Source organism: Caretta caretta, chromosome 1 (assembly GCF_965140235.1).
Source record: "Caretta caretta isolate rCarCar2 chromosome 1, rCarCar1.hap1, whole genome shotgun sequence".
Taxonomy (NCBI): Eukaryota; Metazoa; Chordata; order Testudines; family Cheloniidae; genus Caretta; species Caretta caretta.
This window is the reverse complement of record NC_134206.1, coordinates 117,461,631-117,739,894: the sequence shown is the minus strand read 5'-3', so window position 1 is coordinate 117,739,894 and position 278,264 is coordinate 117,461,631. Positions and strand designations below refer to the sequence as shown.

General features: G+C 42.7%; 5 protein-coding genes and 1 pseudogene across 7 annotated transcripts in view; all 6 read left to right on the top strand.

The window, feature by feature from the left end:
- Positions 1 to 8,994, top strand: part of LOC125629096 (interleukin-1 receptor type 1) — a 23,089-nt gene extending 14,095 nt beyond the window's left edge. The window contains exons 9-12 of the mRNA XM_048834419.2: positions 2,645 to 2,793; positions 3,736 to 3,879; positions 5,104 to 5,271; positions 6,387 to 8,994. Of these exons, the coding sequence (XP_048690376.1) occupies positions 2,645 to 2,793; positions 3,736 to 3,879; positions 5,104 to 5,271; positions 6,387 to 6,766 (841 nt within the window). The 3' untranslated portion in view covers positions 6,767 to 8,994. The remainder of the gene's footprint in view (positions 1 to 2,644; positions 2,794 to 3,735; positions 3,880 to 5,103; positions 5,272 to 6,386) is intronic.
- A 42,926-nt stretch (positions 8,995 to 51,920) lies between these two features.
- Positions 51,921 to 94,982, top strand: IL1RL1 (interleukin 1 receptor like 1). Its single transcript, XM_048857487.2, has 11 exons — positions 51,921 to 52,033; positions 58,203 to 58,273; positions 62,443 to 62,641; positions 62,971 to 63,145; positions 63,235 to 63,403; positions 67,751 to 67,819; positions 68,674 to 68,806; positions 68,890 to 69,047; positions 89,378 to 89,521; positions 91,185 to 91,343; positions 94,100 to 94,982. Exons 2-11 carry the CDS (start codon positions 58,210 to 58,212, stop codon positions 94,444 to 94,446), a joined length of 1,617 nt encoding a protein of 538 aa, XP_048713444.1. The 5' UTR covers positions 51,921 to 52,033; positions 58,203 to 58,209; the 3' UTR covers positions 94,447 to 94,982.
- Positions 94,983 to 109,634: 14,652 nt separating this feature from the next.
- IL18R1 (interleukin 18 receptor 1) lies at positions 109,635 to 150,758 on the top strand. 3 transcript variants are annotated; one of them, XM_075130389.1, is made up of 11 exons: positions 109,635 to 109,793; positions 114,821 to 114,900; positions 116,545 to 116,785; positions 120,950 to 121,127; positions 123,095 to 123,248; positions 124,192 to 124,257; positions 127,659 to 127,809; positions 140,099 to 140,235; positions 142,187 to 142,348; positions 144,925 to 145,083; positions 147,102 to 150,758. In XM_075130389.1, the coding sequence occupies exons 2-11, from the start codon at positions 114,843 to 114,845 to the stop codon at positions 147,503 to 147,505; spliced, it is 1,710 nt and encodes a 569-aa protein (XP_074986490.1). In that variant the 5' UTR covers positions 109,635 to 109,793; positions 114,821 to 114,842; the 3' UTR covers positions 147,506 to 150,758. The 3 variants fall into 3 exon arrangements, with proteins under 3 accessions (XP_074986490.1, XP_074986493.1, XP_048713433.1); XM_075130392.1 differs by having other exon boundaries at positions 114,816 to 114,900; positions 116,548 to 116,785; XM_048857476.2 differs by having other exon boundaries at positions 114,816 to 114,900.
- Positions 150,759 to 160,394: 9,636 nt separating this feature from the next.
- LOC125639772 (coiled-coil domain-containing protein 25 pseudogene) lies at positions 160,395 to 161,050 on the top strand (annotated as a pseudogene).
- A 5,507-nt stretch (positions 161,051 to 166,557) lies between these two features.
- IL18RAP (interleukin 18 receptor accessory protein) lies at positions 166,558 to 194,772 on the top strand. Its single transcript, XM_048857370.2, has 12 exons — positions 166,558 to 166,692; positions 168,652 to 168,801; positions 172,713 to 172,892; positions 176,800 to 177,070; positions 177,657 to 177,831; positions 181,061 to 181,235; positions 181,767 to 181,835; positions 182,131 to 182,254; positions 187,475 to 187,629; positions 188,049 to 188,186; positions 191,810 to 191,980; positions 193,736 to 194,772. The coding sequence occupies exons 3-12, from the start codon at positions 172,823 to 172,825 to the stop codon at positions 194,149 to 194,151; spliced, it is 1,764 nt and encodes a 587-aa protein (XP_048713327.2). The 5' UTR covers positions 166,558 to 166,692; positions 168,652 to 168,801; positions 172,713 to 172,822; the 3' UTR covers positions 194,152 to 194,772.
- Positions 194,773 to 199,550: 4,778 nt separating this feature from the next.
- SLC9A4 (solute carrier family 9 member A4) lies at positions 199,551 to 255,003 on the top strand. The gene is made up of 12 exons (XM_048835376.2): positions 199,551 to 200,256; positions 206,288 to 206,751; positions 214,883 to 215,142; positions 219,134 to 219,351; positions 223,019 to 223,221; positions 224,111 to 224,197; positions 225,981 to 226,051; positions 234,758 to 234,919; positions 246,133 to 246,229; positions 248,771 to 248,902; positions 249,772 to 249,859; positions 253,101 to 255,003. The coding sequence occupies exons 1-12, from the start codon at positions 199,995 to 199,997 to the stop codon at positions 253,475 to 253,477; spliced, it is 2,421 nt and encodes an 806-aa protein (XP_048691333.2). The 5' UTR covers positions 199,551 to 199,994; the 3' UTR covers positions 253,478 to 255,003.
- The last annotated feature ends 23,261 nt before the right edge of the window (positions 255,004 to 278,264 follow it).

Genomic DNA, 278,264 nt, shown 5'->3' with positions numbered 1-278,264 from the left:
GGCTGGTAGCACTGCCTTTTACTAAGGTTCCCAACACTTCCAGTTAGAAGACCTTGTTTTCCGTTGCTTAGTACTTTGCCAAACTTTAATGGTTTGTGCTGAAATTTTACAAGCTGATTTTTTTTTTCCTTTTAATTCCAGTCAAAATGGTTCTGACATTTCTGAGAATGAGATTGGGGCAAAATGATTTCTTTTTACCCAATGTTACAAAATTCTGGCAACCTTTTGTTTGAAATGCTCTAGGGCCCATATGCTTTGGAGCAGGGGCTTTAAATTTGGCTGGGGGTAGCCTCTGTGTCAGGGATGCGTATTTTGCCATCCCCATGAAAATCTGCTTAAATTTGGCTAAATTATGAGACTGGGAAACTTCTTAGATTTTACAGGTAAATTTCCCCAAAGATTCCATCCACATGGAACATGCTTCAGCCAAGGGCTCAGCAGGACTTTCCCTGCACTTGCAGCTCTGGGATGCTGCCCGGTCTGGGTCTGGGCACCTGAATTGAGAGCAGGGAGAATCCCCATTCTGTGCTCTCTGACTACACCCTTCACCCCCACCTCATTGGGCCCAGGCAGTGTGAGAGAGGAAGCTGCCTGATTCAAATGCAGGGGGGACTACACCCAGACATGTAGCGGTTAGACAGGGACAAGGAACATTTGGGAGGCAGAAATTGTGACTGGAGGCTGGCAGGGAGGGGCTGAGGGAAACAGGGACTTGGGGTGGGCAAGGAGGTTAGAACTGGGAGCTGGACAGGTAAATCAGGTAGAATGTGGAGACCGTAGGTGTGTGGAGGACTGAGATTGTATGAAGAGCTAGGGGAAGATTGGGACTTTCTGAGCAAGGAGACTGAGAACCAGCAGGGTGAGGAGAGGTGGTGGCAAGGAGGGGAAACAGATCTGATGATGAGTCTGGGTACAGGATCTGAACTGGGACTGGCTGAGAAAAGAGACTAGGACAAGGAGCTGGGTGTCGGGGAGGAATTGTGGGAGGAGGTGACTGGGTGCCAGGGTTGGGGAGACAGATGGAGCAGATGAGGAGCTGGGATGGGGAACTGGGACTGGCTGGGTAAGGGGACTGGGATTGGGCGGGAGGACTGGGGCTGGGACAGAGTCTTAGGTTCCTCAAATTGGGCACCCCAAATTAGTGGACACTTTTTGACCTCAATCCTTCTGTGCTTCAGTTTGCAAAAAAATCTGCAAAACAGGGCTTCCACCACCCCCTCATCTCATGGGGGCTTCGTGAAGATAAATGAATTAATGTTTACGAAGTACTCAGATACTGTAATGAAGAAAAGCCATAGTAATTTCCTTGTGGGATTTTCTAATTCTATCTTCAGAGTGTGGTCTGGATAGTGTGTGGTAAATAGGGTTACACATTGAACAACAAGGAGAAAATGAAATATTGAATAGTTGCTCACTAAGTGAGCACCATCCATCCTGTGCACTGAATGACGGATGGTCCTGTGGAAATACAGTAAGTGATCATGTAACTAAAGACTGTATCATAATGCAGCCATAGAGGGGGCCCAGATTAAGGTTGTGCCATCATAATTCTGGCATTTCCTAACTTTTGACCTTACAGCCTCAATAATATTCTTTTAGTTTATGGATTTTATTGTATGTGATAGATAATTAATCCACAGATCCCTGAGGTATAAGCTCTATAACCTTCATTTTTGAATATATTTAAATAATTAGTTGACATTTCAAATGGTAAATAGAATATATTCAGTAATAAACATTAGTTGGATAAGCAGATAGGTTCTTTAATGTGAGAGATGTAATATGAAATTAACAAGATAAATTATATCCCCCATTCTCCCAGTACTAAAAAGTTACAGTTTCTAATGCAACATTTACCCTGCCACACTTTACAAACCAAAGGTGTGATAAGGTTAGCACCATGGGGGCCTTGGAAAATACCATGGGGAAGAATTTGTGCTGGGCCTCTTAAAAGTGCAGCACAAACCTCCGAGCCCAGGGTGGGGAGGACTAAGCCCTCCTAATTCTGTGCTACTCCTGGGGCTGAAATGGCAGTTGTGCCTGAACTTTCAGTGGGTGATGGTACTCCCAGAATCGTATTAGTGTTATGGTCCCACATCCTCTAGCTCCAGCCCCACCCCTGGCACATTTCCTGCACCAGGTTTGCGGTGAGAGGGAAGAGGGACCTTGTGTGGCAGCCTGTAGCTGCCTTATGTGTACTTATGCTGGGGGGGCGTTCTCCCCCAGCCATCTCTGTGGCCTCTACAGCTGTATCCACAGAGTTCAAAGACATTCAAAGCTCTAATACAATCCTTTCCCTACATTCATGTTTTTGCAAGCTGAAATGTACCCGTAAGTATAATGTATAAAGCAAATATTTTATACAAGTAGCCTATAGAAACTGTGTATGCTTTTGAGTAAACGGTGCACCAACTGTGTTTATATAAGGATGTCTCCCGATCTCCATCCTGCTTGTTAGAGATAGACGAAGTGTCATGAAGATCCCCTTATAGAGTCCAGCTATCCGTCAGTTCTGAAAAGAATCTGATATATGGTCATAGAGTTGAACATCAGTGACTATTGTCCTATTGTGATTGCTAGCGAAGAAACCACTTCAGTAAGGATTGAGTTGTTTTTATTACTGTGTTTGCTACCTTTTGGATAGAGAAGAAACTTTCTATGATGGACGCCCTCTCACTACGGTGAGGCTCAACATTTCTGAAGTGAATAGCGAGGATTACGAACATCGCTTTGTCTGCCATGCTTTGAATTCCTTTGGTCAAGTTGCAACATATATAGCATTAAAACACAGAGGTAACCCATTATTGGATACATTTGACTTGACTTTCCCAGGAAGAGTTGGATACTGTGCTCAGATACCACAATGATGGGAGTCATATAAGTATGTAGATAGATAAACTGCTTTTCCTTATGATTAACCTTAAGATGTGTGAGCTAGGGTGGGGGCAGGAATGAGAGGGGAAGATAGGGTGTGTGTGTTTGTAGAAATTGGAGGGGAGCATATGAAGATTTAGGAGATTAGATTAATAAAAGGGCTGAATGTACACACTGTGAAGGGAAATTTTAAATAGCAGAGTTTGGAGGGATTTCTACATTAGAGTAAATTATGAGAAGCTTTCAAAGAATAGAAATGAAGGAGCAAGGTTCAAAACTACTCTGCCGTATGTTGGATGATCAAAAATTGAGGCATTCAGAAATTTGAGCCTAAATGACTTGCTGATGGCCACACACTGAGTCAGTGACAATGTTTGGAATAGAAATTGAGTCTCCTGACTCACTCACTGTCTTACACACTAACCATCAGAAATCCTCAACCTGGACTACACACAATCAATCAATCATAGTGGATCAAATTTAGGGGTTACTTTTGAAAATTTGTGTATTAATTTCTTTGTGCCAAGATTTCTTCATCTATAAACTACTGCTAACACTATTTAACTTAGAGAGCTGTTATGAGGATTTATTCATGACAGTAAAGAGCATTCACATCCTCCTGTAGCAGGTGTTATGAAAACATAAAATGTTAATTATTTTCCTGTGTATTAGATGCTCTACTTATTGCTTTGCCCAACCAATAATTGATATGGTTGCTCTATAGTAATACATATGTATAGTTTCTTTTTATTAAAAAAATGAGAATATAGAAACGTAGCTTTTGAATATTACTACAGTTGTTTGAAAGTTCAAAGTTGGACAAATTCCACAGTTTCTTCTTTTTTTCTTTTACTGATGCAGTGGTAGATTTTCACAAATCACTGACTGGAGGATTCATTGCATTGCTGCTTTTAACAGTTGTTACTTTATTAATCTTCAAGCTTTTCAAGATTGACATTGTGCTCTGGTATCGTAGTTCTTGCTGTGCTCTTGTAAAGAAAGAAGGTATGTCAGAGCAGCCAGTTTGCTACCTTTTTATATTGATTCCTGTAACTTGCACAAGAGTGTTTAGGAAGGTCTTTTGATGATGGGGAAGAAACAACCTCCATGGTAGAACTTGTTTAGAATTTTCTAAAGAAATTGGAGCGTGTTTTCAAAGATGCAAGGTGAAAAGATGTCTGAAAACACTGAAATGAGTGAGTAAAATGCATAAAATACTAAGATGATGAACAATTGGAAGTCTCTGTGGCAATGATGGTTAGGTGGTTCAACCAGAAATCCATGCTTTCCCCAGATTGCTGTCTGCTTTGCTAAAAAATGCACCTTGTTTTGCCAGAAGCTCTGTAGCTTACCTGTTGGTGACCAGTAGATGTCACCAGAGCAACATACTGCCATTTAGCAGCAATGGTACTGTCCAAGGTTAAAACTGAAATATTTTTTTTTAGAAAGCTTTGTATAGGAGAGGCAATATGAGATTTTGCCTGGAATGTTTCTATTGAAAATCAGACTCTCAGACTTTTCTCAAGGTGAGAGCATTGTCGACCAGTTCCTCTTTTTATCCATCCCCTTCCTTTTAGAAGCTGAAAGCTATGAGAGGCAGGTGCCAAAGGGGGAAAAAGTGCCACCACTGCCCCATTCCTTGATTTCATTTGACAAAAATTTCCAGTTTTTCAATGAAAAAACAAAATTTGGGGTTTTGGTAAAACAATTTTTTTTGTACTCAAAATGATTTTTGAAAAGCATTCGAACATTTTTGTTTGTTTTGTTTATGAAAAAAATATAATTTTTTTGGGTGGGAAACTTCTATCAAATCTAAACCCCAACATGTTCTCAAATTTTCTGCTGACAAATATTTGGCATTTCCCACCAGCTCAGGTGTTCAGCCAATGGCAGCATGGCTCTCTGGCATGCCACACTGTCAGGCAGGAGGAGGGCTGGAGAGCGTTCTGGAGGAGGTAGGTATGCGTTGTGGATGTCTACCTAGGACCTGTGGGGCTGGGACTTCTTTCCCTGCAGATCATAGGGTGCTGTGTCCAATCCACCTGGTGGCAAACCCCTCATCCATGAGAAGAGAATGAGTTAGATCTATGCCTGGTCATCCATCCTTCATTTTAGAGCATTTCATCCCCTTTCCTGGTTGTTTGCCAGAGGATTTTAAATGCTAAACAATTAAAAATTGTAATAAAGGTAGGGTTTTTTTTAAAGGAGTCTCTTGCTCTTTCTTTATAGCTTCAGATGGGAAGATCTATGATGCATATGTCATGTATCCAAAAACCAGTGGGGTGAGATGTGTCTATACCCTGAACAACTTTGTTCTGAGAATACTGCCTGAGGTCTTAGAGAGACAGTGTGGATATAATCTTTTTATACTTGGAAGGGATGATTTACTGGGGGAAGGTATGTTAAAAACAGCAAAATTAATGTTACCCTGGCTATGTTTCTTTTTGACATGTTGTTCTAAGATTTGTTGTGTATGCTGGTGATGAAAAAAACAATGTGAGACTGACTAATTTTGTAAACTTAGTTTAGCTGAATTGACTATACCATTGCTGATTTTTAAGGATGAGGGACTTGGAGCAACTATTCCTTACAAAGAATTCCCTCTTCTGAGACAGAAATACAAGATGGCCATTATTTAATTTAAAAAAATATCAAGTGAGAATAACAAGGATACCAAAGAATTGATGATAATAATAAATAATAATAATAATAATCTAGTTTTTATGTAGAGCTTTCCATCAGTAGATTTCAAAGAGCTTTGCAAAGCAAGTAAGAACCCCCCATTTTACAGATGGGGAAACTGAGGCACAGAGTGGTGAAGTGACTTGCCTAAGGTCAACCAGCAGGCCAATGGGCAAACTGGAAGTAGAACCCAGGTCTTCTGAGTCCCAGTACAGTGCTCTATCCACCAGGGAACACTGCCTCCCACCATTGCCATTAGTGGGTTTTGTGGTGTGGACGTCTGTTCAATGAGACCTAGACTACAAACTCATTTCACACAGGTTACTGACCAGCTCTCAGGTAGAAACCACTTTTGATCGCTGCTGAAGTGAACTGGATTTGAACTAACAATCTGTTTGATAAAAAGAAAAGGAGTACTTGTGGCACCTTAGAGACTAACCAATTTATTTGAGCATGAGCTTTCGTGAGCTACAGCTCACTTCATCGGATGCATACCGTGGAAACTGCAGCAGACTTTATATATTGTGTATATATAAAGTCTGCTGCAGTTTCCACGGTATGCATCCGATGAAGTGAGCTGTAGCTCACGAAAGCTCATGCTCAAATAAATTGGTTAGTCTCTAAGGTGCCACAAGTACTCCTTTTCTTTTTGCGAATACAGACTAACACGGCTGTTACTCTGAAACCTGTTTGATAAAAGGTTCTATACTCTACTAATCCTCTGAGCGAGCCACTGCCCCATAAGTCTGTACTTTTAAAATAATGAGGGACGTTTTGCATAAGTTGAAACTTTTCTATGGCTACTTTGATCATTCTTGCATTACTTACAGCTGTGGTCAATGTTATTGATGAAACCATCAAACGAAGCAGAAGACTGATGATAATTTTAGAATCAGAAGCAGCGAGTTACAATGTGTTAGAAGATACCTTTGAACAGCAACTGGCTGTGTACAACGCTCTTATCCGTGATGAAATAAAAATTATTCTGATTGAACTAGATAAAATACAGGACTACACGAACATGCCAGAATCCATCAAATACATTAAACAAAAGCATGGGGCCATCAGGTGGAAAGCGGACTTCACAGAGAAAACTCCCTCAGCAAATACAAAGTTCTGGAAAAATGTGAGATACCGAATGCCACCCAGACAAACAGTGTCTTCCTTGGATCCAAAAACTTTCAGCTATTCTGCAGCAACAGAAAGATGATGATGTCGTATTTTAATGGCACAGACCAGCTCACTTTAAAATATTTACTATTTGTCTTCAGAAGCTTCTAGTGTGTATTACCAACTGATCACCTCACTCACTTAAATGTTTTCAAGATTAAAAAGACCCCCTACAACATAATTCAGTTGCCACTATGCCATGGTGCTGATATTGGGAGGTATCTGAATCGTTGTCTCAGTATCTCGGATATTTAAAGCTGACATGTAGCAAATACCGTGGCACATAATGTTTGCAATTTCTTAAAAGAAACCTTATTGCAGAGAAGTGTTTTTTTTTTTTAAATTGAGGTTAAATAACAAATACAATTAAATGAACATTCATTATGTCTAGATTTTTATACTGTGGTTCTGTTGAGGGTTTTTGTTTTTTTTTTTCTGAAAATAATTTGATCTGATTGAGGTACTTACAAACTCAAGTCATGCCTTTTTTTCCTCATTTCACATGCCTCCCTTTTATTTTCGTCTCTTTTCTTGCTCTTTAAAGACATTTTGTTTTTCTAAACCTTCTTTCACCTGAGATTCTTGAAATGGTTTGAACTTATTTAATTATTATTTACAGTTATTGCGGCATCTACAGTTGTTGTTTATTCATATTGCGATAGTATCTCTGGGCCCTAGTCATGAATCAAGGCCCCATTGTGTTAGGTGTTGTACAAAGCTACCGTGAGTTAGGTAGCCATTATTTACCCAAGCAAGTGAATCAGTAAGCCTGTGCCATACCAGGGAATAGAACCCAGGTGTCCTGCTTCCTTCTCCTGTGCTGTAGTCCTAAGAAACCCTCCCCCCTGCCCTCCCATTTTAGTTCTTCATAAAGAAGTAAAGGAGGAGGGAGAGGAGAGCTGGTGGTGAGCAGACTATACTGTGTAGAGCATACTTAGTTGCAGGTGAAAATCTTCTGCACACAGAACTCAGTTTTATTCCTATCCTTAATATTTTCATAAAATCCTGTAAGATATGTAAAGTACATCAAGCTTATTTCCGAATGCTCTCTCCAGCACAGTTGTGCCCACAGGTTTTATCATGGGTCTTCAGACAGCATGGAGGCACAACTCTGACCTTTTCTGAGGGCTCAGAGACAACCCACCTGCTGAAGAGCCTGCCATTTTAGTTTTTGTCTCCATAGCTTCTGGCAGGGTGGACAGGCCTCCATGGTGGAGTGCTTTAAGGGATTGCTGAATCCAAAGCAAAAACTAAATTATATACTTCTGGTACAGCAGGTCTTTAATTTGGCTGGAGCTTGTGCTGAATTTTTTTTGAGTGGCTTCTGGGGCTGAGTCACCTTATTCTGGGCTTCCCTTTCTCCCTGAGGCACTGCAGCAGGCCATGTTCGTGCTTGATCCTGGCAAGGCAGCGAAAGAAGCTTAAAGGGAACCTGCTCCTCTTGTAACTTTTCCAAGGTATAACACGTGGGGTAGTGAGTGCTGCTGGTTTTGTGGCCGAGAGCACAGAATCAGCTTCTTTTTTTATGGTGTGCTTTTTATTTTGTAAGTAGTAAATAAAAAGCAAAGGTGACTGTCATATTGCATGACCTGTGTGGCAGACGTCTCAAATACAGCGAAAAGCCTATAATAATATTGTTGTGACTGAGGTGTGCCACACAGTGTAGGTGTCATGTGCAGTTGAAAAGCCAGGCTGTGACACGCCTTCACATCTCTGAGAGTTAGGTCCAGATGTGTAGGTGATGACAATGCTAACACATAGGAGTGGAAAGATGGGGGATATGAATAAACGTAGCAATAATTTCTTGCTCATATAGAAGTTTCTATGCTGTTGGGGCTCTGTGCAGTTCTAACTGAACCTTATTTCTTACATAATACAAACCTTTGTACTTTGAAGTCTGTATATGTCATGTCCACTGAAGAATGAATAAGAAGCTCATTCAGATTTGCACAAATGTTGCACTTGGTATACAGAAAAATGTCTTTACAAAATTTATGCTTCCCTGCTCATTCTGTTATTCCCACTTTCTGTTTGTTTTTCTGAGTAAAAATTTAACTTCCTCTTAATATTCTTCCACAATAACATACGTTATGCAAGCTCTGTGGTCGACTGATCAGCAACATGTCTCTTCCCTGCTTTAAAAAAGCAAATCTCTCTCTCTATATAAAATGACAACACATTCTAGCTGTAGAGCTAGACGCTGAATGGCCTAAATAAACAGGATAAATGGTATTTCAGCTCATTTATGTTATGGTAGCAAAAATAAAGGTTTACATTAGGAACATACACTTAAAGGAGCCAGCTTTTCTCTGCTTCACTGCCTTTTTGAGATGATCTAAAATAGCAAGAGTCTCATCACTGTAATACTTGAATGTCTTTCACTAATACATTAAGCAATATGACTAATGTCTGTCACATGTTTGTTCTCTCATTCTTTCCCCATGGGAAAAAGTATGTTCAGTGGAGTTTTTTCACTGTGTATGCTGCTATAATACATTTTTGTTGGAGAAGCCAAGGTCAAAGGAATGCACCTTGCACTCAGAGCATAAGGCAGTAAGGTTTATGATAGTCCATTGCTCCTGGGGAAAATAATTTCACATGCTTGGACCACCCTCTGAGAAAATTCTGTTTCCTTTACAGATGAGCTTTAACCTTGTTGTAGAGAGCTCCATTGTGCCCGAGGAATGAAGTTTTCAACCATTGTCTTCATTCTGGAGCTTTAGGAGATCTTTTAGATGTCATGGAATGCCTTGAAGATAAGGACCAAGACCTTGAACTTGATTAAGAATCTGTGGGAAACCAGTTTAGAGAGTGGAGGACAGGTTTGATGTGCTCACGGTAGCCTGTATTGCTGAGCAGAAGCCAATCCCTTTCCTCCCACTCCCTCTGGGATGATACAAACACCACTTGTTACAAATGGGGATATGGGAGTTAATCAATTATAAAGGTTTAGTCCTTGGATATATGCTCTCAGGGGGATCCATAAACTCCCTTGGAGTCTGGCTGTTATTCAAGCAACAGTTTTGTAATGAATCAAAGCACTGTTCAATGCTATTGGTATCTCTTACTCATTAAATCAGTCAACTGCACATCCTTAAAAGTTCAATGGCCTTTCTATGGTTAGAGGACATTATTTAAACTTTTGTTCAATGCTTGTCATGTTCAGTCTTGCCACCAGAAGGTCTGGAGGGCTCCTGGCATAGTCCCCTGATCGTTTCTTACAAGAAACTTGAAGTTTAGCTCATGAGTGATCATTTTGCTTCTTTAGGCTTGAATCTTCTTGTCTTAAGAATGATGGTTGTGAGGAACACCCTTTGTCATCAGGCTTCAGATACTTTGGTGAATTGAGTCAGCAATGGACAAGGAGGGCTTGGTGCAGCCGTGGGAGGGTTGGAGGTGTAAAACTACCCTTTACACTCTCTGGATCCTGATGCCACTCTGTGGTAGACCAGTCTTCAGGCTGTTTTAACTTGTGCCTTTCTCTGACTAATCAGGTAGTGCCCTCCCTGATAAATATACTTGTTAGAAAGCTGCATAATCTTCCCAGTGCCTTAGTTGGCTGCGGGCTTTCTCCTAGGCTGTCCTATACACATGCAGGCCTGGATAGGCTTGTCAGGTGGTATATTACTGTTCTTCTCGATACAGGTTAATTTGCATGGGAAACAACTTTTAAGCTGGCAATTTCTTTACATGAGTTTAGCACCCTGTAAAATTAAGATACTGATTTTTGCCCACTTTTTTTCATCATGCCAAAAATTTCTAGAGTTGGTCAAAAAGGGTGAAGAAAATTTGTTTTTGAAACCTTGAAAACATTTAAGCAGCTCTATAGTTGATCGGAAAATGAAGGGAAAATATGTTGAAATGCTACTAACTTTTTTTTCATTTTGCATTTTCATCCACGTCACAATTCAAAATATTTCAATGAGTTCTATGAGTTTTTTCCTATGGAATATAAGCATACATTGGTTTGTACTGCCTTTTATGCTGTGGAATTCCTGTGATATTTTTAACTTTCTCCTTTTCGAAAGTGGCTTCAGAAATGGGATGAAATTCTGGAGTTAAGCTTAGTATGTAGGCTTGGCAAAATTCAATTTATGAAAAATAATTTCAGTGGATAGCAGTGCTTGTTTTTAAGCATTTTTATCAATTTAAATGTTCACAGTTGTGGGAAATTATGGAGGGTCAAATAATAATTTAATGACAAACGTTAAGATTCAGAAAGTTAAAACTTTAAAACACAAATTGTCACCATTACATGTCAAAATATACAAGGGAATATTCTTAAATCAAACTCTGATAAGTTCTGAAGCAGCATTTTTCTTGCTTGGCTATTTGTAAATTTTTATTATTATTATTGATTTATTATCAGTCAAAATATTTTTTGTCGGTTTGTGTGTGTATGGCAAAATCAAGGTTTATTGACATTTATTGATTAAAACAGAATCCTTCCAAGCCTATTAATATGTTCCTACAAAACTTCTCCACTTCTAAAATTTGGGAATAATTTCCATAGAGATGTTAAATCAAAGATGAACTATTCCTACTGAACTGGTAAATCAACCAAATTTAGGATGAGATACACCAGCATTATTAATATAAAAGAGAAACTGCAGGTTTTAAACCCTTTCTAAAGCCTTTACATGTAGAAATAGGTGTGGGCGGAGGGTTAAATTATCATGGTTAAATCTCAGCTAATCATCGGAGGGTAGAATGACAAAGGGAAAGTATTCAGAGTAGCAGCCATGTTAGGCTGTATCCGCAAAAAGAAAAGGAGTACTTGTGGCACCTTAGAGACTAACAAATTTATTAGAGCATAAGCTTTCGTGAGCTACAGCTCACTTCATCGGATGTATTTTCCACTGAATGCATCTGATGAAGTGGGCTGTAGCTCACAAAAGCTTATGCTCAAATAAATTTGTTAGTCTCTAAGGTGCCACAAGTACTCCTGTTCTTAAAGGGAAAGTAGTTTACTCTTCTTGTTGGAGGAGCTTATTTTGAAGCAGAATTCATTCTTTTTTTCTTCTCCTCATGAATTTTTGGTAACAGTCTTAACTTATATTTCTGGCATCTTGTTTCCTGGCATTACGTTACTCCGGTTTTGCTTGCAAACCACAGAACGATTATCTTTGCACAGTACAGTGAAAGCAATACATACAAAAATCTACATCAGAGATTCAATTAGCTAATCTGCACATCTGTCTTTAGAGAGGAAAATAATTTAACCAGCTAGAATATTGTTTCTGGAAGTATGCTCGGGTCTGAAGGAAAAAAAACAAAACTTCACCAATGTAGACGGCAACACTGATTCTTTGTTTATCATAAAACTGATGGGAACGTACACTTAATATTGTATTTATGCCTGCAGTGAAAACACATGGGACTGTTTGAAGGCAGGTTAACTAGATGGAAGGGCTTTTTGTTCTTCACAGGGTAATCAACATTTGGAATTCTCTGCCTTAGAAGGGGAATCCAGATCCCGAGAATTTCGTGGGAAAAATGGACAATTACCTGGACATCCGTAACATCTCAGGGTTGAAATGGAATAAGATTCCTAATTGTGGAATTTTGTTTGTGTGCCTGTAGACAGGATTAAATTGATCCTGAATTTGGGATGATGGGGAGGGAAATCTCTCAAAGGTATATTAGCAAGGATGTTGCTTGTTAACCCCACCTACTCATAAATATTCAGTGCTCCAATTTTCTGTGGCTGCTGGAAAGTGGGCACTGGTTGACTTCAGACCTTCCCCCTTTGTTTCTATTACACGTAGCACATTAGCATTTTTTCTAATGCATATAAGAAAATTATCTACTAGGTAATTCAAGTTGGGCATGCAAAGTTATTGGGACACTTCTAGGAATTTAAGCCTTGGGCACCAGAACTATACAGAACTGGTATTAACTGTCCCTGCTTTTGTTTTGTCCTTGTGCACTTGGTAAGGAGTGTGGGAAGAATATACCTTCTATGGGCTTCACCATTTATGTTGCATTCCAGGCTTTCTCCTTTCTTACCATCCTGTTTGTTCTGAGATCCGTTTAATTGGATATTTTTAACATCACTTCAGTTCTCTAAATTGTGTTCTCCATCCTGGTGCCCGAATGTGGTTGGCTCTGTTTACTGGATTTTTCATTCGTACTTTTTTCCCCCATTCTCCTTCCCACAAACTCTGGCTTAGTGTCAATTAACATCCTGTCAATGACTATGGTGTGGCCTGTTGCCTGAACATATTTTGTAAGATAACACTGCATTTTTAATGTAGGGATTTTATTGATTTGATTGCATTAATTCACCCAGGGCTAAATGGTACATATAAGGCACAGCCTGGCACTAGGGGTGGTGTGGACCAAGCTAGGCTGCCCCAGGGGAAGCTCCTCAGTGCAGGAGGAATGCACCATTGCTTTATTCCATCACAAGGGGCAGCACGTTTCCCCTTACTCTGCAGGCCATTCAGAAAGAGGTTGAGAATCTGACTCCACCTACCTCCCACCCTTTCAGTGTAATGTAGGTCCCAGAGCACAGGTACTGTAATTCTGACAGGGCTCTGTGCAGGGTACACAAAAGAGGAGACACATTGTACAGTCCCCATTCCTGCACACCAGGGTAAGTGCCTGTCAGATTTTGTCCCACAGGTACCACATTAGATACATATTATACATACAGTGATAAATCAACACAATGCCAGTATCACACACCCTTCCCCCCTCCCCCAGGCTTTTCCCCTTCTTTCCACACTCTTTATTCATCTGCTGCCAACATATACATTGATATGCATGAGATATGTCAAAAATGACAAAGATGGAAAAAATTTGCACAACCCAAAAAATCTGTGGAAGAAAGTGACAAACTATATTTTTAGAGCAAATACTATTTAAAATGAAAAACAGTAAATTATTTGGGTGGTACAATGCCACCATCTAGTGATGATTTTAACTATGTAGCAGATGAACTATGGCTCTTAAAAATTTAGAAGTGATAGTCTCTGTTTAGTTCTGGTTAAAACCAGGTTCCATTACCAGTAATGCAAACCCCAAAAGTTCAAAAACCATGAGTCGGACATATATGTGAATAAATCACAAGATTGTAAAAAACAATCTCATTCTGGCTCCATCTTTTGAGCATTTCTCTAATTTTTGAACTTTGGCTGCTCACCTCCAATGTGTGTGCGAGAATTAGTATTGCCTAGAAAATCACCACTACAAAGTGCATTGCTGCAGTCTCCACAACCAAACTGCGCACCTATTCATTCTAAATGGTAAACTAGCCCACAAAATAAAGTGCAGAATGAAACAAGCCAAGCAAGAACTTCGGTCACTCCTTAGAGACAGCAAAGTCCACACTGAGTAACTCAACTTTGATGAACTGACAATAGCCATGAAAACCCTGAAAAGTGGGAAAGCAACTGGGCTCAATGGCATAGCTAATAAATTATTACTACATTTTGGGACAAAAGCACAGAAGTGGCTGCTTGACTTCTTCAATTCTTGTATGGACACAATGCAGATATCCAGGCTGTGGAGACGTCCCAAAGTGGTTACACTACTCAAATCACATAAAGACCCTACCCTCAGCAAAGAGTTACCACCCAATATCCTTACTCTGCTCAACCTATAAGCTATAAGAGCAGATGATAATGGGCAGAATAGCACCAACAGTGGGAGGGCAGCTGACTGATGACCAGCGTGGTTTCTACCCAGGACATTTATGTTGTGGCAAAGTTGCAAACCTAACTCAATATATCAATATTGAGTTAAATACTGAGACTTGCAGTATTGTAAGGTCTGTGTTTGTTGATCTGTCGGCTGCTTATGATACTGTGAACCATCATGCATTTCTATTGAAATTGGCAATAATTTTGAGAAATGGCGAGATGGCCCAGGTCATCTCCTTGCTTGAGAATCAACATTTCTTTGTCAAGATAGACAGTCAAGAAAGCTGATGATGTACTCAATGGAATGGATTGCCCCAAGATTCAATGCTATCATCCTTGTTATTTAATGGCTACACAAATGATCAACCAGAATTGCCCAACATGCAAAGATTAATTTATTCAGATGATATTTGTACTGCTACCCAATCAGAAAGATTTGAGAATACTGAACATGTTTTAACTGGCTCCCTAAACATACTTGGAAAATACTACTGCGCGTGGTTCCTGAAAGCCAACCCTGGCAAAGCACAAGTTTGTGCCTTCCAATTGAAACACCATCAGGCCAAGTGAAAACCAGATACCGTGGGATGGCACAATCCTTGAGCACTATGAACATCTGGTCTACCTTGGGATCACAGTAGGGTGAACACTAACATTCAAAGAACACATTAAGAAGCTGAAAAAGAATGTGAACTCCAGAAATGGGCCAACACAGAATGGGGGGCTGACCCCAAAACACTCTGAGCAACCAGTCTCACCTTGTGTTACTCAGCTGCAGAGTGCTGTGCCCCATTATGGTGATGCTCAAGCTACACTCACAAAATTGATAGTAAACTCATTCAACCCTGTAAAGTCATCACAGTGACTTTGAATCTGACTCCCACACTGTCACTGTACTGCCTTGTTGAGGATTGGATCACCTCTCAGTGAGGTGGGATGCCTTCAGTAAAAAGGAGAGACAAAAAACAGGTGCTTGACATCCATTGAATGGACACATTTCACCACCTAAGAAGCTGTAGACCAGGAAGTGTCTTGCCTCTGAAAATCCCTGATCTCAAAATACCACTGTGGAAGGCTACAGAGTTAAAAAAAAAAATTGGCCAGAAATGCCAATGACCTTGGAGAAGGTGGTTCCTTCAGGGCAATTCCCTCCAGGCACTGACCTCAAATGAAAACATTGGGGTACTGTAAATCAAGAGAGATCCAGGTGGCAAAGACTGGTGACAATATGACCAAGTGAAAGCTGAGGAATGAACCCAAATGTGAATGTGGAGAGCCTAAGCAAACCTTTGAACATTGCCTGATGAAATCTCTCCTGTCAACACCCTGTACTCTCAAGGAACTGTTTGAGATAAGTGACAATTCCAGGTCTTGGCTGAGGTTCTTTGAGCAACAAAGTATCAGCTCTACACCCCCAGCCTCATATCAATCAATTTTGTGTTTTCCAGTCCTCACATCTGCCCCAGCCTCACATCAACTCTGCCCACTCAGCCAAACAGTTCTGTATCCTCTTTTGCCCTGCAAGCCACAACCCCACATCTGCATCTGTGGAAGTTCTTCTTCCCTTTCCTAGGCCAGATGGTGCAGCATTAGAAAGAATGGGTAGGGAGGAGCAGACTGATCTATTTTTCACATGAGGGGTGGAGGGAGCATGGCTTCCTAAACAACTCTTCCTGCTCTCTCCTCCCCTCCTGCAAGAATAGTGTTGACTACTCCCTCTCCCTCCTCCCCTGTCCGAAAACTTCTCTGGCTCCTCGGGGTGGAAAAAGAGAGAGCAGGAGAGTTCTGTTTGCCTGCAGCAGCTCTGATTGTCACTTTTTCCCCAGGAGGTTGTTGTATCAACCAGGCAAGGTGCTAACAAGCTTCAACAGGACTTTATTTTCAAAGTGGAAACCTTTACCAAGCTGCTGCTGCACCCTCTGTAGCTTTCTCCCAGCCTCGCAACTCCTCTCCCCTCCTTCCTGTTTCCTGTCCTTTCAGACTCCCAGCAGCCAGTACTCCCAATTCTAATAACTACAAGCAACATCTAAACACCACAGAGGTGGAAAAGTAGGGAAAGGAAACCAATCTGAGAAGGTTTTACCGTCAGCAGTCAGAAAATCACATGAAGGCTGGAGCTTCTGGCATCACTCCAGAAGAGCCAAAATAACATGTTGAGCACTGCAAGCTGTATATTTAGCCTTCTCTAACTTTGGCATGAAAATTATTAATCTTACTCTGAAGACTAAGTCTAAAGTTTCTGTATAATTGGAGTAAACAGGTTGAGCTGATTATGAGTTACCTAAAGATCATTACAATATTGCTGTGATTGAAAATGCTGACTTGTTTCTGAAGTCTCTTTGTGTGCCACTACTCAAAAATGGCTTGTTACTGTTGTCCCTTAAAGCTTTCAACAGTTAGAGCTAGAAAATACATACATGGGGTATATTTGAAGACAGTTTAGCATTAATGGTTTCAGGGCTTGATCCAGTGCCTGGTGAAGTCAATAAGAGTCTTTCCATTGGTTTCAATAGACTTTGGATTATGCCTTTAGTTTGTGTGAAATCAGTTTGCAATTTAGCGAAAACATGAGCACCTGTACATCTGATGCACCTAATGGAGGTTGTTCCTTGAGTTCAGGTGGTAGAGACCTGAGGTTTATGGTGTTAGAGGGTTTAGGTTCTAGTCTTGGCTTTTCAAGTTTGTGTGGTTTCTTTAATAATTATATTGATGTAGCCTGATGTGTGTAGAAAATCACCCAATGGTGAAAAGCAAAGAGAAAACTGGACAAGCTGCTTTTGAGTTACAAGTAGTTAAAAGTTACTCTGAATATGGAGGCACTCATAGTGGCTCCATTGTTAAGGCTGCAACCAAGCCCTGTCCTCACTCCCCTCATAGCTTTGCTCAGTAAAAGTATTTTTGTGATTATTTTCTGGGCATTTTAAAGCGTTGTTAGAATGTTTGAAGGCAGCTGATCAAACCACTTCTTAAGCTATACATACTTAAAAATTACACTTTTTAGAAAATCCCTTTGTCTAATGTTAGGTCCCTCCAGCTAACTGCACATGGCTGTAAAATTTCCAACTTTACATACATTGACATACCGTTACAATCAAATAATTGAAAAAAAAAAAACCCCTATTATATTTCAAAAAAATGTTTTCCAAAACTTGGGTTGATGCCGTTTTTCAAGGACCACATGGCCTAAGCGAGAGGGTACAGCAAGCATATGCAGGCTCCAACCCTAAGGGGGCAATAGGTAGTTACATAGTTTAAAATCATCTACATAGTCTTCACAGAGCGTGTGCAGCAGCAAAATACAAGTGTAACTTTGTCATGTATATCAGTCTCACCACAGAAGTGTAGTGTCTATAGGCGTGTTTCATTTGCTCCCAGCTTCTCATTTTAAAAGCCTCTTATCAAGCCTCTTTCTGTTTCAGCAATGAGGTCACGTAATGGACCACTATGATCCTCACACAAGACCTACTGACATGAAACTTTCCTTGGTTCAGATGCAAAAGGGACACTGTGATGGGGCACCTGCCCCATACTGGGCTCTCAGTGGTTAATAGAGCCCTAGGAAGGCTGCACAAGAGGCAGCCAGTCAGGGCCAAGCAGGCCCATATGAAAAGGGAGCTGCAGGGCAGAGGAGGGCAGTTCTCTGTTGAGAGCCCAGGGAGAAAGGACTCTGTCTCTGGAGGGCTGAGAGAACTGTCAGCCCCCTGGACAGAGCAGTGTTGCTAGCAGGGACTGGGGGAGTGAGAGACAGCTGTTGGGGTTTGCAGGTGGAGGCCTGAGGCCAGGGCAAAGAGGATGCTGGGACCATGAGGAAATGGCCAGACAATTTGCTGCAGTAGCCACTGGGGGAAGTGGCTGGACAGTGGGCTGCAGGTCCCCCAGAAGGGGGAAGCACAGTGTGTGGCACGGCTGGAGGGCTGTGTTGCTGAAGAGGAAGCCACGGTCCTTGGAGAGGGGTGGGTCCTAGAGCGGGAATGATGGCAGTGAGGCACCACCCAAAGAGGGTGCACAAACATGCAGAACTAATTCCCAAGACAGCCAGCAGGAGGCGCCACAGTGGTGAGCACACCCCGTTACAGGCACTTTTTTTTCCAGACTTCTGCGTATCATAATAAAATGCTTCAGTTTTATTGTTAGCCGAGAAAAGGTGTTTGATTTTCTTATGCTGTATACATTTAAACCTCTTGTAGAGCACATTTCTCGGAGTAAAAACAATATGGGTGTGATTTTTTTTTTTCAAAAGAGTCTAGGCCAATAATCACAGAAAATGCATGGCTTAATTCTCTGACCTGCTTTGAAAAATCTCAGCTTGAGTATTGTAATTGGGCATAAAACATATTCCTGCAGAAGCTAATAAAGTCTTTTGCCAAGCTTATGAAAAATTTTATTGTAAGATAATGTGGCTTCAGGCATTCTTCAGACCAAAGTATTTTTTTAAAACGTGAACTCCCTGATCAAAACCGGTTATAGCAGTTCCGTTCCTTAAAAATGGAATGTTAATTTAAAGAACACAGACCCCACCGCTAGCATTGAACATGAAATCCTGGCTCCATGAAAGTCAATGGAAATTTTGCATTCACTTCAATGGGGCCAGGATTTCACTCAACATGTCTAAACCATGCTGTTTCATTAATACTTTACTTTTGCCCCTGCAACAAAAGAATGGCTCTGCAAAGTTTGCCTCTCCTTGTGTCTTTTGGTTATTGTACAAAGTTTTGAAGGTGCATATACAGGTAAAGTTCAAAAGAAAGATGCTTGAAAAAAAGATCTGCATGTTTACTCTAATGTGCAGAAGAGGTTACTCTGTCTACGACAAAGTCATTTGTTCTTGGTGATTCTCAGTTCTAGCCATGTCCATGCATGGCTAGAATTGAGACCCTAGTCTAGCTCAATAGCTGTCAGAGCCTTCAAAGCTACACAGAGCTCATGTGCAGAGCTCATGCACAGTGCAGAGCTCATGTGCATAGGAATGTAATAAAGCAGAGTTCTTGGTAAAATATGTTACATAATGAGACTAGCCACATCCTCCACAGGAAAGAAGTGTACAAAAGCACTTTCCTCCAGTAACAGTGGGTATTCATAAGCTGAAAAGCATTTCTAGCAAGTTCAGCTTTTCTCTGGAAGAAAACTGCAATGTTAGCATTATTCTGTGGTTCTTATTTAATTAAACATTGGCACTATAATCAAGCCCTAAAAGTGCGTGTGTGTGTGTTCTATCTGGGACAATGTTCAATGCAATATATGTGTGGTGAGATCCCAAGCTGATATAAATTGACTGAAAGTGGAGCTATACCATTTACACCAGTTCAGGATCTAGCCCATCCATCTTCTATTGACTGTTCTGGCTTTCTGCAGAAGTAGTGAGACACTTTTTAGGCTAAAAGAAAAGGAGTACTTGTGGCACCTTAGAGACTAACCAATTTATCTGAGCATGAGCTTTCGTGAGCTACAGCTCACTTCATCAGATGTATACCGTGGAAACTGCAGCAGACTTTATATACACACAGAGAATATGAAACAATACCTCCTCCCACCCCACTGTCCTGCTGGTAATAGCTTATCTAAAGTGATCAACCGGTGGGCCATTTCCAGCACAAAGCCAGGTTTTCTCACCCTCCACCCCCCCACACAAATTCACTCTCCTGCTGGTGCTAGCCCATCCAAAGTGACAACTCTTTACATAATCAAGTCGGGCTATTTCCTGCATAGATCCAGGTTTTCTCACATCCCCCCCACCCCCATACACACACAAACTCACTCTCCTGCTGGTAATAGCTCATCTAAACTGACCACTCTCCAAGTTTAAATCCAAGTTAAACCAGAACATCTGGGGGGGGGGGTAGGAAAAAACAAGAGGAAACAGGCTACCTTGCATAATGACTTAGCCACTCCCAGTCTCTATTTAAGCCTAAATTAATAGTATCCAATTTGCAAATGAATTCCAATTCAGCAGTTTCTCGCTGGAGTCTGGATTTGAAGTTTTTTTGTTTTAAGATAGCGACCTTCATGTCTGTGATTGCGTGACCAGAGAGATTGAAGTGTTCTCCGACTGGTTTATGAATGTTATAATTCTTGACATCTGATTTGTGTCCATTTATTCTTTTACGTAGAGACTGTCCAGTTTGACCAATGTACATGGCAGAGGGGCATTGCTGGCACATGATGGCATATATCACATTGGTGGATGTGCAGGTGAACGAGCCTCTGATAGTGTGGCTGATGTTATTAGGCCATGTGATGGTGTCTCCTGAATAGATATGTGGGCACAATTGGCAACGGGCTTTGTTGCAAGGATAAGTTCCTGGGTTAGTGGTTCTGTTGTGTGGTATGTGGTTGTTGGTGAGTATTTGCTTCAGGTTGCGGGGCTGTCTGTAGGCAAGGACTGGCCTGTCTCCCAAGACTTGTGAGAGTGTTGGGTCATCCTTTAGGATAGGTTGTAGATCCTTAATAATGCGTTGGAGGGGTTTTAGTTGGGGGCTGAAGGTGACCGCTAGTGGCGTTCTGTTATTTTCTTTGTTAGGCCTGTCCTGTAGTAGGTAACTTCTGGGAACTCTTCTGGCTCTATCAATCTGTTTCTTTACTTCTGCAGGTGGGTATTGTAGTTGTAAGAAAGCTTGACAGAGATCTTGTAGGTGTTTGTCTCTGTCTGAGGGGTTGGAGCAGATGCGGTTGTATCGCAGAGCTTGGCTGTAGACGATGGATCGTGTGGTGTGGTCAGGGTGAAAGCTGGAGGCATGCAGGTAGGAATAGCGGTCAGTAGGTTTCCGGTATAGGGTGGTGTTTATGTGACCATTGTTTATTAGCACTGTAGTGTCCAGGAAGTGGATCTCTTGTGTGGACTGGACCAGGCTGAGGTTGGTGGTGGGATGGAAATTGTTGAAATCATGGTGGAATTCCTCAAGGGCTTCTTTTCCATGGGTCCAGATGATGAAGATGTCATCAATATAGCGCAAGTAGAGTAGGGGCTTTAGGGGACGAGAGCTGAGGAAGCGTTGTTCTAAATCCGCCATAAAAATGTTGGCATACTGTGGGGCCATGCGGGTACCCATAGCAGTGCCGCTGATCTGAAGGTATACATTGTCCCCAAATGTGAAATAGTTATGGGTAAGGACAAAGTCACAAAGTTCAGCCATCAGGTTAGCCGTAACATTATCGGGGATAGTGTTCTTGACGGCTTGTAATCCATCTTTGTGTGGAATGTTGGTGTAGAGGGCTTCTACATCCATAGTAGCCAGGATGGTGTTATCAGGAAGATCACCGATGGATTGAAGTTTCCTCAGGAAGTCAGTGGTGTCTCGAAGGTAGCTGGGAGTGCTGGTAGCGTAGGGCCTGAGGAGGGAGTCTACATAGCCAGACAATCCTGCTGTCAGGGTGCCAATGCCTGAGATGATGGGGCGCCCAGGATTTCCAGGTTTATGGATCTTGGGTAGTAGATAGAATATCCCAGGTCGGGGTTCCAGGGGTGTGTCTGTGCGGATTTGATCTTGTGCTTTTTCAGGAAGTTTCTTGAGCAAATGCTGTAGTTGCTTTTGGTAACTCTCAGTGGGATCATAGGGTAATGGCTTGTAGAAACTCGTGTTGGAGAGCTGCCGAGCAGCCTCTTGTTCATATTCCGACCTATTCATGATGACAACAGCACCTCCTTTGTCAGCCTTTTTGATTATGATGTCAGAGTTGTTTCTGAGGCTGTGGATGGCATTGCGTTCCGCATGGCTGAGGTTATGGGGCAAGTGATGCTGCTTTTCCACAATTTCAGCCCGTGCACGTCGGCGGAAGCACTCTATGTAGAAGTCCAGTCTGCTGTTTCGACCTTCAGGAGGAGTCCATCTAGAATCCCTCTTTCTGTAGTGTTGGCAGGGAGACCTCTGTGGATTAGTATGTTGTTCAGAGGTATTTTGGAAATATTCCTTGAGACGGAGACGTCGAAAATAGGATTCTAGGTCACCACAGAACTGTATCATGTTTGTGGGGGTGGAGATCCATAAACCTGGAAATCCTGGGCGCCCCATCATCTCAGGCATTGGCACCCTGACAGCAGGATTGTCTGGCTATGTAGACTCCCTCCTCAGGCCCTACGCTACCAGCACTCCCAGCTACCTTCGAGACACCACTGACTTCCTGAGGAAACTTCAATCCATCGGTGATCTTCCTGATAACACCATCCTGGCTACTATGGATGTAGAAGCCCTCTGCACCAACATTCCACACAAAGATGGACTACAAGCCGTCAAGAACACTATCCCCGATAATGTCACGGCTAACCTGGTGGCTGAACTTTGTGACTTTGTCCTTACCCATAACTATTTCACATTTGGGGACAATGTATACCTTCAGATCAGCGGCACTGCTATGGGTACCCGCATGGCCCCACAGTATGCCAACATTTTTATGGCGGATTTAGAACAACGCTTCCTCAGCTCTCGTCCCCTAAAGCCCCTACTCTACTTGCGCTATATTGATGACATCTTCATCATCTGGACCCATGGAAAAGAAGCCCTTGAGGAATTCCACCATGATTTCAACAATTTCCATCCCACCACCAACCTCAGCCTGGTCCAGTCCACACAAGAGATCCACTTCCTGGACACTACAGTGCTAATAAACAATGGTCACATAAACACCACCCTATACCGGAAACCTACTGACCGCTATTCCTACCTGCATGCCTCCAGCTTTCACCCTGACCACACCACACGATCCATCGTCTACAGCCAAGCTCTGCGATACAACCGCATCTGCTCCAACCCCTCAGACAGAGACAAACACCTACAAGATCTCTGTCAAGCTTTCTTACAACTACAATACCCACCTGCAGAAGTAAAGAAACAGATTGATAGAGCCAGAAGAGTTCCCAGAAGTTACCTACTACAGGACAGGCCTAACAAAGAAAATAACAGAACGCCACTAGCGGTCACCTTCAGCCCCCAACTAAAACCCCTCCAACGCATTATTAAGGATCTACAACCTATCCTAAAGGATGACCCAACACTCTCACAAGTCTTGGGAGACAGGCCAGTCCTTGCCTACAGACAGCCCCGCAACCTGAAGCAAATACTCACCAACAACCACATACCACACAACAGAACCACTAACCCAGGAACTTATCCTTGCAACAAAGCCCGTTGCCAATTGTGCCCACATATCTATTCAGGAGACACCATCACATGGCCTAATAACATCAGCCACACTATCAGAGGCTCGTTCACCTGCACATCCACCAATGTGATATATGCCATCATGTGCCAGCAATGCCCCTCTGCCATGTACATTGGTCAAACTGGACAGTCTCTACGTAAAAGAATAAATGGACACAAATCAGATGTCAAGAATTATAACATTCATAAACCAGTCGGAGAACACTTCAATCTCTCTGGTCACGCAATCACAGACATGAAGGTCGCTATCTTAAAACAAAAAAACTTCAAATCCAGACTCCAGCGAGAAACTGCTGAATTGGAATTCATTTGCAAATTGGATACTATTAATTTAGGCTTAAATAGAGACTGGGAGTGGCTAAGTCATTATGCAAGGTAGCCTGTTTCCTCTTGTTTTTTCCTACCCCCCCCCCAGATGTTCTGGTTTAACTTGGATTTAAACTTGGAGAGTGGTCAGTTTAGATGAGCTATTACCAGCAGGAGAGTGAGTTTGTGTGTGTATGGGGGTGGGGGGGATGTGAGAAAACCTGGATCTATGCAGGAAATAGCCCGACTTGATTATGTAAAGAGTTGTCACTTTGGATGGGCTAGCACCAGCAGGAGAGTGAATTTGTGTGGGGGGGTGGAGGGTGAGAAAACCTGGCTTTGTGCTGGAAATGGCCCACCGGTTGATCACTTTAGATAAGCTATTACCAGCAGGACAGTGGGGTGGGAGGAGGTATTGTTTCATATTCTCTGTGTGTATATAAAGTCTGCTGCAGTTTCCACGGTATACATCTGATGAAGTGAGCTGTAGCTCACGAAAGCTCATGCTCAAATAAATTGGTTAGTCTCTAAGGTGCCACAAGTACTCCTTTTCTTTTTGCGAATACAGACTAACACGGCTGTTCCTCTGAAACTTTTTAGGCTGCAGCTGAAACTCATTTGATTATTTGCAGCACCTCTCCTGTCCCTGTAAGGCCAGGCTAGGTTGGATTGATTCTATATGTTTGGTGCTGAGTTAAGACCTAACCTTTTGTTACTATTTTCTCCCACAATAATAAACAGGACATATCACTTCAGATGCATTAGAATCCACATTTTACTGACTTTACCCATGTATTACAGCCAGGGTTCTTTGAGGCACAAAATAAATCAAATCACTAATTTAGTTATATGAAGTTCATAAAACTAAACTCTTAACTAGTGTCTTTGAAGGTAATAAAACGAAACATCCTGAATTAATCTCTTTGAAATCTTTTCTATTTGAAGTGAGTCCTAGTAAGACCTGCTGTGACTGTCTTGTGTGATATTTGAATGAATGTAACTAAGCAGTTGGGAAGGGCTAAGTCTGTAAGTACCTACATGAGGTACAAATATTTGATAATAGATGTTTCAGTCTAGCAGCTAATGGTCTAACAAGATGCAATAGCAGAAAATTGAAGCTAGATAAATTCAAACAGGAAATAAGGTGTAAATTTTTAACCATGATGGTAATTAACCATTGGAGCAAATTACGAAGGGTTGTGGTTGATTCTGTCACTGGCAATTTTTATATCAAGATAGGATGTTTTTCTAGAAGATATGCTCTATTTCAAGCACAAATTAGTTCAGGGAAGTTCTGTGGCCTGTGTTATGCAGCAGGTCAGACTAGATGATCACAATGGTCCTTTCTGGTTTTGTAATCTATTAAATCCTTCTACAGAATGAGGCACGTGCAGGAGAGCTTGGATTGCATAAGAGTCCAGCCCTCAGGGGAGTTCGGTTGCTCAGTGGACTAAATCATTAACTGTAAAATAAACTTTAGCTTCTTTCTTAAGGAGCAAACCTAAATCAACCCAGCACCCAATCACAGAATAAAAGCCCTAATCTTACTGGAGGTAAAAGATTAGAGACTGATTAATGAGGGTGGTGGTTACCTAGTTTTAGTGTACAGGAGGCCCTTAGAGCCCAAGTATAACCTTTGATGAATGGGAGAAGCAAAGGTAGTAGGAATTATTTATAGAGATCGTATAAGCATAGAGGAATGAGGGTCTAAATCAGAACTGGTTGCCCTAATTCTCCAGTTGAGAAATCTGGTCTCTCGTGAGGAAGGGACTAGGGTGAAATGGAGGGACAAATGCCCTTAGATGGGATCCATCTTCCGATAGAGTTGAGGGAAGGCAATCATTCTTATGCCCCAAGGTAGTCACTCCAGGAGATGAATATGGTTGAGACATTGTCTGTGATAGGGGATTTAATCATTAGAAGTATTGGTAGCTGGCTATGTAGATACCATGGGAGCTATAATGTCCAGCTTAGCTCCTGAGGCCCCAAGTTCAATCTAACAACTTTCAATATCATTGTCTACATTTTCTTTAATAACCTTCCCTTTGCTCCCCAAATCCATCACTACTACCAATTTTTCTTTCTGAAAAGAAAAAATAATTCAGTTATGACAGAGCTTTTAGAGTTTTTCAAAGTTTTTGTTCCTCTCCTCTGGCTTCTGTTTGCAAGAGATCTGCAATTCTCATCCATTAGTTGTTTAGCCATTGTTTGTCCAAGAGATCCAGAAATGACATTGAAAATTCTACAGGAAACAGAGATTATTCTCCTATCATATGGACAGATTATACAATGATTCACTCTATTCCGGGGTGGCCAACCTGTGGCTCCGGAATCACATGTGGCTCTTCAGAAGTTAATATGCAGCTCCTTGTATAGACATCGACTCCGGGGCTGGAGCTACAGGCGCCAATTTTCCAATGTGCCGGGGGATGCTCACTGCTCAACCCCTGGCTCGCAGGCCCTGCCCCCACTCCACCCCTTCTCGCTCCCTCCCCTGAGCCTGCCATGCCCTCACTCCCCTCTCTGTCCCCCTCCCCCACAAGCCTTCTGCATGCCATGAAACAGCTGATTGGGAGGTGCAGGGAAGGCACTGATCGGCAGGGCTGCTGGTGGGTGGGAGGCGCTGGGAGCAGGGCGGGGAAGGGGGGAGGTGAGGGGGGGCTGCTGACGTATTACTGTGGCTCTTTGGCAATGTACATTGGTACATTCTGGCTCCTTCTCAGGCTCAGGTTGGCCACCGCTGCTCAATTCAAAATCTCTGAGTGATCTTATAGAAAGAGACCTGGAGACGAACTCCCTACTGTTCTCAAAAAGAAAAGGAGTACTTGTGGCACCTTAGAGACTAACCAATTTATTTGAGCATAAGCTTTCGTGAGCTGTAGCTCACGAAAGCTTATGCTCAAGTAAATTGGTTAGTCTCTAAGGTGCCACAAATCCTCCTTTTCTTTTTGCAAATACAGACTAACACGGCTGCTACTCTGAAACCTCCCTAATGTTCTGTTATATGGATGCTACCAAACAGAAACTAAGTGCTATTTTAGATCCCAGGCAGCCCAGATATGGGCCAGAGCCAGAGTGGCACAATGAGAGAGCAGTTCATGAGAGGCTCAAGTTTGAACACACACACCCCTTTCTCTGCCTAAAGGTCTGCTGCAGAAGTTCAGATTTTATAGAGTTTGCCAAGTCTCTACCCGTATTTCCTTCCATGCAGCTTTATTAGTTGTATTTTTTTTTATGAAGCTCACTAACTGTGCAGTATAGCTTCTCTCTTTCCCCGAGCAACCTGCTCTGGTTCAACATGATCTTTCCTCAGAGGGCAACACCTTTCTTTTAAGGCAGTGGTTCCCAAACTTGTTCCACCACTTGTGCAGGGAAAGCCCCTGGCGGGCCGGGCCAGTTTGTTTACCTGCCGCGTCCTCAGGTTCAGCCTATTGCGGCTCCCAGTGGCTACGGTTCGCTGCTCCAGGCCAATGGGAGCTGCTGGAAGTGGTGCGGGCCGAGGGACATACTGGCCCCTGCTTCCAGCAGCTCCCATTGGCCTGGAGCAGCGAACCACGGCCACTGGGAGCCGCAATCGGCCGAACCTGCAGACGCGGCCAGTAAACAAACTAGCCCAGCCCGCCATGGGCTTTCACTGCACAAATGGTGGAACAAGTTTGGGAACCACTGTTTTAAGGGATTGAGCCTAAATAGGCTCAGCTGCATTTAATTAACTCTCTGTTGGCAGAACCTCTGAATTGTGGCTGACAATTAACCCCTGAATCCCCAGGTCATTGGCTAACTCAGTATGGCTTCCTCCCAGCAGGCTGCAGTGGAATGAATGCCGCAGGCCTTTGATGAGCCTTTCAGGGGGTGCCAAAGCCTCTGCACAAATATGAAATAATAGACAAGGTAGAAGTAATTTGGTGTTAGGAAACAACTTTAGCTTCTCAGTTCATCCACCTGTGCAAAGTCAAAGGAGTGGGTCAGCATCAGGAACTTACATTAGAGAAGAAAAGAAAAATAAAACATTTTCTGGCTTACGCGGTTACCAACATTTCCTGTAGCTAGCTAGGAGTGGTGTGGGAAGTGAACAGAAGGAAGTGCAGGTGGGTTGCTGATTGATAAAAGGGGACAAAGTTGAAAAGGGAGGTTAGAGTGGAATATTGAAGCATGCAATCAACAATTTTTTTTTTTTTTTTTTTTGCATACCATCTCTTCCCCTTCACATTCCATCCCGGGCTCAGAGAGGGTGAATGTATTTGTATAATTTATTGCAAGAATAAATGGTTCCTTCTCGGAGGCTTGTCTGCCAGAGATGTGCCCACAGTTTTGGCACTGCTTTATTCTGAAAAACATACTCATGTACCTTTCACTCCGTGCATCTGAAGAAGTGAGGTTTTTACCCACGAAAGCTTATGCTCAAATAAATCTGTTAGTCTTTAAGGTGCCACTGGACTTCTTGTTGTTTTGTGGATACAGACTAACATGGCTACCCCGCGATACTTGATACTCAAGGTTGAGACTGTACATCAATGATTTCCAGTCATGGCTTACTTGGAGCCCTCCCTTGTGATGGGCTGGGGGAAGGCTTTCCTTCTGTAGCCTGCTGTGGAAGATTTATCACAGTCTTTCCTCTTTCTGACAGGTTTCAGAGTAACAGCCGTGTTAGTCTGTATTCGCAAAAAGAACAGGAGTACTTGTGGCACCTTAGAGACTAACCAATTTATTTGAGCATGAGCTTTCGTGAGCTACAGCTCACTTCATCGATGAAGTTCATTCATTCATTCATCGGATGAAGTGAGCTGTAGCTCACGAAAGCTCATGCTCAAATAAATTGGCTAGTCTCTAAGGTGCCACAAGTACTCCTTTTCTTTTTCCTCTTTCTGTCTCATTTCCTAATTCTCCTGTTTGACTGTATTTTTTTTTGTTCTATTTCTTTTTCTTTTGCTCTTTTTGGCTTGCTTGCACCCAGAACTGAAAACTAAATAAAATATTTAAGGAATATGCATCCGATGAAGTGAGCTGTAGCTCACGAAAGCTTATGCTCAAATAAATTGGTTAGTCTCTAAGGTGCCACAAGTACTCCTTTTCTTTTTAAAGAAAAGGGTAAATCCTGCCCTTTTTCAGTTTTTCCTTAGAACGCATTCTTGTTGCCTCTTAAGTTTCACATAATTTTTCCAATGAAAAGATGACCCAAACTGAACAGAATATGTTGGATCACTGCAAAAATTCCACTGTCTAGCTTTGTATTCTGACCTTCCCTTTAGCTCTTTAAAAAGAGTATGCAGTATAATAGATATTTTTAATACATATGTCCTTTGATGGAAGTTACTATTTTACATATAACTATTTTAAAACTACCTTTTTCATCTTCTGGCACAGGAAGGTACAGAACAAAAAAAAAAATATGTTTGTATCCGTGCTGTAGCGAGAGATTAGATTATTTTAAAGGGTTTTATTATAGTCTGTAGAATAGCAATTCTGTGAATTTGATGAAATCTATGGTTATCCAAAAGTCAAATATAATACCTGAGGTTTGACTTCAGCAAAAAGTTATCTTGGTAGAAAAATTAGTGCTGAATCTGTTAAGTCAGCAGAGAGGATAAATGTAAATTTATCCTGTGAGTAAAAATAATGTTAAAAAAAATAAAATACAGGCCCCTGTCCCTAGACGCTTTCATTTATAAGAACTTTTAGTTATCCACATTAATTTCATTTGAATAAACTAGTTTGTACTAGAGAGATGGTGCATCGTTGATTCCAGAACTACCCTTATGAGATCCCTCCCTTTAATACACTGAAGACTGGAAATAGTCCTGGCCCTACCAAACCTTTTTTTAAGGCATCAGCTGGGCTAGATCCTAAGCTGTCTTGGAAACCACTACCAAACTTGCAATCTTGGGTGCCAAAACTAGGCTCTTAAATCCATATTAAGACACCTAAATGGCTCAGAGGTCTGAAAATTAGGCCACTTATTTAGGCGCCTAAATATGGCTTTAATATGGAGGCACCCATATTGAAAACTGTGGTCTCCATCTGCGGCCACTTGCTATGAGTCTCAGTAGGAATACTAAAAGTGGTGGAGACCAGCATGACAAAGGAACTGCAACCGTGGAACTTCTTATTGGTGTATTTAGGTTCTCATGCCTCTCCCATTGCTATGGTATCTGAGCGCATTTGGTGGAGTGGTTCAGAGTAGGGTTTTTTATGGACTCTGCAATACAATTTTTAATGTTTATATTTGGCAACTAGATACTGTACTGATTAGAGTCCCTAGAGATGCACTCACACATAGTAATTTGTGTAAATTATGCTTCCTCCTATCTTCAGGTTTGGTACTAGTATCAATTTCCCCAGAGCTAACAGAGGTAAATCCCCCTGCCCCCAGCTGTCAATGGGAGACTTGCTCACACTTGTTGATAATCCTATATGTGTCCATGGCAGAATAAACTTGGTCATATCTGATTTTTCTAACCACTACACTGTCTAAAATGCGAACAATGTCCATAAACTGCTCAAACAGAAAAGCTGGCCAGATTCATGCTGCTAATAGAACCCAGAGTGCAGGTTTAATAGTGAGTACACCTGGAAGAGGTGGTGGGGTACAGCAATGCAAGCTCATAAAACCCTGGCCCCACTGGTGCAGGACAGAGAGACCCCATTCCCTGCTCCACAATGCCCTGGCCTAGTTGCCACCATCTCTCTCTTTTCCCAAGCTTTTAAGTCTCTGTTCTACTTTCTTTTTCTTTTCTCCTTTTGTTTTTTCTTTGTTATGCCTTTTTCTCCCTTGTTCCCCGGTTTTCCTTCTGGTGGGGCCCACTCCCTAGAACTGTGTCTACACTGGACTTTTTCTTAAACTCTCCTACCATTACACCAGCACTGGTGCCACTCTAACAGTTGGAGCACTAGTGTAGACAGAGAGCCAATGTTCTTATCACCACATCAACTAGACCGAGGCCTGGTCCATACAACAGAATTAGGTCAATGTAAGCTGCCTTAAATTGACCTAGTTGCATAGGTGTGGGAACTAGGGGTGCTGCAGCACACCTGGGGTCCTGGCTGCCGCCCTGCATCCAAGGCTCTGAGGTCACCTTGTGCCCCGGGCTTTGCTCCCGGCCTCAGCTCTGGGGGCTGGAGAAGCGGAGAGGGGTAAGGGGGCTGGCTTTCAGCTCCCCCACTATTAAAAATGTTCCAGCACCACTGCCTAGTTGTGCATATGTCTACACTTAACTTTGCCTGCAATTGATGTAAGCGTCCCATTATGGCAACGCAGTTGTGACATTACACTCCATATTCTTTATGAAAATATGCTTATGATAGGGATATGACATAACTGAGATGTACTTTATGCAAGATGGCTTATGTAAGATATCATTGGAAAGGTTATGATTTACTGAATGTGATTATCCAATCTGTATGCCTGTATCATTTCTGTATCTGAAGTTAGGAATATTGACTATGAATCTGTATTTGAAATGGGTTACTTTGGGTGTCACCCCCAACTAGCCCTTCAGGTACAACAATGAGAAAGTCAGACAGTGCTAATGGCCCATTAACAAAGACAATGGACTGTAAAAGAGCTTAGTCTTCCTGTGGTCCCTTGAGGGAGCAATGGCTGCCACAGCCCTGCAGAGACATGGGTCCGAGTCCCCGGTACTGGATACTCCTCCCCCCCTTTTGGAATGCCAGTGTTTTTCCCCTGGAAAACAAAGGGTTCCCACCATACACACGAGCTATATAAGGCAGGGGAGTGACATCATCATGGTTCTCCTCTGCCTCCCCACCCAAAGAGACACTGAAAAACACCTGGAAGCAAGAACTGAATTAGAGGGAGAAGGAGTGAGCCGAAGCTGCAAGGGCGTTTAGTTTATGAGTTACAATACCTGAGGTCTCAAGTTGCAGACCAGTGCAGCTGCTTTTCAAGACATTCTGTAATCTGCCTGCAACAATACCTAGGGTGATGATTTACTATTTGTAACCAATTTCTTCAGTGAAACAAGCTTAGTTTGCCTGTTTTGTTTTATTTGCTTAGTAATCTGCTTTGGGTCTGCTGTGACAGGTGGCTAGAAAGTGTTAAACATCCTGCAAAATAAATGACTCACATTCAACCCAATCTACCAATGTGATATGTGCCATCATGTGCCAGCAATGCCCCTCTGCCATGTACATTGGTCAAACTGGACAGTCTCTACATAAAAGAATAAATGGACACAAATCAGATGTCAAGAATTGTAACATTCAAAAACCAGTCGGAGAACACTTCAATCTCCCTGGTCACTCAATTGCAGACCTAAAAGTCACAATATTACAACAAAAAAACTTCAAAAACAGACTCCAACGAGAGACTGCTGAATTGAAATTAATTTGCAAACTGGATACAATTAACTTAGGCTTGAATAGAGACTGGGAGTGGATGGGTCATTACACAAAGTAAAACTATTTCCACCCCCCCCCCCCGTTACTCACACCTTGTCAACTGCTGGAAATGGGCCATCCTGATTATGACTACAAAAGGTTTTTTTTTTTCTCTCCTGCTGATAATAGCTCACCTTAATTGATCACTCTCATTATAGTGTGTATGGCAACACCCATTTTTTCATGTTCTCTGTGTGTATATATATATCTTCCTACTGTATTTTCCACTGCATGCACCCGATGAAGTGGGTTTTAGCCCACGAAAGCTTATGCTCAAATAAATTTGTTAGTCTCTAAGGTGCCACAAGTACTCGTTCTTTTTGCTGATACAGACTATCACGGCTACTACTCTGAAACTATTCAACTCTTAAAGACGTGGGGAGATAATGTTTGTGGTTTTGTGTATTTACATACATATGGGTAGTGATCAACAGTGTAATCAACAGTCCCTGTCTATGCTGTATTCTGATAATTCAGAGATCAAAAGAACATCCTAGCATTTAAATGAATTGTAAGCATGGGATAGCTCTGTATTCTTCTCTCTTTGAATGTATAACAAATCATCTGTGAATGGTGGAGGAACAAGCAAATTGCCTTATGTTAATTCGATAACTAAGTACCGGTGATTGACCTCCTTCAAAGTCATCCTAATTACTTTTTGTTCCCTGAGGGACTCCAACTTGTCAAAGAAGACATGAAATTGTATAAAAGATCCTTGGGTCCTGATCCTATTCATCTCAGATCTGCTTGATGCTTCATCAGGGGAAGCTTAAACCACCAGATTGGGATCCCAGTGCCAACTGGTCCGCCCTGAATATGATATTGGACTATAACCTATGCACTATTTCTGAAAGAACGCTTTGCAACTACAAAGCTCATGATCTCACTATATATCTGACCCTCAAGAATAGAACTCACATCTGTATGTATATTGATTTTTAACCATACTCTCTCTACCTTGTGTTTTTAATAAATTTCAGTTTAGTTAACAAGAATTGGCTGTATGTGTCTATTTGGGTAAGATCTGGAATATTTATTAATCTGGGAGGTAATGTGTCCAATCCTTTGGGTTGGTAAAACCTTTTCTTTTATATGATGAAATAAGATTTATAGAAATCTTCATCATATTTGACCTGGACACCGGGATGGAGGCCTGAGGCTGGGTACTTTAAGGGAACTGTGTTGTTGAATTCTGAATAACCAGTTAGGTAATTAAGAAGCTGTTTTATGCTGCCTTGGTAAATCTAAGTATTGAATTATTCACCAGCTTTGGGGTTTGTCTGGCCCATTGTCTTTGCAGTTCACCCTAACTGAGTGACCTCAGCTGGCCCCCACTGGGACCCCAGTCACACCCCTTCCTCCACATTGAGGGAGGAGACGGATTTCATAATATACCTTTGGGTCTGCACTCTAAGGGAGATGGACACCTGAGTGCTGGGGCAAGTCCCTTAAGTTGAGACTTCCCAGAGCTGATCTCAGTGTCTGTGGTGTTCTGCAGTTGGGTGTGGCCCTGCCTGTGTGCGTGCTGGAGGAGGCTTAATAGCCTGGCTCAGTAAGACAGGTAAAAAGGGTACCCAGGCTGGCAGAAAAGGTGGGTTTAGTGGTATCTCAGCACATCAAGCGGCATCTTAAAGGGGGCAACCAGTCACAGCAGTAACACCACCTTCCCGAATGATGTTGCACTCTGGCCAATTAACTGAGGTCAACACAGTGCAAGAGTAGACACTGTTACACCAATGTCAACCCCCACCAGTTCTCCAGCAGCTGTCCAACAATGCCTGATGCTGACTGTTCTGGTCACAATTGTGAACTCTGCTGCTCAGGGGTCACGGAGATTGGAAGCCCCCATTTGGTAACCCTGTGAATTTTTGAAATGCCCTTTCCTGGTTATCCATCTTTGTGAGCACACCTAGCAGCTCTCTGTTGTGAGCAACTGCTCAGATGATCATATTAACTACATACTCCAGACTGCTCCGGCCTGGAGAAGACAGGAGATATTAAACCTCTGGGCCTATGAGGAGAAGAGGCTATGCAGGCACAGCTATAGACCAGTTGTAGAAATGTGGAGATCTGTGAGCAGATTGCACAAGAGATGCAGGAGAAGGGGTATGACAAGGATCAGTAGCAATGTGAAAATGAAGAAAGTTTGGCAGGCATATGAGAAGGCCAGGGAGGGCAACAATCAGTCTGGTGCCAAGCCGCAGGCCTGCTGCTTTTACAAACAGCTGCAAGCCATATTTGCTGGTGACCCAGCCACCGCTCCACAGACCACTATGGATACCTCCAAGGAGCTCAAGACAGGCTCCTGCCATGAACAGCGAGTAGGAGGAAGAAGAGGTGGATGGTGGACATGCAATTGCGGGGGAGTACAGCAATGCCAAGAGCCAGGAACTGTCTGAGATTCCACCACTGTCCAGTCAGTCCCAGCAGTTGAGCATGAACAAGCCCGATGCAGGGGAAGGGACTTCAGATAAGCGTGTAAATGTATTTCCCATTTCAGTGATGTACAGATGGTGCCCCCAATTTAACAAAAGCCATAGACTTTTCATTAATTTACTTGTACTATAAGAGGTAGTGGTACAACAAAGAGAGGTAGAATTGTTATCTGGTTTTCCTTCCCCTTTAGAATTAGGGATGGGGTCTGTGCCAAGTAGTTTGTTTATATACCACAGAGGTGTCCCTTAAATCCTCAATGAAATGCTCATGGAAGTACTCTGCAGTCCTCTCCCAAATGTTTCTAGGGATGGCAACCTTATTTCTTCCTCTGTGGTAGGACACTTTCCCATGTCAGTCCATAACCTTGGTAGGCACCACTGCAGTAAACAGGATGGTGGCATACGGGCCCAGGTGGCTTCAGGATGCCAGCAGCAGCTGTGCTTTCAGTGCCTTTGTTATCCTCCAGAGTGAGAGATCAGCTAAAATCACCACTGCCAGTGCCATGACTTAGACTCATAGTTTCATAAAACCGAGCAAGTCCTTCCTTATTTCCCTCCCGCCTGGCAGGCCATACTCACCCCTTGCTCCCAGTCACCCCCATGCTACTCGTTTCTGTCCCACTAGGCATTGCCAAAACTTTCCAAAAGACGGTGCGCTGGATGGTGGCAAGATGCACATTGTGATACTTACCTATGGTGCACCATACTGTGCATTGACTCCGGGGGAATACATGCAGCACCAACACAAGTAGCCAGGTATGCCCACACACGAGTGATATACCAACTGCAGCAGCTTTATGCTGCTGTAACTTGTGTTGGCCCAAGTTTGTAGTGTAGACATGCCCTACTCTGAGCAGGGTTAGATGACCCAGAGATTAAAAATTCCAGAGGCCAGTCTACAGTCACGCTCCTGGTGATATCCACTGATGGCTTCCTGGGTGCGAGCCATATATGCTCTTTCAGATTAGCGGACTATTATGGGAATAGGGAAGCAAACTCCTGGCAAGACCTAAAGCTCTCTATATGAGTACTTCCATTGCAGTGCCCAGTGCTTTACCTGCAATCACAGAAGTGTTGTTAAGTAACATTGGCAGGTAATAATAGTTGTGTGTTTTGGTTTCTTGAAGAGTGTCAAAGGGATGGGGGAGAGGACCACTAACAGATCCCTTTCTATTCTACTCTTTGATATTTCTTATTCTTCTTTGAAGCCAAAGACAGCAAGGCTAAAAACTAATAGGAAAAAATTAAGTTGTTTGGTAGATTATATAATATCAGCTATTCTGGGAACCAACAGTATTTGGTTCAAGTTTTCTTTGTAGTCACGAAACCACACAGAGGTTACACTCCAAATTCCTCATATTATTTGAACCAATAGTTCAAGGGAAAGTGAGAATAATGGCAGGTCAAATTGTGGATTACAACCAGATTAAAGCAGTCTTTGGATATAATGCCAGGCAGGTAAAATACTCGAAATCTGAGACTGAATAAATAACTTTTAAGAGTTACAGAAAAGCCTTATGTTCACAAGAAACTATTGTAACCCTTCTGCCTGTCAGAGTTGGTAGCAACAAGGGCCGGGTTCAGTATCTAGGGGTTCCATTCCAATAACACAATGCAAACCGGCTCGAGCCCCCACCCAGTGACCTGGGACAAATATATATCACCCCCGCTGGGCGCCTCCAAGAGGCAATACTTCCCCTCTCCCAAGCACATAGTCTGAGTGTAACAAAAAGCCTTTTAATAACAGAGAGAAACAATGTGGCATTATGTTGGGGAAGCACCAGCAACAGGATTCATAACACAACCCATGAGCAAAAAAACCCACCCCAAGCAAATTGGGGCATGTCCTTTCCCTTTAGTTCTTGAGTCCAGCAACCCAAAATCACCCAAAGTCCCAAAAGTCCAACGACCCAAAAGTCTCTGTCCCTGGTCAGGGCAGCCCCAGAGTTCAAAAGTTTACCTGCAGAGTTTCACCTCCCAACCTGGGTGGAGATTGGGGGGGGGGGTTAAGTGGCATCTTACGTGGTCCAACACTGATGGCCCGAACCTCTCCATGGGGCTCCGCTCTGCCAGCCAACCCATGGGCAGCTCCGCTTGCCGTCCCGCAAACTGCTCTGCTCCACCAGCCGCTCCGCTTGCCATCTCGCAAACTGCGCCACCATATATCTTCAGGCTCCCCCACTACTTAACCCCCCACTCAGTGATTTCAGCTCTTAGTAAGTTTAGCTCTTTTAGTGATTTCAGCTTGTAGTAGGGGAGCCTCAGTGCTGATGCACCATTAGCCCAAAGTGAATTCAGCTCAGTAGCCTGTAACTAGATCCCTAATGGAATCAAAATTAGCTCTGATATTCCACAGTGGAGAGAGAAGGAAGTGCAATTAGCATGTAAGGCCCTCACCATAGGGCCCATACCACCAAGTATTAATACCTATCCCCAGCCTCTCTCAATTCACAGAGTTTTGGAACCCATGTCCCTGGCCTACTTAGTTGATGGCAAGTCCTTCCATCATAACAAAAGGCCAAGTGCAGTTCCACTGTCCTTGATTCCTATAATCAGGGTAATAACAATTTATTCTTCCTGCCCCAATAACAGAGACACTGGGGATCCCACAGCAGCCAAAGTGACCATTTGGGCAGCTATGGCCTCATTCTAGGCAGGGTGGGTGTGCCTATGCAAAGGAGATCATCCCCTGAAGTTCTTTTCCACAACTTGCCACACCTCACCACCAGATGTCAGGGTGGAGCTCATCCTGAGTCTGCTAACACTATTAAGAAATGATCATTGATCTTTATAAATGTGACCTTTAAATGTCTTACCAGTTTTGCCATGTCCCTTTCCACACTCCCACTCCTCTCTTCCTGTAAGAACCGCTACTTCCTCCCTGATGCTGGACTCAGATTTTTGTCAATGTCAACAGAAAAATGGTATTTAAAATGTTATTTCCACCCACAGGAAAAAAATGGTTACCCTAGAGTTCAGGTTGCACAAGTGTGTTTCTTTTCATTGCCAACACTAAAATTAACAGACAATCACCAATTAAGGCAACTTTAACAGCCAGATGGATCTCAGCAGAGCTCGACAACAAACTCCAACACAAAACCAGCTATGGTGCAGCACGGACCCAATTCCTCACAGGCTCTCTCAAAACTACAACCTGGATTAAGATTGATTAAGATGTTTCCCAGAGAGACAGGTGTAAAGTCTGTAATGTGTTAGTTGTACATGAAGAAGTGGAAGACTGGAGTTAAGGCTGGGTGTTTGAAAATCACCACTAATAAAAATAACTGAAGAAAGAGACAAGGTTGGTGAGGTAATATCTTTTATTGGACCAACTTCTGGTGGTGGAAGGGACAAGCTTTTGAGCTTCGCAGAGCTATTCTTCAGGGCTGGAGAAGGTAAGGTTAGCTAACCAGAGTGTCTAAGCTAAATACAAGGTGGACAGATTGTTAGGCGTTCACACATGCTGCAGGAGGCCATTTAAAATGTAGGGGTCAGTTAAAGGTTAGCAGGCGGTCAGGTGTGTTACAAATTGTTGTAATGAGCCATAAAATCTCTGTTTCTGTTAAATCCATGGTTCATAGTATCCAGCAGTGTCATGAATGTAAGTTCCCAGGCTCACAGTTGTAATGTGATGTGCAGGATTAAGTGGGGCGAGGAGCAGGAGTGCCGGAAGCTCACTAGAAGGCGTGGAGTGGGGCCTGGAGCCACCAGTACCCAGTACACCAGTACCCAGTACCCATGGCCCTGCACCCCCACTCCACCCCTCCCCGCGGCCCTGCTTGTGCACCAACCTGAGGCCCTGCCGCTGCTCTGCCTCTTCCCCCATGGCCCTGCCCCCACTTTGCCTCTTCCCCACAAAGCCCTGCCTGCTGCTTGCTCCCCTCTTCCCTTTCCCTCCTTCCCCCATCACTTGCCCTTAAGGCAGGTAAAAAGTGATGGGACCATGGCCTCCTGGTCCCACCTTGTTCTGGCATCCCTGGTGAGGAATCAACCAGGACTCGGCTGCTTAGTCCTGTTTGCAAGCCATTGTTATCTTCTGCATCCTCCATATCTCATAATTTATTTGTATTGTGGTGGTACCTAGAGGCCCCAGCCCAACTGTGCTAAGAACTGTACAAATATATACCAAAAAGATGGTGCCTGTCCCAGAGAGCTTATAAATTAAATATCTTCCCTGCCCCCGCGCACAGATCATAGACTCAGCTTTTAAGGCCAGAAAGAACCATTAGGGTCCTTTAGTCTGACCTTCTGTGTAACATAGACCATAGGCCTATGACTTCTGCATGGGCCAGAGCATGTCTGTTAGAAAGTCATCCAGTCTTGTTAAGCCTCCAGAGATGAATCCGTCTGATGAACTTCCTCAGATTCATCAGACAGATGTCTGCCATTAGGATGTACACATGATACTTATCAGGGGGTGCAGCTGCCTCCATACTGGAAGTGCAAGCTACAGGAAGTGAAATCCTGGCTCCACTGAAGTCAGTGGGAGTTTTGGCGTTGACTTCAGTGGGGCCAGGATGTCATCCCAGCTCTCTGATAATTTGCAATTCAACTCTCCTCCTCTCCTAGCCTCCATCCTCCCCCCCCCCCCCCACAACCCCAATGGCCCCTTGTAACTAACAGAGGCTAGGGCAGAGGCTGGGGAAAGCCAAAATACAGCCTGTCAAAGACTGGGAAGTTGGAGAGTGCTGGAGAGCAGAAATAACTGGCTGATCCGAGAAGTTTTTCCTGGGGATAGTTAGGTTCTGAGAATTAAGGCGAATGGCTGTTTTTGTTTTTATTGTTTCCTATTCCTGAGAGGTTCTGAAAGTGTGTGTAGTGTAATGTACTGTAGGAATGTAATGTGGGAACTAGAGGCTAGATGATGCTACTGTGCCAGGTTTGGCACAGTTGCCTCCCGCTCGCTATTTGATGCAGCCTGAACCAAAGGGGAATGGTGAGGGGGAGATGTTGCTGTGCTGTTTGTACCTAACCCGAAATGCAGGTGGTCTCCCACCCCAGGCCTGAATCTTGTATAGTGTGTCCATCTTGTATGTCAGTCTTGGAATAGAGTTAAGATGGGAATGGTGTTAAGATGGGTGCTACAGTACAGACTGCTCTGCTATATTGGATATATTTTGGTTTTGAAATTTCTGGTTGATTATTTCCTTACCTTTTAATCTTGGGGGGACGTTGCTGGTTATGTCACTGGATTATTAATTATGTCTGCAAAGCATCTGTAGGATTCTGTGGAAATTATGCAAATTCCTATGAGCAACTACTATGTTGTGAAGGATAACACTAACCAGACTGGTATTTGGTTTGGGATGTTTCTCGGGATATAGCATTTTACAACTATTCCTAGTTTTACCAAAAAAATACTCTCCAGAGAACTTTAGGGAGAGATATTCAAAAGTGGCACAGGATTTTGGGGCATCAATTTTTGGGTGACTGATTTGAGACACCTTAAAGGAGCCTGATTTTCAGAAAGAGCTGAGATTCCATTCGCTGAAAATCAGTGTGTGTTGGAGGTTGGGTACCTGAGCATGTAGTCACCCCAATTCCTAACTCACTTTTGAATATTTTAGGATGATTAGAGTATATGTTATCCAGCCTTTCCGTCTTACTCTGCCACCAGTGCTATTACCGTTTATGGTTTTCGATATAATGAATTGTATGTGGTTCAGGGTAAAAGTGAGGAAGACAGCAAATACATTGGTCACCTAATTTTGTGGTTGCAGAAATTACTGTTTTTATGCTGCGGTAGTTCAGATAATCTTCCTCTTTTCTGTGGATGTTGCAAACCCCTTACATTGCCCCAGCAACCTCCACTGAGGAGCCTGCACAAATATTTTTCTTATAGCATCTGTTGCTGGGACACAGATAGAGCAGGGCCTTTAACTAATGCTCTGACCCTGACAAACAAATTACCCAGTTAGGTGCCAACCTCATTTTCTGCAAAGTGATTGGCTTGGCTTTGAGTGGTCAGTGGATCACAGGTAAGGTGATTGGTTTTCCTGTTTCCTGTTACTAAGTACATGCAGCTACAAAATGGAATAAACAAAGCTATCTTGAATGGACAACAACCTGATCAATGCTATTAAGTCACACGGCTATGATGCAGAACTTTACTCCACAAATTGGGACTGGATTTGCAAAACAGTGGTATATGGATAATCTACAGTCACCCACACTACAGTTAGAGAAGAAACCACAAGATTTTAACATTACCAGAAAGAGAAATACAGAAGTCCAGGACTAGAAGGTGAAGCAACGACACGTTACTAACCTTCTAATGAGGGGGCCTAAAATGTTCTGTGAAGCTCCCTGGGTAAACACTCTCCCTACTGAAAACCCCATTGATCCTGTATGCTTCCCTCCAAAAATTCATCCGTTCCACATTCATTCCCACATCTCAAAAATCCATCAGTTTTATATTCTTATCCCCCTCAAAATTCTGTACTCATTCATTCTGTATTCTTTCTTTCCTAACCCGTAATGCTTTGTAACCCAATGGCCAATGAGTTTTATGTGTCCCCTCTGCAGGGGTGAAAGTAAGTCTAGGGACTTACTGGTACGGGGCTGGGCCAGGGCCGGCTCTGGCCCCCGGAAGGGGCGGGGCCTCGGGCGGAAGGGGCCGGGCTGGGGGGGTCAGAGCCAGCCTCGGCCCACCCTGTACTGGCAACTGCCTCCTTCCCCCTCCCCAGGGTAACAGCAGCAGCTGGGGGCTCTGGCAGCAATTTAAAGGGCCCGGGGCAGTAGCGGCGGCCGAGCCCTGGGCCCTTTCAATCGTCCCGGAGCCCCGCCGCCGCTTCCCCAGGGCTCCGGCAGCAGGGCTCCGGGGACAGGGCTCCGGCCGCCACTACCGCCTCGGGGCCTTTAAATCGTCCCCGGAGCCTGCCAGAGCCCTGGGGTAGCGGCAGCAGGGCTCCGGGATGATTTAAAAGGCCCAGGGCTCGGCCACCACTACCGTCCTGGCCCCTTTAAATCGCTACCCCAGAGCTCCAGCAGCGGGGCTCTGGCAGCAATTTAAAGGGCCGGGGGCTCCAGCCACTGCTGGGAGCCACAGGCCCTTTAAATTGTGCCTGGGGAAGCTGATCCACCCTGGTACGGCGCACTAGCTCTTGCCGGTACGGCTTACTTTCACTTCTGCCCCTCTGATCCTGATCTGCAGAGGATGTGAGTCTGTTACAGCCCCCAGCTCTCAAGCCTAGATCCTTTGCTCAGACTGTAGAAATTCATGTCTTTTTTTAGCTCTGGGGATCCTTGTTTCAATCCCTGGAGTTGGCAAGATGGCAGCGGGCAGGTGTCTGGGTGTCCCTAACCTCTGTCTGCCAGAAGCTGGGGACTGTACTACAGGGGCTTTATCACTTGATAATTGCCCTGTTCTGTTCATTCCCTCTGAGGCGTCTCGCACTGGCCACTGTCGGAAGACAGGCTCCTGTAGATGGACCATTGTCTGTCCCAGTATGGACGTTCTTATGACTGTGGGGTAGTTGGGGAGATGTGTAACGGGATCGGTTGAGTGGTCAGTTGGGACATGGATCTCCTTTGGCTCTGTGGGTGAGCAGGTGAGCCCCTGACTATTGGCAGATTTCCCTGGGGGGGCTGGGGTCAGGAAGAGAAGCAAATCTTGTCTAGCTGGGTGATGGGAGGCAAGGAGGAGAACAGGGATCCAGGCTCCCTCTCAGTACGTTGGCTCTTTAAGCTCCAGGCTGGGGCTGTGCAGGTAGGCACCATTTGGAGGAGGCCTAGGTATGCAGTGATTGTAAGACTTGCTCAGTGCAGCAGCAGCAGCTTGCCTACAAACACTCCTTGTGCTCCTAGTGAGGCAGGTGCAGGATGGAGGAAGGGTGGTCACACAGGCGCCGTCCTTCTCCGGGCCCTGGGGATGCTCAACCTCCCTCTCCGCCCCCATCCCCAAAGCCCCTGCCCTGCCTCTTTCCACCCCTCCTCGTCCCCAAGACTCATCCCCACCCCACCACTTCCCTCAAGTCCCCACTCCAGCCCCACCTTTTCCCATCCAGTTCTGTCCCCTCCCCTGAGTGTGCCTTATCCCCACTCCTCCCTCTTTCCCCCAGTGCCTCCTGCACATCGCACAACAGCTGAACTGCGGTGGGCAGGAGACGCTGGGATGGGGGAGCTGGTTGCCGGTGGATGCTAAGCACCCACTAATTTTTTTTCCATGGGTGCTCCAGCCCTGGAGCACCCACAGAGTTGGCGCCTATGGGTGGTCACTCGTAGCAGCTGCAATATCTGCAGCAAAAGTGGGTGTAACTTATGGCTCAGCAGTTGCCCAACTGAGCAGTAGCTGGCCCAGTCCAGTCCAGGAGAGGGCAATGAATGTTGAGAAACTGAGCTGGTTTACATTTCCAAGGCCGCCTGCTCAAGGAACAGGGTTAGAAACTGACTCTTCCAAAAATAAAACCTGAGGTCCTCCTTTGTGGGAGCAAATCACAAGCGTTGATGGGCCTTGGGTGTGGGTAAGCATGACCTTTCTGTTGTTAGCAGGGCAATCCAGTCACCACATACAAGCAGAAGAATAAAAATAGTCACTGTAAAAAGGATTAGGACTTAAATTAAAAAAAACCCAACAAATGAACAGACAACTCTGCCCCCTTGTTCTTGGTTCTTACATAACACACAGCTTGGTGGGAACTGAGACTCAGGGCCTTTGTTCCTTGGCACCGTTTAGGCTAAAGGATCTCACTTCATGGATTTTTGGAAAGTGCATTAGTTTCTGGAAAAGAGGTGATGTTGAGACATTCCTTTTAGTGATTGTATTGGTTGACTGCAGAATGGCCCCCAAATTCCTTGTGACTGACCAACTCAGAACATACCTGTATATAGTAAATGCCACTGTGTTGCCCTATTTCCAATGTAAGCAATTCTGCTGCAAACTCAATTTATAACCCACCATGTGAATGTAGCAAAGGTAGACGTATTATTTTCTTCAAAACAAAAAGGTCACTAGACATTTTAATGAATATACTCTGTGAAGAATCCAAGCTTAATTCTAGAGGCTGAAGTATTTCTAGATGCATAATTGGTGATTTTTGTGAAATAGCTTAACATTTAGGCATTTTCTTTATGTCTGAATAAAATGCAGGGAATAATACCATTCTTCCATATTTTCTTCAGTTTTGCGACTAAAACCTTCTGAAGGGTGAAGGAAGAGAAATCCAGGCCAAAGGAGCTTTACAGATCAAGATCTGCCCCTTAATACACATAGATCAGCAAGAAATTCATTTCCAGTCATGTATCTACATTAAGGAACTGCCAAGAATCTTTAATAACAAGTCATTATGCTTTGTCAGGAACCAGTTCCTGGAAATTCAAGCTTATGTAGTCCTGTCATTTAATAGGAACTTTATCTTTAATATATCCCATCTGTGGCACTTAAATGTTTCCTTTATTTATATAATTTCTTTAAATAAACAATGTATGAAAAGCCTTAATAACTAATTCGTGGTGAGAGGGTGAGATATGAATAGCATAAACAGCCCCAGAGGTACTTGAATTAATAATTCCTGTTAAGAAAAGAACAGGAAACTGGGGGAGAAGTTCATGGTAGGATACAAGAACAATCTCCAAGGCACTCCGAGAGGAGGCTTTGGTGTCACTGGAGGATTGGACTCACAGAAAGAAGTCCAAACTGTTGCACATAAAAAAACCCTTGCAGATTTGATGGTCTCTGATTAAATTTTTTAGAGGTTTCAGTCAGCAGCCTCCTTTCTGTGGTCTTAGTCTCCTACCTTCAGTTAGTTATTGATGGGTCTTTCTCTTGCCAGGGAGGTGAGTACTTGTGTGCTTATTCAGTGGCTTGTTCAGACTCTGTTCTGTGGACGTGCATTGTGCAGGTTCCATGTGTGGTCTCTCCGCTCTAGGAATTCAGTCTCACCTCCACCTCTTTTTTCATGGGGACCCATTCAATCCAAATCTGGCACCAGACAACATGATAGAACACCTTGTGGGGGATGGAAGGACAGACACTCCATCCTGGTCCTAACACTCTCACCTCCCTCCACTCCTCCTTGCTGTCTAACCTGTTGGGATGGCAGCAGCAAGCTGGCCCAGTTTCTTTAGGACAGAGTAGCTGCTGTCATTTTCATTTTGACTGTCCTGCATCCACCAGCTGTGGGCCTGTGGCCTTACAGCAGACCTATGGCCTTGCAGCCTCCCTTCTGGAGGCAGCCCTGGAGCAGCAAGACAAGGCTCTTGTGGACAGGGAACCAGCCAGAGTTTTGTTGCTGACTTTTTGATTTCTTTTCTGCAACATTTATTGCTTTCAAGATGACAGACCCTATCCCTGAGGAACTATCTCCAAGCAGGAGTTTGCAGGTTCACATTTGTTGGTCAGTTATATGCTGCTAATGTTAAACATGTGTAACCCTTCTGCCCGTCAGAGTTGGCAGCAACAAGGGCCGGGCTCAATATCTAGGGGATCCATTCCAATAACACAATGCGAAACCGGCTCGAGCCCCCACCCAGTGACCTGGGACAAATATATACCACCCCCGCTGGGTGCCTCCAAGAGGCAATACTTCCCCTCTCACAAGCACAGAGTCTGAGTGTGGCAAAAAGCCTTTTAATAACAGAGAGAAACAATGTGGCATTATGTTGGGGAAACACCAGCAACAGGATTCATAACACAACCCATGAGCAAAAACCCACCCCAAACAAATTGGGTTGTGTCCTTTCCCTTTGGTTCTTGAGTCCAGCAACCTGAAATCACCCAAAGTCCCAAAAGTCCAATGACCCAAAAGTCTCTGTCCCTGGTCAGGGCAGCCCCAGAGTTTGAAAGTTTATCTGCAGAGCGTTACCTCCCAACCTGGGTGGAGATCGGGGGGGTGGGGTGGGGAAGAAGAGAGGTAAGGGGCACCTTACATGATCTGAAGCTGACTGCCCCGCAACTCCATAAGGCTCCACTCCATAAGGCTCCGCTTTACCAGTCCACGTCCCACAAACTGCTCCACCAGCCAGTCCATGAACTGCTCCGCATCCCACAAACTGCTCCACAATATATCTTCAGGCTCCCCCACTACTTAACACAATGCTCAGTGATTTCAGCTCTTAGGTGAATTCAGCTTGTAGTAGGGGAGCCTCAGTGCTGGTGCACCATTAGCCCAAAGTGAGCTCAGCAGCCTGTAACGAGACTCCTAATGAAATCAAAATTAACTCTGATAGTCTACCATAGAGAGAGGAGGAAATGCAATTAGTATGCAAGACCCTCAATAAGGAGCCCATACCACCAAATATTAATACTTATCCCCAGTCTCTCTCAATTCACAGAGTTTTGGAACCCATGACCCTTGCCTAGCGAGTGGTACTTAGTTGATGGTGAGTCCCTCCATCATAACGAAAGGCCAAGTACAGTTCCAAGTACAGTTCCCATAATCAGGGTAATAACAATTTATTCCTCCTGCCCCAATAACAGAGACACTGGGGATCCCACAGCAGCCAAAGTGACCATTTGGGCAGCTATGGCCTCATTCTAGGCAGGGTGGGTGTGCCTATGCAAATGAGATTGGCCCCTGAAGATCTTTTCCACAACTTGCCACACCTCACCACCAGATGTCAGGGTGGAGCTCATCCTGACTCTGCTTACACATGTAACTACGGGGTTGTTCTATAAAAGATGTCAGGGAGCTGGCTGAGCTAACTTTGCAGTCTGTCACTAGTAAGCCTGCTGCAGCTCTAGAGTGCAGTAGTTCAGAAACAATACAAGTTGATTGTTGTTCAGTTGTTATAAGACAGCTAATTCACTGTATGTACGCATTGACCCAGCTGGTGAGGCAGTGCACTCAACTTGATGGCATTTCTCTGTCTGTCTGTCTGTCTGGTATGCAATTACTTTTGAATGCCACCTCTGATCAATTCCAAAATGTTCTAGGCCTCAATGGGCAGAACTCTATTACTTTGGGGGGTAACCTAAAGTGGGGAAAATGGGGGAGATATGGAGCCCTTATCATCTGTTTAGCCAAGTCATGGCTTCAAGCTCTTTTGCAATAGTCTACTACTCAAACACCTTCCAGCATAACAGTGTCCCATCTCTTCTCTGCTCATCCTCCCAAGAGAATTTAACATGTTGTCACGCTGAATGATTTATCGCCCTGACAAACAATAATGGTGTGTGTGTAGAAATGGTGATCTGGAGAATAGGGGACCGTGATATGGGGGAAGGGTGAATGGGGATAAAGGGGTGCACACATAGCCCCTGGCAGAAGGAGAGAGATTGGGGGACCCTGGTATGGGGAGAAGGGAGCAATGGAAGGAAAGAAGGGAATGGGAGGCACACAGAGCCCCTGCCATGGGGAGAAGAAGGGAATGGAGAGCATGAGGGGAAGTGGGAATGGGGTGCACACTGGCATGAGGAGGACCAAGGGAGATCCTAGTATGAGGGAGCGGGGGGGCACAAAGAGACCCTGGCATGGAGAGAAAAGGGGAATGGGAGGTACAGAGCCCCAGGCAGAAGGGAGAAGGTGGGGGAGTTGCAGGGAGTCCCTGTAATAGAGGAGTTGGGAGAGGAGGACACAAGGAGGTGGAAAGGAAGGAGGCCCTGCTGTGTGCAAGGAGCTCGGTCTACACAAGCTCCGAAGTGCGCGATCTCCCAGGTTATTTTGATGTATATCTAAAAAACAATCACCAGTCCTAGTCTCTAGGCATACATAAAAAATACAATCACATAATAAACCAATCCAACTGTTTATTTTCCCTCCAAACTAAAAAATAGCTAGCTAATGAGGAAAACAAGCCTAAACAATACCCAATTTCACCCACAAATGGAAACCTTTAGCACATTCCTCTCCATCCCCTTAAGGCCCAAGTTAATAGGCTGCGAACTACGCTTTGTATGTCAACAAATTCAGGCTACTGCAGTCCAAGGTGGATAATATGTTCCAGCGCTGAGGCCCCCATCACTATGGTAGTATAGCATGGATTGCGGGAAAGATAGACAGGTTCTAAGTAATTTAATGTTGTATAGGCCAACACCTAAATTACTGAGAAATCAACAGTCAGTAAAGATAATGAAGCACTGATGTCATCTTATTCCAGCAAGATGCCCTGCTTGATAAGTGAGTCATGAGCTTCAGTTTCTGATCACTGATGTAACTTATACATCTGCCCAGTGCTGTGGTGCATCAGCCCTTGTAAAGTCCCCAGTAAAATGTCAATGCCAGTGATAGCTAATGGCAGCTAGTCTAAAAGACCTCTAGTCTCTGTCTGTGTACAGTTGTCCTTTGCAGTAGTCCCCAGACAGTAGTCCCTTCTCTTGGGCCTAACACCTGGTCAGAGCACGCTGGCCACTTCTCAGACTAATTTCCAGTGTCTAGGGCAGTTTGCAATAGCCTTCTTCAGGCTCCAGTCCCTTTAGGAGCCTGAGCTAGCTGCTGATTGTTTGCCCAGACTTGTGACTGCAGGACCCCTGCTCAGTCCCTGTTGCTTCCAGCAAGTTCTGCACCATTCTGAATTTGGCTGTGATGGCTGACACTCACAGCCTGCTATACTTGTGGCTTTCTGTCTCCTGCTTCAGCCTGTTCCCCTGCTTGGCCTCCTGCTGGCCATGTAGCTCCTCAAAGCAGCTTCCCATGCAGCCAGCTTCTCTGCTCTGCTGCCAGCTCACCATGCAGCCCTTGCCTTCGCCCACAGCAAGGTCACTTCCTGGGTTAGGGTTTTTGTAATCGTGTCTGCCCCATGCCCTATTGGCCCCAGGTGGGGGATATGCCTGTGCATCTGCTCTGGAGGGTCATAGGTCAGCAGAGAAGGCATTGATGGGGGAATAGTAGTTACCTGCTTAGCAAATTCATCACAACAGGCGTAGGCCCATGCAGAGTGCATTGCATTAGCCTAGCTTTGCGGTGACAAAGCTTGGATGATGGTAGAAAGAAATGGTTGTACTCTCTTAGCCAGAGGGAGATGGACAAAAATGTTTCTGGTCATAGCTGGGGTAGGAACATTTACTAACAGCTGGTGATCAAACAATATTCTCCAGCTGTGGACTCTTTTAGGAAAAAGGCAGGCACATATGCTGTAAGATGGACTATATGGGCCAAAGGTGTTAATGTAACCTAGTCACTGTTCAACATTAAACAGTTTTATACAAGTTTTGGGATTTGGCATACACAGACTTCAGCCTGCTTAATGCCATGGCAAACACACCATTAAACGTCCTTTTAAACCTTCTATTAAAGATACAGAAAAGAAGGAAACATTTTAAATGTAAAGTATTAAATAAGGCTTTCATGTTAACAACATCCCTTGTTCCCTTTCCCTTTTGGGGGGTGTTTTTAGAAGGACACCCCCTCCCACGTTTGACAATCTCTTAGATAGCATGGTAAAGATAAGTGAGTAGAGAAGGGCTGGAGCAGTTATTGCTGCCGTTAAATTCTGATCCTGTTTCCTAGAAGACAAAATGAGACAGACACACACAAAGGGAGAGCGAAATGAACAGCAAAGACAGAAATGTAGCTTTTGTCTCTGGTGTTGACTCTGAGGCTATGTCTACACTACTGTGGTAAGTCAACCTATGCGATGCAACTCCAGCTACGTGAATAACGGAGATGGAGTTTATGTACCTTAGGTCGAGTTACCACGGGGTCTACGCCGCGGGGGGTCGATGGGAGAAACTCTCCCATCGACTTACCTTACTCTTCTCATCGGGGGTAGAGTACAGGGTTTGACTGGACAGTGATCTGCAGTTGATTTGGCGGGTCTTTACTAGACCCGCCAATCGACTGCTGGTGGATTGATCTCAGAGCGTCGATCCCAGCTGTAGTGTAGACCTGCCCTGAGTTGCAGTCTCACTGCTGGAGAAACACAGGCACAGCCCATGGTCTTATCAGCCTCTGCGAGATCTGGTACATTTGTACCAGCATCAGGCTGTTAAGGGCCTTGCTTTTAGTTGTCTGTTTCTGGTCATCGGCTTGCAGCAGTGTTGAAAAATATGCAGTCTTGGCCAGCTAAGCCAGATTCTTATTAGACGAAGGGAAAAAGGAGAGAGACAGGAAAGAGAAGAAATAAGGTGGGGAAGGAAAAGGACACATGGGGGGGCAGTGTGTGTGTGTGTGTGTGTGTGTGTGTGTGGAGAAACCCACGTGGTGTTCGAACACCACGTGGTGAACACCACGTGGTGTTCGGGATTCAGCCAGTAGAGATGGTGGAGTCATCTGCGTCCCTCACTCTGGCCTGGTCAAGTCAGGACGTCCCTCACAATTAAGATGAAGAAGGTCCAGGGTCCCAGGAGATGGTCAGGGTGGCAGCCATGATGGTGAAGTTTGCTCTAGTAGCCAATGTTCCTCCCCAAAGTCTGTTTCTTTAAGGACCCACACAGGGAATGGTGGGCAGAATAGCCCATCCCCTCATTATTTTGCCCACCAATTAGGCCAACTTTCACACTCACCAATTTTGGGTCACTGATTTCTGGTTCCACGCTTTTCTTGTTTACCAAGCACGATCTCTACACAGTCCTTGAGTTATCTCAGTAGGCCTTTTTGGTTGGACTCATTCAGTTTTTCTGTCTCCCTTTCATACTTTTTCCCATCAACATTTGTTTTTATAGGTTCTTGTGACATCTTATAAACTCTCATGTATGTTTTACAGTAGGGCAAATTTGTAGGCCCAATTATCACAACACACCTGCCTCCAACCTACTACATCACCTTTGTTTTATCTGCATTGAGCCTCAACTCACTAGTTCCCACGAGTCTCAGACCTTGGGTAAAGCATTCAACAGCAGTGCCTGGATGGGATGAAATAGAGATACAGAGCTGAGAGTGACAGAACACAGAAAGCATCACAGCCGTACTTCCTCACTAACTCTCTCAGTGGCCTCTCTCATGTACCCACATTGATCAGGAAAGCAAACAAGATGGACGCTTATGGAGCGCCATGCCTTCTGGGCTAACTGTCCAAGGCTACCCTTTAGAGTGTTCAGAAAGAAAGGAATGGAACCACCCACACACAGGCCAATTCACTCTTGTCACAGTGCTTAAGTGACACAAGAACACTTCATGATCAACGGTACTGAAGGCAGCTGAAAGATCTAACGTCAGCATAAAGCGCCATGAGATTTTTTTCCATGTTTCTGCAAAGTTTGAATAAAACTGTATTTTGGATTGTCTTGCTGCTTATGGAGAAAAGAAGGGGTAGAGCGGAACCCAGCCAGGTACCACCTGGAATGCTCTCAGTCCTTTATGGAATTAGTTCAGAGGCTGCCTGGCAGAGCAGGGAGCAACCAAGGCCTGTGCTGGCTGTGCTTAGGCCTGCATGGAACGGTTTGCTGATGGGAGGGAGGCAGGCAGAGATGAGTCCAGCAGACCACTGTTTTGGCTGCTCTTGGGGCTGCCTGTAGTCAGTCAGTGAGTGGCTTGACAAGTGACAGAGCCAGTAATCTGAGCTTATAAAGCCGTCACTGAAGGGTTGGCTGAAGCATTGTGGGATTGGATTAGGAGGACTAATTGTTCAGTTGTAGTTGTTACACCAGCACTTAACTGCCTGTAGTAGCCGTGCAATGATGCAGAGTGCCATGGTGGACAGTGCAATGGTTAGCCTTGTCCAGAGCAAGAGTAACAATGCCAGCAGTGGTGGTAACAGGTGTAATGATGGCAGTGTACATATGGTGTGTTACTTCCACACTGGGGCTTTGCAGCAGTGGTTGCAATGTCAAAGCTTTCTGGTGTATACACGTCCTGTATTGTTGGATTGTTTGTTTGGTAGTGAGAAAAAGTACAGCATAATTCCTGAAGAAGTCCTTTAAAGGGGCTACCTCATGGCTGCTTCCCTCACTAAAAAGCTGCTCCTGCTATTCCAGCTCTGGTCACTTCTTTGGCCTTGCTGCCTGGCCAGTCTTTCTCAAGTTCCTCTTCTGTGCTCTCTCTACCCTCTTTCAGTTCATGTTTTTGGTCCCTAGTGTTCTTTATCTGTCACTTATTTTTGGTTGTTAATCAAAGTGAATCATACAATGCCTTTTATTGACCAAGTGCAGCTCTGTCCTTTTCTGCCAGATGTTTGTGGGGAAGGGTGCACTGGAATTAGCCAGCAGGCTTATTACATTATAATCCAAAGGCTCTAAAAAGTTGATTTAAGTGTTGCACATAGTGATTAATAATGAATGCAGTGTTGTTTAAGAAGTATATTTATTTCTAGTTAGCAGAGACCACATCTGATAGGCACTGGTTACCAAAACAATTTCTGTGTCTACTACGTGATAAACCCTATGCAGTGGGAGGTGCCTTGAAATGAGGTTACATATCTTGTTCCTACAGGCATGAATTGCAGAAGCAAGTTTATAAAGTTTCCACTAATCTCTGGCATGTGCTGTAATAAAGGAATCAAAGTGGAGGACAAGACACACAGACTCAGTTGATTCTCTCCATTCTGAATTGTCCAACTGGTAGGTTCAATTTCTATATTATAATTTAAATGTAATTCAGTGTGTGATGGAGAGTCAAAATAAAGAGCACACAAAAAATAATTCATGTAGGAAACTGAACATTCTGTGGGATCCATTCCTTTAGCATGAATAATTGTATAATCTCATTTACAAGATTCTTTATTTGTGATGTAAACAATGTTGAGTAAAAGAAAAGTGAGGGACTCCAAGTTTGTGTAGAATACAGGTAACTTTGGAACTAAAATGAATGACCTCCCTTGAAAGGAGGTTCAGTTTGAAACTAACATTTTTCCTTCAGTTTCCTGAGCTGAACATTTGTTTACAATTCAAAGATATGAAAGATGCTTCTTGTGTGCAAATGGGTTTTGCAGCACTGTATTTTCCATGTTGATATACCTGCCTGTTTCAAAACACTGCATTACTACACTATGTACAGCAATATGTACAGCACAATAATTAAAAACTGTTATATTTTAGTGTTGGGCTTGCTGAACTATACAGTTACAGTTTTGACTAATGTGGAAGGTACTGATTCCCTTGAGAGCTATTCCTGGCACTAAGTCCAATGCTATGCTCATTATTTTAAAGCATCATTTGCTGTCAGAGTGAAAGCATTGTGTATTGCTAAAGGTGTGAAAATAACATCTGAAAGATGAATGGGTGCTCATTATGAAGGCTTCTAAGATTTCTTCACATTATGGGTATCAGCTGGCATTTTATATCAACGTCATAAAACATTGTGAATGAGTAAATTACTATAGTATTAATTGTCAGTTTTTGCTAGTGTGAAGCGTATGCATGTTATGTTTAGTCATATTTGTAAACAATATTATAAATAATATCAGTTATGTATTGCCAATATGCAAGTTTGGAAAACAGCTGATAATTGTGTTTGTTAACACAGCTGTATTTGGGGGAGGAAAATTACTTTGGTAGACAACTATTCTTTATAATATAATAACTAGACCCTGAGCACTCTCACTGCCTGTGAAATCAAAGACAGCTGCTGCCACTTGGCACCTTACAGGGTCTGACATATCTATTCAGAGAAATATACGACATTGGAAGGCATTCCTGTGTGTTCAGACTTTGGATATACAAAGTCTCCTTCACATGGGTAAAGGTTTGGAGAACTGAGCCCAGAAAGGTATATCTCTTCCCTCAGACCACGGAACTTATTATCAGGGTCGAAGGAAAGTTGCAGTAAAGCTGTTGGAGAATTACAGGAAAAGCTATTTTATCTAGAAAATTGACATTTTTGGCAGGATATTATGGAAATAAATCTACTGAGTAAGTGGTTTTCCAGGAAACTGTTAGGTAGTTTTTACTTTAAACATATTGTACGTTCCAAATATATCTGCAAAAGTTGGGGATGGGGGATCATATTCCTCTGTAAATATACAATACTGTCACATAGCCTGAATCCTACATCACACTATTTTAAGAGATTCCACAAATGTTTGAGGGTCCAAAGTCAGGCTGCCCCTGTCCCTCAGCCAAGATACAGGAGTCATTTGCCCATTCTTGCCATTCTGGAACCATGGGCCTGTCTCCTCGCACCTTGTATTTTGTGCAAACACTTGTGCCCAGTGGATGTAACATGTTACTAAATGAAAATGGTAGCATTTTACATCTGCTTTGTTCTCACACTTTACATGATTGTAAATGATAGCACAAGGTATAAGGTATTGGAGAACCAGGTCCATATTGCCAGGTCCATCAGTGTGTCTAAACAGTGCTAATCTCTGATCCAGCTTTTGTTGAGGTCATTTGTAGATTTGCCATTGACTTCAATGGAAAATGGAAGCAGAATCAAGTTTTGTTTTTTTGAATTCCTGAAAAAAGTGTGTTTGAAAAACACACTTCTCTAATTATAGCTCAACATGTGCTGTACATGAATCAAGATCCCGCTGAAAACTGATGCCAAGGCACATACAAGGAGTTTTATGAATGTAGTGATACGGTGCAGTGAAGAAGCAACACAGTGGCTAAAATTATTTGGGGAGAATTTACCCGTGCAATGCGACTATTTTGCACCCACTCTGCTGGTGCAAATTGATCACAAACCCAAAAGCCTCTCCAGGAAATACCCTTGGAACAAGGGGCCTCCTTTGCAATCTAGTTGTCACATCTGGTTCCATGTGACCCCTGACGCTGGTGATATGCCAGTTCCAAGTCCTGGCCAGTGCACAAATTAGGGCATCTGCGAGTTGTGCCTTCGCTCCCCTCTCAGTCCTGTTGACTCTGGCTTGGTTATCTTTTGTTTGGATAATGTTGGCATTCAAGTCGTGTTCCACTAGTGTGAAGTGGGCTTTGAAGTTAAACTCTTAATGTGAACAAGGAAGTGCAGCAAGCCTATGGACTGGTCTGCACTACAGAGTCTTTGCCAGGATCGTAATGTCAGCAAAGGACACTAGTGTAGATGCAGTATATGCTGGCAAAAGAAGATCTTTTGCTGTCAGAACTTCACCACCTGCTCAGATGATATTAGCTATGCTCACAAAGCACTATTCTATCAGTATAACTGCACCCCCGCCAGGAGTTTTGCTGGTATAGCTGTATTGGTGGGGTGAGTGATTTTTTTTCACACTCCTACCCAACATAGTTATGGCAGCAAAGCTTCGAAGTGTAGACCAAGTCCTCGTTAACTCTTTTCTGTTACAGCATTATGTGTCCAGAGACAGAATTTTTGCAAGGCAAATATTCCTTAATTTATATAAAAGAAAGCTTAGAGTTTTTTAGTGAATGGCCTATGCTACCTCTCAAAAATTGAGAGTTGTGAGTGCTCATGAATTTCCATTAAGCTTCAAACCCTACCTTCTACCTATGGCATATCAACCTCTTGTTGCTTGCTTGCCTGCACACGCACGCACACACACACATCACCATCTTGTCACACACATATCACCCTCTTGTCACTCTCTCTCTCCCACACATACTCTCTCTCTCTCTCTCTCTCTCCGAAATTGGAAAGAGAGTTTGAGTTTGGACAATTTCTTAATCCAGGTAATATGTGCAGTTATTAGAAAGCAGATTGCTGATCATCTGTGGTGGCCTTTAACCTTAATCTCATCTCAAGCTCTTTCCAGCTCTGGAATGCTCTCTGGTGATTTGCTGCCTTCTCATGGCATGCCAGATTTCTAGCCAGATTTTTTCAGTCCTTTTGTTCCTGTAGAACCCAATGTGGCTGGAACATTAGACTGGAAGAGTCTGCAACAAAAACAGTATGCAGCATTCTGGGTTTTTGAGTACATAAGCCATGGCCTCTCCACTTTGTCACCATTGGGGATTTCACGCCAGTAATGTGTTGGATGAAAACGTCTATTTTCATTGTCTTTGGGGAACATGAAGTTTTTCACTTGCTGTGGCCCATGCAGTACAAGGAAGTCCCTCAGGCTACTGCTCAAGTCGGTCCAGAGTCCTGGATCATCTAGACTTAAGGAACTAAACTCAGGAGCAGCTGTTTCTTGCACTTCCACCACACTCTTCTCTGATCTACACTTTTCTTCAGGAATGTGCATGCTTACATCCATTTGAGATGGAGAGATGGATGCTGCAGTAGCTGCCAGGTCACCTGCACTCTGACTAACTGGAAGATCAGGCATCTCCTCACCACTCACATCCTCACTGGGGCCGGAAGGCTCACTCTGAACATTTGTGTCTATGTATCTCAGGAGAGCTCCTTCCTGCTTAGATAGAAAAGCTTCCTTTGCTTTCTTTCTTTTTCTGAATGCTGCCCCAGAGCAGTGTTTTCTTCTTTCACTCATGACTGCTGATCTGTTCCAGCTATAGTGGCTCTCAACACCAGGGCCGGCTCCAGACACCAGCGAACCAAGCAGGTGCTTGGGGCGGCAAATGTAAAGGGGTGGCAGGATGTTGGGCTCTGGGACGGCAATCCGCCCTCGGCAGCGGCAGGAATTTGGCTGCCGCTCCGTTACAGTGTGTTTCGCGCTCAGCGGCAATTCGACGGCCACACCATTGCTCCGCCTCCGTGTTCAGTGGCAAGGTGGTTTTGTTTTTTTTTCCCCACTTGGGGTGGCAAAAACGCTGGAGCCGGCCCTGCTCAACACTCAATTGAAGGGGACAAATAAGCAGGCTGGTAGCAGGGCCTGAGTGAGGGATGATATCAGCGTCTTAAGGGCCTAACTGGCTCCTACTACTTCAGTTGACTCCTCAAGTGGGTTCAGGGAAGCAGCAGGAAACAGAAAGCTCCCTGAGAAGCTGGTGTAAATCAGTCCAGGCTCCTGGGGGTGCTAGAGAGGTACATAAGAGGCTCCTCCTCCTCTCTCTCTCTCCCTGCAGCTCCTGCTGCTTTCTGTTATTCCCTCTCACCTTTTCTCCTGCCTGCCTGTTCTGTCTTTTGTGCCCTCCTTCCTCCAGCACAGCACTCCACCATCTCTGTGCATCTAGAGCAGAGAGAATACATATGCACCAGCAGCAGACACAATTTTCTACACTCTGGGTCCTAGTGGCGCTCCCCCACCCCCACCCCAGTCTGGCACCTGAGGCGGCTGCCTCAGTTTGCCTCATGGTAGTAAAGACAGTGTACTTAACACATGCAGTATGTTACTTACCTCTTTTCCAGTATCGTTCATGCTTTCTTTATCTCCAAGCTCAGTTGTTGTAATTCACTCCGAATTAGGGTTCTCTTGAAAACTGATCTGCAACAGATGCAAGATATGGCTTCCCAATTATATTATGACATAACTTGAAGTTGTTGTGACATGTCATATTATGCAGTACTATTACTGGATATGTCACAAAAAATGGTAAAATAAAAATAAAATACAAGGTAAATGTTGAAAGCAAAATTTTATTTTGAAATGAAGTTTTTAAATTTTCCAAAACAGAGGGTTTTTTTGGCACATCCGTTTTGTAGGAAATTTCAAAAATCTCAAATGAAATGTCAAATTTTCTTACAAAACAGAAATGCTGAATACGGTAAACTGTTACGGCTGCTTAGTTTAGCTGGATTGTACTTATTCTGTCTTCTGAGATGTTGTCTGGATTCTTCTTCCTAGTGTATGTGCAATGTGCCTCAGGTAGCACGTGACCAGGATTCATCACTAAATTTGGTCCACTGGTTGGATCATCAGCTTCCCTGCACTGGGCCAGGCACTGATGGGGAGTGCGACATAAATGCTGATCCATGCCCTCCGTGTGTGGATTGAGCTAGGGAAAGGCTATATTTGCAAATCTCCATAAACGAATACCAATTACACCATTTTTTCCCTAATAAAGTATTTTGCTGGGGAAGTGCTGAGCCATGCTGCTCAGTGTGAATTCTAGCAGGCATTGTGAAGTCTCCAGAACTTTCTGGTACTGTATGTAATGGGAGTATGTCTGCTGCTACACCCATTAAGAGGGTGCAGTGTGCACTCCCTTCCTTGCACATCTGTTTGGGCCATGTCTTCACCTCCTCTTTGGCTTCCTTAATGTCATTAATGGCACGAATCCTGCACGGTTCTTGTGCTTAGGTGATTGCAAGGGTTGAGGCTGACACCACCCTGCATGAGGAACACAAGATTTGGAGGCTTCTTATGCCTTACCTGCTATTATGCATTTGTGCATGGGGTTGAGTGCAATCTTGGCCTTCATTAGAATACAGAGATATTTCTCATGCTTGCATAAGCCAAGAATTGTTCAACAGCTTTTGCTCAAACTTTTGGAACAAATTCACCTTTTAGCAAAGACCAAGCTCGGGAAAAATCAGCAAAAATGAATAATTTTTTCATAAACATAAGAACGGCCATCCTGGGTCAGACCAAAGGTCCATCTAGCCCAGTATCCTGTCTTCTGACTGTGGCCAATGCCAGGTGCTTCAGAGGGAATGAACAGAACAAGCAATCACTGAGTGATCCATCCCCCATCATCCACTCCCAGCTTCTGGCAAACAGAGGCTAGGAACACTGCTGTGAGCAACTAACACTGTAATGGCAGCGTCAACATAATCTAACTCTCGTATTAGTTTATGAGGCAAATGCTATAAATCATGCTGCAGAACTAGCATACTATACAGTCAGCAGCCCGTATGACTCAGTTATCATCCCACTGTACTGTTATCTCTTAATCGATGTGCACCTTTATCTGTACTGCAGCGATAGTACTGTGAATGCAGTAAGAGAGCACTCTGCAAAATCCCACTCTTTCTTTTTATTTCTTGATTTAGAACCGTGATGGGCCTTCTGCACTTGATCCTGCTATCTACTTTCCTCTCAGCTTCCATGACATCAGAATCATGTAAGTCTCATGTTACAAATATGTGACTGTCTCTTCTACAGAAATAGCTTGAAAGTCCCCAAATAATGGACACTTTACTTAAAAGTAGCTGGCTTAGTTCAAGCCACCAACCACAGTTTAAAATTAGTCCCAGATAGTATTACCTCAGGTTATTAAAATACATCAACCACTGCCCGCCTCTGAGATATTAAACTAAGGGTCTTCACTAGCAACATTAAAGTGCTGCTTTAACATGGCTGTGTAGTCGCGGCACCAGCGCTCTGAGAGAGCTCTTCCAGCGCTACAAAAAACCCACCCCCATAAGAAGAGTAGCTCCCAGCACTGGGAGTGCCGCTGTCTACACTGCCACTTTACAGTGCTAAAACTTGCAGCGCTCAGGGGGGTGTTTTCTCACGCCCCTGAGCGAGAAAGTTGCAGTGCTGTAAAATGGCAGCGTAGACAAGGCCTAAGCTTCCTTTGTCTGCTTCTGGTAGCTATGCAGGTGGAAGGTAAAGGTGCTTTATGAAAGGATAACTGGTATTCTAGGCCCCCATTCAACAAAATCACCTAAGCACATGGTTACGTTTCACTGAAGTCAAGCATATGTTTAAGTGCTTTGATATACTGGAGGCCTAGCTAATATTTCCTCTCTCATTAAAGGTGATTTTTAATGCACATTGCTGTGTGAGATATTGGCTAAATGCAAACATGACTGCCACGCTTTCGTAGGCCGGGCCCGCCACCCTTATTTATGTTAGTAGTCCCTTCTGCTTCAATGTGACCACGCAAGTAAGGGCTCCTGGATTGTCTCTACAGCCACCATCTACCAGTGTAATATTATTTAGACCTTACATATCTCTCCTACCTAACTCACTGAATTGCATGTTGATTCGGACAGTGTGAATATGAAAGCAGCTATATAAAACACATTTCCGATTATAGGTTTCCATATGTGTAGGTTTACATATCAATCCCAATTTACAAATGAATTCAATTTATTTAAAAGCTAAATTCTGCTTAAAGTTGCACCAAGATAAGCTGCCTTGACTTCAATGGGTTTAGATCAAGTCCCTAGTCTCCTTTATAACTAGGCTTGGCAGAATTTGATTTAAATTTTTTTTTGACAGATATTTCAGTGTTTATTTTTAAGCATTTTTTCAATCTTTATCAATTTAAATTTTAACATTTGTGAGAAATTATGTGGGGGTCACATAATTGTTTAATGACAGCAGATGTTAATCTTCAAAAAGTTAAAGCTTTTAACCATTAAAATACAAATTTTCAACATCACATCTGAATGTATACAAAGTAAACATCTTTAAATCAAACTCTCAAGCAGCATTTTTCGTACTTTGTAAATTTCAATTGTTATTGATGGAAGTAGTTTTTGCTGGTTTGTGTGTATATGGTGAGATCAACATTCACTGATACTTACCAATAAAAAGCTAATCCTTCCAAACCTATTTATAACCTTTCTCCTCCTCCTTTGTCTTTTTAAATGCTTCCATTTTAAATGCGTTCCTCCTTAGGCCAGGCAATGCTGTTACATCCTGATACTCCTGACACTTACCACTTCCCTTAAGTAGCTTTTGGGAAGGCAGTATTTCTAGCCTGACAGTAAGTGTCTTTTCTGCCAGAGGGATTTTCTCCATAGTTCCATCCGGCTACCTCTTCTCTTTCTTGACTCCTCTCTTGTTTTCCCTCTCCTCCATCAGGTTGTCTAACCCCCACTCCCACTAATTCTCTCTCATCTCTCTTTTCCCCAATGTGTATGTAATTTTGAGACCCGAGTGTCTATCTCAGAGCAGCTGTTTCAGCATTTGGGTGCTCACACTGGTGCACAGCCAACTAAATAATCAATTTTCAGTATCTATGTACCTAAACTGTGACATAGGACTGGAAGAGATCTCCTGGGTCATGGTGGTCTCCAGTCTTCTGATATCTCAGACAACCCTGTCATATAATCCCATTCATAAGTGCATCAAGCTTCATCCTAAATCTAGTTAGGTTGTTTTCCCCCAGTACTACTGTCGGGAGACTCTTCTAGAATATCTCTCCTCCTCCTCCCTCTAATTTCCATCCTACATTTATTCATGACGATTTTATGCCCAGTCTGAGCATTCAAATATTGAAGTCGCCACTCTAGTTTGAAAATTGGGTGCAGTGTCTTTCCCCAATTTCCTGTCTCAATTTCTCCATTTGTTTTCCTTAACTTCTCATTTTATCCTGCTTCCCCAATTTCTCCTCTAATCACTCCCACTATTTTCCCCTCTTTTCATCTCTCCACCAGATTCTGGTATCCCCTCTCCTGTCCTTCTGGTTTCTTTTTCTTATTCTCCTACTTTCCTGGAACTTCCAGAACATTCTGCATTTTTGGCATGTATCCCTGATGGGGTGTGTATACAATCTTCCTTCTTCTACTGGTCCCTGTATAAACGTTTCCCTTTAGAACCTCCTGCCTATGTGGTATTTACAGGCACCTAGATGACAATACAGTAACTCCTCACTTAACGTTGTCGTTATGTTCCTGAAAAATGCGACTTTAAGTGAAAAGATGTTAAGCGAATCCAATTTCCCCATAAGAATTAATGTAAATGGGGGAGGGGGGTTAGGTTTCAGGGAAATTTTTTTTTTGCCAGACAAAAGGCAGTATATACATTTTAAACAATTTTAAACAAGCAATTTAATACTGGTATAAGTTTTAAACAATTTTAAAGAAACAATTTAATACTACAATCATAATTGCTGAGTATGAAGCAATGGGAGGTGCCCCCGCCTTACCCCACACAGGCACAGCCCACTGGCACTGCAGACAATGAGGCAGGCAAGGAGGCTGAAGGGGCCGTAGGCTAGGAGAAGCACGGTGCGCAGCAGCAACGGCAGCTTCCCCTACTGTGCAAGCACCAGGGGCGGGGGCTCAACCCTCGCCCCCCCCCCATTCTACCCCTTCCCCCCAAACCCCCACCCTTAACCCACCTCTTCTCCCTCCCACCTCCTTCCCCTTTACACCGTGTCCTTGCTCCTCTCCCCTCCCTCCCCTGCCTCCTGAACACCGCAAACCAACTGATTGCCCCACAGGTTTAAGTCCCTGCTCTGAATCAGGCAGAGCAGGGATTTTAACCTGAAAACCAATATATTGCCACAAAAATTTTCAATTTCACTGAATTTTCCGATGAACAATTCCTGACCTTACTTTTGACTATTTGATTCTGGTTTAATTCTGGACTTCCCTCTGTCTCACGTAGTGCTTATTAGTTCTATAAATAACTTATTACATCATTCATGAAAAGAAAAATTTAGAAGGAATTAAAAATTGAATAGGACTAAATTAACCCCTGTGCTGACTCCAGAAAGTCTGCTGTTGCCAGTGTTCCATAGTTTAACTATGAGAGTAAGAATCAGTGTCCTTATATGTTTGTTACTTCATGGAGCTGCTAATCAATTAACTAAAACCATAAAGCAATCCTATTGTCCACTATAATGTGCTCTGGTAATTTAGTTTCATACCAAATCCAGCCTAAATTCCTTTTTCTAGCTCACAGGAAACATGTTGCACTAGCAAATGCAATCTGAACTTGAAGTGAAGCATTTGTAACAATGGGTATGTTGTATACTCATATGTTAATGAGAAGAGTATGTCACTTTGGATTTGCACTTATGTACTAAAAGCTAGTCCACACCTGAAAACTGCATTAATTCAACTTAAAACTGATTTAGTTAAACCGATGCAACCCCCTGTGTGGTTACTCTTATATCACCTTAAACCTGGTTTATAACAGCTTAGTTTCCACCTGGTGCAACTAACATAAGCCAGGTATAAACTGATATAGGAGTGGCTCCCTCTCCAAGTTGCACCAGTTTAACTAACTCGGTTTAAAATTAGTTAAACAGGTCCAGTTTTGCATGTAGACCTGGTCTAAATTATACCTCAGCATACTGTTCCATGAAGAGTGTCTCAAGATATGATGCATTAATGATCATACAACAGCACGACTCCTTCTGAAATTTTATTGCATTTTCCGATTAAAAATGTGTAAAATATCGGATACTCACAGGGTGAAATTCTGGCCCCTTTGAAGTCAGTGTCTAAACTCCTATTGACTTTAATGGGGCTAGGATTTTACCCATAGTTTTGCCATGTATTTTTTCTCCAGCCAGGATTGGGAACTTTTTATTTTCTTCTTTTCCAGTTCATGCAATGGAAGACGAAGCTTTGGTTGTAAAATGTCCCCAAGACTGTCAAAATAGGACCGTCAGATGGTATCACACACAAAGTAACCAGCTCATTCCTGCAGAAGAGGGTGGACGGATACATTCCTCTGGGCGATTTCTTTGGTTTCTGCCAACATCAAAAGAGGACTCGGGAAACTACACTTGTGTTACATGCTAGTAAGCAGAACACTGAAAAATGCAAGTTTTAAGGCTATAATAAGCACAGATGTCTGTTTTAGTTAGATGGACAGTTATAATCCCAATCTGTATAATCTCACTTGTTTTCATGGTATCCATTTGAATCCCTGAAACTTTTATATACCAATTGCTATTTTTATGTGGCCATTTCCCCCACATCTTTTAACTGCAAGAGAAATACAGTATCAAGTGCATACGTATAAAGCAAAAATAATATTCAGTAGAAATTGTAGGTTATTTCTAGCTAATCCCTAGAAATATTCCACAGCCCTCTGTGTCTGATCTGTTTTTATTTTTATTTTTTTAAGTTATAATTATAAGAAACAGTACACTGTGAGTGTGATGGTGTATCCACACAAGCAAGGAATTTGTTTCCCAAGTCAGATACGTTATCCAAATGATACCGGAACGTTAACTTCTGGAAGAATTGTTTGCCCTACGATTGACAATTATGAGAATGCTACTATTGTCAAGTGGTATAAGGTAAATAAAAACACTAACAACATCAATGAAAATCAGATTATTATTCCAAGTTACGTACAGCCATGTGATGAAAGTGTCTTATTTTTCAGGACTGCAAAGCTCTCCAAGGACCACGTGAAAAATATTTAATGGGAGAGAAGTATCTTTTTATTAAACATCCCCAAAAAACTGATGAAGGATATTATACTTGCCATTTTACCTACACGCACAATGCAAATGTATATAATGTATCAGCGACAAGACCCTTTATAATTAAAGGTAAGATGGTCATATTGCTGCTTAATAAGATAAGGATCACTACCTGCCTTGCTACAACAAAGTGAATTTTGTGTGTATCATTAAAGAGAAAAAAGTTCTCCACTAGTTTGTTGCTTCTTGATGATGAAGCTTGTGACCAGCTGCTTACAACAGATTTTTGTGGGTGGAGAAGGTTGAGATACAGAGCCAGGTTGGGCTCCATCTCATAATAATCTCTTTGCCTACCAACACTGCCTTGGCCCTGAACTGTGCTTTCTGACCACATTAAATCTCCCAGCAGCAGCCTCTGACAACATTGGCTGTTGGATGTGATGATAAAGTTGCTGTTCTTGGGGCTATTCTGGCTGTGCTCGTTTCTGGAGGCAAGAACTTGCTTCCTTGGTTCCCTCAGTGGAGTGCCACAAGGTTCCATTCTGTCCCCTTTGCTGTTTGGTGAGTATATGACAGACAGCTCAGACAAGATTGAGGTGATGAATATAAACAGAGGGAAACGTTTTGAGTTTTGTGGATGTGTTTTGAATTTAGTAGATGCATGAGACTTCATTATTTTGAAAGTGTATGGGCCTCTCATGAGACAGGAGTGGAATTTGGGGTACACTTTTGATTGCTGTCTTATCAAGGGGGCCCAGTGTTGTGACCATGGTCAAGGACAGAGCTGACTGGACAACAATTCCATTTTGCAGCCACATTTGAGGTTTTGAATTTGTTTTGGTTTTGATCCTCATTGGAATGTGGCGTGATTTTTTTCCCCTTCTTCCTCTGAAGCATAAGAGACGGCCACAGCTGAGGGTGGGACACTGGAGAGGGAGGACAGGTGCTCTGAGATGGTACCAAGCATTCTCTCCTCTCTCAGGTGCTTGGCTGGTGGGTCTTGCTCACATGCTCAAGGTCTAACTGATTGTTATATGTAGGGTCTGAAAAGAATTTTCCCCCAGGTCAGCATGGCAGCACAAATGGGCAGATTGTTTCTCCAGCACCAGGCCTGGTTCACTTGCAATGATCATCGGGCATATCTCACTTAACTAACTCCCTGCAACTGCACTGGTGCACCTCAGTCCCTCGTGTTTTCTGATTATGACACACAATCACTTAGACAGTCGAGGTAGGTAAGGTAAAATATTTTATTGGTCCAACTTCTGTTGGTGAGAGAGACCAGCTTTTGAGCCACACAGAGCTCTTCTTCAGGTCTGGGAAAGGTACTCCCAGCTTCAGCAAAATGCAAGGTGGAACAGATTGTTTAGCATAAGTAGTTAGCACCTATTCTGAGGGACCATTCCAGGTACATTCACTACATACCCACAATCCTTTTGGGCGTAGCAAGGCCCCAGATGGTCCCGGTGCAAGAATAGATTAGGGACCCCTTCCTAATTCTGCAATCTAAAATTTTGCTTACTTTTATCTTCTTGGAAAATCAAAACATATCCAACTTATCCATAAATACACAAACACAATATGCAGACTATGTCTACACATTTTTGCAAGCTATCTACACTTTATTTACACATTTGTACAAAATTTTTACTTGTAGTACAGTGCTAAATTTTATAGTGCAGGAGCCCTGCAGAGATGATCTCATGTTGGTAGTTCTTGTGTGTGATGTCACCGTAAGATACAGCACCTATATTTTAAACCTAACATTTTACCAGTAAATAGAGGCTAATGGAAGATCTGTGCAAGAACAATTCTCAGACTTCCCACATTAGTAATAAATACACATATTGTATCAACATAAACCACACATAACTCAGTTTTGATATGCCAAAATTTAAACTAACAAACCACACCCAGAGCAGGCATGCAGTTAGTCAAAAAGCCCAAGAGCGTTAGTCAATATTGTGTTACTCCAGATTCAAGCTGGTGCATCTCTACTGGAACTAAAGGAATGGAGTTATTATGCTTCTGTCAAAGGGGAGGAATGCAATGGGGAATTAAGCCCCAAATCCTTCACCCACAATTTTGCCAAGGAAACACTTGGCAATTTGCACACGAAAAGCATTTGCTTTGCATTTGCCAATCACATAGCTGTGCATTAAATGTAAGTAAGTGTTATCACCAATTTCCAGACCACTCCTGAAAATGTGGTCTCTGCGTCCCAGAAACCAAACACCAGGATCCATGCTGCCATTCAGTCAGAAAACCAAAGCCTAGTATAACAACAACTGCCTCTTCAGCACTTTTCAAAGTTCACGATTCCTACTTCATTTTCCATTACTGTCTAAGTAAGGCCCTTAAGGTAAAGCTGTTTCCATACAATAAAAATGTTACCTGACCTTGATAAAAAGCCATCTTCCACCAATATCTGTAACATCTTCTGTGGACTTCTAAAATATACTCACTAGTCAGATAAGGTTTGATTCTATCCCAGATGGGGCAAGATTTACTGGTATGCTTCAGCTACTTTCGGGCTGCTCCAGAAACCCAGTTTAGCTGGCTGATCAAACCAGGTTGATGATGGTTTTCCATTGTCAAAATGTTGCACAGGAGCTGGAGTGCACCAGTGAATTTAGACTAGTTAGGAGAAACACACATTCTAACAGTGAAAACCGATTAATTCTCATCAGGGCTCGCTCCTCATCTCCCCCCTGAAATCTCTTCCCCAGCCTCCTCAGCCTCCACCCCCTGAGGCAGGGGTGCCCCATCCCCTGAAACCCTTCCCCTGGGCCTGCTCAGCTCATCCACAGTGGGAACCTCCACACCCCGCTCCCATCCCAGCCTGCACCCTCTGCCTGGCCCCCAGCAACCTCCAGTCTGCTCTCCCATACCTTCCCGGTTGAGCTCCTCACTGTTGAAGTAGCCACCACTGTGGCCTCTGCCGGGGCAGCAGACCCTACGGGGGATGGGCACTGAGCAGCAGGTGTGGACAGGGTGCAATGTGAAGCTTCAGCAGTGCTCGCAGTGCCACCAGGATTAGCTCCAAGCTGCTCAGCATCTGAGCCATGGCCACAGCTGCAATCTTACCCACTCTGGGGATGGGGAGCCCATGGGGAGGAGGTGGGAATGCTTCTCGAGTGACCCAGCTGGGGGCTGCTTACTACTCCTCAGAGTCCCCACCAGCTGGTAGTCAGCTGCCTAATCTGCCTATGTGTAGACTGTGGCATAACTACAATGGTGCCTAAGGTAATGGGCCCCCATAACCTTAAGGGCCCTAGCACGACTGCACCACATGCATCATTGTAGCTAAACCACTGCTTGAGGGCTTAGTGTGCTGATCTAATTCTCGTTGTTGGGCTTGGTGTAGGGGTGGCTGGGTGGCGTTGGTGGCCTGTGATATACAGGAGGTCAGACTAGATCAGCATGGCCAACCTGTGGTTCCAGAGCCACATGCAGCTCTTCAGAAGTTAACATGCTGCTCCTTGCATAGGCACCGACTCTGGGGCTGGAGCTACAGGCGCCAACTTTCCAATGTGCCGGGGGATGCTCACTGCTCAACCCCTGGCTCTGCCACAGGCCCTGCCCCCACTGCACCCCTTCCCGCCCTCTCTCCCTCCCTCCCAAAGCCTTCTGCACACCACAAAACAGCTGATTGAGAGGTGTGGGGAGGGAGGGGGAGGCATTGATTGGCAGGACTGCCAGTGGGCAGGAGGCTCTGAGAGTGGGAAGGTAGGGGAAGCTGATAGGGTGGTGGGGCTGCTGACCTATTACTGTGGCTCTTTGGCAATGCACATTGGTAAATTCTGGCTCCTTCTCAGGCTCAGGTTGGCCACCCCTGGGCTAGATGATCTTTGGCCTTAAACTCTGTGAAAGCTGGAGTCAGCGGTATGCAGCTGTGCACAGGTTGTGCCCGCACACTGGAAAATGTGGACCTATAAATATGTCAGTAGCATTATTACTGAATTGCCAGCTTCCCCAAAGGACAAGTGCCATCACTGCTAATAGGTCAAGGAAAAGGAATCTACCAAGCTGAAGTGATGGGCAATGGTCCCTTGCTCAACTGCCTGAGGGAATTCCCCATCCTGTCTTTAAAAAAGATTTAAATGTTACTAAAGAGCGATGTAAACAGGTGAGAAAACATGACAGTGCATAACTAATTTTTCTTCTCCACCAACTAGCTAAAGCAACATGCTTTAGAAAGATATTCTTTCTTCTTTCCCCTTGTTTATGAGTATTGATGTAAAAATGCAACACAAATTAATAAACAACCTTTGCATTTCATACAAATATGCAGATTTTCCAAAGGATGTTGTCTTGGGAGTAAAATCAGATAATTCTAGTAAATATATGGACCACTGGTGTTCTGGTGTTAGCTTGCATTTCTTCTTCTGCAGTGCTAAAAGGTTAGCATGGCAAACTAGAATGATAATGTGGTAAGGCTGTCTAACACTTGCTTTCCTTTTACCTTAATTTCAGTATGCCCTTCACCTATACCTCCCCGAATTCAATATCCAACAGACAATGCTGTAATAAAAGTGGAGTGTGGTATGTATCAACTTCTTATCTTAATAATTTTTAAATGATGTTCTGCTGTGGGTTGCCTAACTTGGGATTGATAACAATATTATTGATAGAATTCTTCACCTTGAGGTTACTAGACTTCCATAGTGACAGAAAGTTATTTCCATTTAGTGGGTTATTTGGAGAGAGGCCAAGGAAAGATCATGTAAACTGAGCTCTCATCTCACTACTAGACATATTGCTTCCTAATCATAGTTTGGGTGCATTGGGCAGAGTGTGAGGATAGATTGCGTTGACTTCTGTGCTAAAGGATTTCATTTTTCCAGGTTGTCAGTTTAGCACCTTTTGTGCAGAGCAGCGGGTTCTGTCTGGGTTCTCTGCTCAGTGTCCCCATTTGGTTCCCTTGTTTTAAACCTATGATCTACACTCCTATTCCTGCTCCCCCACCCCGCTATTATTTGTCCCCTGGATTTAGTTGATCCCAGTTCCTGTGGCTGCTCCCTTGATTAAGGGGATGGACCTTTAGTTCGAGGTGGTTCTGTCCACCTTTCCAGGACATCAGACAGACCTTTTGCAAGCATTTTAATTTACTTAAAGAAATAAAATATTCTAAACTCTTTGCTATAATGAATCTATAATTCCCTATTTGCAGGAATGTTAGAATTCCTCTCTCTCCCTTGCACATTACCAGTTTATGCCATGAAGTGTAAGATTTGTTAACCTTATTTTCGGCCTTGCCAACACAAACTTGCACAGATATAATTAAATCAGTTTTAATTCACATCTTCCATTATTTGGTGCAAGTCAGTACAACTCTTATTTTGGAATTTTGCTTGTGTCAAGGATTATTTACAAAATTCCCACTGACTTTTGTTTAGGTTCTCCTGTGGACATTAGCTGTAGAGCCCTTCTGGGGATTGGGAAGCAAAATATAGCCGTTGTTACATGGGAGGTTAATGAAATCAAAGCTGAAGATCTCGATACTTCAAGGTTTCGTGAAGACCGTCAATTGTAAGCATCATGTGAAATAATTTTCATATTTTGCAAGCTGTGTCTATCCATTAACAACTAACAGTAACAACGTTCTCTACTAGTTTTATGGGACGTGACTGGGAATACTATGGAGAGTCCATTTTAAATATTGAGGAAGTAAAGGAAGAGGATTTTCTGTCGAATTTCACATGTGTAGCACTAAATGAAATAGAACATGTAAAGCTCACGGTGACATTACAGCTCAAAGTGCCTTGTAAGGGTAAGGTACCTTTCAATTTTCATACAGTTTGAAGAATCAGAAATATGTGGTTGTTTGTTTCAGTTGGCAAAAGTAAAATAAAAAAGTACCATCCCTCCCACTGCCACCCGACATGGTCAAACTATACAACGTATATATACTATACAACTGTATATTCACGAGCTATAATATGGAGAGTTTTGTTGGTGGACTTGTGGAGATCTGATCTTGAAGCTTTAGGATAAAATCCTGGCAAAATTCCCATTGACTTTGCTAGGGTCAGGATTTCACCCTCAGAGTCTAGTGTTCTGAGGTAGGGGTTCTCAACCTTTTCTTTCTGAGCCCCTCCCCCCCACCCCCCACCCCCCCCGCAACATACTATAAAAACTCCCAAGGCCTACTTGTGCCACAATAACTGGTTTTCTGCATATAAAAGCCGGGGCCAGCATTAGGGGGTAGCAATCAGGGTAATTGCCTGGGGCCCCATGCCACAGGGCCTCCCACGAAGCTACTTTGCTCAGGCTTTGCGTCAGCCCTGGGTGGTGGGGCTCAGGGCCCCAGGCTTCAGCCCCATGCTGTGGGGCTTTGGCTTTCTGCCCTGGACCCTAGCGAGCCTAACACTGTCCCTGCTTGGTGGACCCCCTGAAACCTGCTTGTGGTCCCCACAGAGGGCCCCGGACGCCTGGTTGACAACCACTGCTCTGAGGGATAGGATGCTGCTCAGTGTAAGTGTGGAGTGTTGCATGTATAGTGTAAATGAGAGGTTCAAAATGACATGTAGGGGATCCAATTCTGCGTTCATGAGCATGTCGCTGCCAAATCACTCCTTCCTTGTGGCGAGATTAACCTGCCTTGAATCTATGCAAAGCAACCACTTGCCCATGTGCTTAGCAGCCTGCCGTGCACCACAGAAGGACCCCAGGATCTAGATCTGAGTCACAGATCAGCGGGCGGCATAGCTCTGACACGAGTCTCCGTTTCTCTTATCAGCAGTGTTCAACTACTCTTTTTATCGCTTTTTGAAAAGAAACTATTGCTGCTAGTGCAGGACCAAGTCAGGAAACACAAAATCTTCAAGATCTTAAAAAAAGAAGTTGAAGGTTGAGCTGCCAGTTCTTGTAGAGCCAAAGGACTGCCCTTTCCCTCTATGCTCTTCTAGTCAGGTTCTTATGTCACCCTCATCACTGCGCACCTTCCAGAAGTGAAGTAAGCGATGTGACTCGCATTCTCTCCTCAAGGGAGAATTGTGTGCGCAATGGTTTGTTTTGGTAGGGTGTTACTTTGGGGGTGGTTGTTTTTTTCATGTACAGGCTGCTCAACGTGTATGTGAGAGAAGGCAGGTTGAAGAAGTGCACCATGCACTTGGAGCAGATGACTGTGAGGTTTGGGATGGTCCTTCGCTCCTGGGGGAGTTTGTTCCCCAGTCTCAGACCAGCCCCTAGGAAAGTTCTATGTCCTGAACTTGATGAGCTTGAAATTTTTATAACAGAAAGTTCCATTGTGCCTGAGGAGCAGAGCTTCTAATTATGGTCTCCATTCCAGAGCTTTGGGTGGTCTTTTAGGCTACATCTACATTACACATCACTGGCGGCGACATGTAGAGTATGCGTAGCTGCACATCGCATTGAATAGCACACCATATCCACACTATGGCGTGTAGCTACATATGTCAGCGAAAGGCTCTGGTAGAGGGGAGGCAGTGGGAAAGCCTTTAGCAGCTCCGCACTACAAGAGCCTTTCGCTGCGGTGAAGCACCTCTCCCCGCCAGAGCCTTTCTCCGCTGCCAGAGTTTTTCCCTGTGGTGGGGCAAAGGCTCTGGCCGTGGGGCACTGTCAGAGATTTTCCCTGCTGCCTGGAGTCTTTCCTTGTGGCATGGAACTGCTGGAGCCTTTCTCCACTGCTGGACCCCATACCCACTGCTGGAGTATTTTCCCGGGTTGGAGAAGGGCTCCAGAAGTGGGGAGGCCGCGGGCACTACACAGCTAAAAATAGCAGTGTAGATGGGGAGGCATGGGTTGAGGAAGTAGAGAGCTGTGTAGGTTATGCATTCAGGTTCATACCCACAGCCTTCAGATCTGTCTTTACTCACCTAAGCTGTGCCTCACCATTTACACTGCTATTTATACCTGTGCTCTGGGGACTATGCGTGTATGTACACTACACCCCACCAGAAGAAGAGTGCAGTGTAGACAAACCCTTAGATATGCTAAGCGCAGGGCACTGAGTGCCTTGGAGATTGGACCTTGGCCTTGACTTGATAATCTCTGGGAAGCAGCATAAAGAACGGGTTTGATATGCTCATGTTAGGGAAAAAGGGTTTCCCTCCCGTCTGAGGTTGGGAGGGTAGCCTTCCCTGGACTTCTGTATTAGCCAAACAGAGTCAGGACTCTTAGATAAAATGAGGCACTTTAATGCTAGCAAGTACGACAGCTGAAGGGCTCACCAATTCCTACACAGAGGAATATGGTGAAGCCCTGAACAAAGAACAGAGATGAGCTTTTATAGCCTGGTTCAACATACAGTGTGATATCTCTTCCAGTTCAAACCGGTTAACCCAGTCTGTTTGAAGTTCTGGGGTAGGTATGAACATGGAGGCTTATCTGTATAAGGAATTCTTTCCCGAAAACGGGGAGTACAGGTTACACACAGTTCACATTCCTTCTACCCATAACCTTAGAGAGAAGACAGATTAGCATAGAAAGAAGACAGAAGCCTAGCTTTACATGATTATAGGGTTGTTTTCTGGTTCTTTTCTTTATCAGTTCCTCCCTTTGAGCCTGAAGATAATTGTCTTACATGGCTCATTATTCATTGTTTAACATGTTCATATGCTTTTCATCTTGGTTAACACCACCCTTTCTTATATATAATATTTTTGCTGGGCTCATGGCTTTGGTACATACCCGGTGGAAGAGGGCACAACAACTGGACACACAGCAGAACAGCAGACCAACAATCATAAGGAATCCCACTCCATACACAAACAAGGTTTTTAGCCATCCAAAGTTAGGCAACCAGCTGGTGAGCCAGCCCCATAAGTCAAAGCCCACACTGGGAGAAATATAGGCCTGCTTATGAAAGAAGGCTGACACGTTTGCAATTATATTAGTATCCGTGACTATGCGTCCGCTTTGATTCACATAAAGGCAGCATGTGGCATTGAGAAATGTGCACACCCCTCCCTGCGCACTTAAAAGCTGATCCAGGGCCAACCTGTTTTGCATACTGTAGCGAGCTAGTGAGCTTATTTCTTCTTGTAAGGCTTGGATTGCATCTCGAGTGGCGTTAGTAAATATTTCCATTTCGGCTGACATATTTTTTAGATTGTATTCAAGTTGGCCCACCCCCACCCACGGAAAAAGAATACGGAAGGCTCGCATGCCTGCACTGCCTTCCTCGACAATAGGATTATAACAGGTATCTCGACAGGTTCGTCGAGTTGTGTCTTCGATTTCTATTAAGTCTCTACAATGCATCCCTGCTGGCCAGGCAAAGGCCACCGTGCATCTTCCTAACCACTTTGGGGGCAAGGTTTTTCCTGCCCAAGTACCACATACCCACCATAAATGGTGATCTCCTAATACTATGCTATAGTTGTCTTTGTTGCCCCCTGAGTTCTGAGAAACGTCCTGCAATTGTCCCACCAGGGATGCAGCATCATCAGGATTGGGTCCTATTCCCCCCAAGTTCCATAATGTAAGGCCAGCAAATTGAGTCGTATTTTCTCTGAGAATGTACCCCACATAGCCTCCGGCATGGGCATAGTTGGCTACCTCAGTACCATTGGGATACAGCAAAAGAGTAGTGCTTGCATTTTTCCCCAAAATTAGGATTTTCTCACAGTGGGTTTTTGGGTATTTTCCCAGTGTAGTTTTACCTCGGGAGCATAGTGACTGTTTCTCTACGCACAAGGGGGCCTTAACGAGCAAGTCTGGGCGATGGTTCGGGATCCAAGTCCTAAAATCTATGGGTCCCCTTCCCCTTTTTCCCTTTTGGCCGTACCACGCCGACCCATTTTGCCAAGAATCGAGGAGCGCTGGAACTGGCAAAATGGGGAAACCTTGCAGTGAATGGGAGGAGAAGTGGGAACACACCCAACAATCACTAACATTCCAGGCGTCAGTTACGTTTTGGGCTAATTGTAGAAACGTATTTTTATCCCAACCCCCCAGGTCAGAGGCCCAGGTTAATGCCCATAGCCATACATACATTATAAACACTACCGGCTACTAACAACACAAAACAAACAAAAAATAATATTAATACAATATTTGTAACAGCATAACTAATGCTCCACAGTTCTATAACTGCTTCTGATTCCGCTGACCGATCGGTACACAGTTCATGTAGAAGCGGCGGTCATGATGGCAGTCTTTGGGGATGTTGGAGTAGGAACCTTCTTACAGTGGCTGCAGTGCACCCATCTGTCGATGCCCTCGACCTTCACTGCAGTCGGAGTAGTCAGAAGGACTTGGGCCGGGGCCAACCACCTTGGTTCCAGGCAATGCTTCCTTCGATGGATTTTAACACAGACAAAGTAACCTGGAAAAAGAGAGTGCGCACAAGTATCAAGCGGTAAAGGTTGGGCATCTTTTACTCTGGCCCATGCATCACTCAATGCATCTTGCAACATGCGACAATAACCCGCCAACTTACCTTGCCCAGCCATTAATGAAGTTTTCGCTGGGACAAACCCGTCTACACTGGTTAGGGGAATTGGCAAGGGTTGGCCAAATAGAATTTCGAACGGTGTCAACGAATGCTTCCTATGGGGTGTATTACGAAGATTGGTTAACACTATGGGTAACACTTCGGGCCACTTTAATCCAGTCTGCTCGTATGTTATCAGCCCATTCACCCTTTCTACTTTTCCTAAACTTTGTGGATGATAGGGGGTATGCAAGGCCTGTTTTATGCCGAGGGCCTTCACTAAGTGTTGAATAATTTGGGAAGTGAAACGGGGGCCTTGGTCACTTTCCAAATGAGTCATTATCCCAAAGCGGGGAACAATCTCCTTGAGGAGACACTTTGCTACGGATACTGCATCTGCCCTTCGAGTGGGGAAATGCTCAACCCACCCTGAAAAAAGGTCAACCAGGACAAGCAAGTGTTTTAGTCCTGTCACTGGTGGTAAGTCCATGAAGTCCATCTGGACCACAGTAAATGGGTAGTCAGGCAGTTTGCAATGTCCCATAACTTGTAGTTTGATGGCTCCTTGATGATTATACCGTTGACACAATTCACACTGTGCAGTTACGGTCATCGCAGCCGCATGGACCCCCGGAGCAAAAAACAACTTCTCCATTTGAGCCACTAATCCCCCTTTCCCAGGTGCGAGTCCAGGTGGAGTGCCTGGGAAACCTGAGGGAGGAGTTGTCTTGGGAGAACTGGACGACCGTCCGGGCTGACATAGAGGTTGTCCTCATTTAGGTGGCATCCAATGGATTTCCAATGGCTAACTTCGGCCGGGGGCGTCGTCTGCTGGGCAGAGAGCAAAACGGCTGGCGTCACTGGTTGCAGTAGCAGGGGTGCCAAAAAAGGAAAAGGGGCTGGAGCCCCACAGAGGGCAGCATGACGGGCCGCCGAATCGGCTGCAGCATTTCCCTTGGAAACCTCGTCCGAGGCGCGGGAGTGGCCCTTACAGTGTGTAACTGAAACAGCTGCAGGAAGTTGAATAGCCTCTAACAAGGCCGAAATCAAGGCAACATGGGAGATCTGAGAGCCACTGGAGGTAAGGAACCCACGATGTTTCCAAAGTTGTCCAGTAGAGTGGCATACTGAAAAGGCATATTTGGAGTCAGTATAGATGGCCACAGTTTTGTTTTCAGCTAATTGACAGGCCCTAACAAGCACCACGAGTTCTGCTGCTTGCGCTGACTTTTGAGTAGGTAAGGCATGCGCTTCAAGCGTTGTCATCAGGGTAACAATTGCATAGCCAACTCGTAAGGCTCCAAACTCATCCCGACAGGCGGAGCCATCACAAAACAATTGGAGGTCAGGATTCTGCAATGGAATATTGGAGAGGTCAGGACGAGGCGTGGAAATCAAATCCACCAAGTGGAGGCAATTATGAGGTTCCCCGTCCTCAGGCAGAGGCAAGAGGGTTGCAGGATTCAGGACTTCGCAGCGGCGTAGGGTAACAGCCTGATTGGCGAGCAAGGCCAACTTGTACCTGGTCAATCTGGCTGCTGTGAGGTGCTGCGTGGATCCACAATTAAGAAGCGCTGCAACGGTATGAGGCACCTGAACTAGAAGAGGGTGGCCCAAGGTAAGTCCCGAAGCTTTCTCAACCAATACAGCGGCAGCTGCAACGGCGCGGAGACAGGGCGGAAGACCCTGAGCCACTGGGTCAAGAAGGGCCGAAAAATAAGCCACCGGTCGCTGGCCAGGCCCAAAGGGCTGAGTTAGCACACCAGACGCCGTGCCAGATTGTTCATGGCAAAACAAGGTGAAAGGCTTTGCGTAATCCGGTCTTCCCAGAGCTGATGCAGAAGTTAATGCTTGTTTGAGGGCTGTAAGGGCGTTGTTGTGTAGAGTCATCCATGGCAGGGGTTTGGGAACGGAATCCAGCAGCAAATCAGTGAGGGGGTGCACTAACTCCGCATAAGCCAGAATCCAGGCTCTACAATAGCCACTTGCTCCCAGTAACTGGCGGAGTTGTTTTTTAGTGGTAGGCCTCGGCATACTCAGAACACTTTCAATCCTGTTCTGAGTAAGTGCAGTAGAGGCATATGAAATACAATGCCCTAAATATTCCACCTCGGGTTGGGCAAACTGTAGCTTGGAGAGTGCCACCTTGTGACCTTTTTCGGCCAATGCAAAAAGAAGGATTTGAGCGTCTTGTACACAGGCAGTCTTGTCTGTAGAGCACAATAACAGATCATCAACGTATTGAATCAAAGTAGAACCTATGGTCAACGAAATAGAGTCCAGATCTCGCTTTAAATACTGGCTGAAGATGGTAGGCTGGAAGGAAGATGGTAGGAAGATGGTCTCCCTGTAGCCCTGAGGGAGGAGGGTCCATACGTATTGACGTCCGTCAAAGGTAAAGGCAAATAGCAACTGTGAGTCTGGGTGCACAGGGATGCTGAAAAATGCTGAAGACAGATCAATCACAGTAAAATAAGTAGCTCCTGGGGGAATAGCAGTTAAAATAGTTGCTGGATTGGGAATAACCGGAGCTCTCGGGATCACAATAGCATTAATCAGTCGGAGGTCATGCACGAAGCGGTAAACCGGTTTGCCATCGGGGCCAGGCTTGGGTTTCTTAACAGGAAGAATAGGTGTATTGCAAGGGCTGGTAACCTCTTTAATGATTCCTTGAGTTAAAAGCTGTTGTAGGACTGGCCGAATGCCCTCTATGGCCTCTTTAGGCAATGGATATTGCATTTTTCGGGGCAGAGGGATGTCTGTACGGTAAGTGATATAAACCGGTTCTGCTGACTTGAAAAGTCCAGTTTCAGTGGACGCCGAGGCCCACAATGCTTCAGGAATATCAGATAACTCAGCAGGGACAAGGGGGGCAGTGGGTGTCATTGTGGTGGCATTAGTGGCTAACAATGCCATTACTGTAGCTTCAGGGACAGAAGTAGGGACTGAGAGATATAGCCCCTCCGGGCTGCAAGTTATAGTTGCTGGTAGTTTACATAACAAATCTCTGCCTAATAGATTTGCAGGACAGGAAGTTGCAATTAAAAAGCTATGATCCTCTGATAACGGGCCAAGCTGGACCGTTTGCTCCGCAGTTAGAGGAAGGGCGCACACAGTGCCACCAACCCCTATAGCTTTTACGGTTGCAGAAGTGGTAGGAAGATTGGGGTCCTGTAGAGTACTTCTATCTGCCCCGGTGTCAGTTAACATTGAATAAGTTTTTCCTCCCACCACAACTGGAAGTTCCAGGTGGTTTGCATCCAACTGCACTGTCCAAGAAGCGGAGGGATTCCTGGCGGGGGGAACGAAGCATTGTGGGCGGCTAGCTTTTAATCAGTACTCCCTTCTTCTCCCCCCCTTTCCTGTACCCTCTGGTAGGCTTGCATAAGAGGGTCAGCTGACTGGAGGGGGTAATTTGGGCACTGGGCAGCCCAGTGTCCTTTTTGTCGGCACCGCCGGCACTCATCTGGCCCTGCCCTCCCGGGCCGTGGCTAGAAGTTCTGACCTTGTGGTCCCCATCCCTGGGTAGAGCTGCCTCCTCTTTCGCCTTGTCCCCAAAAGCCTCCCCTCCTACAGCTTGCATCTCGTCCCCGAGAGCCGTCTTGGAAACCTTGCAACTGCACATTAAGGAGCTTTTCGGACCTTCTAGTGTCTAATTCCTTCCTATTCCTCCAGGCATGGGCTGCTAACCCCACCACCTCCTCCAGCGTTTTGCTTTCATAAGCTGGTTGACTACACACATACTTCCGAGCGAATGGTAATAAGTTTTTTACATACTGGCTGATCACTTGTGTTTTTGCTACAGGGGAGGTTGGATCTAAGCCGCCGTGGTTTTTCAAAACCTTACAAAGGCGGTGGAAGAATTCCCCTGGGTGCTTATCGTGCTTTTGAACACATGCATCTACCTTTCCCCAATCATACACAGGCTTAGACATATCCTCTAATGCTTCTAAGATTCGCTTTCTCATTTTATCCCACTCTTGAACGGTCTTTGGAACATCCCAATCCATTTCAGGTTTCTCTTGCGGATAAGCCGCCCTGCCTTGTACCGCCTCTCTAGCTTTCTTATACACCGTTTCCTTCTCACCCTCACTTAGCACTTGATTCAAAATTATCTCCACATCATCATAATTACAATTATACATTGTGAAAATATCCTTTAACTTTTTAATAAATTCTTCCGGACACTGTCGAAATGAGGGAAAAGTAGATGACCAATTCATTAGATCTGTGCTGGTAAAAGGGACATACACCATCTGTGTCCCCCCTCTACCACTTGGCAATTGTCGCATAGGCATTTGGACTGCACTAGCTATTGCAACTTCAGTAACTTTTGCCTTAGGTGTGCCTAGAGAACTATGAGACGGGTCTTTGCAGGGGTCGCATCACTGGGGTGTCGCGGATCAGGACGTGCCACCGCCATGGTAGAGGTGCCAGCCTCCGGATTGTCCCCCAGCTCTGTGTCGGTTGTGGGGGTATCGGTAGCTAGCGGGAGAGTGGGGCCGCTCCTCTCCCCGTTCGGGGGCGTGGGTGCATCGGGGTCAGGCTGCAGTACCCCACCCCATAGCCAGGAACATTCTTCCAATGGTATAGGGTCCCCCGCTTCTTTCAATGGGAGTTGGGGATAAATAGACTTTGACGCTTTTAGCTTCCGGTCAGCATTACTAGATTCTGGATTGTAGGGTGGGGGCCGCATGGCTTTAAGTTTTTCTACCTCAGTACATAAACTAGTAGTTACACTGGCGCTTTTGCGCCGTTCGGCCTCCCTTATCCATACATCAGAATACTTACGTTGCCGCAGTTGCAAATCATACAATAGTTTCCGTAAATGAACAATGTTATTTATAACTCAAATGTTCCCTCCCCCGGCCAGCGATTTCCTGGTTCCGGGTCATCTCGCATCATTCCCACCGAGGGATCTTGACACAGAAATATAAACTTATACAAAGCTTTGTTGCCATCCGATTGTAAGGCCTTGATATCCCTATCATAATGTTTTAACATATAGCCCAGGGGCGTAGAAGGATCAACAGTTCTACTGGCTGCCCCCCCCCCCCATCTTTCCCCAAAGATGGAACCCCCGGCTGTTATCTAGACAATCACAAAGGAAAAATTCAGAACTCACCAAGTTCCCACCGGCCGGTGTTCACCAATAGGTCCAGACCCTAGTGCCTTTAGGGATGCCTTATTTCACCGAAGCGGCGGGTGGAAGCGAGATGGGAAGCCTTCAAGGTTAAAGCAACCCAGGTGCCGGCAAGAAGGATTCAGAGTCCCGACCGTCCACCGGTCCGGAGAAGCGGCAATCCTGGACGAGCCCCCAATTTTGTTAGGGAAAAAGGGTTTCCCTCCCGTCTAGGGTTGGGAGGGTAGCCTTCCCTGGACTTCTGTATTAGCCAAACAAACACAGAGTCAGGACTCTTAGATAAAATGAGGCACTTTAATGCTAGCAAGTACGACAGCTGAAGGGCTCACCAATTCCTACACAGAGGAATATGGCGAAGCCCCGAACAAAGAACAGAGATGAGCTTTTATAGCCTGGTTCAACATGTGTGATATCTCTTCCAGTTCAAACCGGTTAACCCAGTCTGTTTGAAGTTCTGGGGTAGGTATGAACATGGAGGCTTATCTGTATAAGGAATTCTTTCCCGAAAACGGGGAGTACAGGTTACACACAGTTCACATTCCTTCTACCCATAACCTTAGAGAGAAGACAGATAAGCATAGAAAAAAGACAGAAGCCTAGCTTTACATGATTATAGGGTTGTTTTCTGGTTCTTTTCTTTATCACTCACAGTATCCCGTGTTGCTGAGGAGATGTACTTCACTGTCACTGGCGTTTCCAAAGGGCTGATGGCTTCATCCTTAGATATATTGCATTGCGCTAGTCCAAGACATACGGTGATGAAGCCTTGTATAACTGAGGCAAGGCCATCGTTCATCAGGATGGGATGGAATCTCCTAGCCATCCAGAGATGGTAGGAAGTGTTACTCAGAGATGCTGCTGTGTGTGAGCTCAGCGTCAGTGGGGAATTCACTCCTAAGCTATGGACTGAATTGACCTCTTGTGGGTGTGTACCTTCAATCAAAGGAAAGTAAAGCCAGTGTGGCAGCCCCTGCAGTAATGTTGCTAGTCATAGGTATGGTAATAAATGTCTCTTGTTGTGGTTCGTATACAACTGGATGACGGAAACAATGACTAGCTGTGTATCTGACTTTCACTGTAAGAACAAAAAGAAAAGGAGGACTTGTGGCACCTTAGAGACTAACCAATTTATTTGAGCATGAGCTTTCGTGAGCTACAGCTCTAAGGTGCCACAAGTCCTCCTTTTCTTTTTGCAAAGACAGACTAACACGGCTGTTACTCTGAAAACTGTAAGAACAATTTTTGTCTCTCTGAATTCTGGGCAATGTAATCATTAAGTATCTGGTCCTTGCTGTAGACAAATCCTATTTTGTTTTTATCCATAGGTCATCAATAATAGTTTATGAAGGGCTCTTGAATGTGCCCACTTTGCTGCTGCCAGTGTGTGTGATGTCTGTCCCCCTCTGTCTATTGCTGCTAACGCCAAGATCCCTACTTCTGTCATTCTTGACTGCTGGTACCATCTCCAGGAGTGCTTATCCTCTGCTGTAGCTGCCTCCCTCCTTCCTAACATGGCTCAACAATATTTATGGTGAAATGACAGTAGCTGGCATTTAAATCTAATCATTGATACAGTAGGGATTTCTTGTACCAGATGAATTATAACCGTGCAATAAAAGTCATGTAAAATGTCTCCCTTGTTGTTTTTTTCTGAAACAAGCAGACTTGTGCCCTCTGCTACCCCATTGTTAATGGCTCTTCCGCTCAGTCCCCTTCTGCCAGTGACGTGCCTCCAACATTTTCACAAGAAGCCCCCATTATTATTATTTGTATCACAGGAGTGCTGAGAGGTTCCATGGAGGATTAGAGCCTCATTGTACTAGGCGCTGTACAAACACATAGAGACTGTCCCTGCCTCAGAGAACTTACAGTCAAGATGGAAAGAAGTGCTATTTTATAAAAGGAGAACTGAGGTATAGAGGGATTAAATGACTTGCCCAAAGTCACACAGAAAGTCTGTGGCAGAGCTGGAATTGAGCCCAGATCTCCTGGGTCCCAGTCAATTGCCTTAACTACAAGACTATCCTTAAATACAGTGTCCCTCTTAATTTGTATTAGCAGGTGGAAGGGTGACAAAGGGGTGAGGGTTGTGCTCACAAGCAGGAATGGGATTGGGAAATCTATTCTTCCAGCCCCCCCCTCCTCACTCCTCCCCCCAGGTAAAACAGAAGTGCTTTCTCATTGTCACTGCCAAGGAAGGAGGTGACACCTCTTGGCAAACATGCTTAGATTAAGTTCATTTCAGTGGAAATGTTTGCATTTCCTTCCCTCAGAATATACACAATGTATGTAGATTTGAAGTATATGTGAAGATCTGTAGGAGGGTCTGGCGTGTCTGTCCCAAAGATTTTTCCTTTTAGTTTGTTTAATGACTGGGGCATGGTGCAACCCAGTGCCTTCCAAAGGCAATACATCAGCCTTTCAGACACGTCTTATGTCACCAAAGATCCTTGCATACTGCTGATGCTATACATAATAGTATTACAAATATCATAAAATCATGTAAAGAGAGACAAGGTGACCAACTTCTGTTGGTGTGAGAGACAATCTTTTGAACTTACACAGAAATCGGTCCAGTAAAACATATTACCCCACCCACCTTGTCTCTAATATCCTGGGACCAACACAGCTACAACAACATTACATACATAAAACCATGCAGTCAGCTCTATGTGGGATGATTTGGAAGTATCCAGAAGGGGGTGAACTCTTTCAGTGGCAGGGAAATTGCGCATACAGTCCTTCCACTTTAGTACCAGAATTTGAATGAGGAGCTCCTGGGAATCTCAAGAGTCCCTTCAACCACCTCTCTGCCTCTTACCCCTTTCCACCCTCGCCCCGCCTTCACCACCATCTGCCTCTACTTATGTGGTGTGGATCTTCCAGTGTACACTGTATCTTCTACCACTACTACTCCTCTGAGTGACTCTTCCTCCCAAGCTAGCCGTCCCCTTCCATCACTATCTCTAATCTACCCCATACACACTGTTCTTTCTCCATTGTGAATATTGCTCCCTTCCTCCATCCCACTCTCTCCTACTTTCTCCTACTTCCTTTTCCCCACAAACAGAAGACTCCTTTCTCATGCAATCAGCAGGCCCAAACACTCCTAATACAAACACCAAGTCTATCCCATACTCCACATTCACGGTTTGTTCCTGATATCTTCTGATTCCTCCTCTCTCAAGCCCAAGTCATGGAAAAGACATTCCTGATGTCTCCTGACCCCTTTTCACAGGAACAACAGGCTGCTCCACTGCCTCCAGATGCTCCCATCTTCCTCTCCTTTGTCCCAGAGAGGGCGATCACCACATCCTCAGGATTCCCTCTGGCAGTATCTGACTGTCAGAAGCTGGGAGTGGATGACAGGGGTTGGATCACTCAGTGCTTGCCTGTTTTGTTCATTCCCTTTGAAGCATCTGGCATTGGCTACTGTCGGAAGACAGTGTTCTGACCCAGTATGGCCGTTCTTATGTTCTCTCCATTCCCAGACAAGCCATCTCTGATGTCCTCTGAGGTCAATTTACAGACATGTTTTATCTGGTCAAAATGTCTGTTTATGGAGTGTTGGTCTCTGAACACCTACAATGGCAGGTTATTCCTCACATCTCTTAATCCCCTTTTCCTGCTCCTCTTCCCCAGTTAGGCCAATCTCAGTATCTCTTCCTATTCGCTGACTGGGTGCCTGAATACCTCTTAATTCTGCCCTTTCTCTTCACAGACTGGGTGCCTCTGGCATCTCTCTGTCCCTCCCGCCCATTCAGAGACGTTCCACCCTGGACATTTCTGGCTCTACCTTCATAGACAGTCCTCAGTGATATCTTCCATTTCTCCCTTCATCTTGATCTGGTGTCTTCTCATCCCCATTCACAGACAGGCCCATAATGTGGGGAAAAAAATCTTTTCCCCTGTGCACTCTCTGCTGTAGAAAATATTTACTTCTCTAGACACAAAAATCATGCTGAGTGGAGGTGGGCCTACTTCCAGAACACCAGATTCATTTTTTCTCAAATTCTTGGGAAAGTTCAGGACTGAATCTGACACTCAGGTTTATCTCTGGAAGATAGATTTGGATGTGAATTGCAGACATGGATCCAAACTTTGCTACTTGGAAAAGCCACTATAAAATATCTTCTGGCTGGTTTCTAACATGCTGTCCCTCTCCAGTCCCCTGTTCTGTCTTCTTATCGCCTCCTGTCTCCAAGTGTTGTTTTGTAAAGAGCCAGCAATGCCATGTTCCCACAGCTTTTAGCTGTTACTTAAAAAAGCCCAACAACAACAAAAAGCTAATAATGTGCTGTTTTTAGCAGGATGAAGTAAAGTAATAATTCAGTAACCAGAAACACCTGAATTGCCTTGTACAAGGTCTTCACAAGTACCCTGCCCAGAAATTGCACGGAACTCAGTTTATCTCTCCCAGAAAGACAAGGGGCTGTATCAGCCCTGTTGAGAATTGAACCCATAGTTCCAGGAAGCCCAATGTGGAGATTTCTGTCTGATGCATATAAACTTCATAAACACAGGAAGTTTATGACCTTTTTAACAGTCCTTGTGTATCCAGCACAAATATAGATGTCAACAGCTCCTTATAAGGCTCCTGTATTTGCTGAACTGGGATGATAGGGCCCATTTTTTTTATTAGCTGTCTTTTAGACATTTAGATCTCAGGGCAGAACAGTCTTTATATATGTATATAATATTGTTTATATTACATCTTTATGTATTGTTGACTAATGAGAAGGATTGTTGCCATTGGAAGCCTGATTGCTTCATGTCCCTTGTACCCAGGAGGAATCCTAAAAACAAAATCAAGAGTGTAGAATCCATGTCAGATTTCTCTAAATCCCAGCCCTATTGGGACAAGGGATGGCGTATTTTCAGCCTCTTTATTTTTCTGGCTTTTGAATGTTTTTTTCTCATGGTCTCATGCTTTTAGGTTGCCTCCCTGCTCTAACTGGCCTTTTAGTGCATTGTCTCTCTCTGGCTCACGTTCTTCTGAAGAAACCATGACACTGTAAATCAGAATAAAACAAGCTCTTCCATTTCAAATGTTTCCTTTTAGCTAATTAATTCAGAGCCAAATCCAGATCCAGCGGCCTACCAAATCTGCCCCAGGCTGTGGAGCTGCTCCAGGAAGGCTATGTCAGCCTAATCGCTGTATCAATCTGTGTCAGATATTTATTCTCATGATCCCTCCAAATCCCTGGGAAGCAGTTAGGATGGAAAAGCCTACCTATATTTTTCTCCTACCTACCACCCCCATGCACTGCCATAGAGCCAGGACTCCATGACATGCAGATGAGGTACATCCAGTTCTGCTCCATGAAGCAGGGGGCTAGATTTGCTCCACAAAAACACACTATAAATGTAACTGTGCCTTGGGAAATGACAGGGTTTCTTCCATCATTTTTTAAAATGTACATTAGTCTGGGTGGGGTGAAAGCGAATCCCTAAGCCTCAGTCCTCCAAAGGGTGCCAGGTGGATGGATCCCTGTGCCCACATGGAGCCCCATTGATTGCTGTGGTGCTCTGCCTGTGCAAAGCTTTTTGAAGAATCAGGTACTTAGGACTGGCGAGATACAACATAGTCAATTTGCTGCACGAAGATGATGTTAGATTTAAGTACAAACAAAACTTGACAGTGATGTAAATTAGCCAGTGAATGTTTGTCATAATGAAAAATGGTGGATCATAAATCACATTGGAAACTATTTTAAAATATTTGGAACTAGAAAATGGTTTAACAATTTCTGTCTGTGTTATTATTATTATTTTGGTAGAAATATATCTGTGCTGGAAACTTGTATACCAAGGGCCAAATCTTCAATCTTTACTGAGCTAGCTCTCCTTTTTCAGTGCAATCAGAATGCTGCCTAACTCAGATTGGAAAGACTTTGATCCTAAGTTACAGCCCAATGTCCTTGGAAAAGGCTAAGATGTTTTACTTAAATTTGCCTTGGCTATAGCTTAAAATGTAACACAAGGACATAGGCTCATGAAAGAGAAAGCAAGAAAATAGTGTTTGTTTATAGAATTTAAACAAATAATTGTTTTTGTTTTTTTTTAATTTGTAAGTGAACTTGATTTTCATGAAAGAGGGTTAGCATTCTAAGGTTTAAAATGACAAAAAAACAAAAAAAACAAAACAGTGGATGCCTTTAAAATCTTGACGTTTACCACTCACAGTGATTAAATGTATTGTGGTATTTGCAATACTCCCTCTCTAAGTAATGGTACTATTACATATACTATGGTAATGCACAGATAAATACAGTAATGTTCTATGACAATTAAGAAAAGCAAATTATTTGATACTTAAATGTGAAAACTCCTAAAAAGCCCTGGGATATGAATGTGGAGGAAAAAGATCTAAGAGTCAATAGTTCAATAGTTAGATGTGTTATAAGTGAGTCTGGTAGTGCTGCCTGTTATTAACGGAGCTCAATGCTTCCCATTTCACTGGCTTATAACTGTCACTCGTTAACCATTTAGGCTGAAATTTCATGCCAGGTTTCTCCCCCTGGCTGATTTGCGGGGTGAGGGGAAATTTCAGCCCAAATGGTTTTCCCATTTCTGAAAATGAGGTTAGGAGAAAATACATGGTTTTGACCATGCTGAAAATTTTGGTGACCTTTTCTTTGAGAAGTTCTAATGCCCCATGCTTTGGAGCAAGAAACTGAAATTTGGCATATGGTGGCCTTTGTGTCAGGGATGATGTGCCTTTTGCTGTTCCTGTGACAATCTTCCCAAATTTGACCAAGTTATAAGCCTTAGAAAAAATTGCAGTTTGCATATGCTCAGTAGAGACTTGCAAGAGCTTTGCAGCTAAATTCCTCACAGATTCAGTCCACACTGGGCATACTTGAGCATTGGACTGAGCAGAACTTTCCCTTCAATTGAAGCTGTAGCCTTCTGCGGCTTGGCCAGGGCTGGGTCCAGGCACCTGAACTTAGGGGCTGCTCTAGCTATAGGCAAACTGGGCAGCTGCCTAGGGTGGCAGATTTAGTTTGGCCACCCCCCTGTCATGCCAGAGGCATGGCTGGGCCAAATTTGAGTGGCTTGCAACCCCATGCTTCAGGGCAGAGTGCCACTCAGTGAAATTTGTCCCAGTTGCCCTTCTATCATGACAGAAAGGCAGCTGGCCCAACTCTGCAGCCCTATGCTCACAAGGAGGGCAGCAGCGCACTGAAATTTTGCCAGGGCTGCAGATTGTCTTGAGCAGCCTCTTACTGAACTGAGAGCAGGAAAATTGTTAAAGTAACGTTATTAAGGTTGCAAAGTCGAGCACTCAAAAGTTAGGAAATGCCAGAATTAAGGTTGCCTGCACAGCCTTAATCCAGCCCCTTGTTCAGGTGTATTATTATGTAGTCTTTAATTACATGATCACATACTGTTTTTTCTATAGGAACTCTGCCTCTTTCAGTGCACAGGTTGGACCTACTCTAGCTAGTGAAGAAGACTGTTGTTTGTGAGACCCCTGCCTCAATTGTTGCAGATGTTGGAAGGTGTGCAGTGAATGAGGCAGGGGACTGCAGGAGGAAAAAGGAGTGTGTCTTAGTTAATTCTGCCACAAAGTTCCTATGTGACATTAGGCAAGTCACGTAAACTGAACTTTTCACAGCTGGTCATTAAGTGTGTGTTCCTTGTTTTCTGGGTACTTGACTTCAGACCTTGAGGTCTGATTTGCAGAAGTGCTGAGCACTCTCAGCGGCAACTGAAATCAATGGGAGCTGTGCTTTGAACATATAAAAGTGCTTTATAATGCTAAATACTCTGAAAAATCAGATCCTGGGTGTCTTAAATTGGGCATCCAAAATTAGTAGATACTTCTGATCTTAATGTCTCTGAGCCTCAGTTCCACATCTGTAAAATGGGTATAATACTCCCTCATCTCAGAGAAGTGTTGTAAAAATTAATGAATTAATGTTTTGTAAAGCATTCAGATACAGTAATGATGATCACCAGAGAAAAGTTCAGGAGTAAACTAATAATTTCCTCAGAGCAGGTTTGACTAGTGCGCAGCAAATAAGGCCCAGGGCCACACACTGAACAGTGAGGAGAACACACAATATTAAAATAGTTGCTCATTAATTGAGCATCATCCACCCTGTGCATAGAATGAGGCTGTGATCATGTGGAAAAAATAGGATGTGAGCATGTGAGTAAAGAATGTCTTATAGTGCCTAGGCACAAAAGGGCTGAATTAAGATTGCACAGGCAATCTTAATTCTGGTATTTCCTAACCTTAATAATGTTTTGTAAAACATTTATGAGTAGGTAATATATATCTATATTTCAGTTCCACACAGGAAAAGGTGATTTTAGTTATAAAGATACATTTTGTGTAAGTAGGGGTAAATAACCCATGATTGAAATCAATGAACAAAGATTCATATAGCTGAATTCTGACAAGAATTGTTATTTTGGGGAGGGGGGGAGTTTAAAAAAAAAAAGGACTTGTGCATCTAAATATTTTAGGTGCTTTTGAAAATCTTCCCATACACCAAAAGTATTATAAATAAATTCAAAATCAGTCAATTTGGAATGCCAACAAGGTGGGTAGCTTATCTTCAGTATCCAATTTGTCTTTTACTTCACTGATCCACTGCAAGAAGAGAAGCTTTAATGTCACCAAAATAAAAAAAAGAAATATTTTTTCCCATCTTTATTCCAGTGTTTTGGATGGAAACATAACCAAGGCCTGGAAGCCCAAAGTAAGCAATTCTGCTAGTTAAAGCATGAATTTCTTTCTACAGGCCTGTGTGACATTTGATACATCAAGAAATACAATAACCTCTTTATCTAAAACGAAAATATCACCTCTTTTCTTTTTATCATAGCAAATAACATTTAATGGCTAGCCGATAGTAAAACTGACATCATTCATGCATGTGATGGATTTACTGAACGTATTAAAACATTTGCTTGAGAGGGTTGAAGTCATCCGTAGAATTTTGAAAATTATTCATAGAATTGTACTAGCTTTATGATCCTTGGGGAAATCCCCAAACAGACATCTTACTAATCTTATAAAACTCATATCTACTCACCAGCTTTCATACAGAGGTACATATTGTCTTTAATTAATCCTCCCATGAGTGACTTGTACCGTCCTTCTCTAGTTTCCAGAGTTGTTAATATTTCTTAGATTTCATTTGCGTGTTTTTAGCTAACTCGTACTCTGTCTTTGAGTCAGACATTTTAACAGCTAAGGGGTCATTGGAGTGAATGGGTGTAACGTCACTGAAATCCATGAGGCTGAAGTTTGTGGAGCTACACTCATTTACACCAGCTGAGGATATGGTCCAAGGAGTCCAATTTACATTTCTAAAGAATCAGGCTTCTTAGCCAGGTATTGCAATAAAATGTAATTGTAGAAGTGGCTGTAGCATCGAAAAGTTAGTGGTAGATATGTTTTCAGCTATTTCAACAGCTTCACATACAGTGGCTAATACACGTGAACAAAATAGACACTGATGTGAGAGAAATTTTCCTTCTGCCTCATTTTGTGTCACAGGAGTAACTGCTAATGTATAGATCAGTGGTTCTCAAACTGTGGGTGGGGACCCCACACTGGATCGTGACCGCATTTTAGGGTTGCCAACTTTGGTTGGATGAATTCTTGAAGGTTTCATCACATGATATTATCTTTAATTAAAGATTAATCTTTAATTCCTGGAGACTCCAGGACAATCCTGGAGGGTTAGCAACCCTACTCCTTTTTAATGGGGTCTCTAGCCCTGGCATTGGACTTGCTGGGGCCTGGGGCTGAAGCCAAACTCCAAGGGCTTCAGTCCTGGGTGGTGGGGCTCAGGTTACAGGCCCCCTGCCTGGGGCTGAAGCCTTTGGGCTTTGGCTTTGGTCTCCTCCTCACCCAGGACAGTGAGGCTCAGGCAGGCTCAGGCTTCGGTCCTCCTCCTGGGTTGTGTAGTAATTTTTGTTGTCAGAAGGGGGTCATGATGCAATGAAGTTTGAGAACCCCTGGCTAGATGTAGCTCAGCATTGTTATTCTGCTTGTACTGAGGGGAGATATAGCAAAAAATACATTAATCTAAGGCAGGATCTCTCTTAGCACAGCTGCTGTCTCCTCATCCCACACTCCCCACCCCATGTCCCCTGATGTCACCTGATGGGGGTGGGGCTGATGGTGAGGTCCTCTCCGCACAGCAGCTACAATCACCCCACCCCCTGACCTCACCTCTGATGGGAAAGGGCAAATGTTGTGGGCCTTCTTAGTATGGTAGCTGCTTTATACCTTGGAGATAAAGACTTATAAACCTCACCCAGCCTGAAATGATGTATGGAAGGCAGGCCAGTGCAGGGAGCCCCCTCAATGCAGTGACAGTAACACCCCCACCACACATTCCCTGACATAACCTCCATGAATGGAGCTGAAGGTGGGGTCTTGTGGACCCATCAACTACCGCTCACTGGCGGAGGTTCTTTTAATCCCTTTACTCCTTAAGATCCTATCTGGGGTGTGTGTGAGAGGCAGAAGACGGGGCCCAGCTATTAGTATCTTTAATGTTAATACTATCTTTTTTCTTTTTCTTGGCAGGAGATAATCACAGCACCTACACAACGATAGGGATTCTTGTTTTGTTAGTTATAATAGCCCTCTTGCTCATACTTTACCAGTTTTTCCAAACTGATATTGTCCTACTGTGTCGGGGGATATTTAAACCCTACAAAACCCAGGATGGTGAGTAAGAATTATGTAAAAGATGGGGGGCGGGGGGAAGCGGAAGAGGTAAATTGTTCTGAAATGGCTTAATTACATAACTGTTTATTGCATCCATGCACTGATTCTCCACTCTGTTACCCTTTGTGAAGTCATTTATACCCAGGCAACATAAGGGTAAAGTGGTAACATTCTGATCTCGCAGTGTTGCATGCTTACTTTGCACAAGTGTGAATGGCCACCTAATTGGCAAGGCAGTGGAGAACCAGGCCCTTTATAAAATATGAAGGCTGTTTTCTAAGTTTAGTATGGGTGTGTGTGTGTATTTTGATGTACAGATACTAACCTCGAGGTCAGTTTCATCTAGATAGGATCCCTAACCATCTGCAGGCCCTTTGTAAAGTCCTTTCTTCTCATGGGCTTTGTGTAAGTGCTATTAGTGTATTATGCAAAAAATCACTTCAACCCAAAGAAAATTCTTGTTTGATACTCTAGAGGGACAGTGCAAATTTGCAAATATGATATAAAAGGCTATCAATATTAATTGTTGTAAGAGTGCCCAGAGCATACAATGGGCACCTGTTAATAGAAGAACAGCTTTTATAAATCAAAGCAAAAATATATACATAAATAATAGACAGGTAACCGTTTTTTAAAAGGTTCTTTTGAGAAGGCACTTTTTATTTAACAGGTAATGTAAGTGAAGAACTTCAGGATATAGGCATTGCTGCTCTATGGCAAAACATAATGAAAATTAGTGTAAAACCAACCTGTTAATATGCACTGAGTTAATTCTGGCAAATCTTCATTTATTGCATGCTCCTTCTTTTCTACCGAACTTTATTTTACTTAAGGGAATTCACTTTTCTTTTGCATGGCACCTTCCTTTATATCCCAAAGCACCATACAGAGTTCATTAGTACATTTACAGTTAAATGCAGGTGGGAGACTTAAAAATGGAAAAAGAAAATGGAGGAAATGGAGTCCCTGTTTAGGAGGAAGTCAAAGGAGGAAAGACCAGTCCAGGAAAGGAAGTAGATGTCAGATTGAGGAGATGGCAACAAACCAAACATGGTTAAGATTAGAGGGGAGAAGGAGAGAAGGGAGAGATGTTTGAAGGAGATGAAGGGCATAATAGAAACAATGAGAATTTGAACTAGGCCTTGGCTGTGATTGCAACACCATATCTTAAGTGAACAGGACCTTCACACAGATACATGGAGGTATCATGGGAGTGAGGGGTAATTTCCACAAGCAGAAAGACTTCAAATGTACTGTCTGCTCCCAGCATGTCAAAGGACGTTACTGGCTTATGATGCCATCGAAGGAACAAATGCTGAAAATTATATTGGCTTCATGCTGACATGTGTTGGTTTGTTTAATTCTTACTATATGACCAGTCTGGATCATTGAACTTAGGGAGACAGTCCTTAGTGCTGTAAATTTCCACATGTGCTTCAGTGTTTGCAGGACCGGATCCCAAATCATGACAATGCATAATGGTAAAACGCCAACGATATTCTTTAGTTTACAAATACCCATATGTTGATTTACAAGCTTCTGCTTAACAGAAAGGTCTAATTAAATCTATATCGAAAGATTAATTTTTCTTTTCTAACTCTTGAAATAATCACGTTTCATCCACACTAACAGCAATGTGCTTTCCCCTTGTTTCAACTTGCAGATGGGAAGATATACGATGCATATGTTATCTATCCCAAAAATCGCACTAATGAAGCTAATTTTGTGGAATATTTTGTTCACCAGATTTTGCCAGATGTTCTAGAAAATAAACACGGATATAAACTGTGTATTTTTGGGCGAGACATGTTGCCGGGGGAAGGTAAGGATCAAAAGCTATTTTGCGGTGAATGACTTGTGGTTTGGGGGCGGATTGTGATCCTAGCTATTAGCCCACACTGGGGCGTAAGGAGTCTCTTTATGCTCTTGTGCAGGTTACTCACTTTGTGGGCAGCAGTGTGTGAGAGTAGCCTCTGTGGAGCTGCTACTCTCCCTCTGAACAGGTGGGTGACAAGCACATGGGCAGAGCCAGAGGATGTAGCTTTTGCTGGCTGGTGTGCCAGGGACTGTAATCTGCAGATTAGAGGCACAAATTATTTACCACCTTTCTGAAGAAACGGGGAACCATGAACTAGATTTTGACTCTATTTTAGTTGTGTCTACACTGGAGCTAGAGGTATAATTTCCAGTTTGGGCAGACATACTCACACTAGTTCTGATTGAGCTAGTGTGCTAAAAATAGCAGTGTAGCCATTGCTGCATAGGCGGCAGGATGAGCTGCCTAGAGTGTAAATCTGGGGTCTTGGATGGGATTATACTTGAGTTGGCTAACCTGTCCTGGTGCTTATGCCACAGCAGCTACACTTCTATTTTTAGCACTCTAGATCAATCACAGCTTGTGCAGGTGTGTCAGCCAAACCAGAAATTATACCACCAGTTCTAGTGTAGACGTACCCAAAGGCACAATCTGGTTCACAGTCTGCTTGTGGGACAGTGTATCTATGCACTGCCTCACAAGCAGACTCAGGACTTGTGGCAAAGTCACAGCTAAGCCCAATGTGAGCAGCTTTACAAGAAACTGAAAAGGGAAAAAGTACAGACTAACAGTTTAGGATTCAATCCTGCTGCTCTTTCTCATAATTGTATGCACACTGATGTTCCCTGAGGGATAACTTGCATGAGTAGGGTAGCAGGATCTGGCTATAAATCACTAATCATATACTCATTGGCCATGTAATAAAGGACTGATGTAATCACTAGTCTTCGGAAAACTGAGTTAAGACTCCAGTTGATTTCCGTCCCTTCATCATTGGCACTCTCTATCATTGAAATACAGCTGCATAGGAAAAGTCAAATGCCATGACAAGATTTAAAACAAGGACTGGATAATTGTTGGCTGATAATCTTAGACAGATATGGTTGATAAAATAAGGGCAATAAAATCTCACTCTATAAGGCGTTTTCTGTAGGGATGGAGTAGAAATTATTTATCCAAGTCAGTATACTGTTGCATAATTGGTCAAATGCATAGGGAGTGCCACAGGGTGTCTGGCCCCTTTTAAAAGGCTGTATGGAAAGATGAACTTCTAGAAGGGGCCAGAAAAAGAACAGTAGGAAGCTGTTTGAAAACCCTTCAGGAAAGAAGGTAGGCCCAGAGAGGGCAGAGATTCAAATAGGAAAAAGCAAAACAAAAAAAGAGCACACCTCTCCTGTGATTGGAGAACATTATTTTCAGTTGACTGTTGGGAAGGAAACTGAGGACTGCATCCCAGAAAAGGTAATTGAGTGGCTGAAGAACCAGGTGTGGAGAAGTAGGAGAGGACAAAGGTCTGCTTTAAAGATGATGGATTGAGTTATCTCTAATGTTAATAAATAAATCAGCAGTGGGGTTATTTAACAGAAAAATGGTTTCCATGCAGTAATTGAAGAGAACTTGAAGAGAAGCATAGTCATGACTGGACCAGTAGGTCCATATTTGGCCAGCTGAGGGCACATGTGGATGACACCAGCCGATGATAGGAGGATATTGTCTTCCTGTGAAATGTCAAATATTGATCTCTGATAATAGCAGGATCCTGGACTTTGTGAATCGATGATCAAATCGAGTTTGACAAATCCTATGTCCCAAAATGAAATTTCAGCTCTCAGATCTACAGTAGTATGACACCTAGTTTAGCTGTGATTTTGTTAACAAAAAATACAGCTATTGCATGTGTGCCTTAGGATTTGCATATGTTTGTAGACTAGACAGCATGCTTCTTGCACTAATATGGATTTGTCTGTGTTCATTTTGTCAACCCAATTCTGATAATATTCACAAAAGGCCACACCATATCCTTGAACTCTGTACACAACGTCTACTGAAATTGCACACACAGAAAACTGCACACACAGATTAGGAGCAAAGTATGGCTCTATGTGTGTGTACAGGATCATTTACTATTTTTTTTCTTTCTTCATAAAACTGGATCATATTGTTCCATCTATTTTTAAACAGAATTTCCCATAGATAGTAGAGAGTTCTGCATAGAAATGACTGGTATGATAAGGATCACATATCCAATGCTGCAACATCCTTGTATCATTCCCAGAATCCCAGGAGTAAGTTGCAAAGGAGTGAGAGCCTATTGATCTGACTGTACCATATGTCTGCATTCCCAAAAAGAAATACATGAGAGGCTGGCTATATGCAGTTCAGAGCTGCATATAGCCAGCCAGTTCTCCATGGGAATCAGTTTGAGAACCTCTGATATAATTCTCAGTTCTCCATTGAATTTGACCTTAGGTTTTCAAAACTATGTAAAGCACCAAAATTAGAAATGCACTGTAAATAGTGGGCACCAATAGTAAAGAATCCTCAGTGTATGAAGGTTTCAGATAAGGAGAGCATTCGAAATAAAACCCTTGATTACTGTGTGCTTTTCAGCTTCTATTCATAATGAGAGACTAATTCAGGTTAATGTGAGACAAAGGTTATTTTCAATGAAAATATATCTTGAGCGGAGAGGTCTGGACACAGCGGAGTCCGTAAAAGAAATCTCACATCTTGTGATTTATTTATTTTTTGCACATTATTAGATGAAGCTAATGCATTTGAAATGAGAATACAGAAGAGCAGGAGACTGATCATCATTCTAACGCCTCAGCTAATTCAGTATGAGGAATTTGGTTGTGAACACCAGATTGCCTTATACAGTGCCCTCATTCAGAACAACATAAAGGTGATCCTCCTTGAAATGGAGACAATTGGGAACTATGAGGGCTTGCAAGAATCCCTCAGGCACATCATCAAGCAGCAAGGTACCATAAAATGGAAAGAGAAGCACCAAGAATGCTCACATGCATCCAACTCTAAATTCTGGAAACTTGTGAGGTACCATATGCCACTGAGACACAAGCCTTCGCAACTCAACCATGCTGTGTAAATAGGTAGTTTTCTTAAATACTGTTACTTTGTCTGTTTGAATTGTCTGCTCCTGTTTGCTTTCTGTAAATTTGAGGGGTATCTAGTGAGTAATATATAGATCCTTCTTACTCTACATAAAAGTTAAAAGAATGGTAACAAACTAAAATCCTCTTCCTTACTCCATCATTTTGTGAAGTAATCATGTTGTCTAACTGATGGTCCCTCTAGTTTTTGTTCCCTAAACTCTCCTCCTCATCTTCTCATCTCACTACATCATATCTACAACTGGTTCTGATTCTGGGTTCTACTATTTTTGTGGCATTCCATTGACTTGTATCTGATAGCAGGATTAGAAGCTTAGTTTGTAAACTCTTCAGCTCAGGGACTGGGACTCTTCTGGTTTTGGGAGGCTCCTACAACACAATGAGATGCCATTATAAATAAAATTATAACAACATGCTAATAATAATTAAGAAATGATTTAGATGCTGCTGCTTATGTATATTTGAATGCTTGGTATAAAAATTTGAAATGTGAATAAAAATACATTCTTTATATAGATAGTGAATTTATTATAGCTGTAGTGTCAAAAAAGAAATGAAAATATCACTCCAGTGTACTTTCATTGCACTGTAAACATTTTTTAAATTAAAATTTTAAAGCTAAATTTACAGAAAGATGATTTTAATGAAAATTGCTACATTTTCAAAATAATCAACAAAATTGATTGTGAAGCTTTAAATACTGTGGCTGTGCTTGATATTGGATTCTGAAGTAAAATGGGATATTTTGTGTGCTTGATTGTTTCAGGTATCTTTTTCTCTTAGGTTTATGAGAGTTTGTAAGAATAATTCCAGATTCTGGTCCAGCAAGATCTTGTAAAACGCAGAGAAGAATCTGTGGGTTTCCTTATTTGAAAAGAAAGCAATGACTTCTATCAGCTCTTGCAAGAAGATAGGAGCCTCTTACGTGTGTCTTTGCATGTGAACATGGGAAAGAGCTAGCTATGCAGAAAATAAGAGAGAAATTCTTACAAGTGATTGAAAAAGCATGTGGTTATAAGGTTCCTCACAGAAGAGTCTGAAAGTCCAGGGGTTTTTTTCTGCATTGATAAGAAGGGTTTTCTTGTGTGAATGGGTTTTCTTGAATGGTCAGAATGTTGGAAAGACAGCACACTTGTTTTTATATATAAATAGTAGTTTACTTGCTTTTTTAAGTAGAGCTCATTGAAAATTCACCATTGGTTTCCAGGTGTTTTTTTTGTTTGTTTGCTTGTTTTTGACAAAAAGTCTAAATTTTCAGCTATTTTGGTGAAATTTTTTGGTGGAAATTTTTTCCATGACCAGCTATCATAGAATATCATAGAATATAAGGGTTGGAAGGGACCCCAGAAGGTCATCTAGTCCAACCCCTGCTCGAAGCAGGACCAATTCCCAGTTAAATCATCCCAGCCAGGGCTTTGTCAAGCCTGACCTTAAAAACCTCTAAGGAAGGAGATTCTACCACCTCCCTAGGTAACGCATTCCAGTGTTTCACCACCCTCTTAGTGAAAAAGTTTTTCCTAATATCCAATCTAAACCTCCCCCACTGCAGCTTGAGACCATTACTCCTCGTTCTGTCATCTGCTACCATTGAGAACAGTCTAGAGCCATCCTCTTTGGAACCCCCTTTCAGGTAGTTGAAAGCAGCTATCAAATCCCCCCTCATTCTTCTCTTCTGCAGGCTAAACAATCCCAGCTCCCTCAGCCTCTCCTCATAACTCATGTGTTCCAGACCCCTAATCCATTTTTGTTGCCCTTCGCTGGACTCTCTCCAATTTATCCACATCCTTCTTGAAGTGTGGGGCCCAAAACTGGACACAGTACTCCAGATGAGGCCTCACCAATGTCGAATAGAGGGGAACGATCACGTCCCTCGATCTGCTCGCTATGCCCCTACTTATACAGTAGTAGCTATATTTGACAATATATTTGACATTAATTTGCCTCAGTGAAAATGAACAAATTCAGCCTGTCTGTAGATCAGATTTCTTCTGAGTTTGTGCCTGTTTGATTGGATCCCTGGCAAATTTACCTTTACCCTTTAATATCTATTTCCAAATAGAGAATCTGCTGTGCCTTGTAAAAAGATAAACTAACTCCTGCCCCAGATATCTGTCATGTATGTATCCCAAAGTATGTGTTTCATCAGAATATTCAGAAAGATGTGTTGGAAAAAAAAAGAAATATTCATCTCAGAACTGATCAGTTTTTCAGTTTGTAATGAAGAGGAGTCACAGCCCCACCTAGTGGGTGAGTGGAATTGTTAAATAGAGGTCAGTGTTAGATTGCTGTCAGCTTAACATACATTTAATAGAAGTAAATACAGCGGGTCAGTTTCTCAGCTTGTGTAAAATGGAATGGTGTATTGAAGTCAATGGAGGTACACTGACTGAGGATCTGTACTGAGGATCTGAGAGAGCAGACAGGGCTTTTGAGGTACTAGGTCCATTAGCTCAATAAAGAATAAAATACCCCTTGCAAAAGAAAAGTCGTTTGCCTCCAAGGCATGGAAGTTATATGATGTGATACAACTAGTTGTGCCTTCTCATCTTTGGATATGATACATCTCACAATGGTGTGCTCCAGCTGAAGCAGCAACAGAAGGTAGAGATGGAGAAATGAGGAGTGACATACTGGCCCTGTTGAAGTTAATGGTAAAATTCCCATTGATTTCAGTGGAGCCAGAGTTTCACCCGAGATACCTGCTAACATGAACCGAGTTGGTTTCGTAATCTGTGTACTACAATTTACGCTGTGTATCCTTTACATGTATTTAATGTGTATAAACCCTTGTACAAACATGTTAAACACCCGAGGCCTGATTTACCACTGCAGTACTCCAGCTTTATACAGTTGTAACTCCACTGAGCCAGATTCACTGGCATGGTTGCGATACTTTGCGTTGCTGAGTAGCACAAAGCAGCCACAGCATATCAATGGATCTGGCCATTGATTTCACTTGAATTACGTCAGTAAAACTGCAGTAATGCAATGGTAAATCAGGCACATTTTCTGATGTGTATTTTTCTATATGCCACATATTTGTCATGATCTAAAAACTATAAATTTGGTACCATAAAGTTACAGCTTACTTTAATTCACATCACTGTGGACTCTGTTGTGCAGTGATTGACTACCAAAGGAACTGTTTTCTATGCTGAAGGTAAGTGTAACGGGTGAATATCATTTGTGTGGTAATAGCATCTCTATTTCTCAGCCTTGGGAAAAGTTTCATTTTGAAGATAATGTAGTCAGAGACTTTTTATAGCAGAGTTAATATACAAAGGGAATTGTATGTCGCTGATCCATTCATATGTTGAAAAAGTTAAACTCTTGTGATAGGCTCATTCAAGCAAAATGTTACCAACTCGTGTAATATTTGCTGGCTTTCTTAAAGCCTAGGCCTTGGGGAATCATTTTCTTTTGTGATAATCTCAGCTTTTATTTATTAATTTTGTAAAAAGTAAGTTTCTAGCCCGTCTAGTTGTGGAGAAAAGCTCAAAAAATGAACCTTAAAGGGTCAGAAAGCAGAAGGCAAATAAAAAGAACCCATAATTTATTATTTGTTTAAAATCTCATGGTTATTAAGCCACTGTCATGAGTTGAGGACCTGGTTTTAGAACACCTGGGGCTGGTAATATTGCAACAGACCTTCAACATGAGTTGATGCCTACTTGAGACTGAGAAATGACTGGATGCAGAGATGGGAGGATAGACTAACCGCATATTGCAGGCTAAAGGCAAAGAACTGTTTTTTCCTGTGGTCATGACTCTAGGATGTGTTGTTATTTAACACAGAAGTTGTTTTGCAACTAAGTTCTCACATCCCAGTTTTAAAAGTTAGCCCTTCTGCTTAGATAGAAAAGAATCTTGAATAGAAAAGAAAAAAATGGTGTGAAAACTAATTTAAAGCAAATAACGTCCATGAGATGTTTAATCAGGTGACCATGGCTGTCTTAATGTGGTACATTTTTCAGTCTCAGTTTGATTTTCATGATGATCAGATCATGTTGCAGTCCTGAAGAGTGGATTATTTGCTATAGTCAGGTTGCTTTTCTGTTATAAGGCAGTTGTGTTCTCTGTGGACTCAGAACATTGGACTTGATTCTTCTCTGACACAGTGTAAATGAGAACTCACTATGAGATCAAAATCAGGACTATTAATGCAGCCAAGGGTCAGATCTGTGGTCAGTTGTGTGGGGTGTGACAGGCCATTATTGCTATGCATGATAAGTAGGAGAGTCAGACTGAGGCTCTGGATGATATCACAGACCCAGGCACACTACCAACCATCTTGTACCTATTGTCGTGTGTTTCTCCTGATGGGGCACCCATCCATGCATAGATTCAGCATCAAGCACATGCTCCTGCTTTGGCCCATTCTTCCCTCAGTGCAGTCCATCAGTGAACTAGCCTGTCACCACCACTCAACGTCTCCTGCAGACTAAGGACTTGTTTTTAGGTAGAGTTAGAGCATGGCAAGCTGGGTTGTAAATCTACAGCACTCCAGAAGGCTGCACAGTAACTGTCCCTGTGGACAGTTACTGTGCAGTAAAAATTCCCTAGTGCACTTTGAGCTACTCTGATTTGAAACAGCGGTATGCAAAACACACTAGAGAGCTTTTAGTGCTCAGCAGCAAGGTCCATGTGGCAGTTAGTGCATGGTACCTTGGAGCACTGTAGATTTACACCCCAGGATGCCATGTGCTAACTTGCTGTATGGACATGCCCTAAGCCAGTCCTTCCCTACCATGTGACACATCCTGGTAACCCACCAAGAACCTGTACCTATGCCTTTCCTTAGCCCCCATGTACCTCTGTTTCTCAGGCCATGCCAAAGCACCCAATCCCTTCTCTTTAACCAGTCCTTACCCACCATGCTAGCACCCTTGTGTGTCTATTCCTTGCCCCCGGAACACAATCACCTTTGTAAATCTAACCCCTGGGTCTGTAACCCTGACCCCCTCCCTTCCAGCAGCCTACTCAGGGTCAATTGAACCAATCTATCTCTGGAAGTCCTGCTCCTATATGGTAATGACCCAGTCGTACATGTGAGGTCAGAGCGGGGTTGGGTGACCCCGTCCCAGCCCATCTTTCCAAGCAGGCCCTGCACCGGCGCAGTGCTCCAAACATGCTGCGATTGCTGCCACCAGCCCAAAAATCTAAAAAAATGAGCAGTGGTTTGCAGAGAACATCCCCTAATGCACCCCCTTCTCCTCACATTATAGATAGAGGATGTGTCTTCCCTCTCTACACAAACATTAAGACTATGAGGAAACCACACAGACACAGTTGTGTTCCAAATAAATGTTTTTAATATATATACATTGTTGCTCCATACCATAAGCACTTAGTAGCTTCTGCAATAGAAGACAGGGAGGCCCACTACATGGCTTCCCAACTATTTAAAGGGGTACTTCCCAATTCCTATACATTACAGGTATTCCATGTGGCGCTACTATAGTATGCAAGATGAGCATGCCAGGAATATCCCATTGACCTACCTGGCAGTGTGCCACCAGACAGATGGAGACACCTCCACTGAATCTTTAAGATGCCAAAGGCTCTCTCACTATTGCTGGCCGAGTGGTTTAGTGGGCATGATGATAATGGGTTTTGGCTTCAGTCTGAGGGTTGACAATGGCATCGTGAGCCATGATTGTTGGGATATTGTCCACAGGTACCGACTTTCAGCTTTCCCTGGGGGTGCTTCAACCCCGCTCCGCCCCAGGCCCCACCCTTGCTCTGTTTCTTCCTGTCCCACTCCTCCCCGCCCCAGCGCCTCCCGCCTGGCACTGAACAGCTAATTGGCGGTGGGTGGTAGGCGCTGGGGGAGAAGAGGGAGGAGCTGATTGGTGGGGTCCACTGAACGGCTGATTGGTTGGTGGGTGGCTGGTGGGTGCTGAGCACCCACTGTTTTTTTCCGTGGGTGCTCCAGCCCCAGAGTTCCCATGGAGTTGGCGCCTATGATATTGTCTATCTCCTGTGAAGGAAACGTGTGAAGCAAGGGGAAAGAACTCATATCGTTATGCATCTCTTGCGCTGTAGTGATTGGCAATGGGCTGGGATGGTTGTGGCAGGCATTGTTTATGCTGGGGTGAGGGGTGCTCATATAAGGTGTGCTTGGTCACGGAAGGAAGGGGTGATGTGCTGTGTGTGTGTGGGGCGAGGGTGTGTGTGAATTTCCTATCTAGCAGCCACCCTGCTGGGAACTCCTCTTTGATGAAGTGCCTTGAGAGTCCTGATATCGCCCAGATGTGAGAGTCATAGCAGGATCCAGGCCATGACATCCGTGAACAGGAGTTGTGCATTGCAGTCAGCCATTGTGTTGAGAGTGTACGTTGTATATCTATTGATGTAAGCATATACATCTATGCTCAGCTTCCTTATGGTGATGTAAGTGCCACCCTCAACTCTGAGTACAGATGGGAAATGCAGTGACAAACCTATCAAATGCCCACTTATTCCTCTGATGCGTTTGACTATGCATTGGGAAACAGATGTAGTCAAGGGTGTAGTTCAGCAGGACCTCAGGAATTGGTGCACTATGTAGGAGGCAGTGGACTGGATTATTCCTGTGGTCTGGCCTATGAGTCTCTGTAATGATCCAGTAGCCAGAATACCCAAGGCAGGGGTGACCCTGATGGGCTCTAGGATTGCCTGGCTCCATTGTAGGATGGTGTAGAGATTATTGTTGGGCAATTTGCAGAGGTCATGGATGGACTTCTGGGTCAGCCTATATCTCTGTATGCAGACTTGCTCAGGTAGCCCAAGGAAGCTGCTGGGAGGTGTGAGGGTGTGGGTATGGGTATCTCCATGCCCCCTCCAGCTCAGCACTTGTCTCCATTCACTGTCGCTTTCATCTCTATTAGGAATAGTACTATGTAGCTGTTCCAAATGATTTTCTGCTCTCTGGCCTCTCCGCCTCAACCCAGCAGTCCAGCCCCCTTCTTACTCCCTCTTCCATCTACTGGTGATCCTCCCTGCTTGCTAGCTCTGACCCAGCCCTTTTCCCACTTCCTGAGAATTCCCTCCCCGCTTCCTGGCCTTACCTGGCTGGGTTCCACCTGCCCCACCTTATCTGACTACCTGAGCTTTCCCTATACTCTTCTCTTCCCCTGCTATGTTCCACTACCCCCCTGATCACCTAACCCAATCCCCATCCCTGAGCAACTAAACTCTGCCAAACTCAAAAATGTTTCCTCATACACATCTATTTCTCTGGCTCATGCCAATAACTCTCACATTCACCCTGAAGTTCCTTCCCATCTTGTGTCTTTTGAATGGGCTGATTACTGCCACTCACCTATTAGTGGCCCACATGTGGCTTTCCTGATGCAGGCCCTGGCAGGTGACAGGTGTCAGGTTTAATCCCTCCATGCCTACAGTGAGACAGGCATGCAGCCACCTAGGTTGAAAAGGCCAAATAGGCACTCAGGGGATTCTCTTTCAGCTAGGGGACTGAAAGGTGGCAGATGTTCTGATGGTTCAGGCTGGGACTGCACCTACGTATGAGCCCCAGATCCTATGGCCATGGCCCTTTGCCATTGCATACTGGTTGTCCTTTGAAATGTCAATAAGTACCAACAGGTGGGAAAATAGGTGCCTTGGGAACTTTGGTGTTGCTCTGAAAATGTCAGTGGTGCTTAAGCAGTTGACTTAGGCACCTGTCTGCATCTTTAGGTGCCTAAATACCTTTATATATCTGGCCTTGTGTCTACATGGTAAAGTTTTACCAGTTAAACCACCCAGTTAAATGGGTGGATTTTTTAAAATGTAGCTTAAACAGCTTCCCAAATGACGTAAGCTAAAACTGGCTATCTTATACTGGAATGTGTCCATCCTGGGAGTTATGCTGGTATAACTATATTGGTTTAATTTCATCTTAGCTTATACTAGTATAACTTTCCTGTGTAGACAAGCCCTGAGTAAGTCACTTACACTGAGGCCATATCTACATTACAAAATTATGTCAACCTCAGTTACGTTGGCATACAGCTGCCGCAGTTATTACATCACTTGTACATTTCAACACTTTGCACCTTGTGTCAGCAGCGCATATCCTCACCAGGAGTTCTTATATCAATGCAGAGAGCAGAGCAGTGCAGTGTAGGTAGGTATTCCACTGTGCAACTTGCCACCATCCAGCACAGCGTGTTTTGGAAAGTTTTTGCAATGCCAACCAGGGGTAATTGAAAGCATGTGATCAATTTCCCATAATGCAGTGTTCTCCATCCCATAATTTCATCTGCCTCCCATAGTATATTACACCTTCTTTTCAAAAACTGCACAAACTTGCGTGTCCCTCCCCACTGTTTGCCATTTCCAACAGAAGCATGGAGCGTGCACAGCTCTGCACTATTGTCATGAGCGTTGCAAGCAGAGGGTGCATGATCCTCCAGTATTTGCAGAGCCACAAGAGGAGCCGTGAGGAGCATGGTTCCTTGGAGGTTAGGTTGCTGTGGCACACAGAAAGAAACAATTTAAAGTTGTTAGTGGCATTCATGAAGCAGCTGGAGATGGAGTGCTGGTTCTGGGCCCAAGAAACAAACACTGACTGGTGGGATTGCATTGTCATGCAGGTTTGGAATAACGAGCAGAGGCTGCAGAACTTTTGGCTGCGCAAGGCCACATTCCTGCCAAACTTGCCCCAGCCTTCCTGCAAAGGGACACCAAAATGAGAGGCACATTAACAATTGAAAAGCAAGTGGCGATTGCACAATGGAAACTTGCAACGCCAGATTGCTACCGACCAGTCAGGAATCAATTTGAAGTCAGGAAATCCACTGCAAGGGACATTGTCATGCAAGTGTATAGTACCATTAATTGCCTCCTATTATGCAGGACTGTGACTCTGGGCAATGTGCAGGACATGGTGGATGATTATGCAGCAATGGGGTTCCTTAACGTCGAGGGGTGATAGATGGCATGCATATCCCTATTTTAGCACCAGACCACCTCGTCACAGAGTACATCAACAGAAAAGGCTACTTTTCTATGGTAATGCAGGCACTGATGGATCACCAGGGACACTTTACCGACATCAGTGTGGGCTGGTCAGGGAAGGTATATGATGTGTGCATCTTTAAGAACACAGAATGCTGCAAGCAGGGACTTTTTTTTTGCAACCGTCAGATTACCATTGGGAATGTTGAAATGTTAGTAGTGATCCTGGAAGACCCTTGCTCCCATGCTTCATGAAGCCATATACTGGCCACTTCAACAGCACCAAGGAACACTTCAACTATACATGCTCAGAAGGTGCAGGATAACAGCTGAATGTGCCTTTGGTCATTTGCAGGGTTGCTGGCATTGTTTTCTTACAAGATTGGGCCTCAGTGAGAAAAATATCCCAATGATTATAGCTGCCTGCTGTGTCCTGAATAATATCTGTGAAGCAAAGGGGGAAATGTGTCTGCTGGGGTGGAGGACAGAGATGGAGCAGCTGTCTGCTGAATTTGAACAGCCAGATACAAGCGCTCAAAGCAGAGCTATCTGGCTCAGGCAGGCTTTGAAAGACCATTTTAATAGTGAGACAGAGTAGTGTGTGTTGTTGTAGTGTGCTGTACCTGGCCTTGCTCTTTTGCACCCTGGCACGAATCTTGCAGTGTCTGCTCTGTATGTAGAATATAACATTGTCAATGCACCTGTTAATATTGTCTGTGAATGATGTTATGGGTTCTGTGACAAAATGAAGTAATAGTTAATTGGTGGGTGTCAGACCAGTTCAGCACCAGACAGCATATAAAGATTAAATAATAATATTATTTAATAATAATTAATCATTAATAAAGATTAATTTTCTTCCAAAAATAGAATTTTATGCTGTAACATGAACCAGGCAATTAAAAAAACATTTTAAACTTGATAAATTAAGGGAACAGAACTTATGAAGGGGCAAGAAAAACTCAATTTCAGGTACACCTACATCAACAATGGCTTTCACAGGTCACTGTATATGAAGCTGCGATTGTCTTTAAAGTCCCCTTAGGTGGAGTGGTGAGCATGGTGCGCTGACCACTGAGGTTACGCAGAATGTTGGGGGGGGTATAGGGAGGTCCCAATATTGAGATCTCTATGGACTGCAAAGGGAGGTGAGCACAGGATTGTTGAACCTGCAGATCCACCAAAGTCTGCAGCATCTCTGTTCTGTCTGAAAAGCGCAAGCATGTCCTGCTACACCTCCCTCTCCTTTTCCTGCTCCTTTCTCCTCCCCACTCTGTCCTTCTCCAGGCTGTCTGCCAGTGTGATCCTCCAGGTCCTGGTCTCGTTCTCTGATGCAGGACTGGCTTGCAGGATCTCCTGGAACATGTCATCCCAAGTCCTCTTCTTTTCCCTCTTTGTCTGGCTTAGTCATTCTGAGGGTGTGGAGGTGGAGATACTGATGGCTACAATGTCAGCAGCTGCAGACACAGCACACGTAGGCACCATTGTCAGTGTATTCATGACAGAAACTGAAACGTAAGACACTGAACTCCCCTCATTCCCCAAAAGTTGCAAGCACCACATTTTCACTTCTGTTTGGGATTGACAGAACGTGGGGGAGGGAGGCAGAGCGGAGTGTTGGGAAAATGAGGGTGGAATAGCTTGCTGGCATAATTATGGTTGTATAGGGCAATAGAACTGAATACCGGCACCATTTGACACAGGTAATTTTAGCTGATATCTCACTCCTGAGGGTAACAGAGGCAGAGAAAGCACAGCTGGTGCTGGCGCCCTGATGCTCCCTGGGCACATATGCTGCTATCCTGTGTATTGCAATGGTGCCTGAATTGCTGAATGGTGTGGGAAAGTGTCGTTCCGCAGCAGAAGAAATAAGGCAGCCCTCCCAGAAACCTACAGCAGAGAACTGCAGAAAGTTTCATCTAGAATCCTATGAAGGATTCATAGGATATCCTGGTCCACATAAACAAACTGCTCTGTGTGGCCCCCTCTGCCTAACCCTAGAGGGGAATGAAAAGTAGATAGCAACTCTACTTCTCTTAATTTTTTCATTACCTTTTCTAGCACAAGTAAAAGAAGAGTAAATTAACAGATGTATCCTGCTACTTCGGGGGTTCCATATATGTAATTTCAAAGCAAACTGCATACTTACCAGAGGTTCCTTCCCCTGCATGAGGCTCACCCTCAAAAACATGTTCTAGCTCGCTGTGCAGCTGGATTTCCCCAGTCGCCTGTCTCCAATACTCCTCCTCCTCTTCTTCCCTACTCAAGGCAGGGGCCTGTGATTCGGGCTCTTCGGAAGTACTCACGGTGCTGTTGGACATGGTGGTGGGGTCTCCAACGAGGATGGCTTGCAGTTCTATGTAAAAGCGGCTGGTCTGCAGGTCAGCATTGGATCGATTGTTGGCCTTCCTGGCCTTCTGGTATGCTTGCTCAGCTCCTGGGCTTTCATGTGGCACTGCTGCTGGTCCCTGTCATACCCCTTCTCCTGCATCCCCTGAGCAATCCGCTCGTAGATGTCCACGTTTCTACTGTTGGGTTGGAGCTATGCCTGCACAGCCTCTTCTCCCCACGGGCCCAGGAGAGCCGATACGTCCTGTGTACTCCAGGCAGGAGCACATCTGCAGCGTGTAGCTGGCATGGTCGGCTGGGCAGTTGCACTCCACAATGGAGAGTTGCTAGGTGTACTCACCAAGTTGGGCAACCACAAAAAGGAATTTCAAAAATTTGCGGGGCTTTAAAGAGGAGTGATGGCTTTCTGTCTACCTGACCCCGGGACCCCTAGCGGAATTCACAACAGGGTCCAGAGCTGTCAGTGTGGGGCATTGTGGGACAGCTCCTGGAGGCCAGTAACAGCTGACATAAGTAACACAGTATCTACTCTATCACTGTGTCGACCCGATTACATTGACCATGACCTAAGTTGCTTGGGGAGGTGTAGTCTGACCACAGGCCATTTGACCATTGTGTAATCTACTCCTGCTCAGAGCAGGTCTAAGGGCTTCTTTACACTTACATTTTATAGCGCTCTAACTTGCTGGCTCTGGGGCGTGAAAAATCACCCCCCTGAGAGCAGCAAGTCTGAGTGCTTTAAAGTGCCTGTGCAGACAGGCTTCAAGTGCTGGGAGCCGCGCACCAAGTGCTCGGAGCTCATCCCCTCATGGAGGTGGATTACAAGGAGCGCTGGGAGAGCTCTCTCCCGGCGCTCGCCCGCAACCACACTCGCACTTCAAAGCGCTGCCGCGGGAGTGTTCCTGTGGCAGCACTTTGAAGTTTCCAGTGTAGCCATGCACTAGATGACACGGCCATCTGTATTACAGTTTCCACTATTGCTAGCATCCATGCTAGACCAATGGTGACAGACCTGTCTAAATGTTTAAGTTTCTCTGTTTTTTAGGTCCTGTTAATACTTTAGGCCTGGCCTACACTAGAAAATTAAAATGGTTTAACTACGTTGATCAGGAATGTGAAAAATCCACAACCCAGAGCAGCATAATTCAGATGACCTAAGTCCCTGTGTAGACAGAGCTAGGTTGATGGAAGAATTCTTACTAGCTACTGCCTTTTGAGGAGGTGGATTATCTATGCAGAGGGAAGAACCAGTCCCGTCCGTGTAGCTATTATCTATATTGAAGCACTACAGTGGCACAACTGTGCTGCTGTAGTGTTTTAAGTGTAGGCAAACCTTTAGTATAACTTTGATACGGTTACTGGCCTAGTGGATGGGAATAAGCAATAGACATAGAATCATAGAATCATAGAATATAAGGGTTGGAAAGGACCCCAGAAGGTCATCTAGTCCAACCCCCTGCTCGAAGCAGGACCAATTCCCAGTTAAATCATCCCAGCCAGGGCTTTGTCAAGCCTGACCTTAAAAACCTCTAAGGAAGGAGATTCTACCACCTCCCTAGGTAACGCATTCCAGTGTTTCACCACCCTCTTAGTGAAAAAGTTTTTCCTAATATCCAATCTAAACCTCCCCCACTGCAGCTTGAGACCATTACTCCTCGTTCTGTCATCTGCTACCATTGAGAACAGTCTAGAGCCATCCTCTTTGGAACCCCCTTTCAGGTAGTTGAAAGCAGCTATCAAATCCCCCCTCATTCTTCTCTTCTGCAGGCTAAACAATCCCAGCTCCCTCAGCCTCTCCTCATAACTCATGTGTTCCAGACCCCTAATCATTTTTGTTGCCCTTCGCTGGACTCTCTCCAATTTATCCACATCCTTCTTGAAGTGTGGGGCCCAAAACTGGACACAGTACTCCAGATGAGGCCTCACCAATGTTGAATAGAGGGGAACGATCACGTCCCTCGATCTGCTCGCTATGCCCCTACTTATACATCCCAAAATGCCATTGGCCTTCTTGGCAACAAGGGCACACTGCTGACTCATATCCAGCTTCTCGTCCACTGTCACCCTTTTCCGCAGAACTGCTGCCTAGCCATTCGGTCCCTAGTCTGTAGCTGTGCATTGGGTTCTTCCGTTCTAAGTGCAGGACCCTGCACTTATCCTAATTGAACCTCATCAGATTTCTTTTGGCCCAATCCTCCAATTTGTCTAGGTCCTTCTGTATCCTATCCCTCCCCTCCAGCGTATCTACCACTCCTCCCAGTTTAGTATCATCCGCAAATTTGCTGAGAGTGCAATCCACACCATCCTCCAGATCATTTATGAAGATATTGAACAAAACCGGCCCCAGGACCGACCCTTGGGGCACTCCACTTGATACCGGCTGCCAACTAGACATGGAGCCATTGATAACTACCCGTTGACCCCGACAATCTAGCCAGCTTTCTACCCACCTTATAGTGCATTCTTCCAGCCCATACTTCCTTAACTTGCTGACAAGAATACTGTGGGAGACGTGTCAAAAGCTTTGCTAAAGTCAAGAAACAATACATCCACTGCTTTCCCTTCATCCACAGAACCAGTAATCTCATCATAAAAGGCGATTAGATTAGTCAGGCATGACCTTCCATGATATAGCCTGATTTTAATAAGTCTTTTTACACAATCCCATGACATTCTCATAACCAAACTAGCGAAATGTGGTCTATATGAAATTACTATAAAGTGGACACACATCTTGTTGAAACACTATACTCAAAGAGTAGTTATCAATGGTTTGTTGTCAAACTAGGAGGACTGTGTATATTTCTTGAGCTCCCACAAGGATCTGTCCTGTACTATTCAATATTTTTATTAATGACTTGGATAATGGAGTGGAGAGTATGCTTATAAAAATGACTTTGACAAATTGGAGAACTGGTCTGAAATGAACAAGATGAAATTCAACAAAGACAAGTGCAAAGTGCTTCACTGACGAAGGAAAAATCACATGCACAACTACAAAATGGGGAATAACTAGCTAGGCAGTAGTATCGCTGAAAATGATTTGGGGGTTACAATGGATCACAAATTGAATATGAGTCAACAATGTGATGCAGCTGCAAAAAAGGCTAATATCATTCTGGGATGGAAAGAGGAACGTTGAATGTAAGACCAGATATGTAATTTTCCTGTTCTGCTTGGCACTGGTGAGGGCTCAGCTGGAGTACCGTATCTAGTTCTGGATGCCATGCTTCAAGAAAAAGGAACAAATTGGAGCGTCCCAGAGGAGAACAGCAAAGATGATAAAACGGTTTAGAAAATATGACCTATGAGGAAAGGTTAAAAAATCTGGGCATGTTTAGTCTTGAGAAAAGAAGCCTGAGGGGGAACCTGATAACAGTCATCACATATATTAAGGGCTGTTCTAAAGAGCATGATGATCAATAGTTCTCCATGTCCACTGAAGTAATGGGCTTAATTTGCAGCAAGGGTTTAGGAAAAACTTTCTAACGCTAAGGATAGTTAAGCATTGGAATAGGTTTCCATGGGAGGTTGTGAAACCCGTCAGCGGAGGGTTTTAAGAATAAGTTAGCAAAACACATGTCAGGGATGGTGTGAATTTACTTGGTCCTGCCTCAGCACTGGGGTCTGACCTTGATAGGGTTGCCTGGGGTCCAGTTTTTGACGGGAAAGTCCGGTTTTAAGGGGACCCGTACAGTCTCTGGTCAGAAGTATTGACCGGACACCAAAAGTCCAGCCACCGCAAATCTGTTGTGCCCCTGCTCCCACCAGCCCAAAGCCCCTTTAGCCCCCAAGCGCTGGCCCCAGAGCCAGGGAGGGGCAGAGCTGGAGGCACCTCTGCCGCTAGTCCCCTCCCAGCCTGGCTGGGGAGGACGCTTCTTCTGTACAGGCTGCTGCCCGGGGCCTGGTCAGACATACCTCCAGGAACCTCCCACGGCTGCAGGAAGCTCCCTGAGAACTCTGCCTCGAGCTGCTGCTGGCCGGAGCAGGAGAGACACGGTTCCCCTTCCGCCTCCCTCTTCTCTTTATGGTGAGTTGAGCCTTGGGGTGGGGGTGCTCGGTTTTGAGACGTTGGGAAGTTGGCCACCCTAGGTCTGGACGAGTCCTCAGCGTCCCTTCCAGCCCTCCAGCTCCAGGAGGCTGGAGTCACAGACCGGGTCGAGCGGCACTGGCCCCTGCCTCGGTGCTGTGGCTGAGACCGAAGCCTGCACTGCCACGTCCAGTCAAGTCGGGGGGCCCCTGACTGGCCTGTACTCGGGTGGAGACTGGCCCTCAGTTTCCCCAGCTGGACGTGGTGGGCTAATAACACCGCATAATAACGCAGCCTGTAACGTTAATCGGTAAAGCAAGTGGTGCCGGGGCCCCTTGGCACTGAGAGCGGCCGCAGAGGCCAGGGCTCCGCGCAGCAAAGCGCGGCTGGTCCGGGCTGCCCGCGGTCTGCACTTCCCGCCTTAGCAGCAGCCCGGCGCCTAGCGGGGCGCGTTGCGCGGGGCAGGCAGCGGCGCTCTGGCTGGGACGCCCCCCGGTGACGCCCGGAGCCTCGGCAGGACGCGGGCGCTTTGCCGCCGCCGTGCAGGCGGCTCCTTCCTGGCTGGCAGCCCCAGAGGCTCGGCCCCGGGGCCCGCTCCCTGCCCGGGCGCCTCTGCTGTTCCCGGGGCGCTCGGCGCTTCCCCTCCCTGCCCAGGGCGCTTCTCCTCCCGGCCCGCGCGTGAAGCGCGTCTCCCTGTCAGGCCGGGTTTCTCCCCCTTGGCCGCTCCCCGCTCCGAGGCGCTGCCAGCACCGCAGGAGCCGGTGAGAGAGCGAGTTCCCGGGCTGGGGGTGGCGGGTGGGTGAAGCCCTTTGGTGCTGAGAGGGCGCCGCTGAACCTACAGCGAGGCTCTGTCGCTAGGGCACCCCCCCGCCTCTGCCCAGGCCGGGCCGGGCCAAAACCACCGCGACTTCTTCAGCTAGCCCGTCCGGCAGCCCCCCGCCCTCGCCGGGAAGGCGGAACGCTCCTGGGCCCCGCCGAGCGAAGCAGGGGCAGGAGGCGGCTGGCTCGCCGTGGAGCAGAGAGCCCCGCGGCCGCGGTCCCCTGTGCGAGCGCAGATCCGTGGAGATGTATTCGCTCGTAGAATCCGAACTGATTTGAGACAATATGCTGCTTGCCTGTCTCAGAGCCCGTAAGCAAGGTTTTCAGTGTGTATGAGCCAGGGGAATCCCCCCGGACCCCCGCCCCAGCTCACTATCAGTTTCCTAACTGCTCATTCCGTAATTTCCCCGGCACAGATGATTCATTTTTTCTCCTTTCAAAGTTTGTCTTCCACTTACCGGATCGATAACCTTCATATATACTATGACACACTATTGAACAGCTGGTAGCTCTGAGACCTCATTGTGACTGTCTTTGCTGAGCCTTTGCACCCTAGAAATGTCACAGAATCAGACTGGCTTATAGAAGGGCTCGTTTAGGGGTGGGCAAACTTTTTGGCCCCAGGGCCACATCTGGGTATGGAAATTGTATGGGGGGCCATGAATCCTCACGAAATTGGGGGTTGTGGTGTGGGCTCCGGCTGGGGGTGCAGGCTCTGGGGTGGGGCCAGAAATGAGGAGTTCAGGGTGCGGGAAGGGGCTCTGGGCTGGGGTTGGGGTGCAAAGGGGAGGGGAAGGGCTCCAGCTGGGGGTGTGGGCTCTAGGGTGGGATTGGGAATGAGAGGTGGGGGGTGCAGGAGGATGCTTTGATCTGGGACTGAGGGGTTCAGAGGGTGGGAGGGCAATCAGGGCTGGGTCAGGGGGGTTGGGGTGCAGGAGGGGGTCAAGGGTGCAGGCTCTGGGCAGCACTTACCTCAAGCAGCTCCCAGAAGCAGCGGCATGTCCTCCCTTGGGCTCCTATGTGGAGGCGCAGCCAGGCAGCACTGCATGCTGCCCCGTTCACAGGTGCTTGGGCGGGGGCAGCGTGTGAAGCCCCCTGGCTGTCCCTACATGTAGGAGCCAGAGGGGAGACATGCTGCTGCTTCCGGGAGCCACACAGAGTGGGGCAAACCCCTGACCCCACTCCCTGCCTGGAGTGCTGGAGCGGGGCAAGCACTAGACCCCGCTCCCCAGTGAGAGCTTCAGGGCCAGATTAAAACATCTGGATGGCCGGATGCGGCCCCCAGATCTCAGCTTGCCCACCCCTGGGCTAGTTTATTCAGGCCAGCGAGTGCCATGCAACAAGGAATATAACATACCCCAAGGCTCTGGTATGTTATATTCTCCTTAAAACCATTGTAACGGCAGCAGGAATGGTCGCTTACTAAGAAATTTGGATTGCAGGTCCCTTATTCACCAATTCAGAAATGCTAACTTCTTGACTGCATATTATCCATTGGGCAGCGAATCGGTGCTGTTAAAGAGATTTAAACTCCCTTGCCTCTTCTAGTGTTCCCCTCAAGTCTGCAGTTCACACAGAGCCTCTGAGTATTCTTCCCTCTTCAGTCTTTAAAGTCTCAATTCAGCAAAGTGCTCACGAGTATGCATAATTTTAAGCATATGTTTAAATGCTTTGCTGGCTTGAGGCCTAATATAAAGTAATGAGAATTGTTTTTTTCTAGTTTCATCTGGAAACCTGTCATTCCCTGTTATTAACATGTCACTTAGTCTGGTGAGTTTTCCTGTATTCTTCAGATATCGGACCTGATGTTTTATTGACAGGAAATGTTCCCTTGGTTAGTTCTAGTACCAAATTTTAAAAATAGTTTTTTTCATTGCTTTCTGAACATCACAACTTCTTCCTCTTTTTTGAAAGAATCTCTTTTTATAAGACAAATGCCAGTGGAAACAATTCCCTCCCACATTTTTCCTGATTGTGACATGAAGATGGTTGCAGATAACGTGGCTCAGGTGCTACAATTTGCTAGCATGAGTGGAAGAAACCCAAGAGAAGCATTCAGGTCTAGCAGTCTGAGATTGAGTGTGTCTTGCCTATGAGGAACAACTATTAGTCACAAGTCCAGATATTATGAAGTATTTTGCATACCACTCTGTACCTTAACCTCCCTGAACACTCTTCTGCCTATTTCAAAGAATAGTTTGAATCAAGAGTGGAAACTCTTAAAATGTGCTGCTAAGAAGGAAAAACAACAGCAGCAGCAACAAAACTGTGCTACTAAAGGAATGGATGAGAAAGTGAGGTTTAAATAGAGTAGATATTAAATGGTGCCCCTGATTCTGTATCAGAAGTTCCACTCATCATGCTGGTGTGATCTGCTAAAAAGGAATAGGATTTAAGAACCATAAATTGTCAGATTTCAGTTTCAAAGCTTAGGTAGCTGTCCACATTTTCACTACCCTTTTCAAAGGCTGTCTATGATTTTTTGTATCTCACCGGGTTAGGATGCCTGCCTCTAGAGAAAAAAAGGTTCAGCTAGAAGATATGCAACCTGATATAAACACAAAGAATTAAACAACGAACAAATCTTGCATTAGTTTTTATGCATAATCTCTGAGTCTTTATATTCAATTCAGGATAGAGTATGGAACCTTATTATTCATGTAACTTTTGTTTTTTAGCTCAGTGGTTCTCAGCCTGGTGTACACATACCCCTGGGGGTATGCAGAGGTCTTCCGGGGGTACATCAACTCATATAGATATTTGCCTTGTTTTAAAAAGCACTAGCTAAGTCAGTACAAACTTAAATTTTATACAGACAATGACTTGTTTGTACTGCTCTATGTACTATACACTGAAGTATAAGTGCAATATTTATATTCCAATTGATTTATTTTATAATTATATGGTAAAAAGGAAAATAAGCAAATTTTCACTAATAGTGTGCTGTGACACTTTTGTATTTTTATGTCTGATTCTGTAAGCAAGTAGTTTTTAAGTGAGCTGAAACTTGGGTTACGCAAGACAAATCAGACTCCTGAAAGGGGTACAGTAGTCTGGAAAGGTGAGAGCCACTCTTTTAGCTAATTACTGGTTTGAGTGTAGGCAACTTTCACATTTCTTCCCTAGCTAACCGGACGTGACTCAAACAGGGAAGAACAAGTGGTCCCAGCACTTCAGGAAATCAGGTGCTTCAATGTACATGCTGTGATTTCACTCATGGGAATAGGACATTTATGTAAGGCTACAAAGTGGAGGTACCACCTTGGAAAAGGTAGCAGACTTTGGGCCTGCTCCTGATGAATGTAATGGAAGTTCTCCTTTGAATTTCAATGAGTGGGAACAAGCTCTCCATGCCTAGTAGCTCAGGAGCCGAAGCCACAATAGCCCAGCTTCTGTGGAGATGAATTTGGGCTAGGTATTGTCCTATGGAAATAGGTTTTTGCCTTCTTACGAATTTAGTATTTCATTATTACTGGAATATTTTAAAAGAAAATACTCTCATTCTGTCCTCCTGAAGAAGAATCCAGTCAGGGCAGCAGGTAATACTGGCTCTCAAAGGTTGGAAAATTACCTACAAAGAAGAAGAAGAAATAAGTTATGTGTCTGAGGCATGTTGAAATAAAATCTAATATGAAGAAAATTGAAGACAGCTGGCATGCTTCCTGGTTTGCCAACAGATTTTTGTATTTTTATCTATAACTACAGATGCGTCCAAACTATGGGCTTGATCTTATGTTCATTGAAGTCATTTGCAAAATTTCCATTGACTTCAAACACCATAGTCATGATGGAAAGCCCAAGCACCCAATAATTAAAGTTTGCAAGATCAGGTCTATACTTTGGATGCATCTATAGCTAGAATGAGCAGCATTTTATAATGTAAAGTACTTAATCAGATATGAGTCAAAAAGAAATGATATAGAACATCTAACATGAAATATAAATAGTGGATGGAAAAACAACTGTTCTCTCCAACTGATATGAACCTTGCCAGTAAAACTCCTGGATTATGACCTTATACATGTAAATATGCTTTGATGATAAAAAAAATTTCCAGTGGAAATCCCATCTTCACTACACTTTTGTTATATTACTCATGAACTTAGTTTTAGACAAATTTGTTGTATATGTGATGGATCATGTATATTTGTTTTTCTTCCAATACTCCGTCAGTTAAACTAAGAACACTTCCCTTCTTTCCAGAGAAGAAGCTACAAGTAAGTCAAGAAAATGGCTTTTGAAAGTCTGATTATCCCATTTTTAATGTTCCTCAGCAGAGCTACAGCTGGTAAGCATAAATCAGCAACACTTTGACAGTAAGACATGGCATCATTTGGTGAATATTTGGTATACCCTAGCTGGGTGAATTTTTTTGAATGAATAGTTTATTTGCTGAAAAATGCAGTTTGGGGTTGACTGACACTATTTGTGAGTTTGGGTCAAATCTGGCAGATATTTTGGGCCAAACACAAACTTTTTTTTTATTGAAAAAATCTAAATGTTTCATTTCAAAAAATCAGAATGAAACATTGCAACTTTTTGTTTCGAAAAGACATTTCATTTAGAAATTTAGTTAAACAAAGAAACAAACAAAGAGTAACAAATACTTGAAAACAAAATGAAATGGAAAAAAAAAGTTTTTTGTTTCAGTCAAGCAAAACATTTTCAGCTCAAAGTGAAATTTTGTTGGATTTTCATTTCAGCAAGAAAAACTGAAGAATTTTCATTTTGGGTTGATTGGTTTGGCCACTGAACTGAAAAATCAGTTATTTGCTCAGTTCTAGTTAGGAACGCATCATGCAATGACATTCTGCTCCTTCTCTCTGTTGCAGTACTGGAATCTACAGTACATATCAGGAATTAAATAGAACAATGGATAGTTATTCTAATTAAGTTAGTAATGGGTCTGAACCAAATTCTAGACCAAACACTTCCAAAGTTTGGTAAAGTTCAGATCCAGTTCCAGACTTTGCAGTTTAGATAGACCCATCTTCAAACAGCAAAATTGTGAAAGGAGAGGAAAAAAGATGGTCTTAGAGACCAGATTCTGCCACCCTCCCTTACTAAAAGTAGTACCTTAGGTCCTGATCCAAAGTAGTTACAGTCAGTGGAACAATTCCAATTGATTAAATGGGCTTTGGATCAGGGCCTTACTCTGTAAGTAGCCCCACTGAAATCAATTAAGTAAGGTACTATCCCACCTGAATAAGGATTGCAGAATTGGGCTTTGACAGAGAGCTGGGAACTAACAGCTGAGCCAGCACTCTGATCACTTAAACACCAGTTAAATCCCCCACCCCCAGGCTGGACCTGACTGTGCCTAATTAGTGGATTAGAATGGTCTGAGGAGGACTAAAAAGGTAATTAACCCATTAACACAGACGGTAGAAGAAAGCAGAGGAAGGAAAATGTTGTGGAGGGGCAAGCTAGTGGAGTAGAACCAAAAAGGGTCTATGGAAGGAGAGATTTCTTCCCTGTACTTGGCAGAGGAGAAACTGATGCTGTAAATGATCTGGTCAGTAAAGCGGGGGAAGAGCAATGTAAATAATTATAGGGTGGTGTTTAACAATAGAAAGTCTCTGAATGATCTGTGTAGAAAGAGTAGAAGACAGGAGCAGGATCATGCTCTATCACACAGACCCTTACAGATGTTTCCTGAAGTCCATGGGGAAAAACTCCCATTTCCCACCTTCCTCTAGCCATGAAAAGTTTTGTCTGAGTAAGGGCTGAATAAAGATTTGAAAACTGGATCTTCAGATTGGAATAAATATTGATTCCCTCATATGGCCACACTCTTCAGTAGCTATTAGGCCTGCTGGAAGAAAATCTGTTTAGAAAGAAACCAGATAGACAGCAACTGTCATTAGAATCAGTCCAGTCTCCTTATCTGAAAACAGTGTTTTGCTTCCTAACCATTCTTTTTTCTGTGAAGAAGAGCTGTGCCCCTTGCGTCGCTCCATTGATGTACTTGAAGGGGAATATTTTTTCCTTTGCTTCCCTGGATCAATACAAGATAAGCTTTGCAGTAAAACATACACTGTGACCTGGTTCAAAGAAAGCGAAGGAAAGGTGAATTTGATCCAAGCAACACAGAGACTTGTTTTAAATGGGAGATTTCTGGAGTTTTGGCCAGCTGAACTCAGTGACCTGGGGAATTACATATACAAACTCAGGTGAGTACACGTGCCCAGTGGATAATGTAGAGTCTTTGCAACTGTATAAAAATAGGACCCGATCCTCTACTACCAGAACCTTGTGTAGTCATTAGCACTTATGCAAAGGGGTACAGAAAGCTACATTTACCCAAGTGGTATCATGTTACATTCATGTGCACAACTCTAAATAACTACACAGAGTGCAAAGCAGTGGAGAATTGAGCTCATAAAGTTTACAATTAATTGCAGGTAGACAGACCCTCTAAAAGTTTAAGCAAAACTTTTGTTAAAGAAGACTAGTGTTTTTTTGTTCCTCCCAGACACAGCACATTATCTATGCTTAAAAACTGATTAATAACATATTTCTTTCAACTGATATGGAAGAGTCTTACTTCCATGGGTAAGTAATGACTTACTTTGGATGATTTAGTTGGGATTGGTCCTGCTCTGGGCTGGGGGTTGGACTAGATGTCCTCCAGAGGTCCCTTCCAACTCTGTTATTCTATGATTCTACTTGCATTGAGTAAGTAACTGACTGTGTTCCCTTTGAAATCAGTGGGACTAATTGTATGTTAAGGTAACACACAAGATGAGTAAGAATGGCATAATTAGGCTCTGGCTTTTATACAGAACTTTACATCTTTGGCATTATTAAAAGCACAAATGGAATTTGTTGATTTTTAGTTGAGTATGCTCTTTCACCTCAGAATAGCTTTTACAAAGCCGTGACTCAAATGGAGCTGTAAGACTAGTGCACTTTTAGTTGTGATATTGTTCAGTAGGGCAGGAAGAAAGTGTGGTTTAACAGTGGTTAAATCAAGTTTTGAAAAGGTGAAGATGTTTCTATTATAATTGACTTATACTGAAATTACAGTACATTTCAAGACAAAGGCTAAAATAATAATTCCTTTTTAATAGTGTATTATGTAAGCAGTGGTTTGTGCTTTGATTACCGGAACATTTTAAAGGGCTCTTTTCTGTTTATAAAATACAGAGTAGATGTGTGACTGCAGATATATAGCACTGAAAAATACAAAACTCAGTTCTCCAGTAATAAAAAGGGCTAGAATTTCATGAACTACAACTTTATATTAGACCTAATTTACCAACAGAAAGCCTCCATTATTTTTTTAAATGTCCAAAAATTGTAATTAGTTTCTAATATGATTTTATTTGTTGATTTTTAAATTAACTTTATTTAAATATGAACTTAAAAATTATAGGAACGATTTTCAGAATTTCAAAACCATTATCAAAATGGTTATCAATTAATTTGCTGATTAAAAGTATTGACATTTTTCATGAAAATTGAAAAATGTCAACCATTTTTTCAAGAAATTTCATTATAGAAAAAAAGTCATTTTCAGTTGAAAATTTGCAACTGGCTTTACTGGACAATGTACTAAAAGAAATAGGTGAAATTGATTGAATTATATGTTCATGTTATAGTCTTTACTCAGCTCTTTTGACCCTGGAGAAAAATAGAGGTTCCTTAGATAAAGCAGAAACGCACCAATGAAACATTTTCACAACAAATCAGTGTTCTGATGGGAAAAGCAGACAATAAAAACAAAATCAAACAAACCAAGCCCCTCCCTCAATAAATAAATAAATAAATGAAATGAGTGCAGTTTTGTTTATTGAGGCAATTTAACAGTTTAGCACAGAGTTGACCACAGTTAGCCCCATTTCTTGTCATGAAGGTTCCTGCTACATTTGACAAGTGGAGTTGACTGACAATCTTTACCACACATCTGTGGTGTTGTTTGTATGGTTTTGTGCATCACATATCCTAAATTCCTGTGATTACCACAAATCAGGTCAAATAAGCTCTTCCATAGTTGTGACCTTGTAACTAGGTAAATTGTAAGTAACTGAAAAAAAAATTAGAGGTGGAAGTCAGTGACAAGCAAATGACACACTTTAAGGCTCTGAGCCTGCAAATACTTACGCATGTATTTAGCTTTATGCATGTATGGCCCTGTTGAAGTCAATGGGACTATACCCATTCTTGAAGCTGAACATATGCTTGCATGCTTTGGGAACAGAATGCTCAGCACGCAACTGTAAAGTGGTAATACTAAGTCAAAATCTGACCTTGATAGTGAAATGGCTGAGGGGTGATTTGTAATCTAATATGTACAGTATTTTTTTTTTTGTAAAATCTTAATTGCTACTTTATGAATTTTCACTCTCCAATGTGCTTTGCTGAGCCAGGCTACATGTTTTGAGTTTTAGTCAAATAGTGATTTTGTAATACCATATTCCCCACAAAGTACAACCAAAGAACTAAAGTGAAAGCCAAGACAGAAAGATAAAACCTCATGGAGTGTAAGAGACAAGGATGTCTCTTAATGGATGTTGACTAAAATCTTATATGTGGTAGACTGGATTGGAGATGCTCCAAGCCAAATTCATACCTAGTGTAAGGGTCGTCATCTGTAGAGTTGCACCTGTTTTACACCAGGTCTGAATTTGGCCCAACATTTTCAGTGTGTTGTGCAGCTAACTGTGAAGTTATTTCACAGAATGTGTTATCACAGAGGGAGGGCCTCTCTTATTATGCTGAGGGACTGTCTAATGGGAGGAAGTATGACCTTGCGGTTGAGCACTGTGCTAGGATTAAAAAAAGATGTGGGTTCAGTTCCTCATTCTATCACAGGCTTCCCATGATTTTGGGCAAGTCAGTTAGTTTGTCCATCTCTATTCCCCATCTGCAAATTCTAGATGATAATACTTCCCTACCTCACCGGGGTGTAGTAACAATAGATCTATTATTAATTCTCAGGTGACAAAGGTCATGATGAGCATATAAATAAATAGGTTAACTTTTCCTGCTTTCTTCGTTTTCCCTCTTGTGTTACACAACTAATTTTTAGACTGTGCCAAGCCAATTTTTTTTGGATTGGTTTACTCTGACTCCCCATACATTTATTAATCAGAACATGAGGCCAATGTTTAATCCACTCCTTTCTTCTGAAATTATGACTGTTATATAGATCATATATTTGAAAACAGTATCAGTGGGTATTTCCTCTAATAGAACTATCTCCAACTCAGTCCAGACTAAATAAAACAAAAGTAGCTTAGTATTTATTTTAGGATTCAATAGAGAAATTATATATAAAATAAAGGATGTTTAACATTAACAATGTTGTTGAGGGTCATACAGAAGGCTGATAAAACTACAAAACATATTTGGTACACTAGAATTGGGAAAACGTTAAAATAATTTAATTGAGTAAAAGCTGAATTTGCTTTGGTGGTATTCATGGCTCTTTTTATTGCAAACATTTTTATTTGTGATATTTTTTGTTAGCAAGTATGTTAACGTAAAGCAAAAGTCTGTGAGTACTCTTGCAAATCAAGCTACTTGTTTAGATGCCTTAATGTATAATTGAGAGCTTCATTTTAGGCACCTTTTTTGAAACGTTGATTATTGCCTTTCAGTAACATTCATCTTTCCCCAATACTTTAATTCCCCCAAGACTCCTCCAGATCACATTTGGCCCACATTAATGTACATGGGAATATTCAACAATGAAAGTATTTACATATTGTATAAAAATAATTAACTCTGTCTTTCAGGTAATATGTAGCTATGAAACAAAGTGTCTTTGTTCAGTAGTAATTTGAGCTTCTCCATGAAACCCTCAGGATTTGTGAACATTTTCACAAATACTTTGCTGGTTGTCTGTACAGCAACAATGAATAATGTGACCACATGAACAACAGCAGAGTGAGCTTGCCAAGTTTTTTTGTTCATAAATATTCACAAATCACTTTTTAAATTATTATCACTACATCAAACCTTAGTGAATTAGTTGAGTAAGTCTATAAATCCACTAACTAGTCATTTTTAACTACTTGAGCATCGTTAGGCTAATTTGTATGTACACTTGCCACCATATATTGTTATATTATTATAAATAATTATGAAACTGAATGATTTCATGATTCTGTTTTGATATGCTTATCTGTTACTTAAGCTGGGCCTTTACTGAAAATAACACCTAGTTTATGTGGGGAAGTAAAGAAAAGGAAGTAAAATAAAATGGGGCAATATTGGTATGCTTTTTTTCTAATGATTATATTTTAGGTATATATTTTTTATTTTGTTGTATAATTACCCTACCTACATGACTTTAAAAAACACCCAAAATTGTTTTTTTTATTCCATAGCAATGGAACGTATAATGTCACATTACAAAAGTGGTCCCTGAATGTACTCAAAAGAAGTAAAGACAGTTGTTTTAACACAAATCATTTATCCAGGCAAGTTGAAGATGTTGGAAGAGGTTATACACTGAAATGCAATGCTGTGCACCACAATAAAAATGTCACTATAATGTGGTACAAGGTAAGTAACCAAAAATATCACCACCCAAATTAGTAGTAAAAAAAAAAAATAATGAAATGTTAGACCTTGGGAAAGGTAGATTACAAACTTACAAACATCTAAAAGGTTTCAGAGTAGTTCTACAGTCATGTAAAAATCTTCAGTAATTCTGGTAAGTGACACAGTTCTTAGTACAGACACACAAAAGAAAACCCATTTGTCTACTTGCAAAGATTTGCAAGATAAAGTATACTAGCAATTAGGAATTACTTATGATCTCAGGGTTGGGGAATGGTAAAATATTTGATGCTTGAACCTACCTGATAAATTACCCAGCCTCAACTCTCTTTAGTGCATGTGGGATCCTGACACTAAAAGGAGTGCAAAGGGACTTACCTGAGTGTTGGGATTTGCTTATATGGTAGTTGGCAGCTTGGAAGTTTTGGTGTTTCAGATCATTTATAGCATTAAGAGATGTAAAATAAATTCCATTGTTTAAAGTGAACCATAAGTCTCTTCTGTACTACAAATACACCAAATCAGGGGACCTGATTACAACAGTTGCAGTTGTAGTGAACTGTGTTCCATAATTGGGCTAAAGCCTTGGACACATTCCTTTAGTCTTCCTATCTCTTCACCATGTTGGGTAGCCCTCTCCATTCCTCCATGGATTTATATGGATACTATTTGTCCGCTCCCAACAGTTACGATCAGAGATGTTGCATGCTCATTTTGGAGCATAGGAGCTACCATATTAGATCAGATCAGTGGTCGGTCCGTCCTGTCTCTTGACAGTGGTCAATATCATTTGTTTCAGAGGAAAGTGCAAGAAATGCTGGAGTAGTCAGTTATTAGTTAACCTGCTCCAGGGAAAGTTTCCTCCTGACCCGCAATGGTTAGAGGTTGGTGTGTGCCCTGAAGCATGGGGGTTTATATCTCTTTCCAAACTCCTATTTGCTTTTTAATTTTTACTTTATAACCCTGGAAATATTTATTACCCATATAAATGTCCCATCCTCCTTTGAACCCAGCTAAGCTCTTGGCCTCAGTGGTAACTTGTGATGATGAGTCCAACAGGCTAAGTGTACATTGTGTGAAAAAGTATTTCCTTTTATCCGTTTTATATGTGCTACCTTCAGCATTCATTGAATGTCCCTTTCTTCTTGTATAATGAGAGGGTGAATAGAAGTGCCTTATCTATCTGCTTTATACCATTCATTTGTAAAGCACTGGTCTAATTTGGGAATAGTGTTCTACCAAACAGAATTTTTTGTGAAATTCTTCACAACAATTCAAATCTTTTTTTAATCAAAACCATTATTGAAATGGTTAAAAATTTTGAAAAAAAAAAATGACAAAGGGGTTGTTTTGAACCCTGGAAACAATTCTGAAATGTTGATTCCCCTCACCCCCCCCCATTTTTGATGAGTACTATTTCCATGTGTATGCAAATCACATTCCAACTGTGGCAATGCTGAGACACACACATGGCACACTAGAGAACAACTTCTTTGAGTAATGGATTGGCTAAGCTTGCAGAGCCTAGCCAAATTTTCGAAAAATGGATACTTAAAATTCAGTTCCTAAATCTATATTTAGACACCGTGAGTAAATGGCCTGATTTTCAAAAATACTGAGCAACCATGGGGGGATTTGAAAATGAGATAATTTTTTAAAATCTTGGTCCCAGTTTTCAACATGAGACTCTCTCTGGTGCCCAAATCCTGTGATTGAGTACTCAGTTTGGTACTTAATCTACATGATTATTTTGGATTACTCTCATTTCTTATTTTGTGTGCTATATTGTCATTTGGCTGTCCCAATGCTGTATTTGGGTGCCCATGTTTGAAAATTGGACCTCAGCCTCTCTTAGCCATCTCTGAGCATTTTCCCCCAAAGGTTTCATTTTAAAATATTTATTTTCTCATTTGAAGCTTCAGAGTGTATCCATAGCATGAAAATTATTTAAATTTTCTTTATTGAAACAGAACTGTAACATCTATAACTCTGCAAACGAGAAGGAACTGGATTTTTCTAGTTTAAAGATTGAAGACTCTGGGAATTACACATGTGTTGTTTCAATTAGTCATGCAGGAAAGGCATTCAACACCACAAGTACAACAGAGCTGATGGTGAAAGATGGTAAGATTGTTTTCTTAGGCGTCTGAAGACCATATAATTAAATAGTTAATGGAGGCTTCCTATGCAAAGTCCATTTTCTCAGGCTTTGTGAAGAGGAAAGGATGTAGGTCATTATCTCTAATTGTAGATATCATTAGGTCATGTATTTATTGCATATTGTGATCAGTTCAAACTGGACAATGTTGTTCAGTCTAATTGTTGAAGAGGCACCATTTACCAATATAAGCGTGCTGAATATTTTAGAATTCAACATTAAAAATAATGAAGATGGGCTATGGACTAGAGAGAAGCTCTTTGAAATGAAGTAAAATCCTCTGAAATATGCATGATCGAGTGAACTTGAAACATGTTCCAATCTATTGTGGTTCTTGTTATGTACTGTACAGTGTACACAGAACTATATCTCTCTTCCCGCAGGGAAAGCAAAACTCTTTGACTTTGCGCTTTGACTTATTTTATAAGTAAGCTTCTTAATAATTTAAAAAGCAAAAAGAGACAAGCAAAAAAAAATCTACTGGTTTTATTTAGTCTTATGTGAATGTTCTGATTTCTCCTCCTCTCTCCCTGCCCCCCTCGCCAGCTTCCACCTCTTCCGTTCTGTTAAATTTAGCCACAGTAATAAATGCAACGATTTCAGAAGCGGTCTTGGAGATGAATCTTTGAGGACCTCATAAATGGAACACTTTATGAGTTCATGAAAAAAATTCAACAGGACATACCATTTTGCTGTTTTAAACTACTTGGTAATGCCAGAGCATCAGCTGTTGTTACTCAGATGAAATTATACTGCTGATTCATCAGTGTTCATAAATATATTACTAGTAGGCTGAAATCTATATGATATGCTTAAGCATGGGTTTTTGAAATAGAGCCATTTGTATAATTTTACAGAGGTGGGATGTTAGAAAAATGGCATTTTAAAATATTGCTTTTTTTTTCTTAGATGCAGCAGAAGTTGTTAAATTGGAGATAATTGAACCTGGAGAAATTTATGTTGAAACACAAATAGGTATCTAATTATATAAATAATCTTTGTGAATGTATGTTGTTTTGTTCTGATCTCTGTATGGTGTATGTTTAGTGAAACTCAGAACTGTCTGCAAGTTCTCTTTGCTCAGATCCATAGCTACCTACTGGGCCAAGTGTTGATTTGTGGCTTCCCTATTTCAGATGAGTCATCATTGATAGTAACTGGCATAAACATTCACTGAGTTCAGCTACCTTGTTCAAGAGGAAACCGAGATGCTCACTATGGCCAGCAAAAGGAAGTTCTAGTCACGTTTCCTGGTTCTGTAGACCTCAAAGCCACATTGGATGGCTGACACAGGAGGGATAGGTCATCAAGTGGATAGTAAGGCAGAGCGACCCCTTTAATGTGTGGTTCAGTGTGTTTTAGGATGCCTTTCTGTACAGAGACATGGAAAGTAGGAAGGTTGGCAAACCTGTCAACACAGCCAGTTAGGCAGACCTGTCTGAACTGCAGAAGAACTACTGTAGTACACATTTGTGCCAAGAGCACTAGTAAAGCCAAAATCTTGTATGCCGCAGTGGATAGGAGCAGTGCATTAACTAGTGTGTGGACACATACTTTGCGTGGCGTAAAACAGGTTAGTTTATTTAAAAACATGTTAGAGCTACACTTTAGGTGAGTAGCGGATATAGTTTTCAATCCCTGCAAACTGTGATTCAGTATTTAATGTGTGTAGTAGCTGAGTTAGACAGATTTTCATATGGATCCTATAAGGAGGATTCTAAAAACAATTCCATTTGAACCGTGTGCTGTGACAATGGTGCTCAATCTACGTCAACTTCCTATAGCCATTTATTTAAAATGTGCCTGCACAAACCTTACAGTTTGACAGCTACCTTATAAAACATGCAGAGATATTTTAAATGAAGTTACTTTGTGGATTATGAGGACAAAGTACCTTGGAAGTGTGGATGGGTACTGACATTGCATTCTTGGAATGATGTTTTAAGTTAAAAAATAACTGCAGATCAGGCTTCATGTGACAAATTCCTTAGAAAATTGGCTTTCTAGTAATACCTGAATCTCAGTGGGTTAGAAAATGATCTCTTTGAATTCTTTGAGAACAGCATACCACATACTGTTCTATATGGTGTCCTTGATCATCTACAGATGGGGGGAAAATACTCTGAGTTGTCTTGGTACAAGAACTGGCCCAGGGACACAATTAACTTTTAGCACAACTGGTCCTTTGATTGCAGCTTAGTCTGGACTCAGTTTAGCCTCATATACATTGATGCAGATGATACATTGATTGATTCTTATTGGCTGCGAAGCTTGGAGGAGGTCAGCAACACATACTTCCTGCTCCTAGAGTCTGAGGCCTGGATCCAGAAAAGGTCTTTAGTGTTGCAATGCTGAGCATCACAGTGCCTAACTTCTAAGTGCCTAGAAAATTACAGGAACACCATTGCAATCCACAAAGCTTGAGTTAGGTTCCTAGGCTCCTTATGCAATGAATGGGGAGATCTAGGCAGCTTACAATGTGATCCCCAAGCCAGAATGCTAGGTGGGTACCCACCTAAACTATCCAATAAGAGATGCTGATGAGAGGGGTGTGTTCCAGGGCATGGAGGCACCTGTCTCTGCTTAATTATCCATGAATGGGAACTCACCACCTGGAGTCAGACAGTTTAGGCACCTAAGGCATTTATTGAGGTAGGTACCTGCCTTACTGCCATCCACCAGATGTCTGAAGGAGTTGGTGGTGCCCACCTTATACCTTTTACCCCAGTGGTTAGAGCACTCGCCTGGGATGTGGGAGCCGCAGGTTCAAATCCCCCCGTCTCTGCCAGAGGGGAAGAAAAGATTTGAACAGAGGATCTCCCACTTCTCAGGCAAGTGTTTGAACCATTGGGATATTCTTGTCTGGGTTCTCTGTCTCTCCTATTGAAGTTCTTCCATTGTGTTTAAATGATGATCTCTCTCTTTCTGTCTCTGGCCCAATGACTGTTTAAGTATTTATCCACAAAGGTGTGGCCACTGGGCAAGAGCAAGCGAGAAAGTGAGCAGAAACTCTGTAGCCTGGTGGTTAGGAAACCCATGTGGGAGACCCAGGTTGCAGTCCCCCTGCTCGAATTGTTCCTCCGTTATTTATCCATAGTGCAACAGGAGAGACTGAGAGAGCCCCACATCAGCCTGTCTCATAGCTTGGTGGGTAGAGCACACTTCTATGCGATGGGAGACCCATTTTCAAATCCATTCTCCCCTTCTGGCAAAAGGGGGAACTGAATTCTGGTCTCCCATGTCCTATGTGAGTATGCAATCACTGGGCTAAAAGTTACAAGAACAGCATCACCACAGCCTCCTCTGTCCAATTTTGAATGGGACCCAGTTTGGTAGGTGGCCACTGAGCAAGCCTATTAGATCTGGCCCCACACACTTCTTGGGTGGATGAATGTCTGTCTTTCCCAAGTTTGTGAATCACTCTGGGGCTTAGGTGGGAGATGGGTGTCTGGATGCCTAGAGAGATGCAGTATGCTCAAAGGCAGAAACTTAGGCACCATGGGATCTGTTACCCTGACATAGGCCCAAGTGAGTTTAGGCACCTACAAGGTTCAGCAGGAGTTTTGAGGATCACAGTGGTGCCAAAACTGGAACTTAGGCACCTAAACCCCAAGCCTCTTTGGAACTGGGCCCGAGCCACCAAACAATGCCCACGGAGTTCTAAAATCAGGCAGCTATTTGACCTCTCGGTTTACGTTGCATACAGTGCATAGCAATAACAAAACCAAGAATGTTTCTCTGAAAATGAAATGCCTGTGCTATTAAATTAACCTTACAGTTTTTGAGAGTCTCTAAGCTGATTACTTTCACAATACATGGGCAAACGTAGTTGCAAAATGTCGGCACCTGTAGCTGACACAGCTACAATGCTTCATCATTGCACAGAAAATAGCTTGTGATGTAGGGATATTTCTTCTAGTATGGAAGACTTTTGTGTGGAGATGTGAGAGAAGGCTTTTGTAATCTTGTGGGTCACCTACCCATCAGAAACCTGGTTTGAATATATATTGTTAGTTAAATATCAGGGGCATATAAGGTGTTAAGATGGAAATGGCTCATCACCCCTCAACTATAGGTCATCTGAATGTCTATCAGTTGAAAATTGCCATCAGCTGAAGTGATCCAAATGCATTGCTAGTATCTCAACTGTTAAAGGGCTCAAAATGCTTTAAGGAGTTCAGTCAATTTTCAGTGCACTTGTGTGGATACTGTAATACACAGAAAGGTTGGCTATATTTTTCGACATGCCGGAAGCCACACTGAAGGTTGTCCTATGACATCCAGATTGCATCTCTGGCAATCAGACTCCCCATTGCATTGTGAACGTTTGCACTATTCCTATGAGCGGATGTTAATTTTTATATTGGTTTGCCTAGGTAAAGAGGTGGTACTCAACTGCACAGTTTTCTTGGGTTACTCAGATGCTGCCAAGCCAATATACCTCCTGCACTGGGTAGTCAAAAATTTAAATTCATGTTCAGAGAGCACTAAGGAGGAACAATCAATATGTGAAAAGGAGTATGATTTGTAAGTATGTTTACTGCAAAATGTTTTTCTTCAGTGTTTGTGCAATATAACATACTGCATTTTGTGTTCTGCTAGTTAAGTGTAACATCTGAGTTTCCTTCAGTCCTGTCTCTCACAATCTACCTATCAGCTGGCCATAGGTTTCCATGCAGGATGTCTGTGATCATGACTTTTAATGTAGCTTAACATTTTTTTTTAAGACTGTCAGGTTTTCACTGTATGTACATGTGCAATGCTGTAGGCATAGTCATAATTATGCTGGAGTCTCCCATTGTTCTGCTCTTTGCCTCAGTAGAGGCTTCCTTGGCAGTAGCGTCGATGTACACTCCTGCTGGAGTGTAACTGTGAAAATTAACAATGAGAAGGGGAGAGAAATATGTATCAGTAGTAGAGCTATGCAGGAACTAGAATTTCTGTTCCACAAAACATTCTGAGATATTGAAATTTCAAAATTTTCCAAGAAAGGAAATTATTGAAAAAAAAATTCGTTTTGGGACAGTGAGACTGGTTCTGTTTCATTTTCGTAACAATGAAACATTTTGTTTTGAATTTGATTTTTTTTTTAAATTTCTAAACTAAAAATTGTTTTAACGTGATGAATCAGAAAAAAATCTGATTTTTTTTTCTAAATGAAAATTTGTAGAAATCAACACATTGCATCAGACATTTTCTGATGAAAAAACATGGTCAGAATTTTTTAAACTAGCTCTAATCAAGAGCCATTTGGTGGGTAAACTATACTCCGATTCCAGGGGCCTGAAAAGTGTCACACATCCTGTACTGATGTGCATGTTATGAACATGCCTAGAGCTCTAGCGGTTGTGAGCTGTTGTACATTCAGCTCAATGATGACTGAACAGATTGTCATTAGCTTGTTTGAATAGTCCAGGAAGGAGAACTATCAGGCTTCCCCATACATATTAGAGTTAGGGGCTGGCTGTTTCATTTGAAAATGGGGAAACTGAAGTTACCCAGAGGCTGCAAAGGCATCCAGCCTCTTAAATACTGGCTAATTTTATTTAACTGTTGGATGTGTGAAATGCCAGTTATTGGCCAACTGTTAGCTTCAGCACAAGTGAAGCTCTGTGCCTGATTAAGGGGAGGAGCTGTTTGCTGTGAGGATAGAGTGATATTTTCCTCTCCAGTTGACTGGGCTTTAAATATGGAAGTTACAGAGTATGATGATAGAGGTGGGGCTAGCTATGGAACGAATATTGAACATGCTAGATCTTCAGAAGAAGACCTGTGTTGCACATGGACAAGTGTTGGGATTGATTTTGCTTGACTTGTTCATGTGTCTCTAGCTCATTTACTACATTGGATTGAACTGCTATTTGAACAAGTGGTGTTTTACTCCTCGCCCAGAGATCAAATTTTAAAGGTTAAAAGACTGAAGTCTAAAAGATTGTGTGTTGGTAGCATTTAAAATTGGTGGGTGGTTAAGAAGATTTGGGGTCTGAGAGAGAGTCTTTGTTTTAGAGGATATAGAATAGATAAAGTAAAAAAGAACCAGTAAGAGAATGATTATCTGAATGGTTCTCTCCCTTGCCTCCCCGCCAGTTACAAGAAAGGGTAAGGATAAGGACTCTTCCAAAAATTCTGTTGGTGCAGATGTACCAGGCTGGGTTGGCTCTAGATTCTAATGCACAGAAGTTAACAGGTAATCAAAGAATTGAAGAAGAAAGAATTGGGGAATTAATTATAACTGTAAATCCAGTGGGGCGATTTGTATTGGTAACTTATAAATTGAGACTGCGAGTACAGAACTGACTTGACCAGCTAGATGGTGCTCTACAGAGCTTTTATAAAATTGTTATTAAAATTATATCATGGAACATTAACAGCCTCAAAAGTAAAGCTCGTGATCTGGAACTTAAAACTTATTTAGTGCAATTTGATATAATATTTTTACAAGAAACCTGGCTTACCAAAGATGAATCTTTGTATCTCTCAGGCTATGAATTTTGTTTGGAAGGATCTATTAAACATGTTAGAAAGGGCAAATCAGTTACTGGTCAAGCCCTTTTCATTTCTATCAATATCCTGCTATAGCTATACTAATATATAGTATTAGTTCTGGGTAAATCCTATCCTCAAGCTTGTAGTATCATCTTTCTAGATAATATTTTAATGAATGCTCATTTGATTCCCCTGTTACAATGAAGCTATATGGGCAGAGTTAGAATCTATTATTGAGATGCTGGCTGCTTGGAAATTATCCAATTCTTATAGGTGATTTTCATGCTCAGTTGGGTGGGGAAGATAAGAAATTGCAGCGTCTTTCAAATAGTACTTTTAATGACCAGTTGTTTGTCCTTCCCCCAAGAAATTCTAAAGATAAAGTAATAAACTCAGCAGGCTGGATATTTTTGGTGATTTTGAACAGATTCGGGCTGGGAATACTAAATGGTAGGGGTAGTGATGACATAGTGGGTCATTTGATTTATACCTCTCTTAGAGGGGCAAGTATGACTGACTATACTGAAGTTCCAATTTTAAGTTGGCCTTGTTTTGCTAACTTTTCAGTGGCCCTTAAATATGATAGTGACCTTCTACCCCTCCAGGTTAATTTTTGCTATCTGGCCCCATTACATCAGCTGATCCCTGTTGGACAGTATTTCACTTCTAATTTCAAAGCCTTACATGCAAGGCGAAGTAAGTGTAATCCATTGGTTAAATCTAAAATTAAAGAGACTCTCTCCTGTAATTATCAGCTAGGGTGAAAAAAAACCACATCTTTTAGACCTTAGAGATGTGCATATATCACTTAATGTGTATAACAATATTGTACATAAATTACAGGTACCAAAAAGGGTTATTCCTTCCCTCTGAAAGATAAAATAATTTGATATGACAGCAATTGTTTTCATAAAAAAGAAAACTGTTAGATGATGGCAAGGGAGGCCAGGAAAGGAAGCTCACAGGATTCCACCCAAAAGCTAGTTAATTTTAGGAAGCTTTATAAAAAATTGCCAAAAGAAAAAAGATGGAACATTGCATGGCATTGTGGAAAGAATTCAAATTTGCTGCCAAAATGAAAAATTCTTTACTTTTTTGGAAACTGGTAGCAATGGGTTCCAAGAAGATCAGGAGTAATATTTTTCTGTACTTCATAATGATAGGCCATCTATCACGCCGTCTGGAGTGGCTCACGACCCTGAGTCCCTACCTCAGGGCAGACTGTCAAAAAAAGGGCAGACCCCAAACTGGTGGTATGCCCTATAATTATATTTCACTAAGCCACAGACAAATGTGAACTCCTGGATCATAGAAGATTAGGGTTGGAAGAGACCTCTGGAGATCTTAGAGTCCAACCCCTTGCAGGACCAACCCCAACTAAATCATCCCAGCCAAGGCTTTGTCAAGCCAGGCCTTAAAAACCTCAAAGGATGGATATTCCACCACTTCCCTAGGTAACCCATTCCAGTGCTTCACCCTCCTAGTGAAATAGTTTTTCCTATTATCTAACCTAGATCTCCCGCACTGCAACTTGAGACCATTGCTCCTTGTTCTGTCATTTGCCATCACTGAAAACAGCCTAGCTCCATCCTCTTTGGAACCCACCTTCAGATAGTTGAAGGCTGCTATCAAATCCTCCCTCACTCTTCTCTTCTGCAGACTAAATAATCCCAGTTCCCTCAGCTTCTCCTCATAAGTCATGTGCCCCAGCCCCCTAATAATTTTTGTTGCCCTCTGCTGGACTATCTCCAATTTGTTCACATCCTTTCTGCAGTGAGAGGCCCAAAACTGGATGCAGTACTCCAGATGTGGCCTCACCAGTGTCAAATAGAGGGGAATAATCACTTCCCCTGATCTGCTGGCAATGCTCCTACTAATGCAGCCCAATATGCCGTTAGCCTTCTTGGCAACAAGGGCACACTGTTGACTCATATCCAGCTTCTCGTCCACTGTAATCCCCAGGTCCTTTTCTGCAGAACTGCCACTTAGCCTGTCAGTCCCCAGCCTGTGGCAGTGCATAGGATTCTTCCATCCTAAGTGCAGGACTCTGTACTCGTCCTTGTTGAACCTCATCCAATTTCTTTTGGCCCAATCCTCCAATTTGTCTAGGTCACTCAGGACTCTATCCCTACCCTCCATCATATCTACCTCTCCCCCCAGCTTAGTGTCATCTGCAAACTTGCTGAGGGTGCAATCGATGAAGATGAAGATGTTGAACAAAACCAGCCCCAGGACTGACCCCTGGGGCACTGCACTTGATACCAGCTGCCAGTTAGACATTGAGCTGTTGATCACTGCCTGCTGAGCCCGACGATTTAGCCTGCTTTCCACCTTATAGTCCATTCATCCAATCCATACATTTTTAACGTGCTGGCAAGAATTCTGTGGGAGACCATATCAACAGCTTTGCTAAAGTCAAGATATATCACATCCACCGCTTTCCCCATATCCACAGAGCCAGTTGTCTCATCATAGAAGGCAATCAGATTGGTCAGGCATGACTTGCCCTTTCGGAATCCATGTTGAATGTTCCTGATCACTTTCCTCTCCTCCAAGGGTTTCAAAATGGATTCCTTGAGGACCTATTCCATGATTTTTTCCAGGGACTGAGTTGAGGCTGTAGGCCCTCGGATTCTCCTCCTCCCCTTTTTTAAAGATGGACACTATATTTCCCTTTTTCCAGTTGTCCGGGACCTCACCCAATCGCCACAAGTTTTTAAAGGTAATGGCCAATGGCTCTGTGATCCTAAATAGTCCTTAACCTGTTCTTTCACCACTGAGGGCTGCTCACCTCCTCCCCATATTGTGCTGCCCAGTGCAGCAGTCTGGGAGCTGACCATGCCTGTGAAGACCAAGGCAAAAAAAGCATTGAGTACTTCAGCTTTTTCAACATCATCTGTCACTAGTTGCCTCCCCCATTCAGTAAAGGTCTCACACTTTCCCTGACCACCTTCTTGTTGCTAACATACCTGTAGAAATCCTTCTTATTACCCTTCACATCCCTTGCTAGCTGCAATTCCAGTTGTGCTTTGGCCTTCCTGATTACACCCCTGCACACTTGAGCAATATTTTTATACTCCTCCCTAGTTATCTGTCCAAGTTTCCACTTCTTGTAAGCTTTCTTTTTGTGTTTAAGCTCACTGAAGATTTTTCTATTAAGCCAAGCTGGTCGCCTGCCATATTTGCTATTCTTTCTGCACATTGGGATGGTTTGTTCCTGCGCCCTCAATAAGGCTTCTTTAAAATACAGCCAGCTCTCCTGGACTCCTTTCCCCCTCATATTAGCCTCTCAGGGGATCCTGTCCATCAGTTCCCTGAGGGAGTCCAAGTGTGCTTTTCTGAAGTCCGGAGTCCGTATTCTGCTGCTCTCCTTTCTTCCTTTAGTTAGGATCCTGAACTCAACCATCTCATGGATACTACTGCCTAGGTTGCCACCCACTTCTACTTCCCCTACCAATTCCTCCCTGTTTGTGAGCAGCAGGTCAAGAGGAGCACAACCCCTAGTCCGTTCCTCCAGCATTTGCACCAGGAAGTTGTCCCCAACACTCTCCAAAAACTTTCTGGATTGTCTGTGCACTGCTGTATTGCTCTCCCAGCAGATGTCAAGGTGATTGAAGTCCCCCTTGAGAACTGGGGCCTGTGATCTGGTTGTCTGAAGAAAGCCTTGTCTACCTTATCTTTCTGGTCTGGTGGTCTATAGCAGACTCTCACCACAACATCACCCTTGTTCCTCTTGCCTCTAAACTTAACCCAAAGACTCTCAACAGGCTTTTTTCCAGTTTCATAATGTAGTTCTGAGCAATCAGTCTGCTCTCTTACATACAGTGCACCTTTTCTCCCCTGCCTGTCCTTCCTGAACAGTTTATACCCATCCATGACAGTGCTCCAGTCATGTGAGTTACCCCACCAAGTCTCTGTTACTCCAATCATGTCATAGTTCCTTGACTATGCCAGGACTTCCAATTCTTCCTGCTTGTTTCCCAGGCTTCTTGCTTTTGTGTACAGGCACCTAAGATATTTTTCATGAATAATTGAGCTGACATCAAAGACAACGCCTATAGCCAATTCTGTAATAAACTAGCTAAAGGTTTATTAACTAGGAAAAATAAATAGAGTTATTTACAGGTTAAAGCAAGTCAACATATATACACAAATGCATTGCAGTTTAAATTCTAAGAGTGACAGAGTTGTAGAGATCTGTCAATTCAAAATGTCTTTCAGGCAGACCTAGGGGTAACCTCTGGGGATCTCTGGCTTCAGTTTAATGTCTCTGGCCCCATGAGAGTTCAAACAGTGAAGAGATGAAATATTTTCCTGTGTCTTTGTTTTATTTCCTTCATTCAGCCTCCAAGTCCATAGGATGAGCTTCCTTGCATGTAGCATTTCCAAGGTGCCATTGGGCCATTAACCAATCCTTTGTATTGTGACATTCCTTGATGACTTACCTGATTTTAATAGTTCTGGATGGGCAGGAAGAAATACTCCTTCCCATCTGCGTTCACAAGTTTAGAGCAAACATTTTCCAAGTGATACAGCAAAACTTACATATTTCCTTATAGCATGGAATACAGACATTACATTAATACATGCAGCAACTTACAAACATTCTATAGACTCTAAACACTAAATACATTCTTATAAGACTAATACCTATTTTGAGCAACGCTAATACATAAGTGAACTGGTCCGGTCTCCAGCTATGAGTTTGTCATCTCTTAGCTAATGCCTGCTACGTTGGCAAGAGCTGGCACCTGGCCTGCCAGCATCACACCATCTAATAACTTTTTGGCACGATCAGCTCTGGTAGCCTCCATTCCCTGTTCCCTTCCAGACTGTTCTGCAGTATCCAGTGAGGAAGTTAACTTTTAATTGATCAATAATGCTGTAATAAAGCACCATGGAAGGTTTTTATCCCTGTAGAAGTATTTAAGGTAAACGTTGACTAGTGGGCACCTGTTTTGGCTAAACTTTTCTCTAATATAAATAATACAAGGATTTTCTCCTCAGGTTGGGCTATCAATATTATTATTCCACTTTATAAAAAAGGGGAATAGAAAAGACTCTGGGAATTGCCACCCAGTTAATTTATTAGACTTACACTAGATATCTTTTGGCGAGACTAGGGAGCTGGGCAGGAAAAGATAATTTATTTGCTGAGGAACAAGCTGGTTTCCAAAAGGGCCACTCCACTACAGATAATTGTTTTTTTTTCTTATTTGTTTCACAAATATGTGCCTCCTTCAGGGGAGGAAATTGTATGCAGCTTTTCTTGGTCTAAAATTGACCTTTGATTGTATTGATGGGGATCGTCTGTGGGGCAAATTGGAGATTGCTGGAATAGATCCCTGGTTACTTTTTCTTTTAAGAGGTCTTCACAGACAGACAGTGACCAAGACTGGGATAGGCCTGTGGATAATGAACTGATTCTATTCCAGTTACAAAGGGGGTTCAACAGGGCTGTCTTTTAGCCCTTTTCTTCATAATTTTATATTGATGATTTTGTTCTAGCATTAAAACGGGCTCGGTATTTCCCCCCGTAAAACCATGAATCACACTGTGACTATCTTTTTATATGCAAATATGGTTTTACTGTCACAGGCACCTTTGTGATTGAAGTGTTTTTTAAATGTGTTTGGTTTATACTCACAATGGGAAGGTCTCTTGATAAATTATGCCAAAGATAAAGTAATTGTCTTTAGTCAGAGACGGAGGTTGCATAAATGGAAGTTTGATGGCATTATATTGAACAAGTTAGCTCTTTTGGCTATCTGGGTATCTGGTTCTCACAAAATGGCTTGTGGGATAAGCATATTCAGGTAACAAAAGAGAAGGTCTCAGATTCAGTGCAACAGTGTTAACATTTTATCTGGACTTCTGGGGTCAATTGAAGTGCACTAGGCCTTAGAGTGTTTGAGGCTAACGTATAAGCTCAAATTTTCTATGGCACAGAAATGTGGGGGTAGAATGAGCCCATGGGGCTGGAAGTGATTCCATACAAATTTCTTAGGAAGATTTTTGGTCTGCCAGATAATACTGCAGTCATCCTCCTTAGAGCTGAGACAAGTATGAACTCTATGCTGTCCAAAGTCCTAAATTGTAGCGTTAATTTTTGGATTTGAATAGGATGTACCCACAGCATTTGCCAAGGTTATACTTAGAGGAACAGCTCAGCAGGACTCTCTCTCATAAATTTCCTTGGTTAGAGCATATTCAAAATTCTTTGCATTCTCTAGGTTTCACAGAATGGAAATGATTAGATTTAAGTTTAAAAAGGTGAAATCCATGATCAAATCAGGAATAGAGGATATTAATAAGCAATTGGATATGGCAGTTGTCTCTATTTCAGATGTCATCGTGGTTTCTCCTTGTTAAAAAAAAGACATATAGTTATGCCAGATATTTAGACAGTCTGTGTAATAACACACTGCCTTCACAGCTCTCCATTACCTGTCCATGCAGACAGCTTATTTAGAAGGCTGGTATGCTGGAATTGAGAATTTTAACTGCCTTTGTCCATGTAGTTTAGGGCATGTGGAAGATCTATCCCATCATTTATCACACTGTAATTTGGATTGCCACTTGAGGTTAAAAAGCTTTCTATATTTTTGTCCTGGATGCCTTGTTTTGTGACCTCTCAAAAAATAGATTTCAGAGTAGCAGCCTTGTTAGTCTGTATCCGCAAAAAGAACAGGAGTACTTGTGGCACCTTAGAGACTAACAAATTTATTTGAGCATAAGCTTTCATGAGCTACAGCCCACTTCATCGGATGCAGTGGAAAATACAGTAGGATGATTTTATATACACAGAGAACATGAAACAGTGGGTGTTACCATATACATTATAACGAGAGTGATAAGTTAAGGTGAGCTATTATCAGCGGGAGAGAAAAAAAACCTTTTGTAGTGATAATCGAAATGGGCCATTTCCAGCAGTTGACAAGAACATGTGAGGAACAGTAGGGGGGAAAAATAAACATGGGGGAATAGTTTTACTTTGTGTAATGACCAATCTTATTTAATCTTTTTATTACTGACTTCAGCACAAAAAGTGAGTGTGTGCTAATAAAGTTTGCGGCTGATACAAAGCTGGGAGGTATTGCCAATTTAGAGAAGGACCGGGATATCATATAGGAGGATCTGGGTGACCTTGTAAACTGTAGTAATAGTAATAGGATGAAATTTAATAGTGAGAAGTGTAAGGTCATGCATTTAGGGATTAATAACAAGACTTTTAGTTATAAGCTGGGGATGCATCAATTAGAGGAAGAGAAGGACCTTGGAGTATTGGTTGATCACAGGATGACTATGAGCCACCAATGTGATATGGCCGTGAAAAAATCTAATGCAGTCTTGGGATGCATCAGGCGAAGTATTTCCAGTAGAGATAAGGAGGAGTTAGTACCATTATACAAGGCACTGGTGAGACCTCACCTGGAATACTGTGTGCAGTTCTGGTCTCTCATGTTTAAGAAGGATGAATTCAAACTGGAACAGGTACAGAGAAGGGCTACTAGGATGGTCTGAGGAATGGAAAATTTGTCTTATGAAAGGAGACTCAAGGAGCTTGGCTTGTTTAGCCTAACCAAAAGAAGGTTGAGGGGAGATATGATTGCTCTCTATAAATATATCAGAGGGATAAATACCGGAGAGGGAGAGGAATTATTTAAGCTCAGTACCAATGTGGGCACAAGAACAAATGGATATAAACTGGCCATTAGGAAGTTTAGACTTGAAATTAGACAAAGGTTTCTAACCACCAGAGGAGTGAAGTTCTGGAATAGCCTTCCAAGGGAAGCAGCGGGGGCAAAAGACCTATCTGGCTTCAAGATTAAACTTGATAAGTTTATGGAGGAGATGGTATGATGGGATAACATGATTTTGACAATTAATTGATCTTTAACTATTCACAATTGATCTTTAACTAAATAGGCCCAATGGCCTGTGATGTTAGATGGGGTGGGATCTGAGTTACTACAGAGAATTCTTTCCTGGGTATCTGGCTGGTGAATCTTGCCCATATGCTCTGGGTTCAGCTGATCACCATATTTGGGGTCGGGAAGGAATTTTCCTCCAGGGCAGATTGGAAGAGGCCCTGGGGGTTTTTCACCTTCTGTAGCATGGGGCACGGGTCACTTGCTGGAGGATTCTCTGCATCTTGAAGTCTTTAAACCACGATTTGAGGACTTCAATAGCTCGGACATAGGTGAGAGGTTTATCGCAGCAGTGGGTGGGTGAGATTCTGTGGCCTGCATTGTGCAGGAGGTCGGACTAGATGATCGTGATATCCCTTCTGACCTTAATATCTATGAGTCTAATCCACTCCCAGTCTTTATTCAAGCCTAATTTAATGGTGTCCAGTCTGCAAATTAATTCCAATCCAGCAGTCTCTCGTTGGAGTCTGTTTTTGAAGTTTTTTTTGTTGTAATATTGTGACTTTTAGGTCTATAATCGAGTGACCAGAGAGATTGAAGTGTTTTCCAACTGGTTTTTGAATGTTATAATTCTTGACGTCTGTGTGTCCATTGATTCTTTTACGTAGAGACTGTCCAATTTGGCCAATGTACATGGCAGAGGGGCATTGCTGGCACATGATGGCATATATCACATTGGTAGATGTGCAGGTGAACAAGCCTCTGATAGGGTGGCTGATGTGATTAGGCCCTATGATGGTGTCCCCTGAATAGATATGTGGACACAGTTGGCAACGGGCTTTGTTGCAAGGATAGGTTCCTGGGTTAGTGCTTTTGTTGTGTGGTTGCTGGTGAGTATTTGCTTCAGGTTGGGGGGCTGTCTGTAAGCAAGGACTGGCCCGTCTCCCAAGAGTGAGAGTGATGGGTCGTCCTTCAGGATAGGTTGTAGATCCTTGATAATGCGCTGGATGGGTTTTAGTTGGGGGCTGAAGGTGATGGCTAGTGGCATTCTGTTACTTTCTTTGTTGGGCCTGTCCTGTAGTAGGGGACTTCTGGGTACTCTTCTGGCTCTGTCAATCTGTTTCTTCACTTCAGCAGGTGGGTATTGTAGTTGTAAGAATACTTGATAGAGATCTTGTAGGTGTTTGTCTCTGTCTGAGGGTTTGGAGCAAATGCGGTTGTATCATAGAGCTTGGCTGTTGACAATGGATCGTGGGGTGTGGTCTGGATGAAAGCTGGAGGCACGTAGGTAAGTATAGCTGTCAGTAGGTTTCCGGTATATGGTGGTGTTTATGTGCCCATCGCTTATTAGCACTGTAGTGTCCAGGAAGTGGATCTCTTGTGTGGACTGGTCCAGGCTGAGGTTGATGGTGGGATGGAAATTGTTGAAATCATGGTGGAATTCCTCAAGGGCTTCTTTTCCACGGGTCCAGATGATGAAGATGTCATCAATGTAGCGCAAGTAGAGTAGGGGCATTAGGGGACGAGAGCTGAGGAAGCGTTGTTCTAAGTCAGCCATAAAAATGTTGGCATGCTGTGCAGCCATGCGGGTACCCATAGCAGTGCTGCTGATTTGAAGGTATACATTGTCCCCAAATGTGAAATAGTTATGGGTGAGGACAAAGAATATTTGTTAGGAATGGTGTGTCTGTGATTCAAGCAGTTGCCCTATTTGCATGGTTAGCCACTAAAATAAGGCAAAAGCAAGTGGCACGGTGATCATATACTCATTAATGATGTATGTCCTTTTTAAAATCTGTATTTATGAGTATTGTAATATATTATAATTTTGGCTTTAGTTTTAAGTTTTGTTGTACTATTTTTTTTTCTGCACTGGCCCAAGGCCAAGGTGCTGTTAATAAACTACTATGAATTTTAATTTCTAATAAATCTTGGGTTTGCTCATCCATAGGGGCCTGTGGAGAACAGTACCATGCTGACTCTGCTCCACATCTCACTGATAGAGTATATTGTCCTCAGTGAAAAGGTTAATTTAAGTTTGACAATGAGAAGGAAAAGGGAAGCAATGTAGTTATATATGTCTAATGTATGAGTTGGCTTATTCATTAACTGTTTTTTTTAGTACAGAACAGCTAGTTCATTCTGATCTGCAGTCCTAAAGAATCATAAAAACTTAGTTTCTTATTGTAATGATCTGTTAAACATCAGGTTTTATATCTTAACTGTGAAGGTGAAGAAGAAGAATATCTTGAAAGGGTTATTTGAAAGCTTTGTTAGCCTATTTTTAGACTTATAAAATCTATACTGGGTGTGAATATTAAGAAGGCTATTGGAAACAGCCACCCCTTTAAGACCACATTACATATAATATTTGTGCCTTTAAATTACTTTATTGAAATTACTCCTTTGGATGTAGTAATGAGGAAAGACTGTTCATTAACTCTGCACTTCTGTTGTAGTAATTCAGGAAACAAGAAGTATGCCTCAAAACTATTGTGGATTAAAACTGTTAAAGAGGAGGACCTGAAGTGTAATTATACCTGCCTCTTGAAAACTACAAATAAACCACAATTTAAAATATTTAAACTGAAGAAAGGTACAGTATGATATAATACTCTTACTTCTGCTATTTAATGACTTACAAATACTATGTGTAGGCTTGGAAGCATTAAATTTTTATTGGTAAATGTCAATTTCACTGTACACACAAAAATTGATGACAATATATTTCCATCGATAATAATCAAAACACATGGCTAGGCAAAGTAAGAAAAATGCTGCTTGAGAACTTATTAAAACTTGATTTAAGGATATTTACTATGTATATTTTGACATGTGAAGTTAATGATTTGTATTTTAATGGTTATAAAGCTTTGACTTTTTGAATCTCAAAGTCTACTATTGTTAAAACTTGTCTGAACCCCTCCCCATAATTTCCTACAACTATGAAAATTTAAATCCGTAAAAATAAAAAAATGCTTAAAAATAAACATTGACATCATCCATTGAAATTATTCCCCCACCCCCGAATTATGCCAAGCCTAACTATATCCTTTAAGAATCAGCACTTTTTAAGGTAAAGCCTGGGGAGGGGTATTTCTCTGCATCCCTATTAGTACCCCCAAAGATCTCATCTCCACCATTTCCTCCTATGGATCTCCTTCTGGCTGAGGAAAACTGGTTTCAACACTACATGGCACACATGTTGTCATGGTTACTGGGCTAACTACACCACTGTCCCTTCTCAGGGTCTCTCTGAGTGGGTCCCAACTTAGTAGTTACAGAAGTAGATTTAAAATAAGAGTCCTACAGGCATATTCCCTTACCTAAGCATAACCTCTCTATCGATAGCTCAGGCAGGCCTGGCTTATTCCCCCCCTCTGAGTTCACAGAAGCATCCTACACTGCTTGCGGTCTTCTCCCTCTGTCTCTGTGGGTATGTCTACATTACAATCACAGGGTGAGATTGCAACTCGAGTAGACCTATCTGAGCTAGCTTTAAAATAGCAAGTGAAGCTGCAGCAGCATGAGCTTCAGTACCGTCTAATTCCACAAGAAATTACCCAGGATCCCAGGTGGATTTAGACAGCCCATGCAGAAGTGCATGCTGTCACAGCTTCACTGCTCCAGTATCCAAGCTATCTAGATTACAGCTAACTTGGGTATGTCTACTCGTGACTACAGTGCAGACATACCCTGTGTCTCTCTCATACTGAGAAGGTGGGTGCGTTAATATCTTTTATTGGACCAACTTCTGTTGGTGAGAGAGATGAGCTTTCGAGCTTACACAGAACTCTTCTTCAAGCTTGTCTCTCTCACCAACAGAAGTTGGTCCAATAAAATACATTTGTACCTCACCCACCTAGTCTCACTAATATCCTGGGACCAACACAGCTGCAACAACACTGCATAAAGATATCTCAGTCAGACTGTCAGCCTTTTCACTGACATATCCTGGCCTGGATAGAGCTAACTAGGTCAATTCTCCCACCAACTGACGGGCCAGCCATTGTTCTCTTCTAACTCCTTTGAATCTGTGTATGTGAGGATCACTTATCTCTGTCATCGCCTCACCTTTCCTCCCAGGTTCTATAATAACCCCTTTACAGCCTCCTGTGGTTTAGCTCTATTCAGTCAAGCAGCATTACAAAGCTGAATGGGGAAACTGAGTAACACACAATATTTGTCAAGTGTGACATTTTGGGGTTCTCTCAGACCAATTCATTTCACCCAGCTAAAAGCTCAGTCTATTGGGCTTTATGTGGGTCAAGTGTGGGGCTGAGGGGGTAAAATACATCTCCTAATTTGGAGCCATGGGCAGGGTGGCAGTCCACGGAGTAAACCTTGAAAGCTTTGTCCCGTGTTTCATTCCCCATTTCAGTACAAACTGATGCATAGCCACATGAGACGTTACCAGGAAAGGATTCACACTGGAAGTAGAGTTCTCTAGTTCTAGCTGTCAGATAATAATGACTTTTAGTAAGAAAAATCATGTCGTGAGCCACTTGTGTCACAAAGTTGTAATTTCTTGGGCTTTTGTTTTACAGGGAATCCTCCAGATCTCCCCCGACATGTATTTACTACAGGAATAATCGTGGCTGTATTCTTTTCACTTGTTCCTGTGCTCCTGATGGTTCTCTTTGTGATATTCAGAGTTGACTTAGTTTTATTTTACAGGGACATCACTGGAAAAGATGACACAATAGGAGGTAGGATTTGGCAAATGCTGCCATTGAAACAAGTTCATTTAGTGATATAAAACTATTAATAAAATAGTGTACTCTGGCTTCAGGTAGGCCCTATAAAATAATGAGATGGAAACAAAAGAAAATCCAGGAGAGGAGGATATTGTGTAGGAATAGATGGAGAGGGGTAAACAAGACAGGACTTGCCTAGGAAAGAAGTGTCTGTGAGTGGGAGAAAATAGCAAAGGTGACAGATAGCATTACATATTGTTTTAGCATGCGTCATCCTATAATGTGTCCTGATTTTTTCATTCTGAAAGTCAGGGATTGGTTAGTGGAGGAGAGAAAGAAGGGACGATTCTGAGAAGACGAGTACCCTGGAGCTGTCAGATTCCTTCTGCGCTCACCTGACTTGTGCTCTAGATTCATGTGCTTTCTGGAGATCACTGGAGAGATGCTGGTTCAGTGTTAATGGGGGTTGTCAATGTCTACCTTAAGGAGAGCAGGCTGTCACAAAGAAGCCATCACTTGTTGTTGACAATTGGCCAACTTGTTCTGGGTCTGATCTTTCCTTTGTGGTTTAGTTTCTGAGACAGTTTTGGTGAGACAACCCTCATAGTATCTAGATGCCTCAGATTTCCTTAACCCTTGTCAGTCTGTATATACAGTACCTAGACTGCACTAGTTGCATTGGTTGGTAATCTCTTAATAATGCATGAAGATACATTGTATGTGCCAATATTTTTTCTATTCTAATTCTATTGTTGACCACAAGGCATTGTTGACTCACTTGAGGACCTCAGAGTGCATGGTTGGGGCTACACACTTGAGGAGATCCCAGAGAGCCCTTAGGGCCTCTGTCATGTGGAGTTTTACACAGGTTTTCACTTTGTTCCCTCCTGTTAAACATATATAGGAGGGTTAGTAACAAAACTTGGGTTGTGGTGTTGACACCCAACTTGGTGTTTCTTTGTCCTCTGACTTAGATGGCACAGTGGGAAGCTTCTCCCAGTGTCTGGTAGAGATCGGGACATGGTAGAGAGTGAGGTGACTGACCTTTGATCCAGATAAAGCAAAATTGATGTTAGTAGGTTGGGGCGAAACAGTGGAAGCTAGGAAGAGGATTATGTCCATTTATTGTGATTGCAGATGTGTGTCCTTGACTTGTTTCTTGTATCCACAACTTGAGAGTCTGGTTAGATTCCCACTTTTCCCTGGATGACCAGATTTCATCAGGACTAGGACAGTCTTTTTCTTTTACATCTGGCTAGGAGGTTGAAGCTTTTACTCTTGGATACAGACCATGCTAGTGTGATTTCGTGCTTGTGTTACCTAACTGGTAGATTACTGCAGTGTGCTTTAATTAAGTCTTGATCTTAAAGCCAGCTTGTTAAGGTGGAGAATCTCACCAGAAACATGTTACACTGGTGCTTCATAACTGATAAAGGTGGACTATTGGTTTCTGCATGTACCATAAAGTTTTTGTCCTGTAAAGTCCTAAATAGCTTCGGACCCACCTACTTGAGAGAGCCTCTTTCCCCATATCTTAGTTCCACAGTTGAGATCAGTTAGAAGTGCTCAAGATGGAATTCTCTCAGTAGAAATGAGGTGGTCCATGTTTTTATGAGTACCTCTGAACTTTGGGACTTGCTTCACGGCCCTTGGTCTGAGAGAGCCTCAATTTGTTGAAAGAATAGGAGTACTTGTGGCACCTTAGAGACTAACAAATTTATTTGAGCATAAGCTTTCGTGAGCTACAGCTCACTTCATCAGATGTTCTTGAGCTATCCTTTGTTAAGCTATCCTTTTTACAATGGATTTTGGGAGGTGCTGCTTGAGGAAACTATATTTGAGGAGGACAGGGTGCTATTTTTCATTATTCAGTTATAAGGTTTAATTAGTTGCTATATATGGTGGAAGTTGCTGCTGAATTTGTCTTTATGTTTTGGTGTGTGTGTGTGTGACTAACTGCCAGCAGCACTTATGGCCTGGGAAGGTGCCTTTTTTTTGTTATGCTATTATAAATCTAAATGCATAAAATAAAATATATCCTGATTTTTTTTCCTTTTGACAATCTCCACATTGCAATACTGCCCAATAGTGGAAAAATAATAATACCTGACTCTCTTATATAGAGCTTTTTCATCAGTAAATCTCAAAGTGATTCACAGTCTTTAATGTAGGAGAAGAACTGAAAGAAACCTGGAATCCCACAATGCTGTTTTTACAGACTCACTTTTCAGGGTAAAACCATATTTTAATGATGCAAGTTTCTATCAATAAGTTCAGTTTAACTAGGTATGATTAGTGCTGGTCAAGAAATTTCACATTTCAATAATTTTCAATAAAAAAGGGACACAGTTTTTGCAACCCTTTTGGAAAACAAAGTGGGTAGATCTATTTGTGTCAGATTGAAATTGATCCTGGATATATTGTGTGAAAGGTGACTGGGCAGATGGATGAGAGAAAGCTCTTATCTCAAAATCGTTGCCAGTGGGGCGGTATTTATAAGGGTCGGGGTGAAGGGTCAGCTATCCTATGTGTAATGGGTCAGATCAGTTCAGTCACCAACAGGACAAAAATTGGTCATTTTTTTCCAGATGGAAAAGAATATGATGCTTTTGTGTCTTACCTGAAAGACTCCATATCTACCAATGTAGAAGAAAGAAAATTTGCTCTGGAGATATTGCCCAAGACATTAGAAGACCATTTTGGTTACAAATTATGTATATTTGAGCGGGATGTATCTCCTGGAGGAGGTAAGCAAATGGAATGTCCTTGGTATTAAACTGATACAAAATTCTCATAAAGATGCCAGGATCTGTAATTAGAAAGATCTCTGCAAATGTGGCATTTTTGCTTAAGTGTCTCATTTTCAAAGGGGATTCTATTTTGGGGTGCAAATGACAGAATACACATTAAACAACATGCATGTAAAATCAGAGGCTGTTTAGAAAGTTTAGACTTATTCTGTCCTTCATTTCAGTGTGTGGAGGTAACCAAAAGAAGAGTTTGATCCAAAGGCTATTGAAATTAATGGAAAGATTCCTATTTACTTAAATGGTCTCTGGATCATCCACTAGGTGCATCTTGGCCAGAGTGCATCGAGGAGGATGGGGGAGTACTAGCTCTATGACATGCTCTTTCCCTTCCTAGAACATGAAAGGCCTACAGGATTGGGTATTCATAGCTTTCAGAGACAAGAATGAGAGAGGGTGGAGCATGGTAGCAGCAGCTCTCTGTGCCATATTATTTTCTGCTCTCTGGCATACAAACTGTGACTTAATGCTTCTTCAAGCATCATTAACACCCATAGACTCCCTACCTTGGCTGCTACCATGCAGCTTGAGGGCAGGTCAACCATTAACAAAGCAGTCATCAGATTTCCCAGGATTTGCACAGATTTTATAAGACCCACTAATTTTAGAAGGCCAACACCTTTTCTCTTTCCAGCAGTGCATGGAATTGCAGCAGATTTTGAGCCCCGATGGAACAAAGATCATAAAATTCTATCAGCTAAAATATGTCACTCTGCCCACCAAACAAGAATAATCTGTGGAGGGTAGAACATTGCCCTTTATCTAGTTAAATGCTGAGATTAATTCAGGGGAGAAAAACAATTTAGCTGTAGTGTTACCACAGAATGTGAAAGTTCTGCTTTTGGCTTTCTTCCTTTTCAGAAAGCTTTCTGTTTACAGCTTGTCAGAAACCTGAGAGATCTTAATGATTTGAAAAGTAAGCTTAGCTTTACAATACAACTGCTTTTGCTGTACCTGTCCTATGATGTCCTACACACATTTTCCCCTATTTCTGTAATCTTTAAAATGTAGAAGATGAAGCCGCTTTTATTAAAACTGACTCAGAGTTATAGCTGACACCTATGTGATGGGTGCGGCAGAAATACTTAAAATAGATAGATGCGATAACATGGAATTTTGAATATACAAAGTCTATAAATAGATGACCGTTTACAAAGGCTGCAATTCTCAGACAGTACAGTGGGATTCCATGTGGTTCTGAGGTCTATAGGGGAAAAAAATGTTTAGGTAATATTTTGGCCCTGCATGAGCATATTGTTACATGTTGCTTGCAGGATATAGGGCTTCTCCATTTAATTTCATTCACTGTTTTTAATAACAAAATTATTCTGCAATCCCTGTTTTAAGAAAGCACCAGGTTTTGAAAATCTGTGAAATAATGGTTTGCTAGATGTCATTCTATAGTAATCTATACTGTTACATTTGGCAGAGGGTGCTAGTATTACACACACTTGAGGTTATCTATGGTACAGATATTACTGAATAAGAAGGTAAGAAGGTATCTGGTGGTACAAAAGGTAGTAAAGTGAGGATTAAAAGTTTAGTGAGCATTACAGGAGATGGTTAGCTGTGCATGGCTGATGACTTAATTTGGAGGTACTCTGATGTTCAGGATGGACCTTTATGGATGACCTTATCTGTTAAATAAGGAATAGCCAGAGCTGATATGTTGGTTTGTAATTGCTTTCCAACATGAAAGAAATGTATACTGACTACAGGCAAATTAGGATTCCATTGCTGTTTTGCATTAATTGATCAGAATTAAACATCTGAGATTTTTTTTCTCTCTTTTTTTTTCATATTACTTAGTAGCGTGATAGATTAGGAAGGAACAAAATATACAGTAATTTAGTCACTTTGAAATGTGTACAATATTATCACTACTGCTAAAAGAGGTCTTGAGTCAATGCTTGTACTTTCAACTGATTTTAATAATGACTGTATCTTTCAATTTACAGCCGTTGTTGATGATGTCCATTCACTTATTGACAAAAGCAGAAGATTAATCATTATACTGAGCCAGAACTACATTTCTGACCGAGTCATGTATGAACTTGAGACTGGACTGCATAAGGCACTGGTTGAAAGGAAGATTAAAATTATATTAATTGAATACATGCTTATAAGTGATTATAATTTCTTGCCAAAATCACTGGAGCTTCTACCATCCAGGAGAGTTGTGAAGTGGAAAGAGGATAAGTCTCTTCCTTCAAATTCCAGATTTTGGAAGAACCTTCGGTACCTGATGCCAGTGAAAGCTTCCAGGACAAACATCAGAAGTCACAATAATTCTATGAGCCCTACCTCAGAAGAAGAAACCCAAGCAACAACTGTGTGTTGGGAGTCTAAAACATTCTTATAACCAAAAATTGGAAAAGAAACATGCTGCAGAAATGAGCACATGGTGTTACTTATATGGAAGATATTAAGTGCATGTGTTTTAGGGAGGCAATATGGTCCAGTGAATAGAGTACCGGCAGGGACTTAAGAGATGAGACAAATCCTCAGCTTGTATAAATTGTCATAGCCCAGAGGTCTAGGTTAACCCTGCCCCTCACCCCTTGGGGCTCTGACAGTTTACACAAACAGAGGAAATGCCCCAAGGAATCTAACCTGACTCTGCCTTGGATTCATTGTGTGACATGGGGCAGATCAAAACCTTTCTGTGTCACAGTTTCTTCATTTCTCATAGAAAAACATTAATTCTACTTATACACTTTTGTAAAGCAATTTGAGGCCCGTGAATAGTCTATATTTTCAAAGTATTATTATTTAGAAATGTGATTACTATTGTTATTTATGATTTCTATTGTGATAGCATGTAAGGACTCCAATCAGGGATCAGAGCCACATTGTGCTAGGCCCTATACAAACATATAACACAAAGACAGTTTCTGCCCTAGGGAGCTCAACATCTAGGATTTAGACAACATAACACAGGTAAATAAAGTGACAAATGGGAGGAGGGGAGTGATTGGTTGGAAGAAGGGGATGGGGAGGACAAGGTAACAGTAGAAATATGGTGTATTTGCATATATCAATCCTAATAGTAGTCTCAGTAGTTACAGGTAGTCAATGCCATGACCAGTGCCAGATGGTAGTTTTTTTGTAGGCATCATGGCAAAGCAATATTTTAGTCCCTAGATTAGTGTTATTCAGGTCAGAGTACTCTGAATAACTGTTTAGGTAAGGGGAGTGGGAAATAACACTTGCTCCAGAGAGGCCAGTAGGTACAACTTGTATCTGAGCTGCTTCCAGGCGAGGGGCCTGAGGCGATAGAGTCGAGGGTCTAAGGTACTTTGATAGAGGGAAAAATAATTGCCGATATCTAAGATACCAGATTTGGTTCTCCAGTGCCTTGGCATTGTGGGTAGTTATTTACACCAGGTCAGACTGGTAGCGTTTTATACAGATTTTCACAGATATAAATGGTGACATAAGGTGCAAGACAGTGGTGAATCTAGGCCTCTATTTTGGCTTCTAGAGGAGCAGATCTTCCAAGCTTATTCAGTATTTACAAGATCCAAAGTACAAAACTGTGCAGTTGCACTTGGTCAGGGTTTCTATGATTGTGTTTTTGAACATGGCTTTCAGATATGCACATGATTATTTCTTTCTGCTTTAAGCACATGAGGACTTTTAGGAAAGTGTTCAAACTCGGGCTCTTCACAATGTTCAGCAACATCAATCAAGTGCATAGTTGATAGTAACTCACAATAGCTGGTTTAATGGGATAGGGTGAATTTCCTTGACTTTTTTCAACCTGATGCTCCTAAATCCTGCTACTACTAGAATGTTCTTGCCCAGTCTTAGGTCAAATGCGGAACTGGTTGGGAATTTTCAGTCAGCGTGATTTGTTTCTTGGCTACAGAGGAACCTGCAGGGAGAAAACAAAATTGACAAAAGGCTTCCAGGCAAGGCGGCTGACAAGACAAAAAATTCTCTTTTTGTCCTCTCATTTTTTGAAATTTTGGGGGTGAAAATGTTTTCAAAAACATGACATTTTTTCATAGGAAGGGATTTCCATTTTCCAGCCAGCTCTAGTCAGATTTCCCACTGGATCTTCACAGACCAAGCTGAGGAAAAATAAATATGCTCTCAAAAATCCATTCAGGTGCTATGATTCAAGATTACCTCTTTGGTACTGGAATCTGAAAGGGGCGTGGTTCATATTTTTTAAAAAAGCCCCCCAAAAGCAAAGAGTACAAAATCCATTCCATCTGTAGCTATATTGACGCCACAGAATTACAAAAGGGTTAATTTAGCCCTTGGAACGTAATCCTGTACACCAGGGAACAAAGGGGGAAAAAAATCAAACATAAGTGAAGTGTCGAATTCTAAACTGTATTTCCATTACAAATACTGCAGAAGTCCAATATAAAATAGTAAGTAAGACAAGCCCCACTGATGATGAAATAAACCTTACTTGTGCCCAGAACATGGGAGAAATTGTTCAAGAGTAGTTCATTATAGGAAATGTGTTACCTCATTAATGCCCACTGCTGTTAATGAGACTCTGGATTGTTTGCTGCATGCAGCACTGTATAGAGAGTCTAAGAGCATATAGCCACAGTACTGTTTAAGGGATGATACATAGTTCCCTCATCCCAGCAGGAATTCCAGGAATTATTTTTTTCTGTTTGTAAAATTCTTCCCAGGGCACAAAGGAAGCACAGTCAGTGCATTACCTTTGGAGAAATTGCTCCATCTGCTTTTCTCTGTACCCAGCTCTCTCTGCTGGCCTCATCCTCTCCCCATTCATTGACCACTCCCTTTGTGGAAGCCAGTGTCAGGAACAACCATAACCCAATGAAATTCTTGTATTCTCTGGAAGGTGTGGGGGATTGCCAATACCTCTTCTGTCCCCTGCCTTTAATGCAGGATTTGAAGGGTTTGGGGACAGGGAGAGAGCAACACTTTGATACCATGGGAGTTGTATCACCTGCCCATGCTGTTTTGTATGTGTTCAAACTTTCTGTTACATCCGCTTTATTTGTACCTGTGTTTACAAGGCATTTCTTTCTTCCTAAATGTCCAAACTACATCTGTTTAAAGGCAGATTTCTAAATGGAATTCAATACCTCAGTCATATTGGAAACATCTTTCATTTAATTCCACCCCTCCTTTGTTAATGACCGTACTTTCTCACAAGTCTTTTCCTTTCCCCCTGGGTACCTTTGTAAAAGCCCTTCCTGTTTTTCCTACCGCCAGACCTCTCAGATAGCAGAGATGGAAGCTGAAGTGTGGCTGTAGTGCAAGGGGCTGCATTATGAAGTTACAATCCCTTTTGGTGAAAGGGAATATTCTGCTTGTCGTCAGTCGAAATAAAGTGAAAGTAAGGTCTGCACTTTTTATGGACAGAATCTGTTCAAAATAAAGACTATTGTAACCTTCTGGGACTTCTTAAATTTTGAATTATTTTTAAAAGTTTTAAATATGGATAAGTGTTGTAATTCCTGATCATGTTCATAACAACTTAATTTTAGCAGCATGGCAGAAGATATGGCATATGGTTTGGTGTTGTATAGTTATTTCCCTTTCTTTCTTTTCCTTAAGTATGAACTTAAGTAAATGACTGTTTCTTGCTATGAAATACATATATGATTTGGACCCAATGTTTGTGTCTCTTCCACAGCTATATAAGTAGTTAACCTTTCAGTGTACAGTGCCTGTTTTATTCTTTATTGGCAGCACCATAAATTTATGTAACACTTTAAAACCATAGGGGAAAAATTCCTATTGGCTTTAGTGGTGGCAACATTGGCGTCTGTAGGGTAACATCCATTTCCGGCACCAAAGAGGTTACAGCATAGCACAGATTGAAAAAGAAAGAAAGTTGAAAGATGAAATCTGATTAGAAAATTGAATTTGATGCACCAAACCAGAGAAGCCAGGAATGGGATCCAGGAGGGGAATGATGGGGTCAGAGCCTTTGGGAGCAGCATTTTGAACAGACTGGCAGGGATATAGGTGGGAAGCTGGAGCAGAGAAAGGTACCAAGGAAAGGTGAGACTAAAATGTGGACAAGGAATTTATCAGTGGGCAAAGTGATCAATTGGTGGATCTGGGTTATTTCAAGGATTTAGAGAGTTGGTGGGGGGGAGAAGCAGCGAGAGAATTCAGAGGTGAACCTGAAGTTGTTAGCCTGCGTCATGGGAAGGTAATGGAACTGGCAAAGGTGATACAGAAGGAAGTGGTGTAGAGAGATTAGGGAGAAAGATGGGATGTTTACTTTTGGAGAGAATGAGTTTCAGATGTCATTGAGTCATCTGAGAGGTGATGTCTATAAAACAATTGGAGATGTGAGAACAGGTAGCAGGTGGGGGTCAGGAGATGGGAGAGAGATTTGAAAGTAATTGGCATAGACGTGGTAGCTGAATCAGCACAATCCTGTGCTGTTGGCTGTTTTTCAACCAGCTTGTAGAGTGGTCACAGTGTTTGGAAAATTTGAAATTGAAATGAAAAATTTTCAACATTTTTTTACAAAAAATGTACCTGCATTTATCGACCAGCCCTAAAATGTAGTAGCTTTATACATGGCACCCCCTCAGAACCATGGCAAGAATTTGAGTGGAACAGTGTGTAACTAGCATTATGATGACTACTAACAGTAGGTAAGATACTGAGCTGCAAGAGTTCAAAACTAGAAATTCCAATTGTGACAAACCTAGCACAGCTGCCTGTGGGTCAGCCAGGGGAGCTGCTTCCTCAGCTTGCCTGAAAGCGGCTGCAGATAGACCATAAGGGTCCTATGTTTCCATTTCAGCTTCAATATAGGTTAGATACATGGGGGAAGACTCCAGCTAGGAAATTCCACTGGTTGCTCTAGTGTCTGGCCTCTAGTGGGTAGAGAATATATGCATCATTCAAAATGTAACTGCCATATTAATTAATGAAAAAGGATTCCCACCATAGCACAGAATATAATAGACTCATGGCTCAGTGTATTCTGTAATTCTCAAGTCCACTGACATGCTTAAAACTTTGTGTCACTCTTGTGGAGGAGACTTTGGCAGGTCTGTGGCAAAATTTCAAAAGATGGTTACAACAAGTTTCACTTTACTGTACATTGCAAGATATCACTGTGCTTCAACTGCATCAAGGGACTACCTTGCTGTGGGAGGCTGGCACAAAACAGTATGTGCCACCCTGTAGCTGGGACTTAAGACTTTAAAAAACTGAGTGGCTGAATTCAGATCTGGTATTAGCATTCACAGTGCCATCTGAGGCAAAATATGATTGAGCACTGATGTCAAAGGGGTTGTGTCAAGGTTCCTTCCCCACTCTGAACTCTAGGGTACAGATGTGGGGACCTGCATGAAAGACCCCCTAAGCTTATTCTTAAGAGCTTAGGTTAAAAACTTCCCCAATGTACAAACTTTTTTTCTTGTCCTTGAACCGTATGCTGCCACCACCAAGCGTTTTAAACAAAGAACAGGGAAAGAGCCCACTTGGAGACATCTTCCACCAAAATATCCCCCCCAAGCCCGACACCCCCTTTCCTGGGGAAGGCTTGATAAAAATCCTCACCAATTGGTACAGGTGAACACAGACCCAAACCCTTGGATCTTAAGAACAATGAAAAATCAATCAGGTGCTTAAAAGAAGAATTTTAATTAAAGAAAAGGTAAAAGAATCACTTCTGTAAAATCAGGATGGTAGATACCTTACAGGGTAATCAGATTCAAAACACAGAGAATCCCTCTAGGCAAAACCTTAAGTTACAAAAAGACACAAAAACAGGAATATACATTCCATCCAGCACAGCTATTTTACCAGCCATTAAACAAAAGGAAATCTAACACATTTCTAGCTAGATTACTTACTAACTTAACAGAGTTTCTGAGACTGCATTCCTGATCTGTTCCCGGCAAAAGCATCACACAGACAGACCCTTTGTTTCCCCCCCTCCAAATTTGAAAGTATCTTGTCTCCTCCTTGGTCATTTTGGGTCAGGTGCCAGCGAGGTTATCTTAGCTTCTTAACCCTTTACAGGTGAAAGGGTTTTGCCTCTGGCCAGAAGGGATTTTATAGCACTGTATACAGAAAGGTGGTTACCCTTCCCTTTATTTTTATGACATGCCCCCCAAATCACAGATAGGTAAAAAGACTAACAATATTTTCTACATCTCAAGGACAATTTTAACCAGTTGATTCTGGGAAACTTTCACGGCAGAGTGCATCAGCCACTTTGTTTGAAGCTCCTGAGATGTGTTGTATGCCAAAATCAAAATCTTGGAGAGCTAAACTCCACCCAATAAGTTTTTTGTTATTTCCCATGGCGGTATGAAGCCACTGTAGCGCAGCATGGTCGGTTCGCAGGTGGAAACGCCGTCCCCAAACGTATAGGCGTAGCTTTTCCAGAGCGTAGACAATGGCTTAACATTCCTTTTCACTGATTGACCAGTGGCTTTCCCTCTCAGACAGCTTCTTGCTGAGAAACATGACAAGATGGAACTCTTGATTTGGTTCTTCCTGCATTAAGACTGCTCCCACACCACGCTCGGACGCATCTGTGGTTACTAGGAACAGTTTGTCAAAGTTTGGGGCCCTTAGCACAGGGTCAGACATGAGTGTCGCTTTAAGGCCTTCGAACCCTCTTCAGTCCACTGCACTGCATTTGGCTGTTTCTTTTTGGTTAGGTATTTGGCTGTTTGCAGTACAAATCGTCTATAATATCCGGCCAAGCCTAAGAAGGATTGGACCTGTTTCTTTGACTTTGGGACAGGCCACTTTTGGATAGCATCCACTTTGGCCTGTAGGGGGTTGATAGTTCCTTGACTCACCTGGTGTCCAAGGTAAGTCACTCTGTTGAGGCCTATTTGACACTTCTTAGCCTTAAAGTTAGTCCTGCCCCTTTATGTGCTCAAAGACTTTTTGTAGATGTTCCAGGTGTTCTGCCCAGGAATCCAAAAATATGGCCACATCATCAAGGTAGGCGACTGCATATTCTCCCAATCTTGCTAGGAGACCATCTACAAGTCTTTGGAAGGTGGCAGGTGCATTCTGCAGCTCGAAAGGGAGCACATTAAATTCATACAACTCAACATGTGTGGTGAAGGCTGACCTTTCCTTGACGGATTCATCTAGCGGTACCTGCCAGTACCCATTGGCTAAGTCCAAGGTAGAGATGAACTGGGCCCATCCCAGTTTCTCTAATAGTTCATCTGTGCGTGGCATTGGATAGTTGTCTGGACGAGTCACAGCATTTAGCTTACAGTAGTCCACGCAAAAATGTATCTCCCCATCTGGTTTGGGAACTAGAACCACTGGAGATGCCCATGCACTGCCAGAAGGGCGGATTACCCCCATCTGTAGCATATCCTGGATCTTTCGTTCTAGAGCAGTTTTAGCTTGAGAGACACCCGGTAAGATTGGGCTCTAATTGGGTGAGCATTACCTGTGTCAATGGAGTGGTATGCCCGTCTAGTCAGTCCTGGGGTGGCTGAGAACGTCGGCGCGTAGCTAGTGCACAGCTCCTTGATCTGCTGTCGCTGCATAAACCCAAGGGTCATGGAGAAGTTCACCTCTCCCATGCCACCATCACTTTTCCCTTCGTAGTAGACACCTTCAGGCCACTCAGTGTCATCTCCTCCCTGGGCTGTAAACTGACAAACCTTTAATTCTCTGGAATAAAAGGGCTTTAGAGAATTAATATGGTAAATCTTAGGCTTTCGGTTGGAGGTGGGGAATGCTATGAGATAATTAACAGCTCCCAGGTGCTCTTGGACTGTGAATGGCCCTTCCCATGATGCTTCCATTTTATAGGCCTGGAGCACCTTTAAGACCATGACCTGGTCCCCTACTTGGAAGGACCGCTCTGACATGTTTATCATACCAGGCTTTTTGTTCTTTTTGAACATCCTGTAGGATTTCTTTAGCAAGGGCTAGAGAGGTTTGGAGGGTGTTTTGTAGGTTAGTTACAAAGTCCAGAATGTTAGTTCCTGGAAAAGGTGTAAACCCCTCCCATTGCTGCTTCACCAACAGTAATGGCCCCTTAACCTCGCGGCCATATACAAGTTCAAATGGTGAAAACCCTAAACTGGGATGGGTACAGCTCTGTAGGCAAAGAGCAACTGCTGCAACAGTAGGTCCCAATTATTGGAGTGCTCATTTAAGAATTTACGTATCATGGCCCCCAAAGTTCCACTAAACTTCTCCACCAGGCCATTTGTTTGATGATGGTAAGGGGTGGGAACCAAGTGATTCACCCCATGAGCTTCCCAAAGGCTTTCCATAGTTCCTGCCAGGAAATTAGTTCCTGCATCTGTGAGGATGTCGGAGGGCCAACCTACTCTGGCAAAAATGTCTGCTAGTGCCTGGCACACACTTTTAGCCCTAGTGTTGCTTGGAGCTACTGCTTCCAGCCATCAGGTGGCAAAATCCATGAAAGTCAGTATGTACTGCTTTCCTCTGGGTGTCTTTTTCGGAAAAGGAGCCAGAATATCTGCAGCTACTTGCTGAAATGGAACCTCAATGATGGGGAGTGGCTGGAGAGGGGCTTTGACCTGGTCTTGGGGTTTTCCCACTCATTGGCACACCTCACAAGACCGGACATAGGTAGAAACATCCTTTCCCATTCCCTCCCAATGGAATGACTTTCCCAAATGGTCTTTGGTTCTCTTCACCCCAGCATGGCCACTAGGATGATTGTGGGCTAAGCGTAATAGCTTTACCCAGTACTTAGTTGGAACTACCAACTGTCTCTGAGGATGCCAGTCTTCCTGGTGTCCACCAGAAAGAGTTTCCTTGTATAAAAGTCCTCTTTCTACAACAAACCTGGATCGTTTAGAAGAGCTGAGAGGCGGTGGGTTGCTCCGTGCCGCTGTCCAAGCTCTCTGGAGGCTTTCATCTGCTTCCTGTTTGGTCTGGAACTGTTCCCTTGATGCTGGAGACATCATTTCCTCATTGGATTGTGGATCTGGGCTTGGTCCCTCTGGAAGCGATGCAGGTGATGGGGCTGTTTCCGTTGACTGTGAACTGCTCTCTGCTGGGACACTATGTTGGGGCTCAGGCTCCAGCTGAGCCTCTTGTGTAGGGTTATCGGCTGCTGCCGGTTCAGGTTCGATGGGGCCCTCTGGTGTTGGGGTTGCAAGTACTGGATTCAGTGCTGGCAATGGGTCTGGTGCTGGTTGTTCCACCGGTTCCAGTTCTGAGACTGCCTCTGTCTGGGTCTCTCTGACTGGATCCACTACTGCTGTTGCAGACGTTGGCATGGGGTCTGGTTTCATCACCTCTGACCAGGTTCTGGTAGAAGTTTCCAGAACAGAGCTAGGTGTGACAGTTTGCTTAGCCTGGCTGTGGGTGACCATTCCCACCCTCTTGGCTAGCTTCACATGATTGGCCAAGTCTTCCCCCAAACAGCATGGGGATGGGATAATCATCATAGATTGCAAAAGTCCACATTCCTGACCAGCCTTTGTACTGGACCGGCAACTTGGCTGTAGGCAAGTCAAAAGAGTTTGACTTGAAGGGTTGAATTGTCACTTGGACCTCTGGGTCAATTAAATTGGGGTCCACTAAGGAACCATGGATAGCCGACACTTGTGCTCCAGTGTCCCTCCACGCGGTGACCTTCTTTCCGTCCACACTCAGTTTCCCTCTGCTCTGAGGGTATCTGGCAGGTATCTGGGCCTGAGGACCTCTGGTGTGATTCTGGTGCAATGAACTTTTGGGGTTCTTGGGGCAGTTGGCCTTTACATGGCCAAGCTCGTTACATTTAAAACATCGTCCAGCTGACGGGTCACTGGGGCGAGGTGGGTTGCTGGAGAATGGTGTGGCAGGACGATAACGTGTCTGGAGTGTTCCTTGGGGTGTAGTTGTGGCCTTGGGCTGCCCCTGGTAGTAGGGTTTGGTCTGAGGTTATCCCTTCTGGTATCCCCTCCAACTGCGACCAGGGTTGTTTCTCTCTCTTCCCTCCACCCGTTTTGTTCCGGTTTGCCCCACCTTTCTGGCAGTCTGGGACTGCGCATATTGATCAGCATAAGAAGCAAGACTTTCCGCTGAGTCCATTTTCTTAACCCATAAACACTGTTTTATATCCTCCTTGGACATATTCAGGAATTGCTCCTGAGTCATCAAATCACACATTCCTTCAGAGCTAGTTACACCCCTTCCTTTGACCCATTTATCTAATAGATCCTTCATCTGGTTTATATAAGCCACATTACTTAGTCCAGGTCCTCTCTTAAGGGCTCTAAATTTTACTCTGTAAGTTTCAGATGTAACTTGAAATTCCTTTAAAACCAAGTCCTTGAATTTATTATAGTCAGAAGCCTCATCAATAGGCATCTTATTGAATATGTCAGTCAATTTTGCGACCAATGTGGTCATCTTGTAAGCTTCAGATATTTTATGGAGTGTGCACAGTCTCTCAAGGGTGAGAAAATATTCAGTAATATCACTGGATTCATCATACTGTGGACATAGTCATTCCCATTTGTGGATTGTTGGGTAAAGATTGTTAGGGTTATCTGGTATATTCTGCTGAGCCTTTGGCTTCTCCATTTCCAGTGCATGCTTCCTCTCTTTTTCCTTCTCCTCCAGTTCCTTTTCCCTTGCCTCCATAGCTCTCTGGTGGGCAGCCTCTCGGGCTTTTTCTGCCTCTTTCACTGCCTCCAGTCTGGTTAACTCCACTTTGTGTTGTGCCTTGGTTTCTGTCATCCTAGCCTCCCTGTTTTTAACTAACTTTACCTTTTTAACTAACTAACCCGAGAGTTAGAAAGAAAACCATAAAACAAAACCAAAAATCCTGGCTTGCAAAATTGTGCTGTAACATGATACCTATGTTCTCTGACAGCTATTCTCAGCCTACAGAAAAATCCTTTGTTTAAAAAAAACCTAACACCTCTGTCTCCAGGCAAATAGACAGAAAACCCTCTAGCTGCTCTCAGCTTAAAAAAAAAACCTCTTCAGGTCTGTGAAAAACTTGTGAATTTCCCTGCAGGAAGTTAACTACCCTGCCTTTAGGTAGAGAAACTCCAGCTCAAAAAAGAAAAATCCCTTTGTAAAAAACTAACACCTCTGTCTCCAGGCAAAGACACAGAATCTACAGCTGCAATCCTCTTTTACAAAACCTTTTAAAATCCTGCTGTGCTTCTGGTTCAAAATGATCTCAAAACGATCTAAAAAAAAAAAATCTCAAAATGATCCCACCGCTCTGCCACCATGTCAAGGTTCCTTCCCCACTCTGAACTCTAGGGTACAGATATGGGGACCTGCATGAAAGACCCTCCTAAGCTTATTCTTAAGAGCTTAGGTTAAAAACTTCCCCAATGTACAAACTTTTTCTTGTCCTTGAACCGTATGCTGCCACCACCAAGCATGTTTAACAAAGAACAGGGAAAAAGCCCACTTGGAGACGTCTTCCCCTCAAAATATCCCCCCAAGCCCGACACTCCCTTTCCTGGGGAAGGCTTGATAAAAATCCTCACCAATTGGTACAGGTGAACACAGACCCAAACCCTTGGATCTTAAGAACAATGAAAAATCAATCAGGTGCTTAAAAGAAGAATTTTAATTAAAGAAAAGGTAAAAGAATCACTTCTGTAAAATCAGGATGGTAGATACCTTACAGGGTAATCAGATTCAAAACATAGAGAATCTCTCTAGGCAAAACCTCAAGTTACAAAAAGACACAAAAACAGGAATATACATTCCATCCAGCACAGCTATTTTACCAGCCATTAAACAAAAGGAAATCTAACACATTTCTAGCTAGATTACTTACTAATTTAACAGAGTTTCTGAGACTGCATTCCTGATCTGTTCCCGGCAAAAGCATCACACGGACAGACCCTTTGTTTTCCCCCCTCCAGCTTTGAAAGTATCTTGTCTCCTCCTTGGTCATTTTGGTCAGGTGCCAGCGAGGTTATCTTAGCTTCTTAACCCTTTACAGGTGAAAGGGTTTTGCTTCTGGCCAGAAGGGATTTTATAGCACTGTATACAGAAAGGTGGTTACCCTTCCCTTTATTTTTATGACAGGTTGCTTCTGCTTACACCAGCTGTCAAGGTTCCTTCCTCACTCTGAACTCTAGGGTACAGATGTGGGGACCTGCATGAAAACCTCCTAAGCTTACTTTTACCAGCTTAGGTTAAAACTTCCCCAAGGTACAAATTATTTTACCCTTTGCCCTTGGATTTTCACTGCCACCACCAAACTTTATCTGGGTTCCTGAAAAAACGTAGTTTGGACACATCTTTCCCCCCAAAATCCTCCCAACCCTTGCACCCCACTTCCTGGGGAAGGTTTGATAAAAATCCTCACCAATTTGCATAGGTGACCACAGACCCAAACCCTTGGATCTTAGAACAATGAAAAATCATTCAGTTTTCTTACAAGAAGACTTTTAATAGAAATAAAAAGAAATCACCTCTGTAAAATCAGGATGGTAGATACCTTACAGGGTAATTAGATTCAAACATAGAGAATCCCTCTAGGCAAAACCTTAATTTACAAAAAAGACACACAGACAGGAATATTCGTTCTATTCAGCACAACTATTTTCTCAGCCATTTAAAGAAATCATAATCTAACACATACCTAGCTCGATTACGTACTAAGTTCTAAGACTCCATTCCTGTTCTGTCTCCGGCAAAAACATCACACAGACACACACAGACCCTTTGTTTTTCTCCTTCTTCCCAGCTTTTGAAAGTATCTTGTCTCCTCATTGGTCATTGTGGTCAGGTGCCAGCGAGGTTACCTTTAGCTTCTTAACCCTTTACAGGTGAGAGGATTTTTCCTCTCGCCAGGAGGGATTTTAAAGGGGTTTACTCTTTCCTTTATATTTATGACACCAGCTTTTTTAAAAAATCACTTCTTTCTAAGTGACAAAGTTGAAAATTGTAAAAGTAAATGTTGTTTTAAGAAAATTGATCTCAAAAATATCTTTTAAACACTCCAACATGTTGTGGATATTAGCTTTGCTCTGTCCCCACCCACAGACTTTCTATCTGTACATTACTATATCTAGGTACTGGCCTTTTGCTGGCCAGAAGTCGGGGCGAGACAAGCGTCCTCCCGCCGGGAGCGGGCCGTGGAGCCGGGAGCAGCCTGGGCTGGCCGGCTGAGGAGCCCGGACTCAGCCGCTGCCGCCATGGTGTTCTACTTCACCTCCAGCGTTGTTCCCTCCGTTTACACAATTGGTAATTGATTGGTAATTGATTGGTCCTGCTTTGAGCAGGGGGTTGGACTAGATGACCTCCTGAGGTCCCTTCCAACCCTGATATTCTATGATTCTATGATTTACATGGGAAAAGATAAATATTAAAATGAAGACCTGATAAAATATGGCTGGACTGAAGATATTTGGTTTCATGTGGATAAGCTCTCCTCTGCACACATGTACCTCCGATTACACAAGGGGCAAACAGTGGATGATATTCCCAAAGAAGTTTTGATAGACTGCGCCCATCTAGTGAAGGCCAATAGCAATCAAGGCTGCAAAATGAACAACATCAATGTGGTGTGTACGCTGTGGACCAACCTGAAGAAAACGGCTGACATGGATGTGGGACAGATAGGGTTTCACAGACAAAAGGATGTGAGAACAGTGACAGTGGAGAAGAAGGTGAATGAGATACTGAACAGGCTAGAGAAGGCCAAAGTGGAGCGGTTCCCTGACCTGGCTGCTGAGAAGGAAGCCCGGGACAGAGAGGAGAGGAATGAGAAAAAAGCCCAGATCCAAGAGGTGAAACGGAAAGAGAAGGAGGAAATGAAGAAAAAGAAAGAAATGGAAGCTCTCAGGAGCTACTCTTCACTAATGAAGTCTGAGAACATGTCTTCCAACCAGGATGGCAATGATGCAGATGACTTCATGTGAATTGGGCACTCTCCCCTTTCTGAATCGTGAGATGGACTCCATGTCTTAATTTTTCACCCTCAATAAGATGCCAAAAAACCAAATTCTGACTTCAGTTTCAGACCCTGTTTGATGAGGATAGTCCTAAACTGGACTGGGCTACACGCATGGCTCCGCTTTTCTAAAGGATTAACTTTGCAAATAGAGTGTTGGGGTTTGAAAAGCCCATAAGCCGACTCGGAACACTTGACTAAGTAACTCGTGATGTGGTGTGGATAATAGTACATTCAGAATGATGGTGTAACTATCGCAACATGTGTATATATGTTAGAATTAAAATCATAACAGCTGTTAAAGCAAAAAAAACAAAACAAAACAAGAACACTGGCCTTTTACCTAAGTGCCTATGATGCATGGTGCAACCATGATTGGGAAATTCCCTAACTCTGTGGCTTGTACTTTTCTGCAGCAAATTAGAATAATCTGCACGGAATGAAGTGCCTTCTACTATAATACAAAGTAGAAACTGGGGCGTTTAATTCACTGGGCTAAATTCTGCTCTGTTATATGCATGTAACCGCCCTGACTTCACAGTCTGCTAGGTGTGAATTTTCCTCTCAACCGTCTCAATTTCTGGCGCCTACTGCTAAAGCAGCACTAGCAGCTCTGACTCATGCTAGGAAACGGAATTAAGGGTTGGAAAATTCTTTACCTACTCTGTGAGTGTGTGGCATTAACCAGAGCCCAGGATGGGAGTGATGTGCAGCTACATTACCCCAGTGGGGTATCACAAACCTATGGAGGCACAATCCCTCCCAGCGCTCTAGGCACTGCCTGGTAAGTGTGCACTCTTTTCCCCTCACTTTGGTCAGTCAGCTTCACAAGCCAGCAAGGGGCAGAGGTGGTGGAGCCATGGGCCCATCTTTTCCCCTGTTATTCATACAGGAAGTAATCACTGTGCTTTCCTGAGCAGAGTCACTGTAATTACCTTTGGCCATTGCACTAGGTATGCAAGACGTGGTGGGCAGAAGGGGAGAGAGGGGAAGACTCCTTGAGTTTGCCTTTTTCCTTCCTCCTGCGTACTTGCTTTAGAGATACAGCTAATCTGGTCCTGTAAAATAGAGATGGGTGGAGACAATGGTTTTAGTATCCATCTTACTTTTAAAACATGGATAGAAGCTAAGGCTCGGGTTTGGATTTGACATTCTTGAAATCTGATAAGATTTTGAGGCAAAATGGTGGAAATCTCATTAGATCAGCTGATCTTGTGATAAGCTTTGATTCAGAACCCTTCGAGACTTGTCCTCCCAAGACTTCCACTCTGTCTGAACTGGTACCATAAAAATTAGACCCTTTCCAGCCAGGGCCAGATTTCTAATTAGGCACAGTAGGCATGTGCCTAGGGGTGCCAGAGTTCTAGGGGTGCCTAAAAGTTAAAAGTGGGTTAAAAGTTTCATTTTTTAAGGAAAACACAAAGGTCAGCTATAGGCATGGGAGGCACTGAAGATGCTGTGCCTAGGGGCATGTAAGGTGTAAATCTGACCCTATTTCCAACCTTAGATCTGTTCTAGAATCAAACCTATAGGGCCTGGTGCAGCTTAAATATGACCTTTATCTCCGGTATTCAAAGGGGTCAGGGTTTGAGTTTTGGACTGTTCCTTCCTATACATTTGAATGAAACAAATACATTATTTGGAGATTATTACACTCACTGTTGTGAAAGTAGAATGAATTATATTGAAATTATAATTCATTAAAGAAATGCATCTGGTGGGTTTGTTGAAATATAGTTGTCAGGAAGGGAAACATTAAGGAGTGTGAGACAATGGGTCCTCAAACTAATTAACTTAGAGCTCCTACTGAGCTAGGAGATTGATAAATGTTAGTATGCAAATAAGATATGTATGTATATTTGTCAGTTTCTGCTTCCTTTTGTCTCTTATGTTAAATTGGCTTTGGCTTATCTGTATAAATAGGTTAGCTTGAGCCTTTGCAGAGGGCTCACATATCTGGTTGCATTGGCAAAGCGCTTTGCTAATAAACAGACTGGTCTGACAAATTCTGTGAGCCTTGGATCTGACTTTGAAACTGCCTAAAAGTGTGCAGTAAGTATTATGGGAGTGGGGTGGGGGAGAGAAATAACCATTGCATGCAATGGTGTCAGCCATGGCTTGACTGCTCTTGTCCATGTTGTGCTCCATGAGCTCCTCAGGAATTCATGCCCCAAGGAGGGAGTGAGACATGGCTACGCTTTTAGATAGTGTTTGTTGACCTGACCTGTGTGTCAGCTGGTAAAGAGGAAGGTTTGGGGGGGGGGATCGTTGCAGAGAAGTGTTTTAATGTACACATTTCTGACAAGTGTGAACGACCATAAAATAAAGGAATGAAAGCGCCAAGAGCTAGAACCAAGTGCTAGAGAGGAAGAATGGACTTGTGGACAAGGTGCTGGCTTCAGGCTAATAATACCTGGCTTCAGTTCCTGTTCAGTGTTCTGTTGTAAGCTAGGGCAAGTCACTTGATCTTTCCACACCTCAGTTCTCCATTTGTGAAATGCGGATAACTATTACCTTCCTTTCTTCCAACCTACGTCTGTTTTGTCTTTTAGATTGTAAGCACACTGGGGCAGGGACTGTCTCTTCTTACCATTTGTATGTATCGTGCCTAGCACAATGGGGCTCTGATCTTGGTGGGAGGGCTATGTTTTTCATGAATATAAAAAATAATAATCATATGCTTTTGACATATTATGGCTGTCCTTGTGTTGAAAGGACTAATTTTCACTTGTTGGGGTTTGAGCACCAGTAGTTTGCAGTCGCAAGTCATCAGTGAAACATTTGTTGAGAGATTCTAGAGATATCACTTTAAAAAGCTTTGAGAATTAGTACAGGTGACGATCAGTAAGGATCCTTGTAACGCGCTGAAAGGGGATTGCTGCCTCTTATGTTTTATTAAATTTAAAAATTACCCTTTTAAAAGTAGAGCTTTCCGATTATTCAAAGCAATCAACTTCTCCTTTCCTACAGCGCAAACCTTTTCACAGATGCCAGGCATACTGTAGATGAGCACTAAGAATACCAAAAAAAAAAGTAAAATAACAAAACAAAATGGCCCCACCATCGTTGCCTGTCTGAGGGCTCAGTTCCGCAAGGTGCAGCAGACTGCCTGTGGAGTGCTGTGCACCCTCTAACCCTCATTGACTGCATTGGATGTTGAGGACACTCAGCATTTCTCAAAAGGTGCTCAGCATCTTGGCCATTGACCATGGGAATGTGTGTGTATGTGTAAATCTATGGCAATATTGGACTGACTTTTATAACCCTCTTAGAGCAAGAAGTCCATATTTTACTCCTCATGATGGCAAGATCCTGAGCAAAGTGTGCATCCAACAGTCAGGGAAGCCATTGTGGCAGCAAGAAAGAGCTACATATGTAAAGAGAAGGACCAAGCCCTAATGTTTTTGATAGACGCGTTCACATGGCTGGACCTCTGGACCCATATGGAGCCACACTGAAGCCTGTGAGGTTGTATGAAGGGTGTTCAGGGTCAGGCCTATGTGATGTCACTATGCCTTACTGGGAGGGTGAGAACAGGCTGGAGCAGGATGTGGTAGCCCATGTTTTTTTGGCACAGAGAATAGGATGCAGGAAATATGGCATATATTGCTCAGTTAAGGAGTGGGTGTCAGACTGTCTGGAATGGCTCATGAAACGTTGGTGTCAACCTCAGGGCAGGTTTCAGAGTAGCAGTCGTGTTAGTCTGTATTCGCAAAAAGAAAAGGAGGATTTGTGGCACCTTAGAGACGTTCACGAAAGCTCATGCTCAGATAAATTGGTTAGTCTCTAAGGTGCCACAAATCCTCCTTTTCTTTTTGCGAACCTCAGGGCAGACTGTGAAGAAGCAGGACACAAACCCCAAACGGGCCGTGAGTTCCATACTTAGATTTCACCAACCACGTCTCGAGTACAAATGCCTCAAGCACTACAACAGTCTTACCATGGAGTCACAGACAGCCTATCTTGCCACCCAGGCAAACCTGCCCTTGTGATTAGATGGTCCCTTGTGTGAAAAATAGAATATTCCCCTTACTCCCAGCACAGGCGCCGACTTTTATTTTTCCCCAGGGGTGCTCCACCCCAGCTCTGCCCTGAGGCCTCTCTCCTCCCTGACGCCTCACCCTCCCTCCACCTCTTCCCGCCCCTACTCTGCCTACTCCCCCCGAGGCCCTGCCCTCGCCTCAGCTCATCCCACCCCTGCTCCACCTCCTTCCCCAAGTGCCTCCCGCCAGCTGCCGAACAGCAGATCGGCAGCTGATTGGTGGCCCTGCTAAACAGCTGTGGCTGGTGGGTGCTGAGCACCTCCTATCTTTTTCCTGTGGGTGCTTGAACCCCGGAGCACCCACGGAGTTGGCGCCTATGCCTCCCAGTCCCAAAGGACCAGTCAGTTACCCCAGATCAATTGTACTTTAGATCTCTCACCAAAGACAATGCTTGTAGCCCATCCTGTAATTAACTAAAGATTTATTAACTAGGAAAAAGAAATAGTTATTTACAAGGCTAAAGCAGCTAAACATGCACACACAGATGAGTTAGTCTTAGGTTTCAAAAGTAATAGAAGCTGCTATGATATGCAAGCTCTATATGTCCTCTAGGGCTAACCCAAGCCAAGCAGCTTGGGGATTCCTTGCTTAAAGTTAGAAATGTTGCCCACTCCAAATTCCAAGCAGCACAGTGATACAGTTCCTTCTGGTCAGGGATTTTTATTTTCTTCCCCCAGAGCTCAAAGTGGGATGGGACGAGTGTTTGTGCACGTCCCTTCTTCATGGATGTGGGGGAAGCAATCAACAAAGTGGCTTGACCACTAACGTGCCAAATAGCTCATCCAATGTCTATGGGCTTTTTTTGTAGGGCAGGAGGTGACACCTTGTGTGGTAAATTAGTATTTCACACTTAGTAATCCTTCTCTCCTGCCTGGGTGGGGTGTATGTCCAGTTTAATAGCAAACACTTTTTTAAAATTACAAAACAAACACTTAAATATTGGTTTAATATTCTGTATCCTTTATAACATGGGATACAGATATTATAAATGAGATTAATGCGTGTAGTAACTCACAAAGTCTAAACACTAAATGCTTTCTCATAAACTTACCACCTATTTTAACAACGCTAACACACAAGTGAGCCTAGCTGGTTTCCAGCTATTCATTTGTCAATGTTCATTGAAGCACAGGGGCCTTGGCATGAGCTGGCACTTGATTTGCCAGTGTCACAATGGGATCCAGCAGTTTGAAGAGATCACTGGTTAAAAAAATGTACTTATTTTGCTGACAGTTATGCTTTATTATACAAGCATGCTGATCTTTTGTATATTGAAGAGATTTGGTATTTTATAAACAGAAAATTTTATAAAGTAAATTTTATAAAACATTATCAGCATTTTGGCAAACCTCACCCCCCAAAAAACTTTCTTTGTTCTTCCTGCTGTGAAATGAAACAAAATAGCCCACAAGCTTTTCGTGTGGCTAGCAACAGATTTTAAAGAAATGACAGGCTCTTGTCTTTCATCAGAAGGTTACATAGTTTTTCTGTTCTTACGAGAAAACTAGCCGGAAATTGAGTTTGAACATTTTACAACTACATTGAGAAAGGAAGGGATGATGACTTTGAGGTAAAGGAAATTCCTGTAAAGGAAACAACTTCACAGCTAGAACTAACCACAACTCTTATCATGCATGGTAGTATGTGCAGGTAAGATTTTTAGATATTTCTTATTTCAAGTCATATTTTTAACTGCTATTTCCAAACACTGTCTTCCCCCCTGCTTTTTGTCTATTTTATTGGCTGGTTGGTTTTATTTTAATTATATATATATATATTGTAATATTATCTTTCAGTGCTCATGCAACCATGGCAGTATGCAGTATGCATATTTTAGGAAGTTGTCTAGTTTTTGCTTCTTTTCCGGACGTATCTGGCTTTTCTCATCTCTATATTGCTACCTTCAATCACCTTCTTGCTCTTCACATCTGAGTCTGCTCTCCATTACACTGATGTGCATCAGGAGTGACTCGGCTGAAGTCACTGGCAATGCACGGATGTGAAACTGCTGTAAATGAGCGAGATCAGACTCAGGACAATAAACTCTCAGTTGTTAGCATGCCGTTCTGCACTAGATCTTCAAGGGCTATCCTGACACTGAATAGGGCTATCCTGACACTGAATCTCTCATGAACTGGATTGTGATTTCTTTGGATCAAAGATGCTATATAAATAAACAATATGTAGTGTTACATAGGCTTGCTATTAGTCTGCAAGAAACCTCGAGGATCAGAAATACTGGTAGGGTAATACGGTTCATTCACTTTTTGCCTTCATTCCTTTACCACAGGAAATTAAGATAAGATTGCAATAATTATTTTGTATCTGAAAGGCTCTCCACAAACTGAATCAATATCCTGGCTGGTGGGTGAGGAAGTTAGTTTTCTTCCCCATGAACTGTAGTAGGGAAATTTGTCCCCTTAAAGTGAATATTCCATACATATCCAGAGAACACTAGCTCTGCATACAAAGGATGGATTGATCAAAAGAGGTTCTTTACTTTGTCCCCTGCACTCAGATCCCCGCTATGAGACCATGCGCACTGCCACACAGGGACAGAACCCACTTCAAAATAGTTAGCCTTTAGGGGAATGCAGACAAGCCCTTCTGTTCCAGCACCCTAAAACCTAGACTAAAAAAGCCCCACCTTCCTAGTTGCCCCTCAGTTCCTCTCTATCTCTGGCACCTCTTTTAAGCCACCTGAGTAGATGGATCTTCATGGATCCACAGAGGCAATGCATTCAGAGAACAAGGGTGACTTTGGTAAGCATCCTCTTTTTCTCCTCCATTGTCCTGAAGACTCTGGCTTTGAGAGACTAGGTAGCAATGATGATCCTCAGGAGTAAGAATTGAGAAGTGACTTAAATACTGCCTAAATGGACCATTCTTTCTGAGCTGTGCTCTAGCAGTAAAAATGTAACATTTTGTAAAGGTATGAATCAAAGTGCAAGTAAGAACCTCCACATGCCTCGTGAGAACCAAGAGTCAATCCCCTGTATTCCCTGGTTACTCTTTTCAAACCATCCTAACATAAATCCCCAGTAGAGAGAGGATTGGATTCTCTTTTCACTCAGGCGGGTGGAAAGAGAGGAACAGAGGCACAGTTTCAGGGGGTGGGAGGACAGGCCATGTGTACTCTGGATTCTAGAATACTAGACCAGAGGGAAATTCAGCCCAATGGCTAACTGCTTTCAAATGTAATCCGTCATTGTTTGGCAGGGCATGCAGTCTCTGAAGGGGGCTCTCCAGAGGCAATGTTATAAAGGAGATGAAATTAATACCTTTAGAGCTGGTTGAAAAATGTAAGTATATTTCATGAAAATTTTCTTCTTTTTAAATGAATAATTTAAAAATACATATTTTTTCAACCAACTCTAAGTACATTCCACCAGGTTATCTCCATGAATGCCAAAACTTCAGCATTGCTTCATGCTTCTCTCCAAATTCTCATCTAAGTGATGGGATTATTCTTCCATAGGAGGTTTCACCTGCAAGCAACCTGTATTGCCAGGGCAATAGACAAGATAATGTATTAAGTGGTTTTAATCATGAATTGTCTGAGTTTCTTCATTAATTTAGATGCTTATGCTTCTTGGTCTTGTCATGTAGCTCATTATCCTTGGAAAGCTATATCTAGCCAGATGTGGCAGAAGCAGAATTAGCCTTTGGGCCTCATGAAGCCTTTGGTGATGGGCTCCTGTGATCTGGGGGAGCTGACAAAGTGAAGAATCTCAGCTTTTATTTTTATTTTTAATAAAGGTAAGTCTCTAGCCCTTTCCCTTGTGAAGATAGCCTTGAATAAGAAATCAATGCAAACCAATAGGTAGCAGTGAAAGGAACAAATGGCTGCGCTGTACTTCAGCAGCAGGAGACTTCACAATCTCTTCCTGACACTCATCCCAAAGTTAACTGATTAATACCGTGTATCTCAAAGAATCATCTTGCTGACCCTTCCCCAAGCTCCTCAAACCAGCCTCCTGTCAAGTGGTGTGATTGTGGTGAAAATGCATCTGTTTTCTTTGTAGTGTGGAGGCTTTGCTTAGCTGTCTCCCAGGCCCACCCCCAAAATGCTAAATCTGGCTTTGGACAAAAGTGTTAGAGAGTGTATGATTTCTCCCTGGCTGCCTCCTCAGCAGGTCAGCGGGAGAGACTTTCCTCCTCCTAAGAAGGGGGCTGGATGTTGGCTGTTAGGAGGAGGAACCTGGTGGAAGGAATGAGTCTCATTTGGTTACTGGAAATTTGGTGTAGGTGCATGTGTGTGACAGTTAGGATACACATCAAAAGAGTGTCCTGGTTATGATTTTACCCAAAATACAGAAAAAGTACCATTGACTTAGAAAAGATAAATACACTATGGGATGTCGTCACATGAAGTTCTGACCTAACCACTGTCCAAATGCTCTTCTGCTGCACTTTCTGCCACTGGGATGGCTGTCTTCTGAATGAATACAGCATAAAGCAGAGGAAGCCCTGCCTCCTGATTCAGCCTAGCCCAAGACCCCCAGAATGGCAGCTTCATGATGATTTTAAAAGCCATGAGAAATGGGCAAGATGAGCAGGAGCCAATTTAGTATCAAAACAGAGGAGGGAAATGAGAACCATATTTGTCAGGAATAAAGACAAACAGCAGGCCCTGTTTAGTTTCTGGCATGTGGCTGCAGCTCACCTCTCTGTGTAGCATAGTTGCCCCAAAGGCTGCAAAATGGGAGTGTGTTCATTAATGCCACTGATGTAAAATAAACTGGGTGAAGTACAGCCCTCTGCTTGTGTGAGTGGGACCTGATTTGCATAATGTGCCCACAGATCAAAAAACTCACCCAGGGATTTTTCTTCAGCCTGAGTCACAGCCTGATACACAGATTTGCAAGTGCAGTGTCACTTGATGGGCTGATGAAGGATGTCAAAAAAAGTGTATATAGCCAAAGTTCACACAGTTCAAGAGTAGCTAACACATGGTGTTTGATCAGTTTTACTGAGAAGCTAAATAGCTCAATTCAAGCCTTGTATGATGCCTAGACACTGCAGAGGTAGACACTGTATACATGCAAAAAATGTTATTAATTATTATGCTGGATGTCACACTGAACAACTGTCTTGCCAGGAAGAATTATAGCTGCAACTATGGTGGGGTTATTGGGCATATTGCCAACTTGCTTTGAGAACGTGGCTGGGTTTTTTTATATTATAGCTGCAATGGCTATTGGAAACTCTGTTCCTGCTGTGAATCTGTGCTTTTTTGTTGGTGCAGATAACTCATACTGCCTGGAAGGCTGTGCTAGACCAGAGTTAGCCTAGGAAGGAGCCTACATTAATTTACAAACCGAAAGGTCACTTTATCAGTCATCTAAATCATTTGATTAGATGGAAGCAAAACAGTCACCTGGGACATATCAGTGAGAGGGTGCAATTCTAGCATTCAAAACATTGGTGCAATTCTAGCAAGACAGTGGTCTAAATCCTCTTAGGAGAGACTGGGTCAGAGGTGGGACTGAATGAAAACAGAGTGTGGCTTATGCGTATAGGGAGCTGCTCTCATGTAGCCGTGAAGAAAGCAGTTGTAAACCAAGGATCACAGCCTAGGTTGCTGTAAACTGACATAACTCAATTGACTTCAATGGAGCAACAATGATTTACACCAGTTGAAGAGCTGACCCATAAATGTTTAATTAGTGCCTAATTCACCCTTTGGGCACACTATCAGGCTAACTGCATGCACAAATGCTTTTGAAAATCTGGCTCTACATCTATCTCTCCCTATACAACTTGTTTTAATTGAAGTTTGCAGTACGTATATATGGTCCACCATGGATCTGCACAAAATGCTCTGCATGACCAAAACATGGCACATACCAATTTTCAAAAAGACATGATCACTTGGGGGGAAATGCTGTTTACCATTTTTATTAGGACTTTCAAGCAATTAAAAAAATTAATCGCGATTAATCACACAATTAATCGCGCTATTAAACAATAATAGAATATCATTTCTTTAAATATTTTGGATGTTTACTACATTTTAAAATATATTGACTTCAATTACAACACAGAATACAAAGTGTATAGTGCTCACTTTATATTTATTTTTGATTACAAACATTTGCACTTTAAAAAAACAAAATAAATGGTATTTTTTAAATTCACCTAATACAAGTACTGTAGTACAATCTCTTTATAATGAAAGTTGAACTTACAAATATAGAATTATGTACAACAAATAACTGCATTCAAAAATAAAACAATGTAAAACTTTAGCGCCTACAAATCCACTCAGTCCTACTTCTTGTTCAGCCAATTGCTCAGACAAACAAGTTTGTTTACATTTGCAGGAGATAATTGCTGCTGGCTTCTTGTTTACAATGTCACCTGAAAGTGAGAACAGGGGTTCGCATGGCACTGTTGTAGGTGGTGTCACAAGATATTTACTTGCCAGATGCGCTGAAGATTCACATGTCCCTTCATGCTTTGACCATTATTTCAGAGAACCTGTGTCCATGTCGATGACAGGTTCTGCTGTATAATGATCCAAAGCAGTGCGGACCGACGCATGTTCATTTTCATCATCTGAGTCAGATGCCACTAACAGAAGGTTGATTTTCTTTTTTGGTGGTTCGGATTCTGTAGTTTCCACATTGTAGTGTTGCTCTTTTAAGACTTCTGAAAGCATGCTCCACACCTCGTCCCTCTCAGATTTTGGAAGATTCTTAAACCTTGGGTCGAGTGCTAAAGCTATGTTTAGAAATCTCACATTGGTACCTTTGTGTTTTGTCAAATCTGCAGTGAAAGTGTTCTTAAAACAAACATGTGCTGGATCATCATCTGAGACTGCTATAACATGAAATATGTGGCAGAATGTGGGTAAAACAGAGCAGGAGACATTCAATTCTTCCCCAAGGAGTTCAGTCACAAATTTAATTAACATGTTATTCTTTTAATGAGTGTCATCCACATGGAAGCATTTCCTCCGGAATGGTGGCAGAAGCATGAAGGGGCATATGATTGTTTAGCATATCTGGCACGTAAGTACTTTGCAAAAAAGTACCATGCGAATGCCTGTTCTCACTTTCTGGTGACATTGTAAATAAGAAGCGGGCAGCATTATCTCCTGTAAATGTAAACAAACTTGTTTGTGTGAGCGATTTGCTGAACAAGAAGTAGGACTGAGTGGATTTGTAGGCTCTAAAGTTTTACACTGTTTTGTTTTTGAGTGCAGGTATGTAACCAAAAAAAATCTACATTTGTAAGTTGTACTTTCATGATAAAGAGATTGCACTACAGTACTGGTATGAGGTGAATTGAAAAATACTATTTTTTATCATTTTTACAGTGCAAATATTTGTAATAAAAATATTATAAAGTGAGTACTGTACCCTTTGTATTCTGTGTTGTAACTGAAATCAATATATTTGAAAATGTAGAAAAACATCCAAAAATATTTAATAAATTTCAATTGGTATTCTATTGCTTAACAGCGCAATTAAAACTGCGATTAATCACAATTTTTAAAATTGCTGTTAATTTTTTGAGTTAATTGCATGAATTAACTGTGATTAATCGACAGCCCTAATTTTCATGCTGCAGTTTTGTGCGCCGTGTGAAATAGCTTAGCACTTCCCACTCCAGTGTAGTGTAGATTATCATTCAAAACAAATGGCTATTTTCCTCTTTTACAGCAAAGAAGATGATGCTGACCGAGAACATCTCTGATCATCTATTTCATAGTACTTCACAGGCCAGTAAAGAACACATTTTTCCAGAGTGAATCAAAGTTAGATAGGAAAAAATGTTTACTTTTTGCTGGATCCTACTATTGTTTATCAAAGGAGCAGAGGTTAGAGAGTTTAATCTGACAGGTAAGAGATTGTTTCATGTCTTACTGGAAATGTTTCAATAATAATTTTATTGGCTGGTAATAATCAATATACATCCTATCATCATTTTATGAGTTTTCACTGATTCTGTGTAAGACTTCTTATGAATTATAATTTTTATGCATTTTTTTTGTTAAGCACTGATGATGTGCTTGGGTCTGTAGAAAATACAAAATCCATAGTCCCAGAGTTAGCAGTGAAAGTAGATGGACATTTTCAATATAATGGAAAAATAAAAACTGGAATTTTGAGAGCATAATGGAACAAATTAATTGCTGCTGTAACGCCACTGATTAATACATCAGGAAGAGATGGCTTTCTCTCCATAGATTTCCCCTCTTCCTTAATCAAAACTCCTTTCATTGCTTTGTTTTGCCCTGCCCTATATTTTATTGGGCCTCATGGTGCTATGTATTAGTGGAATTTCACAGAGCTCTAATTAATTTAAGCTGGGAAAGCTGCAAGGTGCCTGCTGTGATTCCTTTGACATCTTCATCCAAGCTAAAACATTGCTTCATAAAAAAAAATAGAGCACTACAATTCGAGCTTTTGGGGACTTTTCTGTCAGAAAATCATCCTGACGGAAAATGCCCTTTGCATAAAATCAAAATTTTCCATGGGAAAATGCCTGCCTGGAAGGCTCTTGTCAATTTCACTTTCTGCCTGCAGAGAGAAAATGAAATGGACAAAAGCTTGGAATTTTTGTCCTGTGAAAAATTTCAAGGTTTTCACTTTTTGTCAGAAAGAAAAGGAGTACTTGTGGCACCTTAGAGACTAACCAATTTATTTGAGCATGAGCTTTCGTGAGCTACAGCTCACTTCATCAGATGTATACCGTGGAAACTGCAGCAGACTTTATATACACACAGAGAATATGAAACAATACCTCCTCCCACCCCACTGTCCTGCTGGTAATAGCTTATCTAAAGTGATCAACAGGTGGGCCATTTCCAGCACAAATCCAGGTTTTCTCACCCTCCACCCCCCCACACAAATTCACTCTCCTGCTGGTGCTAGCCCATCCAAAGTGACAACTCTTTACATAATCAAGTCGGGCTATTTCCTGCATAGATCCAGGTTTTCTCACATCGCCCCCACCCCCATACACACACAAACTCACTCTCCTGCTGGTAATAGCTCATCTAAACTCTTGTTTTTTCCTACCCCCCCCCCCCAGATGTTCTGGTTTAACTTGGATTTAAACTTGGAGAGTGGTCAGTTTAGATGAGCTATTACCAGCAGGAGAGTGAGTTTGTGTGTGTATGGGGGTGGGGGGGATGTGAGAAAACCTGGATCTATGCAGGAAATAGCCCGACTTGATTATGTAAAGAGTTGTCACTTTGGATGGGCTAGCACCAGCAGGAGAGTGAATTTGTGTGGGGGGGTGGAGGGTGAGAAAACCTGGATTTGTGCTGGAAATGGCCCACCTGTTGATCACTTTAGATAAGCTATTACCAGCAGGACAGTGGGGTGGGAGGAGGTATTGTTTCATATTCTCTGTGTGTATATAAAGTCTGCTGCAGTTTCCACGGTATACATCTGATGAAGTGAGCTGTAGCTCACAAAAGCTCATGCTCAAATAAATTGGTTAGTCTCTAAGGTGCCACAAGTACTCCTTTTCTTTTTGCGAATACAGACTAACACGGCTGTTCCTCTGAAACCTGACTTTTTGTCAGGAATCAGGACTAATTTTTTCCAAAAGCTTGAAAATTTCCCTTCTGGCTGGAAATTTCTGTTCTCCAACCAGCTGTAACTGCAATAGCCCATTATCCAGAGTGATACCATACCAGAATTAGCTGGAAGAGAATATAAAATAAACAGTAAATTGTGTGGAGATAATGTGTCTCTCTGATATGGTAGAACAAAGAGACAAAGGAAAATGTATGGATGTGGATTGTTGGGAGCAGTTGGATATAAAAGGTTGCCATTGACACATGCAGTCTAAAGACAATGGCAAGGTATCAAACATGTGTACAGATAACATAAGGATAATACTTTGCATGTATTCAGCACCTCTCACAATAGGATATGAAAATGTTTCAAATAATTGTTTTATTAGCATTGCTGTGACATAGGTGAATATTATTATATCCATTTTGCAAATGAGAAAACCGAGATATACAGAGACAAACAACTTGCCCAAGATCATATAGTTAACTCAGTGGTAGAGTTTGGATGAAACTCTTTTTCTTTAAGCTAACACTCCACCCACATCTCCTGGATGCCTCCTATGTGGAGTGAAATTTAGTTAATGTAAATTAACTTTTGTATTATACCCATAAAAATAAGGATGCTTGGAGATAAATCTGTAGTTTAACCATGGTAATGTGTCTACGGCAGAGGATAGCACCACCCCGTTGAAGACCTGGGACTTTGGAATACTTTGTATTTATTACTGCACATAGGCAAAATCAAAACCACTGCAACATATCAGTTTGTGTTTAAAGACATGTGGCCAGATCCTCAGCTAGTGTAATCAGCATTGTCGTTAATGGAGCTATGCCAATTTACACAAACTGAAAGTTTTTGGTCCTCAGAGCCCAATCCAACTGCTATTAAAGTCAATGGAAAGTCTATTTGTTTCAGTGGGAGCTGAATCAGACCTATAAATCCCAGACACTCGTTGTTAATTTATACTCCGTTATTAAAGGTTATTGGGCTAAATTTTCAAAAGTGACTAGTGTAGTTGTAGCTGTGTTGCTCCCTGGATATTAGAGAGACAAGGTGGGTGAGGTAATATCTTTACCTTGGCAGAAGGTACCAGCTTTTGAGATACACAGAGCTCTTCTTCGTGTCTGGGTGGTTCTCAGAGCCCAGGTTCCTGCCCGAGTGGGGACATCTACACTACTATTTTTAGCCATGTAGTCCAAGCTCCATGAGCCCAAGTCAACAGACGAAGATCGAAGACTCACTGCTATAGGGTTGTTGTTGGGTTGTTTTTTTTTCAGTGTAGACATAACCTAAGAGACAATGCCTGAGCTATTAGCTGGGACGATGCTACTTCCAGGCTCCATCCAAAATTATAAGACTTGTTTTTCAAAGACTAGAAGCCAAAAGATCTTAAGGACATTAAACTGTTAAAAAGTCACTCTCTAGAGAGAGGGGGAAAGCAGTTGCCAGGGGGAAGACACAGAGACTGATTCTGCTGGAGAAACTGAAGAAGCAAAATCTTCCCTGTCCACTCCCACATGGGACTTAAAGTAAGGTAGACATGTGTAACCTTGATATACTGGGAGCCTGGGAAGAGGATGAGGCAAAGGCTCAAGACAGGGTAAGGTAAGAAGTGGTGCAGGAGACAGCAAGAGGTCTATGTAGTCAGGCCTTGACTGCTTGTTTAAGGGTCCCTGGAAAGGGAGGAGCTGGGTTCCCCTACCAGTCCACTGAGGAAGATGGAGCAGAAATGCCCCTGGGATGGGTAAGGTAAGGACTACTGAAACTCCCTGATTCCAGGTGCAAGGACTGGTGGGTTCAGAGTTGCTCTGGGGGCGGGGGAGGGGGGTCCAACGTAAAGTTGAAGGGCTATCAGTTGTTGGACTACTGGTTTTACTCCAGAAGGGGTGGACCTATATGTGACTGGTCACTGGGCTGAGTTGCAAGAAAAAGCAAACCACTGCAGGGCTGGCATGGCTGTCAGCAGGAGGTGCTAAAGGAGGAGAGCCTGCTACACCACACTTAATCAGCAGAGGGTGGGGGGAGTAGAAGGCGCATCGGCCGACAAGTCACTTGCTTACAGGCCCTTTAAGGAACCCCCTTAAAAATACCCCAAATCACCAATCACGTAAAAAATCTTGGCCATTTTCCTCTCTCTCTCTCTCTCTCTCTCAATATAATGAAATCTATGCTATATTCATGTCAGATTGCACTGATATGTTTGTTGCCTGCCTTTCAGGGTGTCTTCATAAAGGACCTGGAAGGATTTATCATGCAATTACTGATGAGGAGTTTATTTTGGAATGTGTTTTGCCGTCCCAACACCGTACCCACATGTACAACAACTCATTACTCTATAAAAGTAAAGTGCTGTGGTTCTGGAAACAAAAAGATGGAGAGTCACTGAAGATTATCAGTAATGAAAGCACTAACCCCACTCAGGAAGGGAATGCACTTTGGTTTAGACCGATAGGGATTAATGATGCTGGAGTATATATCTGTATGATAAGGTATGTCAGTGTGTCAAAAGGCCTTCCTTGATGTACACTTTCACTGATAGCTGAAAATCATAGATTCATGCAAATAAAGGGCTGGAAGGTCAAGAAGTTATCTAGTCCACCCCCCTGCATTAAGACATGATTAAGTATACCTAGACCAGGGGTCGGCAACCTTTCAGAAGTGGGGTGCCGAGTCTTCATTTATTCATTCTAATTTAAGGTTTTGCGTGCCAGTGATACATTTTAACGTTTTTAGAAGGTCTCTTTCTATAAGTCAATAATATAGAACTAAACTATTGTTGAATGTAAAGTAAATAAGGTTTTTAAAATGTTTAAGAAGCTTAATTGGAAATTAAATTAAAATGCAGAGCCCCCCAGACCAGAGGCCAGGACCCAGGCAGTGTGAGTGCCGCCAAAAATCAGCTCTCCTGCCGCCTTTGGCCCACGTGCCATTGGTTGCCTACCCCTGACCTAGACTATACCTGACAGAAGTTTGTCTAACCTGTTTTTAAAAACCTCCATGCCACTAAACTCTTTCTTTGGTCCGATATGTTTGATTGTTTTCACTTGACCTTGGTTTCTTTTCTTTGCTGCACAGGGAAGAAATCCCATGTCTCTCAAACATCATAAAGGTTCAAGCAAAGAACAATGCAAATTGTTCGGATAATGGCAGAAATGAGCTGTCTCTTCTCATTGAAAAGGGACATTCAATTTCTTGTCCTGGGATACACTGCTACAATCATTTACAAAGGTCACCAGTGACATGGTACCAGGTAACAGTCACTCTTTTCCAATTCTGTGTGAAATAAAATCAGTGTTGTTACAATTTTAGGCTAAATTCTGCACTCTTACACATTTCCCACAATTTCTACTGAAGCAAATGCAAATTGTGCACAACTCCCAGAGGGGGAATATTTTAGAGGCTTCTAATTAGAGCTGAGATGGAAATGGATTTTCTGTTTTGTGGGAAACTTCATGATTTGGAAAAAAAAAATTGTTCCAAAATGGAACAAAACCAAAGAATTCTAAACTTCCCATGAAACAAAATAAATTAAAATGAAAATTTCTGCTAGATCAAAACATCTTGTTTCAATAAAATTGAAGCATTTCGTTCTGATTTCAACCCTTTAAAACTTTTAAAAACATTTTTCTAAATTAAAATATATAAAGATTTCATTTTCAGAAGTCATTTCAAAATGAAACATCAAAATGTTCCATTTTTAAAATGTAAAAATGCTTCATTTAGTTTCTAAATGAAATGTAGTCAAAATTGGTGTTTTTCAAAAAGTTTCTATTGAGATGAAAATGGCATTTTATTGAAAAGTGATTTGCTGAAATATTTCTGACAAGTTTTACTTATAATGGCCATAAAATTGTCTCCAAGCTAAAATTTGGCAGACAAGGAAGGGATGTTCTTTTTACACAGTTTAAAAAAATTGATCAGTTCTGTAAAAGGTTAAAAAAGGGCAATACATGGAAATTACTTTGCATTCAGAAAATACCAAGTATGAAGTCTAATCAATTTCCTAAATAGACTTACCTGCTATGCAGGAATAACTCTTGATATATTGTACCTAACTACTCATTTATACCATCTAGTGTTACAGCACTAAGTATATGTTCAATCAAGACTAGAACCATTTCTGTAGCCAAAGTGACTTTTGAATTTCCTATAAAAGATGTACAACCCATGATCCATCCATGATTTTTACTAAAAATACCCCTGACTAAAATGTAGCCTTATTTGTAGGATATTTTCTAGATGCTCTTTGGGCTTCTGCATCTTTCTGTTTTCCATCTTCTGTTGCTTCTGTCATGTCATGTATGGCAAAAGGGAACTTGAGGCTCCATATGCAATGAAGCAGTGCATCAGAATTTATGCTCTTGTTCTGCTGCCTGCCTAGGTGTTTGTTTGGTGAGCATTCTTGCTGGTGGAGTGGACTCTTAAAAGCAGGATTTAGGATAAATGTGGGTGAAATTCGGGATCAAGGGGCAGAAAGGTCAATGAGGTGGTGTTATGCTTTCTTTATCTTTTTGAGAATGTTATTGTACTGTACAAAGGTGGATTCCTCAATGTTTTGTTGGCAGAGACGCAAAGGCCTGGGATAGTAAAAGGTACTAGTTCTGCAGGTCATTAGTGTGGTACACTGGCAGGATTGCTATGGGTGCAGGGCTGGAATAGCAGGACAGGGTAGGTCAGGATTGGCAGAGCAGTGTGGTAAAAGCTAGTGCAATGAATGCCTGCTTGAGTGATGTCAGGCTCTCATTCCGCAGTGTTAGTCCCTCACTTTTATAAAGAATAAATTCATCCCCAAATTGTTACAATGATTCATTATATCAGAATTGCCCAATTCAGAGAACTATGAATTGCATTAGAAATGATCAGAAATCTCTGCCCATTTGATGAACAGCATCAGCCCCTTATGTGTAGAGGCTTCACTTAGAGCCTGCACAACAATAATTTCTGGTACATCTTCTATGGCAAATTTTCTTTTCTGGTTTCTTTTTGCATGAACTTTGAATTTCCTTGCTCTGTTCATTTAAGGCCTGATCAAAAACCCATTGAAGTCAATGAGAGTCTTTCCATTTACTCTAATGGGCATTGGATTGGCCTTTATTAAAAACTGTCAAGGTTCCTTCCCCGCTCTGAACTCTAGGGTACTGATGTGGGGACCTGCATGAAAGACCCCCTAAACTTATTCTTACCAGCTTAGGTTAAAACTTCCCCAAGGTACAAACTTTGCCCTGTCCTTGAACAGTATACTGCCACCACCAAGCATTTTAAATAAAGACCAGGGAAAGAGACCACGTGGAGACATCTTCCCCCAAAATATCCCCCCAAGCCTGACTCCCCCTTTCCTGGGGAAGGCTTGATAAGAATCCTCACCAATTGGTACAGGTGAACACAGACCCATTGGATCTTAAGAACAATGAAAAATCAATCAGGTTCTTAAAAGAAGAATTTTAATTAAAGAAAAGGTAAAAGAATCATCTCTGTAAAATCAGGATGGTAAATACCTTATACGGTAATCAGATTCAAAACATAGAGAATCCCTCTAGGCAAAACCTTAAGTTACAAAAAGACACAGCTTATTTTACCAGCCATTAAACAAAAGAAAATCTAATACATGTTCTAGCTAGATTACTTACTAACTTTACAGGAGTTGTAAGGCTGCATTCCTGATCTGTTCCCGGCAAAAGCATCACATAGACAGGCAGAACCCTTTGCCCACCCGACCACCGCCTCCAGATTTGAAAGTATCTTGTCCCCTCGTTGGTCATTTTGGGACAGGTGCCAGCGAGGTTATCTTAGCTTCTTAACCCTTTACAGGTGAAAGGGTTTTGCCTCTGGCCAGAAGGGATTTCATAGCACTGTATACAGAAAGGTGGTTACCCTTCCCTTTATATTTATGACAAAAAACTTTAACCATTCTAGAGGATATGTGTATATTTAAGACATTAAGAATGGCTGGAATTTTCAAAAGCATTCAATGTTGCTCGGTGCTCATAGTGAAAGCAATAGCAGTATTGCCAACTCCAAGCATTCAAAATTCACGAGTCAGACCTCAAGAAATCATGAGATTTATTTAAAAATCATAACATATGAAAAGAAAAGAACAGTTTTCCTTTTAGTTGGCTTCTGGTTTCTAAGTCTTCAGGTCCCACTTCATTCATATTTGCAGAGTTTTCTCCGCAATCATGAGTGTTAGAATTTTGCTTTTTTTTTAAATATGAAAGCTAAGATTCTCATGTACTCAGCTGCCTTCAGAAGCTAGTGGTTGCGAAAGCAAACAAACAAAACACCCCCAACCCCCCCACCCCCAACACCAAAGCTTATGAGACTCATAGTATAACAGACTCCGCTATTGACTTCAATGGGAACAGAGTTAGGTCTGCATTCAGCTCTCATGACAATCTCACTCTAAGATTTTAAAAGAGAATTTAATTAGTAGCAAAGAAAAAAACCCATCTAATTGCTTCATTTTCCTTTCTTTTTGTTAGAATGGAATTCGAGTAATGCTTCAGGAGACTAGACCAAGTCGAAAACTTAAGGATGATAAAATCCACTTGCTTCGTATCTATAAGCAAGATGCTGGTATTTATGTATGTGATTACATTTTATTTGACAACAGCATCCAGTGGACAATGAGAAGAGTAGTTAGAGTAAAAATCATTGGTAAGTAACATATGAGCTCAGAATAATAAAATATCTGTAGTAACAATTTATTTTCTGTAGTAAATTAGTGTCTCTTTCCTCTTCTGTACTGTTTTAATTTGTGCTCACATTCTGAAAATCTTGTCCTCTCTCACAGTGACAATGCTGTCCTCTCCTGGTTCTATTCCTGCTTCTCTGGCTGTTTCTTCAGAAATCTTTACTGAAGCCCCACTTACAAAATGACTATATGTTAGGAATGTTCAGACAGGCCATCGGGCTAAACATCATTAAAGTCCTCATCCCAAGTCCGTTAAAATCAATAGAGAGATTGCCATTGACCTCAGTGGGCTTTGGATGGAATGTTAAATGTTAAGTAATAACATATAATAGACTGTCTGTAACCTAGAATAATCAATAACCTTATCAGAGCTGATTCTATCTTGGGTTTACCATAGCCTAAGACAGTATAGCACCTTTTCACTACACATAATAGAGTCTTATCAGTTATTTTATTTTATTTTATTTTATTTTTTATTTTGTATTGTATTGCAGCACGAAACACTGTCCACACCCCAAACATCTTGTATCCCAGTGGCATGAAGACCCTTGAAGTAGAAGTTGGTAAGTGGGAGCTTTTTGCGGTTCTTTTTCTGGCCAGGAAGGGCATTACAATTTAATAGAGTATTGACATTTCACTGGATGATAGAAACCAGTTTTAAGACATGTATGGATCTTAGGTCCAATGTTTTGTATGGATTAGGTCAAAAACTGAGACAGTATATTGACAGTGTATGCCTTTGTTGGCATCAAAGGGGAAAAAACACATCTCAACCCAGCAACCACTTTCCCATATTAATTAGGAGAAAGACTTTCCAGTGACTTTTGTAAACAGTGTTTCTATGTTTCCTTTTCACAGGAAAACCTCTTAAAATGGAATGCAAAGTATCATTTGGCTTTGAAAGGGATTTTTTGCCTAGGATAACTTGGTACAGAGACAACAAAGAAAGTAAAAGTGAGCCACTTTTGCAGAACTCAACACGGTAAGGGGAAAAACCAACTAAACAGAAAATCCCAGCTTGGTTACAGTGCAAGCAAATGTAGAGTCTTCAATATCTACTTTAATGTACTGTCTTCTTATCTGGAGACACTGGAAGATCACTAACAAAATATCAGAAAACGTAAGAAAAGTCCACTGAGGATTTTTAGATACATATTACATACTAATATGTGTGACACACACATATTCTTTTTAATATATATATTATACATGTTAACACTCTACTCTATATGTATGAATAGACGCATGTGTATATATAATTACATACCAAAAAGTATGTTAAAAGAACATGATGATTGTACAGTGAAGCACTGAAAATTTAGCAAGTACCAGGGTTAGGCTGCTCATGCAACTCGAATTCCACCCCCTTTTTGCATATGCATTAATATACAGAAATACAGTCTTTAATTAAATACTCACATAGTATTTTGTCCACAGAACCCAGCCTTGCTCGCACAGAATAGATGGTGCTCAATTAATGAGAAGCTGTTCAATAATTTGTTTCTTTTCATACTGAGAGCAAACCCTGCTCTAAAGAAAAAATGGTCAATCTCTTCCTGGGCTTTTCTATAGCTCCCATCTTTCTGGTGTCACAAGCAATGTATTTATCTTCACAGCTCCTAGAATTATCCCCATTTTACAAAGAGAAGTTAAGCTCAGATGTGTCCACTAATTTTGGCTGCTCAATTTGAGACACCTACGGCTTGATTTTTTCAGAGTACTTAGCATTATATAGCACTGTATATGTTCAAATAATATATAGCTTTACATAAAGCTTTATATGTAGGCACAGCTCCCATTGACTTCAGTTAAAGCTCCCAGTGCAAATCAGGCCCTAGGGTCTCAAGTCAGGCACCCAGAAAACGAGAGAGAGAGAGACAATTAGTGACCACCTATGAAAAGTTTGGTTTAAGAGAGTTGCTCTGCATGACACAGGAACTCTGTGGCAGATGCAAAGACAAATCCAATTCCTCATGGCAGCATTCAACTATCTTGACCATCAGACCCTCCTTTCTCTTCTTGCAATCCCCTGCTTCAGTCACTACATACCTTTGACTTCTGCAACCAATGAAGCAGGGTTCCTACAGACAAGGGTCTCCTTTACTATACGACCCTGGTTAATCCACAGAGCAGGTGAATCCTGTGCACTGAATGAGACAGGGATCATGTGGAAAAAATAGTATGGGATCATGCCATTAAAGACTGTATCGTAATTCATATTCACAGGGGGACTGAATTAAGGTTGCATGGGAGACCTTAATTTGGGTATTAACTTTTGAATGCTTGGCTTTTCAACCTTAATGTTCTTTTAACATGTGTGTGTGTGGCTGTGTGCACATGGATGCGTCCATGTGTGATTTCCTAGGTTTAAAAAAACCAAAGTGAAAAAACAGAAATCTCACCATATGGCATCATATTGACGCCTACATGGGACATCAGCATGGTTGGAACTTTTAGATGCACCGCACACACCTCCGCCACTTGAGCTAATGGAATACCTGAAAGCAGTAGTAGGTTGTCATTGTCTGTGTGGACCAGCACTAGCGGGAAATGAGACCCACACTTTGCAGTGGATTTCACAGATATTTGCTAAGAGCAGAGGAATGGTGAAACTCAGAAATCTTGGGTTCCATTCCAGGGTCCAGAGGAGAGTAGTTAAAGACTCTTCTGCTTGTTCTCCCCCAAGCTGAATCCTGTCCACTCTATCCCAGCCAGCTTGTCCGGGTCCTGTCTTTGATCTGGCCCTGTCTCTTTGTCCTAGTCCCAGTAGCCTTGCCCAGCCAGTCCTATTTTCCCTCTCTGGGTTCCCCATCAGATTCTCATTCTCCCCACAGATGCCAGTCTCTTCCTCCCACAGACACTTTCAATCCCAATCTCCTTGCTTTGCTAGTCCTATTTCCCCTCCTCTCCCAGCTCCTTGTTCAATCTCTCTCTCTCTCCTCCCCACCTCCTGGCAACCAGTCCCAGGGGCTCCTCATCCAATCTCAGTCTCTGCCTCCCTCCCTAACCCCTCCCTAGTTTCTTGTCCCAGTCTCTTTGCCCAGCCAGTTTCAGTTTTACCCTTGCACCCTGTCTTCTCATTAGACCTTTCTTTCCCCTGCACAATCCCCTTCCCACCCCCATTGGTGCCCAGTTCCAGTCTCCTTGTGCAGCTAGTCCCAGTGTCCCCTAGCTCTTCATCCACTCTGTGTTCCCCTCCCCCCTTATCTGCCAACTGGCTCCCCACTGCCCCTCACATGCCCCTCATTGGGTGTCCTTCATTGGGTTGCTCCCAGTTCCAGCTTCCTCTCCAGCTCCTAGTCTCAGTCTTCTTGTGTTACCTGTCCCAGCCTCCTCCCATGAGTCTGAGTCACATTCTGCACTTCTTGGTTTCCAATCGTAGTGCCCACCTCCCCAAATCCCAGTCACAATCTTGGCCCTCCCCATTCCCGGGCTGACCCAGGCTCCTTGTCCAAATCTACTCTTTCAGTCTGGCTGTTGTCCCCTCAGCATTCAAGTCAGAAGGCTTCCTTCTGCACGCTGCTTGAGCATCAGCAAGGAGAATCATTGAGAGCACAAGAAAGACAGGCTCCCTGCTCTCAGTTGCAGTACCTGGCATCATCCCAGCATCTGGGAGCAGCAATTCTAGAGAAGGTCTGTCTTGGCCCCTGCACCGCTGGGATAGAGCATGTGCAATCACTCTGTGGGGATGGCTCGTGCAGTCTGGTCACACACAGGATGAAGTGTGCTCACGGAGGACAGAATGTCGGAGATTTTAGCTGATATACTCAATAAAGATTTCTTAGAGTTTGTGCAAACTGAGATTTTTTTCAAAGACTTCTAGCTTGGCCAAATGTGGGTAGTTTTTCATAGGAACAGCAATAAGCACATCTATAACACAAAGACCAAATTTCAAATCCTTGGTCTGAAGTATGGGAGTGCTAGAACTTCTCAAAGTAAAGGTCCCAGCCAATTTTTAACAGGCAGATATCTGGCATGGAAAATTTCTGCCCAATGGTTAAAGTTTCGGCAAAGCTGTAAGCAACTGAGAACAGGGTCTTATAATAGAAAGTGTTGTGCAACCTTAATATTAGGCTGTGTTACCAATGTCACCTATAATGATATTCATTATAATGATACATATTATTATATAACAGAGAGTGAACAAATAGAACAAATGGTATCAACACAGACAACTCTGGACAGAGATTTACAATATTTTATGGATAAATTTGATTTATTATGATTAAAGCCACTCACTGGCACATGTGTGGTATTACAGAGATCAGTAGGTTATCAGCTTCTGAACAGAGTAGTGCAAACTGGTTATGATGAACATTGTCTTTTTCAGAATTCATTAGAAACTCAAAATTCAGACACAGTGTATTGAAAGATTTGTAAAAATTTGGGAACGCTGCTCAATTTTGGATAAATGGGGATCCACTTTCAAGGAAATCAAGTGTGATTTGAGTCAAAATAATATAATTGCATGATTTCATCATGTGATCAGGTGTAACTTGGTGGATTACATGAGTGTCACCTCATCTGAAATGCTAAGTGAAACTTCAGGGTGTGACACCACATAGTCTGAACCAAAATATGAATGAAATTCTATAAAGTAAACGCCACTAGTTTTCACCCTGCTCTGTTCAGGTGACCTCAGCTGGTGGTTGGGAAATGCCATGAGATATGGGATATGATTCTGCAAATTCCTAGTGTCCTGCATCACCTGAGAATTTTGCTAGCATTAAATTATTTTAAGATTTTTCACAGCAAGGTCCCTTGCCACTGCTGTAGAGTCTGCTTTTTAAGGCTTCAGTTCAGCTATGTAGGTGCCTAACTTTAAGTACATGTCAATGGGACTAAGCATGCGCTTAAAGTTAGGCATGTGTTTAAGTACTTTGCTAAATTGAGGTCTGAGGACTGATCAAGAGCAACCTTTTTATTGTGTTGTCTGTGGGCACTAGCCATGAGATCAGAACCAAACTGAACTTTCATACAAGGACATCATTTTTCTTTTGCAACATTGCCATGGATCCACAGAATTGGTGCTACACCCCCAGCTTTGGAGCAGTCTCTAGGAGAAACCCCTTCAGTATGCCAGACCCCCAGAAAGGGTCCCACTCTTTCTCCTTGTTAGCCATACAGCTTCACTGCTTCCCTAGACTGGACTTATGGGCTTTCGGAGCTCCTGCGTCACACCATGAGCTCCATTCAACAAGTCCAACTGAGACAGACTCCTGATGGAGAGTTGTACATTCTTCAGGGATTAATGCACCTCACCAGGCATTTGCAATGACACCAAGCAGTGTTGTCAAAACAGTCAGGTTTATTAGTTAACTGGAATGCAGCATAGGAAGTCCTTAGGGTAGTATAGAGAATGGAAAATTAAAGCATAGTCCATTCTGGTTAGCCCAGAGCCCAGCCAAGCTGTAATGAACCTCTGGTTTAAGCTCTGTCTGACCTGCCCTCCTTCATCTGACTCTTGGTAAGAGTCCTGAATACTTCCAGAAACCACCTCTAATTCCCCCACTTCACACTTCTCCAGTCCTTTGTTCTCTGCTGGGGAGTGTTGCTCAACCTCCCTGCTGAGAGGTGGGGAAATCCAAATCTCTCTGGGTCGACAGTTGCTACGTGTCTATGTCTGGACAATTGGATTTGCCATTGTCTCTTCAAATGTTCCACTGATATGGGGATCACGCTTCAGGGCTGGTCTACACTACTGGGGTGGGGGAGAGGAGGAGGGGAATCGATCTAAGTTACGCAACTTCAGCTCCGTGAATAATGTAGCTGAAGTTGATGTACTTAGATCTACGTACCACGGTGTCTTCACTGCGGTGTATAGATGCGTCGATTCCCCTTGCGCTTCTCATTGAGGTGGAGTCCTGGAGTTGACGCTAGAGTGATTGGTGGTCGATTATCGTGTCTATACTAGACATGATAAATTAACCCCTGCTGGATCGATTGCTGACCCAGACCCACATCTCTTAGCCTGGCCTGAGAGCAAACAGTCCTTTTCCACCCACTGGGTAACAATGGAGCATATAGGGGAAAATAAAACAAAAACAGGACTCCTAAAAATATTACAAAATACTCCTACTCCTTCACAGACATCACAGGTGAATGACAAGAATGTTAGCATCTCTTTATTTGTACAATCATGGGCTTTTGTGTCTTGTGTGAATGAATAGTAGATGGATGATAGGAGTGTTTTTCTGTTTAGAATTCGTGCAGAAGAATTTGGAGGCAAATCATTTGTTCATGTTGCCACACTCAGGGAAGTTACTGAAAGGGACTTGAACAGCAACTTCATCTGCTTTGCTCAGAATTCTGTGGGGAACTCGACAGGAATGCTCAAGCTAAAAAGGAAGGAAAGAGGTAAATCCAGAAGAGGTCTAGCAATTCCTGATAATGAGATATGTTTTGAGCACTGTCACTAATATGCTTGTGGTCATCATTGCCCTCTACTTTTCAATAGGTTAGAGGGGTTCCTTGAAACTGACCGGAAAAGGTTTTGTTTGAAAACTGCTAGAATTGCTCTGTGTTCCAGCACAGATCTGCTTTTCACACTGTCAACAAGACACTATGTATTCTCTTGAATTCCCATGCTAGGCCTGAGTCCCAGTGTTCAGAATTGGACTTGGATCCAGTTCCACACTTCCTTAAAATTTGGGAGGCAGGCAGGAGTGAATCTTGTCAGTCAGTTTAGTCCCCATCCCTGCTATTAGCATTTCTTGTACATGTCAGTATTATTATGGAAACACTGAATTTTAACAGCAATAATTTTGTTTTAACAGCACTTTTCATATACATATTATATAGTGCGATTGCAGTTCTAGTTGGACTCCTGGTGGGCAGCGCTTTTGTTTACCAGCATTGGATCGAAATAGCGCTGATGTATAGAAATTACTTGGCCAAGGACGAAACTATAGGAGGTAAGAAAAATAGAACCATGATAAACTGTTATTTTACTTCAATTTTTCTATTATCATTTGCAGTATCTGTTAACCATTTACTTTAATGTCTTCAATCACATTAGGGCTAATTCAAAGGCTTCTGAAGCCAATAGTTGACTTTCCACTGACTTCAGTGGTCTTTGATTCAGGATCTTAGAGAAGCCGGAACACATGGGGCAGTACATATTTACTGACTGAAGTCTTATAATGAGCCATTTACAACAGCAGTAAATTAGCCAGGGAAATTCAGAATAGGAGATAGAGGTTAGGCAAAACCCTGTAGACAGAGGAGTGAGGTGTTTCCAATATTTTAACAGGAGGTTCCCACAGGTTAACAACAGTTTCTCCCTCAACCTGTGATAAAATCTGTAGACTAGAGGTGCATGTGCTTGCAGAGAAATGGGTGAGGAAATGGAGACATATAATCATTTATTTTCCTATTTAATCAACACAATTTCTCATAAACATAACCAAGGAGGGAGACAACATCACTTGGCAAATCAACTTATAAGGGCACTTACTGGAAATATTTATATTTTCTTCCTAAGGAAATTCATGTTGATCATAGTGATCAACTTCTAATCATGAATATTGCAATAACACCCACAGGCCTCTACCAGGTTGGGGTTCCCAGGTGCTAAGCTCTCTACAAATGTATAGGAAATGGCAGTCCCTGCCCCAAAGTGCTTACAAAGCTAATGTGAGGTGCAGGGGGTGGAGTCGTCTGGTGGTTTCTACCTGTAAGACTTTTCTGAAACACACCTGGCCCTTGATGCAAGCTGGTATATTTTAAAAGAAATTCATAAATTGCTCTTCAGAAAGTGTATTGGTGAGCCAACTGATAAGTCACGTCTGGCCAGGGTGATCTGGGAAATCACGTAACCCTCACTTCAGTTTGGTGGCAAGATTTTCATGAGGGCTCTGGAAACTCCCCTGGTGGTTTCTCCAGCTGATCCCTGAGATAAAGAGGTGTTAAGCCAGATCATTCCTGGAGAGGTAAAGCAACACCAACTCTTTGTCTGTCTTGTCCATTTAGACTGTAAGCTCTTTGGCCCAGAGACTGTTTGTAGGCTGTCTAACACAGTGTGGCCCTGAACTCAGTTGCTACCATAACAATACCACCACCACCAATAATAATTATAAGGAGTGGTTGTTTTATAATATGGTGACAGTGACCTCCACTGGTGAAATGAGGAATTGCAAACATCTAGTGCAAAGGATTCTTTATCATTATTAGTATTTAAGATTTTCAAAGGGACCGCAACTCAACCTCCAAATCTGCGAGTTGAAATTTGCATGCTTACATTTTTTTGCATGCACACTTTCTGGGACTTAAGTTTTAGAACATGCTAAACTTAGACGTAGTTACACAAACATGCACATATAATTTTCTAGTGACGCTGACTGTGCCTAGCTTAGGACAAATGACCTGTTCAAGATCACATAAGGAACTGATATTGATCACATAATCACAGATTAGTATTGATAACTGTTCTTATAGGGCTGGGTACTGCAAGATGCCTTATTTCAGTAAAGCACTTAAGTGCATGTTTAAGTTTAAGCATGTGAGTAGTTCCATAGACTTCACTGCAGCCAGCATCTTGCAGAACTGAGCCCCTATCCGGTACTTTTGCTCTGAGTACTAGGCCATACAGCCTGTTCACAGATGTCCCCAACATCCATTACTCCTTTGTCCATATTTTGTTATTAACCTGTTCAACTTTTAACCCCCCGCAAAAGTTTGTTTTTAAAATGGAAATACTCGTTACATTTTTATTTAAAAAACAAAAATATATCTCTGTATGCATTATAGCCAAATTTCTCAAAATCTGGGAAAATTTGGATCTGGATTTGAAATCCACAGCTTGGATCTATTTCTTTAATGGGACAGAACCAGAACTCAAGAAGTGGATGGCTCCGAAGTTTGAGGTGGTGTTTGGATCCTGACCTGAAATTTGCATCTTGCCCCCATCTCTATTTATAACACATGAATTTTTCTACTATTGTATTGAATAATGCATGTGCTTTTATGACAATATGGTGTGTAAGAGAGATGGGGTTTTACTTGCAATAAAATGCACTGCATTTTGGAAACAGCTTGTGCATTGGAAATGCTATGTTTTTCTTAAGTAGCTGCATCCTTTGATATGATATAAATGTTGACTACTGCACACAAAGCAAAAAGTTTGACTCAGTCTCTAAATCAATAACTCCTCACTTAACGTTGTAGTTATGTTCCTGAAAAATGTGACTTTAAGTGAAAGGATGTTAAGTGAATCCAATTTCCCCATAAGAATTAATGTAAATGGGGGGGGGTTAGATTCCAGGGAAATTTTTTTCACCAGACAAAAAACTATTTTATATATATATACACATACACACACAATATATATAAGTTTTAAACAAACAATTTAATACTGTACACAGCAATGATGATTGTGAAGCTTGGTTGAGGTGGTGAAGTCAGAGGGTGGGATATTTCCCAGGGAATGCCTTACTGCTAAATGATGAACTAGCATGCGGCTGAGCCCTCAAGGGTTAACACGTTGTTGTTAATGTAGCCTCCCACTCTACAAGGCAGCACGAATGGAGGGAGAGGAGACAATGTGGCAGACAGAGACACACACCCTGTGTGTGTGAGAGAAAGAGAGGCATTGCCCCTTTAAGTATGCTGACACAACTCTAAAGTACATTGCCTTTTTAAGTAGATCAGGAAGTTGAGACAGCAGAGACCTGTTGTCTCCCCCCGCTCTATGGATGGGGTAAGCAGGGGGCAGGAGCAGGGGGTAAGCAGACACCCTGATATTAGCTGCCTCTTCTTTCCCCACCCCCCACACAGCAAGCAGGAGGCTCCAGGGAGCAGCTCCAAGGCAGAGGGCAGGAGAAGCACATGGCAGTGGGGGGAGGGACAGCTGAACTGCCAGCAATTGGTAGCCTTCTGGGTGGCTGCTGCACAGGGAACTTAGGGGAGCGGGGAGCTGATAGGGGGGCTGCCGGTCCACCCTGGTTCCAAGCCCCCATCCGCTAGCTGCAACGGACTGCTTTTCCTGCAAGCAGTGGACAAAGCAGGTGGCTGCCAAACAACGTTATAAGGGAGCATCGTGCAACTTCAAACGAGCATGTTCTCTGATTGATCAGCAATGGAACAACGAAACAACATTAACCGGGACGACTTTAAGTGAGGAGTTACTGTATACGTAATTTAATGGGAAATGGCCAGATCGTCAACTGGTCATGCAGCAAAGGATGTTACTTGTTTTCTGCATGCTTTCTGAAATGAAGCAATGGACCTGATTTTCCATTGCTTTCCATCTTGTGTAGTGGTTTACAGAATGGTAGCATTTTATACTCACTTTGGCTGTGAACGTCTACAAGAGTTGCAAGGCAATGGAGAAGCTGGACTGATCTTGAATTACTGACCGACTCCATTACATGACTTGACAATTGTTTGCTATTAATCACATGTATTCAGTTAAATAAAATATTTATATACTGACCATAATGAGAATTTACCATTACATTAAATTAAAGGTGATGGGTACTTCAGAAATACCTTAGTTGCATTCGATGAGCTGCACAATTTTAATGTTCTTTTCTTTTAGATTGCAAAGAATTTGATGCATTTGTGTCCTATGCAAAACAAGACTCCTTTGAAATTGATTCTACTTTTCTTAATGAGGAACAGTTTGCCCTGGAGGTCCTTCCGGAGGTGTTGGAAAACAAATATGGATACAAACTGTGCCTTCTTGAAAGGGACATTCTTCCAGGAGGAGGTAAGGTCCCACTTGATATGTGGAAAACATCAGGAGACAACCCTTCTCTCCAGTCTTTTCTCCTCGAAAGCCAAACTTTTTGGTTGGACTGGCATGATGCACCATGGTCACATAACTGCCATAATACACCACATTGGTTCAACCAAAGGGGAGACCATCTTGCATTATGGGAGGTGTAATCTGCTAGAAAGCTGAGGCCAGAGGGGAGAAGAGGGGCAGGAGCCTCCTGAACTTTAACTTCCATGAGTCACTCTGGCAGCTCAGGTGGACACAGATTAATTTTGAACTGACCCAAAACAAAACATTTCGATTTGGTTCAACAAAGCAAAAATGTTTTGATTTGGTTTGACACAAAATATTTTGCTTTGATTTTGCTGATGGCTAATTGAAAAATTTCAGCAAAATTGAAATTTTTCTTGTATAAAACTACACTTTCTGTCAAAAAAAAAAATTCATCATCCCTTGTAGTCACTAAAGAGCCCATGGCACCTGTGGCAATTTGTGGAACCTGTCTAGGCACAACTTATGAGTTCTGTTTGGAGCCAGGAGCTCTTTTTGTATATCTGACAGACTGCAGATTTAATTTTGAATGAGGGGTTTCTTTGCCTTCTCAGTTGTTCTTTTACCTCCATGTTGGACTGGAACGCCAACATTTAGCAGCACAGGGCTAAGAACAAAGGGTCATTAACTTAAGTGCTCTACAATTGACATGGCACCACTTTAGACAATAGTCTGAGTCCTGCCCAAGAGAACCAGTCTGTGCAGGTGGGCTGATAATGAAAGTAATAGGTCACCTGGTAGGGGATTTTCATCACCTGATGAGGCTGATCAGGAAATCACCTGATAAAGACTGGAGATTATAAAAGAGAGGGTCTCTCAGCAACTATTTTAGAGGGAGAAGTGAGACTAGGCCTCCATGTTCTGGATGAGAAGCCATGTGCCTGAGGTCAGGGAGGAGAGGAAACATCCTGGACTCCTTAGAGGGCTCTGGTGTATGGCCAAAGAACTCTCCAGAGTGGTGTGGAAATTGAGGCAGGAAAACTATGTTTACATCCATTTATCTTTCATGCAATGTAAGGAGAAAACTGTGTTTAGAATGCTGTGCTAAGACTGTGTGTGTGTGTGTGTGTCCATTGTCTTCCATGCATACCCTTAAAGAGGAAAAGCATAAACCAGAAGGCTCACACCTTCAGTGGGATCCTGGGGAAAGTGCAAGAACAGCTGGGGAGGCTTGTGGGAGATGGCACTAGTTTTAGGGCCTAGGCCATTGGACTGCAGGGTCCTCACTGTCAAGAGGGGGGTGACTGACATGAGATTCGCACCAGACAGCGTGCCTTAGAGGCCCAAAGCCAGAGACAGTACCTACATTCTGCCCAGCCCTAGCAAGCTACGAGTATGTGGGATTCAGCACTGGGATCCCTGCACAGCAGTCTGGAGAGCATCCAGAAGTGGCACTCAACCAGATCTTTGACTGCATTTATCAGAAGAATGAAGATGTTAGCCCAGGTGTCATTGCCAAATTAATTGGGTAATGGCTTTCTAAACGCTCCTTTGGTTTCAAGTGTGTTCTCTTCTTCTCATGATGTAAGGGACATTGCTATGTGCTGTTATGTGCAGTTGTTGCATTTTACTCCAGTGGTGGCTGCATTTACATGGTTGTTAACACGATTATATTTAATTTTTTTAAATGCTTTCGGTGCCTGTGGCTGAAAAGCCCAGAGTGTAAGCTAGTACTAATCATTATTTCTTTTTCAGCTTACACCGATGATATCGTAACAGCTATTCAACAAAGCAGACGAGCTATAATTATCTTGAGTCCTGGCTATGTCAATGGACCCAGCATCTTTGAACTGCAGGCAGCGGTGAACTGTGCTTTAGAAGATAACATGATAAAACTGATTTTAATTAAGTACAAGTCATTCCAAGAGCCAGAGTCTTTACCTCCAATAGTGAAGAAAGCTCTTAAAATTTTACCAGTGGTTACCTGGAAATCTTCTAACTCTAATTCGCCAAACAAACAATTCTGGAAATATATGCGATATCACATGCCAGTGAAAAATACCTGGGGGCTAGGGAAAAACAGTCTAAAATTTTTTTTCCAAAGGTTATTTAGTGTGGTTATCAATAGCAGAAAGGCCGCTGGGAGAAGTCAGCAGATTAAGAAATGGTGAGGTGATTGTAAAGGAACATCCTGTATCTGCTACCACCTGACCACAAATTTAGGAGCTCATCATCTTTTGTCTCATTGATAGCTCACTCTAATATAAAGTGAAAAAACCCTCCTATAATGTGACAACCCTAAAGTCTTCAGTAGAAGCAAGTGGCATTGGACCCAGCTGTGATATATGTCTTTCTTTTATTATTATATTTAATATTTATTATTTTCAGCAAAGTTGTAGCCAGAGATCCCAGTCAGAATTTGGGCCCCATTGTACTAGATGGTGTATAAACCTAAGACAAAATAGAGTTTACAGTATAACTATGTATTAATAATAATAGTAATATCATAATTCTATTTCTAACTAATACACACTGTGTACACAGGCTTTCCTGTGTGAAAGAAATTAAAAGCATAAAGAAATATGGACGGGATTTTTATTTTTATTTGCCGAGTTCTGCTGTCATTATGTCATTGGTAAAACTCCCACGGATTTCAGTGGGAGCAGATTTAAGCCAAGTTTGAGCATTTTTGAAATTCCAACCCTGGACTTTTTTGTTTGTGTTCATTTGCCCTGATGTTGATAATAATGATACAACAGTTTGAATGTCTTGCTCATTGCATTGTGTTTTCATTTGAGGTTTGTTTTTTCTATTTTTTTTGAAAAATTAAAAAATTAAAATTAAAAAAGAATCCAAAGGAATTTTTCAATGTAACTTTTCCTATGCAGGCCAGAGGGAGCAGCCCTAGAATTCTTAGCCCAGATTGTTCCTTTCTGTGGAAAAAATCCATGAGAGAGAGCCTGTGGAGAGGAAAACTCTGCGAGAATCCCCTCACATGGCCATGTTGGGATGACAGGGTTCAGGTTCTCCTCACCTATAGAATGGGGGGAAGTTCTGTCAAGGTTCCTTCCCCACTCTGAACTCTAGGGTACTGATGTGGGGACCTGCATGAAAGACCCCCTAAACTTATTCTTACCAGCTTAGGTTAAAACTTCCCCAAGGTACAAACTTTGCCCTGTCCTTGAACAGTATACTGCCACCACCAAGCATTTTAAATAAAGACCAGGGAAAGAGACCACGTGGAGACATCTTCCCCCAAAATACCCCCCCAAGCCTGACACCCCCTTTCCTGGGGAAGGCTTGATAAGAATCCTCACCAATTGGTACAGGTGAACACAGACCCAAACCCTTGGATCTTAAGAACAATGAAAAATCAATCAGGTTCTTAAAAGAAGAATTTTAATTAAAGAAAAGGTAAAAGAATCATCTCTGTAAAATCAGGATGGTAAATACCTTACAGGGTAATCAGATTCAAACCATAGAGAATCCCTCTAGGCAAAACCTTAAGTTACAAAAAGACACAGCTTATTTTACCAGCCATTAAACAAAAGAAAATCTAATGCATGTTCTAGCTAGATTATTTACTAACTTTACAGGAGTTGTAAGGCTGCATTCCTGATCTGTTCCCGGCAAAAGCATCACACAGACAGACAGAACCCTTTGCCCACCTGCCCCCCCCTCCAGATTTGAAAGTATCTTGTCCCCTCATTGGTCATTTTGGGTCAGGTGCCAGTGAGGTTACCTTAGTTTCTTAACTCTTTACAGGTGAAAGGGTTTTGCCTCTGGCCAGGAGGGATTTCATAGCACTGTATACAGAAAGGTGGTTACTCTTCCCTTTATATTTATGATAAGTTCCATCCATTTATATTTATGACAAGTTCCAATGTTGAGGATCCCCCAGAATATCTTCCAGTTGCTTCCCCCTGCCAGCATCACCTTACTTTGTCTGAATTTTGCTTCAGTCTGCTTGCTCTCATCATGGCCTGGTCTCACACAAACATGGACAGCCTGAGAATTATAGAGCTGGGTGTCAACAGCATAATGACAGTACTGCAGCCTGTGCCACCTCACTAGCAGCCCCATCTATTCATTGAACAAGAGGGGAGACACACTGAAACCCAGTGGTTCTAATAGGATACTATTTTCTTAGAGGATTGAACCCAGGCATCCTGGTGATTCTTGGAATGGGGGAAAGAGCATCTACTAGCTTGGAAACCTGTCACTCGCACAGCCACATATACACCACTGACTTGATTTCCAGAAGTGTTGCGCACCCACTGAAGTTGGTGGGAGCTCTGGGTGCTCAGCAGCTGTGCCAATAAGACCACATACCAACATCCCTATTCTCATAGTTATCGGGCTTACTGTACCTCTGAACCATCCTGTTCTCTTTGAGCACACCCCCTTTCAGATGTCAGGCCCCAAGCTGTTACCTTTCTCCTTTCTCCGGGTGCAATCACGTGAGTCTCCCACTCTCACACACAGCCTTGGGCAGCCGTCACCTAATGCTAATCATAGTTACCTCAGCAGGTCTGAGTTATGTTCAGTTTCTGCAGTTCTGCTCCTGCTGGGATAATGACTGTGGTATCCAGTGGCCAGACAGCCTTCCTAAAGCAGAGTATTGTTTATTTAGAACCAAAGCATTTAAGAGAAAACTCATCTTAAATCGATAAACAGTCTCTACAGCTGCCTCTCATTCCTGGGAAGGCCCCAACTGCTTCAGACATTCCTACAGGAGAGTCTGTATTCCATGACAGTCTCTTCTCCCCAGAAACAGCTCACTCACAACTCCCTCCAGAGTCCCTCTCTCTCCAGAGAGAAGGCAAAAGGATGCCCTTTTCCTCCTATATCTAGGAAGTAATGGACAGTTCATTTACATTCATGAAAATGGGATCTCAATCAATGGTTAAAAACACTGCAGAAGATGTTTGAGGTCAAGTAAACTTATCTTAGACTGGAGGACAGCCTGTTAAGTTTAGTCTTGAAAAAGTATGTTATATTTTGTTTTATATGTAACCTGTTGTTTCTGTTATCCTTATTCACTCTCTCTTGAATCTTGAACCTTTGATAATAAAGTTAATATTGTTTTTACTATCAAAGTATATCTCAGTGCTGTGGTATTATACAAGGAGCTTTTCCTGAGTTAAATTGTTCAAAATGGTGAGTACACTTTTCCCTTGGAGGCAGCAGATCTGGTATTACTGTGAGTGTTCAGTGGATATGGGGCTGGGAACTACAGGGGAATGCTTCAAAGGTGTTCAGGGAAGGGACTGCACCTATTGTTAATCTTCAAGGCAAAGGAACGTCTGGCAGAGCCCAGAGGCCAGTGTTTGGGTGGCTAACAGACTGGAGGTATCAGCCAATTAAGCACAAGCAAGTCCCACTCTCTCAGTGGAGGCAGGAGAGTAACAAGGTGACTCACAGTCCTGGACACTGTGAGAATCGTCACATGCGATTCTAGGTTCATTACATTTAGGGAAGCTGCTACTTCCGAGGCTGAAATATTAGGAATATTCAAATGGTTCAGAGAGCAATGGTCTCAATGCAGGAAATCTTGCAAAGAACAAAAAGTCATCAGATACCCAAAAAGTTTTCATATGCAAGGTTTTTAACCCCATTTTAGATACCATATTAACACAATTGGATGATAAGCTGTGGAGTAGAAGAAAGATTTTTACTTTTTGATAGGCAAGAAGCTGAAAAGTCCTACAAACGAAGGCCTAAACAGGCATGCTTGAAGCTTAGCAGGTAGCTGCCTTGAGGATTTAAATTCAGAGTGTTTTGAGAATGAGACTGAGCTCTTCACCAGTTTTTGCAAACAAATCTTTAAGGATGACTTGGAAACAGAGGTGCCCAATAATCTCCTTAGCTACATTCACAAGATGTGATTTTATGTAACACAGAAACCAGCACTGTGTATTTTTTGGGCTTATCTGCTCCTGAGCACTTTTAGCCTGGTTACACAGTCAAGCCTGATAGCCAGGCATTATTCTTCATTCCAGCTCTCTCCTCTGAGTCAGATTTTCTCCAAGTCATCTAATCTCCTTTTGATTTTTCACACCCGTAGAAGAAACAGACTTTAGATAAATCCTGAACAACACCTTTGTTCTGAGTTAATGTTTCCATGATTATGCTGCTGCCACAATGCCTGTGGTGACCCTGGGGTTGGTATCTGTTTATTAATGCGAGACAGAGATGGATTAGGGGTATGTGGGGCCCGGGCCAGAGCAAGTGGGGGCCCCTCCCCACTCCTTCCACCTGCAGTCCCCTCCACCCCCACACCTGGTGCTCCTGCTGGGGAGCGGGGTCACGGCACAGGGGCTTCCCTTGCTTCCCTGCAGGAACACTGGGCGGGTGGAGTGGGTCGGGGCATGGGGGTGCCCATTTTTTCAGGGGCCCCCCAATTGTCCGGGGCCCTGGGCACAGACCCCATTGGCCCAGTGGCTAATCCGCCACTGATGGGAGACATTTCAGGCTAGATCCACAAAGGGGACTAGACTTAGCATTGCAAGTCCTAATGTTTAGATGCCCTGCTGCTTAGTGGAATCCACAGCCCCAAGTTAGGCGCCTAGGCTCCCTACACAATGTATGGGGAGAGTTAGGCATCTAAGAAGGGGATCCACAAAAGCCCTCAAGCTAAGTGGGGATCCACCTAAGCTAGCCAATAGGAAATGCCAAGGAGAAGGATGGGTTCTAAACCCTGCCCGTCAAAGGGATTGAGGGTCCCAAATCCAAACTGAAGGGAGGGGCCTGCTTCTGGTTGGGATTCATAGCAGAAAATTCTGACCTGGAGCTAGGCACATTAAGCCCTCTCTTGCAAAAATTGAGGAGGGGAAAGTGATGGTGTCACCTCCCTTAAACCTTTAGCCCCCAGTGGCTAGAACACTCACCCAGGATGTGGGAGACACAGGTTCAAATGCCCCTTCTACCTGATGTGGAACAAGGCTTTGATGTGACCCCATCTTGAAGGTGAGTGCCCTTACCACTGGGCTTTGGGACATTGTGACTGGGTCTCTTTCAGTCTCTCCTGTTGAAGCTGTCCCATGTATGAAATATTAAAACCTTCATTGGGCCAAGAGCATGTGAGGATGACTCTATAGTATGGTAGCTAGGGTACTTACCTCTGATGTGGGAGACCCAAGTACAAGTCCCTGCCTCTGTGCACATTTTGTACAACATACAACGGCTTCAGCAGGAAGGAAGGATTCAGAGAGACCCACATCCATATACCAGAGACCTACTAGCTGCCTAAGTACTTGTGCTAAATGCCAATTTTATATCATTACTATCTATCATGTTAAGCTTAGTGTCAATATTTTATGGATGTAACAGAAACAAAGCAAATTTTACTATAAATATAAATTTTACTGATCAATTTACTATAAATTAAGAGTACAATCTTTGTGGAGTCCACTAGATGTCACTAACGGAATCTCTGAAGAGTCTATTTACATCTGAAACGGTTGCTTACTAGTGAAGTGAGTGAATACAATTAATCAGGTACTTGAGCTACCAGGTGCCTTGACCACACAGAGCACATGAAGGAGAAAGAGAAGGGCAGGAAGAGGAGGTGTGGAGCTGGCAGTCCTACCTGTTCAGCATGCTGGGATCTGCTCCCTGGGATTCTTTTTACTCTTGTGGACTTTGTTGAATGAATTCTGTTCATTATTGCCTAGTTTTCTCAGGCGCAAGGAAAACTATTGAGCCTAGAGCAAGTACAAATCTTCTGGGGAAGAGAGACTATTCCTGAAAAGTGCAAGGCTGCTGAAAGTTTTTATCTGGATTTCAGAAGCCTGCAAATACCTGTGTCTTCATCTGAACTCCAGATTCTTCTGTAATTCAAAAACAGAAAGACACATTGATTTGGGATTTTTAAAGTGATAACATAATAGATAATTTCCTGAGGGAATCTTGATGGCTAGGGTCAGTGCAGACTGAAAGCAGATAATATTACATAGATTCATGCATACAGTACATGCTACACATAGTATAAAAGAAAGTTTCAGCCCCAATCATGGGCTTTCAGATATTTAGACATATTAATTTTTTGAACTGGTTGCTGTTGCTATTGTCTCTGGAGTGTCCTTTTGTTGCTACTTATTTTGAGTTATCCACCTTGAGCAGTAATTCAACAACTCATTACAAGCCTGACCATCATGATGAGGAGGGCTCTGCTCAGGATGAGAGACTGCATGTTTTTACGGTGGATTATAACTACGTGCAAATTCCCTGTGAAATTTCACTTTGGATACTTCTTGCATCTCTTGCAAAAATAGGTAAGTAGAAAACGGGAAGGTAAGATTTTTCTTTTTTGGAAAAAAAATCTTTTGTAGGTAAGAAGTTAAAGCAGTAAAACATGTTTTATAGCTAAAGTATTTTACAAATGTATGAGAGCATTTTTAAATTATTGGGACTGCTTTTTGTATGTACTCTGCTGGAAAAACCAGATGGCTTAGTTACCATAAAGCCAACTGTGTCGGCATCAGAGAAATGTCATAAATGATAACACATAAGACCTCTGAAACTGTCCTAAAATAGCTTTTCCATTAATAACAATGTCACACTTTAAAGTTTGCTAACCCAGGACCTTTCTAGGCTACAAGCAGGTGCTCTCTGTCCCAGGGAGAAGCTAGCAGTCTCTCCTCTTCAGATGTTTCTAACATTTAAATGTCACAAGATAGCAGTCATATGTGCAGCATGCAGGATTGAGTATTGCATATCCTGAACTTTAGGGCTGTTTAATTTTGCTCAAGCTCAGGGGAATTGAAGGAAACATTTCCCTGGAGAAATGTTTAGCATTTGAAATTGCTTGGATGGAATTGTCCTGGAGGAGATGGACTAATGGGCAGAATGTAGGCTAGCAGTCAGTACAAGATAAATGCAATTACATGAATATAAACACACACACACATACATATATATATTCTACAAGTATATACATGAATATGTACAAATGAGAGTGTGAGAGAGAATACTATTGTAGTATTGGGGCCATATTTATAACAAAGATTCATCATCATGTATCCTACATGTAATATTTTATTATTATTAATTAGGATTTATATATTAGTTCCTCAAGACCGCAACATGTTGGGAACCATTGTGCTAGGTGCTGCACAATCATATAGTAAATTACAGCCCTGCCCCAAAAGCTCACATATAATTTCTGAAAATTCCCATAGAATAGTTGCTACGTGAGACTGGTGGATTCCTGGAATTTGCCTAGGGATATAGAACCTTTCATGTCCCAGCTGACAGGAAGCAAAGACGGCTGCCACTGACAACTGTTTCGCGATGTGAAATTCGTTGATGGTCTCAGGCCAGTTTCTGGAAACAGTATCCTCATTAGTAAAACCATCATCAAAATCAGCACCAATTTGCATCCTTGTTTGTTCATAGATTCCAAGGCCAAAAGCAGTGTGATCATCTATTCTGCCTTCCTATATAACACAGGCCATAGAACTTCCCCAAGATAATTCCTAGAGCATACCTTTCAGAAAAACCTCCAATCTTGATTTAAAAATGGTCAGTGATGGATAATCTATCACCAACCATGGTAAATTGTTCTAATGGCTGATTACTTGCACTTAAAAATGTATGCCTTATTTCAATCTGAATTTGTCTAGCTTCAAATTCCAGACATTAGTTCATGTTGTACATTTCTATTCTGGATTGAAGAGCCCATTATTAAATATTTGTTCCCCATGTTGGTTCTTATAGACTGGAATCAAGTCACCCCTTAACCTTCTCTTTGTTAAATTAACTAGATTGAGCTCCTTGAATCTATCACTATAAGGAATGTTTTCTAATCCTGTAAGCATTCTAATGGCTCTTAGCCTCTCCAATTTAGCAACATCCTTCTTGAATCACAGACACTAGAACTGGATTCAATATTCCAGCAGCGGTCACACTTGTGCCAAATACAGAGGTAAACTAACCTCTCTGCTCTTACAGTGGTGCAGGTTCTAAGTAGAAATCATTTCTTGCCAGCACTGCACTCATGGGAGGGACAGATGCAGTTGTAAATTCCAGATGTCATTGAGGATCCAGCAGCACCCCAAATTGAAAACTTCCTAAATGAAAGAAGGACAGGAGGGACAATCCCCACACTTTCCCTTAACACACTATCAGTGCCTCCCTTATGTCAAAAGCTTCTGCCAACTTGCCTTTATCTAAGTATTGCTCTCCTCCAGGCACTAGGAAAGCAAAGATGCTGCACCATCTGTGTTTTATAGAAAAGAGGCATAGAACTATATGTGCCATGTACATCTTGACAGAACTACAGCCCAAATTGTTTTATTATTTTCCTAAGCATGACATACAGGAGGGGTAATCAAAATCAGCCTGCAGAACATGCATGAGAACTGTCTCTGAACAGATAAGCAATTGATCAAAATCACATTCTCTGATCTCTTGGGGCCAAATCCTGTTCCCATTGAAATCAAAAGGAGTTTTGCTATTGAGTTCAATGGGAACAGGCTTTGACATTTGGAGAGGAAAGAACAAAACCACTCAAGCAAGGGCTATGTTGCTTATACCACAGGTATCAAAACTGCTGACTCATGTGAGCATAGGTGCCGACTTTCCCTCTGCCCTGTGGGCGCTCGACCCCCCCATCCCTGCCCCTGCCCCACCCTCGCTCTACCCCATTCCACTCCTTTCCCAAAGTCCCACCCCACCCCGCCTTTTCCCAGCCCCACCCCTTCCTGCCCCCATTCCTCAAGTCCGTGACCCTGCCCTGCCTCCTCCCCGCTCCTCCCACTCCCTCCCGGAAAGTCCTTAGCACCACCAAACAGCTGTTAGGCAGCAGGGGGGCAGGAGGTGCTGGGAGGGAGGGGGTGGAGTGGGGTCACAGAGCGCTCGGGGGAGGAGGAGGGGAGGTGAGGAGGGGGAGATTGGCTGCTGGTGCATGCGGAGCACCAGCTAATTTTTCCCCATGGGTGCTCCAGCCCCAGAGCACCCTCGGAGTCAGTGCCTATGTATGTGAGAAAGTCAGCAGACAGCTGATCTTTGTCCATTGCAAGGGAGAAATCAGCAATCAATGGGGCTAGAACAGTCTCTGTACAATATCCAACTCATAAATCCATCTGCAAAGGATCAAGGAATATCAAGGCTCCAGAGTATATTAAAGTCCCTCAGTCCCATTGGTACGTTTGTAGTCCAGAGGCCGGAGCAGGAAAGAGGCCAGGGCAGGAAAGAGGCAAAATGGAGATGTTTCCAGGCCAGGGCCTTTTAGCTTCTGCCAAGGGCCAAGTAAAGGGAAATCTGTTCATAATGTGAAAGATGGTGTTTGGAGTCACATGGGCAAGTTACATGTCCATCACCCCCACCCATATTCTAGAATCATAGAATATCAGGGTTGGAAGGGACCTCAGGAGGTCATCTAGTCCAACCCCCTGCTCAAAGCAGGACCAATCCCCAATTTTTGCCCTGATCCCTAAATGGCCCTCTCAAGGATTGAACTCACAACACTGGGTTTAGCAGGCCAATGCTCAAACCACTGAGCTATCCCTCCAGTTACAACAGTCACAAAAAGTCCATTAAGTGTAGACAGGCGTTTTCCAGGGTCCATTGTGAGCTAAGTGTTCCTTAATGGGCCATTCAACTTGTCCCTTCATGCGCTGGCTATATATCTTGTGGGTGTTACCACAAGAGCAAACATGTAGGAAGCATAACTAATATTCATAATTTCAGATACCAAGATGAATATACATGCATAGAAATAGCATAATCATAAGTACCAGCTATTTCACCTCCATGACTATTCCCAAAAGAGAGTCTGAAAAATCCCACCATGTACCTGAGACCCTATGTGTCAGCATCATGCCCCACTGGAGTTTTGTTATCTGTTATGTAACAACAGAGATGGAGCCAGTGACATGACTTTGTTTAGCCTAAAAGGGTAAGGTTAATTTTTAGCTGTTCAGGTGTGACTGAGCCTTTAGTCAGTGAGGGCATACTGGCTGGCACACATTCAGGTTATTGGGCTTCAGTGTTCCTTTGCAGTTAACTTTTTAATGTTCATAAACCTGGTATGTACTATGGTGGTTTAAAGCATAACACAAAGATTTTTAGATTTGCAAATCTGAGAACCTCTGCCTCTTTGAAAGTTAATAATAATTATTATTATTATTATTTTATGTTGCTGGTCATAATGTGGGAGGATATCCTCTCCGCCCTCTGCTTATGAGGTTATATATGTGTCTTGTAGCACTCTTCTGAACACCAGTTGGAAGGATTTTTTTTTTTTCAGTAAATGTGGACTGATTCTTTTCTCTTAGAAGGCATGTAATTTTTTCAGGTTTACACTGATTAACACAGAAAACAATTGGGGCTGTTAAACTTTATTTATAGTCCATAGAAAATTAAGTTCAGCTATATTTTCCAGTACAGTGATGAAATGGGTGTTTGTATATACAAACATCAGCATGCTTATCTAGTCACTTTCCCCCAAAATATGTAGTATTTCAGTCTGTTTATATGGAATATGGGAGTTGGGTGAGGAGCCATTTCTGCATATGTATGACTTATTAAAAGACAAATTTTAAGTAGAACTGTATCCTAAACTGCTTTATGGTATTGTACCCAAACATTGCATTTAATGGGAGATTCAACATCCTTTATAGGAACAAAACAGACTCCTGAAACTCTTACCACAAAAGTGGTCCATAGTCATGCAAATAGTCCCATTATCTTCAATGGAATTGATCAAATGATTAAGGGTTTACAGGATTAGATTCCAAGTTTGTAAATTGTTCTGGATGAAATTGACAATACCTGAGCTGTCAGATCAGGAGGAGCGTCATTCAAATAAAGGTGGGTTGATGTGTGATAAGTCTTAGCTCTGTTGCTAAGATGAGGAACATATTTTCAGTGAAGTTCTTGGCAGAATCCTGAGGCAGCTGGTTTGAGGTCATCTGTGTCTGGCATTATATTCTTCACTTATTATTCTCTCACCCACAAAGCTGGAAAATGAGGCATTTGTTTTCTTTGTTTTGCTGCTCCCGTTCCAGTTAACAAAATGCATATTAGACTAGTTTGGCTGCAAAGAATTTTAGGTACTCTGGGGACAACACCTGATTCCTGTCAGGCTGCTGAACTGGGCTGACATCAGAATCCAAACATCCTCTGGTCAGTGCAAGCAGAGGCATTCCTCTAATGGTTTGGACTTGATGTGATGCAGTATGGGTGTCATGGATAATTCAGACCAATGGGGAGAAACAGAATAAAAAACGTTGTTTAAACACCTTCCATGTCCCCCCACTCCCACCCCTCTCCTCTTGAGGACTCCTGACCAATTTAACAGCACAATACATATGCTAACAAACTTAAACAAAACCTTGTTTAAGTTTGTTAGCATATGTATTGTGCTGTTAAAGCCATATAAAGAATGAATGCCCTCCTTAGCAGTGTTCTGCTCCTTTAAGGAGCACAGCACAGCCCCACCCTCACCTCTGGAGTGGGGAGCTAGTCCCAAGTCTTTCTGGTACCCCATACCCGCTAAAAATCTCTTGTCAGGACTGTGTACTGGAGAGTACCACCCTACTTGCACTACTGCTCCTACTTAAGATTCCCCTGTTTATCCATCCCAGGATCACATTAGCCATTTTGGCCACAGCGTTGCCCTGGGAGCTCACTTCTGATGAAGTGAGCTGTAGCTCACGAAAGCTCATGCTCAAATAAATTGGTTAGTCTCTAAGGTGCCACAAGTACTCCTTTTCTTCATGTTCAGCTGATTATCTTGTTATCTCAGCAGTGATTGAGGTCAATGACTGCTAGGTATGGAGACCAATTTCTCTGTTCCACATATGTAGGAATTACTGTCCTAGACACACAGCCCATCTAATCCACTCTCCTGTCTCTGTCAGTGGACAGAACAAGATATTTCAGAGAAAGGTGCAGGAAACCCCAGACTGTATAATATGGAATTACCTGTTCATAATTCATTGGCTGCCCTCTCACTTCTATGTTTGTAAATTGTTCACATCAGAAATGGAAAATAGAAATGGAAAATAGAGAAACCATGGTCATAAAAATTGCTATTTTTGTTAAAAGAAATACAATAAAACAAACAACCCCTTCCCCCCCCAAGAGATTTTTAGCAGGTATGGGGTACCGAAAAGACTTGGGGCTAATCCCCCACTCTTGTATGGATTTATGCTAGTGTGACCGAGGGTAGAATGTGAGCCTTCTGAGTGCAAAATATTGCAAGTTGGGGAAAACATCTGTCTGGAGTCAGGAAGAATGGGCAATATGGCAGCATTAAAACCGTTTCAACTCAGCTCATTTCCCCATGTTTTATTCAAGGTTTCCATCTCTACCACCGACTGCCAAGCCTCATGCCGGAATGCTGCCTTCTGATAGCTGTCGGGGCACTGGTTGGAGCAATCATTTTTGGCACTGATCACAAATCCCCACCAGTTATGACTACCAACATTTACTTCCTGTATCTCCTCCCACCCACTGTCCTTGAGGAGGGGTACTTTATGCCCACTCGCCCCTTTTTTGAAAATTTTGTGTCCATCCTGTGGTGGTCTCTACTGGGATCCCTCCTGAATGCATTTGGCATTGGACTCTCTCTCTATGGGATCTGCCAGATCGAAGCCTTTGGTCTCACTGACGTTAATCTGGTGCAGAACTTGCTCTTCGGCAGCCTGATTTCAGCTGTGGATCCCGTGGCGGCACTAGCTGTTTTTGAAGAGGCCTCTGTTAATGAGCAGCTTTACGTGATGATATTTGGAGAGTCTTTGCTAACTGATGGAATCACTGTGGTGAGTTTGCTTTTGCTGTTCATTTTTTCCTCACATTGCAGAGTCAGAGTTTCTGTTGGCTGTAGAGGAGAGACAGAAGGAACTCCACTGCAAATGCATTTATTTCTGACTGGATGATGATGATGATGATAATGTGTATATTTTAGTGGTGACTAAAGGCTCTAATCGGGATCAGAGCCCCATAGTGCTAGGCACTGTACTCACATAACACTTCCAGATGGTAAACACCGGACTAATTTATTTAAAAAAAAACACACTGCTTATAGAACTGCTGGAAGTGAGAGGAGAACCATGTCCTGTATTTATTATTCAGTAAACTTTGATCCTGCTCCCACTGATGTGAATGGCCACACAATAATTGAATCAGTGATGCAGGGTCAGACCCTAAGGACCAAGAATTTTCTTAGTATTGTACAAGCAAATAAAAGAAATGGCTCTGCTTCAGAGAATTCAGGCCGAGATTTCCAAAGAAGACTAGTGATTTTGGGTGTCTCAATTTTTGGGTGCCCAAACTGAGACAACTTAAAAAGGGCCTGATTTTCAGAGAGCAGGTGCTCATCTCTTTCTGAGAATCAATCCCTTTAGTCGGTCAAGCTGACTCAAAAGTGGTGTTGGAAGAAAAATAAACAAAACCTGAATTTTTGACCAAAAAAGGGACGTATTTGTGAAATTCTTTTCCTGGTTTTCAGCCAGCTCTGCCAAAACGTGAGGCATCCAGAATCACGCATCACTTTTGAAATTCTGGCCTTAGGTCCTGATCTAGCAAAGCTCTTCTGTACCTGCTTAACTTTAAGCATGCAAGTTGACCCACTGAAATCAATAGGACTAACTGTGCTAAAATTCAAGCTTAGTTTTATTAAATGCTTTGCTAGATTGGATCCTTTTAGAATCTAAAACACAGGAGCCCAGAACACCGTCAAAAACAATTCAGACACTGCTTGAACATCAAGTGCTACTGGAAATTGGATGTGTTGGAAGATTCTTGCAGAGTTCATTGTTGAAAGTCTTCATAGCCCATGGTATTTTAGGAGTGATTTAAAAAAGGGAGAGGAGGAAACTAATTTGATCTCTTGAGACCTAATTGTTATGAAATGATCATAGGCTCCTGTCATAAATATAAAGGGAAGGGTAAACACCTTTAAAATCCCTCCTAGCCAGAGGAAAAACCCTTTCACCAGTAAAGGTTTAAGAAGCTAAGATAACCTCGCTGCCACCTGACCACAATGACCAATGAGGAGACAAGATGCTTTCAAAGTTGGAGGGTGGGGGTGAGAAACAAAGGGTCTGGGTCTGTCTGTGTGATGCTTTTGCCAGGGACAGAACAGGAATGGAGTCTTAGAACTTAGTAAGTAATCTAGCTAGATATGCGTTAGATTCTGTTTGTTTACATGGCTGAGAAAATAAGCTGTGCTGAATGGAATGGATATTCCTGTTTTTGTGTCCTTTTGTAACTTAAGGTTTTGCCTAGAGGGATTCTCTACGTTTTGAATCTAATTACCCTGTAAGGTATTTACCATCCTGATTTTACAGAGGTGATTCTTTTTTACTTTTTCTTCTATTAAAATTCTTCTTTTAAGAAACTGAATGCTTTTTTCATTGTTCTTAAGATCCAAGGGTTTGGGTCTGTGGTCACCTATGCAAATTGGTGAGGATTTTTATCAAACCTTCCCCAGAAAAAAGGGGGGTAAGATTTGGGAGGATTTTGGGGGGAAAGACATTTCCAAACAAACTCTTTCCTAATAATAATAATACCAGTGTTAGATGTTTGGTGGTGGCAGCGAAAGTCCAAGGGCAAAGGGTAAAATAGTTTGTACCTTGGGGGAGTTTTAACCTAAGCTGGTAAAAGTAAGCTTAGGAGGTTTTCATGCAGGTCACCACATCTGTACCCTAGCGTTCAGAGTGGGGAAGAAACCTTGACAGCTCCCGATTCCCCAACCAGGATGAAAAGATTTTAAAGTTAATGATGCACGTGATAAATCCTTGCTACTTAAATCTGTATGTATGTTGCTTTTGAGGTAGCACACTAATGACTGGTGTCCTTTCGTTATAACAGTCGCTTTTAAAAAAGACATTACATTTTTATCAGGTTGAATGAAATTTTGTATTCTACATTCAGGAAAAGCTGTTAAGAGTTCTGCTGTGTTTGCATTTTATACAAGAAATGGCTATATTGCCATTTCTTATGTAAAATATGATATTTAATGTAGAAATATATATAAAATTTACTACTTTAGTGGGAAAAAAATCCCTAAAAACCTGTGGAATTGAAATAATGGTTTGGAAAATATTCCTATTTAAGTGACTGGAGGCCAAATCATGGTCACCTTACCTATTCAAGCTGTGCCATTACCTTCACAAGAACTCTCTGCATGAGAAAGATGAAAAGGCTCAAGACTTCCATCAGCCAGCTCTTCTACTGCTTGCTATGAGCTGTGTATTAGCAACATAATTGTGTCTATAGAGAATGGGGAGGTAAAGTCAATGAATATAAATGAACTATATACATAATGGATCATGTAGGTAAAGATTCAATGAATAATATATTTTGATTTCAGAATAATACAAGTGTCTACTCGAATACAGCCACTGGAACATAGAAAAATCACCCTTTCAAGTTACTCCTGTTTTGCACTGTGCCAAAAACAAGTTTGAAAAGTTTGAGAATAATTTTTTAAAAATTATTTAGATGTAGAGTAGGTTTGGGCATTTTGACTGATTCAAAAATTATTGGTCAATTAAAACCAGTCAAATATCATCAAATAATGGCCAAACATTTTAAAGTGCTAATTTATTAGAACAGCAATCAAAAAGAATATGACTTTATAGGCTCCATGAGGTTTATCCTTAGATAGTTACTTTGGCCTAATCACAAAAACAAGTTCCTTACCTGAGTTATTTTAACACAGAGAAGTGCAAAACACAATGAAAAATGTTCTAGAAAATGAAAAATTGGCACCATGATGCAATCAAACAGATAGGCTGCCACCTGCACCAGGGAATTCTTGCTGGAATATTTGACAATATTTGACCAGGGTCAAATAATAGGCAGTCAATTGACTGGTCAATTTACATGATTTGACTAGTCAATTGACTGGCTTGCCAAGCCTAATGTAGACACCAACCACAACACCTTACAAAAAGCTGTAGAATGCCTAACATAGAACTTAATTAAATTTATAATCACATAACTATGACCACACCACAACCTAAAAGTCATACTCTGGTAATAAATTAACTCAGTCAATACAAATACATTAAAACATTTAATAACTCAAAACAGTAGAAAAGCTCCTTTTTACCAATAGTACCCTCCAAATACCTCAACCTTCCTCAAAACCTCTATCAAACAAAATCCTGAAGATATTTCTTTTAATGAAAGAATATAAATGTAATATCGGATTGATGTCTTAAAGGAAAACTGCAATATAATATAAAATATCTTCTTCTCACTCTGACAGGATCACCTGGGTGCAACCTGTGGGACTCCTGAGCCCTCCAAACCTGCCAGCCTGGGTTGTCTCTCACACTGTGATGCTGATGTCAAGCTACAAGCCTCTGACAGACACTGCACTTACCCAGACATTCACAGGCAGGGACACACCCACCTGAGTTACATGAATGATCTCTCAGCCACTCATGAACCATCAATAGGGAATCTCCTGCCAATTCCCCCCCAGCTCCCTAGCCTTGCACCCCGGAACTGTACCATCTTGTCTTGTACTAGTCAGAAGCCTGACCAATGTCAGCTCATTACCTAGTTTGCCCTTCCCTCAGTGTGGAATGAACATGCAGCAGCCTTTGTAGTCCGAGCTGAGATTTGCCAAGCACTTCAATGAAAACACAGTTTTAGGTAAAATATAAAAACAGATTTATTAACTACAGAAAGATTTTTAGAGATTATTAGTAGCAGGCAGAGAGATCAAAGTTGGTTACCTAACAACTAAAAATAGAAACACACTCTAAATTCTAATTTTAACAGAGTAGGCAAGATTTGAATCAAGCAGTTTTCAGAGTAGCAGCCTTGTTAGTCTGTATACACAAAAAGAACAGGAGTACTTGTGGCACCTTAGAGACTAACAAATTTATTAGAGCATAAGCTTTCGTGGGCTACAGCCCACTTCATCGGATGCATAGAATGGAACATATAGTAAGAAGATATAAGTTGGAAGTTGCCATATAAACTGTGAGAGGCTAATTTGTTAAGATGAGCTATTATCAGCAGGAGAAAAAAAACTTTTGTAGTGATAATGAAGATGGCCCATTTAGACAGTTGACAAGAAGGTGTGAGGATACTTAACTTAGGGAAATAGATTCAATATGTGTAATGACCCAGTCACTCCTAGTCTCTATTCAAACCCAACTTAATGGTATCTAGCTTGCATATTAATTCAAGCTCAGCAGTTTCTCGTTGGAGTCTGTTTTTGAAGCTTTTCTGTTGCAAAATTGCCACCCTTAAATCTTTTACTGAGTGGCCAGAGAGGGTGAAGTGTTCTCCTACCGGTTTTTGAATGTTATGATTCCTGATGTCAGATTTGTGTCCATTTATTCTTTTGCATAGAGACTGTAGTGTCTCACCCTAACAGAAGGTGCAAGCAGGTTACAATTCCTCAATACACAGATAGGACTGCCTTCCAGCCTGGGATTGAACTTCCCCAGTTCAAAGTCTTTGTCTTCCAGATGCTCTTCCAGGTGTTGAGATAGGCGGGCGGGCGGAAGAGGCCAAATGATGATGTCACTGTCTCTCTTTTATACTTGCTTCCAGCTTGCTGGAAAGGTCTTTGCTGTGAGGTGGGTTAGTCCGCCCCCATGGCACACATATACATGCCTTTGTGGAGAAGTCTCTGGGTAGTGGATTGGGTGTTGATGAGTCATTAATGCTCATCTGGCCGGTGATAGCTACTCCTTTATCGTAACTGACAGGCTGACTATGGGTGTTCCCATCCTCACAACATAGTTCTGTAACACCTATAGCTATAGGTCATACCTTCGCATAGAATGATAGTACATGCAATCCAAGAAGATATTAATGTTCAACAGATACATCACAAGGCATACTTTGTGCAAAATATATCATTATATGACAGTGGTGAATATGGGGGTTCCAGGGTGCTGCTTTGAGGTATAGGGTGTCACAACTCACTATGGGCCATATATTAACCTTTGTTGGATTCAACCACTCACTTTACACTGGAAACTACACAGGGTGCAAGGCAGTAGAGAATCAGACTTCCTGTCTAATTAAAGAGGCAAGATTATTCCCCTAAAGAGAAAAGCCTTAGTAGGGGACAGAAAAAGTTCACAAGCTTCCTTCCCTTGAGTTCCCATCAGATTCTTCCATTCGGGGCAGAGGGGGGATTTTCCCCTGCTGAATGGACAGTGGTTTCAACCCCTAGAATCTACAGATCTCAGAGGTTTCAGAGTAGCAGCTGTGTTAGTCTGTATTCGCAAAAAGAAAAGGAGGACTTGTGGCACCTTAGAGACTAACAAATTTATCTGAGCACAAGCTTTCATGAGCTACAGCTCACTTCATCGGATCCATCATAGCTGCCATGTGCTTCTGCAGTGTTTGCTGCTCTGCCTTTTCACAAATTAGACAGCATAAAGCCAATTTTGTTTTGTGAACACGACACAGGAAATCATTTGTAAAATCTTATGTAAAGTGCCAGTTAATCTTGCTTTCAGTAGTTTATGTCTTTGCCCTCAGTCAAAAAGAAGCCAGGTATTTTAAAATGCATCCTCCAGGTGTTTAGCTAGAATATAATGTTTTTGTGCAAAAGCCGAAAGCACCAGGTTTAAAAATTCTTAAAATAAGACCTGCTACCTCTCCATAAAATGACCCTGCCTTCTCCCTGAGTGAATCAAAGCACCAGAGGCTGATTCAGGCCTTCCTGCCACTAAAAGAATTATGGCAATCCATTTATGGAACAGAAGCAATACCATGTGACTTAAATGACTAGCAAATACTCATTGTGCCTAGTTAGTGATCAATCCATGGCTGAAATACTTTTTCATGAAGCATTTAGCAATGAATGCACACAATGAACACACTCATGGAAATTGTGCTATTGTGTGACAACGGACAATTCAGGAACAGGAAAAGGGCCAAATGCTAGAAGTTATTCCCTGAAAATAGTCTGCCCAGCTCTAAACTCAACAGTGCACAATCAGCACTGGGTACCAACTGCCCACTTTCAAAAATCTATGCTGGAGACAGGGTATCATCATCAAGAAACGGGGAGTAGTTAGAGAACAGCTGCTGTGACTCAAGTACTGTACAGTGACGCCGCATGTGTACTCGTATCCTGCTTCAGTGATCTGCTACTGAGAAGCACAATTCCACACTTCACAGTTTGGAAAAGTGAATTACCCTTATTTGTAGGAAGCTGCCATCTAGAACATTTTATTGTGTGTTTCCTGTCATCTCGTAACAATGAGCATCCTTGAGAATCTACTGTATGACAGCTTACGGTTAAATGTTCCCAGGAAGCAATTAAAACTAGATAATATCTGAAGAATAATTATCGTCTTTAATGAGTTGGAGCCTTTGACAAGCAAATATCTCCTTTAATCTCATTAAATAGCCTTCTGAAATTAGTTAGGCAAAGAAAAAAAACTAAACACCACCAGATATGTGAAGTCTTTTTGGCTTGTTTTAAACAGGAGAGTGTTAGGGACTAATGCCATCAGTGGCAAAAATTGTGGCAAACTTGTGACTTTAGACTTTTCCAAACTGACTTTTAAAACCTGGAAGTGAATCTGGTATGATCATTATTCATTGGTAACAGGTACAATAGGATTTATAATCAGCTAGTAGTCAAAAACTCTTACATATTTTTAATCAATACCCTCATACTGCCCTGCTGAACACTTCCATTGCCATTTGATAAGTGGATGAAAATGGAAAATCCTGAAGGAGAGTTTTATCATGCATTTTTCAGAATAGAAATTATTCTTAACAAAAGCATGATAATTAAGCATCTGACCTATATTTAATAAAAATCAACCCTACAGACCCAGTGTGTAATGTTCTGAGCATAATCTACTACCTAACCTCACATTGTTTTTTCAGTATTTCAAGCTCCTTAACCAAAATAAATAATTTAATTAGCTATTTATACCCTTAAAAATGTCAAATCACTAATAGGTTTGTAGTGGCTACCTTGAGAATGACTGCTGTGTCATTAATGTACGATATATAGGGAACTGGATGGTTCAGGGGAGTTGATGGCTTCAATCCAGTTCCTAGAGGATGACTGTCCTTGACACAACTGGAATCCCTGCGACAATTTCAAAAGAGAGGTCAAAGAATGAATGGGCCTGGAGACTGAATAACCCTTTCACCAGTAGCAGTGTTGGGAAGCTTGTGCTGCTGTTGCTTTAGTTATCTGCAATATAAAACCCATGTAAGCATAGTGGAATAGATTTTAGTTTCCAGCGAGCTTCAAGAGGCTCGTATAAGTAAATAGTAAATAAAAAAAAGTATTTTCAAACTTTTGAAAAGTGCCTTGACAATGCCCTTTTGACATTTTTACGAATCCACTGTACAAATTTATCAATAGCCATCACATAACAGACTGTAATTACTATATTATTAAGGCAAGGTAATAAAAGTTGGTTAAATAAGAGTTCTATTATATTTAATAACAACTATTGCATACTGGACTATGAGTTGAGTGTTTATCTACCGCCAGTATGAACCTGGAGTTGCCTAGCTTCTATTCTAGTCTATTCGATTTGATTCAGTGTGAGTCTTAAGTTCTTACCTCACCCATCACGGTGCTTCTGAGCACTTTCTTTGCTACATATTTTATGGTGTCTGATGCATCATGTACTTTCTGAAAACATCATACATTCCATATACTGCACACATGGGGTGTCCCAGATTACTGTCTTACTATTTTTACATGATACATTTTACATTGACTGGCATTTTGTACCATTTCTTCATTAGTTTTAGGATCCCAGCCAGGTAGATAATTCTGGGGCCTCTTAAGGATATGTTCAGATTTAAACTACAATTTTGCTAAGCAAGATGAGTATAATACAATGTGTGGCACATACCACTAAAAATATTGAGGAAAAACTAGTTTTGAAAGTTTTTTAATTTGCTGTCCATTATTTTTGCATACAGGTGTTATATAACATATTACTCACCTTCACCCAGATGCACCGATACGAAGAGATTAAACCCACTGATGTTCTTGCTGGAGTTGCTCGTTTCTTTGTAGTGGGACTAGGCGGAGTGCTGGTTGGCATCGTGTTTGGATTTGTTTCGGCATTCATGACTCGATTTACTCAGAACATTTCTACCATTGAACCGCTGCTTGTCTTCATGTTCAGCTATTTGTCATATTTGTCTGCTGAAACCGTCTACATCTCAGGCATTCTGGCGTGAGTATCAAATAAGAATTTTCAAATGCCTCCCAGGGATAGAATTCCATTCTTGACAACTTCAAGGTGCTTGGAACTGGTATAATGATTTCTGCTGCCCCCATCCCATTTTTTTTTCCAGTTGTGATTCTTTATGGGCCTAAATGTGCCACCTGGTCTGCTAATATATCTGTTTAAACACAGCATGATCGGATACCAGACCAACTTATGCTCTAATATTTATTTCTATGTGGCATCCCAATAATTTATGAGAGGGAGGTAGTTATATACAACATTGTTAATATCAAAAGAACAAAGAATAATAGACCAGATCTTGCACTCAGTTACAGCAATGTATATCAATTGAACTCAACTAATTTAAGTGGAATTACACCTAAATTAATTTTGTGTAACTTGGAACTAAATCTGGCCCAAATATAAAACTCAGAAGCATTAAACAAACACATGCACATTAAAAAGCCAAGACAGAGTGATAAATGTGAAAGTGTTAAATGGTACTGATATGTCATTCATTGGCATGTTGATCAGTAAGAAAAGACTTGGACATGTCAAGTGAATGCCAGATTACATTACATTACATTACAGGATCCTAAAGAGCGTGCTGTACACAAAGAGTGTGCTGTACACAAAGAAAGAGAGGCAGACCGCTATGCAGATTTTGGGATGCTTGCAAAGATGACTTAGTATCCTTAGACTGTCTTTGCATGACTGGGAAAGAAGTGCAGAATGCCACTCTGGTTGACAGAGTCGGCTTGTTAATGGAGCAAGGCATGGCAAGGTGGACTGGATCAATCTTTGTGATGACTGACGTCAGAGGAGGAAAGAATCTGCTGCTCGGAATCAGAGCATTGCTAGTATGTGGGTGTGCCTTACCTGTGGACGAGACTGTCACTCGTGCATTGGACTCAGCAGCCCTTAAAGAACTCATCAGTGCATACACCATGCTCTGTAAAGAGCAATGGTGCCATTGATTAAAGGCCAGACACTTCACTACAGTAACCTTGAAATAGTTCTATGTCTGGTCCCAAATGTGTTATGAATATACAGGTGTGAGATGACGAGGGAAGGTCACAAAGGACTATAATTTACACTAAACACAAAGGGAGAGAGAGAGAGGACACTGACGGGAGGATAACAAGGGGTACAGGGATAGAAAAGAAGAGTGAAAGGATTGAGGGAGGAATGGAGAGGTGCATGCAGGGCAGAGAGAGTGAGGCGCAGCAAAGGGAATGGGAGGTGAGGATGTGGGAGGGAGTTGGAGCAAACAGCCAATCAATTGAGAGGAAAGAATACTAAAGTAAAAACTGAAGTGGCAGTCTGGTGACATCCTCAGTTCTACAGATAATTCTTCTGGCTGGTGCTGAGTTCAATCTCTGACTCCTGGGCTGGCAACACCAGGGGTTTTTTTTCCTACCCCGAGCGCACATGAATGAGGTGCGGATGGGACTTCACAGAGCCTGCTGCCCCTGAATGAGTGAAGGCTACCTCCAGGGAGGATTCTTACTTAATGGGGACAAATGTTTGAATGGAGGGAAGATGGGCACCTCCAATACACTGCACATGCATAAAAAAGTATACTGCCATTATGAGTGCAAAAATTGTACATTAGCTGTCACTGCACGTCTCAGACCCTGATTTGTTCACAAACACCAGTTTACAGTCTCTGTGCAAAGATGGGGTTGTATGCACACAGACCGTGCAGGATCATCTGAGGTGCCTGTGTTTGAAAGTTTAACCCAATTGTTTAATTAGATACATATATAAAGTACCTATCCTCATACTCCAAGTGCATTTATAATGCAATATTTAGATGCTTCTTATTCCAATCTAATTATTAGAGTATATATGATTCTAATCCTGTTCTCCACTGTTTTATACCTTGTGTGGCTATTTACATCCCGTTGCAAAGCGACCCACATCCTGGTCCATGTTTTGCCCACTAATATATGGTATATAGGTAATTGCCAAAGCTCTCATTGACTTCAGGATCAGGTCCTATCAGGGCTGAATATTAATTTATTATATATGCCCCAGTTACAGATTTGATCAGTCTTCCTGTACCATACAAACCACCTCTGTGAATATTCATTATTTTAAAATATACAGAACTTTATTTCACATGCTTCTTATTTTCATTAGTTTATTGAAATTATTAGTAATAAAATAATATTAATATAATCAGGGTTTACTCCTCTTACTAGCCTATTAAATATAATATTGCTTATTTTAGTGATGGGAACTTACCATTGCACAATTGAATTATTGATGAATTCATTCATTTTCCACTTGGGTTATGAAAATTTACTATGCATATATCTTGAAAAGCTAACAGTATTAAACATTAAAGTCTACTGATCTTGTCTTAGAATGCCCTTGGACCTGCTGAATGTCTCTGTTCCTCCAGACCACCCTGTAGCTTTGTCTAGGTGGAACGAATGGGAGACTTGAGGAACACTCAGAATATTCTGCGCACGCAAGATTAGAAAACTATTGCCATGTAGAAGGCAGATAGGACTAAAATGTTATAGATGGAAACCAGCTAGGTGACATACTGGGCGATCTATCAGTTTAGCATTCAACCTGCCTATTTACTTACAGTTTCCTTTAAGCTGTAGAGAGCGCACAGAAATGAGGAAGCCTTGGGAGAATGCCTGACTGCTGATTTAACAGAGAACACAAAATCTGCCATGCAGTAGGATACTCATGCTAGGAAGTACAATAGAACCTCAGAGTAACAAACACCTCGGGAATGGAGGTTGTTTGTAACTGAAATGTTCTTAACTCTGAACAAAACATTATAGTTGTTCTTTCAAAAGTTTACAGCTGAACATTGACTTAATACAGCTTTGAAACTTTACTATGCGGAAGAAAAATGCTGCTTTCCCTTAATTTTTTTTTTAGTAGTTTACCTCTTACATCATACTGTATAGTATTTGCTTTGGGGGGCGGGGAAGAGAAGGGGAAGGGGGAGTGTCTTTTTTTGGTCTCTGCTGCTGCGTGACTGTGTACTTCCGATTCCAAATGAAGTGTGTGGTTGACTGGTCAGTTCATCACTCTGTTGTTCATAACTCTGAGGTTCTACTGTACCTTACTCCATAAGAAGTCTCATTATCTCCCATTTGAGAGTAAGGTGCTATATAGTACGAGTAATAGTATCAGCGCCTGTCCCACATTGTTTACTGATGTGTTTGGGCCAGATGGGGGCCTGGTTCATGCAGCCAAGCAGAGAAGTAAGAAGCTGTAAGGTGTCCCTTCACTGCCCCGTGCAAGCTGGATTGCTATGAAGGAGAGAGCAGCCTCTGCAGGGCTGCTGCTGCCTTTCCTCCTGTGATGCTTGCGAACAGCAGTGGTCAGGGAGGGGTGGAGAATCACTGGAGCTAGGTCTCTACCCCCTAATATGCTGGCTATCTGGTGTGTGTGCGTGTGAGGGGGGAAACACTCTGTGCCAGGTGTAGGGCTAATGCAGGGCTCCTCCTCTGCCACACCAGAGTGAGGGGTTACTAGGAGGCAGAGTGTGGCGCTGACGGGTCTGCTCCCAGGGCAGCACGACAATGCATTGTTCCTTGCTTGGTGCTGGTGGCAAAGCCATGAGTTTGTCCCTTTATTGGTATTTATTGTGCATTCAAAACAAAAAGGACTTTGAACCAGATGCACTTTGAGTAAGGTTGGCAAACTCTAGCTCCTTTTCTTTTCCTTTATATGGGATACACCAATAGGGCCAGATTCAATATCTATACCATTACACAGTCCCTTACTCCTCAGGTAGTCCCATTGAAATCACTGGCTCAATTTAAGGAGGAAGGTATTGCATGAGGAAAGGTCTCAGAATCTGACCCATGTGTGGGCCCAAATAAGGAGATGAGCAGACAGTGTGGATTCAACTAGTCTTCAAGCAGAAGTAGTTAGCAAAGCCTCTCTTTTAAGACAGTAAACACAGATGACCCCTGCCAACCAATACCTAATGCTTTGCATGGTGTTTCTGACTGAACAGGATGACGGCATGTGCAGTCACTATGAAAAAATATGTGGAGGAGAATGTTTCCCAGAATTCCTACACAACCATAAAGTACTTCATGAAGATGCTGAGCAGTATCAGCGAGACCCTGATTTTCGTGTTCATGGGAGTGTCCACAGTTGGAAGGAACCACGAGTGGAACTGGGCCTTTGTTTCCTTCACTCTGCTCTTCTGCTTGATTTGGCGGGCACTAAGTAAGAGCCAAATACTGTATTTTAACATAGCCAGCCTGGATAAATGTGGTGCTTTGCGTCTTTGAAAGTAGTCAGTGCAAAGGTAGGCTAGGAAATGTAGTGCTGACTTGTATAACCTGTTTAATAATGAGTTTAATAGGTTTACTGACCAGGTAATTTCACAAATACTAATACTGAACTGGCAGGGGAAAACAAACAACTCAAAAGTTAATACCTGAAGCTGGATTTTGTGATTCAGTGAGAAGGGAAACTTTTAAATAAAATTAAACCATTTCCATCATTATGTTTATATTTAGGCTGGCCCTGTTATTACTATGTTTATTTAGGTAAGTGGGCTTCATAATAGTTTCATTTTAGAATGTGGTTAATTTACCAATAGAACGAGATCCTGAATGGTTCCTTATCTATTTTTGGCAATTTGAATGTATCTCGGCAATTTTAATCAGAGAGAGAATATTAGCTATTTAAATTTATTCTTAAAGTAAATAAAGTACTATACACTGAATCGAGATCCCAGCCCTTTGGCACCACTCCTGTAAAGCCCTTCCCTTAGCTCAGGTGGCACGGGTGGAGGAAATCTCCAGGTGAGGTAAAACTCGCATAACCAGCTTTACCCCAGCCCTTCCCAAGCTCTCCAGTGGTTAGGGTGAGTTGGTCCCATGGTCAAAATGGAAAAGGTGTGGCAGAACACTCATGATCCCTGGCTAGCAACCCAGCCCTGAGGCTGCTCTGACGTACGCTGGTAGTTGAATTGGCTCCTGGTACTCCAGGATTGGGGAAGTGGAGAGGTAGCATACAGCTAACTTTGCCCCAGAGCCAGATCCTAAGATTGGGCACAGTGTAAATTTAAGTGTTACTACTAATAGGGCACAATTCCCAAAACAACTAGCTAGTAAGTACATTGCATTCAGACACCATTATTCCTTATTTGTATGTTATTTTATATATCACTGAATGAAACGGGTCCTATGGAAAAAATAGTATGTGTCATGTAATTAAAGATCAAACCAAAATGCTTATGCAGAAGGGGGCAGATTAAAGTTGCAGAGGCAACCTTAGATTTGGCATTTCTTAATTTCTGAGTACTTTTGACTTTGCAAGCTTAATGCATGATTTTATTGTGCAGTTATCTCCATTTTTTAAATAAAGCAAACTGAAAAAACACATTCCATCATATTGACACCCAAGTGGTCAGTCAGGTTAGAACCTTTCTATCCACCTCACAGATCTCTGCCACTTGAACTGATAGCAATAGTAGGTTGATGTCCTCTATGTGGCCCAGCAGTAGAGGGGTATAAGATTTTGCCAGTGGATTTCACAGATATTTGCTGACAGTAGAGAAATGGTGAATCTTGGGGATCTTCCAGATTCAGGAGGGGAGCGTGCTCTAGTGGGTACAGACTCTTCTGCCCTCTGCTCTTAAGTGTGACCCCTTCTGCTCCATCCCCCACAACCTGTCCCCATCCCAACTGTGTCTCTTTGCCACCCCTGGCTCCTTATCCCACTCCATTCTCCTCTCCTCAGGCTTGAACCAGAGTTCTAGTCTCCACCTCTTGACTTGCTGACTGAGCCCCAATCTCCCTGTCCACTCCCAGTTTCTCTCCTTTCCTACATCTGATCCCAGTTTACTTGCCCAGCCAGTCCCAGTCTCCTCCCCTGTCTGCAGCTCCTCATACAGTCTCACTGTTCCTCCCTTGCAGCCAACTGAGACCCAGCCTCCCTGCCCCAGCTGTCTTCACTGAATCCCTGTCCAAGGCTCTCAGTCATAGGCTGGGACTGGTTGAGCAAGAAGACTATGACTGGGAGCCAGGAAAGAGGAAGAAAGTCTTCTTGCCTAACCAGTCCCAGCCTTTCTCCCTCTCTTTCCTGGCTCCCAGTCAATCTCAGTGCCCAGATGTTCCCAGTTTTTCTCCCCCTCTTTAGTCTCCTTGTCTCCATCTGCTCTTCTCCCTCCTCCTTGATTCAGCTTTTGTCCCTTCTGCATTCAAATTAGGTGGTTTTCTTCTCTGCACTGCATGGGTGCCAGCAGGAGGGGTTGCAGAGACCACAGGAGAGAGGCTCTGTGCTCTCTGTTCCAATGCCTGGCCTCACCCTGGGAGCAGTTGGGATTTGCCACTATAGGGAAATTCCAGCTTTGCTCCTGTAGCCCTGGTCTGGAGCATGCTCATTATCTCTGTGGGGATGGTGCAGGCACAGCCTGGTCACAATTGGAATAGTGAGAGGATGGACTAGGTTCAATTACTCTTTGATGGTCCATGCAGTCTGCTCAATGCTAGGAGCTGAGAGAGGCTGGAGCATGCTCAGTGAGGATGGAATCCTCTGAGAGCTTAAGGGGGAAAAAAAAGTCTCTGAGCATGTGAAAACTGAGATTTTTACAATTTTATAACTTTGCCACATGCAAGCAATTTTTAATAGGGACAGCAAAAGGCACATCCCTGACACAAAGGCCACCTCCCTACTAATTTCAAGGCCCTGTTCCAACACATGGGGGTTCTAGAGTTTTTCAAATAAAAGGTCACCAGTCACCCTGAGTTGGACACCCAGCATGGAAAACTTCAGCCCAAATGGATGAAGTTTGACAAAGCTATAAGCAACTGGAAACAGGATCTCATAATGGGAAGTGACATGCAACCTTTGTAGTGTTGAGACCCACCTATAATACAATAAGCTTATTATAGTGTTGATTTATAAAATGGATTTTTTCTAATTATAACTATTCATTATTTACATGTGTCATGGTGCTAAATATGAAACATAGATACAAGGGCATTTCATTAAGAAAATAAAGCTGTTGGAAAAGGACCCAAGAGGGTAATGGGGGGGGGGGGGGGGAGAAGCAAGCAACTAAATATACTGTAGGCAGAAACTGCAGTCCACACCCAGCCACATAGAATCATAGGGTTAGAAGGGACCGCAAGGGTCACCTCTGTTATATAGAGGGTCACATTAGTTTTACCTTTAATTAAACGCAAAACAAATCAGGAGAATTAAGCAGCTTCCACTATAGCCGTTTTGTTACCGAGTACCTTTAAAGGGAGTCAGTGAAGAGCACTGGACTGCAACTCAGGAGTCCTGGACTCTATTCCCAGCTCTGCCCCTGGTTTGCTGGGTGATCTTTGGTATGTCTTTCCATCTCTGTTACTCATTGATACTGAACTTTGCTGTCTTTTTCATCAGTATATTATATGCAACTGTCAAAACTGTTCAAACACACTGGTCTTCTACTGTGTGGGGAAAGTGTCTGGAGTAACTTAGAAGGGGACCAAAATGCATTGGAGTGAAAGGGAAGAAGAAATGCTTAGAAGAACATTATAGGGGAAAAAGTAGGAAGAGATCTTATCTAGGATGTCATCAGATAACCTCAGTGGAAGACCTGTCTAAAATACAAATGGTGGTGGATAATATCACTTATTTCATCTTCTGATCCTACTCAGCAAAGTAAAATACAAAACATTTAGAAACCTACATTAGAAGATTGTGTTAATTGCTCATAAGGCGGCATCACATTTATAGTATATTTAAAAATAGCTCAAAAATGAGCAGAAAAGTTACAAGCACCCACAATTGCAAAGAAAACAGTGTTCACAGCTTAAAGGCTAAAGATGCTGTTGCACTTAAAGTATTTCTCTTTGTAACTTGGTTAACAATAGTTTTTCCTCCCTCCTAGGTGTGTTTGCTCTCTTTTATATCAGCAACAAGTTTCGGACTTATCCCTTCACCATTAAAGACCAGCTCATTATTGCCTACAGTGGCCTTCGAGGAGCCAGTAGTTTCTCTCTTGCATTTTTGCTTCCTAGGTATCTCTTCCCTAGAAAGAACATGTTCATTACAGCTACTCTTGTAGTTATATATTTCACTGTGTTCATTCAGGTAAGTAGGTTTCATAATGGGTTCATTTCATACAACAGAGATGCTTAGAGGATTCATAGTTAAGCTTGCACTGAGATTTGCACTTAAATCAGGATTAAATCCTTCTATTTTATACTTTAGTTGCTGGATAGAGTCTCCAGCTGTAACACAATAACCCTTTGCTCTATTATTTAACTGAAACTATAAGAAAAAAATTTTTTAGTAACTGCACCACTGGAAGTATTTAAAAAACAGATTCCCTTAAAAATTCTTCTGAAAATGTTCCAATTTTCTACTTCACCTTGTACTCTGATATACAAGAGTAGTCGTTCCCCTTGTGTCATAACTAGAGCTATGCAGGATGGAAATTTCATTTTGTGAAGGGTTTTGTGATTTCAACATTTATCTTTGTTCTGATTAGGAATGAAACCCCACAATTTAGAAATTCTCTACAAATTAAAATCCTTAAAAAAAAACTGTTTGGGGTGAATCATTTTGTTTTGATATAATCTTTTAAACAATTATATTACTTTATAGTATACAGTTTTAAAAATCAAAACATTTCTTTCAAAAACTGTCAAAACAGGATGCTTTGATATTGTTGAAACTATTTTTTCCCTCTGGAATGAAATATTAGCTTGGTATGAGCGATTAGCAGGCCAGGTAGTTTACAGAAACTAATTCTTACAGTTGGTTAGAAAATGTAATTTTGATTTTAAAGAAAAAGGACACTTTTTCCCAGAAATTGTTCTCCAGCTCCATTTTCTAACCAGCCCAACTAACAACAAATAAGCCCTGTATTCTAGACACAGTTTTCATGGTTGATTAAAAAATAGTCACTTCATCTTTTGCCTTTTACATGCTTGTTTCAAACAATAATTAACTTTCTCACTCATTTTTCTAAATACAGGGAATCACAATTGGTCCATTGGTCAAGTATCTAGATGTTAAAAAGACCAACAAGAAAGAGTCTATCAATGAAGAGGTTCATGTACGAGTAAGTTGTCTTTATTGATGAACTGTATCCTAGAAAGGTTTCAGAGTAGCAGCCGTGTTAGTCTGTATTCGCAAAAAGAAAAGGAGGACTTGTGGCACCTTAGAGACTAACCAATTTATTTGAGCATAAGCTTTCGTGAGCTACAGCTCACTTCATCGGATGCATGTATGCTAGAAAGAGAATGAATGGGATTTCCAAATTAGCCCAAGAGAGTTAGGCACCCAGTTCCCATTGAAATTCATTGGGCAAATAAGCCACTTAGGCTCCTTTGCAAATCCCAACCAAAATATCTTAATAAAAATATTGGATGGTGTTTGAGTCCAAAGAAGCTGTTGTAAAGTAATATCTGACATCCTCTGGATATGGATGCCACCTCATAATTTCAGAACGGAACTTTTTATAAAGGCAAAACAATGGAACAATGTAGCAATCGGATTCCAGCCTTTCTATCTTGACACTTTGTTGCTATTAAGAAAAATCCCAGCACCATAACAATAGTCAGGTTTGAAAAATCCTCTCACCAGCTCACACATAGTGTATATCCACACTGCAATCAGTGATGTGACTGCAGCACAGAGACATACCCAAGCAAGCTTTGATCTAGCTAGCTGGAATGACAATAGCAGCAAAGCTGCAGCAGCGTGGGTTTAACTGCTCAACTACGTACCCAGGTGGGCTTGTACAGTCTGTGCTGTTGCGGCTTCACATGCTATGGTTATTCCAGCGAGGTTAGGTCAAAGCTAGCTCAGATTAGGTCTACATGTGCTGCAGTCACACCGCTGATTGCAGTGTAGACACAACCATAGTGAGCAGGCATCTTTCCCAGCAAGTGCCACCAACTTCTGCAAAATCCAAGTTCTCATTAAAGTGTTTCTTGTCCTTATGCTTGAGAAGAAGGATTTCCAAATGTGAACCGAGTGTAAAATGAGGCAGAGAGTCATTTTCCTGAATCTGCAGTTAGGCCCCTTCATTGTCTCCACTGCTGCTTACACTATGCCAAGCAGCAATGGAGCAGAGATGTGGCTCATCCCATTACCATCTTTTGACCAGCCTCAGTGCATACTAAAAACAGAAAAGTTTTAAATCAGGATTCTCTGTTTTGTTGATTAAAAGTGAATAAAACCTCAGGATTCATTTTGAAAGACGCTCAGTCATTTTGGAAGATTTATTTTCTTCTGAAACATTTTACTTTAAGTATATTAAGTCCCATAATACGTACAGGTAGGATAGAGGGAAGGTTGTTAAACTAGCTTAACAAAACTCTACAAAACACTTAAACGTGGTTACATTTACCCATGAGTAGTCCCACTGAAATTAATGGGACTACTATATGTCTAAAGTTAAGCACATATGTAGATGTTAGCAGCTAACTTTAATTTGACCTGAAATTAACTTCAGTGCTTTTATCTTTATATTGAAGCCAGATATGATTTTATCTAAAATAGTATTACTTACAGTAATTTGACTGTCATAACTGGAATTTTAAAGCTGTTTCTCCTGAGGTCCCACCTTATTGTGCTGAAAACACATCAATGTGCCTGTAAATTCTGGTAATTAGTAGCAGATTTACTTGTATTGATCTTTTTATTTTTCCATAAGATTGTCTGATCTGAGACCTTGGCATATTGGGAAGTTTGTCTGGATTTTTATAAAATTTTAGATTTTCTATGTTGTTTAATTTGAATCAGTATCTAAATTCCTTAGAATCTGATCTTCAATTGCCGAAGAATTGTTTTGACATTGATATCATGTTACCATTGGTTTGTTGTATTTTTTTCTCTAGATGATGGATCACTTGAAGGCTGGAATTGAAGATATATGTGGGCATTGGAGTCACTCTCAACTGAGAGACAGGTAAGAATACTTTATTATACTAAACAGTAATAAAACAATTTAGCTGTGACCTACTGATCTACTCAAAGGTAAATACAGTAGGAAATTCACTTTGTGCTCTCAGAAGGTTAGATTAGAATGAAAATATTAGGGATATGCACCATATCCTGTTCTAAAATATAACCTGAGCTCTTGAGTAATCATCATCTTTTGGCGTGCAACATTCATATGTTTCACTGCTGTGCTTCCTCAAAGAGGAGGAGCATGACATGCACTCTCATGCCATGTGCACGCGAAAGCCTGCAAACAAGGCCTAAATGTAAACTTAACGTTCTTCAAAGTGGCCCTTTAAATTGCAAGCTGCTTGAGGCATGGATCTGTCATTTTATTTGAATGTAAATCACTGTGCAAACATATGGGACAAAAGTAATAATAATGGAAACATCATTTGTGTGCTCTCGCCTAGATACAGAAGGCAGTATAATTCTGAGACCAGGAAAAAAAAAATAACTTAATAAAGGAATTATATGAGAGCAGCATTATACCTTCGATGGATAGATGAGACAATTTGTGATGTTGACTTGATTTCTAAATTGCCATTTGATTTGTAACCTTTACATTATCAGATCTGAATGTGGAGATATACATATGATCATCAGTCTGCCCAATACCTCTGCAAGCTCAGATGGTTGCTATATAGCAGTAATGCAAGCCTTTAGGAGATGGAATATCTTTTCTGCCTGAGAGACAGCCTTCATTTCAACAAATTTATGAACTATAGAATTCATATGTAATGGACTAAAAATGGCCTTCCAGAGAATCTATTGAGGATAACAGTGGTGCATAGGCAATAGAATTCCCTATTTGAAGCCACAGACAGTTGAAGGCATTGCAATTGAGATAAATTGAATATCAGTCACTTCCCTCAGATCCACCCAATAGACCTGATAGGAGGAGACTATGAATACTACTAGTAAGTTACTGTTTCAAGTCAAGGTAAAGGCTAAAGAAACACATCATATGAAAATATTTATATGGGAGTCATAAAAATGAAGGTATTCCTTGTATTATAAGTAATAGGCTTTTAATAATTGATTACCTTGGTTAACTGACACTCAAGCTAACTTCCTGTGGACTAGAGAGCTCGGCAGAGCCTCCTTGTTCATAGAACAAAGCAGAGCTATGTACAGTCTTCTGTTATAGCAACAAATATTAAAAACAGTTGCTTATTATAAGAAATTGTATAAACTCTGTACTGATTTTCATAACACTCTAAAGCACAGTTCTCTGCTGTAGCAAACTACCCCATAGAAAAAAAATTATAAGAGCTGCTGCTGTTTTGTTAAGCTAATGCCTGAAAGTCAGTACACACCTCAACACACACACACAAACTGGTGTATGCAGCACATTAGTGGTATATTATAATATGCAGCATGCATACACACATAATTTTGTAGTCCATTCAATTTCTCTGGCATTCAGAATATTAGGACATATATTTTCCCCTAATTGTCAGGATTCAAAATGATCAGCAACATAATGGGACCTAACTACTGGGCCATTTAGAACATTATTGGTGTCTGGCTGAATAGGCCGGCATTGCTTGTAAGTGCAGCAGCTGCTGCTGTTATACCTTATTAGAATACAACACTTGTACAAGAGCATGAAAGACTGGCCCCTTTTTTCTCTTCATACAATTGTGGTGATGCTATGTGCTAACACTCACCCAACCTTCTTTTTGCTATGATAGCAGCTTGTTTCTTTCTTTTGTATAGCAAATTTACCATCCTTGTGGACCAGTAGGCCATGCCCTTTGTCCTCCAACAGGTTTCTTCTGTTCACTGGTCCTTCAGTAGGCCACGGGTGCCTACAATTTGGATTCAGTTTCCAACACGCAATTATATATTGTGGCAGAGCTCCAACCTTGTCCCTGGGGGTCCCACGCTTCCAAGTGGTTTATGCAACCCTCTACATACCCCTTCTCTCTGTAGGGCCAGGGATACAGTCTACTGAGCCCTTTTCATCATAAGCCAGCAAGGAGGTTTGAGAGAGAACTCCCATAGTCTCTGTTGCTCCTACAGCCTCATACCAAAACAGTTTAGCCTCCTGTCATGATAGGGGCCTGCTTTCCCCCCCTCCCAGGAGGTGTTTCTGTAGTGGTGGGTTGTGGGAAACTCAGGCCCACCCTCTACTCTGGATTCTGGTCCAGGGACCCTAATGGTAGCAGCTGTTGGCAGCCAACCTGTCACTGCTAGAGTTGCTATATTTCTCTGGGCCACTTCCCCACAGCTCTCCTGCTTCTCCCTTACCAGTAACTTGAGGGTGTCTTCATTAACCAACCCTTCAACTGTACTTCCTCTCCACTGGCTCCCTAGCTCTCCTCTACCTGACTGGAGTGAGCCCTTTTATAGTATCAGAGGGGCCTTAATTAGAGTCAGGTGGTCACATTAGCTTAATGGCTTCACCTGACTCTTTGCAGGTTAACTGGAGTCAGGTGTTCCTATTAGCCTGGAGCAGCCTCTGCTCTGGTCAGTCAGGGAACAGAAAATTGTTAATCTAGTGGCCTTTTGTTACTCAGCTGTACCCAACTGGCCTGGAGGGAGATAGAAGACTGTTGCTGGGGCCTGGGCTCTTGCTGCTCCAGCTACTCCCCTGGCTGGGCCACACACCCCCCCACCCCTTTTCTGCTACCTGGTTGCTGGCTAGCCACTGGACCCCCCACCTTTTGTTGCTACTGCTACAGCCCCTTGGGGGGGGGCTATTGGCCTGCTCCCGAGAGGAGGGAAGTGAGGGACCCCAGCCCTGGTCGTTGCTGCTGCAGACACCACCACCGTCACCTGTGAGAGGTCCTTTCTGCCTGCCTGCCTGGCCACTGGACTGCTGTCTGGAGCTGCTAGAACCTGAAAGAGGAGAAGAAGAGGACCATCTGCTGCCGGGGGAGTGCACAGAGACTCTGCAGACCAGTGTAGAAGGGGCCTTAAGACTGAGTAACTTTTGAACTGTGCTCTTGTGGTGGGGGTCTTGACTGTGTTTGTGGGGACACAGGGGGTGTAGCATTGAGCCTGCCCCCTGGTTCATCTGTGTCCTCCCCCCAAACCCCCACCACCGTCATCGCTGCCCCCTCCGCCACCCCCAGTGGACACTTACCATCTGCCACAAACTCCTGCCTCTGGGACTCCGCTGCTTGCTTGGCTTGCCACAGCCTTTTCCACCATTTGGGCCTGAAGCAGCAGCCAGCCCAAACTGACTTCTGGGCGCATGTGCCCCCCCGCTTTGGACTGACCCCCTCCAGCAAGCCCCCAGCTTTGCCCCTTGCAGTCTTTTGCCCCCCCTTTTGCCCCAGCCCCTTGCTAGCCTCAGTTTGTTTGCCTGCCCCACCCGTTTCCCTCTGCAGCTTTTGTTTGTTTGTCCTGCCCCAGCCTCTGAAGCTAGCCCCTTGGTTCCTCTGCCCCACCCCCAGCCTGGTTGTTCCCCTCTGCCTGCGGTCTCCCTTCCCCTGATTACTCCCTCCCCTTGTGCGCCCATGCCCCCTTCCATGTGCTTGTGCCCCTCCCCTGTTTGAGTTTGCCCCATCTCACGCACCCCCCAACGTTGTTATAACCCCCCTCCTCTAGTGCAGGCGGGGATACTGCCGGGCATGGGAGAGGGCCCGCCCCAGGAGGAGTCTTCCCTCCCTTCTGTTGCCCCACCGTTACCTCCCTGAGTCGCTGAGCCATCGCCCCTGCCCCCTGACTCGACCCCTGCTAGCCAGTCCCCTGATGATGCTATGGCCCTACAGAAGATAGTCCACCTCCTGCTGCCATGGCTGCCAAACCCACCATGGAGCCTGCGCCCAGCATCGCTGAGAGCCCCCTTCCCACCCCCGAACCCCTGAGCCTGACCGGGAGGTGTCACGCCCTAGTTGCTCGGCTTCTGGAGCCCAGAATCTCGCCCCTGCCCCTGTTCTTGATCCTGGCCCTGGCCTTGCCCCTGATACTGACCCTGTCCCTAGCCTCTCCACCTCCCATGATGTTATTGCCACCCCTGGGGCTGTCTCCTTCCCTTTTCCAGCAGATGACCCCCAGGGAGCGGCCTTTGTGTTTCCCTGTCCTGACCCACTAGGGGCTGCTATTTTTCCTCTGCCATCCCCCATTGAGCTGGAGCCTGAGGCAGGCTGTGTGGCACCGGCCCATGGGGTGCCATGTTGGGGGTCCACCCCTTGCCTGCACGTCTTGGTGGGCCATGGGGCTGTGCCAGGGTCTCCACAAGAGGACGGTCAGGGGCCAGTGACCCACCCCCACATACGCTGCGAGGAGAGCTGCGGGACTTCCTTGAAGATGCCCGTGGCTCCCGCAACAAAGTGCAGCTCGCTCTCCAGCGATGTGGGGATTTTCATCAAATCCTTCCGGGCCGTGAGGGCCCTCGTGGGGGAGGGTAAAAGGACCAGGAAGCAGGGTGCCGCAGCCTACCAGTGGGTCCATAGCTTCCGTGACTCCTTGCTCACCTATGGAATAGGTCACGGTTTGCTGCGCAGCCCAATGGGGGCTGTAAGCGTCCCTGCCGGCGAGGATCCCACCCCAGCCCTCCTCATGGCACCCATCAACTTTGCAACATTGAACACCCGGGGCTGTAGGATGGGTCTCCGCAGGTGTCGGGTGCTCTCCTTCCTTCAGGAGTGAGGCGTACTCTGGGGTTTTCCTGCAGGAGACCCATATGGATCCGGCTAGCCAAAGATAGCTGGCAGCTGGAATGGGGGGACAGGGTTTACTTTAGCCATCTCACAGTTCATACATCTGGAGTGGCTATCCTGTTCTCCCCCGACGTACGGCCCAAGGTGCTGGGGGTCATCAAGGTTGTGCCAGGCCTCTGGCTGCACCTCCGGGTCTGTATGGAGGGGCTCGTGGTCAACCTCATTAACGTCTATGCTCCGACATTGGGCCCGGAGCAGCTGCGTTTCTATCAGCAGGCGTCCGCCTTCCTCGACATCTTGGATCCTCACAAGTGCCTGGTCCTGGGCGGGGACTTTAACACCACCCTCGAGGAGTGGGACTGCTCGGGGCCCGAGCAGTGCCCGGCCACTGCGGATGTCCTCAGGGAGATTGTCGACCATCACTCCCTGATGGACGTCTGGCGCAACCACCACCCGGACAACATCTCAACTTTCACCTTTGTCTGGGTGGAAGCCCATCGGTCACGCCACTCCCGATTGGACTGAATCTATCTGTCACATTTCCATCTTTCACGGGCCCACTCCTCCAGCATCTGGCCGACCCCATTTTCAGATCATCATCTAGCCACTATGACGGCCTCTCTCTGTGAGGAGAGGCCGGGGCCGGCCTATTGGCATTTTAACAATGGCTTGCTGGAGGATGTGGGCTTCGTGGCATCCTTCTGGGAGTTCTGGCTGGCCTGGTGAGAGCAGAGGCATGTCTTTTCCTTGGCATGGCGGTGGTGGGATGTGGGAAAGGTGCGCGCCCGGCTCTTCTGCCGTGACTACACCCGGGGCTCCAGCCGACAGAGGGATGCGGTGATAGGGCAGTTGGAACAGGAGGTCTTAGAGCTGGAGAGGTGTCTGGCCGCCAGCCCTGAGGATCCATCCCTCTGCAAGGCGTGCTGGGAGAAGTGGGAGGAGCTCCAGGCCCTCGAGGACCATCGGGCCTGGGGTGCCTTTGTTCGATCCCAAATCTGCCTCCTTCGGGAGATGGGTCATGGCTCCTGCTTCTTCTACGCCCTGGAGAAAAAGGGGGGGGGGGCCCAAGAAGCACGTCACCTACCTCCTAGCAGAGGATGGCACACCCCTCATGGATCCAGTGGAGATGTGCGGGAGGGCCAGGACCTTCCAAGCAGGCCTTTTCTCCCTGGATCTGACTGATCCTAACACTTGCAGAGTGCTCTGGGATGGGCTCCCGACGGTCAGTACAGGCAACCGAGACCGGCTCTCGCTCTGGCTGAGTTCTTGGAAGCCCTCCGCCGCATGCCCACCAATAAATCTCTGGGCTTGAACGGGCTGACCGTGGAGTTCTACCGCATGTTCTGGGACATCCTCGGCCTGGACCTTGTCACCGTCTGGGCCGAGTCCTTGCAGAGCGGGGTCCTCCCTCTCTTGTGCAGACAAGCCGTGGTCACCTAATTGGCGAAGAAGGGGAACTCTGCAACTTACAGAATTGGCGTCCTGTCTTGCTCCTCAGCACGGACTACAAAGTCATAGCCAAAGCCATCTCGCTGCGGCTGGGGTCCATGCTGGCAGACATGGTCCACCCAGACCAGACCTACACCGTCCCGGGCCGTACCATCTTTGATAACCTTTATCTGGTCCGGGATCTTCTGGAGCTTGGGTGTAGGGATGGTCTGTCATTCGCCCTCCTGTCCTTGGATCAGGAGAAGGCGTTCAACAGGGTGGATCACAGGTATCTCCTGGGCACTCTGCGAGCGTTAGGCTTTGGACCCCTGTTTATGGGCTTTTTCCAGGTGCTGTACACCTCGTGGAGTGTCTGGTCAGGCTCAACTGGACCCGACTGAGCCAGTCAGCTTTGGGTGGAGAGTACGGTAGGGGTGCCCCTCTGGCCAGCTGTACACTCCGGAGATTGAGCCTGTCCTTTGCCTCCTCCATTGGAGGCTAACGGGGTTGGTGCTCTGAGAGCCAGAGCTGAGGCTGGTCCTGTCGGCGTACGCTGACTACGTTCTCCTCGTGGTCCTGGACCCGGGCGACTTGGCAAGCCTCCATCTGTGCCAGGCTGTCTACTTGGCAGCCTCCTCTGCCTGGGTCAACTGGGTCAAGAGCTCTGGCCTGGTGGTTGGGGCCAGCTGGCAGGCGAGCTCCCTCCCACCTGCGCTTCAGGCCATCCGGTGGAGTGCGGGTCCGCTGCTCTATCTCGGCGTTTACCTTTCTGCCACGCATCCGTCTCCGCCGGAGAACTGGCACGGTTTAGAGGGCAGGGTGACAGAGCGGCTCCAGAAATGGACAGGACTGCTCTGGTGCCTCTCCCTCTGAGGGAGGGCACTGGCGCTCAATCAATTAGTCCTATCCATGCTCTGGCACCGGCTCAACACCCTGGTCCCAACCCCGGATTTCCTGGCCAACCTCTGGTTGGTGATTCTGGAGTTCTTTTGGTCAGGAGTGCACTGGGTCTCTGCAGGGGTCCTCCACCTGCCCCTGGAGGAGGAAGGGCATGGCCTGAAGTGCCTTCCGCCTCCGTGCCCTGCAGAGGCTCCTTTATGGTACAGGTAGTCTGGTGTGGAGAGTCCTGGCACACGCCTTCCTGCACCACTTCCGAGGGCTCCGATACGACTGGCAGCTCCTTTATCTCCATCCGAGAGGTCTTCTGTGAGACCTCTCCGGGCTGCCGGTCTTCTCCCAGGACCTCCTCCGGACCTGGAAACTATTCTCGGCAACCAGGTCCGTGGTGGCCACTGGGGGGGGGGGGCAGATCTCCTCACGGAGCCCCTGCTATACAATCCCCAGCTCAGTGTGCAGGTGGCGGAGTCCCCCTCGGTGCGCCAGAGGTTGGTCCTGGCAGAAGTTACCAGAATCAGAGACCTCCTGGACTATGACCGGGGAGACTGGCTGGATCCCCTGACACTTGCTCAGCACATGGGGCTCTCCAGACCTTGTACTCCCCAGCACGTACTTCAGGAGGTGAGGGCAGCTTTACCTCCCGCTGGTCGGGTTTATCTCCACCAGGCCCTGCGAGAGGGCATGCCCCACCCACCCTCTACCCCAGGCCCTCTGGACCTTTTCATCAAGCCCTTGCCTCATGGACCCAACCAGCCCCCCCACCTCCTTCACCATGAGCCGTCTGCACGACTTGCAGCCGGTTCGTTTTCAGACTGCGCCAAAGAAACATCTATACACACTCATACTCCACACCCTTCACTTCCTCACCCGCACATCCCACCCCAACACAAAGTGGCCGGACCTCCTGCCATCTCTGGAGGGTGAGGAGCCCTTGTGGGCCAGCCTATACTCCACCCTGGTCCCGAGGCCCGCCGGGGATGTCGGTTGTCGGCTCCTTCACAGAGCTGTGAGCACAGGCGTGTACTTGGCCCAGTTCCCCCCCCATCCCAGACACCTGTCCCTTCTGCAGCGTGAGGGAGACCCTGGTGCATGTTTACCTGGAGTGCTCCAGGTTGCAGCCCCTATTCCGGCTCCTCACTAATATTTTGTTACATTTTTGGTTGCACTTTTCCCCTTACCTCCTTATCTATGCACTCCCTATCCATGGCCCCACAAAGCCACGGGACCTCCTGGTCAACCTCCTCCTGGCCCTGGCTAAAACGGCCCATCTATAAAACCAGGGAGAGGACGTTGGCCGATGGAGACTCCTGTGACTGCGGGGCCTATTTCCGATCCTCGGTCCGTTCACATATGCAGGCAGAGTTCCTCTGGGTGGTGTCCACTGACTCCTTTGACGCCTTCTCAGAGCAGTGGCGCTGTCCGGGGTTCTCTGCTCAGTTTCCCCATCAGGTTCCCTTTGTTTGACCCTTTGACTGCACTCCTGTTCCTGTTATTTTATTAGTTGTCCCGCAAAATCACTTGGTTTTCAGGGCCTGTGGACCCCCCCTCTTAGGTTGGGGGGGATCCTTTAGCAGTAGGCGGGCTTCTGCCCGCCCACTTCCTGGATCCCAATAGGGCTACTCTGCTGTGCCCAACCGGCCTGGGTCTATCACAATATATATTTGATGGATGTTGTCAGAGAGGAAGATAGGCTCCTTTCTTTTTTACATTTTCTTTTCATTTCTGTTTCATAGATTTAAAAAGTTTGACAATACATATCTAAAGAAAATCCTGATCCGGGGGAACCAGCCCCAATCCAGCATTGTATCTCTGTACAAGAAGATGGAAATCAAACAGGCCATTGACATGGCAGAAAATGGGATGACAAGTTCAGCTGAATCGACATCTTCTCTCCAGTGAGTATCAGCTTCATTACAGCTTACCAAACAGGGGAGAGAGGAATAAGGTGTGTGTGTGTGTGGGGGGGGGGGATATGAAGAAACAGTGGAGGGAGACAAGGACTTTAAAAGAAATGTGACAAGAACAAGGTACTGGGAGGGGAGGAATAAATGTTAGGTGCTGGGACCTTCAAATGTTACATATGAAAGGAAATGTTCAGCGATAGTTCTGAGTTCACAAAGAGGGAAAAGACTGCCTCTTTACCCATGTTTTTCAGCAGCATCGGGCATGCCTGAAAAGGCCTGGAGATTCAGATCTAGACTGAGTGGTACTCGCTGATTGCTTTGTACTGCTCCAGTGATGCAAAGCGATCATATGCTTCATTTAACTGGCCAGTAAATTCTGGTTTGTGGCTGCTTTGTGTTGAAAGAGAGCAACACAAAGGAATGGAGCGTATTGGTTTGTCTGGCCCTCAGTTCAGATTAGTAACCAGAATTCTGGGATCTGTAAATTTGGGTGTAGTTCTCATGAGACCAGGCTCTCTTGTAAGATTGCGACTTTAGACTGGGTCAGAATGCTATAAGGACAGGCTTTCTTGTAGTATTTTGGTACTTCAGCTTCTAGTCTTGGCCAGAACTCAGGTTACTCCTGGGGGCATTCTGCGCCAAAAAAATTAAAATTATGCACACAATATTTTAAAATTCTGAAAATTTTATTTGTCAAAATAACACTACATAACCACACCAGTTTCAATTATTTTGGTAATTTATTTCAAAATACTGGTCAGCAAGTATGTTTGTAACAATGCAAACACACACAAGAATTCCCCCAGGAGTAGAGAGTTAAAGAAACCATTATGACAACCCAGTTCCTGTTTATCTGCCCCTTTGCCCACCTGCCAGAGCCTAGCTGGGGTGTGGGGGTGCAGACACCTGCAACCCCTTCCCCACAGAGCCCTCCTGCAGGGGCCCCCCAGCCAATACACCCAAACCTCCTCTCCCCAGAGCCCAATTGTCGGGCCCCTCCAACTCAGATACTTCCCCCAGAGCCCAGCCGTGGGGCCTCTCTGGCCCATATACCCATGCCCCCTTCGTCCCAGGACCTAGCTGTACCCCCCCCCCCCGCACCCCATCCATACACCCATCTCCCTCCCTCCCCTGCCCCCCCACAGAGCCCAGGATCCAGAGGGAGAAACAGCCTGATGCTTGGTCCCAGGCTTGCTCAGAGTTTCTTGCGCGCTGCGCTGCCTTCTTCTTCCCTCAGGGCTTGTGGGGAACTGCAGCTGCCAGGAACCCTCTAGCTCAGGGGTGGGCAAACTTTTTGGCCTGAGGGCCACATCAGGGCATAGAAATTGTATGGCGGGTCATGAATGCTCACAAAATTGGGGTTGGGATGCGGGAGGGGGTGAGGGCTTTGGTTGGGGGTGCGGGACTACTTTATGTACTACTGGGCCATTTAGAACATTATTGGTGTCTGGCTGAATAGGCCGGCGTTGCTGTAAGTGCGAGGGTGCGGTTGGGGGTGCGGGCTCTGGAATGGGCATGAGGAGTTTGGGGTGTAGGAGGGGGCTCTGGTCTGGGAGAGAGGGGTTTGGAAGGCGGGAGGGGGATCAGGGCTGGGGCACGAGTGCGGGAAGGGGTGCAGGTTCCAGCTGGGGGTGCAGGCTTTGGGGTAGGGCTGGGGATGAGAGATTTGGGATGCAGGAGGGTGCTGGGATCATTCTCATCAGCCCTTTTGATCAGTTGCACGGGCATATCATTGCTATCTGGGGTTTTCATGCTTTAGAGACGAGGGGAAGAAATCTCTCTGGTAATCAGGGCAGATCTCAGTTGAGCCTTCTGGATTCGCTTCAGGCTCAGAACTTCCATTCGTGTCAGTGGGATTCCTACAGGTGGACTATGCATTAAGTATTTGCCCATTGACTGTAAAACAAAGCATCTATATTTGAGATAATATATAGCACTTAGTTATACTGGCTTAGAGAACATAAGCATTAGAAATAGGAATTTCAAAAGGCAAAGCACATCCAAGCAGATGCTGTAGATACCACATGTCTGGCTGAATTTTAGACAATATACTTTAAATATAATTATAAAAAAGACAAGATGGGCTTATTTCTGAGCTCAGTCTTTGGACATCAGGGGAGTTTTTCTTGATGTACGTTGGTGTAAGCAGGCTCAGAATGAGACTGAGTGTTTTCATTGCCAGTAACACTATTATACAAGCGCTATCCCACTAGGATGCTACTTTCTTCTTAGTAGAACTGGATGGAGAGTACAGAAAGTTCAAAATGTAATAAAAAATTGGATGGGGAATTTGGCTTTTATTTTTTAACCAGCTCTATTTTTTTAGAACAAATATGGACAGTATTTTGGGTACATTCGTGATCAGAATAGATTGATTTTTTTTTTTTTGGCCAACGGAGAGTTATAGCCAATTGCTATGCACCCAAAATGATATGATCTCAGAATGTTTTTGCAAATAAAACAACTGGACTGGGCTCTGCAAGTAAAATGCAGGAAGTTTCAATAAGCATCAGAGAAAGAATGGTAATAAAGATGATTTTATGGGAGTGGTAACAAGTCAAACTTGTTTTATCTGAAAGCAGGTTATCAGCATGGCAGATTAATGGCTAATCCCATGCAAAGCGAATGCTTTTTATTTGTGCTTTAGAACAATATAGATAATCTTCATGTTTGTTCTGTTGCTAATTCAGTTCAGCTGAAACTGAGGGTATTTTATTTGAGTCACCTAAAGAGCGAAACGATAACAAGCACTGATATGATTTAAAGCAGGGATGGGCAAACTTTTTGACCCGAGGGCCACATCTGGGTGGAGAAATTGCATGCAGGGCCATGAATGTAGGGCTGTGGCACGGGGTTGGGGTGCAGGAGGGGGTGTGGTGTGCAGGAAGGGGCTATGGGCAGGGGGTTGGGGTGCAGGAGGGTTTGGCAGGGGGCTCAAGGCAGGGGGTTAGGGGACTCAGGGCTGGGGGCGGGGTGCAGGCTTCAGCCTGGCGCCGCTTACCTCGAGTGGCTCCAGGGTGGCAGCGGCACACAGCGGGGCTAAGGAAGGCTGCCTGCCCTGGCCCCGCGCTGCTCATTGAACTTGGTGGTCAGTGATCCAGCATCAGCTTCTAGTGAGGTTGCTGAATTACTTAATGTAATTCAAAACATCTATGTATTTTTCTCTGCATCAATTCATCTATGACAAATTTTGAAGCAACATCTGGGAACATCCTCTCTGACACTGAAACCACTGAGTTCCACACAATGGGAAAGTCGAGTGGAGGCGACAAAGCCTATCAAACACCAAATTGGGAAGATAGATGATGCCATAGTTGCCATGATGGAGGATAATGCTACAACAGGAACTGTTCATGGGAGAAGGAAATGGAATCACCAGAAACATACATAACTTCAAATTTCTGTGTGGCTTAGTGTTGTGGCATGACATACTGTTTGAAATAAATGATGTAAGCAAGAGACTCCGAGGTGTTGACCTTGATATATCTGGAGCAATGGAACAACTGGACAAAGTAAAGTCATACCTACAGGCTTACCGGTCAGATGAGGGATTTCAAAATGTTCTGAAGAGTGCACAGAAGTTGGCAGAGGAACTTCACACTGAAGCTATTTTCCTACCCATTCAAGAATACAAGAGTCACCAAAGAAGATATTTTGATTACGAGGCACGGGATAATCCCGTAAGAGACCCCAAACAACAATTGAAAGTTGAATTCTTTAACCAGGTGCTAGACTGTGCAATACAGTCAGGTGAAGAACGTTTCATGCAGCTCAAGGAGCACAGCTGTATATTTGGGATGTTCTATGATATTCCAAAACTCCTCACTATACCTGAAGACCTACACCATTATGCAGGGCACTAGAGACAGTGTTGACACAATGACATGCGCGATATTGATGCAAGTGATTTAGGTGATGAACTGAAAGCCCTTTCAAGTTACATTTCAGCAGGATCATCTCCAAAGGCTGTTCTGGAACATATGCGCACAAATAAGATGACCACCCACTTTCCAAAAGCTTTTGTTGCTCTGTGCATACTTCTAACGCTTCCTGTAACAGTTGCCAGTGGAGAACAGTTTCTCCATGCTGAAGTTAATAAAAAACACATCTATGCTCCACAATGACACAGGAGAGGCTGGTCAGCCTTGCAACCATCTCAACAGAGCATGAGCTGGCCCAGACTGTGGACCTTCAGAAAGCAGTTCAAATCTTTGCAGCCAAGAAGGCACAGAAAGCAGTACTTTGATTATTCAAACAGATAAAAATGCCAATGTTTACTATGCAGACAAGAAAATTTACATTTGCTGTTCAGGCATTTGAAAGTTAAATGTTACTTAAAATTTTTGAATAAGGCATTTTAAGTTATTAGTTCTCCTTTATTGGGGTAGGTAGCAGAGCAGTACCATGAGAAGAGTAGAATAGGGAAGAAAGCAGAATTGAGACCTTTCAAAGTTTTGGCCCAAGCGATGGGGGATGAGGGCGTCATTTGAGTTTCCCGTCTCAGGTGCCAAAGTGTTGTGGACTGGCCCTGATGGTCAATTACAGCTAATTTCACAAAATTGCCACCTTTCGTTGCAACTGCAAAATTCCCACCTTCCTCAAAGCAGAACCAGAAACTAGGCCTTATCTGGTTTTGCATCCAACCTGAATCTAAAGCCATAGGGATAGGTTTGGGTTCAGGCATTTGAATCTGAAAACTGCCAAAATTCAAATGTGTTAAAAATCCAAAGTGGCTCATCTCTAGGAAATGGCCAGTTGTTGAGATCAACTGTTGTCTGTATGTAGTGATCAAAAGTATATCACAGGTAAAAAATGGCAAGTTAGAAAAGGAAAAAGTCAGCCATAAAAATAATGCAACATTTATAGAAAAAGCCACATTTTAAAAAAAGTAACCATTTAACTAGTCTAGTTTAATAAATGAATAAGACACATTTAGCCTAGCCCCCTGTCTAGAGCCTTAAAAATGCACACATTAGAGCTCTGAATTGGGGAGATGGGCCAGTGACTTGTGGCTTCATCCAGTGACCATTTAAATTACTAATGTTTTTTTTGAAGTGCTGCTTTTAAACTCTCTGCAGACCACTGACAAGTGGTCGTCACATCACCAATGGTCCATGAAACATAGTTTGACAACTGAAGTCTTATACAGTACAATCGCCTCATGGCTGATTCCACAAAGAGTAGCTGCTTCTCTGCCCCCTTTTGTCCAGGCCTGCCCTCCCTAGACCTATGGAACCAGAAGCCTGTGGTGCATCTGCAGAGGGATTTTATATCACAGAATTGGGAAAAGGATTGGGGAAAGTATTGAGAAGAATGGTATCATGTAGAAATCACTTCATCCTGCTACTTTCCCGACTCCAGATCAACCTAGTCTGGCTCTCTGCTGCATGCAGATGTAGATGGAACATCAGGCCTTAAATCAGGGGAAGGCAAACTATGGCCCGCGGGCTGGATCCAGCCTGTTAGGGCTTTTAATCTGGCCCGTGGGATTGCCACCCCCATGGTGCAGAAGAGCTAAGGCAGGCTCCCTGCCTGCCCTGGCCCTGTGCTCCCAGAAGCAGCCAGCACCCCATCCCTGCAGCCCCTGGGGGAGGGTGCAGAGGGCTCCATGCGCTTCCCTCGCCCGCAGGCACCGCCCCCCGCAGCTCCCATTTGCCGGGAACAGGGAACCACGACCAATGGGAACTGCAAGGGCAGTGCACGGCTGAGCCGCCTGTTCCACCCCACCCCCAGGAGCCACTGCAGGACATGCTGGCCACACAGAAATTTGAAGTTATGTATGTTTCTGGTGATTCCATTTCCTTCTCCCATGAACAGTTCCTGTTGTAGCATTATCCTCCATCATGGCAACTATGGCATCATCTATCTTCCCAATTTGGTGTTTGATAGGCTTTATCGCCTCCACTCGACTTTCCCATCGTGTGGCATTCAGTGGTTTCAGTGTCAGAGAGGATGTTCCCAGATGTTGCTTCAAAATTTGTCATTGAGTTGATGCAGAGAAAAATACATAGATGTTTTGAATTACATTAAGTAATTCAGCAGCCTCACTAGAAGCTGATGCTGGATTACTGACCACCAAGTTCAATGAATGAGAACTGCATGGGACAAAAAAAGCTCGAGGATTTAACTTTCGGATCCATGTCTGCACGCCTCTGTTCTTTCCTCTCATGTTGTCACCATTATCATAGCCCTGACCTCTCATGTTAGCTACCGCAATTCCCGTATCTTCCAGCTTTTTAAGAAGCACATTTGTCATATCAGCTCCTGTAGTATCATCAAAGTCCATAAACTTTAGAAAATGCTCTCTGATAGTCACTGTTGCAGGAACATTTTCACTAGGTTCTGTTGCTGTTACAAAATGCACCATTAAAGTCATTTGTTCCGTATGGCTGATGTCAGGTGTACAGCCCAGAATAACAGAGTAATATCTTGCTGACTTCAGATCTGCCACAATCTTCTGTTTGACTTTGGTTGCCAGTAACTGCATTTTGAATTGTTTTTCCAAGGTAGTGGTGTGTGTACATTTCTTGGGTGGTGACTCTTCTTAGATACTCCTGGAGTACAGCATCAAACTCAGCCATCAGCTCCACAATTTTAAGGAAGTTTCCATTGTTTGGCACATGCAGCTGATCTGAAATACCACGCAGTGCTAGGTTTGGGGTAGCAAGCATTCTCACAATGGCAATGAGCCTTTTCCAGTTTTGCCAGTAAAGAGACTCTGATGCAATCTTCTCTTGAAGCTGATCATCTATGGTGGCCTTTAACCTTAGTCTCATCTCAAGCTCTTTCCAGCTCTGGAATGCTCTCTGGTGATTTGCTGCCTTCTCATGGCATGCCAGACTTCTAGCCAGATTTTTCCAGTCCTTTTGTTCCTGTAGAACCCAATGTGGCTGGAACATTAGACTGGAAGAGTTTGCAACAAAAACAGTATGCAGCATTCTGGGTTTTTGAGTACATAAGCCATGGCCTCTCCACTTTGTCACCATTGGGGATTTCACGCCAGTAATGTGTTGGATGGAAACATCTATTTTCATTGTCTTTGGGGAACATGAAGTTTTTCACTTGCTGTGGCCCATGCAGTATAAGGAAGGCCCTCAGGCTACTGCTCAAGTGGGTCCAAAGTCCTGGATCATCTAGACTTAAGGAATTAAACTCAGTAGCAGCTGTTTCTTGCACCTCCACCACACTCTCTTCTCTGATCTTCACTTTTCTTCAGGAATGTGCAGGGTTACCTCCATTTGAGATGGAGAGATGGATGCTGCAGTAGCTGCCAGGTCACCTGCACCGTGACTAACTGGAAGATCACCACTCAGATCCTCACTCGGGCCGGAAGGCTCACCGTGAACATTTGTGTCTATGTATCTCAGGAGAGCTCCTTTCTGTTTAGATAGAAAAGCTTCCTTTGCTTTCTTTCTTTTTCTGAATGCTGTCCCATAGGGGCATTTTCTTCTTTCACTCATGACTGCTGTTCCCTGCCAGCTATAGTGGCTCTCAACACTCAACTGAAGGGGACAAATAAGCAGGCTGGTAGCAGGGCCTGAGTGAGGGAAGATATCAGCATCTTAAGGGCCTAACTGGCTCGTACTACTTCAGTTGACTGCCTGTTCTCCTCAAGTGGGTTCAGGGAAGCAGCAGGAAACAGGAAGCTCCCTTAGAAGCTGGTGTAAATCAGTCTAGGCTCCTGGGGGTGCTAGAGAGGTACATAAGAGGCTCCTCCTCCTCTCTCTCTTTCTCCCTGCAGCTCCTGCTGCTTTCTGTTATTCCCTCTCACCTTTTCTCCTGCCTGCCTGTTCTGTCTCTTGTGCCTTCCTTCCTCCAGCACAGCACTCCACCATCTCTGTGCATCTAGAGCAGAGAGAATACATATGCACCAGCAGCAGACACAATTTTCTACACTCTGGGTCCTAGTGGCGCTCCCCCACCCCCACCCCAGTCTGGCACCTGAGGCGGCTGCCTCAGTTTGCCTCATGGTAAGGCCAGCCCTGGCCACCATACCTTGGCCTGGATTCTGCATTGAACCTGAACCCCAAGCCCTAGCCTAAACTAATCCATATCTGAACATCAGTGCTCTGGCCCAAGTCATGAATCATATAACAATTTTTAGTTTATTCTAGGCACAGCTTCTTTTTGATATTAAAGGCTGTATTCTTTCCCTAATGTAAGGGATACTGAATGCATAATCCTTTCAGAATGTAATTAAAGGAAACCCTCCTTTAATCAAGCAATTTACCACAATTACATCACTTAATATGAGGGAAAAGAGGGACAAATAAATATAAAAGGAAGTGAAGAAAAAGAAAACAAGTGGGAACAATGAAGTGAACTTTGACTATGGTTCACCCGTGATGGTCATGCCCCTTTATCCCTTTTTCCATTCTCCTCTTTGATATATGACTAAGCTCTCACAGAGGTTGACCTGGCAAATCCAGTTAACATTTCAGATCAACCAGCTTCCATCGTTTCTTTCGCAAGAAGGACAGGTAGTTACAAATGACTGTAAACAATTTTTATGCTAATTCATAAAAATGGAAGAGTTATTGCCTTAGGCACGTTCTTTCAGCTTCAGTTGGGTGAGATCACTGTATCCATCATGACATCCAGCTTACTATGAAGCTGCAGATCTATAGAATCAGTTATACTAGCTCTGTTGTACAGAAGTGAAACATGAGCACAAGAACACAGGATTGATGGTTTTGATTTTTGTCGTATTTGTCAGTTGCTCCATATCAAATGGTAGGACAAGATCAGAAATGAGGATATTCATAGCTGAACCCAGCAACCACCTCTATCAGCACTGGTTTGGTTTTGGCAGCTTTCTTGGTAGGGATGTATTATTGGAATGGAAGACTAACAATCCCAATGGGTGCATATCAAGGAATGCTGCTACTCAGCCACAATCACATGGGTATCAAAAACTTTGGTGGTGCTATAAGATTGTCAGTGATGAACATAAACTGAAAATCAGCCTGATCACCTTAAGCACCTAGCCAGAGATCAATCTGGGTTGTGCTCTGTCTGCAAGGAGAGAGGATCCCGATCTCTCTCTGCAAGGATCCCATTGGGATTTGTCATGATGACTGTGCCCCGTTACAAGATAACTGTATAAATTCTCTAGACCTGCCAGCCAAGTTTTCTGGGCTGTGACATTCCCCTTGACAAATCCTGAACTTTCTCCAATTCTATGGGACTGTCCTTTTTATCTCTTGGTTTCCTTTGGATTAAGAGTATGATGCTCCCTTCCCATTTGCACTGGCAGAAAGTTGTTAAAGCCAGTACAACGTCAAGGTCTCAGAGATGTTTGTGGTGAGCAAAGAAAGAAAAAGGTATAAAAGAAACTCTGTCCAAAAGGTCCCTTAAAAATATGGACCCTTTTTTGCCCACATCCCACACCACCCCTCAATCACTGATTTAACACTTTCCTCCAAGACCCTACTGTGTGGAAGGTGACTTTCCCTGTTAATTCTTAAAAAAGAAAAGGTTGGCTTCTATTGTAAACTGAATGGCAGCTTATTGTATCTTCACAATATGTTAATAGATGTTTTAGTTTTCAACTGGGCAAACTGCTTGAAACTATAGTAAAGAACAAAACTATCAGACACATAGATGAACATAATTTGTTGGGGAAGAGTCAACATGGTTTTTGTAAAGGGGAAATCATGCCTCACCAATCTACTAGAGTTCTTTGAGGGGGTCAACAAACATGTGGACAAGGATCCAGTGGATATAGGGTACTTAGATTTTCAGAAAACCTTTGACAAAGTCCCTCACCAAAGGCTCTTAAGCAAGGTAAGCTATCATGGGATAACAGGGAAGGTCCTCTTATGGATTGATAACTGGCTAAAAGATAGGAAACAAAGGGGTAGGAATAAATGGTTAGTTTTCAGAATGGAGAGAGGTAAATAGTGGTGTTCCCCAGGGGTTGTAGGGGCCCAGTCCTATTCAACATATTCATAAATGATCTGGAAAAAGGGGTAAACAGTGAGGTTGCAAAATTTGCAGAGGATACAAAACTACTCAAGATAGTTAAGTCCCAGAAAGACTGTGAAGAGCTACAAAAGGATCGCTCAAAACTGGGTGACTGGGCAACAAAATGGCAGATGAAATTCAATGTTGATAATGCAAAGTAATGCTCATTTGGATAACATAATCCCAACTATACATATAAAATGATGGGGTCTAACTTAGCTGTTTCCACTCAAGAAAGAGCTCTTGGAGTCACTGAGGATAGTTTTCTGAAAACACCCACTCAGTATACAGTGAGAGTCAAAAAGGAAACAGAATGTTGGGCATCATTAAGAAAGGGATGGGTAATAAGACAGAAAATATCATATTGCCTCTATATAAATCCATGGTACGCCCACATCTTGAATACTGCGTGCAGATGTGGTCACCCCATCTCAAAGATATATTGGAATTGGAAAAGGTTCAGAAAAGGGCAACAAAAATTATTAGGGGTATGGAACGGCTGCCATATGAGGAGAGATAAGACTGGGACTTTTCAGCTTGGAAAAGAGGAGACTAAGGGGGGATATGATAGGGATTTATTAAATCATGATTGGTGTGGAGAAAGTAAATAAGGAAGTGTTATTTACTCCTTTTCATAACACAAGAACTAGGGGCCACCAAATGAAATTAATAGGCAGCAGATTTAAAACAAACAAAAGGAAGTATTTTTTCACAGAATGCACAAGTCAGTCTGTGGAACTCCTTGCCAGAGGATGTTGTGAAGGCCAAGACTATAACAGGGTTCAAAAAAGAACTAGATAAGTTCATGGAGGATAGGTCCATCAATGGCTATTAGCCAGGATGGGCAGGGATGGCGTCCCTAGCCTCTGTTTGCCGGGACAACAGGGGATGGATCACCTGTTCTGTTCATTCCCTCTGGGGCAGTGGCACTGGCCACTGTCAGCAGACAGGATACTGGGCTAGATGGACCTTTGGTCTGACCCAGTATGGCCATTCTTATGTTCTTTCTTCAAAAGATGATGCAAAGTGCAAAAATTTAAAAAACAAAACAAACTAGGGCGTTTTCTCTTTTTTTAGCTTTCATTGATTCCTTAGTATCATTGGCTACAAAATTGCCATTCCCACCTGCAGTGCTCTAGAAATAATAACATATGAAAATAAATAATTTTATAGGAAAGATAATTCCTGTGTGATTTGTACAAATTACTATAATGTTTACCTTTTCCTTCTATTTACAGAAGCTATAGAAATCAAACAATGCATAAACTTTCCTCTGAAGAGGTGGAGTCCATGCGGGATATGCTGACACACAGTCTGTATCAAGTACGACAAAGGGTGTGTAAGCGACTCTTGTAACAAAGCTCTGTACTTGTAGATCAAAAGATGATGTGTACCCTCCTCGCCATGATAGCAACAACCAATGGTAGCTGCAAAGATAGTATTGTTCTTCTCAGCTGAACCATGAAACTGTGTTAATGGGAAATACTGAGCCAGATCCTCAGCTGGTGTCAATTGGATTTCAATGGAGGAGCTCTGATTTACATCAGCTGAGGATCTGGCCCATTGCGCTCAGATCTCACAGTACCAAAAAGTAAAAGGGAGTTTGCCTTCTAGAGTTTTCACCCTGATGTCTGATCTACAATGTAACAGGACAAGAAAATCCAGAAACTAGCTCTAGAGGTCAGGCTTCCCTATCTGTAAAGATCTCGGTGACTCAGGAATGTTCTCCTTTCTGATATTGCCCAACACCTAGTTTATCTAGTTTAACTTTCCAAGCCCTCTCTCTCTCCAGTCACACACAAGCTGTGACCTGTGACTGCAACAGCAGACCTGTCGAGTATTTTCATGGCAACTGAGGAGGTGGAGCTGATATGGAATTTAGGAGTCATGGTATTTACCTGAACATGTGCAGCCGTTACATTTTTTTTTTTTAAAGCAAACCATCTGCAGAGTAGGTTTAAAACTGATATTATTCTAATCTCAATGGCCCTGCCCCGTGAAGGAGCAGCAGGGCCATTAGGGGCCAGCACTGTTGTGGAGGCACAGGACCTACGTAGATTTGACAGATTTGGGAGGTAGGTCTCATGGCTTGTTCTACGTGGGAGACAAAGATCCCTCAAGATAGGATGATAGGGGAAGAACTCCCTCCCACCCAGAGCCTCGTCTTGTAAGCTTTTCTGTGAGCTGGGCCTCAGCAAGGATTTATTTTGAAAAAAATGGACGTGACTTTGGTATCCTGTGAAAAATACAGTGTGATGCTGGTCAAAGGTGCAACATCAGTGTAACCCAGTCCAATGCATCACTAACCAACCAAGCATAATGCTGAGCACTGCCATGCTCTCCTATGGCAAAGTGTGCTAGCAGGTACACTTGGGTAACCCTGAAATTATGTTGATCAACTGTTCTGACTAAAGTAACATATGAAGAATAATCATTTTATAACAGGTCATTGTTCATGTTACAGTCTTCTTTAAAATTGTCTGAATTGTAGCCAATTGCCCTTATGAAAGGTATTTCTTATCTTACTAGCAAGTTCCATATGCATCTGTCCTATACATTACTGACGTGAACCCTGTGTCTGCAAAATCAGTTACCTTAAGATCTACTAGTGCTGCATTATAGCATGCTATGTGGTATTTGAAACCGTATCTTCTTTTGGAAATGAAGGATTTTAATAACACTACTACCCACTTATCTTGAACTCTGAGGGCCTAACTATGCTCTGGAATGTCACTGGAATTGCATCAGTGTGAATCCAGTATAAATGGGATTGAGATCAGGTCCTAAATCTTCAAATTGCTGTACAAAAATCAGTGAATTTTCCCTCACGACACCCCTATGAGGTAGATAACTTTTACTCTCATTTCACAGGTTGAGGGCCTGATTCTCTACAGCCTTGCACCATTTGCAGCCATATTCACCAGTGCACAGTGATTGTAAATTTCTGTCAAGTTAAAATGGAAGGGCCTGATTCTCATTTACACTAAAGCCACTTTATACCACTCTGGCAGTGTTAAAGAGCCTTAAAGTGAGTATACATTAAACGAATGCCCACTTTAAGGCTCTTTTACAATGTCAGTGTGGTGTAAAGCAGCTTCGGTGTAGCTGAGAATTAGGCCCAAAGAGTTTAACATCCACCCTACACTCACTTTGGATAGGTGTAAATGGTTACCCAAGATAATAGAGAATCAGGCCCAGTGACTAAACTTTTACCAGACACTGCTGAAGGTAATGTTGCATTGTGGCATTATAGCTTCTACCAGTGTGGTAGAATCCACCCTTGAATTGCACGGATAGAACTAATCTGGCAGAGGATGTATGCTGCTCAGAGATGGGGAATCGCTGCTGGCTACATGGAAACTTTTGTCGGTAGGACACAAAATGCCAGGATGTGCTGCCTTTCTAGTGTAGACCAGGCCTAAGAAACAGAGGGGTCAGTCCTTGGTTCTGACTGAGATCTATCTGGTGCAGGAACGGAGTGGGAAGCAAAGGTCCCCATCTTTGGACTTCCTTAATTCCTAAGGGTCCTCCAGTTTATGCAATCCTTTCCTCCTGGGCCCAGCTACAGCTCTGTAGGATGTGACATGTGGGTAAGGATCATGTAGAGCTGCGCTTTGCTGGCTGTTCACCACCAGGGAATTCACCACTGCACAGGTAGGGAGGGACTGGAGTGCTACAAGGGGGCCATACTGAAGGCCAGGATCTGTCCCAGAGAAGTTGTGCAAGATTTCACAGCAAGTCTGTGGCGGAGCCAGGAACAGGACACAAGAGAAGTTCCTTGCTCCCAGTCGCATGCTTGACTGGACTGCACTGCTTGAGCCAATGCGGCAAGTGTGCATAGGGAAGAGAGTCAAATACATGTATTTTCTATTTCAGACCCTGTCGTATAACAGACACAACCTGCCAACAGAAACAAGCGAGAAACAAGCCAAAGAAATTCTCATCCGGCGCCAGAACAGCCTGAGGCAGAGTGTGAGGAAAGGAAACAGCTTTTCTTGGGGGAAACCGGTAATTGTTATGCAAGCTACAATTTGTGTGATCAGGGCATAAAGATACCTGCCTGCCTCTGGACGTACAAAACCCAGCCAATTTTAACTTACTTTTGCAATAATTGGAATGAATATTTCCCACAGAGCATCAGAAGAGGAAAGCACCTGGAAACAACGAGCTATATTCAACAATAACGTCAGTGACATGTCACCTGTATGCTAGTCAGAACACAGTGTAATTGGTTGTAAGAGGTAAAGCACTGTAACTTGCACTAACTTTGCCATTCACTGTGGGTACAAAACAAATGAAACACACACCTTGGGTCTAAGGCAAAGCCCTTTTAAGTCAATGGGAGTCTTTCCATTGACTTCAGCTGGCTTTGGATCATACCCCAAGGGTCAGATTTTGATCCTGTTTGCACTGGTGTAAACCCAGTGTAAATGGATTCAGAATCAGGCTCTGAGGGTGTGGAAGGTGTAAGTGTAAATCCACTTACACTGGTTTCACACTGTTGTAGCACATCTGTGTAGGTGTAGCACAAAATGCAGCAAAGCCCAAATAACCACTACCCTTTGTTTCCATCTTGCTGCTAGTTGCTATTCTTGTAACAACCCAGATTTCCAGTCCCTTGGTGTGTAAATTACATTGATTTGGCCCATCATTGAATGCCAAAACAGTGCCTCTATTGTTATACTGCCTTTTCATTGAATTAAATCCAGAGTCTTCCTTGGGAACTTGCCCCATTTATCTCAGACTGAATTTGGCCCATATAGTTTAAACAGTGGAAAGGCACAGCTTGGAATGTCCTGCATGCTGAACTGGTTCTGCTTCTGAATCCAGGCTGGCACAATTAAATATACTGTATGCTTTTCTGTCTTTGTTCACAGGCTAGCACCCAAAATTTGCGTTTCTTCACTTTACCGTATGGTACTCATCATACAGCGAGACGAAAAGCAAGGCATGATGCTTCTACAGGTAACAAACACGCTTTACTCTGCATACCTCTCCAAAAGGATACAGTGGAAAACAGAGAATTTGTTCCATGAATTTTACAACAATATCCCCCTAAGAAATCCAAAGTTTCTTTAAATGAGTCACATTGCCTTCACCTATCTGTCTCTCCATGGTGTTTACATGGCACCAACTGTGGTCATCTGCTCAGGACACCCAGAACCAATAAGCCACTGTGTTACCCCTTCGCCTCAGCCAGGGCGAACTTTGCTGGAGTTTAGATTGTCGGTCAGGTTCCTGCTACACCAGTCTATCCAGCAAACTCCTCAAGATTCTGCTAGTCTGATCCTTGCCTTGCAAGGTAACAATCACTGAATCCCAGTTCTCAAGTTCCCTCTCATGGGACTAGCCTGCTGGTTCGCTCTTTACTTCAATATAACAGCACTGAGATGGTTTATAATAAAACTAAGAATAAGTTTATTAATAAGCAACAAAGAGTTAAATAATACTAAGCAGGAGAAAGAGACAGGTGAGGTGACAAACAAAACATAACACACTTTCTAGTGACTAAAACTGAATTTTAGCAAGTTACAATTTTTGCCTAAACAGTTTTCTCACTTACATCAAGTTACCAACATCTACAGCCCTCCAGGCCAGAGGATCCAACCTTCAGAAACATAGAGGGCACCGTTCCCTGTTTTCCCTAAATGATGGAAAACTAGAATGTCTTTTGGCTCCCCTTATATTTCCCAGAGTCCATTGTAGTTGCCTCAAGAGCCAGGAAGACACCTGGGGGTTCAGACACAATCTGCCCCAAAGTGTCTATTGTCTCTTCCCTCATCTCCACTGTGATATACATTTTTCTTCTTCTTCTTGGTATGACAGTAGCAGATCAGACCCTCTTGTAGCATGTATTCTACATACACAGAGTAAGATGCAGTTCTACTCTGAACAGCTTACAATTTAAGTAGACAAGACAGACACTGGGTGGGAGGAGAAACAGAGGTCAAGAGCAGTGATGTGACTTGTCAAGGTCACACAGCCGGCCAGTGTTGGAGCTAGGCATGGAACCTAGGTCTATTAACTCTCTGTCCATTATCCTACCTGTTAGATCATGCGCCACTAGACACCTTTCTGCTTTTTGTTTACATATGGACTCCTGAAACACACTTTTGTTGAAAACGGCTATTCAGTTTTGCCAAAATTAAAAATCTGGCAGTGAATGACACTATTTTTTTAAATCACCTTTGTAGGAAAAATAGTGAAAAGCCAAATGTTGCTTGTTTCCTGCATGTGCAAAATGATTTACTCTGTTCCATTTCTTTTTTCCTATTGAAACAAAAGAAAGTGTTTGTGATCCGTGTAAGCAAACTACCCACTTCAGGTTGTGCATACATTGGGTGCATAACACAGTAAGGAGCCCTTGATAAGATCCCAGCCAAAACCTTCAAAGTTATTTATTTCCAAAGAGATTTCTGAACTACAGCTATAAAACAGGTGGTAACTAACAGGATTTATGGGTCAAGGCAGTGATGAGCTGCCAAAAGCTGAAGAACCGGTTCCTTCAGTCGCTCCGGGTTTTCGGCGGCACTTCGGTGGCACGTCCTTCAGTTGCTCTGAGTCTTCAGCGACACTGAAGGACTGCCAAAGATCCGGAGCGAGTGAGGGACCCACCGCCGAAGTCTAAACCGGTTCTAAACCGGCTTCAAAATTTAACAACCGGTGTGCATGAACCGGCTCCAGCTCACCACTGGGTCAAGGGATATCAGCCCTGTTAAAAAGCTGTTAAATATTTCAGCACAACAGTCTATGATATGAAGATCTATTGCAATCCCTTTCTTAGGGCCTAACCTTTCCTTATTGCTGCCATTAGCAAATCTCCTATTATTTCATTGGAGAATTTGGAACATACCCCAGGAATGGTGCAAAGCAGCTGAGGCTGGGCTGAGAATCTAGCTCAGGGCATATAGTTTTAAAGATACATCAGTGAATCTATGCAGGGAGTTTACAATAATCAGAAGCTTCTGCTACCCACTGGTAATAATCAGGGAAGGCAAAACAAACTTCAGCAGAACACAGTGAGATGCAAAGAAAATTAGTCACTTTGACAGAGCCCATGGGACTAGGCATCTAAATACATGTGAGGATCTGGGGCTTTGGTTGCTTGAGTATCCAAAACAGCATGGTAACACAAATTAACCAAATTTCAAAATAGTGGTAATTTTTCTCCTGTTTCACACAAGTAAATATTTCTATGACCAATATGTCTGACACTTTGTAGCACCGATTACCCCATCTGGCTAGATATAGATATAAGCCCCCTTATTATGTCCAGTCCTCTTTCAGAGTTTAAATTTTTTTCTTCATATTGTCCATTTTCTCTGAGACAACTATGTGTGTGTTTAATTGCAATAGGATATAATCTGTTTTATAACCCTTCATGTATTTTTGCTTATTTGAAGGTTCCTGTAATTTTTATGAGTAATTATGTAATAGTGTGGCTAATTTATTTTACACCTTCAGACGGTCTGTAATTAATGAAAGAGCAAAGATTTTCTTAGTTAAATAAATAGGACAAGAGGGCTAGTTCACCTTGTTGTAGGCAAAAGTTTTGCACCAGAGACCATGGAAGTGCCTTGGGTGCCAAAGGGTGTGTTTCTAATACGGTTACGGAACTTTGACTTCAGAGAAGTCTCTTCCTCTGACACACCCAGGTTAATCAAAGAGCCCTGAAGCCAAACCTTCAGGTGCAACTGGTTATTTTGGTCTTGCTAATTGCAGGTGACCTGTAATGTTCCAGTTGGAAACCTTTCATCAATCACATTCAGGTCTAGGTTGTGTTTTTTGTAATGCTTCAGAATTATGGGTTTGGTTATCTGCTTGAATAACTTGCAGAACATTAAAACTTACAAGAATGAGTTTCCTGCATGGGATAATATGACCATAGCAGCATTGAGAGCTATTAACATGGAGCAGAGTACGCTCATTTATTAAGGTTTAAGGGTAGAACAAAGCCCAATACAGGATGCACTATTTGCCAAAAATCCATTGTCTCTCCACTACTTAAGAAATATAGGTTATTTTAATTGTCCCTCATAACATGTACATTATTTTACAGTAATTACCCCAAGCACTACAGCTCCAGTGTAACATCTATGACCTCAGAATAATACTCTATTATATTAAGTATTTTCTTTTAATAGTTCTTAATAAAATACTCTCTTTTTTTTCTAATAATACCAATCCCTTTTGTGTTAATGTCCAGGTGATTACAGCAGTGATTCTGATTCAATGGTCTCCATCATGTTCAGTCCACAGCTCCGAGCAGGCTCACTTGGAGCAAACCGTCATCAACAGGAGATGGTTCTGATGGAGCGGTTAGATAGAAGAGAGAAACTGTCAGATTTTGCAGATCAGAGGGGAACCCCAAGCAAGCAGGATCACACAGCTAGAATAAGAAGACCGGCTTTAATGCCAAAGCCCCAGTTTGACGCAGTGTTTGAAGAAGAAATACAGGGATATGAATCAGAAGAGGAGGAAGGAGCAGTCGCTGCATCAAGGCCATCAGTTAAATGGGCAGCAGAGAAAAGAAATGTAAGACATTTCCACAAAGCCCCAAACCCCTCATTCTGGAGAAAATAGCAAAGTTCTTATATGAACCATAATTACAATGTTTATCTTGGGACCTTTGAATTAATTCTGATGCCAGTTCTAAGCACAGTGTGAAGGTTTTTAGAAGTTCTGTGTAGAATCAGTACTTGAACACTCAGATTGAAGGTTGTTTGCCTGAAGCCACTGAATGGCACAATAGTAAATGTCTACAGTATCTGCTGGAAGAGAGGTGTACGTTAACTTAACTTACCATCAGTGAAATGTGTGTGAATATTTATAGTATCTCATAATTCTATATTCTGTCCTATGGCTATGATCCAGCAAAGCACTTAAGCATGTGCTTAAATTGAGCTCATGAGTAATCCCTCACAAGCTCCCTCACATGCTTAAAGTTAAGCAAATGGTGACATTCTTTTCTGGATGAGGGTGTGTGTGTGTGTGTATATATATGTTATATATATATATATATACACACACATACACATATGTTCTGATCTGATCCATAAAATCTGGCAAGCACCACTGGGGAAAAAAAACACTTCTTTCTGTTCACAATTCAAAAGAGTATTCAGAAGTTTAGAATGAAGCATATCATCTATGTTAAATGCATACAAAGATTTGATGAAACTTAAGTCCTATTTATATTTTTCCATTATATGCACAGAAAGTATTAATCTTCCTTAATATTACAGAGGCATTGGCACAATTATTAACAGAAGAATGGATCTTGTCTTTTGTACTGGCACTGAATAAACAATGAATGAAATTTCTAAAAAGCCAAAAACAAAATCCCACTTTGTTGTATGAAACAAAAAAGACAATTGTATATAATAACTTGGGATAGATTTAAACCAAATCCCTAGATCAGATAATCCCTTAACTTTGGAAAAGTTTGAGTCCAGGTCCAAACGTTATAGCTGCCCCATCTTTTTCGTAGCTTGAACTAAAATCCTAGATTCAAATAAGCCAAACTTTGGGAAAGTCCAGATCTGAACATGGTGGCTCACGTCCATCTCTAATAACATCAGGACACTTTGTTGAATATCTAATGAGTTCTACTGGCTTTTTTAGCCAAAGTCTCCACCATGCCAATCAGAGCAGAGCAGGAAAATATTTGGAAATTCACCACATCCAGCAGTGCAGAGGTGTACCCTGAATCTGATCTGCTCTCACTTGCCCATGACATTGGAAAACTATAGGGTGTATTTGAGACCCTGTTGATATTTGTATTGACTTGGGGAAAAAACAAAACAAATTAAATTGGTGTGTTATCCAGTTGAAATCAAATTATTTTAAAAGGTCGCTTTACACATCCACCTGGTATTTTCTTAACGTGCAGTGCAAACTATCTAATTACCATTTCATACCTCTTTTAGGGTGAAATCCACCCTATCTCACAGAGCCCACATAAGGTTCCTACAGCAATGGAACTATTGCAGTTTCATAGAGCAGCATAGAAACCGCCTGCAGAGAGTGGCGGACCATGCACTCCAGGGTCAGGTAGGAGGATGGAACAAGAGGATCAGCTGAGTGGTTAGATGCTGCAAGTTGGAGCGACTCCTCAGGGACCGAGACCAAGGTGGTGGAGAGAAAGTTGGGGAGGGGTTGAGAGGACGGTGAGGGGGAGGGTGGATAGTGAAAACAGAGTGAAATGTCTGTACTGCATCAGTGTTCTCCTCAGAGAAGTCTGTGAGATTCTGGATGAAGAGAGAATCAAGGAAGAGAATTTGAGAAGAGATTCAGTATAAAGAAGAACCATTATGAATTGTTCATGCAGCACATTTCCTCTTTCACAAGACTTCATGGTGGGCTTTCTGTGGGGAAAGTCATCTCAAGGAGAGGCATGGGGTAGCTACTGTTGCATGTCAAGCAACTGGCCACTGGTGCCATGGGGGTTACCTGGGAAAAAGGGATCCATCAGAATTGGGGGTAGGCTCAGGTGAGAATTTTTAAAAGAGTGTGCTTAAAATGTACTCTTTAATTCTTTAAAAACTCTGGATGGGTGGAGAGTGTTTAAAGACCATTCAAACGTGAGCAAGGAGCAAGCATATTTTAAAATTTCATGTAAGCGGCTATTTATTTTATCTGATTTTTTTGTACGTCTTTTAAAGATACAAATAAAATCAATGGGGAGACTGAGACAAGTCTCATCCTATTTGTTTGTTTATTTCTATGCTTTTATTTTTTCAGAAATCAATGGGCCAGATCCTCAGCTGTTGTAAATCAGCACAGAGTGATTGAAGTCAATGGAGTTACATCTGTTTGCACCAGCTGAGGATCTGGCCCTAAACCTGCAAAGGGTATTTTTAGTTTGCTTTTCTAGCAATTAGAAAGTAGCTCTGGAGGAAATTTTTCTTCTACACCATTAGTTGCTGTTAATGGTTTAGTTGGCCATTAACCAAGAAGCAATACTGCAGATGTCCACATAAAATGTTTGCCAATGACTATAATGTTACATTATTATTTTTTATCATGGGCATAAGTAATGCACTATGTACTTAGGGAAAGTCAAACCATACTGAAAGAGGATCAGCTGTTAGGGTTGAAATGACAGTAACAGTGGCTTTGAGGATATTTTCAGGAACTCCTTCCATGCATAAGAGGTAAAAAGGAAGAAAAGATCAAAGGTGTTTGTTAGAAAATTTTACAAACGGGCAGCTAAGACAGGCATCACTTGTATTACAAATGTGGGAACTGATGTTTTGATGCTACATAAGAAATGATAGGTAGGGCAGGGGTAGGCTGTGAAAGGCCTTATAAGTGAGGACAAGTAGTTTGTGTTTAATGCAGTGGAGAAGGAGGAGCCAGTAGAGGGATGCAAAGAGAAAACTGATGTGGCTGAAGCAACAAGATAGAAGAATAGCAGTGCTTAATTTGTGCCAGGGCTTGCCAGGGCTGAGCCCCGGCACCTCTAGGCTTGCTGAATCAGGGCTGGTCTACACTACGTGGTTAGATCGACATTTCCTGCATTAGGTCGAATTTATAATGTGCTTCTCTACACTATGGAGTCCTTCCTGCCAACCTAAAGGGCTTTTAAAATCGACGTCTGTACTCCACCTCAATGAGAGGAGTAGCACTAGATCTGAGCTTCTCTGGTTGAATTAGGGGTAGTGTAGACACCGCACAGTGTATTTCGACTTGTTTGGCTGCTGGGAGGTGTCCCAGAGTGCTCCAATGTGTCCATTCTGGACAACACTTTCAACTCCACTGCACTTCAGCCAGGTAAACAGGAAAAGCCCCGGGAACTCATTTCCTGTTTGATCAGCATGGAGAGCTCACCACCACAGTTGACCAGACTGCCCAAGTATGCAAACGTGCTCCAGCGTGTAGCATACAGGAGACACTGGATCTGATTGCTGTGTGTGGGGAAGTGTCTGTGCATTATAAACCAAATGTCCTGCTAAATTCTCATTGTGGCACTGTGCTTCTAGAGAAATTCCTACTGAAATAACATAGGTCCATTTCATGTTATCAGTTTTAAAGCCATTGAAACACCTGCTTGATGGCCTGACCTGGCCCATAATTTACATGATAAAAACAAAAGCAAAATGAGGCCAGTTAACAAAATATTCCCAAATGCGGCACATGTTCTAAAGAAGACCATTAATATGGTTTTTGAAAATGAGCAGGGATTTTTACTGAATGGATACCTAAACAATCACTATAATATACATCTAATGTCACTTCATGTTTTGTCTTTGTACTCTGTACATTTGATTTGGGGCCCAGGCCCCATAGTCAAGTCAAAATTCTTGCTAACTTCCATGAAAGTTTTGTCTGAATGAGGATTTCACAACCATGTGTTTGCAGAACAGTTACTGCACTGATTTATAACTTAACACAGAATGAAAATCACCCCCATGCAATGGGCCAGCAAAAGGTCTGCTTAAGTCGAAGTACTGTTCTGACTTTGAACAGGTGAATTTCACCCTTAGTGTACCAATCTCTATCTTTTTCAAAGATAACCTGTATTTAAAGGCAATGAAAAATTTCAAACGTCACAAAAATGGGGAGACTTACAGTTTTGCAACCCCATGTGCTGAAAATCATGAGTCAGCTGCCCCCCCCCAAAAAAACCCCATGCGATTGGCTTCAAAATAATGCGATTTTTAAATAATAATAAACCTCGAGTTCTTTCCTTCTGTTTCTTAAGCCTTTAGAATTAATGTTTGCAAGCTTTTCTCTGCAATCACAAGGACAAAAATCTTACCCTTCCTTTTAATTAAAGCTGAGATTCTTATGGAATCACTTGACTCCAGAAGCTGAGGCTTTAAGAAAAATACCAAACATTGAGAGATTTATGATAAAGTACAAGAGTTGGTACCACACTTACCATGGACTTCAAAATGTTTTCATTTTGAACTCTCTCAAGTGTTCTTATTTCAAACTTACAGTGTTTTAACTTTTTATGCTGACTTGCATACCTGTCTTAAATTAACGATTAAACAACGGTGGTTGTGGCTGTGTGGGTCCCAGGATATTAGAGAGACAAGGTGAGGGAGGTAATTTCTTTTATTGGACCAACTTCTGTAGGTCAGAGAGACAAGCTTTTGAACTTGCACAGTGATTTTAAGAAGAGCTCTGTGTAGCTCAAAAGCGTGTCTCTTTTAACCAACAGAAGTTGGTCCAATAAAAGATATTACCTCACCCTCCTTGTTACAGTTAAAAAATGTTACCCACACACAACCAAGAAGATAGATTATTTCCTCTAGTAGGACAAATAATGCAAGCATTTTTAGTTGCAAAACACACTATAATTAAGAACTTTGAAATCAAAGAGGGCAGGCAGTATGAGTAATAGACTGGCCCCGTTAAAAGGACTAGAAAGCTATGGTGCTAAATTGCCTAGTTTATTTACTTTCTCAAGTGAAACTCATTGTAGCTTTGGTTTCACAGGTGTAAAATTTCAAGACCAATATTCGTTCTTATTTGTTGTAGTCCATCCATTCTCCTTGAGCAATTTAGATTCCCATTACCTGACCTTTCTATTAAAATACAACAGAGAGACAGTCTAAAAAAAATAAGTTGAGGGCTTGATTTTCAGCCGTGAGTGCAATTTTGGACCAGCAATAACTGTGCCCATATTTTTGTGCCCATTGTAGGCACAAACAATAACTTGAGATCTAACCGGCTGCATGCAGCCACAAATCAAATAGCTAGACATCTAGTTAATATTTTTCTAGCGACAACAGATCAGTTAGTTTGTTGAATATGACTCTACCTCACAGTATTTGAAATGTTTCAGAGTAACAGCTGTGTTAGTCTGTATTCGCAAAAAGAAAAGGAGTACTTGTGGCACCTTAGAGACTAACCAATTTATTTGCGCATAAGCTTTCGTGAGCTACAGCTCACTTCATCGGATGCATACTGTGGAAAATACAGAAGATGTTTTTATACACACAAACCATGAAAAAATGGGTGTTTATCACTACAAAAGGTGGGGGGAGAGAAAACCTTTTGTAGTGACAAACACCCATTTTTTCATGCTTTGTGTGTATAAAAACATCTTCTGTATTTTCCACAGTATGCATCCGATGAAGTGAGCTATAGCTCACGAAAGCTTATGCTCAAATAAATTGGTTAGTCTCTAAGGTGCCACAAGTACTCCTTTTCTTTTTAGTATTTGAAATGAATCTGCTGTATCACTATCGCTGTATCACTACTTCAGCTACTAATTCCAGGGCACTAGCAGCCCTTGAACCAAACACCTACTATTTGATCTTGGCTTTACAATATTATCCACAATGATAAGAAACAATGAATAACAATAGGTATTCCTCATTGCTGAAGTAAATGGGCTCTTATTTTTTTTTAAGTCCTCTTGTAATAAAAACAACTACCCTTTAGCCAGTTCAGTTTGTCTTTACCCCAGGAAAAATTTCCAATCTCAAAAGGCTTTTGTTGGGTGGGTAATCTGGGAGAAACCAACCACCAGTGAATGAAAGAGGAGATTGAAAAGTTTCTGCTTGCTGAAAGCAGATTTACTCATTTCCCCTTAGACCCACCAATATATACAGTGTGACTAATACATGAGTAACAATAATAGGACTTTGAACTTGCATAGCACCTTTCAGAAAAGATGTTGTCATATTTTCCAAAGAGCGGTTAATTTAGAGTCCCTGAACCCATGTGAGTTAAGCAAATATTAATATTGATATCCTCATTTGAAAGACGAAGAAACTTCAACAAAGAGACTCTGTGACCTCAAAACCATCTTTCCACTCCATAGGCATTCAGATGACTGAAACTTCTTCAGATGAACAAAACAATGGACTGAAACTGTCTCTCTTATTGGCTGCACAGAAGTGGAAGAACTTGAATGGAAAGGATGTTGTTTGTAAACTACCTGGAGTCAGTGAAAAACACCTGCTGTTTAAGAATGTTTAATCTCCTACAGTCCAAGTTAAAAGAAGATATCTGGACAAAAACAATGTGCCAGGGGCTATTTGGGTTATGCCTTTACATCAGAAGAGAATGTAAACCTATGTACCCACCTGAAGCAGTAATACAAACAATAAATAATACAGCATGCCAGGATGAACCTTACAGTGTGGATACCATTGACTTGCCTTTATTTACTTGTGAGGTCAGATGTCATCTGGCAATGTTAGTCTGTCACTAAGTTTGGCCTGGGCCTATACTTGAAACTTAGGTTGACAGCTACATCACTGTGTGACAGATCCACACAGCTGAATGACATAACTATGCCAACCTAATTTCTGGTGTAGATGCAGCTGGGTTGATGGAAGAATGCCTATATCTGCCTAGCTAACGTTGGTCCTAAACCAACGAAAAAACCCCTTATGTCAGAGTAGGCTGTATCTACACTATGGGGTTACGCTGGCATAGCTACAGTTGCATAGCTATGCTGGTATAGTAGACATGGCCTTTGAATGCAAAAATTCCCCCAATTATGTTGTTGCAAACTAAAACATTGGTCCCCCAGTGTGTGCTACACTATTTGTGTAAACACCAACCTCCCGTGATATAATTTCAATTCAGGAAGAGGCTTGTTAACAATATAAAGCACTGAAAGTTGTATGTTTCTCCTATGAGCCTTCATTACCTCCACTGGGAAGCTAGGAGGGTTATACTTTTTTTACTTCTGTTGAAGACAACAATATTATTCAAACTAGCCACCCTTCCCTGTACCACCTAAGTCTGGTGGACTGATGAGAAAAGGTAGTTACATTCAGAATGATGACTGACCTCTGTTGACAAAAAAAACTATCTAATTTGATCTCTGATATAGGTATATTATGCAAACACACACCTCTCAGACACTCCAACAAAACCGAATAGACGTGTAAGGAAAAAGAGAAGTGAAGAATTTGCAGCAAATTGACTTATTTCTTGGAGTCTGAAACTGAATCTCTTTTTACCCAGTGTGGTCCAGTGGAGTGGGCACCAGAGTTAGGAAACTTGAGTTCTGTTACTGGACCTGCCACTGGCCAGAAGCGAGTCCTTTCAGCTTTCTGTGCCTCAATTTTCTCATCTGTAAAATGGGATAACGATATCTTCCTTTGAAAGCATTTTTGAGATCTAAAAAGCAATATATGAGTTAAGTATTTTTTTATTCCACCAGTACTGTTTGAAACGAACATTATTTTCCTGCTTGTAGAAACTGAAGTGTTTACTTTTGTACAATCAATGACTGCAGGAAGGTCAGTAATAATTGTTGTAACAATGGATCATCATTGCTAACAGTTCATTCATGTATTGTACTTTTTTTCTAAAGCAATCTCTGACTGCATCTGTGTTTGGCTCAATCTGTTATACTGGGGTATCAGCTGCAAACACCAACACTCACATTATTGCCGGCTCAAATGGATCTTTTGGTTTGAATTCCTCATTGTCACCAATGACTAATCCCAAATCTACTCCCTCATCATTTTCATAAACATGCAAACATAGATTCAAATTCAGCTAATGGTTGCTGGCCAATTTACTAGTCAAATCCTGCTATTTGAAAAGAGAGCTTTTTCCCCCTTTTTTTCTACCACCCTAGTGAAAATAACCTTCCCTGTGAAATACCTTACCCTCAGCTGATGTATCAAGAGCCAGGGTTAAGCTGTAAACCCAGCACCAAGACTGGAAGTACAGACCCTGTCTCCAGGGGATGAGGTATACACCAGGACACAAGATGCATATGCAGCCAAAAACAGAAACACAGACACTATCAGTCTTCATATGAAATATACTCATTTCAAAAGCTGATGAGTGACTCCCCTTTAACAGCCTTTTTTACTATTTTTTTTTCACTCTTATCTCTGTCTTTTTCTGTTCCAATCTTCACAGCCTAATCAAAGTTAGGCGAGAGCCCTACATTCTCTCATGCTATCTGCTGGAAAAGGAACACTTTTAGCAAAGAGCAAAAGTGTCTCAGTGACCTCTGGTGATGAAAACCAAACAATGCACTCATATAGTGATTTGATTTCAATCACGGAGAAAATGCAGACACATTCAAGTTCTTCAAATGGGTCTAAATAGGAACAACAGTAACCTTTGTGAGGAAGGCTGTATTTCAAAAGGAATACTTCACACTGTCTTCTGCACCACCTGCAGGCTGGATTTTTTATTTCCTATCTTCTCACCCTCCCCAATCTGGAATTTTTTAAACATGATCAAGGGTAGGTGTTGAGGAAAGAGAGGGGAGAAGAGTTTATATAACTGGATGTAGCACTCTAGGAAAGATATTTTTTTCAAAGTGGTCTGCTACATTCCAAACTAAGTAACATCCTATTATGTTATGTGATTCTGCTTTCGTAGATGGTGTGATGTGGCAGCCTCTCACACCGTACTCACAATGTTTTGAAGAGAAGAAACTTTTCATTAGGCTGTCTCCCTGTTACAGAGTCATGACCAAGAATCCAGGAAATCTCTTTTATCTGCTGAAATCCAATTCAGCAGTGAGGAACTTAGGCTCAGATCCTCAAAGGTAGTTAGCCACCTAACTAATTAGTGGGAATAAGGTGCCTAAATACTTTTGAGGACCTGGGCCTTAATGCCTAATTATACACATGGGAGTAGTCCCACTCACTGAAACCAAGGCATTTAGGGACTGATCTTGCACTGTTTAAGTTAATGGTAATTTTACCATTGATTTCAGTAGGAGCAGGAGCAGGGCCTATGTATCTTACTGAATCAGGGCCTTAGGGCCTGATCTTGCAAAGACTTATGCATGTGCTTAAGATTACATATATGTAAGTATTTGCAGGATCAGGGTTTTAGATTATAAACCCAGTCCGGCAAAATGAGGCCTCAGTTGTCCATGAGGTCCCTGGGCACTACCTTAGTACAAATAAATACTAAGAAATAATAATGTGACAATGTTATAACAAATAACTGAGGTTCTCTCTCTATGGAAATTTACATTTGTTAATGCTGCCACCAAACCTCTAGTTTCTTTCATCTAATTATTTGGAACAAAAGTTTTTTCCCTCTGGATCCCTGGCTATGTTAAATGCTATTATTAAGGGTTGGTTACTATTAATAGAAAACATTATGGTTATCAGCCTTCATGTCTATGAATAACTAGTGAAAAGGTTAAGGAGGAGTGAAAAGGAAAAGTTATTCCTATTTCTAGTAACCAAAGTTATAGGTACAACTCAAGTGTCCTTTTACTATATGTTAAAATAAGGAAAATAACTTATTGATTAAAGTCACAAACCCTGTCATTACCCTGGATGTTAAAGGTACACACTTAAGAGCCTTATTTTGTTGAGCCTTACTAGGCAGCCAAAAAAAAATAATCAGGAAATGCAACAAGTTATAGTTGCTTATATCAGTTTTAACTTGACTCTGCCACACATCTTGCATATGTCATGGCACTGTGTACAAATATCAAGAAAAGCAAGAACAAAAGATTTTGGCTACCTCCCTCCCTCTCGGGTTTATCCTGCTGCCTCATCACCACAGTATCTGAGCCCACTCCCTTTAAAATCAATTGCAATAGCAAAGTTCTAAGTGGACTTCATGGAGTCTAGGTAAAACTCTAAGAATTTCTTTGGAGTTAGTTTGGTTTGTCACAGGTGGTTGTTTGCCAGGGAGAGGAGGGTGGAGGCACCTGTGTGAAACTCACAGGCAGGGTGATCAGATCACAGCAGCCACATTCCTCACCATATTCCTTCAGGAAATGGTAAACCTACTCGGTTCTTGTTCTGAAGATGCCATGTAATGACAATGGGTGGAGGGAACACCCCAATATTGAGCAATTTTATACAGCATATGTCACATTAAGATTATGGGAGGACATTGAATTTGAATTGATTACCTTTTTTTTTTTTTTTTTGTAATTGCACATCTGTAATATTGCATATAAGATTTTTGCATGCATTTTCCTTGCTTGTTTTTTAAAAATAAGGAAAAGAAAAGACTAAAAGCCTCCCCAGGATGCTCTGGGGTTCACTTGTGTCTTTGCCTGTGTGTGTTCAGATTCTTTCTACATAAAATCTGTCCAACCTGTCCAGAGTTAGAACCCAACCTCTCTGCTTGAGGCCAGTTTTTAACTGAACCCTGACAGTTATGCTTGTTTTCAAAACATACCCTTGGAACTTGGGTTCCTGGGGCCAGATTCATTCTTGCTAGTACAATTTGCACATCTTTTTTTCATTCCTGATCTGCTGCATCTCAGGAGGGATTCAGCTTTGGGAGGGAAGGTGGCAACACTTACTCATGGATTCTGCCAGGGGGTGGAAGTTTTGCTGGAGGCTCTAGAAGATACCCCATATGGCAGCTGCCTAGACAATGTGCAGGATTGGTATATCCCATTTTAACCTTTACTAGGCCTAATCCCACCACTGACACTGTTCATTTTCTGATTGTGCTGGCTTGTTGGGCACGCATCAGTGGTGGGGAGGTTTGGGGCACCTTGCACTTCTGCAAACCCACTCCTACTGGAGGCTAAAACTCAAACACCATCAAAACCTCATATGACGGTGGTGGGTCAGGGTGTTGTGGGGGGGGCTGATCCAATCCTTGTGCTCATTGTTTGAGTAATAGCTGAAAGAAGGAGATTAGAAATCGAATGCATGAAACCTTTTTCCATTCAGTTCATAGTATCTGCATGAATTTGCCTGGCTGTCATATTCCAGCAGGCCACATCTTTGTGTTTTGTAAGATGTGATCATCACCAGAGCTCTACCCAGGAGTTATCATTAAGAGCCTTCCCTAATGTAACAAAATGATATAGAACAGAAACTTGCTATGTTAGTCTTTTGCTTCTAAACTTGAAGCAGTTTTAAGCATCAAAAGGCTTACCTATTACAGCGGAAAACACAGTTCAGAATAATTGCTTTTGTACCTCACTTTGGTTTTCATAGATGGCTAGCTACATTTGTTCAGCTTGAACACTTAAAGCTATTGCACTGGTTTTTCACAGGTATAACACAACTGATACCAGTACAGTCTTTCCTGATTTACACTGTAATAACCGAGAGCACAATGAAGCGGATTATCTGACAAAACCTGGAATTTAGCCCCTGGAAGAGATAGCTATGTCCATTAATGGCTACAACCTGCCTCAAGGTACAAACTATCTGGAAAAAGCTGGCCTTTGGTAGAAATTAGGATCAGTGTTATCACTTTAACCTTCCAGACTACCTGAAAAATGAGTAATGGATTCATTTATCTATGTATACAGAACACGTCTATAAATTCTTCTCTTCTGGGCGGCAACCACGTAGAATGGTAGGAACTGCCCATTACTGAACAGCCTATAGCTAATCTCTGAGGTTTGGTGGCAAGGAAAGGTGAGTCGGCATCGGTGCTGACTTTGTGGGTGCTTTGGGGCTCAAGCACCCACCAAAAAAAATAGGGGATGCTCAGCACTTGCAGGGCCAGATTATTCTTTTGTGGACCCCAACACTTGGACCGTGCCCCCCCCCGCACTCCGTCCACGCTCTGCCCTGAGGCCCTGCCCCCACTCAGCCGCTTCCCCCTCAAAGCTCCGCCCCCGGCGTTCGCATGGGTGGGAGGGAGCAGAGAGGAGCACCCACTGGCCAAAACAAAAGTCAGTGCCTGTGCGTGTGGGTGCTAATTCTTCCTCCTGTCTTCTCTTCTTCCACCTCTCCCCTGAAACCTCCTCCATACCATGACAGCTCTGTCCAGCAGACCTCTATGCCCCGAGCAAAACACACACCAACCTTTGTGGATAGGAAAAAGACAGTTCCCCTCCTCCAGCCCTTGGCCCAAGAATCAGCATTCATTCATGTGTTTATGCAGTGCATTCTTTCCTCAGGCAGTACAAGAGGCAATCTTTTTAGGGCTGGGTTTGCAAAAATATTGAAAATGGCAGTTAAGGAGCATACCTGCCCCACCTTTTTTTCCATGATAGGTGCTGTGAAAGACAGTTGTGTAAGAAAGTAATCGGGGCATGTCTAGATATGAGGCAATATATATAATCCTCCAACTGCTGTAACAGTATACTGGCCTGGCTTCCCCTGAAGACAGTGAGGCTGTTTTATTTGACAAAGGGCACAGTTCCACATCACCTAACTTCTTTTACACTAAGTAGAAACATCAATTGAGGCTGAGATTTTCCCAGTGCTGCAGGGGATTTAGACACAATGTCCCTGAACTCGAGGACAAAGTGGAATCTTGAGAGCCACAAACAAGCAATGAATTTATTTGCTTTCCAAAATAATATTTTAAAATAGACTATCACAGCGACAAGTTTGTTCAGGGTGTGTGCTTGTGTACTGTCTAATATTACCATGTCCAGGATGATGGAAGATGCTCAGACTGTATTCATGTGTTTTCCAAGGTGGATGGTAAGATGGGAAGCATTATCTCACCTTGTTCTACATATTTTGTTCAATTAACTTCCCTGCTGCTTCTTTCTCCACTTATGGGCCAGATTTATACAGAAGTCTCAGTCCAGCATGGCTTTTCTGTGGAAAACATTTACACCTGCAAAAAGCGCATCTGTATTTTGGTTCCTGCACTTAGTTGTGGGATGAAAGCCACCTACCAACTATAATATGTCTTTTAAATGCTTGATAGGGGGATTAAATTAGAAATTTTGCCATCTAAATTGTAGGATTTGGATCTACACTAAATTGTATATTCCAAAATGCAAGTGCACATTTTCTGGGTACTAATTGCATCTGCGTACACCCACACCCACACGCAAAAGAGATGGCAGCCTTTAACAACTTGACTGTATGTAAGAATACTAATAGGAGTAATTACAAATCAGGATACACAAAATATAGCAATTTGTGAAATTAATGGCTAGCAGACCATACAAAAGAATTATATATCCTGTACATGCAAACTGCATTGAAATAACTAAAACTCGCATCAAACCCAATCCACTGAGACTAGACAGGTGGAAGGGGTAGGATACGGGCGTGAACAACAACCTCCAAAAAGGTTCCAATGATGCTGGTGTGACAGATCATTAGTGACCTCCCTGGAAAAGATTTGCCAAATCTTCTAGGCAATCTAACCTACATTCAGTCTTGGTGTCAGAGTTGAATCCAAAGCCCATTGAGGTCAATGGGAATCTTTCCATTGACTTCAAAGACCTTTGGATCAGGTCCACATATTGCTAAACATTAGCACTCGTCATATCACTTTCCTTGTGATGTCACTATCTCCAGTTTGGCAATAATCAATCTTTACCTCTTTTGCACAACTTTCCTTTTATCTGTGCATTGTAGAAGTGCCTACAGTTGGAGTGTGCCTAGAAGTCTTTGCCCCTCTCTTCCATGTAAGTTTAACATTGAAGCCTTTTCGTCCTACAGGCAGAATTTGCCATGTTTTTATACTAAGCATTAGCTCTATTTATTGTCTTTCACTTTACTCTTTGGAGAAGTCTATTTAACAATTAAAAACTTTTACCATGACTTTGTTTGAAATAGCTCTGGCAGGTAGACTCAGGAGGTGGGCTTCAACCCAGCTCCCACTGAGATCAATGGCAAAACTCTTATTGCTGTTCTTTGGGAGAAGATTCGGGCCCTAATCTGCAATTGATGGCTATAACAAACCATCTGCCTCAAAACTATTATTTATATATTTGTTTTTGTAACTGCTGGGTGCCCCATTGTGCTAGGCACTGAACAAACGTAGGAAGAGAGCGCTTCTCTCCTGAAGAGCTTACAGTCTAAATAGACAAAACTGACAAAAAAAAATGGGAGAAATTAAGTACTATCCCCATTTTACAGAAGGGAAAGTGAGGTACAGAGAGACTAAATTACTTACCCAAGATCACACAGAAATAGAGGGGTAGAGCTGGAAAGAGAATCCAGATCTCCTAAGTCCCAGGGCAGTGCTTTGAATACAAGGGCAACTCTTCTATCTTGGTTCCCATTCATGAAAGCACGTAAGGATGTGCTTGAACTTAAGCATGTTCTAGTTAATCCTGTGCTCAGGTATTTTCCTGAAAAGGGATGTATTTATAAATATGGTCATAATATTTTTCTTAAAATCTGCTTGCTGTATATAGAATTATATGTAATGGACTTATACTATCAAGAAATGGATTAGTAAGATATAACTATGGGTTATATATGTATTGGGTTGAATTCTATTGGCTTTTGTTGAGTTTGCTGTTTTTATTATAATCTGGGCTCGGGCACCTAATGCTTTGGATAGGAACTCTTTTTATTTTTGTATATAAATAAAATATAAATGACAAATAATGACTTTTATATCATTTTTATGAAATGTGATTTTTGCTGGAGTAAATTCAGAGCTATAGTTATAAATTGAGGGAGAAGATAATTGCCACAGGATGTATGCGTATTAGTATTCGACAGGGGAATGGCTTCTATGCATCCAGAAAAAACGTACAGATGCATTAGGCTTGCAAAATCAGAATGGCACAGTTCATAGAGATTTGTAAGCCTTTGACAAGGGTACACTGGCACTATTCTTGGCACACTCATGGGCTTTAATAACAGTAATAAAAGGATAATATCAATGCACAGCAGCATGGGACCTGATCCAACTCTCCCATTGATATCAGTGGGTGCTGGATCAGGCCCATGAACAATAACTGGCTAAATCCTGAGGTTCTTACTCAGGTAATCTTCTTCTGAATTCCCTTGGTGAGGTTTGAGTACAAACTGAGTAACAACCTCAGAATGAAAGGAAGTCTTACTTAGTTAACTTATCGGACTACAGATTGCATTATTAACCATACCTTGTGTCTGATGGTCCTAAAGAATTACAAGCCAAAATTGTCATTTTAACCATTACTACCTAGTTATCCCATGATTCTGAAAATTACCTTTTCCATGGGTTGTGCTTTCCTGACAGATGAGAATGGGTTTGTATCTCCATGTGATTTTGGAACAATACTAAATGGGAATAATTTCTAGTGAATACGGAATGTACGCAAACTTGAGTAAACATAAGGTCAAACTCCCACCAACGCATATGGAAAACCTGTAATATACCTATAATCATCTGTCAGTTCCACCAATGGCCTGAGATGAACAGTTAAGAAACTCCACAATAGCATATTAACCCTCAGGAATAAAAACACACAATGACGTAAGAGTCATAAGGAGCAGATATTTAAATCTGAACACATGGACTAGAAATTCAGAAATCGAAAGCAAGATAAGGACTTTAATTATTATTTCATCTAGATTTTTAATGATGAAGCTGCATATTTCAACACCTTAACAGAAAGCTGCATTCAGACTCAAAATGGATTCTTGCCATGCACTTTTCTTGTTTATGTATAAAACACATGCTCACCTCATAACCGCTGAGAGCATGTACACTTTTAGCACACAGTCAATTAACTACTTGATGGCTATGAAAGGCAGCAATCCCCAAGCAATCTCTTAATACACAAGTATTCACCTTAAACCCAAACTCCTTCCTAATGATGGGCCTGATTCTGCTGCATTTAAATCAGTGGGAATTTCCCAGTTGACTTCAATAGGAATAATGTAAAGAACCACTAATGTAGAGGATTAACTAGGGATTGCTTAGTTTTTAAAATATTAGTGTTACAGATTTACCATTAGGTTAATGATGTCACAGCTGTTTAATTCTGACTGACTGTGAATGTGTATTTACTTGGCAGCTGGGCTATGGTTTGATCTGCATACCGTACATCAGAGAAAGGAAATGGAATTTCATGTTGCCACAGCTGAGAATCTTGATGGATAACATAGATAGATGATTAATGAAATTACTGTTTCTGTGCACTGCATTAATTATACTACCTATACCGAGCTGTTTGGCTTTGCCTTACTTAAGCATTGTTATCTTAAGTACCATCTACTTACTTGTAAGCTTTAGCTAAAGTATTATTCTAGAGGACTTTGATGGTTCAATTGTTTGATTATAATATACCAGGAAAAGGAATCGCCAGCACAGTAATAAGAATATTTTATCTCATTTTTCTTCTTTAAAGGAAAGTGAAAGGGTAGTTTTGAAGATAAAATAATTTGGCTTGTATTGATATGAATGTTAGCGGGCTTATTCCTTCACCCACTTACTTCCCTGGTCCTTCTCGCATGAACAGAGAGCAACAATACCCAAAGTCCAAAGGTGCAAACAATTCAATGTTTATTGGGGTGAACTTCTGGCAAGCATGATTTCACTTTCCTTCCTTAGTGTCCCCCTTCCCAGCTCTGACACCACAGAGCCTTACCTGTGTCCCTGTTCCCATTCCTACCCTTAGCTAAACGTGATTCCAATTTCCCCACCCCCATTCCCTGTTCCCTTCCCCCTTTAGCAAAACATGATTCCAATTTCCTTACCCCCATTCCCTGTTCCCATTCCCCCCCCCACTCACTTCCTGATTGACTGCAGACTATATAGTAAAACTTGAGTTCTGCTTAGCTATACCTTAACCAATCATTTTACTGAAATTTAACTAACCAATCCTAACATATTGTAACATGATTATTTAACCAATTATATCCCACCACCTTAAATAGTTTACACCCAGCAAAATTAATTATACAGCAGACAGAAACAATCACAGAACCAGACAGAGACCATGCAAATAAACAATAGCAAAGTGGGAACTATAATGACAAAACAATACAGAAGTGAGGATTTCACATCCCAGCTATTGATAAGTGAGTTCTTGCCAGACAGGATGCTATCAAACTAAGTTTCCTTTTACATCTTCTAGGCACTTCCCTTTCTCTGGAGGCGATAGGCATTGTCAGGACAGCATTGTATTCCTAACAGCCCAAGAGCACCTTCTTTCAATGTGACTAGTTTGGAATGTAAGGAGGTGACCGTTCGCTTCCCAGCTTATGGCTGCCTCTGTTGCTTAGCCAGAGATCTCAGCCTAAGCACAGAGCCTCAGACAAGTAAGAGAAGGACCTTACACCAGCAGACAGTGATCTTGATTCTCTCTTTTATACCTCTATAACTAGCCAAGTGATAAGAATACACTTAAATTCTTAGAGTATAGACCTTTACAGACAGGCCTGAATATCTATCCAATGAAGCATAACTATTTACTGTTCATGCTTTGAAAGAAACCCTTAAAACTTATTTAAAAAGCACTAAAACAACAATGTATATAAGAAGTAATCACAGAACTGATGCAGAGGGAAAACTCAAGAATATAATGCAAAAACCCACTGCAATGGTTTTTGTTAGCAATTTTGCTGACAAAAATACAATCCTGTGTTATTTAAAAGTAAACAGAAAGATTAATTTTCATCATAAAAATGAACGGCGTCATTTGCCGGGGCATGCTGTGCTGTACATCCCTTCATGCTCAGAAGCACTTTTAGCCACATATAAATAGGAAGGGCCCAACTCTACCCTCAGTTATGCAGATGAACTCATGCTACTGAAGGTAGAATCAGGCCTTAGACTTGGTTTAACATGTAAAATTTTGATTAAAATTGGCATTTTTTAACACTCTGTCTATATCTTAGTAGGGCTAGATTCGAATTTAGACTATGCACCTGTGCCAGGGAGTAAAGAGAATAATTCCCAGCCCCTTTACATGCCCTAGCCTGATCTTGGGTCCAGGCACTTAGGAGAAAGCAAGGTTACCATCTGCTCATTTCCTCCCTAAAGCTGGTAGATGGGGAGTGGTTGGGAAAAGGTATGGAATTAGTAGGAAGCGGGGTGGGAGCACGTAAAAAGTTAGTTCCACCCTCTCTCTTGTGGGTCAGAATAGGTGAACCAGCAAAGGGCTGGCTGGGAATAGGCTGATAGTAGATCTGATTAAATAATTAAAAAAAGCAGCCAAACATTTTTGTGCAGCTTTCTTGAAATTTTTCATCAAATAAAGTTCATCCAGTTTTTGAAATGTTCTGTCTGCTCTATTAACCGGTTGAAAAACCAGCAATGTATTTTTCAGGTTTCTGGTTTTTTTTAATCCGAAGAGAAAAATCCGTCAAATGTTTAACAAAGAACAAATTTTCAGCCAGCTCTTGCTATCAGTTATCATCCCACCAATGTGGAGGGGGTGCAGGTAGGGAATTGTGCATTAGAGGGGTGTGACTGACACTACCTCCCAAGGCTAATGCTAGGGTGAGGCAATTCCACACTACCCCTTGCCTAATAGCAGCATCTAGACCCATATCTTTTAAACACTGCCATAGTTGAAAGAAGGAGAAGAAAACATCCCTGTCACAGTACTATCTTGCAAAAGTAATGAATATGTCCAAAGATTGCCTAGAAGATAAACAAACACATGTTATTAAAATTAGCATTTCTGCTTTTTCCGTAGTGATTGGTTTCATACTGATGAAAAGTGACTGTATTTTTGAGACTAACATTGGGGACTCCATATCAGAGATCAACAGACCAATAGCAATACCGCTGCAACCTAGCACAAGAAATCAAAGAAGACTTTTGTTGTTTAAACATTAAACATTTTGTTTAAATATTAAACAGGGAGGCTCTTCTGATTGCTAAAAGACCATTAAGCAGAATGGTGGCCAGTCTGTAGTCTCTGATTTTGGGCCCAGACAGCGTGTTACTAACAATGTAATTTCCCAATGCTACAGTGATGTAACTGGGTAGCAAGTACTTAAGGAATGCTGACTGGGAAAAACAACAACAACCTTCTCCCACCTTTGTTAGTGTTGCTACAGCAGAATGAGTGCACTTTTCATTCAGGAAATGTAAAGTATCTTCTTAGTTATTGTATCTCCTGCCACAAATGTGATCCTGTGACATTTGAAATATTCCTTGAACTGTTACTACTGTGCAGGGCCAGCTCTAGGCACCATCAAAACAAGCAGGGGCTTGGGGCAGCACATTTCTAAGGGCGGCATTCCGGCACTGGCCATGCCGCCCCTAGAAATGTGCCCCCACCGTCCCAGCTTGCCTCCGCTCCGCTGCTCCGCTTCTCCCCCCTCTCTTCCAGGCTTGCCGTGCGCCAAACACCTGTTTCGCGCGGCAAGCCTGGGAGGGAGGGAGGAGAAGCCGAGCAGCGGCGCGCTTGGGCAAAGCGATTGTGGTGGAGCGGAGGTGAGCTGGAGCGGGAAGCGGTTCCTCTACCCTCCCCGTTACTTCCTGCACTCCCCCCCACCCAAGATCACCTCCACTCCGCCTGCTCCCCTGAACGCACTACCTCTCCCTCGCCTGAGAGGGAGGGGGGAGAAGTGGAGTGGCGGTGTGTTCAGGGGAGCAGGCAGAGCAGAAGTGAGCTAGGGTGGAGGGGTTGTGGAGGGGGGGAGCCGCAGGAAGCAATGTGGGGTGGGGGAAATGTGGCATGCCCAGGGAAGGAGGTGGGGCCAGGGATTTGGGGAAAGGGGCGGAGTTGGGGTGGGGGGGCACAAAAAAAAGTGGGGGCGGCCAAAAATGTTTTTGCTTGGGGTGGCAAAAATCCTAGAGCCAGCCCTGCTACTGTGTTGTTAGAAATGGGTAAGTACTGCAAAACAGTTTTTGTTAATACACCTGGATATTTTTAAATGAATATGCCTGTCAAGGTTCCTTCCCCACTCTGAACTCTAGGGTACAGATGTGGGGACCTGCATGAAAGACCCCCTAAGCTTATTTTTACCAGCTTAGGTTAAAACTTCCCCAAGGTACAAACTGTTTTACCTTTTGTCCCTGGACCTTATGCTGCCACCATCAAAGTGTCTAACAAAAATAACAGGGGAAGTGCCCACTTGGAAACGTCTCCCCCCCCAAAAAAAAATTCCCCCAAGCCCTACACCCCCTTTCCTGGGGAAGGCTTGATAAAAATCCTCACCAATTTGCATAGGTGAACACAGACCCAAACCCTTGGACCTTAAGAACAATGAAAAAGCAATCAGGTGCTTAAAAGAAGAATTTTAATTAACGAAAAGGTAAATGAATCACCTCTGTAAAATCAGGATGGTAAATACCTTACAGGGTAATCAGATTCAAAACATAGAGAATCCCTCTAGGCAAAACCTTTAAGTTACAAAAAGACACAAAAACAGGAATATACATTCCATCAGCACAGCTTATTTTATCAGCCATTTAAACAAAACAGAATCTAACGCATATCTAACTAGATTGCTTACTGACTTTTTACAGGAGTTCCGACCTGCATTCCTGCTCTGGTCCTGGCAAAAGCAACAAAACAGACAGAGAGAACCCTTTGTTTCCCCCTCCTCCAGCTTTGAAAGTATCTTGTCTCCTCATTGGTCATTTTGGTCAGGTGCCAGCGAGGTTATCTTAGCTTCTTAACTCTTTACAGGTGAAAGGGTTTTTCCTCTTGCCAGGAGGGATTTAAAGGTGTTTACCCTTCCCTTTATATTTATGACAGTGCCTAACTTTGTTGTGCTTCTCCTTTGTGTTCCTCTTCTGGGTGAAATTCACCCATGGCGCTCTGGAGCCCTGCAAGGCTCCCTGTGTCATTTAATAAGGGTTGCGGAATGGAGTGGTGTCCAAGGGTTGTCTACACATGACAGGAGAAATGGCTTCTGTACCAGCCCAGTACAGGATGATGTGAAAAGTTGTGATGGGGGCAGGCCATTGGCATTGGATCAGTGTTTACCCAGATACAGTTACCCCAACGCCCCATTCAATTGTTGCTCAGGAGACAGGACTGCCCATAATCTGGAATTGCAATCACCATTGTAGGGATGACTGCTCAGCAGTGCCAGGCACAAACCTGGGACAAAAATGTAGTTATTGGGTTATTGTAGCTCCTGTCATCTCACACTTCAACTGATCAATTATGCATTCTTTGAACAGGCAATGGGACTACTCTCATGCACAAATAATTGCAGGATCAAGGCCTTAGATGTATCAATCTAATGTAGCCCTTCTGTCCGTCAGAGTTGGCAGCAACAAGGGCAGGGTTCAGTATCTAGGAGTTCTGTTTCAATAACACAATGCAAAAACAGCTCAAGCCCCCACGCAGTGACCTGGGACAATTACATACAACCCCCCTGGGTGCCTCTAAGAGGCAATACTTCCCCTCTCGCAAACACAGAGTCTGAGTGTAGCAAAAAAAAAAAAAAACCTTTAAATAAAGGAGGGAAACAATGAATCATTATGATGGGGAAACACCACAACTAGGGTTCATAAACACAAACCATGAACCAGAAGACCCACCCCCAAGCAGATTGGACTGTATCCTTTCCCTTTGGTTCCTGAGTCCAGCAACCCAAACGTCACCCAAAGTCCCAAAAGTCCAGCGCAGCCCCAGAGTTCAAAAGTTCATCTGTAGAGTTTACCTCTCAGCCTGGGTGGAAAAGGGGGGAGGTATGGGGGCACCTTACGTGCTCCACTGCTCGTGTCAACGGCTGACTGCCCTGCCTTTCTGCAGAGGTCTGCTGCAGCTTTCACCATGAGCCGCTCCGGTCCGCCAGCCATCCTGTGAGCCGCTCCGACAACCATCCTGAGAGCCGCTCATCTCCAGCAGATGTCCTGCTAGCCGCTCACCAATATATCTTCAGCCCCCACCACTACTTAACAGCACTCAGTGATTTCAGCTCTTAGTAATTTTAGCTCTTTAGTGATTTCATCTCATAGTAGGTGTTATGATGCTGGTTCTGGTGGGACCCAACTGAGAGTGCCAATTCAGGACAAATTGCTTCAAGTAGGGCAGTTACAGCCCAAGGCTGGGGTTTCTATGCACACTAAGGCAAACCAAACCAGACAGACAGAGAAGACTTTGGTTTTACCCCACTGGCTAACCACAAGTCATACAAGCAATTCCCTTAGACACTCCAGTTTCCCAGTATCACCACCAGTTCCACTTGTTATGGGGACAGATGGTTACGAAAACCAATACCCCAGTAAAAGAAAAAAGGTTCTCTCAATCCCAAAGGACCAAGCCCCAGACCCAAATCAATATACAAATCAGATCTTACCCACAAATCACGCTGTTGCCAGTCCTTTAGAATCTAAAATCTAAAGGTTTATTCATAAAAGGAAGAAGATATAGATGAGAGCTAGAATTGGTTAAATGGAGTCAATTACATAGAGTAATGGCAAAGTTCTTGGTTCAGGCTTGCAGCAGTGATAGAATAAACTGCAGGTTCAAATCAAATCTCTGGAGTACATCCACAGCTGGGATGGGTCTTTCAGTCCTTGGTTCAAAGCTTCAGCGTAGCAAAGTCCCTCCAGAGGTATGAAGCAGGACTGAAGACCAGATGGAGGAGCTGAAGCAGCTTTTTATATTCTCTTGCCATGTGTTTTTTCTTTCTTTGGTCCAAAGACAAGCATTCCATCACATGGCCTGGAAAAACCTGAGAGTTCTGTCCATAGGCAGGTCCCCGCATACCTTGCTGAGTCAAAAGGCATGTCTGCCTTCTCTCAATAGGTTAATGGTATAGCTCATGGTCCTTAATGAGCCATGAAGCAGGCTAGGCAGAGCTGACACCAACTTGTCTGGGGTGTCACCCAGAAGCATAGCATAAGTTTGAAATACAGACAGTATACAGCCAATATTCTTAACTTTAACTACAAAAATGATACACACATATAGTCAGCATAATTATAATCAGCAAACCATAACCTTGTCTTAGACACCTCATTTGACCCCTTTATATAAGATTTGGTGCCATTACAGGACCTTGGTTGCAACCATGTTCTATATGGTCCCAGTTCAATAATTTGACAGTAGGGGAGCCTCAGTACTGGTGTAACATTGGCCCAAAGTGAATTCAGCTCAGCAACCTATAACCAGATTCCTAATAGAATCAAAATTAGCTCTGATATTACACAGTGGGGAGAAATTGATGTTTAAAGCCCTCAGACAGAGCCCACACCACCAGATACACCCATTCATCCACCTACCTACCTACCTATGTCCCTTGCCTAGCGAGTGCTACTTAGTTGAGGGCAAGTCCCTCCATCATAAAATGCCAAGTACAGTTCTACTTTGCTTGGTTCACATAACCAAAATAACAACACTTTATTACTCCTGCCCCAATAACAAAGAGACTGGGGATCCCACAGCAGCCAAAGAGACCATTTTGGCAAGCAGTCCCATCATGCTAGGCGGAGTGGGTGTGCTCATACAAATGAGATTAGCCCATGAAGTCCTTTTCCACAACTCACCACCAGATGTCAAGGTAGAGCTCAACCTGACTCTGCTTACACTAATAAAGGAAATCTGACTATAGATTATAAAAAGGATATGTGAGCAACACTATTCAAAGTCACATATAAGGTGAACTATAATAAAAAAACAAAAGAGACAAATATCTAAACCTTTCCCTCTCAACAATGCATAGTCACATTGTTTAATGTTCAAATTCTATGAAAGCGGTTATTTTTCGCCTCCCTGGAAAACTTACATCAGCTATCAATGTCAATTATCCCTTACCATACTGGACATCTTTAGTTACGCATACCATGAGCACATGTTTTCCCAGAATTTTGATCACTTCCTCTTGGCTGCTGAAGTGAAATAAGAACCAGACAAGATTGTCCTCTTTACCTGGGGTGATCTGAATGTTTTTGTATTTTGTTCTACTATAGAAACTATTTTTATTATATTTTTATCTTAGTAGTATTTTATTATCGGAAACAAAACTTTGATTTTAAGAGTCTTGTGATTATTTAACAAGTAATATGAGACAAAGGTGGTGCTGTAACTGTAAATTTATTGCTATATATTATCTTTATAGCAGTCATCTTTAGCAATTGCTGTAGTTCTTGTTGCAAAACAGTTTCAATCACATAACACTCTGTTTTCAAATGCTTATAACTTTCAGAATTATCCACCTACTTGGCTCCATGTGTAGTCTCTGTTCAGCTGCAATTTTCTTTTGGATATTTTGAGCAAAATTCTTTAATCTCTTTTTAAGTTATGGATGAAAGAGGGACAAAACTTATACTTTTACTTAATGAGGAATATATGCTTTACTATCTTTTGGAGTGGAGGATATCAGCTGTATGCAATTAAAAATCACCTTTGAATACAGCTGGTCAGAAAACTTTCATGAGAACAAAATTTCAATAGAAAAATGGAAAAGAAACCAGAATTTGATGAAAATTGCTTTCCATTATTTTATTAGTTTTATAGGTGGTTGAAAAATTGCTGTCAAAATGTTGATGAAAAAGGGGACAAATATTCATTAAAAAGTTCAAGAAATTGTTTTCTGTTTTCCAGTTAGCTGCAGCTTGTTGCTTTTTTTAAAGCAGAATTACAAATCCTAGCCATATAAATATCAGAGACAATGCAATAATCGTTAGAACAGTGAACTTTGGTTTAGAGAAACATTATACAGTAATATAATAATTTTATCTCCCTATTTAATGGGGTGCTCCATGTTAAAGCTGCAGTTTTGATCACATTGTTAATGGGCATCTATTAAGATTTTAACAGGGCCTAGAGAAATGCCATCTTCTTTGAGACTTCATTGCAGATTAGCCTTTTCAAACCTGGCTGACAAAGGGGTGGCTACTGTCAGGCTACTGCTGGGACAATTTACAC

Coding starts and splice junctions, on each gene's coding strand:
- IL1RL1 (XM_048857487.2), top strand. CDS start 58,210: ATGGGCCTTCTGCACTTGATCCTGCTATCTACTTTCCTCTCAGCTTCC. Junction 58,274..62,442: donor TTCCATGACATCAGAATCAT/GTAAGTCTCATG, acceptor CTTCTTTTCCAG/TTCATGCAATGGAAGACGAA. Junction 91,344..94,099: donor AGACATGTTGCCGGGGGAAG/GTAAGGATCAAA, acceptor GCACATTATTAG/ATGAAGCTAATGCATTTGAA.
- SLC9A4 (XM_048835376.2), top strand. CDS start 199,995: ATGGGCTTTCAGATATTTAGACATATTAATTTTTTGAACTGGTTGCTG. Junction 219,352..223,018: donor CTTGATTTGGCGGGCACTAA/GTAAGAGCCAAA, acceptor CCTCCCTCCTAG/GTGTGTTTGCTCTCTTTTAT. Junction 249,860..253,100: donor AAGGCATGATGCTTCTACAG/GTAACAAACACG, acceptor GTTAATGTCCAG/GTGATTACAGCAGTGATTCT.
- IL18RAP (XM_048857370.2), top strand. CDS start 172,823: ATGTTTACTTTTTGCTGGATCCTACTATTGTTTATCAAAGGAGCAGAG. Junction 177,832..181,060: donor CACCAGTGACATGGTACCAG/GTAACAGTCACT, acceptor TCTTTTTGTTAG/AATGGAATTCGAGTAATGCT. Junction 188,187..191,809: donor CAAGGACGAAACTATAGGAG/GTAAGAAAAATA, acceptor CTTTTCTTTTAG/ATTGCAAAGAATTTGATGCA.
- IL18R1 (XM_075130389.1), top strand. CDS start 114,843: ATGGCTTTTGAAAGTCTGATTATCCCATTTTTAATGTTCCTCAGCAGA. Junction 121,128..123,094: donor TCACTATAATGTGGTACAAG/GTAAGTAACCAA, acceptor TTATTGAAACAG/AACTGTAACATCTATAACTC. Junction 145,084..147,101: donor GGATGTATCTCCTGGAGGAG/GTAAGCAAATGG, acceptor TTCAATTTACAG/CCGTTGTTGATGATGTCCAT.